At 45.2% G+C, this 285,213-nt stretch overlaps 7 protein-coding genes across 22 annotated transcripts; 4 read left to right on the top strand and 3 right to left on the bottom strand.

Annotated features, from left to right (window-relative positions):
• The first annotated feature begins 48,710 nt into the window (after positions 1-48,710).
• On the top strand, positions 48,711-65,867 carry IL20RB (interleukin 20 receptor subunit beta). Of its 3 annotated transcripts, none has more exons than XM_053992252.1 (7): positions 48,711-48,820; positions 53,658-53,784; positions 54,804-54,994; positions 57,769-57,893; positions 60,632-60,782; positions 61,245-61,387; positions 61,908-65,867. In XM_053992252.1, the coding sequence occupies exons 1-7, from the start codon at positions 48,763-48,765 to the stop codon at positions 62,031-62,033; spliced, it is 921 nt and encodes a 306-aa protein (XP_053848227.1). In that variant the 5' UTR covers positions 48,711-48,762; the 3' UTR covers positions 62,034-65,867. The 3 variants fall into 3 exon arrangements, with proteins under 3 accessions (XP_053848227.1, XP_053848226.1, XP_053848228.1); XM_053992251.1 differs by having other exon boundaries at positions 53,652-53,784; XM_053992253.1 differs by lacking the exons at positions 48,711-48,820; positions 53,658-53,784; positions 54,804-54,994 and adding exons at positions 55,001-55,245; positions 56,721-56,780.
• Positions 65,868-73,314: 7,447 nt separating this feature from the next.
• Positions 73,315-129,343, top strand: GSG1L (GSG1 like). 5 transcript variants are annotated; one of them, XR_008439656.1, is made up of 8 exons: positions 73,315-74,052; positions 90,517-90,564; positions 105,413-105,565; positions 109,646-109,757; positions 114,954-115,121; positions 121,020-121,087; positions 127,424-128,029; positions 128,523-129,343. XR_008439656.1 is itself a non-coding variant. In XM_053992250.1 (7 exons), exons 1-7 carry the CDS (start codon positions 73,752-73,754, stop codon positions 127,444-127,446), a joined length of 873 nt encoding a protein of 290 aa, XP_053848225.1. In that variant the 5' UTR covers positions 73,315-73,751; the 3' UTR covers positions 127,447-129,343. The 5 variants fall into 5 exon arrangements, 4 of the variants coding, with proteins under 4 accessions (XP_053848225.1, XP_053848222.1, XP_053848223.1 ...); XM_053992250.1 differs by having other exon boundaries at positions 127,424-129,343; XM_053992247.1 differs by lacking the exons at positions 127,424-128,029; positions 128,523-129,343 and adding an exon at positions 121,650-121,763.
• Positions 129,344-140,357: 11,014 nt separating this feature from the next.
• Positions 140,358-196,872, bottom strand: KATNIP (katanin interacting protein). 9 transcript variants are annotated; one of them, XM_053992236.1, is made up of 28 exons: positions 196,721-196,872; positions 196,002-196,129; positions 195,518-195,593; positions 193,899-194,068; positions 188,654-188,739; positions 186,981-187,118; positions 184,754-185,018; positions 183,289-183,438; positions 181,099-181,262; positions 179,968-180,080; positions 179,434-179,548; positions 178,844-179,050; positions 174,762-174,902; positions 169,113-170,004; positions 164,114-164,842; positions 163,177-163,385; positions 159,634-159,684; positions 159,482-159,545; positions 157,406-157,583; positions 154,893-155,058; positions 151,496-151,653; positions 151,130-151,194; positions 150,689-150,799; positions 148,787-148,926; positions 145,911-146,012; positions 145,105-145,265; positions 142,672-142,760; positions 140,358-141,355 (listed from the first exon to the last, which is right to left on the bottom strand). In XM_053992236.1, the coding sequence occupies exons 3-28, from the start codon at positions 195,577-195,579 to the stop codon at positions 141,300-141,302; spliced, it is 4,782 nt and encodes a 1,593-aa protein (XP_053848211.1). In that variant the 5' UTR covers positions 195,580-195,593; positions 196,002-196,129; positions 196,721-196,872; the 3' UTR covers positions 140,358-141,299. The 9 variants fall into 9 exon arrangements, with proteins under 9 accessions (XP_053848211.1, XP_053848212.1, XP_053848215.1 ...); XM_053992237.1 differs by lacking the exon at positions 196,721-196,872 and adding an exon at positions 196,603-196,697; XM_053992240.1 differs by lacking the exon at positions 196,721-196,872 and having other exon boundaries at positions 184,754-185,015; positions 188,654-188,736; positions 196,002-196,117.
• A 47-nt stretch (positions 196,873-196,919) lies between these two features.
• Positions 196,920-235,229, top strand: GTF3C1 (general transcription factor IIIC subunit 1). 2 transcript variants are annotated; one of them, XM_053992235.1, is made up of 37 exons: positions 196,920-197,206; positions 198,057-198,266; positions 198,435-198,611; positions 199,686-199,829; positions 200,396-200,492; positions 200,948-201,071; positions 203,981-204,136; positions 204,740-204,855; positions 205,878-206,202; positions 207,151-207,362; positions 207,853-207,989; positions 209,655-209,808; positions 210,707-210,810; positions 211,048-211,229; positions 211,582-211,848; positions 212,066-212,211; positions 212,610-212,707; positions 214,220-214,316; positions 215,038-215,215; positions 215,639-215,774; positions 216,791-216,926; positions 218,678-218,759; positions 219,396-219,581; positions 220,048-220,205; positions 221,100-221,242; positions 221,410-221,491; positions 222,620-222,732; positions 223,697-223,759; positions 224,276-224,369; positions 225,216-225,388; positions 225,914-226,198; positions 228,097-228,350; positions 229,592-229,878; positions 230,398-231,049; positions 232,527-232,566; positions 233,225-233,417; positions 234,845-235,229. In XM_053992235.1, exons 1-37 carry the CDS (start codon positions 196,977-196,979, stop codon positions 235,064-235,066), a joined length of 6,453 nt encoding a protein of 2,150 aa, XP_053848210.1. In that variant the 5' UTR covers positions 196,920-196,976; the 3' UTR covers positions 235,067-235,229. The 2 variants fall into 2 exon arrangements, with proteins under 2 accessions (XP_053848210.1, XP_053848209.1); XM_053992234.1 differs by having other exon boundaries at positions 207,850-207,989.
• Positions 235,230-235,596: 367 nt separating this feature from the next.
• On the bottom strand, positions 235,597-236,149 carry POLR3K (RNA polymerase III subunit K). The gene is made up of 3 exons (XM_053992255.1): positions 236,039-236,149; positions 235,862-235,949; positions 235,597-235,788 (listed from the first exon to the last, which is right to left on the bottom strand). The coding sequence occupies exons 1-3, from the start codon at positions 236,147-236,149 to the stop codon at positions 235,661-235,663; spliced, it is 327 nt and encodes a 108-aa protein (XP_053848230.1). The 3' UTR covers positions 235,597-235,660.
• Positions 236,150-236,184: 35 nt separating this feature from the next.
• Positions 236,185-238,879, top strand: SNRNP25 (small nuclear ribonucleoprotein U11/U12 subunit 25). Its single transcript, XM_053992254.1, has 6 exons — positions 236,185-236,310; positions 236,381-236,471; positions 236,546-236,651; positions 236,736-236,810; positions 237,831-237,893; positions 238,686-238,879. Exons 1-5 carry the CDS (start codon positions 236,185-236,187, stop codon positions 237,883-237,885), a joined length of 453 nt encoding a protein of 150 aa, XP_053848229.1. The 3' UTR covers positions 237,886-237,893; positions 238,686-238,879.
• Positions 238,880-239,001: 122 nt separating this feature from the next.
• Positions 239,002-273,372, bottom strand: RHBDF1 (rhomboid 5 homolog 1). Its single transcript, XM_053992246.1, has 18 exons — positions 273,218-273,372; positions 258,946-259,090; positions 256,949-257,082; positions 251,674-251,887; positions 249,790-249,996; positions 248,997-249,119; positions 248,677-248,837; positions 246,227-246,478; positions 245,535-245,646; positions 244,614-244,688; positions 243,885-244,046; positions 243,678-243,778; positions 242,962-243,025; positions 242,440-242,534; positions 241,463-241,538; positions 240,870-240,970; positions 240,464-240,617; positions 239,002-239,759 (listed from the first exon to the last, which is right to left on the bottom strand). Exons 2-18 carry the CDS (start codon positions 259,066-259,068, stop codon positions 239,340-239,342), a joined length of 2,574 nt encoding a protein of 857 aa, XP_053848221.1. The 5' UTR covers positions 259,069-259,090; positions 273,218-273,372; the 3' UTR covers positions 239,002-239,339.
• Positions 273,373-285,213: the final 11,841 nt, after the last annotated feature.

Raw genomic sequence — 285,213 nt, 5'->3', positions numbered from 1 at the left:
GGTTCCTAATTTGACACTGGCTTGATGAGAGACAGGTCAGGGATGGAAACATTTTTAAGAGCATTGCACTTCATCTGTGTGGCTTCTCAATTTCATCTTTCCCCCGGTGTGTGTAATTTTGCAGAGATCTTTGCATAAAACTTGGGTAGTTTAAGTATTCATCAGCTCCTGCTGCTCCCTTTCCACCCAAGAGCAGAGCACCAGCTCTGCCACTGCAACAATCATTTCCACAGCAACTAATTGCAAATCCAAGCAGAGATTATGCCTCCAGGTGAGGGACTAGCATCAGGAACAGATCACTCTTCAAAATGCCATTTTCATGCAAATGCACCGTGCAATAAAGAACAGGAAGAAAAATAAACACAAGAAAACAAACATCATAATTTGTTTAATGAAATGTTTCTGTCAGTTCTGCAGAAAGTATCAGCAGGCTCAAAGTTTTGAGCATATGTAAAAATCAGATTCTGGCTCAGGTCTTGGGAGATTTAGGACGATCCCACTGTCACTTCAGGAGATTTTGCCCTCCCAGTTTAAGTGAAAACAGAATATATCCACTAGGTGTTATATAGGAATCATCCAGCTTCCTTAAGCCAAAACTAGAGAAATTAGATGCTGTGTTTGCAAATCAAACTCTGCTGCAGTCATACTGAAAAATTAATTTCAAAGGTGGGGGAATCTGCCTGGCATTTGCAGGACTTTCAGGCACTGAATGAAAAAAAATTTACATTGAATATGTAAAGACACCTTTAAGCTGTAGCTTATCAGCCCTTCAGAAGAAATTGGGCTTTTATTATCTTAATACTAAACACATTTCCTAAATTTACATGAATCTTTCATCAGAGAAACCCATGATAAAAATTCAAAATAAGTTTTAGTTGAATCTAATGGAGATGTGTATGTGTATGTTCAACTTCTATTGTTGCTGCTTAAAAATGGCTAATCCTAGAATATGAGCATTTGAACTACTTGTTTTATGTGGTGCAACTAATTCTTGGGAAACTGTGCTAAGGACGTGCTTTTGGAGTCAGGGGAGCCTTGACTGAACTAATATAAGTACAACTAAAAGCAAAGAGATTTTAACTTCTTTCTAAGTCAGAGGAGGAAAACCACCATGCAAAGGAAGAAAACAAAACATCAGTCAGATCCACAGCCACGTTCTTCTTTGTGATTTCCTGAAGAGGAATGGATCTTGGGACAGCACACACTGACCCAGTGCCACAGCTGACAAACATCACGAGTTAAACACTGCAGTGAGCACCAAATTCTCTGAACATGGTCAAGGACCAAGCAAAGCTGCTGAAATAAAACCTGACATCCAGCTCCAGTGAGACACAGGTCTCATCCTCTGCTGCTGTGACCTCAGTGACTGATCTCCTTGCTTTCAAGGGAGCCTCAAGAACAGTGAAGCACCTTGGGAGCTCCACAAGAATTCCTTGAATTAGTTCCCTCTCTTCTTGACACCTCTGATAAAAGCAGATTCTTTCCCCAGTTAATTCCCTTACATTTCGTTGGTATCCCCCACCAGCCAACATCATCTCTGCAACTGAGAGGCTTTACTTCATTAAAATACAATTGCTTTGTGAGGTGAAAGCAGTGACATTTCATCAACCTGCCTCCAAATCCCCTTTAAGGCCTCGATAAATAACAAACTGCCTTCATAAGGAAGGCTGTTCAGATGATTTTATATCATTTATTACAGATGAAACTTGAAGTTTTTGATACTTGAAGCTGTTGATCACTTCTTTGGCACTTGAGCACTTCACACCAGATGCCTCTGGAATTACTTAGCTACAAGGCACTCCATGGAAAGTGGGTGATTCTGGGGTTTGAGCTGTTTTTGTGAGGAGAATGGTCTGGATACTGCCTTGGGCCGATTTCAGTACTGGGACAGCAGAGAGGGCTGGTGTCACCTCCCTGACTTAACATTCCCATAAGGGATACACCAATGTCCCTTTCTTTGCAAATGTTCCTGAAGCTATTGCTGAGTAATAGACAGAGTGCTACCAGCTGTCCTGCTGCAGACCTGGGACCAGTGCTCTCTGCCAGCTGGAACCATGCTCACACCCCCAGTGTCCATCCTCTGCTCCAGGGAATCAATTTTAAAAGTTCAAACTGAAGAGGAGCAGAAAGAAAAGATCAGTGAATTTTCAAAATCCTAGCAATCTCTTGAGATGGCAGAGAACAGATTTTACACCTTGAAAGTCATCATTTTCTTCAGACAACAGCTCTTTAGCCGAAGGAGGGGGTCAGTGATTGAGAAAGTCACAACTTTTGTTTATAGGCACATTTCATTTCCAGGATTCCATAGGTCAGCGTGACAGAGTTAGACATTAATCAAGGAGGGCATTTTGCACTTTGAGCTCAGAAGAAGAAAAGTATTCCTGGCAATTACTAAAACTGATGCACGACTAAAGCAGCACCAAGGATGTGCACACATCTGCACAATCACATCAAACATCTGCAACCAATTCCATTCTGCAGCCTCTTCTGTTGGCAGCATTCAGATCTCAGTACTGATTTAGTAATCTCCAACAGCTTCAGAACCTCCAGATGAAGGGCTGAGGAACAGCACATGAAAGAGCCCCTTTCCTTTAGCAAACAGATTTAAGAGCACCAAGCTTAAAAAAAAATCTACTTTAGCAATTTAAGTAATTGTTCATTTTACAAAAACAAGCTTTAAAAAGATAAACAGATAATAGGATGCCATCATTTGGGTATGTGGATTTCTAATGAGAGAAATGAGCAACTGGCATGAAATATCAGGAATTAATGATTGTTTATTTTTTTTACGAGGTGGTTTCAGCAAAGATATTACTCTGTGGGATTATGTTTTTTTCCCAGTGAAAAATAAATAAACAGGAAAAAAAAAAAACTAACACAAAACTCTGCCTCTGTCCTCTCAGCACCACCAGGCACTGACTTTGCTATGCTTGTGCAGTAGGTGTTCCACAAATCAACTCCCCAGGCTGGGAGAACCTTTCATGTTGCAGCCTATATTATAATATAATAATACAAAATATAATATGATATAATATCATATCATATATATTAACATATGATATAATATTATAATATAATAATATAGTGTTTTGGCAGAGACAACATTAACACTGCACAAACACCACTGAGAGAATGTTACTATGACACAGGAGAAAACAGAGACAGCCAGGGCTGAGCCCAAACTGTCCCCACCCCTGCCAGCTCCTTTCTCCATCAGAGGTGCCAAGAGCCAGAGCTGTGCCAACAGCTCCAGGGGATCTCCCCCCCTGCCTGCCGATGGTCCCCGACCTCCCTGTGCCCACCCCAGAGCTCCCAGGGGTGATTCCAGACCCCTCCAGGGGGGAGATTTCTGGTACCTGGCATTTACACATCAATTGATCCCACTGCAGCAAACAGGGGCTGGGCTTTTCCTGGTCCCTTCCCAGCACCATCACACCCTCCCCCTGCGCTGACCAGGCAGCTGCAAGCCCAGAATTTATTTCAGCCACACAGCTGGGCTTTTTCTGGGGGTTTTTCCTCATTTTGATTTGGTGAAAAGTTTCCCTGCTAACAATGCACACTGCACACACCCCCGAGGGAACAGCCTCAGCAGCTTCCAGGTTGGCAGACACCGAGTCCCAAGACACCACACAGGGTCTGAGTCACAATTATCCCAACTGAGCTCTCAGCTGGGAAGATTAAGGGTCTTGGAAAGTTATCACTGGGGCAAAATTCATTTGTCAACAGGTAACAAGATATTAATTTAGTTTTGATTTTTTTTTGGCTCAGTTACATAATTTTTTTTTTTTTTTTTTTAATCACAATTGTGCCACCACTCTGAAGTGCTAACATACACACACTTTGTGTGCACAGCTACACAGAACACTTTAAAATGAATCAAAATTCAGCAGATAGGGGGGAAAAAAAGGAGCAGGAGCAGATTCATTCCAGCTAAGATGCCTCTGCAATTAACATCCCACAAGGATCTCTTCTTCCATGAATATTATTCAGTGATTTTTTTTCCGCAGTGAATTGGGAAGTGAGTATGTATAAATCAAGGCATTGGTAATTTTCAGACAATTTTAATCAAATTGTAGTCATAAATTCTGGGCTAGTCTGACAAAAATACACTTCCATGTGGGCAAACACAGAATGTTTTGTGACATTGGCAGCTGTTGGAAAATGAACCTGGAGCCCAGGCCAGAGCAGTACCTAAAGCATTGATATATTAACAGGGGACATCCAGCAGAATCAGCTTTCTGCAAAAATGTTGAACTTGCAAAGAGCCAGCGAGGGCACGGATGAATTATTTCAGATGGGGAGCACAGACCTGCAGGATGGAAAACAAAGCACATGGATCCAGATGCTTGGCTTATCCAGGAGGAAGAAATGAGTTCATTCCCATCATGGGAGTCAATAACATCTGGTGCAAAACAATCCACTCAGGATGGGATGAGCAGTTGGGCAAATTCCAACTCCAGGCAAGGACTTATATTTTTATTCTAAGAATAATTATCTACAGCAAGAAATTTACCTGGAGACTTGAGGAACTGTCCTTGATCTGAAGCCTTTAATCAACAGTGGCTGTTTTTGTAAAATATTCCATGTTCTAGCTCAAACAGAATTTAGAAAGACAGAATTAACTTTTAGCAGAAACCAGGGTCTAGCAGTCAATTCTAGCCTTGAAATCTAAGAAGGATCTGAACATGAGTGGCCAGGCACAGCAACCTTTATGTAACATGTGTAACACCACACTGGCTAATTAGAAGAAAATATTGCCACATCACCAAAAACTATTGGTTTTGTGCCTTCAAGAGCTGGAAACTAGCCTTTAGTGAGAGAAAGAAATTTGGTTCTGCTGCTTTTCTAAGAATCAGGGTTTTTTTTGGAGCTAATGCAACAGCTTTCTGTAATGTCATTATTTATTTGAAATTAAGTAAAAAGTGATTAATTGCTCAATCAACATTACTTCCATGTTATTTGGACTCTTGTAATTCACAGACAGTTTCTAAACGTAACAGTCAATGATTCTGCCCTCTGGAGACAGTGAAAAGATTAGGGTTTTTTAGTTGAAATAAATATTTTAGTGAATGAAAAAACAACCTCTCAGCATCTCAGAACAGATGTTACTTCCCCAGTGCATTATTGATAAGAATGTTTAATTTCCATTTAGTTGTGGCCCAGCTCCAGGAACTATGACTGTCTCAGTGTGGTGACTTCATAATTTTACATACTAAATCCATTTATATTGTTTGTGATTAGCCTTCATCTTGTAGAAAATAACATTCCCTGAAGATAATACATGTTGAATGCACAGTGCAACTCAGCTAAAGCAGGAATTTACCAAACTATTCATAGAGAGTAAAAGGAATGGAAACTTTGTGAGAATTTGTTAATTTTTCACCATCTCATTATGCTTCAGGGTAACCCATATCATCAAAATAATTGCAGGAGCTGGGGAAATGCAGAGGCCCTTCAGTGCATCCATTCATGGCTGATGCTGTGCTGTCCTTGCTCAACTCTTCAAGGGAAAACAGAACCCTGGGAAAACACAGAACCCTTCTAAGTCCATGCCAGGGCTGGTTCCATGGTGTCCCTGCTCAGTTCTTGTCTGGATCCTGCACAATCCTTGCCATAAAACCTTGGACAGACACGAGCTTCTCTACCTCCACCCTTCCACTTGTTGGTCCAGTAAAGAAAGATTTTTCTATGAAATGAGGAAGCAGAGCTGTGTCCTCTCCTAGGGATCCTAAAGCCACATCCCTGTGCAGCAGGGCTGACATCCAATATATTGGAATATATTCCAATAGATTGGAAACATGCAGGGGGAAAATCAGCAGGTGAAAGAATAGATTGTGTAAGAATTATTGTGCTCAGGAAATCTTTTTCACTTTAAACAAGCTTTGCTTTTCAGGCTGGAATGAAAGTATCCTTACCAAGGACTGCAGACACTTCCCATTGATTTGTGGATCTTAGATGGACCTTTATTAATTATCAGTACAATTAATTGAGAATTACTTCATTATCTAGCACTTAGAGTCACCAGGTTAAGTCACTCAGCTGTGCATTTTCCTACACCAAGCTATTTGAAGTTTGCTGGCAGTGACCAGCTGGCTCACAAGGGTTGGACCAGTTATGCCCATTTTAAAGGTATCTTAAGGTGCCAGAAGGAAAGAGATCAGAACACGAGACAACCATCAAAAGTAAATGTTCTGTACTCTGAACTTAAAGGATAAGATCCTTTCTAGTGTAGACAAGAGTGCCTGTAACTCCTTGGGCTGTTTAAGAAGTGCACAGTGGGGAAAGCACTCAAACATCAGAACACATTAAGTGCATTCCTGAGGGGGAAATTACATGGGTAGCAGTGCAGCAGATCCTGCAGCCTAATTTAATGGAACAAAATAGGCAACTCTTTAGTAATAATGCATCCCCAATGAGTCTGAGCATTGAGTACTTCTCAGGAAAGGGACAGCCAGTGAAGCACCAGCCTGATTCCATTTTCAATTTTTGCATAGCTTCTGGGGTTTATTCCTTATTGTTGTAGTAAGGGATAATGACTAAGACTGCAAATATTAAAAAAAAAAAAAAGCAAAGTAAATAATTTTATTAATCTTTAAATCACAGAGACTTGAAATAAAAATATTTTTCTGGCTGACATTGCCATACAGAAGGAGAAAACGTAGCAAATAAGAACAATGTACAAATATCTTAATTTCATATCTCCTCTAATTCAATATAGATCACAAATGTCTTCTTTTGCACTCTGGAAGACTTTAATGCTTTTGTAATTTCAATCAAAAGCAATATTCCAGTCATTCTACAAAAAATTGTAATGTTAGGCAATTGATTACTCAAACTGGGATAGAAATGCTCCATGAATGTTCCTTATCAGTGAAATTGAACTTCCAATGAGTAAACACAACTGGCCAATGTTACACACAACTGGCTCTTGGTTGAAATTGCTTGTTGAAAACAGGCAGTTATTTGCTGAATTAAATTAAAATTCCCTCATGACAAAATAATAGGATAATGCACACAAAGCCTTTAGCTTTGCACGCTTAGCCCCTGCCATCTAGTGCAGCTACAGGAAAAATGGCAAAACAAGGTCATTCATAAGGGTCTCTTTCTGCTGCCTCTCCTTGTCTCAGGCAATTCCTTGCTGCAATTATTCCTGCTCAGGCTGCAGTGCCATTGTTTGCTGACAGTTTGCTGACACCAGCCAGAGGTTAACAGGAGGATGCATCAGTTTTAGGGAGAACATTTCTCTTCAACTTGTTCTTGGAATCAAGTCCAAACCAATTTTTTATTTATCCACACCTTTCTACCAAAGCTCCTTTACTTTGATTTAGCAAATATTGCTGTGGAAGTAACTCCAGCACCTTGTATCAATACCACCACTGACGTCTAAAGAATTATCATCTCCTTTCTTCCCACCTCCAAAGGCAAATAATTATGTGTCTGTCCTGGATCACAGAATTTGATTGTGCTCTGAATCAAAACAAAAGCAGTCATTCCAGCATTATCACGGTCTGCTTAACAAGTCAATAGATTAAATCCTTAAGTTATCTTCTAATTAGGTAATCAGACCCAAAAAAGGAAAGAGAGGAAAGGCAGATGCAGTCTGCAACACATTCCAAATGTCCTGCTCTCCAAAACACTTTAAATTTATGGTGCTCTCCTAAAACGCATCCATTCCATAATGTCTGAGGACAAAAGGAACTCAGTAGATTGAAACACTGTTATAAAGAGGAGAGAAGAAGAACTAAACCACAGCCTTGACAACAGAATGGTTCAATCTGCTTAGAAACCTGAGAGTCAAAAATCAACACCTTAAATTGGACTCTCAGCCCAGACAAACCCACCATTCCAGTTTCTCCCTTCTCAAACACATTTCCTCTTTAAAGTAATATCTATAAATGCAATCATGATCACAAAGCAAGACACACACAAATCAGGTTTTGTAATAAACCAACTGTAAGGAGCAAATAAATGTCCTAAACCAGAAAATCTATGAGAAACTGCACTAACACAGTGTAACCAAAGGTCAAACTCTCAGACTTCAGATCCTACAGTTCATTCTATGTTTTATGCATGTATTTAATGAAAAAGCTCTGAGTTATTGAGTCAAAAATGACTTTAACCCAAGCTAAACATAAGAGATAAAAAAATGTGTATTTCACTCATCAAGATTAACACCATTCTCAAATTTAAGGCCTTCTAATGTCTTTGTTATTTACCCCAAGCCCTTCCAGGACAGCAGCTGATGCTGCTGAAGGCACTCACTGGAGCTGCTGCAGTGAATCCAGGTTCAGTTCCTACATCCACACCTGGTCTTGACAGAACTTTTAATACGATACCATGAACCCAGACCCATCCTTCAAACAAGGGAATTTTGTCTTGAGCCGAAGCTCCAAGCTCATATCCTAATCTCTAGAAAACCCTTCCCCTCCTCCTTTTAAATGACCAGTTTTTCAATAGGTGTTTCTCAGGTATGTTCTTCTACACTTTAGGAATACTTTAGGAATACTCAAATGAATTACTCAAAGTAATGACAAGGTACAATTTGTTCTCTATGCAAAGACAAGGGCATTGCACAGCACATCACATCCCCCCATCAAACTGGGTTTACAATTCCATCAACATCTGAGATTTAGAAGGCTGGATCTGTCACATGATACAAGTTTGGTGTAGTCAGTTCTTCAGAGTTGATCTGCAAAACCAGTTTTCCCCTCCTACAAAAGCACTTTTTCAGATACTTCCCTCACATTTTCTTTTACAACATGACAGTCCCTGAACTGAATAAAGGTGTTACTTCTGGTGTTAGCAACAAAAAGTTGCATTTTTCTTCAAGGTACTTGTAGCCTTTCCTCCTTTCTAAGTATTCACAAAGGCAATTAAAAAAAAATTAAAACAGTACATTAATTCACAAATGCACTAAAGTCAATCTGAAAGTTGTTTAAAAGGTAAAAGTTCAAGCTCTCTCCTGGCTCAGGTGGCATTACAGATGAAAACATAGCTTAGAAAGCTGTGTGCTGTGGGAACACTACAGAAGTCAAACCAAACCCAGGAAATTTAGTCTTGTTCTCTAAACTTGGCACAAATATTTATGGGGGGAAAGTTTGGCTCATAACAGAGGAGGCCTTTTGGATACAGAAATATCTTTGCACCAAAATCCAAAGGCATAGGCACAAAGAGCTGGTTAAAGAGAGATTAAAAGGACTATTCTTGAAAGACAAGGACACATGGATCACAAGGATCCACACTCCTGATGATCACTCATGGGTAACTATGAGTCTCACACAGTTTCTCACAGGTAACTGTGAATCTCACACAGTTATTCATGGGTAACTGTGAGTCTCACACAGTTACTCACGGGTAACTGTGAGTCTCACACAGTTACTCACAGGTAACAGCGAGTCTCACACAGTTACTCACGGGTAACTGTGAGTCTCACACAGTTACTCACAGGTAACGATGAGTCTCGCACAGTTACTCACAGGTAACTGTGAGTCTCACACAGTTACTCACGGGTAACTGTGAGTCTCACACAGTTACTCACAGGTAACGATGAGTCTCGCACAGTTACTCACAGGTAACTGTGAGTCTCACACAGTTACTCACGGGTAACTGTGAGTCTCACACAGTTACTCACAGGTAACGATGAGTCTCGCACAGTTACTCACAGGTAACTATAAGTCTATCCCATGTCTATCAGCCCAGCAAGAAGTCAGCACTTGCATGTTTAATTCTTCATACACTTCCCATTTCAGGAAATACAGCTTTAGCCTAATTTAATAATTTCAGTATGTGGTCACAAGTAGGGTGACAATCAACACTGGGCATCACAGAGCTGACAGCTGTGCTCAGCCTGCAGGCACACAACTGGGGATGGAATTCTCCAGAGACCCTGGTCATCCTGCAGGCACACAACTGGGGATGGAATTCTCCAGAGACCCTGGTTAAAGACTTTTACCCAAACTGTTGATGAAAAGCAGTGACTCATCAACTCTCCCCAGTGCCAATTCCCCACCATCTGCACCCAAGGAAGGGTTTCTCAAGGTGAACCTCACTACAAACACTGCAGCCCCTTGGTTTGAACTGGCTTCATCCTCGTGCTTTGCCAGAAAGAAACATCACAGAGGGAACAATTCCAGGGCCTTGGACTGTGTGATCCACACCTGCCACAAGCAGCTTCCTCACCGTAATGAAGGCAATAGAAAGAGAAAGGAGGAAGTAAATTATTTGAATAGATACCTAAATTAACAATTCCAGTTTCACCCCTGTGTCTTAGGTTGAAAATGGGTGTGTGTATTCTGTTCCTATCTGATGGGGCAGTTATCTTCTGTTCATTGGGCTGTTTTCTTTATCTCTTCCACAGCCAATCCTCCCTCCAGGAGATCTCTTCTGTTCATGGCCACTGAGTGTCCCTGCATGGCTGAGAAAATTCCATCATCCCATGGGGAGATGCTCCGCCCAGGGGAGGAGCCAAGCATTCCTACCTGGATACAATCTGAGATTTTGGGAACACCACAGCAGCCTTTGCCCACTGCATTCCCAGAGGAGCAGCTTTCTGCCCCACTGCATTCCCAGAGGAGCAGCTTTCTGCCCCACTGCATTCCCAGAGGAAGCCCAGGCCCATCTCCAGCAGCCCTGGAGCTCCAGAGGAAAACTCCAGCCTTGTCCAGGATCCTGCTCCAGCAGAAGCACAGCTGGCACTGCAGGAGGGCTGAGCCCCCATGGAATGGCACTGCTGCCACCACCCTGACCCACAGGGTGTCAGCTCCTATTCTGGCTCTGGCAGTGGGGTTTTGTATCACTGCATTTTTAGTTTATTTTTATTTTTTCCGTAATAAAGAACTGTTACTCCTGCTCCCATATCTTTGCCTGAGAGCCCCTTTAATTTCAAAATGATAACAATTCAGAGGGAGGGGTTTACATTTCCCATTTCAGGGGAGGCTCCTGCCTTCCTCAGCAGACACCTGTCTGTTCAAACCAGGACACCCTGTTGCTGCATTAACCAGTCCCAGCACTAAGGGAAGGAGTCACTCCAGCTGCTGCTGCCAACCAGCTGCTGCTCTTTGCCAAGGCAGGGAAGGGAGCTCTGTCCAGGGGCACAAAGATCCTTCTGCAACCAACTTGTGCCCAGCAGCAGCTCCTGCTGCAAACTCAGGATGCCAAGGAAATGCCCACATCACTCTAGGAGCACAAAATACACATTGTGTCTGCATTGTCCAGAATCCAAGATTCCATAATAAATGGAATAATGAGCTGGAGCAGCTGACCAAGGTAGATTTCTTCCTTCTGAACCCAAGAAAGATGTTGGATGAGGCAAATAGCAGTGGAATAAACAGAGAAATAGCACACACACAGGGCTGATTTTTTATTACAAGTCCAAAAATGAGTCAAAGCCTATAATTTTTTTAAATGTCCTTCTTTAAAGTGGAAGACATAATGGACTATTAGGAAATGTTCCTCCAATGCATGCATTGATTACCCATACCACTATGCCTATAAAATAAAGATTCTTCTAAGCACAGAAATGAAGTCATTCCAGTGTTTCCTAAGGGCAGACAATCCATCTTTTCCAGCAGTTTTCTCTCTACAAGGTGATAGACACTTACAGTCATTGTTGAACAAGCTTTTATTGTTTTAAGAAAAAATTTTTCATTAACAGAATTTCAAATGTCACATCATTAATTTCTAATAATGCCTCCAAATGAGACAGATTTAAATGGGAAGGGGAAAAATATTACTGGAACTTTATACAAAATGTAGTGCAACATCCCAAGCTAGAATCCACTCAAGTGAGGGGAAAGAAGAGCTTCATTGAGCTTGGATGAGTTTTGAATCAAACTCAGTTTAATTTAAGTGTTACTGTAAGAACAATTATTTTATTATAAAAACTATTTAAGAATTTATTTTGGGAAAGACAAGCAGTGAAATAATTATTCATTAACTGATTTGCTTTGTTAATATCTTTAACAATCCCCTGATGAAAAGCCAAAATGTAAAGTTGGAGGAGATATACCAGGTCCTTGAAAGGACAAAAAAAAAAAAAAAAAAAAAAAGGATAGGTATTAACCAGCACAGAACTTTGCTGCAGTAGCAGAACAGAAGTAAGGGGCTAAACCAGGCCTCAGAGATGGGGAAAAACCCAGTGATTCAGGTATGAATCATTCTCATATATTCTGCATGATCCCTTAAAAGGCAAAGTCAATTTATTCAATTAAGGCTTATTTTTCAGGAAATTCCTAATTCAGTATTATAGTAAGATGTACCATTAAAAGGACTTTTACCCCAACCCATAGTAGTGTTCACTTCTAGATATTTATCACAAAGTAGAATTTACTCTCAGGTAAAAAAGGAAAAAAAACAGCCAAAAGCAAGGGTTGTGATTTGAGCAATTAACGTGCCTGTAATTTGCATTTCTTTTGGGGAAAATAAGTCTCTGCCAGAAGTGGTGTAAGAACAAGAGTGGTACTTCACTGTCTGAGAGTTAGAAAGAACCTAACTTCATAAAGCATTGGAAACCCAAAACACAGAGCAAAGTGCAACTCTCTGCAGTTACATGGCTTGATAAAAGCGATTTCTCCTTGGAAAAAAAAAAAAACAACACACATTTTAAATACTTTTGTAGCTCACGAAAACTGTTGCCTTTAGAGATGATTCTTCTACCAAGAACAAGCCAAATGAACTATCTTTCAAATTTTTAAAATTTAAAAATGCAAATCCTACCGAAACACTGGGCATCTACTTAGCTGCTCCTTTGAAGAAGCATGTCTAAATTCAGGATATCAACCCCAGGAGAGAAAAAAAACCCACATTTCAGAAAACTTCTGGATAAAATCAGTGCACTGAAATCTCCAGCAGCTCTTAAGTGAGCTCTACAGCTGCACTCTCCCCCTGTGACAACTCACAGAGGAAACATCCTCCACCCCAGACACTGTCCCCAGCACCCTCCCCCTGTGTTTCTGACCGAGGGAAGCAGCCAGGATGTGTGCAGGAAAAGTACCTGGCCCGAATTGCACCAGCAGGGGCAAAGCTTCAGCTGGCAGGGGATCCAAACGTTCTCCCCCGAGCTCTCTGCTGCGCCTCAGGAGCTGCTGACGGGCACGGCAGCTGAGCTGAATAACCAGCAGCAAAGTTACCCTCGTGTAAACATCTGGCAATACTGATGTTTATACAGGCAACTGCTCAGCAGCTCTTTTTTGCCAAAATCTCACCAGATGAGATCTCTAACTACCAATTCTCCTCCTCTCATCGAGGCTCTACCCCCATCCCCAGCTGTAAAATAGTGCTACTCAACATAAATGCACTTCAAATTTGAATGGACAGACTGATAAACAGCCCAAACTGTCCAATTCAGTGCACCAATCCTTACCCAATTTCTAAATGAATATAGGGAGCTACAAAGCAAGTTCAGCTGTTAATAGTCCTTCTCCCCATTAAAAAAAGAAATCACTCCTCTAACAGACACGTCTTGCAAGCAGCTGACAGTGAGAGCCAGATAAAAACACACACTCCTGCACTAAAATGCATGCAGGCAAGATCAGAAATTAAAGAGCACCATGCTTATGATCTCGGTGAGATGGGACACTAGATTGCATTCGTCCTGCTCTTCTTGATGCCCAATTACCAACTTCAGGATGACAAATAATTTCAAAGGTAACCTCCCGGCCCTCCCCCCTTTCCCTGAGCCACTGAAGATGCTCACTTACACTTTTGCCTTCACCTCCGCCTTCGGGCACGGGCTCTTCTCTGCCTGAGCAAGGCATTATTGCATCTTCTGCTGCCGCTTCTCTGTCCCTTCCACCGGTTCCTCCTTCATTCCCCAGCTTCAGCCTCTTTCCCTCAGGCTGGGAATCATCCACATCCTCCCTTCTTATCTTGCCATCTCTGCTTCGCTGCTTCCCCGCGTCTTCTGGGCTGCCGCAGGAATTTGACATTTTCAAAGTGTTGCGGACTTTTTTTTTTTTTTTCTAAGGGAAAAAAAAAAAAAAAAAAAAAAAAAGGCTGCTGAAGCTGCCGTTTTGAAGGGGGATTTGGCTTCTGAGAGCTCCGATGTGTTCTCGCTCCCGTTAAAAATCTGGGTGCTGTGCAGGATCCGGAGCTGTTTCTCTGCCGCCCTCTCCTGCCGGCTGCGAGCGCTGAGCGCGGACGGAGCCGCTGCTCCTCAGGAAAAGTAATAACCTTTCCTATATCGATTATATGCACGCTGCTGCTGCTGCTTCCAGCGCCAAAACCCTCGGATTTCTCTTCTCCCCGATCCACGGAAATTGGCTTTCCTTAAAGTACAAAATATTAGCTGCGCCGTCTTTAAATCCAAATTTACGTCTGTGCCCCAGGGATGCTGAGGACTTTGGTTATATACTGGTAGTGATGCCAAGAGTAATTACCCATTAAAATGCAAAGGTGGCCTTAACTCCAAACAGCTTCTTTCAAAATAATTTCACTACAGGTTTAGGGGTGTTTTTTATAAGGATGTCCTTACAACTTTGCATCATCTAAATCCACGTTCCACACTGTAACACAAATTTCACATAACATTCTGGTTGTAGAGCTGTAGGGATGAGATTAAAATGAGATTCGGGCAACCCAACAGGACAGTTTAGAGGTACTTTTTGCTCTCTCAGACAATTTATTAAAAACACCACCACACATAATCAAAGGTTTGGTGCAATATTTGAATCTTTAAAAAAAATAACCAAGTGCTTTGACATATAGACTGCAATCTGCTGCTCATTCTTCCAATAGAGAAGGCAAGATGCGGTAGAGGCTTTTTTAAAAAAAAAAAAAAAAGCAATGTGAGTCCTGTTTTCTCACACTTAAGCACTTGTAGATTTAAATGAGATTCCTTATAGCTTCCATAGGGAAGTAAATCCCTAAGAAGGCCACTGCACATGTCCAGAGATGTTCCAGTCAGGAGCTCAGGGAAAAAACTTCAGGAGTGGTGCCCAGCCAGGTGTGGATGAATTCAACGAGTCAAACTCCATTTTCTGCTTGTTCAACAAGGTCTGTCCGGCCAGAATCTTTGAGAGAGTTAATCTGTGTCCCAGCACTGATTTCACTAGAATCCTAGAGGGAGTTAATCTGTGTCCCAGCACTGATTTCACTAGAATCCTAGAGGGAGTTAATCTGTGTCCCAGCACTGATTTCACTGGCAGTATGAAGGGGGGTTTGTCTGAGCAAATAGTTGTGTCAATTCTTGAAGAATGAACAAAGAGGAGAGGAATCAGTCATTTGAGGCACTCCAGCCAGATCCACAGGAGGGTGAGGGAACAGTTCTGAGAGATCCAGGATATCTGCACACCCAGAACTGGAGACATTAAACACCCACTGCTAGCATTGACAGTAGCAAAGGGGTGGGCACTGGCCTTTGCCTAACTTGCAGCTGTAAATACTTTCAGAGCTGGATGAACAAAAACCAAGTGGGCTCAGCAGAGGAAAATCAAGCTGGGAGTTTTTTTAAACGGTGCTGGATCAAGCCTCACATGCCTTGTAACCTGCAGTGGTCAAGTTCCACAGCTTGGCCTTCAATCTGGAGTGGTGTCCACTTGTGATGAGCCTACAGAAGAAACCTGCTCAGCTCATGACTGATCCTCTTCAAGAAACAAGAGACTGTCAGCCAGAACACAGCCAGGCAACTACTGCAGGAAGGGTTTCACCCTAGGTGAGCACAGATTGATACAGGTCATGTCCCACTTCTCAGAGCCATGAGTCCCCACACCCATCTAGCTCAGGAGGAAAGAAAACCATCAATAAACACCACTCAATATCCTCATCAACGACAGCAGCAGTAGAGACCAACTACAGGGATTTTCTTCAAAAGTCACATCCCCTAGGCAGAACTGTTGATTTCAACAAATCCTTCACCCTCTCTCCCACATTGTTAAAGCATGACCCACCCTTTCCCATCTTTCCTCCTCCTTGAAGCTCCTGAAAGAGTTACATGACTGTTTAGATCATCTCCACCAAACTGCAAAAACCTTTCTTATTTCTAGGGCTCATTCACCATTCATACCTGCTTTTTCCATCACACAAGCCATTTAATCCTGTTTTCTATTTGAGCTTTGTTTATTCTTTCTTAAACTTCCCATCCTCACCTAAAATACTGAAATACAGAAATAATTCTGAAACAGAAGTGCTGTTTTAGCTACAATGCACTTCAGGCTTATTTGCACAGTAAACTGCATCAATTTCTGTTGGAGCGTATCTCAATCCAAAAGCTTTGATTTCATGGAATTCAAGTGGCTGGCAAGACCTTGCCAGTTGCAGCAGTGTTTTATTTGTGTTTGAAGTGGAAGCAGGCAGCTGCTCAGGCTGCCTCAGTGACCAGCCCAGCCACACACCCCCAGTGCCTGCCAGGCACTGCTGGCTCCTGCACATTCCTGTCCCCAGATCACAGGCACAGTCAGCTTCTTCCAAATCAGAAAATAAAACACCCACTTCCTCATGTTTGAAGCATAGCCTCTGGTTTTGAAGAAATGAAAATTTACGGAAACAGGGAATGTGTTTTTGTTTCTAATGAAAATCAAACATTTCTGAAATGTTAACATCTTCATGCAGAGGAAAGGAGAAATGGCAAGGCAAGAAATAAATTCTGTTGGTATTTGTGAGAGATGGTTGGTCAGGCCTTCGCTTCCTATTATTTAGCACAGAAATACTGCATGGCAGGAATAGGCAGTCACTGTTTTTGTGTTTCTACAGCACTAAAATGTTCCATGATGTCAGGAAGTTCTCCAGTACCTAAGCCCACACTTAGCTGGGCCACCAGGCTTCATGCAGGGAGCTCACTTCAAGTCTTTCATACCATCATCATTTTCAGAAGAGGATAAAAGGATCAAGATGGGAGTCAATGCTCTAGACATGTCCAGCCTCCTTTTTCATCATGTATGGTACATTCCTTGCTTAATAGCAGCCTGATTTACTGTTTCACCTCCTGACTCTATTTATGTCAGAACATCCCTGGTGGCCAGGGCCCACCCCTTGCCCTCTTCTGACAGAACTCACTTTATACCTAATGAGCAGTTTCAGAGTCAAGTCCATGTTGATTCCCCACAGAACCCCTCACAAAACTGATCCTGAGCCAAATAAAGCCATGAGCACAAGTCACTAAAATCTGAGAGGCCATTACCCAGGGAGGTACATGAAAGTGAGTAACAAGTGCTTTGAGACCTCGGGGATCCTTGCACAAACTGCTTTCAAGACATTTCTGCTTGAAATCACTGCTAAAAAATGCACTTATACCAACTGCAAGCCAGCAAAGCCAGAACTCCACAGGTACCACTCTCAGCAGCCAGTCCAGCTCCAGCCAGCATCTCCTCTTGGACTGTAAGATACACTAAATGAAATAAAATAGGTATGTTGAGACCCAAACTGAGGGAGATTTCCACCTCTTGTGCACCCCCAAAACACTGAAACGAGAGGCAGCTGGAGAGAGGATGAGAACTGTGCTGTTCCCTGCAGAAAGCCTGGCCTCCTCCAAGTGCCCCCCAAAAGCCACTGGGATTTGGATACAAGGAACCAGGGGGTAACTAAAGGGTTTTCAGGGGAGTTGGGCAGAGGGGGAAAGCAAGAAAACTCCTGCTGGCTGAGTCTCATAAGGCTTAGATGTAAAGAAGCTTTATTTTGTTGTATCCACTTGCCAAATAAGCAGCTGAATTATCAAGGCCAGGGGTTTCAGTTCAGGGGTGAACATCCCTGCAGGATGTGCATTGTTTGGATCCCACTCCACCTCTCAGAGCTTAGACCCAGCAACGATCCCTTTGTTTTCTCTTGCAAGAAAACAACACTCAGAGTGAATTTCGAGGTTCAAGGACAGATGAGCCAAGAGATTTTATCTCGTCACCTAACTGTGCTGCCATCAAACCAGCAGTTTCAGTGTAAAGCAGAGTTAGAGAATCCCCAAATAATTCTGCAATTCAGCTCAACCAGTTCACAACCACCATAAAAGAGAAGTTCATTGATTTTAGTGTCTTAATGGGTAAAATTATGGGAATTACCTCAGAATGGCATTTATATCCGAGCACTATGATGTTTAATTTAATGGAATACTTGCTGCATTCTCTTACCTCACCTTAGTTTGCAAGCCAATGTAAAACTAATCTGATTTAAAGCCCTCTGATGTATGTCCTCTCTGCAGTGAAAACACAGGTTCTGTAGGTCTATTCGTGTTGCAGGAGAACATAAAATGCCAGTTCTGCAAATGAAAGTCACTGTAATCAGCAGTAAAAGCTCACATCTCTTTTCATGTGTTCTCCGATTAAAACAAAAAAGGAACAACAGGCAAGTTCCCCACTTGTACAATTACTTTAATGGGTGGAGAACAGAATTATAAGTTTACATTAATCAGGTAATTTGGCACATCTTACTGCTACAAGGAGGCCAAGTTATTTTTAATAAGTCTGAAAATGAACCAGTAAGTCTGGAAAATTAATTTTTCATTTATTTTGCTATTGTTTCCAAATTAAACTCTGCAGCTCATCATTGTAATTACTTCTGAAAGCTTATAAATATTTCATTGTTTTTATTATTGTTTTATGTTCACCAACAAACAGTAGAGACACTGACTCCATTGTCCATAGCTTCAGGTTTCCCTGTAAACTTATTCTGTAGTAACATCTGCTATGATGGCCATAATAAAAAACAAAGCAGGGTGTGCTGCTATTGAATCCTTCAGAACCTCTCAGACACCGAAATATTCCCTTAAACTCTACCAGAAATGTGCCAGGCCTTCACTAAGTATTAAAAATTCCAGACCAGGGAAAGGCTCACTGTTCCAGCCTGGGATCAAATGGTGTATTTGGTTTCTCCCCACCTCTCCTGAAGGATCAGAAACAACCTAATTTTTATGTCCTCAAGTTTCTCTCCAAAGCTGCAAAATAAGAATAAATTGTATTTATTATTGAATATATTCATGAAGACAGCTCTTCCTTTTGCTGACCCAGTATTTTCCCTTCTACAAACCCATAGGATGGGTGGGATCTCTCTCTATTTTCCTTACTCTGCCATGAACTCCACATGGAGGCAGCAGACACAAAACCCCTCCCAAAACGCAAATTATTCCGCATCATTTTTGGTAACACTTTGCAATCCTTCTCAACCTGAAATCTTGCCCACCCTCAGTTCACACAATGGACTTCTGATTAAGGAATGTTTAACCTCCAAGTCCCATTGCTGATAATCTTGAGTGTTGGAATCCTGGACGCTGAAAATTTTAAATTTTCTGTGCTGAAGGGCACAGACCCCCAGGAAAATACTATATTTGACCTGAGGCTGTGGAAAAGGCTTCCAAAACGGATTGATAACACTGGGATTGCAGGTGTGTAGTTTGATTAGAAGTGTGTAAAATCACTGGGTGGAAGACTTAGAGTTTGGGGTTTTGGAATATAGAGATATATATGGGGCAAGATGGAGGTTTTAGGGCAGTGCTTGGTTGTTCTTCGTTACCATCTTCTTCTTTCTTCTTCGTGGGTTTGGGTTGTATTTTGTAATTGGACAGAAATTTGGCAGAGGCAGAAAAAGAAGCCAAGAACCAGCACTTGAGCCTTGATATTGTTGAAGCAGAGCAGAGGAAGGAAGGATTCAGCCAGACACCGATATGCCTGGGGGTAGTTAAATGATCAAAGGGATTCATTTTCAATCAAAGCAGTGCCTGTTTTCTCTGTGGTCCCCATTCAGCACATGAGCTATATTGTATAACATATGTATGTATAATCCACCTCCAATTTCCCATTAGCCTCAGCACACCCAAACCTATTCACCCTCTAAATAAACGTTCCAAACCTCTGCTCAGGCAGGAGCTGTGAATGTCACCTGCTGCCTTGCCCAAGGTTTTCAGATCAAATTTCAGACTTCCACTTAAGGTACAGCAATGCCCAAGATGTTCTGAGGAATTTGAAGATTCAGTTCTCAAGCTGCTGCAATAAACAATTCCTCTTTGGGGAGCAGAGTAACAGCATCATCTCTTCAGTGGCTCACATCAAAGCACAGGCCAAAACACACTGCTGTAATTTTTCCAAAGATATCTCAAATTATCTGAAGAGCTACTCTGGATTCACACCTGCTGAGTGCAAAGCAGATTGTTAAAATAATTCCTCTCCCCACCACCACTTTCCATCTGTGTAACTCTTACAAACTGGAATAGGTTTAGAAAGAGTACCAATTAAAAGACAGCCTATTACTATAAGCTTTATAAAGACAGGCTATCACATTGCAAATTTTATAGAAAGCACCAAAAGTCCAGATCTTCCCTGTGTTTTCTTTAAAGAGAATCTTAAATGTCCAGAGAGGACCAAACTGGAAGGCTGCAAGAGCTGCAGGGGTGGAAAATAAAATAATTTTGAAAAAATTCTTCACTTCTGGAAAAAATATTGTTGCATAGGAGAAAGGTTTAAAACAAGTTATTATACTTCTTGTTCCAAAAGTTCAGGATCACAAAAGTCAGGTAAGACAATATTACACTAGGTGGACAAAATGCTGTAGGTGACAGGACACAAAACAAAATTCAGATGACATCCCAGACCTACAGAGAGCAGGTCAGAATGGATTTTGGCAGAGCTGCAGACCCAGTGCATGGACTGACAGCCCCGTGACAGACTGGCAGGCAGGGCTGCACAGCAGCAGAGCTGCTGCAGCACCCGGGACAGCACCATTTTCTGCCTCTCTGCAGAGCCCCAGCTGTCCACAGGATGGGGATCCAGGCAGGAAACTGGAAACATTGCTCCAGCTGAGCTGGACACACACAGATAGAAAATGCCTGAGCAGATCATAAAGAGCTCATGTTTTCTCTTATGATGTTCTAAGTCCTCTGGAGGAAAGCTCTCCTTAGGCATTTGCAGCAGACTGGGTGCTTTGATATCAGCTCACTGAAAGGACACTGGCTGGGATGGAATATTGCTTCATGTTAAACACACCTGAGAAAAGCCAATTTTCAGTGTACCTGTCCTTACCCTGTAATGTCTCCCCCACAAAAGAAGCATTTTGAAGGATTTGCACTCTTATTTAGAAATTAAGAGAGAACAAATGTTCAGTAGGGATCTGAGAAGCACCTCAGCACTGACATTTGTTGGCAGCAAACTGCACTTTTGTGCACTGGACAAAGGCACAAATTATGTCAATCGTGGATTGATAACTTCATCATCTGAAAGGAGTTTGGACTTGGATCTACCAGAACAGCAGTTTAATACAAGTTTCAGAGCACCCTTCACACTGCAGCTCTAACATGTTTGCTGAGGGTTGGTTTCATTTCTGTGCAGATCAGCCAAGAATATTCCAAACATTTTCTCTGTGTTCATCTTTGAGGGGAGCACAGGCCACGTGCTGGGCATGCTGAAGGGTGCTCAAGCTGCCAGCCACAGCCAAGCCTGGAAGTCTTAACCAACTTGAAGAGTGTAAAATGCTATTTTCACTATTGCACAAGGCTAACTGATGGCATTAAAATACATAATACACGTTTATTTCACAACATGTACTGTATTTTATCTCATATATAAAAGCAGTAAAAAGCTGAAGCAATTTGCAACTCTTGATATGCTCGGAATGTATTTATTTATGTACTGCAGGACATTAAGCCCTTTTAAAAGGGTAACATTTTAATTTAACATCTTCATTTGACTATTTGGAGTAGAAGCTCCTGTTGGAGATGGTGTTTTGCCCACATCTCAAGCTAGTTCAGCAACCTTAAGACCCAAATAACTTTCAAACTGAACACTTTGCTATATAAATCCATGTAATAACAGCCTCACCAAGACACCCATCCCTGCACAGATCACCCAGAATATCTTTTGGAGGACAGAAACCAGCAAAAGGCACCTTAGCCAAAGAGATGTCAGTCAGAAACCCTCTTACCTCCCAATGCCTGCTCCTAGAAAGGCTAAATTCTTATATTTATGTGAATTTCAATATTTGTATAAACATTCTCAAAGCAGTAGAAGCCACTAGGCAGCTTTTATGATTGGAAAATTCCTGGAATCTCTCTATCATGCTGACAGATTCCTCGGGCTACCCCAGACCAGGCAGGAGGGGAGCTGCTGACTTTGCTCTGTGCTATCAAGGTCCATTAGTGCTCTCAGGGCCCGGATGATTCCATGCTGCAGGCAAAACAGACTGAGCTAAGGATGGGAGAAAAAGGATGAGGATATATCTACCTCTGTCTTATTGCCTTTTTTAATACAATATAACCAGTACAGGAAGTTATTGAGTTCTTCCTTCAGCTTCCTCGGTCATAAAATAAATAAATGTCTTCCACTCAAGCTCCCAGCAAGGGGTGTTGTCAATATTATCTGCTTGGCTCATCACAGGGCTCAGCCTCAGGCAAGAGGAGAATTAGGTTTTTCCTTCTTCCCCCTTTTCCTCTCCCTTGCCTGTTTGAACACTGGTGCCTTTTCCAGTGAAGCAGCACTTTTCACCACCACAACAGCTTGTCTCACTTGTTCCAAACTGACTTGCATCTGATTGTTCCCCAAGCAGGCAAGCACGAACCAGGCATGAAGAAAGAAGACACGGCAAGGTAGTTTAACTTTCTCTTTCCTTGTAGTTGCTCATCCTCAGAGTTTTGAATAAGAAGTTTTCTCGAACATGGAGAAATATGGACCAGCTTCATTAAAGTCTCCTTTCTAGATGTTTCTAAATCTAGTTCAGTCTCCTTTTGGAGGGAAAAGGTGGGGCGGGTTGGGGCAGGGAAGGTGCATTGGAAAATTATTTAAAGCACCTACTAGCTCTGTAAGGATACAGAAATCTCTTGCCTTCTACACATTCTACATACTACCACCAAGAAAATTCATCTCCACAGAATCTTTCCTGAAAGATTTCTGAATTCTGATGTTTTCTATCACACCATCTGTATCTGAGGCCTAATAAACTGCTCCGAAACCTTCATTTCATGCATTTAGATTAGAATTAGATTTCATGCTAGGAACAGACTCCACAGTTTCAGCACCAACAGCTGTCACGCCTTGAAACAAACTTATTTGTATTATCCAGGCATGTTTGTGCAGGAGCCTGGGCTTGCAAAGCTGCCCTTTGCTCTGTTCTCCTCCGTGTTTAACAAAAAATTCACTTTGCAGCTCTCTGTCAGGCGTGTCCCCATGCAGTGACAGGTCTGAGAGGTGATGAAGCCCAGGGCTGCAGGGAAGCTCCTGGCACATCCCAACGAGCAGCACAGCGGGGGTTTTGTTCCTTTTGCCACTACTGCTCCAGTTAACAATGAGCTCTTGATCAGGAGAGCCAAGAGAAACGTTATCAGTGATTTCCGGAGATAGTCAGCTGAAAAGACGACATTATCATCAAAATACTGCAGATGATACCGGCTGAAGGAGGAGCAGAAGACAAAGGCACAAATGAGATGGCTGCAAGAGACAAAGGAGCTGCTGTGCCATTCAGCCACCCCTCCAAAGGTGACTGTCACCTGAATATTCTGCAGCTCACCTAACATCTCCATCTCACACCCTCTGCTGTGTTCAGTGCCTCCTCCTAACCTCGCTCCCTTCAGCACAGCCTCATTCAAACCCTCCTTTAGAAAAATTTGTTTCCTGCTCACACTTTGTGGTGCTCGAGCAAAGCAAAACCTACATCTCTTTTCCTCGAGCACCACACCCCTTTTCCTCGAGCATCAGTCACACCCCCCTGCTCTGGGTCTTTCTGAAGGAGGGTGCCAGGCTTCATTCTTCAAAAGCTTCATACAACAGAACCTTGATCACATCTCCCAGCTCACAATATTCTGTAATTCCACAAGATAACTGGGGCCAACAGGTACCACCAGAATCCACCACATAATAAATGGCTCTAGCAGCCAAAAGTAATATTCTTGTGTTGCAGCAGTACAGAGGGAGTCAGATCAAACCCAAACATACTAATAAACCCTTTAACCAAGGGTATAGCTGGTAAAGCCCAAATGATAAAATATCAGTTTAGGTCAGTCTGAAAGCAAAAGAAGTAGGAATAACTGAGCTACAGCATTTATTAGTAGAAGATAGCCAACCTCATATCATCATCAAAAGAAGAAAATAAAGTGTAACTCTGGGTGTCTGTTACCACCTGAGCCACAAAAAAGACCAAGATCCACAGCAGGAGATAAGTTGTTATCACAGGTACTCCACAGGAAACAAAATGCAATCCCAACAGGTTTTCAGCAAGCTCACTTTCCTCCAAGCATCACTCCTGAAAGGAAGAGATCCCATTTCCTTCAGCCATGAGGCAGAATGAAGCTGTCTCTGCCTTTTGTGAGAGCATCTCATGACTGATGAGGGTTCAGCTTTATATGGGATCACAAGATGTGTCCCGATCCATCAAAGCAATTTACAACACAATTATAGAAACCCATTCAGTGTCTTAAAAACGTGGGCAAGTAATTTGTCTCCCCCTGTTATCAAGCAGCAAAGGCAAGGCTCTATCTCGTTTCGTTTAGACACGCATTATCTCAGAAGTCTAAGTGCTGTATAAGCAATTTATAATAGAGAGAGCAGAAATTTCAAGATACTACCACAGTAGTATCTAATCCAAGGAGTAAAACACTGGTTTTGGTGGCACAACTAACACCTATCTGCTATTATGTAAAGCAGGTTTTTGCTTTTAAACCTGCCTGAGGGCAACAGAGCAGAGCAATGCAGATCTGCTCATATCAGCCTCAAAATGAGTCCAGTATTTCAGGTAAAAGACTCTTAACCTTAAGTGCCATTGATCATTCTTAGTATCACTTATTTCAATTATGTGATCTGTTCAGAATGCAGCTGTGGTGAAATAAATATTTTTAAATATACACTGAAGTGAAAGGTGGGAAAGCCAGAGGAAGAAAACAAACCTGGAATACAAAGACATTCTACATCTTGTGCTCCTTTCCTGTCTCTCACTGAGTATTGGTGCTGCATAATCACAAGCCTTCACTTAATTAATGCCCTAAACATCCAGAATGTCTTATGGAAAGCAAATTAATTACAATCTCTTATGTTCATTTTTGGAAATAAATCAGTTTGACATCCTCTACAACACAGGAGCACGGGGAGGGGTACCTTGGTCATTGTTAGGAAGTGAAAGGGGACAAAATAATCCTGCCATACCTCTGTGGGAAAGCCAGCTACAGTAAAGGAGGCATATTCCATTTATAGTTCATTCTCAACTAGGACCCAGGTGAAGCAAGCCCTGTAATGTCCTCTGCACATCAATGCCAGGGAGCCAGACAGCTCTGGACACTGTGTGGGGCCATCAGGAACTCTGCTGGGGGAGAGGAGAGACCAAGGAATTACAAATATCAAAGGGTGCAGCTGGGCCAGGCTTTGCACAGTTCAGATGAAATCACTGGGCCTACCTGGATTTACCCTCAGGCACCTGCTGGGATAAAAGGGGCACAGGGGAATTCTCCTTTGTGCTGCCAGCCCACCCTGCAGATCAGACCTGGCTTTAGGGCTGTGCCAGGGTTCTGTGACAGAACCTCCTTCAGAGCATCTTCAGTGAATGCAGATGCTGGGGAGAGAGGGGATCCACCCATGGGCAAGGACAATCACATGTGGGCTGACTGCACAAATTTTAACTCCTGAGCTCAGGGCTGGGGTCCAAAACCACGACACCTGAGCACTCAGGAGCACCTGAGCTGCATTGGTGCTGCCCAGGGCACCCCTGCATCTTTGTGTTCCAAGGGCTTTGTGATGAAGCTGGATTCAGATTAAAAAGCAGCTGGTTGGTTATGGACTCAGAGAGATTGATGTTTAAATTAAATTTCAGTGAAGTACTGCTAAAGACACCATACTAAGAACACATGCAATGTTTTCTTTCCTTAGTTCCACCAAAAGTTACAGAATTCTTTGTAATTTATTGATTTGGTCACACACAAATGACCAGATGTTATTATAGCACAGATAATCTTTGTTTTGTCAGATAAGGAATGAAAATGTGCATTTAAAACTGTAGTGAATGTTTTCAGAAATGGATAGATAACAACACTAAACCTCTGCCCCAAACCTGCCTGGCCCCAGGGAGCCAGGTGTGCTCAGAGCACCTCCACAATGTCAGAGTTTCACAGCACAGAAAGGAGCTTTGCTGAGCTCTGCCAGCATGTTCTACATCACAGCCACTTCCATTTATTGCATTTTAACCAGGCCTGAATTATCTGTTTAAAATTGAGATACAGCCTCTGCATCTCCCAGCTTTAAAGGTCTCCCCTTTATTTCTCAGGTGTGTTTAAGCAGCTGCACCTTTGTGGCACAAACCACAAGAGGAAGTAATTAAATGCCAGAGAGGTTGAAATCCCAGAGAGAAGCCATTAAATTTAATAATAATGCTGGCTTCTCCAGCAGCTGGAATAACACATGCACAACAGCAGCTATTCTGTTTTGCTTGATCATTTCTGTGTCACCTAGGCAAACCTTTCAGTTCAGGCATCAAGTTGAAACCTATTACCTAAAATCTTTTAATGAAGACTGAATGGTCCACATTTCAGCTTTTCCAAAAAAAATAGAGGGGGTTGATTTTTTTTTTTTAATAGATCTCCAGTGTTTACATGCTTAAAGAGACACATCTCACCTCTTGTTCTCAGTACAGAGCACATCTTGGATGATTTTCCTCAGAGGTGTTCTTTTCTGAGAAGTCACAGAGGTCTGTAGGCACTGGAGCATCCCTCTGCTGCTGAGGGTACAGCCCAACAGATCTGCCAAGACCTGAAGAGAAGGTTCCAGCATCTCATGATGGTGATTCAAGTAACAGAAATCCACCTGTTAACAGCACAGTTGTACAAACACAGCCCACCAACTCATACTGCAAGTCATCCACCTCTGTATATTTGTTAATTTCTGCTTGAACTTCTTCTATTATTTTCTTACATTCTTACATAGCATCCTTTGTATCTAACTTTTACAGTGCACATTTTTTGTATTGATAGAAACACTTGGCCTCTTGAAACCCATCTGCAATTATTCCATGGATTTGTACACAGAGAAGCTGAAGTGTGAGTTAAGAGACTGCCCTGTTAATCCTTCCAGGCAAACACCAAAGCAGAAACCAGAATCCAAGACTCAAAAACTAAGTTTTCTACACAGGTACTAAAGTGCTGTGTAAGCTTATCTTAAATAAACACTAAATTTTATCTTCCTATCAAATGCTTTGATAGATCTGCTACTTCTTTCCCCATCTTTAAACATTATTTTGTTATAGTTGTGCAAAACTATCACATTTTTAATTTTGATTAAAAAACCACTGAGAAGTGTATGGGGTCTCCTAATCCCATGTCTCCCTTGAAAAAAAGAAGTATTTCAAGCAGTTTATCATATCACTGGGGCATGAAAAAAAGATTTCTAAAGCCCAAATTCTGTAATAGAACTGGGTGCTCCTTATCTGGTTGCAAAGCTGGCCCTGTCCCCAAGGTCCCCTGCCCAAGAAGGCTTTAGGGTCATTTCAACCCAGCCCAGCAGCACCTGCAGATCCCTCTGGGGATTCCCCACATTGCTTCCTTTCAGCCCCTGCAGGGCATTTCTGCTTCTATCTTACACCAATTCCATTAGTGCCAGGAAAAAGCATTTCCAGATGGGAGCCAAGGGCCTCTAAGAGCAACGAGAGCAGTGGGTGGTGTGACACACAGAGCACAGCACCAGCAAATTAGGTTTTGGCCATGGAAAAACCAGCAAAACACTGGGAGAGCCCAGCAGCTGGGTGTGGAGCTGAGCCAGTGTGAGAGCTAAGGAAAAGTTCACATTAAACTCTTCAAGGCTGCTCTGCTGATTTAAAGCTTGCTAGCAGGAGCAGGGTCCATTTGTACTGAAGATGCACTTTGGTCAATAAGCACAAATACTTAAGCCACAAATTGGGCTAAAGGGATTTCTCCAGAAGAAACAATTAAAGTCTTATTGTGTAATACCTTGACTAAATAATCACAGAGGGGAACAATAACCTTCTTGAAATACATGGAGGAAGAACACACCAAGGAGGGAGATGACTCTTCAGGGATTCAGCTAATAGGATTAAAATTCAGAATATCAGAAACCTTAATAGTGCAACCTCCTAGACCAAGGAATAATTGGTATCACCAGAGCAAAGAGTCATTGCATTAATATCACATAGACGAAGTGCTCACAGGGAGACTGAGGAGAACAGCAGTGAGATTTACACTTTATTTGTGGTACCATTTCTAAATAGCCTTACAGGTCCATTATTGGATTCTTTTAAGTACTTTAGAATCATTAATTTGGAATAATTGGCAAGATTTTCAAATGATAGTACAACAAGAATTTTCTCCCAATCATTCTGTAGGAAACTTCATCTTTGGCAGAGTATTTTCCTCACTGTGAACAAAGAAACTCCCACTTTCAAGGGTAGCTGAACTTTCCCCCCACTCAACAGCTAACCCTCAGACCTCAGCCAGCCCTGGCAGAATTATCTGCCATTCCTAGTGGAAAGTAAAAGTGCATCATTGCCAGAATATATCCTGTTATCCAGAGATTCTAATACAAAGCTTATTTTTTAAATATAAAATATTTTTTGCCACATAAAATTTTATAATTGAGAGGTTCCAATAAACTGAAGGGGAGTTGTAGTTTGAATTCCAAGCCCCAGGGAAGATATTGGTTGCTCCTAGAAGGAGGTTTTCCTTCTAATATACAGATACCCTGCATCTGTTTTATATATCTTAAATTCAAACAAACTGACTGGAGTTATCTACGCTCATTCAACTTGATTAAAGTCAGCACACAAATCCCCCAAATCAATAGTTAATTAAAAAGAAGTGCCAATTTCTACACGCTAAATTAGCCCATGCTAATTCTGCGTTCCTTGTTTCAGGTATGTGTTTAGCATTGGAGGAAAGAAGATTCCTTAAATTGCAAGTTATTTATTACACCTTAGAAGGTTTCTTCTGTTAGGGGGGAAAAATAAAAACAGACCACAACAACAAAAGCAAAGACAAAAAACAAAAACAAACAAAAAAGAAAGGAAAAAAAAAAAGGAAAAAACTCAAAAAACCAGAAAACTTTACCTAATGTTGAAGTTTAAAAGCCAGATCATTGCTGGTTATATCACAATAGGGGAGCATTGCAAAGTTGTACAAGGCTTGACAAGCCTGTACAAAGTAGACTCATAAAACCAAACCAGAAAAATTCCATCCTGTTCCTGGATTTCCTCATGAGCTGCTCTTTGGATCTTAGAGGCAAGAAATTCCAAGAATGCAATGTCATTTTCATTGCATTTGACATCCAAGTACGATACAGGCAGAGGTGTGAACTCACCACAAAGTGCCTCATCCTCCTAGGAAGTTTTTGCTACTTTTTTGGTTTCTGTATCTTACAATTTTTAAAGCTAAAGAAAATCACTATTATGCACCCCAGTCTGGAGCTGGCAGATGTGGGGATTTGTGTGCTATTTGTATTATGCCAATGTAAGCCAGTTCAAAATGCACAATTTAATGCAGGCTCCGGAGGCACCTTGGGCTGTCCTGTGGCACACACCCCTGCAGCCCGAGGCTGTTTGTAAATCACAGCCCGATGTCCTCCCCTCCCCTGCACTAAATAATCTCATTTGAAGACAGGCAATACCTGGGTAAACCAATAAGGAAAAAAAATCAAAGGCTGGGACTGGTTACACACCAGCTCCACCAGGATTTCCTCTCAAGAACCACACCTGTTATCATCTGTTAATACCTATTATTAGTAAATATTTAGAGACTCAGTAAAGCTAAAGGCCTTGTCGAGCCTCTAAAGGGGGGAAACAATCCCTCAGGTTTGAGCTTTTCTATTTTTCACATTCTGTGCTGCTTTAGTGTGTGGGTCTGGGCTTCACATCAGGGGATGGTGAGCTCTCTGCACAGAGCAGGGAGACAAAACAATTCCTGCTCCAGCTGGGCACCAAGGACAAATGATCCAAATCTCAGGCCCAAGAGCACAAACAGCGTGGGCTGGAGAGAGAAAAATAAGCAGGATGGGAGTGCCTGGGCTAAAGCTGGAATGGGACAATGAACTGCAAGGTGCAAATGGAGCAGAGCTGATCCCAGTGAGAGCCCCCGGGAGCGCTCGTGCATTTTGGGACCATTTTGGTTCCTCTTGGGTGCAGCCCTGGCTGGGCTCTGGTGCTGCCCAAGGTGGATCCATGGAGGAGATCCTTTAATAAATCCCTGCTTTATTCTTTAGCTCCATCTAGTCTCTGTTCTAGGCCAGCCTTCACAAGGCATCAAGTGGAATCTGTGTGTTCTGCCAAAACCCCTCCAAGCTCTCCTGGGAGGCCCAGGAGCTGAGCACACCCTCTGGCCCGAGCCTTGCCCACCCAGCTGGCTCAGGGGACATGGGGGGAGTTGTGAGATCTGCACGGGGCCCAGACCACCCCAAAAACAAATGCTTAGATTGTAACAAGTGTAAAGGCAAATCTGAATTATGTCCTGTGTACAGCCCAGACTGACCTGCTGAGATTCTTCCTATTTTGTAGAGCTCAGTAAGAGATCCCCCTTCAAACTTCTGCTCCGCTTGGGCCTGGAACAATTTTTGGCTGGGCTGGGGGATGGTTTGGGTATTTGAGGGAGAGGTTTCTTGTTTACTTTTCCTTTTTAACTGTATGTGGGATAAGGAATTATATGTAGCAAAAAACCTCTTTCAGTCTGCTCTTGACTATAATCTTGATCCAAGCCTGGCTTCATTCCTCTATAAACCAGCAGCACTCTGAACAATTCCCAACAGATGTTCTTCCCCAGCCTTGTCACTCCTCCAAAGAAACAGTTCCCTTTTCCTGAGGGCCTTTTCCCATTCTCCTGCATGCACTTGCAGGCTTGTCCTGCTGTGTGAAACCTTCCCCCAAAACAGACATTTTGCTGCAGTGCTGGGAGGCTCTCAGCCCATGTCTGGGCCTCTTGCAATCTTGAGATAAAAGTGGGAAGCAAAATCAGGGCTGGAAGAACACGCCTTTTATTCCTTTTGCTGATGCCAGCAGTGCTCTCAGCCATTCCACAGGAAATCAGATGTTCTAAAAGTCACAGTGCATTTGCCCCACTGTCACTTCCCTGAGAGTTTATCACTTTGGAATTATACATTTCTCTAATGCATTTAGGAAACATTTTTAAGATTGCAGACAACATACTTCACATCAAAGAATGGGAAATAAACAGATATCCCTCTGGTTTTGTGTTTCTTGAATTTCCCTTACATGGTAAGGTCTACCAAAATGCTTTAATACTTTGAGTTTCTGCTCTTCCCCTGGAGTATGAAACTCATTTTTCATGGTCACCATTCACCATGTTCTGTATTTGAGGATATTTTTTTAGGGAAAAAAAAGTCATGGGACCTTTATAGATACATAGGCAAAAGCAGTTCAGCTCTGAATTTAAAAGAAAAATATTTAATTGTTCAGAGGAAAATATACTTCTAGGAAATAATGCTGAGTTACAGAATATAAAACAATGTAGAAAGCCAGCAGCTATTATGCTGTGACATCCTTATGATAAATATTTTCTCATGTCACTGAACTGGTATGAAGAATTAATACTAAAAGTAGTTCTTTCAATACTTATTTCTGATGTATTTTGCCTTCACTTGAAGGAAGACTTTCATTATTAAACTTAACCCAAATAAATTCACACACAATTTGGACAAGAGGGAAGAATTATTTCTACAGCATCACTGTAGTCATTGCGGGGTTGTCAAATTATCCTTTGCAGGCAGAGAGGGACAGCTCTCACCAAGCCAGTGAAAGAACTCAAAATATATTTAATTAAAGGATGAATAGATCCAGAAACACAGTTTCACATTGTGCAAACAATACCAGCTCTCACGTCACTAAAAAAATCCTGGGGCTGAGGAAGAAGGGAAGTGCAAAGGCTTGAACAAGAGAGATACACGAGAAAATTCATCTTAGGTGATGAAAGCTTGTTGTGTTTTCTTCAAAGCATGGACTGTGAGAAGGGTATTTTGTTCCAGAGGAACTGTGGTAAACAGGGCATGGCAGACTTTGGTTCCAATCAGAGCAATACATCCAGTGTGGGTTAACCCCATAGACCAATTGTGTTATTTACCTTCTTCTTGCTCAGGTAAAGCATTAAAAAATAGAAAATGTTGGCTCCACTAAAGAAATAATTTGGAATTATGATGAGATCCAGAAAAACACTGATCCCTAAACAAAACAAATTTGTACAGTGATGAACTGTAGTTAAAAAGTGCACATAGGATTTTGTAACTGTGGTGGAATGCAGATTTCAACCTGCAGGTCCTCCTGGAGATTTCAACCTGCAGGCATTCCTGGATAGGGGGGTCATTGGTCTCAGAGGTTACTGCTTGCAGAAGGGAGTTTGGGCTGTTTAAAAGAAGTCAGAATCAAAAATGGTGCAATTTGCACTTTAGAACTCAGTAATGTTAATATTATCTTACCATTAGGCATTCCTGATGCTGTCAGATCCATCTGCCTCATGTTTTGCAAGAGAGCACCAAAGGCCAGCAGTCACTAAAGGCAAATGGGTTTATTTAAATAAACTGTAAGTCTAGAGCTGTACTATAAATGATCTCTTCTTATGAGCTCTCAATCAGCACTAAGGTTTGAAACAGACTAAATGATGTTTTGAAAATAACATTCTCCAGTGCCTGTTTTTCTCTTGCAAAGACACATCTTTACCTCCGCTGGTCTTTCTCCTCCCGTATCTTTCAGGGTTTTCAGGCTGAGGAAGTCCCTGAGGTATTCCCAGATAGAAAGATCTTCTCATTGCTTCTGAAGCACAGCCATGGACCTTTTAACAGCCAAAGGAGTTTGCCTGCCACTGGCACCCCCAGGCCAGACCCCACAGCTCTGGCCATCCTCCCTCCTTGCCTGGCTGCCTGCAGGAAACACCAGGTTTGGAGACCAAATGTCACCTCAAAACATCTGATTCCACAGGACCTGGGTGCCAGAAAATCTTCCCAATCCCATTCTGTAAAACTGCACAGCAGCAATAGAAACTGAACAGCTTACAGCACCTTTCACCTTCCCTCACACACCTTGTAGAGACTGGGAGGAATTTGAAGAGAGAGTCTACAAGATCTCATTTTTCCCAATCAAAAAATCTAGCCAGTGTTCCTAAGTTCAGCAGTCTTCTCACTGGTTTTTCAAAGAGCCATTTCTTGTGGCTCACACACCATGCAGTGTCACAGGGCAGCTGAAAAAAAGTCATTTATGATCTGGCCAAAACAGCTGTGAATGCCCAAATTCCCATCCCAGGGTTTGTTAGGCAGGAGATGCTCTGACTCTATCATGGTGTGTCCAGGAGGAGGAAGAACAGAAGGTTTAGTTGTATAAATTGTATCAATTAAACAGTTTGAGTGAAGGAGACATGCCTAATGCTTCCTTGCTCAGCCTCATACACTGTTTTGTCTGAAGTGCATTGGCTCATATGCTGAAATGATGTTTAAGAGAAAGATTGGTGTGATTTACTGGGCTATCCCTGCTAGCAAAAATACTACAGGAGAACTGTGTATAGATTCTGCAAATAATGAATGAAGAAAATATATATACTGACAAAAGGTTACATGGACCAATGCATTGGCAGCTACAGAATGGCAGCAAAACACAGAGACTGCAAACCCTATGTGTTGATTTTAGAGACTTATCTCTGTGTTCATACTCAAGAGTGAAACTTGCCTAAGAGAAAGGACTTTTCCACCTGCTACAAGTGGACTTGAACCTCCTTAAAATGAGCCTTTTTCAAGGTGCATTGCTAATTCTCACTGGCTGTCACCTTTCACTGCCTTTTGCTTCAGTTTAAACTGGAAATCGAGCTTGCAGATCAAAATGAGAGCTGCAATTCCTCTGCTCTGACACAAATCATCAGATAAGAAAGGGCATTTGCCTCTTCCCGTGCCGTGGGATGATTTGGGAATCAGGGCAGTGGAACTGGCGTGTCCAGAGTGGATCCAGGACTGTGTGTGCACATCAAAGCAATTCCTGTTTTGCAGAAGACCTCTTATAACGTGGAAATATTGAAATATTTCTAGGTGAATAACAGGTGAATTGAAATATTTCTAGGTGAATGACACCCCATGACTTTTTTGGGGAAGAAACAGGTTTGTTTAATCACTACAGGGTTTTTTAAGTCGTTCCATTCCTTATGATCCACTGAGCAGGCCTATTTGCATAACTAGGTTTTAAATGCAAATCAGATAAAGAATTTTACTAAGTGGATGATTTGTACAATACAGCCTCTAGGTCTCTTGCAGAATTACTTTGATGAGGGAATGGTTCTTTAATTACGCTGAAGGCCGATTACCCCATTACAGCCATATTGTTTTGTGGATTGCATATAATTTTGCTGTTTCCAAAGATTCCCTGCCATAATTCTGAAGAAAATGAAAACAGCAAGCAGACACTTGAGACACATTAGGCAAGAGATGCTTTAGTGAATTCAATTTAAACTGCAACATTAAAGTGATTTTGTTGAATAAAACATAATGCAATAATGAGCCTGTGTATGTCAACTCTGCAAAGATAATAGCTGGAAACTTAGCTTTGCTTTCCTCTTTTCCAGGCTTTTCTCTTCTTAGGCTCATTAGTCAGAGACAATGCTGCAAAGAGAAATGTTTTCTACTATAGGCTTTATTTCAGTTTAAGTATATTCCCTACAATTGTATTTTACAGTTGAATATAGAGGTAAAGGAATTAATTTGTGTCTGCTTCACATCAGCCCTAATGAGATTACACATTATATGGGATTTTTATCCTTTAATGCCTAATGTTGGGACAACCTAATGTATAGCTCACTCTAGATCACTTGGTGATGTTTGCTGCCTTTTTAGAGAAGAAATATTTGCAAATGTACGTGATTAAAGGGACATAATCTCAGCTATACTCTGTACAGTTTTCTTTTACTCCACTTTCTGACACCCTTCTTGTGTCTACAGGTAACAGCAGCAAATGCAACAAGGCAAAGAGCTCTTTATGTCCAGAGCAGGGGTCACTCATGGCATTAAGGAGGCTCCCTTGGAGCTGCTCAAATCTGAATTACGTGCAAGTAGGCTATTTATGACTGCAAGAATATTCACCTTTACCACAAACAAAAGGATTAAAAGCTAATATTAAAGGAAATTAAAATTATAAAATTTGTTTATTGGATTTTCCACCAGATCTCTTCTGATTTCCAGGGTTAGCCTGCAGCTTCAGATAGGTACAGCACAGCTACAAGGTGTTCCTTTTAATACCTACCAAAATATCTCTAATCTGCTGTTTGTAGGTGGAAAGGTGACTGCCAGCACTTGTACCTGCACTGGTTTTCAGTTGTGGCTGTCTTGGGCTTTCAGAGCTCTTATAGCTTTTTACAGTTTTAGTAAGAGCTACCATATGGTTTGGTGACACAAAACCCTCTGCCACAGAAAACTCCTGGGATTCTATGATTGTAGCATGCTGGCAGCATTTCAGCTTCCATTTATTTGTGGAGTCATCATTTTATATGGAAAAAGAAAGGTAATAAATCAAAATCTCAGCCATTCATCATTTAGAGGGGTGCCTCACCTTGTAAATTCGAATTGCTTTAATGGTTTGGCACCATTTTATTTTGTTTTCATTGAATGAAGAATAGCTAAGGAGAACAGCCAAGCTTATACATCACCACATATGTGAATAAAAGGAAAACTGAGAGTGAAATGGTTTATAAAGGCAAAGAAGTGAACAGAACAAAAAGAAAACATCATTTATAAAAAAGGGGAAAAAATGTAGACAATCTTTGTTGCCTGAATTTAGATGTTTTGGGATACTGTGCTTTTAGGTGATAAATAAAAGTCTGCAGGACAGAAGTTGGGGGTATCCCAGAGGTTTCTGGCCCAGCTGTCCCTGGCAGAGCTGAACATCTCTGTTTTGGGGGAAGATGGGTGAGTTTGGTTGATGTTGATGTTTGGCTTTGCCATTGCTGCAGTTTGGTCACCAAACTCTTCCTAAACTATTCCCACACTACAGGTGCAGGAACTCAGGGGAGCAGCAATCCCAAAAGAGTTTTAGAGCTGATCAGAGCTGTCTTGCAGCTTCATTTTCTCTTATCTCCAGTTCTGTTCTCCTCACAAGCCCCTTTTCCTTGCTGTTTGGGCCTGCAGAGCTGTTTTCACTAAAAAAAAAAAAAAAAAAAAAAAAAAAAAGTAAATCATTTACATTCTGGGTCACTGAGAACAACTTTATACCCCAGGTGGAGCAATAGGAAAGAGATTATGAAGATTATGAATGCCAGGGGGAGTTCTTAGGTTCTGCTAATTAAAATAAGGAATCTATAGCACAATAAATTATTTGCACTGCTAAGTGAAGGTTGTAGGGACTAAAGTGACAGCAGATATGGAGAAATCAGTGACTGGGCTCCATTCTCCTCTCTCTGTACCTGAATCCCTGGTGAGGACTGTGCAGTTGGGTGAGAAGCATTCCCTCTTGAGCCAGAAAATGCTGCCTTTTCCCAAGGTAAAGAAGGAGGAGACTTTTCAATCAGGTGTGTTTAGCACAGGAAGGGTAAATCTACACTGCTCTCTGTGGCACCAGCTCCCCTGTGCCCCTTCCCTCCCACGGCAGCAGGGAAGAAACCTCAGCCTTGGAAAAATGAAAGGCTGAGATCTGGGCATTAACCCCTCTAACAAAGCACTGCAAAGCTGCTCTGTCTCCTGCCTTGCACCAGTTTGCATTTCCTGTCTCACTGAGCTTCTGCAAACCCTCGTGCTGTGGCACCCAGAGCAGAGCATTTGTGCCTGTACCTCCCACAGTGGCTTCAGCTGGGACCAGAAATGGGCCAGGGACACGGCCATGGCTCATCCCTGTGAGCCATAATTGCTCCTGTGTGACCCTTGGTGCTTGTGTCATCCCTGAATTGTTTTATTGAGGCAGCCCCAGGCCAAAGATTGTTCCTTGTGCTTTGGTGGCTGATGGTTTAGACCTCCTGAGGAGTCATAACATAATCAACTTTTTCCTTCTTCTGCCATGTGACTGACTCATCTAATAGTGCCCTTTATTTGTACTCACAGTTTCTTCATTTTATAATTTTTTTGGCCATTTTTCAATATTTTAGACAGTTCTAAGCTGCTTTCAGAGATCTCTGCAGCTTTACTGAACACTTCTGATACCTAGGTTAAAATATGCAACCCAAAAATGAACAAAGAATAAAAAACCAAGGCTGTTTGAGTCCTCCCTTCTGGTGAAGGAAACACAGACTGGAATCTGTACTAATGAAGCAATATCAGCATCCTGATACATTTCACAACATCCACAAATCGTTATTTTTCTTTCTCTCAATTCATCCACCCTACTGAAAATGCACTGGCAATGGCACCAGCATGTGTGAATCTCTTCAAGCTTTTGTGTGTTTTGCTGTTTCATCTGTGAATCAAAATCTTTATTATATATCACCAACAAAACAAACTCTCCACAAGATTTAAAAATCTGATATTCAAATAGAAAAAAAAGCCAACAAAACCCTCCAAATTAAAAAGAAACCATGCATTCAAAAGGAATCAATCACATCTATGAAGCAGAAAATGGGCTGCAGTTTGTCAAATAATTTTGGTTTTTGTAGAAGAGGACCCTCAAACTAGAGGGATCCAGTGGCTGTTAATATTCTACAACAATAAGCAAGACTTGGCAGACTATACAGACTTTTTAGAGACTGATTATGCATTCTGTTTTTATTGGTGCCATGTCTGTAATATTTGTTTGTCCCTAGCTGATGCCACAGTAGGTGATATAAAAAAAAATGCATGAATAATTTATAAAAGTACTCAGAAGTCACCAAAGTGCATTGCTCTGATGATGTAGTGTGCACAAGGGCCTTGGATAATAAAAATAGATTATATATCATAATAGAATCTGTATAATAATAAATTAGAGTGGAAAACAACAGAAGGATACATTTTGTTCTGTATTTTGTGCTGCATTTCTAGAGCTCTGGTCAATATAAACACCTAAAGCTGCAAAGGAAATTTCCTTTTTGAAGGCCTAAAAAACTTGAATGAACTTTACGTTAAAGATCACTGAAATCCTGCATTGTCTTAGCAGGTTCACTTAGACATCTCCTGAAAGCTTCCATCAGAAAGGTGAATTTCCATTTGTAAGTCAGCAGAGACATAGACAGATGGCTATTCATAATCAGCAGGACCACAATTTAAAAAAAAAATAAAATCCCTGCTATTAGCCATAATTTAAATAGAAATAAAGCACTAAAGTTCTGCATCTCCACAGTGGAGTTGCTGTCACTCAGAACAGTAAGAAGAGAAGGATTTCACTCTGATTGCAATGGAATTATTATTGAGGTGAAAATCTGTCTGGATTCAGAAAATGTTCTGTTGGGACAAAATCTGAAGCTGCCTGGAGGGAGGTTTCCAGGAGTCTCCTTTCTGGTTCTTTCCACTTTGAGCAGGAAGGAGGCGTGGCACAGTCAAAGACCCCAGTTCACAACTTCTGAGAGGGGTTAAGCATAAGACAGCCAGAGAAATCACAGAACTTTAGAGTCTGTATCTAGGCTAAATTTATCAAGAAAATGCCAGAACAATTCTCTGTGCATGCATTGTTCCTTGTACCTCTGGAGAAGAAACAATGATCCTTTCATGAATGATTCAAGGTGGCTGAGGCTATTTTGAAACAAATCAATGAAAATTGACACTTTGGCCCTTGGCAATTCAGGCTTTGCTCAAAGAGAAGTTAAGGTTGCTTGAACTTTTCTTCTTCTGTGCAAATGTGAATAAAATTATCAGACTCCTTGAACAGAAGCCTGAGACAGAACTATGGTTTCAATTTTATTGCAGTCATTTCCACTAACTCGAATATCATAATTTAGCGTGTTCTTATTCACCTGGAGGGACGAGGAATCATGAAGCTTATGCCAAAGTATATTTTGGCTTTGTAAAGTGTGGGCTTGTGCTGTAGGGTTCTAACAGAGTGATGGTTTGGGCACCTTTCCTCTGTTCCCTTCTCCCCTTTTAATTTCAGGTGCAGTGTCTCACCTCCAGTCACCAGAGCAGACAGATGGCAGCAGGATCTGATGGATTCATTTATCTGGAGCAGCAACTCACCCACTGAGCACAGGCTGGAATAAAAGAATCTGAAATGGTCAAACTTCAGCTCTTGCCCCATGGCAGAAAATTTCATCCCAAGTCAGGGAGTCCTGATCCTCCCAAACTTCAGTGGTGTGCAGCAAAATGTCATTGCAGGAACTGGGGAATGAAATCCCAGAATGAACTGGGAGCTGAAATCAGTGAACAGCCACAGCAGAGAGTCCAAGCCAAAGTTCTTTGAGCAGCAGGTATCAGAGAGGAGAGGCAGTAACCAAAGCCAAGGAGATTCCTGCCCCAGCAGCAGCAGCAGGTTATGGAATCAAAACTCTCCTAAGGGAAACCCTTCATGAGCCAGACACTTTGTGCTGGTCAGATGGACATGAGCTGATGGAACAGACTGAAACAGGAAATATTGTCATTCTTACCTGATTTGCTAGAATTAAGGGGCTTGCTTTTAAGTACATCCTTTAAACTGTCTAGAATACAATTTTGAACACCAGAGGGATTATTCTTGCCGATCACAGCTATTTTATGTGACTTATTTCGTTTCAATTCTTCAATCTAATTCCTGAAACCATCTTCAATACAATCAGGATTTGCTTCTTTAAAATTCTTATCTCCTCATCCTTAGTCCCAGTGAGAGCTAAGCAGAAGTGTTTCTTGAGTTTGTTTCCATATTTACTTGCCAATATCTGACCTTCAGGCCAGACACAGAATTTTGACAATAAAGAATGGTCTCTCCTATAGCACCCAAACATAGGAATATTCAGATATCTGTGTGCACCCTCCTGCATCTGCTCCGAGGTCTTACATGGTTTTGGAGTCTTTCAATTTAAGTTTTTAAATTACTCTATAAAATAGCAATCTTCTACTGGGACCATGGGTTGTTTACATTGTTTTTAATCTTGAAAGGTGTCCTGGTTTTAGTTTCTGAAAATCAGAGGAGTAACCCTGTGTTTATGGGCACGTTTTGCATTTACAGAGGCTTCCAAGTGCTCTGGAACTGCAGACAATAAACACCTGTGAATAAAAAAATCAGCTTTGGTGATCTCACAAAGATCTCTTCAGCCCCAGGCTGCAATCTCAGGTGGGAGAAGTTTTTCCTAGACTGACCACTGCAATTCCACTGAGTTTGAAAAGAGCCAGAGCACGTAATTCATGCTTTAGAAAATGACACTAAATAGAAGAGATGAACTTCAGAAAAACAAATAAATATCACTTCCCATGTTAGCATCCTTAGAAATAAGCAGAATTAAAAAAAAAAAAAAAAAGAGACTTTTTTTAGGTTAAAAAAAGAAATTATTAAGAATAGAAACATGATTTATAGTAAGAATTGTCTTACAAATTTATAGTAATTGTCTTACAAATTTATAGTATGAATTCTTAATTTTCTTTTTTTTTAGGTTAAAAAAAAGAAATTATTAGGAATAGAAACATGATTTATAGTAAGAATTGTCCCTTAGCAGAATGCTTACACATTTTTTCTGAACTACAGGAGGTTTTTAATACAGCAATTTGGCTCCTTCACCTGTAAAAATATTTCAAAGCATGCTTACTTCTTTCCTGTTAACTCAATTTTTATTCAACTCTTTCTAGATCTCATTTCTTTTAACTTACACTTCCTCCTTATTTCCATACTTCTGGAAAATCTAACACAGAATTCATGAAAAGCAACTGCTATATACACAGCAAAACATGCATAAACATCTCACCCCATAGAAAGAAAAAATATTTTTTGATAACTGGAATTTTGTTGTGTCCTTTCAGTGTGATTGGGTATCTCGGGCCAGTTTGAAATATTTAAATATTCATCCATACTTTTTTTCAAAAATGGAATTACTAATCCTCACTAGAACACACATTAGGTTTTTTTCCCAAAATTAAGGCTCCCAGATTTTTTTGCACTGAATTGTGGGATGTACCTCCTAGAGGTTCCCATAATACAATCTATCAATTAAAGATTATTTTGTTTCTCTTACGTATACTGATTCTGAGGAAAAAATAAAATTAAAAAAAAAACAAGAACAAAACCCCAAACCCAAACATTCCAGCACTTTTCTCAGTTACACTAGGCTTGCTAGATTTATGATTCAAGAAAACATACCAGAAATCAAGTGGTTTTGAGGAAAAAAAGGCTCTTTTTTTGTTTAATCTCATGGAGAGGTTTAACAAAGTGCCTGTCTCTCTAAAATGAGTGTTTTTTCTGGATGAGCTGGGGATGGGTCTCGCACAGATGTAACAGAAATGCATTCAGCAGTGTATGGAAGCTGCATTACAGCTTCCAAAGGTTTTCTCTTCGAAGCCAAATTATCCTTGACAAAATAAGGTGCCTACAGTCATTTTGTGGAGCAACAGTGACATTTAGTGGTGACCGAAGAAATTCCTAAATTTTGTTGTTCCTTTAATGTCTCAGTGACCCTGGAAACATTTAGCAGATGTTGTCACTTCATTGAAATTCACACTTAATTTTCCCTTCCTTCTCTCCCCATTCTTTTGTGTATTGTAATGCAGTGTTTGCAAAGGGGTAAAAAGCTCTCTTTCTATAATAAATCAAAACAGATATTTTAAAAACAAAACTTCTTTGAGGATCTTCCTTGAAAATCAACTCTTTTGCATATCATGATAAAACATTTAATAATCAGACAAATTTTTGAGGACCAGACTGAAGCAGTGCATTGCACAAATCAGATTGCAAGGATTAGATTTCCCTTATTTCCATTATTTGCCTTAATTTTTCACTTGTTATGTCAACATTCTGGCACTGATCTTGGATCATTTGGTTGTGGTTTTGCTTTGACCCCTAAGCAAGAAGGTCCATTTTCCTATTTCATAGCAAGTCCCTTTTGTGATGCAGGTGTAAATCACGTCTGCAGAGGATGGGCAGGGCTGGAGCTCTGCAGGGCTGGAGCTCTGCTGGCTGCCCTGCTCTGGCACCACGGGCAGGTCCCCTCCTGACCTCACAAACATCATTTCTCCTGCAGCAAAATCCAAAGCCGTGGTCAGCCCCTCAGCAGAGTGAGCAGCCAGCCCTAACAACCCCTACAAGAGTGCAAGTTGAGTTACTCTGGTTTAAAACAGTTTCCTTCTGATGCGGGGTTTAGAAAAGCTTCAGCAGAGTGCCAAGAGTAGAAATGGTTGACACTGAGTATGTGCAGCCAAAGGTTTCAATGCCACGAAGACATTTTGGGACCTGCACACTCTGCCTCCCATTTCCTGGGCAAGTCCAGCCTCTCTGAGTTCAGCAGCCCCAGCCTTGCCCTCCCCCATAAATACTTGTGGGTGCATTCCCACGTGTTGTGAGGTGTCAGGACCCCTCACTGCTCGTACAGAAGCAGCTTCTGTGAAGGTTAATTGAGCCTTGCATGTGAAATCAGGCCTTTGAGTGTGGTGGAGAAACAGCAGGACAAAGGCCTCCAGACTGAATCCTGACTCGAGCCCACAGAAGCCATGAGAAAGCTGACAGCTCTTTGTGAGAACATGTCAGAGCCCAGCACATCCCTCTGGCTGCCCTGGCTGTCTCGAGACCCTGGCAGGGGGCTCGGGGACCTTGGCAAGAAGTCAAAAACATCTGTGGCTTCGATTTCAGCCCGTGGGAAAGGTTGCCAACTCGATATGAGGAATTACAAGCCAAAAGGTTTGAGTTGTGTAATAGGTGAATTGACACAGGGTGGAAAAGTGGAATTTTGGGGTTTTTTAGAATGTAATTCAGGGGTACAAGATGGAGGAATCTGGGCGTGCCCTAGCCTTTTTCTCCTTCTTCTTGTCCTCCATATCTTGGTGTGATGGTGACACTTTTCTATTGGTTTAAGGTAGAGATTCACTGTCTAACACAGGTGGTGGGCATTGGCACAAAATCTAGAAACATGTAACACGTAATTTTGAGTATTTAATGTGGGAGTCGCCCAAGCCTCGGCAGAGACTGCTATGGCTCCTGTACTAGGTAGACCTCGGCAGGTCAGAGAGAGAAAGTTTTAGATAAGAAAAAATAAACAACCTTGAAAACTCGACTTCACACATTCCAAACCTCTTCTTTGGCTGCCGGGCTAGGGGAACAAGGACTTTTACAATTTCAGGGTCATTCCAAGCAAGCAAACCCTAACAAGAACAGAGTTCTGCAGCAGTGAAAAACAACTTGTCTTCCCTGAGGAAGAGCTCTAGGACTGTGGAAAACAGTCTGCTTTCCCTGAGAAAGAACTCCAGGGCTGTGATAAACACAAGCCACCTGGATAAACTGTTTTTACATTGTTAGATAGAAAAATGAAAACTATCTCTCACTAACAACTTTTCCTGCATGTACACACCAGAGGTTTGAGTGACCAATCAATACAGGGTAACAACTTGTAAATAACCAAGTGAGGCTAGACAGGGGATGTTCTTTAAAAGCCCTATAAAAAGAGATGGGTGAAATAAACGGGGATCGAACCTTTTCTTTTTACACCATAAAGTGTATCCTGCATCCTTCTTTATCGAGCACCACAATGACATTTGAGCTCCTTTGGGATTTTAAGAATGAGATAAATGAGTGCTTTTTCTGGGTTTTTCCACTCTGATTTCAATGGTCCATCTATAATAAGAAAGGAGATCAGATTTGGCAATGATCAGATGAACATAAAAGGGCTTTTGGCACTGTTTTCAAACAGAATGATTTAGCTTAGCTCATTGACAAGGTCTACATATCTAGTGATGTGTAAACTCCAGAGTCCACCCAGTGTCCTGTGCTGGATCTCTAATTCTCATAGAGAAAATGCTTGTTGGGAGAGCAAAGGAGAAAATCAAGCATTCAGGTAACGTCAATTGCAGCCCAGCAGCAGCAGCCCTTGTACTCATCCTGTCATATTACAGGCTGCCATCCAGTGGAAGCAGCAAATTAATATCTACAGGGTTTGAAGCATTGAAAGAGTGGAGATTAGAGACTTGAGGGAGAGTTGGATGGGTAAAACAGGTCATTTTGCTATTTGTCTAACCATGGGAAAAGGGACATGACTGCCTCTTCCTGAGTCCACTTATTTAACTGAGCACGTAATTCCTTGGTACCCAAAAAGCAAATATTTGCAGTTTGTGTCTCCAGGAAAGCTCCAGGATACCTTTCTGCCCAAACCTATAAACTGTGAAAACACAGCACTGCAGCTTTTCCAGCCATGTACTTCAGTTAACATTCAAAACTCCTGAATTTAAAGTGCTGGTTTAGGGGTCCATTATCTGTCCCGACCAAATTTCTTCCCTTTAAAGAGTTCTAAAAACACTTTCTAGATATACAGCAACGAGTCACTTCCAGGTAGCACTATAATTTCTCTTGGAAGAACCCAGCACTGTGTTTTATTGTAGTACTTCTCCCTCTGGTAATTTATTTTCTTGTGCCAGCTTGTCCCCAGCTCGTGGTGTCACTGAAGTCCAGGGCAGGGTCCCCTGGGGTGGCCAGGCCATCTCCCAGCAGCAGGAACCTCACAGCTCATTTGTGCTGAGCCATCAGTTCCCTGAACTCTGCATTGCCCAAATGCCCAGTGGCAGATCTGAATCACTCCACGCCCAAGCAGCTCAGCCAAATTAACCCTTCAGCTGCTTCCCAGCAGCACTGCAACGTCTCCAAAAAGAGACTGGTTTGGAACTGTGAGTACATATTTTCCAAGGAAAGAAAGGGTGTTTTTTTTGGATTTATGAAAGAATAAAAAATAATATTTGATTAGGCAAAGGTCTCCAGATTCTCAGACATGCAGGCACAGCACAATCAAAAATCCCCACATTTTCTCCTTCTTTCCATCATCTCCCCTCTTCCTTTCATTTCTTCCATCCTTTGCTTTCTACCCCCTATCTTCCCTTTCCTCCTTTCTGTCCTTCCTCTCAATTCCCTTCTCCCTCCATCCCTACCTCTGTTCCTTCCTGCATCACTTCCAACCTCCCATTTCTCTCTCCTCTCCATCTTTGGGACAGACTGAGAGGCCCTGAACACTTCCCAAACCTGGGAATGTTTTCCTTCCCTGGTAGAAGGATGTTCTCTGAGTCATCTTTTATCTTCTTGCTCTCCATTATCCTTTTACTTTTACCCAAAATCTGTACAGATAATCAAAAGGTGGCTGTTGTGGTGAGTGACTTTGTTATTGTTGGGAAATGAGAGCAGTTCCCAGACCTGTTTCCAATCCTGGGAATGGCAGCCACATGCTGCCTCCTAAAATATGCTTTTCCCTTCCCTCCACTCCCACACAATGGTTTTGCAATGGAGAAAAATCCTTAAGCACTAACAGCAAGGTCATGGGGAAGCCTCCAGCAGACAGAACTTCTACACACACTGGTCAGGTTTGCAAGGCTTCAGGTCTTCTCCTAACCAGAGGGGATTTCTCCCTCAATGACTTTGTCCTGATAAAATATTTTTTTGTATTTTTCACATTTATTTAGGTTCTTCTATAGATTGGAATCTTTAGCACATCACAATACACATATAAATAAATCAGTTGTTAAAATGTTTAAACATCCACCAGGATATCTATGTATAACAGAGGATGTCATAGAGAGTTATATAAAACCCTGCCCAGTTGCTGCTCAAATAACTGAAACCTTTCCTTTTTTAATTGTCACCTGTGTCTTCTCATTTCTGTTCTTTCAATCCACTTTCCTTGGAAATAACCTGACATGATCAACCCAGACTGAATTAGGTATGGATTCCACAGCAAATACACAGCATCCTGGCTTACTGCTGCAACTACTGGCCTGAATAACTTGAAATGCAAGGCAAGAATTGCAAAACAAAGTTAATCAGATGTTTATCTTTAAAAATACAGATTTAGTATCTTTTATCTTTAAAAACACATGCTGAATAATATTAAAATATTTCACAGAGACATAATTGGAATTATAATTCATAAGAAAAAGTTGTAAAAATGTTCGTTTCAGCAATTTCAAAAATATCTATAATACTGGTACAGTTCTGAAAGTAAAACGGTGCAGCTGAAAGAATTCATCTTATCTCTATAAAACCATGTCTCTTCATACAGCACTTTAGGGGGAAATGTCAGAAGGTGTTTTGCCACTTTCATTGCTGCTGTAATCTAAATAATCACCTCTATCCCAAGCCTGCTGTTTTGCACCCCTCAGCCCTGTATGTGCACTACCTTCAGCTTCCACCTTGAGTTTTCTGTACACACACCACATTTGCTGGCTGTAATTAAGGCAGGAAATATAATACAGGATTATCACAGTTTTCATTTTGTAACCTTGCTGATAACCCAGGGGAGCTGCAGACCTCATTGTTATGTCAGAGCCACTCTCCCTCTCATTGCTAATCATTGATTAATTAGGACATGAGCCTGCATTCATCTTCCCCACCCTTGAAAATGAAAGGTCTCACTTGCTCACAGACAGGGAGAAATCTTTGGAAAGCAAAACTTCCAGCTGTGGAGTTGATCCCAGTAAATTTCATGCAAACTGTGTGAAAACTCTCTTCTGTGCATCTGTTTGAGTAATAAAGTGAATGGTGTGAGGCACAATTCTGACACATCACACAGGCTTTGAGATTCTTCTCAGCTTATGTCTGAATATTTAATCAAAGTGTTTAATCAAAATTCCTCCCCGTGTTTATGGCACCCCAAGAACAACCTAGTGAAGAAGCAGATATGCCACACAGCTCTAACAGATCAACAGTTCAAACTTCAGAGCTGCCTTATTTATAATTTCTTGGTACAACAAGAGAACAAATTGGTGGGTTTTTTTCCCATTGACAAGTAAATTTTGCCTTTCTTCTGTGAATCTTTCTTTTGCTTCCTGGAAAAAGCACATTGTCCTATGGCTAATACTGTTAAACACATCCATGTTTTCCTCTTGGACCTCATGATTTTCCCAACAATAACAAAGTCACTCACCACAACAGCCACCTTTTGATTATCTGTACAGATTTTGGGTAAAAGTAAAAGGATAATGAAGAGCAAGAAGATAAAAGATGACTTGAAAGGTGTTTCAGAGAACATCCTTCTACCATGGAAGGAAAACATTCCCAGGTTTGGGAAGTGTTCAGGGCCTCTCAGTCTGTCCCAAAGATGGAGAGGAGAAAGAAATGGGAGGTTGGAAGTGATGCAGGAAGGAACAGAGGTAGGGATGGAGGGAGAAGGGAATTGAGAGGAAGGACAGAAAGGAGGAAAGGGAAGAGAGGGTGTAGAAAGCAAAGGAAGGAAGAAATGAAAGGAAAAGGGGTGATGATGGAAAGAAGGAGAAAATGTGGGGATTTTTGATTGTGCTGCTCCTGCATGTCTGAGAATCTGGAGACCTTTGCTTAATTGAATATTATTATTATTTATTCTTTCATAAATCCAAAAAACTACCCTTTCTTTCCTTGGAAAATATGTACTAAGCAAGCCTTGACAGATCCCTTTTGTTTACCACTTAAAAGAGAAATCATGTATTTGCTATTAAAAGGTCTTAGAAAGGAGACAAACTTTTTAAGAACTAAAAGCCCCTTCTAAGGTAGCAAGTGGTGAGGAGGAGGAAGTTTAGAAGGGAGGTTTCTAATATTTGCTCTCATCAGAGCTAAAAGCATTTGGTGGGATTTGGTGGGATTGGCCTTTGCTTACATTATCTGTACAGTCAGGCTTTCATTTCATTTAAATGACCTTTTGCAGAACATGAGGAGCTTCCCCCTAAACTTTGCCTTTCCCTTGGCCTCTGAAGGACCCAGCCTGGAGCACAAAGGGAGCTGCTGCTGCTGCTGCTGCAGCCCCTGGGCTGGTTTGGGTTCTCAGGTCTCAGAGCTCCATCCAGATGAAAATCCTGCCTTCACTCCAAGTGAGGTGGAAAGCAGCAGGCTCTGGAAGATGGAAAATCCACAGGATAGCTGTGCCTGCACCAAATCAGACCTGGAAACACAATTTCCTGCTCAGCACACAGCCAACAGAGCCACCAGAAGAGTGCTATTGGAGATAAACTGGAGGACAGAGGTCTCTTCCATCAGCCCAGAGGTGCCAGTCCTTTGTGCAAGGACATAAGAGGAAACCTTCCTGGTGCTTGGAAGCATCAGGATTTATCTAGTTTGGGGCTGAATGTGGGAAATGGATTTGTAGAGAAATCTCAAAGCCTGACAGAAGGCCCACACAGTGTGCATCTGTATGCAAACCTTGAGATAAGAAATGCTGACTTAAAAATGCCATGGAATAGGACAGATACTGTTGAGAGAGAAATGGAACTAGAAACAAGTTCCAAAGGATGGCCTTGCAAAAAAACTGGATACTTTAGAGAAATAGAGCTATGAAAGATGCATTGTAGTAATACCCACGAGGGGTAATTTCAGATAATTGGCTTTAAGGCATTTACAGCATGGTCTGGCAAAAGCTGATAGGCCAAGAAACACTTAGAGTGTATTGTAATTAGGAAATGGTTGTGACTGTGATGGCATGAATTATAACACCTGTATTGTCTCAGCCTTCTCATGAGACTGAAAATGGAATGAAAGTTTTTAAAACACCTCTCAGTTGCCCCATCTCTGGGTCAGAAAAGAGCTTAATCCAGTAGCTGAGCAGAGGAGTGAGCACTTACAGCTGCCTGGAAAAACCCAGCACATCCTCTTTCCTCCTTACCAGCCTCTGTCGAAGCCAGGTAATCTCTCAGGGAGTGAAGCAGAGTTACCCCATCCAGCAGAGAGCTGCACAGACCTGCACAGAGCTGCTGGCAGCAATTACCTGGCACTCCCTGCAGCTGCACCCTCCCAAACAATCCTTGTGCCTCTTTGGCACTCTGCAGGCAGGCAGGAGGAGTTTCACTCTGCCCTGCAGTCTCCACTCGCTGCCCACCATGGCTGGCTCAGAAAAGGCTCCCTGGCTGCCAGGGGAAACTCCTCAGGTGTGGAACAGGGTGTGAACCTCGGCAAAACCTGAGCAAAATGCCACCAGAGCTCATCTGCTTCTTCCTCTGCACTCTGAGCGCTCCAAATCTCTCAGGTAAATGACTGAAAGATCTTCACTGACCCGATCAGGAGACAGACAGGCTGTGAGTAACAAAGTCTTTTGTCCTTCTGTTCAAGATGCCTCGGCAGCACTTAAGTCAAATGAGTACAAGGTCAGGTGATCTTGAATTTTAATTCTTCTTCTAAAATAAATATCAGAATAAGCAAATTAAAAAGGCCATCTGTAAATTCTGTTCTGCAGGTCATTTCTGAACTCTAAAGGGAAATTTCTGTTTGAAGGAATGCAAGTAATGCTGTACTTGTCTCTGCTCTTTTGCTGTTCTATGAGAAGCTGAACTCTCAAGTCTTCTTTCAATGCTGATCACTCTGGGCACAAGGATGCTCTGCCTGTGGAGTGGCTGCAGGGTCAGAGAGGAAGGATATAAAGTGCTAATTAATAGCTCAAATCATTTCTCTGAGAGTCTCTTTTACCCTGGAAGGAGGCTGTGCAACTGGCAATCTGCTTCTCCAAGTAAATGCTACAGACCAGAGCCATCCCAGAGGAGCTTGGTCTCAGATCTCCTGACTGCATTCCAGTGTTTGCAATCTCAGTCCTCTACAAAGCAAACATGGCTTGCCGGTGTGCTTGGGTTTTCCCTGGTCCAGGTTTCCTAAATGTGCCATTTTAGGTTGTGTCAACAATATTCTGGTTGTCTTGTGCTCCAATTTTTTCCCTCTTCCTCAGAAAAAAAAACATTTTACAGCTGCCTCACTATTTATAGTTCTTAGAAGCTCAGACAGAATCCAGTGACAGCATCAAGTGGTTTCTGCTGGGAAAGTTTATTCTGTGCAATAGGGAAGATTATGACAACTATGTTTTAAAAGATGACAGAGCTGGGCAATGGTTCTTTAAAGAAATGTGGGGCTATTTTTACTGTATTTTTGCTTAAGGCTTGGCTACCTGAGTGCTGTTTCCAGGCTGGAGCACTGCTGCCTGTGGGGGTGGTGACTGCCAGCCTCACACTGTGACAGAGAGTAGGAGGGGAAGGGGGGATAACTTGCACTCTGTCTGCCGTTCTCTTGGCCTCGACCTCAAATACAAAAATTCATGTCCCAGTCTCCTTTCTGAGCAGAGAACATTTATTTGGTCGAGTGTTGATGCCCTAAGCTGCCCCTGTGGCTGTGCAGAGCAGACACCAGGTCAGAAGACAGCGTGTCCCTGTCTAGCCCAGGAGTCTGGGGTTTGATTCTGGGTTCTGGGGGCACAAAAAGCCAAGGGGGATGTTCCAGGGTCTTGCCTTTTCCTGTGAGTTTGGTTAATCAGCAGATGAGGGAGGGATGGCCCCAGAACCTGCAGGTTGGAGTTCTAGCCAAAGAGATTTTAGCATAATTTATTTTCCTTGTGTAAACTGCTATTTCTAGGACTTAGAGATGTATGGCTTTCATTTTCAACACTTAGCTAACAAAGAAATGCCTTTCTCAGGATGTTATAGACATTATTCTCTTGTTACCAGTGTTGAGAATTCAGAATTCCCTTGTCAGATTCCCCTTGACTGGAATTTCCTCAAATGGAGAGTCAGACCATGCTCCAAGACACAAAAAGCTGGTGGCATTGTTGTCCTCCAGACTAGCAAAAGAAGGTTAAACAATACAATGGCTGAAAGATAAAAAGCTAATGCTTATTACCACAACAGGAAGGATTTCTCAGCCCTGTATATAAAATTTTAAGGGATATGCCAGGTAAAGCACTCCTGAGCACTGTGCAGTACCAAGTCTGAGACTGCTGTTTCTTCTTGTGTTTGTTGAACCCCTGAAAGGAGATCATATTACAAATAAAGAGGTAATTGTATTAATATTTTTACACTGTTCACATAGACTTAGTAGTAAGTAGTGGTGATAATAGTGATGAAGTAACAGCAAGTAATAAGGAAATATTATGTTGTTCTATATTCACAGAGTAACAAGGACATTAAAGTATATCCTAGAGGAATGGAACTTTATCAAGGTTTATTTAAGGTATTTTAAACTGAAAAGTAAGACAGACACATGTACTAGCCTTGACCATGGTTTGTTTTTTTTAATTGTAATTCTCTAATGCAAAGAGAATAAAAATACTAAATTAAAAGGGCCATCAGCATTTTAAATTGAAATGTACTCTTTGTGTAACAAATTAAATAGAATATACTGCTGATAGGGTAGGAGACAAAAATGCTATTTACAGAGAAAATATCCTTTCTTTGGCATGACTGGAGACATTAGGGTGACAGTCAATACCCTGGCTTGAATGAGTGTAGTTTGGCTTTCCCTGTGAGGCTGCTGGTGGATCCAAAACCAGATGGAAATGTGGCAGCCCTCTGGGTCCTGTGCTCTCTGTGCAGTTGTCTCCTGCACTTTATATGGTTATTGTTTCCTTTTCCTTCAAAATGAACAAACCAGAGCCGATGGATTATTTCAGCATTGAAACCAAACACTTCACTGGTTGCACTCAGTGCTGTTTATATAACCTAGAATTGTCTTTCCTCCCACTGTTAAATTTGTACTTGTTACAATTGCTTTGTGGGCTGTTGCAACAGAGTGGTGGGAGAAACCATTAATATAATTTGCTTGGCTATGACACAGGATTATATCTAGATCAAAAGTACTCTGGAAAAGCATGAACACTCCTCCAAACTGTAACTTTCAGCATATAATGCCAAACAGAAACTTAAACCAGTGAACTGCTCTTATAGAGGCACATACATTAGGCACATTAGGTACCATTAGGTACAGAGTTTTTCCTAGTGAATGAAGGAAAGAATCCTAATTTCTGTGTGAACTTCTGTGGTTCAGCTGAAGTGAGGTGGCAGTCACTGTGCCAGTAGAAGACTCACTGGTTTTGACCAAAAAAAAGTGCACTAAGCCAAGCATAGCCAGGAAATTAAGATTGGCCTCACCAGACAGGAAATAACCCTTGGGCCGTTACAAGACTGATAGTCCAATTCAGAACTCTCTGCTTTTAAAATAGGTTTCTGGACAGTTTAATAATATAGGGTTTAGTACTATTGAATGCCAAAAACTTTATATCAAAAATGCCATAAAGTCAAGACTTGAAAAAATAGGAAAACCTTCAGTGCAGTTCACCCCTGCTCAGACCTGGAGCTCCATTGTGTCAGTGAGTCCTGGGGAGAACCAGTGTTTGTCATGGAAATGAAATCTGGTATGGAATCCACACCCTCGGGTATGCCAAATCCCAAAATTAACATGGGAACCAAGCACAAGGAAAAGTAGCAAGAAATCTGAATATTGAGAAGCATGGAGAGCACAAGAGACCGAATGGGTGGTTATGCTTTTCCAGCCTAGTTCATCCTGTGATTCTGTGATTCTGCTTCAGTGTGAAGATCACTAAAAACTTTGGTTTTTTTCATTTTTAAAGACTGAAAGTGCCTTGACTGCAGTGCATGCAGTGTATGGAGCCTCAGCCTACCAGAACTGCTGATGTGGCAGAGAGTGACCCTTCTGTTGTCTAAAGGACAAGGAAGAAAATTTCTCATCCCAGAGAAATCTGAATTTTCTTTCAAAGAACAGCTGAGCATTGTGTCAACAGACTTGTGCCAAAGAATCATAAGAGAGTTGGCATAATGGTTCCCCACGTTATTAGTGATTTTATAAAGATACGATAAGGAAATTATTCAGCTCTTGTTCCAATGCTTTAAAAAACATTGCTCATGGACTTGTCAGCCTGGTTTTGATCCTGGGTAGAACAACTGGCAATTTACTGGTTAACTTTATAAACATGGCTCAGAAGAAAGCACCCTTTTTAGTGGCAGTTAAAGACTATTGGATGACAAACCTGGTTAAGTGAAATAAATTTAATCAAAAAATAATCTCTAAGTAACACATTGTGATAGCACAATTACCTTGTTTTGGGGAGAGTGTTCACCAGTGGGTTGATAGAAACCAGTCCATCCATTCCTCCTTCCCAGTGGTTCTTTTGGGAACCATTCCCTGCTGAGCAGAGAGGATTTTCCTGGGGCTGGAAAGTAGCAGAAGATAAGTCTGATAAATTCCCACAGTGTAGTGCAGGAGGTGTCCATGGGGAATCCTGCCTCCTGTGCTCCAAACATTGCCAAGGATCTTACATCAAGATACCCCATGGTAAAATCAACCACCATCCCATAGTCATGCTGTGGAAACCTCAGAGGAAAGTAATAATTCCAGTTATAGAGCATGGAATAAGCTTCTTCTATTAATAAACTTTGATCACAGCATGCAGGCCCCTCCATTGTCAGAATCCTGTAATGTTGAGGGAGCTGTCCCAGAGCTGTGGCATCTCCCACAGCAGCAAATCCAGCCTGGAAAGGAGCAGCACATTTGGAACCACAGCCTGCTTGGAACAGGTCATGGAGTGCAACAGAGCCAAGTCTGGTACTCGGCTCCATTAAACCCAACTGGAGGGCTTGGCCTTTTCCTCCCACCACAAAAACTGTGGTGGGAAAGCTCTGCTGAGGTCACTGTTAGACTGCAGCTCTCAGTCTGGGATGGGCAGCACTCATCAGCTGCAGCCAGGCAAGAAATTGTCTGTCCTAAACCAGAACTGATCCAATATTAAAAATTCATCCATCTTTGGAAGTTATTCACTACTTCATGAGGGAGCAATCCTCACTCACACAGAGGACTTGGTCAAACTGTTTTAGTGATACAACGAAAAACTGAAATAAGGCAAAGGAGCACTTTTAGCCGAGCTGCTCCAGCCTTTCTTCTTTGTAAAATACTTCAAACACCTAAGTGACTGTAGTGAAATATAGCGTGTGCATCTCTGATGCAAAACACTGTTTTCAGTATTCTTCTAAGCTTTTTTTTTTTTCCCCAGTAAATTCTTTTTTTTTTTTCCTTTCTTTTGCTGGGAGTTTTAGGAGGAGATGCTTTGTTGCCAGCACCTCAGAGTATCTCCATTCTTTCAACCAACATGAAACACTTCTTAACTTGGAGTCCTGTGATCGTCCAGGGAGCAACTGTGAGATACTCAGTTGAATTTCAAGGGTAACTACTCAATTTTTTTTATTCTTTTTGCTTTTTGAACATTGTTTATCTCAGCTTTAGGTTCTAAATTTATAGGTGCCTTGATCATATTCAGTTCACAAGCCTAAGAGAATTTTGAGTCTTTAGCACTGTTAATGAAAAAAGGGGGGAAAATTCCTTTTGTTCCAATTCTGGGACAGTTTGCAGGTTAATAGATACGAGAGTAATCCAAGGTGTGCATCAATTCTATATAAGAAATCTGCCTCTATCCAAGAATTCAAAAATTAAGAAGATTTGCACATTTTATTTAGAAGAGGAAGGAGAAAACATTGAGCTTTATTTCTTGTAAACATTTTAAACATCTGACGCACACCACAGGAGGTTTCTGATACATCTTGAGTTCTGACTTTTATTACAATATGGCTTTGGGATTGGGGATGATCGAGTCAAATGAGTGGGCAGGGTTCTTGATGCTTCAACACGGCGTTGGCTGTGCCCACCTCCCACAACATCAACATCGTGCTGCATTTGACTCACCAGCCTGGCTCAGGGGGATTATCTCCAGATAAGATCTTAACCACACCCACACTGCTTCCAAACACCTGTGGTGTTCCCGCCCCAGTGCATCCCAGTGCAGGCTTTACCCAGAAAGAACCCAGCAGCAGCCTTAGGTGCACAGCTAGAGCTCCTGTCACGCTGCTGCCTGTGTGCTGATGCTGTTGAGTCAGGGATGGGTGAAATGACTCACACGATTTCAGTAGGCAAAATGAGCGTTTATTCAAAAGCACTTCTCTCTTTTATAGAGAACATCATGAACATTAATTCCATTGATCTTAAAGTAAAAACATTTCACCTGATTGGTCCACTGGACTTGGGTCAGTGTGGTAGAACATATCTATAAACAGTATGAACGGAAAGCAAGATAATAGATTGTTTACTTCCTCTCTGACTTTTTCCCAGGCTTAGCCTGGCAGAAATCTTTCTCTTTTTCTCTCTGACTGAACTGAGAATATCCACAGTCTGCTTCCTCTCCTCCTCAGGGAATACGAACGGGAATACGCCAACGGGAGCTGGATCCCCATCTCGGAGTGCTCCCTCACCACAGCCACCGTGTGCAACCTCACAGAGGACATCTCAGCCACCGTGGCCTACAAGCTGCGTGTCAGGGCAGAGCTTGGTGCCACGAGGTCACAGTGGGGCACCACGAAAGGCTTCTTCAACCGCGCCATGAGTGCGTCCTGCTCTTAAATTACATCTCCTGGGCTGAATTCTCAGAGCTGGGTGTTGGGGTGTGCTCAGGTGCCTGTTTGTGCCCAGTGCATGGCATGCAGAGCCCAGATAGGCACAGAGCACACCCTGCTTCTCAGCTGCTCTCATCCTGGGTTGGGGAGTTTCCCTTCTCAGACAGTGTTCTTGGGCGGGAGTTCATCCCGAGGCAGAGCCAAATTCATCTGGGCTTGAATTTCAAGGTTTCAAAGACAAGTAAGATGACTGCAGGAACTTCCTTTTGCAGGCTGGTCCTTCTTACCCTTAAATTTAAGTGTTTCTGATCAACTAGGCTTGCTGTTGTTTAATCCAAGCCATGTAGTCACCCCTAAGAGGTCCAGAACCTGATCCTAAGGGAGATTTTACTCTGGAAAACAGCCCTGTCCTGCTCTGTGTGCCTTGTACTGTCCTGAAAATCCCACTCCATGGCTCCCTCTTCCTATGAGATCGATGAGGTTAAACTCAGAAGAGGAGAGAAAACTGGAAGCCACAGCATTAATTTCATCCTAGCAATGCAGGATGTTTTCTCCACATCCTTCCAAGTCCTGCAAAGCCTGAGGCCCAGCTCAACCCAAGGATTAAAATGAGCATACTGTTTCCAGGATTTCTCTGGAATAATTTCCTCTGTTCTCAGCCATGCAGTCAACAAAAACTGTGGTGGGAAAGCTCTGCTGAGGTCACTGTTAGACTGCAGCTCTCAGTCTGGGATGGGCAGCACTCATCAGCTGCAGCCAGGCAAGAAATTGTCTAAACAGAACTGACCCAATATTAAGAATTCATCCATCTTTGGAAGTTATTCACCACTTCATGAGGGAGCAGTCCTCACTCACACAGAGGTCTTGGTCAAAGCAACACCATCAGAAGTGCCACCTAAGCTGGTGACTGTGTCTCTGTGTGTGGGAGCATAGTCCAGAGAATGCTTTGGATAAAAAATCCTTCCCTTTTCCAGCAGCTGTGGAGGCACAGACAGAGGCACAGACCACACTGTCAGGCAGAGACAGGGGAAGGACATCCCTGAAACTGACAGGAACAAAAGCAGCAGCTTCTCATGGTTGAGTGAAGTATTTGGCAGCTTGGTCCTGTGTCTTAGGGACCCCAAAACAGCCTTCTGCCTAAGCTGTGACAGTTCAGAGGCTACAGCTTGCATTGGGATTCAGTGTGAATGTGACAGATGTTTAAAAGAGAAAAGTCACTGCAAGTTCTTGTCCTTATGCATTTTTCCTGCTCTGCTGTCACACCTCTTAGGAAGCCTGGCCCTGAGTCTGAGAGGAGCTAAGGATTCAAATCCAGCCCACAGGGTCTGTACGGGGCTCACAGGCAGTCAGGGCAGCAGCACAGCCCAGGGCTCCTCCAGCCTGCACAGCCCCAGGGCCAAACCACAGGGGTAGAAGCACATCGAGTAGGATAACACATGGAAAACACTTGGAAAGGATCTTCCTAAAGCAAACAACTTAGCCAGTCTTCCTTCTTCATTTCTCAACATTCAAAGAGTTAGTTGGCATCCAGTGTGCCAGCACAGAGCTAGATAGAAATGCTCCTGTTTGTTTGGCAGCTGCATCTTGCAATGTCCCTTTGTTAATACATTAGCACAATATTTGCTTTTAAACACCAAATGATAACAGGTGTTTTGTTTTGGTTTTTTTAAAATTTTGAGATGTGGTGCTAAGGAGATTTTCACTTTTTTTTTTCAGCTTTTCATGTAAAAGTACAAAATAGATTCCTAGATCTCCCATTTGTGGCACACTCATCATGTACGTGCTTGGATTTTATGTTTTCATATTGCTCAGTATTAGTGGCAATTCACTGGATGTAAGAGCAAATTCTATTAAGAACATCTCTTCTAAATGGCACTATGTATCACTCTCCTTCCTTTCTTGAAAGCAAAGAAGTTGAAATGTGTTTCAGCTACAGCAGAGTAGTAAAAAATGGTATAGATAAGTGTGAATAATGGCACAGATAAATAGTGCAAACATGATCTCTGTACTGCCTTGAACTTCCCAGTTCATAAATGTACAGTGCACAGTTTTATCTATGCTTGATTGATTCTCATTATTTCACTCATATTCCTCCAGCAGAATCCCAGACAAAACCAAGATTTGAATATCAAAGTAAGCAGGAAGCAAGTCGCCTAAAAATTTACTTGCATACATTTGCAAAATCTGAAGTCACAGCAGATCATCAGCCCAAGTCTGCCTAAAACCATGCAGATACTAAAAGAAAATCAGGATTCATATGAATTATCCTGAGGCTCATAATGTTTTTTTTTTTCCTTCACCTTTGAATAACTGCCAAATTTCCCACAAAAAGCAGTGGTTTTTCAGCTCCTGTTCTGTGTGGCAGAGCTGAGCTCGTGCCCAGGAGCACGAGAGCTGACCTGAGCTGGTGTCCCAGCTTCTGTGGCCCAGCTGGTTCTGCTGCAGTTGTTCTCGTGGGACCCTCAGGCCAGGCAGCTCCTCCACTGCTGGAGGAGAAAATTCAAAGCCTTTCAAGTTCTGTGCAGCTCAGCTGTTGCCAAATTCCCGTTTGCAATACCAGTCATGGTCCTCCTCCTGCTGAAAGTCTGCTCCTGTATTTGGACACACAGGGAGGAAGAGCAGAGAGGTTTCTGCCCTGCTGGAGCTGTTCTTGCAGGCTGCTGTTGCTCCACTGGTGGTGGCAGCCTCTCTTCCCCTCCTGTCTGGGCAGAAGGGGGATTTCAGGGCTGTCTCTGGGTGCTAATGGTGGTCTCTGTGTTGGCAGCTTCCCTGACCCCTCCCCTGCTGAGGGCCGTGGCAGACGGGCACCATTTGCTGGTGGAGCTGGCAGACATGGGACCCTCCTTCCAGTTCTGGGTGCTCTACTGGAGGAAGGGCCAGGAGAGCAGGGTGAGTTTTACCCTCAGGTTGTGGGCACGACCTGAGAATGCTCCGAGGGATGCACACAAAGCCTGTTTGCCTGTCCCAGCTCCTGCTGTGGGGCTGAGGGACCTGCCTGGAGTGGGTTTGTGCCACCTCACCCTGCACACACCAGGGCGTTGCTGTGGGTTCCTCATGGAGAAGCTTGTCTCTTTCCACATTTCCTTCTCTGGGAAAAGGAATCCCCTCACATACCTCAACTACAGCTAGAAACCAGAAGTCAGGAAGCAAAGGTGTTTGTGCTGACTTCTCCCTCTGAACTTCATCTGGTTTACTCAAAATGGGATTAAGGTGTTACACTGAGGTGCTGACAAACTTTTCTCAGTTTTCTGAGCCAGAAATTACAGCATTAGTAGTCCTTAACAGATTTTTCTTCCATTAATTTATCTGTTCTGGCTTTCAGTCTGTGTAAACTTCTAGCTTGTACAGCTTCCTGCAATGAGCAGTTCTGCAGATTAACTCTTGTGCAGCCTCAACCTTGATTTGGGGATGAGAGAGAGAACAATTCCCCAATCACTTTCCCTACCATTTTATTAGTTTCATATTCTTATCTTTTTCCAGGCCAAGGACTCCCAGACTACTCAGCTGTTCCCTGTGGAAGCCCTCACAGCTATTTTTGTCTTTACCAGGGTGGGCAGGGAGAAACCTGCAGAGTCCAAGGTGCAGGAACGCTCTGTGATAGCCCCATAAAACAAAACAAGTCTTCCCACTCCCTTGTGTCTCCAGCAGTTGTTAATGTGACTACCACAGAGCTGCCAGTCCCATGGAACCTGAACCCTAGGTTCCTGTTTCTGATGGAGGATGCTGTGAAAATGTAGGAGAAAAATTCTCATGAGCATAATTCCACGTTTATCGGGGTTGAATTGCATTTGTTGCTTTATTACCAGACCCTCCTGCTGATCTTCACAGTTGTCTGTCATCTTTGCTATTGTGAAGTGGGGTTTTAGTACCACTAGCAGGTATCAGTTTTCATATTTCTTCCTGATCACCTCTGCTAATACATGAGTCCCCCCCACGACTTCCTGCCACTCTCAATTGGCAATTTACTCATACAAAAGTCTTTAGCCTATAAAGAGGCATCAGGAGCAGGACTGCCCACTGTGAGATCCAGCTAAATGAGATCAACCTTGTCCATGGGCTTTCTGATACCTTAAAAACAATCAATAGGTTTCTATCTGGTTGTGTTTTATGAATAAAATATTAAATCTTCTTCAGCATGTGAGCTTAATGACCTCAACATTAATTCCAAATTTCAGAATACTTTCTACCAACAGGACTGTTGCAAACATTAGTTTTGCTGGTCAATACAAGTCCTGTGTTGGGACACTTTTTTTTTTTTATTATTATTTTTACATTTGACATGTCTCTTTTGATGTTTTTGCAAGAGATCACCCCAGGTAGTCATAGACCTGATTTTGTCCTTGAAATCTTTTCAAACTGATGGCCCTCCATATCATGTTTCTGTGGAGAATGCTATTTTGATGGTGGGAAGGACTTACCCTGCCAGGAGAGCCCTCCTGGTTTGTTGGAGTTTTCCATATGTGTGGAGCTGGAGGCTGATCAGGCCTTCTGTGAGAACAGGTTTGCATCTGCAGCACAGCAAGAGGAGCAGTTGGGGAGCTGTTAGCCATCCTCTCCTGGCTGGGGACACTGGAAACAGCAAATTCATTTTGCTAGCAATGAATGCAGACCTATTTATGGCAATAAAGTAATGTGCTGCTGGTCACACGCTGTTTCAGCTCTGCTGGAGTGTGTTACACTTGCACACACCAAACTCAGCGACCCCTCACTAGCCCAGTCCATCCCCTCTCTGAGCTGTCTGGCACAGCATGGCGATGGTTTTGACATCCATCACACCCAGACAAAGCTCAGATCAGTCGAGACCTCGGACATCCCCTCCTAGCAGGGTACCAGGCTCTGGGTTGTGGCCCAGCATCATCATTATGACTCTGGCTTACAGCTCCTTCCTTCCATCCCCTCCTGCCCTTCCCGAGGTGGGTGGGCTCATTCTGCTCCCCACTGTGCTTTATGTTGGCTGCTTTCATCCTGCTTTTGTCCTGCTCACACAGGCCTCAGACATCCCCTGCTGCTCCCTCCTTTCCTCGCTGGACAAGCATCATGGTGATGCTAGATCATTTTTTCATTTTCCCTTTTCTATATCTCTGTATCCTGTACACATATTTTTGGAGCTCTGTAGCCTATTATTGCATTCCTAGCTGGACTTCCCAGTGCTTTTCTCTGCCCTGATACACAGAAAGACAAAACATATTCCAAAGCTTCCATCCTACCTTGGTTCTCCCTGGGAACCAAGGCCAAAAACCAGCTCTTGGAGACACATTTTCACCAACAAACTTCAGTTCCATCTGAGGGGGGGGATTTAGAAGGGGCATGAATTTGAGGGGGTGAGGGGGCAGGAGTTGCATCACCACTCATGCTCTTAATTGGTGCTTTTTTCAATGATGCTAATTGACTGAACTTACAGATCTGTATTCAGCCTGTGGGGGGTGGGCTTTTGTGGGCATTTCCCATACCTGCCCCTGGAGGCCTCCAATAAAGATCAACCTCTGCATTACCTACTGTTCTAATATTACCTCAGAAGTGTGTGTTGTTTCACTTCCAGGTTCCTTAAGGCACCAGCAGTAGGGCTGCTCTCTGATGTCAGATCCTTGCCCTGTGCCCTGATGCTTTCTGTTGTGGGCCTGTGGCAGGTGCAGCAGAAGGTGGTGAAGGAGGTGAGCTCCGTGGTTCACCTGGACACCATGGAGGCAGGAGCTGAGTACTGTGTGAAGGCTCAGACACACGTCGAGGCCATCAACAGGAGCAGCAGCTTCAGCCCCACACAGTGTGTGAGGGCACAGGGTAAGAGCCAGCCCTCCCTCCTGCCCCCCTGCTGTGGCAAAGCTTGTGGGAAATTAATTTGTAGAGAATTTTTAAAGTTAGCTTCTGATAGAGGTAGCTTCTGATTGTAACAGTGTGAATTATAACATCTGTCTTGTCTCACCCTTCATATAAAGCTAAAAATAGAGTAAAAGTTTTTGAAGCACCTCTCAGTTACCCCATCTCTAAATTAAAAAAAAAGTCTTAATCCAACAAATGCTCTTCCTTTTGTTTCCACCCCAAACCTCCTGCCTTGTTTGCAAATCTGCTTTGTTTGTTCCCTGGGAGAGGTAAAACAGGAAGGGTCAGGAGTGCAGCCCCCCACCCTGGCACTGGAGTTTGTCCCCAGGGTGGGTGAAGAGCAGCCACACAGGGCTCAGGCTGGCTGCAGTGAGTGCCTGCTCCCTGCAGTGTCTCTGAGAATGCTGCTTCTGTCATTTCCAGGTGACACATCCCTGTGGCTGGTTACTGCCCTCATCTCTGCTGGCTTTGCTGTGGCAGCTTTGACCCTGCCTTTCCTTACCTGGAAAATAAGTAAAATCTTCCAATATTGCTGCTGCCCTGCTGCTGTCCTGCCAGACACACTGGTAACTTTTTTTTTACTGTGCTTTATTGGTTTTTAGCATGCTGGGTATTCACAGGAGCATGGGGCAGGCAGAAAAGGCAGATTGCCAGGAAGCCTTGCCCATCCCAGTGTGAGGAGCTGAGCTGCAGGGACCCAGCAGCCCTGAACTGCCTTTGGCCCCCAGCCCTGGGCAGGGAAGATGCTCCTGGTGTTTCTGGGGAAATGGCTTGGGAGGCAGGGACTGACCCTGCCTGAGCAGCTGCTCCCTGAACCAAACAGCTGTGCCACTGTCAACACTGCTCCACGTCCCCTGCTGCCCCTCTGAGCTTCTCAGCAGCTTGCTAAGGAGAAATCAATCAAAAACTCCTCGGGAATATGTTAAAATGTCCAGTTCAAGCAAGAATTGAGGTTAGCAGCTTCTGTGGCTGTGTGTTCTCTGGCAGCTGCAGCAGGAAGGATGCGAGGAACACCTTGTGGGGAAAAGGACAAGCAGCCTAACTGAGCAGCCTGAGGGTGTTTGAGGGAGTGCATTTGTTTTCCAGAAAGAATCAGAGCCCCCCACCCAGCTGATCCTGCGGGGCAGTGAAGAAGCTGAGCAATGTGACCTGATGGTGGTTGTGATGCCCTCAGAAGACGTTCTGCAGCTGTGGATTCAAAAAGCACTTTAGAGCAGCCCAGAAAACAAGCAGCCCCTTTGTAGCATCTTCATCCATCTACATCAAAAGCAAGTAAAGGTGGCAGCTGCCAGTTCCTGTCCTTGCCCTTCACATCCTTACCCAGGAGCAGACATGGGGTGACCCACGCTCCCTTTCTCAGCCACACTGCAGCTCCCAATGCAGAGCAACACATGGAGAGCCCAGTCCCTTCACTCCAAATCATTTCAGCCTGGGTGTTTTACCTCAGGATTGTGGCGGTCCCCCACCGTGGGGAATAACGTGCATTGACCCCACCTTTCCAGAAGGCTGAACAAAAGCTTTATTAAGCTACACTATATTACACTAGACTAAAAACTACACTAAAGAAAAACAGACAGTCCAGACACAGCGTGGCTCCAATTGGTCAAATGAAACCAAAGCACCATCAGCAGAGTCCAATTAAGAAATCCCTCTTTGCTAAACAATCTCCATAACACATTCCACATGTGCCAAACAGGAGCAGTGAATAGAGATAAGAATTGTTTTTCTTCTTTCTCTGAGCTTTCTCACAGCCTTCCCCAGGATTTTCCTGGGAAAATCTGTGTCTCTCTGTTCAAAGGATATGTGAATACCACACCTCAGTAAGAGTTTCTTTCGTGGCTAAGCCAGCTGGAATGAGCAGGGGAAAAAATGCAGACCCTGAAGTGAGGTCATGTTCTTTGAAAAGGGCATGAGGGGATGTAGCATCCTAACCCTGGTGCCACCAAAACTTGCAGACAACACCGTGAGGGATGCCTGGCTTTCACCAGTGCTTTGGAAGGAGTGATGTGGGAAACAGCCAGATTTCAGAAGTGCTTGGAGGGAGCTCTGCAAGACCAGCAGTATCACTGACAATGTACAGCTCCAGTATCACCTAGTCAGGGTGTCAAAAATGCAAAAGCTATGTATACATGAAGGAAAAACCAGGACCTTTAGGGAGAAGAAAATTAGGGGTGAATTATTTAAATGAGAGAGGAATGGAATAGAGAAAGTTTGGGAAAAGACAGAGAAAGGTAGGCTCCAGAAATAGCAAAAGAAATGGGGAAAGAGAAAAAAAGATGTGTGAAGAGCGGTCAGGATTTTCCAGGGTGCCTGCTGGGTATCCCTGCAGTTCAACATCATTCCTGAAACAGAACAGTGATTATTTCACACAAGGCAGATGTGTTCCTGTGTTAGGAGGGCCAGAGTGAGGGGCAAATGCAGTTCTTATCTTGGCAAGCAGAGGAATATCAGGCTGGATGGATCAAGCATCACAGCATTACCATTTAGTGACCATCCCAGGCCTGACAACACCATTGTCCTCCAGGCATCTTGGCCACTTGAGGAAGGAAATTGCAAAAGACAAGAGAAATTCCTTCTAAATAGAGATAAAATACAGGTGTTGTGTATATTGCAATTATAGCTGTCACACTGGAAAAAAAAAGTCATTTTTTCACCTGTAAAGCAGAGACATGTGTCAGCGAGGCATGAAAAGACGTTGATCTAAGACGCTTTTCTCAAAAGCTCTCCATGGTTTTAATGAAATGCAAGACATCTCAAAGAATGCACCTTTTCCAGTTCCATTCTTGCAACCTTGTGTGAGGCCATCGGGTGGCAACAAAGCATTGTGGAAAGGCAGAAGTGACTCAGGAGTCTGTACCTGTGCTCTGCCCTGGCAATGTGATCCCTGGCTCCTGGCCAGCGCCTCATTTTCCTGCTGCAGCCCACTTGCTTGGTTTATTCCTGTCTCATTAGCTTCTTTCTGGACAATATTGGAGTGCAGTGCTCTGGTGTTGAATTGTAAGATTGATATTGCTGAATATTGAGCAAATTACAGGGTGAGAAAATCCATGCAGGTCTGGGCATTGAAGACTCAGCGTTCATTATTAGTTTGTTGATAATTAGCTGGGAAATGCCTGGTTACAAGCACCCATGAGGTGCTGGGCCCAGAGATGATTTGGGAGCAAAGAGGAAAAGGGCATTTTCATGGGCAGAAATGACAAGTGCCCAGCTGGTCTCACCCTCCCTAAACCAAGCTGGAGCAGCAATGGGAGGCACGCAGGGAGAGGTTCTGGCAGTGAGCTGCAGTGTGTTTGGGGAGCACAGAGAGCACAGAACTTCAGTTCCTTGCAGGGTCAAGGGCTCTTGGGCAAACATCCCTTTGCACAGCTTTGCCCTGTGCTTGAATTTTCAAGGGCAGCTCCACATGACAGAGGCCCTGGTATTGGGGTTGGTTTAGGGACCTCCCATGCCTCACCTTTAGCCTTATTTTATACCCCATTGATTCAGATGAGCTCAGTGCCTTCATTTCTAGACACCCCACAGGGGTGTCCCCATGCATGCAGGGAATTATCCTCTGGCTTGTCCATGCCATAGGTCCAAGAAGCCTCAGTAACTCCTCCTATCTCTTCCCCCCACACTGCTGCATTTTCAGAACCACAGAATCAGAACCTTCTGAGCTGGAAGGGACCCACAAGGACCAACGAGTCCAGCTCTGAAGTGAATGGCCCATGTGGGGATCAAACCCACAATCTTTAGCACCATCCTCTAATCAGCTATGGCAGCACCAGCAATTGTTCAGGGATATATAGAAAAGAAGGGTAATAAAAAGCCATTGAATGTGAAGGGCTTTTAAAAAATTATTTTCATGCGTATTTTCCAGCTGCACATTAAGCATAGAGCATATGTTTCTTCCTCAGTTGCAACAACAGATTTTATGTCCTTCTTCATTGCCAATAAAGCAGTTAAACTGTTGTAGAAAACTGCACAGACAACATTAAACAAAAGAAACACCCGAGAAAAAATTCTTAAAATGGGGACATGGGAGAGAACTGTGTAAGTGCCACTGCCTCCTTAGCAGACTATTCTCAATTTACATTAGGATATTCCAGTTTATGGCAGCTTGAAGCCAAATTTGAGATGGTGATTGAAAATCCTTTTCAACCTCCTCCTTTTGAAGAATGTGCTGCATTTTGTTAAGCCTGGAAATCATGGTAGAGAGCAGGAGCAATTCCCCTGCCATGGACACAGGGGCAGGGTGGCATTGGCGTAGGCAGCTGCCATCACTGACTCCTTAATTCATTTTCCTGCTGTCCAAAGTTAATTTTGACATGGCAAATACTGCCTTTGATAACTAATTTTGTTCCCACCACCACGATACCACCTTGCAAAAAGGCTCAGACCAGTCAGCACAGTGAAGAATGTGTACGTGTGAGCTTTGCTCTGTTCCTTTCCCTTCATGAGGTACCAAGTGGCTCCATTTCTTTCAAAATAAACTTTTTTACTTTTCTCAGAAAGTGTTGCATGGAAATAAAGCACAAACCTGCATCATCTTCTGAGTGAGTTTTGGTTTTGTGCTCCATTACCTGTGGTATGTGAGTCCAAAAATCCAACCTTTTTGTGAAGACTTTGTAAGAACAGAAGAAGTGGTAATTAGAACAATTTTCAAAGAACAAATTATGAAGATCAGCATAAAAACTGTGGATTACCTGAGAATTTGAGCAGAGTTACATATTGCTGCACTGACAAGAAAGCAAGGAATTCAATTATCTCTTCCATGACACTAACAGCCTGGAATATAGGGTAATTTTTCCTCTGAACTATATTTCATTAGAAGTATATTGCTTTTTGCAATTTTTATTAATTTCTCTCTCCAATCAAACTGAGATCTTTAACTTGATAAATTACCATTTTACATGTTTCCTGTATTATTACTTTATGTTTTGTCTCTTTTCCTACAAAATCTAGAGGTAACCAAAAGGACTACTTTGACTGCAAATCAGTTCCATTTCTTGTGAAGATGGTACTCTGTCCTGCAAATAAACTGCTACAAAAATAATAAACATCCAAACCAGATATTTATTGTTTAAAGAATTTGCCTACAGATGATTCTGTTGCTATTACAATGTGAAACAGCAGAAACAGAAAATTACGCTGGTCTGTGAAACCTGGATGATTTGGGCACCAACAGTAGAGCCCATGGTGGAGGAAAGGAAGGTCTCTTCAAAGATGCACACAACCTCAGGGGTCAAGTGCCGGAGTCTTCCCCCAGACTGGGGTGACTCTGGGTGGTGGTAAAGTCTCTCCTCCAACCCGTGCCTTCAAAGAAAGGCTCAGTAGTCTTCAGTCGTCTGGTCTCAAGGCAGTTTATTGCACGTTATCTCAAGGCACACAGACTCCCTGGCATTGTCCCTGACTCCTTCTCCCTCTGTGTCTCTCTCCGTCTCCCTCGCCCAAGGGGCTGGTACCATCTTTTATATCACACATTACGTATTAGATGTTTATAGTTTTTCCCCAGTGCCTATCACCTACATTGAACAGTGGCTTTCTACTCTAAACCAATCTGTGAGTGAAAGGAGAAAGGAGAAAGAAGGAGGACAGGGCACGCCCAAATCCCTCCATCTCAGAACCTCTGACCCCCATGTACAAAACTCAGACCCCTCTGTACAAGGCCTAAAACCCCCCTGTACAGCACTCAAAAATCCTACCTTTCACTTTGTGATTACTTCTATTATAATATCTAAACTTTTGTGATTTCTTGTTCTTCCTGCAAAGTTGGTAAATTGTTCCATGGGTCAAACTCAAGACCACAGGGGTTTCTGGCTGCCTGCCAGGCTCTCAGAGGCTTCTGACCTGGACCCAGAACATCCAAGAGTGTCTGAGGGACACCTTGGGTTCCGACAGTCAAGTGGAGAGGTAGAGTGTTCCCTACCTGGGACCTTGCAGGGTACCGACAATAGAAAGGACTTTTCCCCATCCAAAACCCAGTCAAGGAAGGGGTTGGAAATAGGAAATATTCATGACCAGCTGTGAAGCTGGAAATACAGCTCCCAAGCTGAGCAGTCAGTATGATACTGCTGAACTTTTTCCTCCTGTAGCTTCATTCCCATTTAAGCTCTGAGAAGATTCATAACATTTTCCTTTTGAAGAACTGCTCTCTCATTTTGCCCCTTTGCTGAGGCCAGATAGTTCATGCAGACCTGTCAGAGTGGTCTTTGATACCAGCCAGCTGCAGCTCTGTACTTTTATCTTATTGTGGTCTCCAGAGCAGCCTTCCACTGCACCACCCCTCCCTGCTCTCTGCTTTCACTCTGAGTGTCCTGCTCGTCCTCCAGGTTGCTCATATATCTCCTCCCTCCTGCTGCTCTCCAGACAGGCTGATGGCTAGCATTTTCCCTCTTTCTGCCAAGTCCTGGCCTTGACTCCCTCTTCTGCCATCTGCTACAACTTCATTGTGGAATTTGACATTGTTCAGAGCAACACTCTGCTGGGTTTGGTGCTGCCTCAAAAGTCCCTCAGTTTGGAGGATGTTTCTCCCCATGACACTTTGTGCCATTTTGGGACAGTCTTAGCCAGGCCTTCTCAGACAGTTTGACATATTTTTAGTCACTTCTGCGTCCTCATTTTCCTCAGTTTTCCTTCGATGCACCGTGAAAAGCTGTCCCCAGCCAGGCAGGAGCTTTCCATGCACCAGCCTGCTGACCTTTTCTCTTCCCCTTGGAACAGTTATGCAATTACCTGCCTTTGCTCTGGAGAGACGTCTTTGCCACTACGTTTTGCTTTTAGTATTGATCTCTTGATTTTTAGTTTGGTTGCTTTGTCTTCTGCTCTGCTCCTGGGGGAGAGATTTCTGCTCAAATTGAGGTTTGCTACTGAAATGTTTAAAACCTGCTGGCTGTATGTATAAATTCACTGTGCTCTATAAGTTCTCTCTCAATGTAGACCAAATGCAGTGTCCTGTTACCTTCAGCTCCCAGAGCCAGCCTGACCATCCTGCCTCCCTGTGGCAAGCAAAGCTTGCCCTCACCTTCAGCATCACTGTCCTGATGGGATCATGGGCACATCCCAGGGGCTCTTGGTGCCCTGCCTTGGAATACACCCCCAGGGACACCATGTGCACACATTTTCTGCAAGTCTGCATGGCCCCATCTGAAAGCCATCCCTGCACCTAAGCAGCCTCTTCTACTCTGCTCTGGTAAAGTCTAGTTCCCCAAGTGCATTTTGCACAGGGTCCAATTTCTGCAGAGAAGATACAGAAGCATGAAGCTCCAGGTACAGAGCTTGCTCAAAAAATCTCCCTGATCACTCCCTTCTGAATTAAAATCCCACTGCTAATCATAATCTACCACTTAAAATGCCTGGACATATGGATGAATCCTAATTATGGGGAAAAATACATGCACATACAAATAAGCAAAATTATTCTTCATATAAATGACACCAAATGCACACAGTTTACTCCTTTGCCAGGCAGAAGCTGAAAACTACAGCCATTTAAATGTTCTAGCTTCTGTCCCTAAAAATACATTGATAAGAGAAGGGGAAAAGTGTCTTAAAAAACACAACAAGGAAGTAATATAAATTAATTCATCTGTAGTTAGTGGATTAGGCACTTCCAAAAGCACAGTGGGATATGACAATATATAACTTTATATGAATATGGAAATCAGATGCCTGGGTTATAAAAGAGCATGTTTGGGTAATGAACCCTTTGACATTTGTCTGCACTGCTCTGTTTGTTGTGGCCACTTTTGCTCTGGGGCTGCTTTCATGCCAGGCCAGGGTGCCCAGGAATATTGAAAGACTCACAAGCTGCCATTAAAGCTTTGATGTGCAAGAATGCTTCTTTAATTGCAGCAGTAAAGAATGAAGTGGGTTCTGCTTTTAGAGTTCTTCTTAAGTGAGCCTGTAGCTTCTTGTAACAACTTAGACATATCAAAGTTAGCCTTAACAAAGAGTACTAAATATTAATTAAACTTTCATTTTAATCCAATATAACTGTCAACTGTAAGGAAATAATTCTTGTAACCCTGAGACAGAAAAATTTCTAATTCAGGATCAAAAGTAGGATAGTATGATACTTAATTCACTCCCACCATAGGTGGGCACATGTAAATAGCTTGTTGGGAATTGCCTCAGGAATATCGTGCTTGCTCAGCCCTGACCTTTTGGACTGCCTCTTCAGGCCACTCAGGCAGCCAGCTCCCCCCGGCAGGAATCAAGACATGACTCAGACCTGTCACTTCTTTTCATCTCCCTTCCTCTCCACCAGCTGCTGGAAGAATTAAATGCAGACAGCAGATGAGTACAAACCTGCTGGCATCCCAGTCCCACAGTTCTGACACAAAGAGCAGTGCTGGGTGATGGATGTGATGCTGTTTGGGGCAGTCAGGGGCCCCGTGTGCTGCAGGAGGGTGCTGCAGTCCCTGAGTGGCACAGCCAGGATGGGCAATGCTCACCACTGATCACAGCACCAGAGCAGGGCCCCTGCACAGGGCACTCAGGGGTGTTTTGTCTTCTGCCCAGTGATGCTGGACCACAGAAATTTTTATGGGAGAGGCAACAGTTTATTTTACCACTTTCATTTCTGTCAAGACTAGTAAAGATCTTTGCTACAGTACTGTCAGAAACCATTTTTTGCCTGGTTGCTTTAGGAACAGGGAGAATTTCCTGAGCAATCTTCTTGTCCTTGCCTAAATGCCCACAAGCAAAGTACGTGAAAGACACACTGCAAGTCATAAGTTAAAGTGAAGACCAAGATTTCCTGTGGTATCAATATTCAGCCCACTTTCACGTGGACCCCTGGGGGCTGCCCACTTGCTGAGGGCTTAATTTCTGTCAGAAAATCAGGATTGTCTCTCAACAGCATCTCTGAGATGAGCAGGACTGTGCAGCCCAGCCTGTGTGCTCAGAGTGCCAAGCATCACTGCTGAACACAGACTGCTTTGGGCCAGAGCTCTGAGAAAAAGATAAAAAGCGGGGTGAAAATGGCAAAAAGGAGCCTCAGTCTGGAGTGGAGAGTACAGAAACTTCACAGCTGGGTAACACAGTCTGGGGAAATATGGACAGTATTTCCATCCCAGCCCTCTTCTCCAAATATAAAAATAAAACCCGTTAAGTGACTGAGGTAAGGAGAAACTTCCCATTTTGCTGGTCAGAGCAGAGACAGGGGAGGTATATTGTGGGCACACCAATAATTCATATTTACCATGGAAAGAGAGCAAGAGAAAGATGAGCTATGCAGAGCTCTATGTCAAGGGAGGAAAATTCCAACCAGAAGAGGAGATTTTGAGCCATTTGCAAGACAAATGAATTGAACAAGCGAATGCTGTGGCTCTGTGGTGCTGAGAAAAAGCAAAGAGGAGCTGCCAGGAGGGGTCCAGTCCAAAGTGGCAGGAGGAGCTGGGAAATCCAGTCCAGTGACAGCTGAAAAGGACAAAATAAACACATGAGGAAGCCCAGGAGGACAGAGCCATAAGAAATGAAAATTTAAATAAAAGCTATAGGGGGTTTAAAATGCTGATTTAAGTCCAGCATATAATCCCATGCATTTGACATTGCTGGTTCAAATAAACACCCAGACTGAGCTCACCATGTCCCCATCAGCACCAGAGGACCCAAAAGTAGGGCTTCCTCTCACTTCAGTGAATGGTGCCTCTGTTTTCCACTAGTGAAAAACAGAGCCTGATTGAAAGATTCCTTTTGCAAAAGCTATCATTATTTTAAATCCTCTGGGTCAAATTCTTCTTGTACACAAGTAAATACTGAGTAATAACAATTTACACTGATCCTGTAAGAAATACTAAAGGAAAAGGGGTTAGTATAAACTGGGAAGGTAATTTTTCTCACAACATCAGAGAAAAGTTATTGCTGCACAAAGGTTTTTAAAGATTCTTGCAGCCACAAACTGAAAACTACATCTCTGTAGCATTCAAACCCTTCTACGTTATCATCAAAGATAATACCACATAAATACTACTTAATCCAGGCATCTGAACTGCCTTCTGCAACATATGCATGATCTTTCCATTTTTATACACAACAAATCTGATAAACAGAGATTATATAAAGAGAAGTCATTGGAGTATTACAGCATGAGTACAGAATAGTTTCCTTCTTCTCAAGTAATCCCAACAATGAAAAAAAACTGGTTTCATTTAGAAAAAAGAAAATTATTCATATTAAAAAATTCTCCGACTGAGCCAACTTTACTTTGTGTTCAGTTTTTTTTAAATGCTTAAGATTCTAAAAGCTCTGTATCACAAAACAAACCAAATTTCTGCTTTATTTTGCCTTTTATTTTTTTAAATTTACTGCAACTATGTTGGTTCTCAACAGCTCTGCCAGTCTGAAAAACAAGAATGAAGAAGATAAGGAGGAACAGAAACAGAAATATCTGTTAGGATTAGGAGTAAAAACAAAATGTAAGAAGCATTTAGGGCAAAATTATCCCAGAAAACAAAAGTCTTGGATGCCTACCCTCAGGGAGATGGGCACAGGGAGAAGCAGAGTGTGCAGGCGTTGGTGCTGCAGGCCAGCAAACACAATCCACAAGGCAATAGACAGGGAAAATTTGTGAGAAAAGAGCTGTAAAGACCTATATTCACACTTGGAGAAGTGTGATGATTCAGATGCTGGCAGCCACTTGAAAGACAGTCCTGAAGAACAGCACCAGCTTTCTTGTGAAGGCTTTCTGTCAAAGTTTCAAGTGCTTTGTTTATTCCTCTTAGCAAGTGGGTAACCCTGAGAAATACAGCAACACCACAAATGCATTACTGAGTAAATGTCCTAAACATAAAAATAATTGAAGTAATAATCCTGTGGTCCTCTGAATAGCTATCACCTCGATTTCTTGTTGTCCTGGTTTAGGACAATTAATGCAATTAAAACCAAGGAAAGAATGCTGATTATTTGGCTGCAAGATGTAATGCTGCAAGGGCTGGGACAGGGAGAGGTGCTATGAAATTCCAACAGGACAAGGAGAGGCACTCTGCTAGTGCAGAGCACAGGGAAAAACCTGGCACTGAGGAGGTGGCACCCATCAGGCACAGGCAGGAGTGGGGAAGGCAAAACCTCTTGGGTACAAAGTTATTTCACCTAACTTGCAGAGTTGCCATCACAATTGCTCTCACAGAGCCCTGTGAGTTTTCTCACAAAAGTTTTCTATTAACTTTCTGGTTTCTTTATAACAAAAAATGACCAAAGCCAAGTGAGTGTAGAAATAGTGGAAAATCTTATCAACAGTTGGGCTCAGACATTCAGGACAGGCACCAAAAAGAGCCATGAGTCCTGTGGCTACCTGTGAGGGGGCATCAGGAAGGCAGGAACAGGTCCTGGAAGCCTTAAGGAGAAACTTCACCTCATCCTCCCTGGCTTTCTCGAGGAGCTGGAGAAGCTGCCCCCCATGTCCTGTGTGCAGGCAGCAAGGCACAGCACGAGCTCTGCCTGTGGGGTCCATGAGCACTGTCCTGTCTGTCAGTGTGAGCCTGCTTGGCTACAGGGATGTTTCCAGGATATTGGACATTTCCAATGTGGAATAGTGGATATTTCCAATCGTGGATATTTCCAGGGAAAGCCACTGCTGAGCTGCTCTGAGAGGCCACCAGCACCCCATGGTCCCTGCAGGAAGCCCAAATTAGGGTGGAAAGGGGCACCACTCAGAAGGCACAAACTGCTTCTTCACCACAGAAAACTGAGTTCATCCACCAAGGGACAGAACCATTGTGTGACAAGTGTGGCCAGCCTCAGTGCTGGGCACGGGGTCTCATGGGTTGTGCCTCCACCACCCTCAGGTGCTCTGCTCCTCAGGGCACTCAGCACCCAGCAGAGAGCTCTGAGCAATGTGCAGAGGGGTCAGAAACTCTACGAGCCAGCTGGACATCGTGAGAGGACAGCACAGTTCTATTTGGAAATGAGATATTGAGTATTAACTGCTCCCTGTTCTGGGCATTGCCATCTGGTGAATAAAGCCCAGGGTTTGCTCTAATTAGTTCTGTCCGTCTGCACAAAGCAGGACCTACAGAATTTCCTCCAGATCCACTTCAACCAAAACATCTGCAAGAGCTGTGTCTGGGAATAAAAGCCTGGGCAAGGGGCTCCACTTGGTGTTGTGAAAGATGTGGGTTTCACACATCACACACTCAAATCTAAATTCTTCTGGGGCTGCCAGAGCAAGCCTCTGAAGAAAGAGATTTGCCCCAATATGCCGAAAGCAGAATCAAGCCCTGGATTTACTACTCTCTAGCTCAGAGCAGAAATGCCAAAGTACCACTCCATCCCTCCTCCTCCTGGACGAATCTCTACTCCGGGATATACCAAAAATGCCTTTCAGGGCTGCACATAATAATAATATCAATAATAATAATAATTCTTTTCGGGACTGAGCCGTGACGCCTCCCCCAGCCCGGCGTGCTGCAGAGGGCTCCGAGCGGTGCCGGGCACGGTGGCAGCGGGTGGCAGCGGTGGCAGCTGTCCCTGCCTCCTCCTGCCGCACGCTGAGCCGCTCCTGCCCATCCTACGGGAGCAGGGGACAGCGAGCCTGGCAGCCTGCAGGTGTCTCCCGGCGGAGGAGGCTGCGGAGCCCCTCGGGAGGATGATGTGCGGTACCCGAGCAGATGTTCACTCGCCTCTGGGGCTCCTCGGGAGGCAGAGCCGCTCCGCTCCCCTCAGCGCGCTGAAGCTCCGCGGCTGCGAGAGACCGGCCCCGCTGCCGCGCCGGCAGCTGCTGCTCTAACCAACAAAGGCAGGGTTTCAAGTGAAGGGGAAGAATGGGAGTGTGGCTGCAGAGCTTCCTTCACCGCTTCAGCAGCAGATTGGAAGAAGCTGAGAGTTTTGGTGCCTGGACAACTGGATTCTGAATCGTGAGAGGCTTTGAAACCCACCCCCCCCTCCCAAATAAAACAAACCCCTTTGACTTCTTCTCTCAGCAGGAGGGGGAGGGAGGGCGGATTTACCATGAAGACAAATCGAAGATGCAGAGCCCTGCTAGCAGTGAGTCTGAATCTGATGGCTCTCCTCTTCTCTACAACAGCTTTTATCACGACCCACTGGTGTGAGGGCACACAGAGGGTCCCCAAGCCGAGCTGTGGGAAAGAGAAGAAGACAAACTGCCTCAACTACGGCGGGAATGAGACTGCAAATGAGACGAACCAGAATGTGGTTCATTACAGCTGGGAGACGGGAGATGACCGCTTCCTTTTCAGGTATTTCCACACTGGGATCTGGTACTCCTGTGAGGAAAATATCAATGCTGCTGGTAAGTATAAAACAACTTCCTCCCAGCCTGTGTTGCTTTGTGTTCGCCTCGGTGTGATAAGCGACGGGCGAGCCGTTCTGTGCCGTACCTCAGAGCGGCTTCGCCCTGCGGAGAGAGGCAGGGGTCTAACAGTTCCTTGTTGAAAAGCAACCTGTTTCCTGCGAGGGCAGGCATTTGCTTGTTTACCTGCTGGCTGCTGCAGGGTCTGAGCTCTCCAGCCGAGCCAGCCGAGCCCGGAGCAGCCGCGTGTGCCGCCCGGGCGGGCGCTGCAGGCGCCGGGCGGGCAGCGCTCCCGCAGCCGCTCCCGGAGCGCACGGAGGCAGCGGCCGCGCTCCTCCGGCAGCTCCTGGCATCCGACAGCAATCGCCCCCAGGACAGCGGGCTGGCTGGCAGGGGCAGCACAGAGGCCACGGGTTTTACCAGCTTTTGCCTCTTTTCTGCTCTCGCTGAAGTAAATGACCGCCCGCCAGCCCTCCCTGGAGTGTATGTTTATTGAACAGAGAAATGCAGTTAAAGGGCTCAACCGGGCACAAGAAAGCTCATTTCTGTTCCCTGCTCAGCCATTTACTTGCTGGGAAGCACTCAAAAAGACATCTCTCCAGCTTATCAGTGCATTCATTTCCTCTGCTGTAGGCTGGCACTTCCCAAGGAATAAAACACTGGAGGGTGGATGGCAGGCAGCTGCCCGGGGACCAATTTAAATCTCAGCAGATGCAAACTGACAGCCCCTACTCCCAGAGCTGTCTGCTAGAGCTAATATCCACACTCTGCTTTTGAAAGAGCTCTTTTCTAGATTATGTGACTGAAAAATAAAGTTTACAGATGTGACTCAGTATGAGATGATGGGTTGTGGAGACTTGTTCCTCACTGGGCTGTCCCCATCCCATCCCATCCTGCCATTGCCCTAGGAGTAGATCAGGGAGTTGGTTCTTCACTGCTGGGAGAGAGGAACAGTCAACCATGGATGTGTTATGTCTCTGAGAACACAGCCCCTCTGGTAATGGGAAGTTTAGGGTAGAATTCTGGTAAAATTGATAGAATTCTCTGTGAGAATGTACTATTAAATGGGGCAAACCTGGGGAAGTGCTCACAGCCAGTTTCATCCCAAGGGGTTGTGTATTCTCCCTGGTGTTTTTGAGGAGAGTACTTGCAGAATTAGTTGTTTATTAAAACTCAATTTAATGTTAAAAAAGGAAAGTTCATGAACTCCAGCCTTGGGACTGCAACAGCTCCAGGCTGAAATGAGAGCACCAAAGCAACACTCTTGATGTTAAAAAGAAAATACAGGAAAAAAAGCTTATTTGTCTTACTGATTTGGGAATCAGCTTAGGCCACAGCAGCCTGAGTGAGCAGCCTAAGACTCTCTGGCTTTTTGAGCATCTTAGCTGGGGTTGGCATGATCAAGGATGCCCATATTTCTGGCAGATACTGAAATCTTTCCAAGTCCAGATTTATGTGTGAGGTAAGTTGTAACTGTGTGACTCTAGCCCACTCAGAAAAGTGAGTTATCTGTGGGAGAAGAGAAACAGTGATCTATTCTGTACCGGGTAAACAAAGCTGTGCTGTAGTGGGTGATTTCAGGAGAGAGCTGGAAGCCAGCTTTAAAAAGTTATGGTGGAAGCAGGAGAGAAGGGGTTGCTTCTCCCTCCCCACACCCCCACAGCAGCTCAGTGAGTGTTTCCTCTTATCTGAAACTCTTCAGTTAGCAGACTAGGAGTGACCAACCTTTGGAAATAACCCAGGCAGGTACAGGGATATACTGGCTTAGACAGACAGCTGCCTCTTTCAGATTTACCATATCTTCTCCTGGGAAGGACAGGAACAATGTAATGGACACGGGTCTAAATTTGTCCCTAATAGTGCCAACATAAAATACCCGACAGCTCTTCACTCAGACTGATGGCTTTGTAATGCCAGACTGTCAGAGTGTTGTCATGGCCTTTTGCAGCCTGACTGATGATCATTCTATCTGAGCTGCAGGGCCCCGAGGCTCCAGCCCCAGCCCAGCAGCACAGGGCTGTGCTTACACAGACAGCCCCCAGTCAATCTCCCTGTGAGCAATCCACCCCAGAGGCTCATCCCCATCCTCAGCACACCTGCTGAGCCCAGTCCTGCAGGCACCACAAGTCACACAGTCATGGCTGTGTGTTAAATAGCATTGTATTAATAGTGATGTATTAAATTAGTCAAAATCCCCAGCTCAAATGCACTGTACACTGTCAATAGCATCTTTCTTAAAGCTCTACCAGCAGCACTCTGAAGTGTCTGCAGCAGCAGCCTTGCTCCAGGCAAAGTCCCTTCCACAGTCACTCACAGCCTCACACTTTGTCAGCAGAACATATGGCCAGAGCCCGTGGTCACCACATTCCCACAGGTCCCATCCCATCCCTGATTCCTCCCTGACTCACTGATGTCTGAATTTGAGCAATGTGAGAGGAGACCTCATCACAGTCTATAATTTCCTCATGAGGGGAAGGGAGGGCCAGGCACTGCTATCTTCTGTCGTGACCACTGACAGGATCCAAGGGAATGGCCTCAAGTTGTGTCAGGGCAGGTTTAGGTTGGATATTGGGAAAAGGTTCTTCCCCCAGAGGGTGTTTGGGCACTGGAACAGGCTGCCCAGGGTACTGGTCCCAGCACTGAGCCTGCCAGAGCTCCAGCAGTGTCTGCACAGCACCCTCAGGCACAGGGTGGGATTGCTGGGGTGTGTGCAGGGCCAGGAGCTGGATTTGATGACCCCTGTGGGTCCCTTCCCATGCAGGGTCCTCTGTGATTCTGTGCTGGATCCCACCAGGCACATGTCAATGCCAGGAGCTCTCAGTGTGATCATGGCACTGCCAAAAATCTCCAGAATCTCCAAACCTTCGCAGCTACGAGCCACATTCTTCCTCCAGCCACCAGGGTTTGACTTCTCTCTCCTCCAGCCACACTGTCAAAACTTTCTGCTCCCTGCATTGGTGCAGCTGCAACACAGCAGATCTTGTAGTGCCAACAGGACCAGCTCCCAGCAGGCTGATGCTGCAGGGAACAGGATTCCAGGGCTCCCCATTGGCTGCAGGGGCTGGGACTCAGTCACACCTTAAAATGACATTTACGCAGCAAGCAAACAAATTTTCGAGTGTCTTCTCCTTGCCCCTGTTTATCTGCAAAGTGCATTTAGATTCCAGAGGCTGAGGTGCAAGCAGCATGCCATCCACTCTGTGCAGAGCCCAGTGGAGCGTGCCTGCCTCTTGGTGCCAGTTTCTGGTTTCCACTGACAGCTCTAACAGAGATTGAATGCTGTGATTATTTCTGAAATAATTTGTGAATCTAGAGTTTATTTTTACCCAGCATGGCTAGGACAGCTCAAGAATTCAAAAAGCATTTAGTACCTGAGAAATGTAATTGTGAATCCCCTCTGGGAAAAAGAGGGACTGGAGCATTTCTATTGCATTGGTGGGGGAGTCCTGTAATTATTTAGCACAATTTCTGACCCAAAAGTGTGCTGAATCCCAGTCTGCCAGAAAGAGGTTGTCCTTTCAGAGTGGGTTCAGTGCTTTGGATGCCACACAGGTGGAGGTGCCTTCTGTAGGAGCAACACACATCCACCCTCAGAAGGGGATGAGGATAAAGCTCTGCAGACTGTGCTGCTCATGAGCCCTGTTCTGCACCTGGAGCCTCCTCCTGGGCTGTGAACCCCTTGGCCAGGGCCAGATGTCTCAGAGCCAAGCTCACCAGCATTTAATTTCTTTTTAAATGAGACTTTGGGCATGTATCTTGTTTCACACACGCAGTCTGTGCTTGGGCACCTCACAAGGCACCACAGAAGTGCTGCACTGACAGCAGCAGTGGTGAACTTGCTGGTGGATTCCATGACTCAGGAACACACACACCATGAAAAAATTAACACATTAAGTAGGCAAGGTGGCATATCAAATTCTAAAGGGGAGTTTGAGTGTAGGAAGTAGTTGGAGTTGCTTGGAAGCAATGAAAAGTCAGCCAGTTTCGCTCAATTGTGTGTTTGCTTTGATGTTAATAGAAAAACCCATGAACTCAGACCTTGCTTTAGTTGCCAGTGAACAGACAAGCTCAGTATTAACATCCACAGCCGGAGGGGAAGAGCAGCTGCCCAGCTGCCCTTTAACAGCACTGTCCCATTAAATAAACAAGGATGCTCACCATGCTCCCCAGAAATCAGGAGAGCAGGAATGAGTATGCACGGCTTGTTTTGTGGGTTTGGAATGAATTTTTTGGAGGGCAAGGGGTCTGTAGCCCGTCGTGTACTCTGTGCCACCCATTACTCCTGAAGGAGGAAACGGGAGAGTGGAATTTAGATTGGATGTAAATGTCAAAACTGGTCAGAAGTGTGGGCTCTGAATGTGCCTTGAGGAGAAGCCAGAGAGGGAGAGAGGTTTCTCCTGCAGAAATGAGTAAATCTGTGCCATAAACACCAGAACTTGCCACAGCCTTTCACAGCTGCAGAGTGGTTCTGCAACACCTCTGTCCCCCGCCCCTGTGATAATCACACATCACAGTGATTCACCACAGGTGCCTGCCCAGAGAGGGGCTGGGGAGAAGTACCTTGTGAGTATATAATTAAAAGCAAGAGGGCTTGGGAATTCTTGCTGGATTATGAGAAATACAATATAATTGGCATGACTGAAACCTGGCAGGTTTATTCGCATGACCGGAATGTAAAAAGTGCTAGTTATAAATTGTTAGGAAGGAAAGAGTGGTAAAAGGAATGAGGGAGGTAGAGCTCTGTATTAAAGATAAAATTTCCAGTGCTAGAGGAACTGAACCCAGGGGGCTAGGATAATCTCCATCTGAGGATGTTGAAATAATTGCTACATGAAAATGCAGGTTTAGAAGAATCTGTACATCGCTATTTTAAAGAAAAGTGGAAAAAATTGTACAGGCCATTTGACCCAGGGATTTTAGGACAGTTTTCTGAGAAAGCACTCATTGCATGGCAACAAATAGGTTTTATCAAAGGTATGGGTTTATTAAAGGTAAATCATTTACCAAGATGAACCACTTATCAGATAAGGGTAATGGATTAGACCCAGTTTCTGTGGATTTGCAAAAAAATATTTGGTGGAATGTCCTAGTGAAAATTCTTTCCAGAAGAGCTGCAGAGAGTGGGGAGGGTGGTGAGAACAGAGGGAGAGGCAGGCAGGCTCCAGACTGGGGAGCACTGAACAGCCTGAGCTCCAGGCTGGACAGAAGGCCCAGGGCACAGAGATGTCCCATTGGTGGGGATCAAGTGACAATGACTTAGCTCAGACAACTCACACCATTGACTGCTTCCATGATTCCAGAACAAAAAGGCACAACAGACAAAAATAAGTACTCCTTCCTGCAGAGCTGCCTGCCAGGGAATGTTGAGATGGCCAAAACTGGGAATTGCATGGATCCAGAGACCAAAACTCCATTCCTGTTACTGACAGGATGATTTTAGAGCAATTCCCAAACTGCTGCTGCAGTACTGGTGGGACAAGGGGAGCACAGGAGCAGAATCACCCTGTGCCCACCCCTTTGTTCTTCTCTAAATATCTGCCACCGGCTTCCCTAAATATCTGTCACAGGAGACAACACAAAGACAGTGAAGCAGGGAGGCCTTTTGCATCAACATGTATTGCAGACTTACTTTATTTTATTGATTATCACTGGGATAAATACATTGTAAACTGACTGAAGAACAGTCTTACAAGGAGACTGTGGCAAGTAATACAAAAGGGAGAATTATCCCAGTGGAGACCAGATGTTTCTAGTTGTCCTCAAATTTGCTTTTGGGACTGATTCTGTTATTGCTGGGATTAGCAACCTAGGGAAAAAAAAAAAAAAGAGCTAGGGATACAATTTGTGTCACCTAAAAAAATAAAGGCGAGATGAATCCTGCAGCCAGCCCGTGGCCATCAGCAAACGTAGGTGTCTGTGCCCAAACTGATCAACATCCTCATTACAGAGAGCAGGGAGCACTCCTTGGGAGGTTACACTGCTCCTCCTGTGGGATCAGCTGAGCCCTGGGATTACGTGTTTGCCTCACTGGCCAAAAGAGAATCTGTCTAAGACGCTGCAATTCCCAACACAGAAGTTTTAATTTGAAGAGAATAATCCTGCTTTGAATGCGCCTCTTACGTACATGCCACACAAAATCTGGGAATATTGGCATTACAGAGGGGAGATTTTTCTGCCTAACTGAAAATGTGAGCTGGCCTGACAGAGTTGTAAGAACAGCATTACATTTTAAAGAAGGTTAAAAGCACCAGATGCTGAGGCCTAAAGCTCTGTGAGGTCACAGGTAGGTGCCAATTGCAGGGGGAAAATAAGAACCAAGTTGGGGGCCAGTATTTGTCTGTGGGGTGGCTGGGAGCTGCCAAGTGCTGTGACATGAAAAAGAGGTTATTCTAGGGAAAAATCAGCACCACAGGCAACACCAGTGTGTTTTGTAAACACCACGGTGCACGGCTATGGTAAGAAAAAGGGGAAGGTGAAATAGGTGCAGAGTGGGATTTCCAAGGTAGATAAGGAAAAGAGAATCTCCTTCAAGAAAAGAAAGCTGGCGTTCTGTAGTGCACCAGACTGATGAGCTAGAGGGGATGCAGTGATACCTCACACTTGTAAGGACAAAGAAAATAATATGACTTCAGTAACTCATAACTGAGGGGGAAAAGTGACAATCCAAGGACAGGTTCCCTCCGAGTGTGTCTGGACGTCACCTCCACAGAGGGCAGTGTGAGCAAAGGAAACCCATGGGCTGAAATGGAGCCTTCCAAAGTGCCAGGAAGAACTGCAGGAGAGAAGAGGAACATTTCTGGCACGAGAAAGCTTGGAGTGAGTCCTGCATAGCTGATGTGTTGGTGTTTGAGGATGTCTGGGAGGAGCCCTCTTGCCTCCCTGGCTCACACAGTGCCTGCTCCGTGACATCCCTGCCCTGGGGGGGCTGCTGGGCACCAGCAGGAGCCAAGGGAAAAATAGCTGCTGACTGGGTGCCCGTCACGTTTTGTGGAGGTTTTAATGCCTTCACTAATCTAAAGCAGCAGAAATTGGCTCCAGGTGGAGGCACTGTGTGAGGAGGCTGCTCAGCCACTGCTGACATTATTACAGCTGCTCAGGATCTAATTGGTATGGCTGCTCATGCACTGAACATTAAACTGATGATCTAATTTGGGATCAGAAGGGAAATCTCCCTCAGGCTAGATAACAGGGAGAGTAACAAATTTTTGCCTTCCTCTACAGCATGGGAAGGATCCATTGCAGAAAAGCACTTGTGAACTCCTCCCAACAAATCCCTGGTATTTTGCTTTCAGGATGAGATAGGTCTGGCCATAGGAATGTACAGATTTATTCCTGTTCCTCACAAGAACTCTTGCTCCCTTCCTGTGGTACATGATAGCTGTGATTTCTGTGGTGGTGATTGCTTTATTGCAGACATTCAGGTTTTTATAGCATGTTGGGGATATTTTGTGTCTGCGGTGCTCTGGGAGTTTTGGATTTTAGGTCCTCCTGATCCTGCTGGGCACACTAGCTGTGTGAACATCTATCATCCATAAAACATGGACATAAAGGCCCTGCAGGCTGAGCCTCATCACGGAGCAAAGTCAGGGACCAGGCAGCTAACTACTCCTTATTAGATATGTTACTGTTCCTCATGAGTGTTTGGATGTGTCTGTTCTCAGCCATTTAACCCAGTAGCCTTAAAGGAAACATCTGAGGAGCTCTGGTAGCTCCTTGTAAATGGGATAAACTTCAAAGTGCTGGAAGATTAACACACAGGTCCCAGATTTCAAAGGGAACTGAGATGCCTTACCCCAGTGTCAGTGCAAAATATGAGCAGATGCTTTCAGGGCTGAGGAAATGCATAAGGGATGGAAGATCAATCACTGTGGTATCCCCGTGGGTTTTAAATTACACCATTCTCAATCCTGATGTTAAAACTTTCCTTATGTGGGGTTAGGAGAACTGGCTGACTGGCAGATCTCACAACTGGGATGTACAGGTTGTTGTGGTTTAACAGCTGATAATTAAGTGCTGCTCAGCCCCTCGCTCACTCCTGCCCCAATGGGCTGGGGAGGAGAGCCAGAGGAAGGCAACATCAGTGGGCTGAGAAAAGAACACCTTAATAATTGCAATAAAGTAAAATACAACAACAAGAAGTAATAAAAATAGAGAAAAGGGGAGACAGAGGACTAAACCCTCCCCAAAAGTGTTGCACAGTGCAGCTGCTCACTGCTGCCCAGCCCAGCCCAAAGCAGTGACTGGCAGCTCCCAGCAAACTCTCCCCAATTTACACACTGAGCAGCACATTCTGTGGTCTGGAATATCCCCCTGGGCAGCTCAGGTCAGCTGTCCTGCTTTTTGTGCACCTCCTCAGTGGCAGAGCAAGAGGCACTGCAAAGTCCTTGATTTGGGCAAGCCCTGCTCAGCAGCACCCAAGGCACCTCTGTGTTGTGAGCACTGTTCTCATGCTAAACCCAGCACTCAGCCCTGTACCTGCTACAGGAACCAAACTGACTCTACCCCTGCTGAAACCAGGATAGCAGGGAACAGGGCTGCTGAAACCAGGACCCTCTGTTAGTCACAAATTGGTGTAACATCAGTGTTCTTGTTGCTAAACCAAAAGGCAGCATCAACCTTTGCTGATCTAGCTTAGGAAGGAATACAAAAGCCAGTGAGCAAAAAGAAGCAGATGTAATTACTATGGAATGACATGGCTTGTAGAATAGCCACAGGCAAACAAAATCCACTTTCCTGTGTTCCACTTTCCATTTGGCTACAAAAAGGACTCAAACCATGCTCACAATGTGGAAAATCAGTTGAGAGGTAGAGACATTTCACCATGCTTAGACTCACTAGGTTTGGAGGGACCAAAAAAACCTCACCATACAGCATGATTTCACTGTGCATCACCCAGGCAGACAGAAAACACTAATGAGAATTTGTTTCAAAGTTATTGGGTACATGCTTGGGAATAAGGTTCACAAGAGGAAATGCAAGCACAACTTTTTTCACTTGATTTCAAAACTGGATATTAATTTTCAGTGTGCTGCAGTTCACTTCCTTTAAAAGTCATGGAGAAAAGGTTAAAGTTACCTGTTTCCATACCCCAAGCCAGAGGTTCCTGCCTGGAAAAACGGGGCATCTAAACCCAAAGAGCAGCCAGGGCAGGCACAGGAGGACAGGAGAAGGAAAGACTTCATATGGTGAGGGACATACAGCAGCTACATCCTCTGTGAAGAGCATTGGGCTTTGTCTTTCCCAGTTTTCTGGGTGTCTCAGGGATCCTGGACTGCCAATATCTAGTTTATTTTGGCATATTTACATTGGCTCAGGGTCAGCACAGTGTGTCACCTCTGGGATGAGCAGGTGAAACCCTCCCCTTTCCATTCTACAGCTTCAATTGCTTAAATCAACTCAGAGCTCCTTGATTTAATGAAGTCAGCTTTAATTTGACACCAAAATCATTGAAAACCTCTCTCAGCACTGCTGTTCCCCCGATTTTCACAATCACTTGGAAACCCAAACTCCTTCCCAGCTCTCCAAATGATGGATGTGTGTACACATCCTTCAGGTCTCACCAAGATAATCAGCTGAATCTTGTGACTTGGCTGGCTTTCAATTAGACATGATTTGAGAGCAGCCCGTGGAGATGTTTGCTTTGAGATGCTGGCTAAGATTTTTCACATCAGGGAGAGTTGCAGCCTGGAACAAGCAGTTGCCATGGCATAGTCCCAGGCAGCACCACCAGCATTCCCAGCCCTGCCCACACTCCCTGCCCTGCACAGCCCTTCCCTGCTCCAACCACCCAGCAGGGAACCCCACCGTGGGAATGGGACCTCTGGGGTAAAATTAGCAACATTCCTTTGGGAATGTGCAAACTCAGGAGAAGTGCAAGCCTGAAATGGGAAAGTGGGAAGCTTTACACTTTCCCACTTTGAGACGTAGGAAGTTGGAAGGGATTGGGTTTGCTGAAGGAGAACAGCAGCACAGCATTCAGGTTTAAAAGCAATCCCAAAGGCAACACAGGCTGTGAGCAATCGCTGAGAAATTGGGCAAATTCTCAAGATATTTAGAGGTAGAAGAAACATTGATGGGCAGCAGCAATGAGTGGCAGCTGTCAGAGGAAGAGAAAATAATTATCTGCATGGTTCAAGACATGTTTTTGTGCAGTTCTGTGTGAGCTTGTTTATTTTCCAGAAGAAAATATTGTTCCAGCAAAATCAACAGGGTCAACTGGAAAGTGTTGGTTTTACAGATTAACACTCTATTTTTCATTAGGAAAAAAAAGTCAATTAAGTGCTCTGAGATGACTTTAATCAAAGTTTGAATATTTCAGATGGTAATTAACCCGATACAACTCAGTTTGAGTGAGCCTATTAACCTCTATTTTCCCTCATGTAGTACTTTTTTTCACTGAAGTTGTGTTGGAGTCCTCAGCCTCGTCTAGGCTGGGATCCCTTGAGGGCTACATCTTTTTTTAGACAAATACAATGATTTTACTCTCAGTAAATGATGTGGGATCTCATCAGAATCACATGACTCCAGATATAATTGGAGAGATAAAGATGTGTTAGGGCCTAGTGGGAAAAAAAGGGGACCTTGTCTGTCGTAGGCTGGGAGCCAGGGTGTTACTAAAAGGGAATGTTGTTTAAAAGAAATTTAATCATTTAAATTTCCATCATAACTGCACTTTTGAACTCGTAAAATTTTATGCAGAGTAAGTGGATACAGACAGCTTTTCTTTCTTCTTTTTTTTTTTTTGCAAGATGAAAAGCAGAGTTATAACAGAGTTCAGCCAGAACTACAAGATTTCTTTAAAGTCAATTTATTTAGCTTGAATATTTTCAAACTGTGTCATTGCAAGATATACAAGGTAGGGTTTTTTCAGGGTTGTTTTTATTTTGCTGCTGTCATTATTAATCAGGCATTTACCCCTGGTTCAAAGAGGAAAGAACTTGGATCAATAAGTAGGACCCAGAAGATCAAATTCTGCTCTTTGCTATGACAACAGCCATGTTAGAAACAGAATATTGTCTTGAAGTGCTTTTTTGGTGTTTTTTCTGCCTTCTTCTTCATTTCCAGTCTCCAGGCTCCTGGCCTGTGTGAGGTCCTGAGGACAGGAGCAAACAAACCACACCTTTTAGGTGGAAGGAGTAGAACGTGGGTCTCCCAAAGGCTTAAAGGCAGAGGGCACACAGGGCTTGGATGAACATCTGTGTGCTGGAGTTCAGACCCAATTTCTGTGCACCTAGACCTGCCTTTCAGCTGCCTCCAGGGAAGAATTCCATGCTGGAAGGCACAGCCAGGGATGTGTGATGTACCCACAAGGTGGGCAGGGCAGGGCAGGGCAGTGCCCTGGAGCAAGCAAATCGTGGGACCTGATGGTTCTTTAGGACTTGTTTGTCTCGATTTTCTGGCAGGATTGGACTTGGGGGAAAGTTGGGCTTTCATATATTGCTCAGGCTAGAGAGGTGCTGAGCTCTGAGCTCTGCCTTGGTGTGAGGATTTGCATCCAGCACAGCCCCAGCTGGCCCTGTGGGTGTGACACTGACCCTTCAGTGGGGCAGGCAATGGGGCAGCCCCACTCCTCCACTTTGTAGGGAAAGGGAGGTGTCTGGGACTCACCCACCTACCACGGGTGACCCCTCCAGCCTGTGCAGCTCTTGCCAGCAGTGCCTCCTCCCCTCCCTGCTCTCTCCAGCTCACCCTGCCCCAGGCACAGCTCTGCCTCAAGGGCCTGCCCTGCACCGCCTTCTGCCTCTTCCTCACACGCTCTGACACTGCACACAGGAGGCAGCTTCCATGATGGGAACGTGCACAGGCTTGGGAAGTTGGGAGCTCAGGGCTTCCCAGCATGTTGTGAGCAGGAAGGAGGAGAAGGAGTATGGGCCTCATGCTGCAAGCAAGACAGAGAGATCATCTCCTAACACTGCCACAACTTCCTCTGTGTTCCTGGCACTGACTGATCAAATCCACACCTTCCTCTAATGGTTTCCTGAGACCACACAGCCCCCAAAGCTGAGCTTTCCTCAGTACACACTGCCCTGGAGCTGGAAGGCATTCACCCTGCAGAGCTGAGGCAGCTGCCCCAGCTGCATGGGATGGGAGAAATCCTGTAACAACAAAGTCCCAGGGAGTTTGTCTGAGAGGATGCTGAGCGTGATCCCAGGAAGCTTAAAGAAGTCCCAGGGAATTCTTTTTCCTTCACCCGTTTGCTGCTGGGCCCTTCCCATCCAGGATGGACACACACACATGTGCAAGCCTGACACTGACGTCTCTGACCACACAGACCCTCAGAGAGAGCTGTGCCTTCATCAGCCACAGAAACATCCCCCCAGCACCAAACTTGCTCCTCTTCCTCCTCTGCCTGCCCAGGTCTGCAGATCCTGCTGGAACACCTCCACCTCTTCCCACTGCAGATGCATGGGGGCATCACACTGGTGGCCCCTCAGATATTTTCATCATCTATTACCCACACAACCTCAAGACTCTTCCCCACCCACCAGCTCAGTCTTTCCAGATGTGTCTCCTCCCACTCTCTGGCTGCTCCAGTTTGAAGTTCCCCAGCAAGTTAAAAATACTCACAGACATGCACACATACAGAATTAGATTAATTAATTAGGATTAATTAGCCACAGATAAATTTTGGACCCTTGCTATCTGCCAGTCCTGCAGATCCCTGTGACATGTCCCCTCCTCGGGAAGCCCAGCAGAGGCACAGCTGAGCCCGTGCAGGGTCAGTGTGATTAGGAGGGAGTGCCTTTGCAAGGACTTGCACAGGTGATGTTTCTACCTCACCCTTGGGAAGGCACAGAAGAAGCTGGTGCCAAGTGCTTTGCCTGTGGCTGCTTAGGTGCTGGTCAGCCCTCTCTGCTCAGCCTCCAGCAGCTCCCTGGGACTGCTGAGCTCACAGAGCCTCACGTGCACTGTCCATGGCCACTGCTCCTGCGTGGAAGTGCAGAGAATTCCAGCCAGGTCCCACCTCTTCTTTCTGCTTGAGTGAAGTGCAGGAGAGGTCACTCCTTGGCTTTCTCCCCTGTCAGGATCACAGCCACAAAGGGGTGAAGGCAGGGCTCTCAGGGGATGAATCCCAGAGACTCTTCTTGTTGCTTCTCTGAACAGTCTTTCTGTATTCTCTAAAGACTCTCCAGGAGCCTGGTTAGGGGGAGAAGATGCATCTGGAAAAGGACAGCACAGCAGGATAAACTCTGCCAAGTCTAAAATTAAACTTAAGAGGGCTTAAGAGATCAGTTATACAAGATACCCAAAAATAACTTAGAATAAATCCTAAGAGGAACAGTGAAAGCACTGCTGACATCTTCAGTTCTCAGCGAGATGCATGTCTGCATGTGCAAGTGTGACTGTGCTTTATAAATACCACCAGTGGCTACCACTGAAATTGGAAGAGGGTTTTCCAGTGTTCCAGCAGCAGGAACAACAAAGAGAAGAGTCAGGAACTGCTTGTGCAGTTCCTACCATGCCCTTCAGCAGCAAGGCAGGCACAGTCAGCCATTGCAAGTGAGGTGCCACCAGGCTCTCCTCTACCTCCAGCCATTCTTTTTGCTATGACTCCTAAAGGACTTTTTCTGGACACTCCAGCACTTCGTGTCCATGATTTTTAAACTGGAGGCCTCACCACGGGGAGAGATGGTGTTCTGGGCAAGCTGAGTTTGAGGGAGGAAGAGGATGCTCATTCCTCCCAGCAGCCTGTGACCACCCTCTCCTCTGTCCTGCAGATGAGGCACCTGCAGCCAAACAGTGGCAACTCAGAGAAACTCTGTCCCTTGCCAGGAGGTGAAAGGCACCACCAGCTCTCAGAGCAGCCTGTGCTGTTTTTCTAGTAGCAAAGGCCATTCCCCTTTGCCTGTCTTGGGATAACATTCTGGAGAGCCAGGTATCTGTTAAAGGTTTCCAGTAATATGGCTTTGGATTCACTGTAACACAAGTGAGGGATGATCAGTGAGAGGCAGATTGAAGTCAGGTTCAAATAAAACTGTGATAAAAGTAATAACTTACATTTGACAAAAGAAAAAAAAAAAAACAAACACACAAAAACCAGACCCAAACCACAGATCCATATGGCTAGAACAAAAAATCCTGCTTAATCTGCTTATATCAAGTCCAAATCTAGAGGTCACTCTCCCTATATTCCCTTGATTTTATGTCAATAAAATTCCTGAAAAACCTCATACCCTTAAACTCAAAGGCTCTGGATGAGAATGTTTTCTACTTACACCTGAGTATCTTTCATAGTCCACTTACTTATCTGGATTTCTTGGTCAGGAACCTAAAGTAAAGAACCTGGGGGAGCTGGGCCTGTTCATGTCCCTACAAACAGACAAAGGATGACTGCATTGGTGCCAGAGCAGCCACAGAAGTGTGGATTGGGTATAAGGAAACACTTGTCCAGAAGTGGACCAGAGTGGGAAGAAAGTCCATCTTTGAGTCACTAAGGGATGGGTATTACCATCCTTGGAGCATTTCAGAATTTGGGTGGGAAAAGTCACGGTCCTGCTCTGAACAGGAAATGTGCAGGGCTGGTAATTTCTGTGATCCAGCAGTTATCTTTCCATCTGTCTGCCCCAAAAGTGGCTGACTGTCTCACCTGACACTCCTTCTGCTCAGATACAGCCTGCCCTGCCCACCCCTTTGGAAACAGAGATGGTGCTTTGGCAAACCAAGTGTCACTTCCTTTTTTCTTGGCTGTCCTCTGGATTCACAGAGTAGAAATCCTTCCCCTGGACATATCAAAATGTGCATATCAATGTCAAGTGAACCTTTTCTTTTATAGCTACTTATACATAGACAACAGACTACGTACACATCACCTCTCAGTGTATTTGGCATGGATTTAAAACTGCAAAAAGTAAATAAAAAGTAGTAATAATAGCATTATAATGATAGATTCTTATGTCAGCACAGCTATCATTTGAATGATTACGTTTATCTCAATCTTGCCAGCAAAGACACCAGAAAGGTGAACACTTTATATTGCTTTTTATGCACACTGAATTACAAATAAGAAACAAATACACTGACTTCACCATCACTGTGGCATTTCACTGTTTATTCTTTTTTAATGGCTCATCTTTCCTAAATTAGTCTTTTGAACTTTGTAATTAAAACTGAGCAAAGCTAATTTTAAAAAACCAGCCTAGTCCTATAACTGCCTTTGCATCAATTAAAATCTTAAAGGGCAAAATGGACTCTATTCCATGACCTCCTCTGGCAGATGTGCCAGCACACCTTGGAGCACATCATATCAAAAGGAACACATACACTTGATGGAGGGATGCACCCAGGGCAGAGGAATTATTTGATCATCTTTGGTTACCTGAAGAAGTAAAAAGAAAGGTCAAAGCATCCACCCTAAGATACATTTTCTGTTCAGAAACTCCTCAAGAATTCTTGCAAGGCCAAAGGTGGGGTGCTAAACAGAGAGAGTTTAATTTGGAGCACAGGGAGTGGCACAGGCTGTGATGCTCAAAGCAAGGCATTTGCCTGCATTTTAAACATTTTTTAAAGCGTTTATACATTTCCTTAGCCTCTTTGTGCTTCAGGCTTTGTCTCAGTCACGTGTGTCACATCTGTGTATGGAGAGCTCTGTGCCCGTGGCAGTGCCCCCAGCACTGGGAGGTTTGGTCACACTGGGTGGGGCACAGGCAGTGTCTGGTGATGAGAAGGAGGGCAAAAGTGTGGGTGAATGTGGTATTCACATGTCCTCTGAACAGAGAGAGGCTTGGCTTTCTCAGGGCTTTTCCTGAGAGAAGCTGTGAGAGAAGCAGAGAAAGAAGGAAAACAATTCTTACCTCACTCGCTGCTGCTCGTTGTTGTGCACACGTGGAATGTGCTGTGGAGATTGTTTACTGAAGAGTGATTTGATAATTGGACTCTGCTGGTGGTTGTTTGGATTCATTGACCAGCTGGATCCACGTGTGTGTCAGGACTCTCAGGAGAGAGTCACTGCTTTTCTAGCTAGTTAGTTAGTGATAGTTCTTGTTGGTGTAATAGTGTGTAATACAGTTATAGTATAATACAGTTTAATAAAGTAATTAATTAGCCTTCTGAAATCATTGGAGTCAGCGCTCATCGTTCTTCCCGCCGGTTGGGCACCACGTTTACAGCAGGTGAAAGAGGCCCCTGCCCTCCCAGTGCCACCTGCTGAGGTCTTTGTCCCTGTGTCCCCCCAGACAGAGCCCAGCACTGCTCCTGCCCTTGGCAAAGAGCATCTCTGGCCCGGCAAGGAAGGATTTCCTGCGCTCCCTGTAACCCATACCCCTGGTCACGGGCTGCAATCCCAAGGGAAGGCCAGCCCTGGGGCAGTGGGTGGGGGCACAGGGGAACGTCTGTCCCCAGTGTGACACAGCCCCGAGGTCCTGGAGAGACTGGGGTGGGAGTGAGGGCAGGAACCCCGGGCAGAGAGAGGAGGCAGAGCGACACCAACCCACTTCTGTCTCCTAAAATAATCCTTTTCTTTTAAAGGTGAAAAATGTCGAAGTTTTATTGACCTTGCCCCGGCTTCTGAAAAAGGTAAGAGCACACAGCCAAGGCTTCTGGCCTCCCATTTTCCAGACTGCATCAGTGTTGTGTCTTGTGGTACCTGAGTGCCAGGGGAAGCACGATCCCCCAGCACACAGGGACCCTCATGTCATCCACGTCACACACAGCCAGCTGAAACCTGCACCAAGGGGTTGTGGCAGCTGTTTGCTCACTTTGTGCAGGTCTGTCATTTATTTGATCTTAACTCAGGTGGCTTTTTGCAAGAAAAATAAAGATTTGTATTGTAAGACAGACATTTCCCTTCTTCATCTAGTGAGGAAGGAAATGCTGTGTGGTCTCCTCAGTCCATGAAGATATTTAGGGTCAGAAAAATACAGTCACAGTACCAAAATATCTCTTTGTGAGAAAGACTCATCCAGATGCTTCTTTGGTTGGTTTACTCTTGTGAAAAGTTATATATTCAAGTGCACAGAAGCAGGTCACAACCATTTTCCTCACCTCACTGGTATTGAAGTTCGATTGATTATTGAGTTTTCTTTCATTTTCAGAAGAAATTTACCCCACTTTTGAAAATCTATAAGGGGGGAAAAAATGCATAGAGCTCAATTAAAGTGAACTGAGCCCATCCTGGTCCCAGCTGAAGAGATGCCCCATATATTTTGTCAGATCACTTGAGACAATACCAAAACCTTTTGAGCACAGGATGCCTTCCTCAGGCTTGGTGGAGCAGCAATAAGTGGTGTAAAGAACAATTTTCCTTAATTTGCCTGAATTGCTGATCCACTGGAAAACGGGAAGAAAGGCAATTACTGCTAATAAAGCAGGGGATATTGCAGGGAGAGAAACAGCCACAGAGCCTCTGTGAAATTCATTGTAAGCAAACCCAAATAAATTATGCACATAAGGGAAGAACAAGCCTGGGATTAGTGTCGCTAATGGGCTCCCAGTTAAATCTCACACACACAAATGGGACCTTGGGGCACAAAGGCTCTTACAAAACCAGCAGCTCAACACTCAGCAGCCACCAGAAAACAAACTCAGTGATAGAAAACATGACAAAAGGACTCAGTGATGCCTTTTCAGGCTACCTAAAAACAGAGGCCAGACAAAATTAAGGGAATAAAAAGCAGTTATATTTATTGAAGGGCCTTCAGGTACATTTTGGGCAGAGGAAGCCCCCCAGGGGCTACACCCAAATGGATGAAGGGTCACTGATTTTCACACTTTTATAAGTTTGGTCCATTTGGGGGTTAATCTTCCAATTACAGCTTCGGGTAATGAAGTAATTTACCCCAAATTTGCTCCCCCAGCTCACTTTTGTTTCCATCTCTCAGGATGAGGCAGTGAGGTGTCCTTGACTCCCAGGCCTGGAGAGGAATTGTTGTGTCTGCCCAAAGTGGGGAAGCAGCAGCTCACACTGGATATGGAGCTTAGAGTTATACACTAAAACCTGCAGGATGACAAATACATGAAAAAAACAAAAGCTGAAATCCTAGGGCATCATCAGGAGGAGGGCAGAGAGCCACAGAGATGAAAGCTGCACTTTTCTGTAATGCACTGGGGTGTTTTGTGCTTTTTAGTGCAGCTCCCAGAACGACAGCGAGGATCTCGAAGCTCCAGAAAGTTCTGTCCAAGGATGGGAGTGGGACTGATCCTGAAGGAGAGACACAGGAGAGGAGAGAGGATGGCCAGGGGTGTGAGAGGAGCTGGGGAAGGGAAGCTCCCTGCCTTCCCATCGCCAGGGCTGTGGGCACAGCGAGCCCCTCCAGCAGACAGACCAGAGCAAGCACAAGGTGCCTGCTCTAAAGGCACTGGGGTGGTTTTCTGCTTTATCCCCTTTCTCTGGAACTTCATTATGGTGCAGAATGCTTGGTGGCATCACCCACACACTTTCCAAAACAGCATTTAGTGCTTTGCTTTCAGGATTTCTTTTGGTTGTGTGAAATGCTGTCAGCATTTTTTTTTCCAGGAGAATTTTAGAGTTGCTGCATGATGTCAGTGCATATTTCTAGATTATTCTATTTTTCTTTTTTGAGGAAGGAAGGCTCTTTCTGTGTAGTGTTATAAAGAAAATTCTATCTATTTCAGAAGGCTTTCCATGGAGTTGTAAGGCATATTGACAGAAAGAGAGAGGAATGTTTGTCAGAGATGGAAAGTGCTGACCATCAGACTCATAGACAAAACCACGATAAATTCCACAACTGTACATCAAGTTGGACACTGCAACATGGTTAATCTGGAATTTTCACCATCAGTCTTGTACTCTCCAGGGCTACTTTCACCACACGTGAAGAGAAAATTGATGCCTGATTTACTTTCACTGAACAACTCTTTAATGTCTTGACTTAATCTGCTCTTTTCCAGTTAGAAGGAGCTCCCCATTCCTTGAATTTCTTCATCCCCTCACTCAGCATTGACTTTAATGAGCAGAGGCTTATCAACGACTCAGTTCCAGCCTGTTCAAGTCAATGAGAAAGGATGAAATACAGTGAATAGCAAATTTGAGTTCAGTTCAAACCTTGTGGTTTTCACAGGCAATTGTGCAACTGGGAAATTTGGGACTAAACTTAGCTTCACAATGAGACTGCAGCTTATTCACTTTCTGTACATATTCTTAGCATCACTTACCACCAAAAAGTGGTTGTTTATCTGAAATGTCTCTGCAATACAAGCTCCATTATTGCAGCTGAGCACGCAGGTTTCCCAAAGTTTTCCTTTTAGTTTTCCCTGGTCCAAAGAGGATCCCTGTCTGACCAACTTCAAAGCTAAACAGAGGCTCCTGAAGCCCACGCCTTCTTCTGAGCACATCATCCTTCACTTTTAAGACACAACTTTTAAGACATGTTAAGAACACACTCAGTGTAGTTGCACAGCCCATCTGTGCTTGGGTCCACCACCAATTAACAGCAAGGTGGTGTTAAACTCCTGCAGATTATTTAAAACCCTCTGATACAGAAAAAGAACTATCATAAAACTCACAGTAAATAAAACCATCCATGATGAGGTCTAGTCACATCCTTACCACAAACCTTGCATTCATAAATGAAAATTCTTACAGTAAAAATCTAATAGTTTATGGCCGAGCTTCCTATCTTTATGCATTAGTGTTGATCTCTGGTGTAGCTGGAAAATGTATCTCTGATCAGTTATTGTAGCCTTGTCATATATCTCACCAATGACATCTACTAAAAGGAGGCAGCAAAATTTGGGGCAAACAGACCCACAGTATGGTATAAATAAGCATTTCCAACCCACACTAGGAGAGCTTTTTCCTGCATTTAAGGCAGCTGCCAGGAATCTGTCAGAACCTCATAAGCCTAACATTGAATTTATTAGCTGTTGCTGGTTCTTAGTGCCAAAGCTGCTTAGCAAAATCAGCTTCATGATGGTAGATATTAACTAAAAAAAAAAAAAACATTTTCCTATGAGAGTTTACATTTGCTATTGATAAAAATGATAGAGCAATAGCTGGTTACAGCAGCCAGGACTTTTAATGGGCTCTCACTGAGCAGATGTTGGGGCCCACGAAGTGCTCTCATTTTCACTACAGACATGAGCAGTAAGACAGCAAATATTTCCAAAAGAAGCTGGAAGGGAGCTGTCAAAGTAGGCTGGACCTGATATTTCAGTTCTCCATTTCTTCTGGGATATTCTCAGAACTTAATCAAAGTTTTGTTGCTGCTGAATATTTTGCTGCCTGAGGAAGAAAAGGGTGATTTATTCAGCAAGGGACACTTCTGTCCCTGTTGTGGTGCCCCACCAGGACACTGAGGCTGGCACACTCCTCACTACATTCCTCCTCCTCCTCCCATGGCACCTTCTGTCATCCCTTTCCCACAGCCTCAAATCTGTGCCCAAGAAAAACCCCAAGAGGCCACGGAGGATATGTTCAAAAGGAAGAACCCAAGACCAAAAATTGCATCTGGAAACCACGACACCACAATGGAGAGCAAAAGATCCCACAAATGAGCAGATAAATGGCTTCAGTGACACCACAACAGCACAGCTGGACACACCCGCAGGTGTTCCTCCCCCTGCTGTGTGCGGATTCCAGCTCCTGCCTCCTTCTCTGGATGCATCACTGCCAGCTCCCAGCCAGAGGGTGAGCCCAGCCCAACTCCTTGGGCAAGAGAAATCAGCTGGAAGCAGCACTTGTGCTGGAAGCATTTTGCTGGAGAAGAGCAGGGCTTTGCAGGAAATGTGGTGCCCCCAGCAGTTTCTGGGATGGTGCTGGTGGAGGTCTGCAAGCACCTGAGTGCCCACAGCTGGAGATGAGGGGCTCTGGCCTGAGGGCCCTGTGGGGAAGTGCTGCAGGAACAGGCTCAAATGTCAGTGTTGGCTCAAAGCTTTGAGATGGCCACACAAACACAGGGCTGGATTCCCAGGGCAGGCTCCTCACAGGTGTGGTACAGCCTGGCCAGGTTACTCCAGTGCTCTGTGGTACCTGATTTTGTGGAACAATTCCCACAAGGAATGGCAAGGCAGCAGGCCCTCAGCAGCTGCCTGCATTGCACTGCTTCCTACCTACTGATAAACTCACACACATGAAATAAACCAGGCTTTCAGAGACCACAGAGGCTGAGGCAAGGCAAAACCCTGCAGAAGGAAAATTCTAATGGCTAGTGAACACTGAACAGTCCAAAATCTTACGGGGGTGGGGGGGGTTAAATGAAAGACTGTCCTGGCAGAGGTAGGAGATGCCTCCTGCACGTCCTCTACACAGCCTGTGATGGTGCATCCTGGAGAGATGAAGCAATAACAATTCTGCATTGCCTAAAAAGTGGCTGGCAGAGCTAAAGTAGCACATGGAAAACAGCAAGTAAACAAATCAAGTCTCACCTAAACACAGCACAGAAAAAAGAGAAAGCTAAGCCAGTTCTGTACATGCTCCTAAACCAGCACTGCAACAGCAATTAATGAGAACAGAAAAACTAGATGCCTGATTTTAATGGATCCTGACATAATAGGTGTAGCAGAATTTTGATGGGAGAAAGATAATTGGAGGGACAATAATGTCTTGTTGCTGATTACACTGAAAGACAAAGCAGATGTCATGTACTAAAGCTGAATCAGAGTAACAAGGTAATGTCATTAATGAGCAACACAATCTCTGTGGATGGATTCCATGTTCAGATAAAAAATGCAGAATTAGGTTAGTGATCACCCCTTGGGACAGCTTCAGAGACAGCAGGGTTAAACCTGATAGCAGAGAAAGTGTAAGGGCAGAAAACAAAACAGCAGGAGCTGACTCTAAAACACCGTGCACAGACCAAGAAATGTTATGCAAGATGTAGAGACAAACTTTGGATATGAGCATGGAGAAATTAGTGGAAAGCTTGTTACTCTTGACTTACCCCTACACTTGATTCAAAATGTTAGTAAGAGATCCCTTGTATGGCTTGTATGGCAGATTCAGCTTCCTTCAGAAGCAATAGAAGTGTTTCTAAAAGTTGTGAAGAAGGGAACTCAAGAAAAGCAAGATCTGCTTAAAATACATTAAAATGTTCAGCTAAAAGGACAGCTGAATCTTGAAAGCCTGCAAACCACTGGATACACTGCAGGCCTCTGAAGCATGAAGAAACCCTTCTCAGTCACTGAGTGACTGAGAGCAAATGGCAGATAATGATCAGTGTTGATAAATGCCAAGTGGGGAACATGAGGAGTCATCCTACCTTTACATATATAGTGATGGGTTCTGAATTAGTTTTTCCCCTCAGGATAGAGCTCTTGGGCGATGACAGACACTTCTATGAAAACATTAATTCACTGCTCTGCAGAGATTAAGATGAAAAAGAAATATTAGGATCATCGTAGGAACCAAAGAACAAAACAAGAAGTCACCATGCCACCACAAGTACTCATGATGTACCCACCTGCAGCTCCCTGTGAGCACCTCTCATCCCTCCCCTGCCAGCCCCAGCTCAAAGCACTGACAATAAAATTTAAAGACATAGAGAGAAGAGTGTCATTTATGGTCAAAAATAGGGAAACACTTGTTTCAACTTGGATGAGAAGGACAATGCAGAGCAGGTTTCAGGCTAGAAAAGAGAGAAACGAGACTTGTAGCAGCCAAGTTAAAAAACAAACCTCCTTTTTAATGTACTGGATAGATGTTCCTAAGAAGAAAAAAAGAGGATCAGTTTTCTAAGAGGAGCACTTAGAGACCTGCATCAGTAAAAAGAAATGTAACTTGGTATCCCAAAAGAACTGTACACTTTCCAAAACAGGCTCTGTATTCTTCTTGAATACTTCCTATTGCATTATAGTTCATGTATCTGCAATAGGGTAAATCCATACCCACAGGCAAATACCTGTGCACTTGTCACAGGAGAGCTATGATTAAGTGTGCAGGAAAAAAATGTGTTACTTGTATTTTATCTGTGTTTTCTTACACATCTGTTATGAATCACTGAAGTTAGTTTTAAAGGGCAATTAGACTTACAAAGATGAAGCCATTCTTACCAGCAGAACTCAAGCTAAATTCCTAATTAGTGAAGGAGGAAACAGTCTTGTTTTTCACACTGGGGATGCCAAGATGTGGGGAACACTGGTCTGAACATCATTCATTTCTCAGCCCAGTGCTGAGGGTGGAAGTACATCACGGGCCCTGCACTGATGGTCTTCAAAGGGAAACGTTGAGCCCAAGTATATTTAGTAAGGTACATGGGATAATTCTCTTTTAGAGTATTTTTCATCATCTTTTCCACTGTCTTGCTCTACTCATTATATTACTACTACACCAGGAAAAAGAGATTATGGATACAAAGATATCCCACAGTCTGCTCAGTATCATACACAGGATTCAATCTGCTCGATGCCAGAGCCATCAAAAGTCAGCACCACATAGAAGAGAATCATTTTATGAGTCACAGCTCCACATCACCTTCCAAAATAAAGAAGCTAACCAAGAGCTAAAGCTAAACAAAACCAAAACACAGCTTTGCCTCTCTCCCCTCAGCAGTGTCAGGTACTCCTCCTCTGGTTTCTCACATTCTGCAAGGCTCAGTCCTTTGTCTGGCTGCCAGCTCTTTATCTAGCCTTGCTGCTCGATGCAGTTGAGTGGAGCAGGCAGCTCTAGGTACCTCAGTGGCCCTGAAGCTTGCTGTGTCTCTGGTGGCTCTGTGGTGTGCCTCTGTGCAGCACGAGGATGGGCAGATGGCCGGCTCTGCCGTGACGCATTGACCAGCAGCGCGCAGCCCGCTGCCAGCCACAACAACATGCTCAGGGTTTATTCTCTTCACCATTTTGTATTGATCACTCCAGCATTTCTGGCTTGGAATTCCCAGGATTGGAGTAGCAGGGAAGAGCAGATGATTAAACCCATCCAAATGGCACTGGAAGAGAGAGTGAGATTTACATGAAGCTGGCCTTACTGCCCTTCCAAAACAATGCGCACAACATTTCTCAGTGTGTGCCCATTTGCCTTATTTTTTCCTCTCTTCCCTCTTGAAGAGGAGAGATTTAAGTGAGACCCAGGTGTCAGTTCCAGCGAAGTCACTAAGTGTGAAAAAGCAGAGCAATGAGTCAAGAAACACAAGGACAGCAAGAACAGACGAGGAGGCCACATAAGCAGAACTTTTTGTTGCTGCTAACACGAGCAAGGGTAACAACTCCCCATGTCCCTGGCTGCCACAGTGTGAATGGACACCGAGGAGGAGAATGAAATGCCTTTGCACAAAGAGATGCCACCTGCAGGGTGCAAGTTCACACCCCCAGAACCAGGGCTGGCCCTCAGACAGGGCTCCTTTCCCCACACACAGGGTGACACCTGTCTAGTTGACGTCCCACAGCCTCTTGTGGTTTCCAGTGTTTTGTGGCAGTTCAGGGATCTTGGGGACAATGACGGTGAGCCACAGGGTGAGAGCAGCACTTTTTCCCCCGGGCAGCAGCAGCAGTGTCTGGGTTAGCAGCTGCCAGCAGGGAGGTGAGGAGTTCCACACTCTCCAGGACAGCATTGCTTGGACACTGATGTCTCCTCAGCTGCTCAACAAGGCAGCACTGGCTTGTCCTTCAAGTGCCACGCTCCTGATTCCATCTCAGTCAGGCACGAGGATTTAGGAGCACACGTTGCTCAGCTCCACTGCTTTGAGCAGACAGAAGGGTTTTTGTCATATGATGAACTGTGATGCAGAAAACCCCCCAGAGCTCCTACTTGCCCATCAGACTCTGTCAGACAGCTCAGGGCTGAACTGGCCGAGGAGTGACTGGAGCTGGTGTCTCCCCACAGCTCAGACAGACCCTGGCTCTCAGGGCAGACGTGTGACACTGAGTTATGAGGAACTGCAAAGCTCTCCCAGAGCTCTCTGTCTGCCTGCAGCATTGTCCAGCCGGGTCACTTGCTCAGGGACAGAGTGTGACAGCTCAGGTGAGGCTGCTTTGGGCAGCCCCTGACCCCATGAGGCAGCTGTGCTCTGGGAAGGGCTGGCATGCAGCAGCCACAGATCCACAGGGAGCACAGGCTGAGGCAGTGCTCTGAGGAGGATGAATTCCCACTGAGGCATTCTGAATGTGAGTCTGCCCCAGTTAGGAAACTAATTTTCTGTCTGAAAGGGCCCTCAGAAATCAATACAGATTCCAGGCCATTTCTTCATGGGCACTGCTCAGGAAGGCTGGGCTTTCAGCAGGCAGTGTCACAGCATGGCAGGTAATACATTCATTTCTGGGTTTTTTTATGCTGGAGAATTTCCAAGCCACTCTCCAAAATGCATGACAGACATTTCCAGGCACACAATCCTTGCCTTTGCTGGGTATAACATGGTTAACATGACTCAGCAACATCCTTCAGGAATAGCAATATGATTTTCCCTGAAGAAATCCTTTAAGAGCCAACAGCTCATGTTTATGGATTCAAACTGCTTTGAAGTCACCCAGCAATTCCTGTGTTGGCCACCTCTTCAGTGTTTCCTTGAGAACATGCACCAGCACAGGATCTTTGTCAGTCATTTCCATGGTCTGGGCAGCCTGAAGGAGCAGCCAGAAGAGGATTTCATTCTTTCATCTGGAGATAGGACCTCAAAATCTGCCGTCAGATCCCGCTGGCAATGTGAGCTGGCACCAAAACCCAACTTTTCTGATTTGACAAGTGTGCATCAAACTCCATGGCTGATGTGACTGTAGGTGGTAGGAGGTATAGATGTGATTTAAACTCTCCAGAACTGGTTTGTTGGCCTCATTAATCTCAAAAACTCAACAGTAATTGAAATTATGGAACTCTGACATTCCAGAAACAGCAGCAAATGTTTCTTTATCATCTGCACATAATCCCATTCAGATGTCATCCAAGTTCTTGGTGTTTCAATCCAAATTGCTAACAACCCTGAGAATGGTTTTAAAAATGCAACACAAGAATCATCTTCGGATTTTGTGGGGAAGGAGCACAGAACATGTCAGGCTTGACATGGCTCAGTTTAACCAGAGCTCTCTCGTGGAAAAGATGGAGTGAACTGTTGCTGCTTTGTGTCAGGAAATGGCAATGGATTTGAACAAGGAATGAACTTTGGGCATCAAGCAGTCAAACTCAGCTCAAACCTCCTGGAAGTCATTAACAACACTGTTCTTTGGGTTCCTTCATCAGGAACTCACTGAATGCCTCAAGCTCTTCTAAGCAGAATTCCCATGAGTTTTTTCAGAATCCCTGTTCCACAGGAAGCTCAGCACTGGAGCTCTGTGGGGGGAGTGTCCACTCGCAGTGCCTTCCTCAGTGGCCAGGGCTGACCTGAAATGGTTTCAGGTTCTGGGAGGAACTTTGGAGGCTGAGGTAAAGATTCTTTCTCCCACTGTCAGAAGAAATGTTCCATTTGTTGCATCCCTTCAGGACTGTCTGCAATCTCCCTTTTCTAACATCTCGGTGCAGGCAGATGCGCTCGAGCTGATCACCACCTTGCAGAGACACACTCAGATCTGTGGATCTTCTCTCAAAATGCTGCTGCTCTCTGCTGTCAGACAGAAAGGCAAGGGACTGATCCTGCCAGATGGCTCATGGAGTTCTTGAGTGCCTAAAACCCCACTGGTCTTGTGGGTAACAGTTCTCCTCTCAGCCATAATGAAGAGTATGTTCACTTCACTGGAGAGTGCTGGAAAATTAATTTCCTTGTAACAATGCTGCTGCAGGGCCTAAGCCCTTGAGGAGGTGACACTGGTGCTTCCCACCATGAGCTCCATGGAGAAGACAGTGTCTCACACAGTGGTTAGGAAACAACAAAGCTCAGAGACACAAAGTTCTTTAATGTCCCAGCTACTGCACTGATCTTCTTCCTGCCATGAGATCAGATGATATGAATGTGATATGGTTCCTTCTGATGCAGGAGCCCTATGATATAGGTTGATTTATGTGAAATCTTTCAGTGAGTCCCAGCTTCTTAATCTCAAATCCTGGGTGAGAAGCTGAGCCCAGGTCCTGTACTTTCAGGGATTTTGCTTCACAGGGACGTTGTCCTGAAGCTGGTTACCCCTTTTCCTCCAGGTAAAGCTCATGGTGCTCAGGTTCAGAGCAGTCCCACCTGTGACATACAGCATATGTGTGGGTGGGAGCAAAGATCCAAAGTGCCCCACAGTGCCCAGAAGTGGCTCTGTCATTGTCAGCAGCGCTGCTGAGGGGCGACAGACTGGCTGGTGGAGAAGCACCAGGGACAAAAGCGACAGAAAAGGTGCGTTAGAGCAGGAGGTGTTGATGGTACTGTTGTCAGTGGTCATCCAGATTGCAGTGCCCACCCTCCTGCAGTTTCTCAGACACCAGGATGGGCCCAGATACAGGACAACAAGTTGATGTTCCACAGAGAGTGGCAGGACGGCGAGACAGGACCCTGCCAGCTCCTGGCCAGCACAGAAGGGAACATGCAAACCCAGCACGATTTTGTCACCTAAAAAAAGCCCAGCAGGCATGAGGAGGACTTGACAGCTGTCATCCTCTGCATTGTTGCAGGGAATCCTGGAAAGATTGGCTGAATACATCATGTCCTGGTGCTTGCATGCTGGGTGGGCTGCTCACACATACCCACCCTCATGTGTGTGGGAGCGCCACTGAAACCACTCTGGGTTCGCTTTTGCTTTGAAGTCCAAGACTCTCCTTTCCTGGGAGGTCTCACATTGGAATGTCCTTGGCACAGTGGCACATCCCAGCTGAGCTCCTCCCCAGCCCTTTCTCTGCACAGGCAGCAGTGGGCTTGTTGAGCAGAAAAACATGCATAAACAGGATGGAGACCAAAAGATGAGAGGAGTCTGCTGATTGATGAGAGTACAGATCCTCAGTTACAGGCCATCCAGGTGGAACTCTCTAGTGAACCAAGTCCTGACTCTTCTGAAGGAGAGATTTTTCATAGAAGCTGAGTTAGGCCAGACAGATCCCTGGGGCAGAGAACACAAGTTGGAGGGGAGTAAGCAGACAGAAAAGATGACAGCAGAGAAGATTGGAAAAGAGAAGGATACCCTGGAGATCTTCTTCCCTGTCACCTGGAATGACTGAGGTCCCCTCAAGAGAAGGAGCTCTCTACTTTGCAGGAAGGAGGCTGTAAGAGGTTGTGAGGGAAGTGATGCCAAGTGACTGCCTCATGAATCTCATGTTGAGAGAGGAGCAGTGGGAGATCACTTCACCATCAGCACAGAACAGAAAGACTCTGTCTCCTGAATTAATAACCTGAAGCAACTGTTCTGCTTCAGGCAGGCACAGGAAAATGCAAAATTCATACACAGGTTGCATTTTCTGGGTGTTATTATTTCAGATGAAATTCAAAATCAGAGAAGCAGGACAGGACATAGAACTATGCAAACACTGCATGTGGGACTTGCCTTTCCCCACATTGGATGCACTAAACAAAAGGCACAGAGCAGGCATTCACTTACACCATGGAATAAAACAAGAGAGTTCCTTGGTAGATATGAACAGGGCCCCAAAAAAGTAGTAATTGACTATGCCTCCCACAGCAAACTCACCCAGCCTTTGTGTCTCATCAGAAAAAGGATTTACAGGAGAGCAAAACTCACGTCTCATTGAGCTTTTCATCATTTCCTTGCAAGGTGATCCTGCTTGCAAAGCCACTCTTATCCCAGCCCTTTGGAAGGGAAGCCAAAGCACTCCCTGTGACAGCAGCCACACAGTCAGCTGTTCCTCCCTCCTGCTCCTTTCTCCTTTCTTAGGAGAATAAAGGACACCAGCTGGCCCCAGGCCCTCCAGGCTCAGTTCCCAGAGCCCTCCAGTCCCTCTGAACCTGTCCCCTTGCAATGGACACACGAACCCAGATGCTCCCACAGGGACACGTGCACCTCCCCAGCACCCTGCTCTTTCCAAAATCACTGCAGCACCAGCTTCAGGCACTGGGACACAGGTGGGCAACAGGTAGGGTGTGCATATATAGAGCTGAGTACATCACCTGAACCCCCAGAACCACCACCAAAGCCCCTGACCCCTCCTGCAGGGCTGCACTCCAGCTCCTTGTTCCCTCTCTGTAGGTAGCTCCAGGATTACCCTGGCCCAGGAGCAGAACCCAGCATTTGTCCTTGTTAGATTTCGTCTGACTGGTGACACTCAAATCTACTGAGATCTCTCTCTAAGGACCCTCCATTCTCAAGGGACTCAGGGTCTCCTCCTGATTTAGGATCACCAGGAGCAATCTTCCTTAAGAGTGTCCAGGCCATTGATAAAAACACCCAAGAGAATTGTCCCTAAGCCTGAGCACCAGCAGCCTGATGTTACCCATGGACTGCAGCTCTTTGAGCCCAGATGTTCCCCCAGGGAAGCAGAGCTGAGCCACACCACAGTGGTGAGCTGCAGACACTGTTACAGCACTGCCCTGTGTGCACAGAGCACCAGTGGGGGTCCACAAGGCTTGACTCGGGGCAATAAACACCTGGGCAGGTGTGTTGTACATTAACATTTCAAGTGTGGGCTGAATGAATTACAGCTCATTAGTTAGGGCTCTCTGCTGCCTCAGTTTGTGGGTCAGGTTTGCAGCATCTAATTCTCCCAAACTCAAATCATTCCATCATTCTCTCATCTTAGACACTGCTGGTTTGAGAAAATGAGGCAAAATCCCTTCTAAACCCTGCTGTTTCTGCTCTCTCTCACTTGCATTCCTTTTTGGAAGAGTGTGCCAGTTGCCTGATACTAAGTTGACTAAAAGGAGTGAGATAAGCAGCTGTTTGCTGTTGATAGATGCAATATTGCACACACAGCCACTGTGAGCAATTAAAAGCTTTATTTATTGCTATCTCTGTAGTGTGGTTTAAGAACTCAAAAGGTCAGCTACAGTGGCAACAACGAATAGCACATATTAATTAGATGTAATTACAAAGATGAATTCCCAGAAAAAATATGAGCTGGGATCAGCCTGGTCACCAAGAGGCCACTCAAATATTTGATAAAAGTGAGACTGCATATCTGGTTTGATAAGCCGGACTGTAGGCTTTATCACACATGTGCTCTCGCAGTGAGGAGAGAAGGTATTAATATAAGTGAAGCCTGTAGCAGTCTCTATGGTTACAGCTAACATTTTCTAATATAAGCCATTGTCTTCAGATGCTTAACTTTCCATGTTTCAACTGCTTAGCCTGAAATTTTCCATCACTGCTCATTGTTTCCAGGTGAATTCTCTAGCTATCAGGTTAGCAAATGTACTGGAGAATTTGAGCAGATTCTCATGCTGAAACAGCAATTGGAAATTGGGCAGGGGCTCAATCTTATCATCTGTTCCCATCCTCTCCAATTTACCCCATGGCTTGGTGACTTTCAAAGACTCAGCAGATCCTGCTGGAGGTTTTGCACTGCTGGAATTCCCAAAGGTGACATCTCCTGGTGGTGCATCAGTCCCTGCTGGGCACTGCCCCGTGCCCCCAGAGCCCCTGCCCTCAGCACTGCCCCCAGTCCTGCAGAGCTCAAACAGAGCCCTGACCCTCAGGGCTGCACCCAGGGGCTGAGGAAACTTGAGCCAGGCATTTTTGCATCTGCAGCTCCTCAGCTGAGCATGTTACAAACATCTGTGCCCACCCTGCTGTAATTGTGGCTGTTTCTGGGCGAGTCCCATGGCACAAACCCTGTGAGAACGCCCTGAATGAGACCAGCCATCCTGCAGGGCTGTTTCTAATAACAGCCCCCAGCAACAGGCTGTGGCAAGAATTTTAAAACATGGACTGAATTTATTTTCTCTGTGGAAAAGAGACATCTAAGGCTGTCCAGCTCCCACCAGCACACAGACAGTCAGGTACCCTGTGCCATCACCTCCCTGCATGGTGGATTGTGCTCAGCTAAACTGTGGAACAGGTGGGGAAATTAATTCTGTGAGCTGTGCCTTGGCTCAGAGGAGCCAGGAGGTTCTCACACATACCCACAGAGGTTCTGTAGCCAAGCTGAACAAGAACAGGCAACAGCTTGTTCTTTCTGCAGTCTCTTTACCACCCTGCCACTCTTCACATCCTCATTCACTGCTTTTTCTGTTTTCCTGAGTTTGGGCCATGGTTCGCCAAGTTTAAACTCTGTGAATTACAGAATCCTTAAGGCTGGAAAAGACCACCAAAATCCTTAAGGCCAACCTTTAATGGCAAATGTCCCCATGCCCCCAAACCACATTTGGAAGTGCCACCTTTACTTGTTTTCTGAACCCTTCCAGGGATGGTGACTCTGCCACTCCCCTGGGCAGAGTGTGCTTAATGACTTTTTCAGTAAAGAAATTTTTTCCCAATATACAGTGGATGTGATAAACATTAAAAAAAAAAAAAAAAAACCAAAACAAATTACAATTGGCAACCGCAAAAACCAACCAACTTTTCTTAAAAATTCCTAATGCACAGTTACTCCTAGACATTCCCAATTTCCTAATTAATTTTTGCCAACTTTAGCCTCTTGAAAGTATTCCCCAGGCGATGACTGGTTGCTGCTCTTTGCCCCCAGGTGTGCTGTGGCTCTCAGTGGTGTCCGAGGTGTTGTACATCATGCTGTTGGTCGTCGGGTTCAGCCTCATGTGCCTCGAGCTCTTTCATTCAAGCAGTGTCATAGATGGGCTCAAGTTAAATGCCTTTGCTGCTGTCTTCACTGTGCTTTCAGGTATGAACCTCCCCTTCCCCTTTTACCACCACAAAGCAAAATTCCACAACTTTGAGAGAATAAAAAACCGGAGGCTCCAAGATTCTCTTATCCCCATTTAGCTATCGCAATTTTTCACTATAATTTTTTGTTCCTTTGGCACAAAGACTGCATGATAAATTCTCCTCTTTCCAGGGAGAAGTGAATATCCTCATTCCTGATTTCACAGCAGCAATGCAGTAATTATCCCTCCCCAGCCCGCACAGCCATTACCACAGCTCCAGCCTCAGCTCCATTTGCAGCATCATCACACTCATTTTCCAGAGGAAAATTAAAAACATGTAACGCTGAAAAGTCTTTTTTCTCTGTTAATCCTGAAAGCAGGTGGAGGCTGAAAAACCAAAGAAAGGAGCTCATCTTGTTAATTAACAAAATGGAGAGTGAAAAGGGTTCTAATACTGGCACTGAGGAGGAGCAGCCCCAGGAGTGGGCTGGGACATGCACATCTCTCAGAACAGCTCCTTTGGGCTGGTTTCATGCTCAGCCTGTACTTGGTGCCCCTCACCATATGAACTTGAGGAATTCACTTCTCTAAAATAAGCCCAACCATGTGCTTAAGTGCCCCTTGACTTCCTTCTGTGAAGATTTTTCTGGCTAAAACCCCCACTTCCCAGGACTTATACAAGCAGCCAGGGTGCCCATGTGAGCACTCCTGCATGGACCTCTCTGGCAGAAAGATTTTCTGCAATAGAAGTGCATTTTATCCTGCTGTATTTCAGGCTGGAAGACATTACAAGAGGCAGTGTACATTCTGGGAAGGACTTTGTATCTTCAGGGATAGCTGCAAATGGTGAAATAATAACAAAAAAGAAAGGTCAGAAGTAGAGCTGAGTGACAAAAGCATCTGATAAGAACTGCCAAAGCAGTTCTTATTTATCTATATTTATAGCAGTTCTATTTTTCAGCTTTGGATATAATTTGGAACTTAAAAAAAAATCAGTTCCATTTTCAAAATCAAACTATGTGGATTTCTTCAGCATTCAATCAATTTCTTCCATGCTGTTCCTCTCTCCCTTCACCATTAACTGCAGTTTTAAAGTTTCGTAAGAATGATGAAGTTTTCTTTCCTACACAACTTTCTATTTTTATTTTGGCCTTCCCTCTTTCTAAGTACATTGCCAAGATAGTCCAAATATAAACTTCAAAATTTTACTGGGAAAAATGATAGAGGAATTGAAACAAGGATAAAACCCCAAACCCCAGTACACTGCTAGCTGTTATTTTCAATGGCAGGGATATCAGGGGAAACAAAGAAAACTATATTTATTTAAGCTTAGCATATTTATAATGACATAGCTTAATAGAAATTAGGTAATGAAGAGGACTTTCCATTGGAGCATAACGCTCCTCATTAAATTCATGCTTGAGTTCCCTCATAAAAGTGCAATGAGATCTCCACATTCTCATAGCTCAACATCTAAAGTTTAGGAAAAAATATCCCAACACTGTGGCCACTTATTGTTGTTTCTATGAGCCACTAAAAAATACCCCACAACATCACAATTTTGGCATCCCTCTCAACCTTACACAAACTAAAAAACTTACATATACCTCTCATGTAATATTTATAATAAAACATTTTAATTAATGTGATATATTTCACCAGTAGCATTTCTAGTAAAAAAATATCAGAAAATGCTTTAAAATACATTGTCTTTTCTAAATTTCCTTCATCTCCAGCTTTCCAAAGCTCCTTAATTTCTCCCATTGCTGACACCTCCATGGAGCTCTGGTCCTGCAGGGCTCAGGGTCTCAAAGCAGCTGTGAATGATCAGTGTTTCTGCACTGCCAACCACTCCAGGATTTTCCACCTACAAACACCTCTCACCCTGGAGCCCGGATGGGCACAGGCATTGTGCCCTCCCTGCCCAGCCTCAAGCAACTTCTCCCAGCTGGGGGAAAAGATGGTCCTGGGCATGGAGCTTTTGTTGATTTGTGGTACAGGCAGCTCATTTTAGCTCATTAAGTGTACAGCAAAAAGGACCAGAGGGTTTCCCCACGGAGAACTTGGCAAGGCACAGCTAAAATAGACCAAATCAAAAGTGAATGAAGCAGCACAACAAAAGATTTGCATTATTCTGCTTTAATTTGGATGTGGATAACAGCACCAACAGCCCTGCCAGGTGCAGACCCAGCTCCATCCCGCCCTGCCATTAGGCAGATAAAACAAAGAACGTTTCCAAAGTGTGCTGGTGACCTCCTCCTCCTCACCTGCATCAGTGAGTGTCACCTCAGCCTCCCACACAGCCACAGGGCTGAAGGTGGCTCAAACCCTGAGCAAGGTTTGTGTGACAGAGCCGAGCAGCTCAGCCCTGCTGAGGCTCGTCCTGGCAGTGCCAAACATCCTGCTGCCTCTGAGTGGCTGTGACAGGTCTCAGGGCAGGCTGTAATATTTTATTAGGGTTGAAAAATTACTGACAGGACATATAGAAACAGCAAACTCCAAACTTAAGATCAAGGCACAACTGTCAGCTGAAGAAAAATCCACTGATTTAAAAAGTTCAGCAAGCTCCCGGTGCATTCTGGAAATTAAATACAGCCAGGAAAAAAGCAAGGTGTGCAGCACTTTGCTGTGCTCCCATTAGGCCACCCACCCTGCCCAAATCTCATTTCTCCTGGAGTGAATTGCTCTTTCCACCTCCTGTCTTTGCAGTGTGTCACTCCAACAGGAGGCAGCTGAGCAAATCACCCCAGCTCCCTGTAACACAAGGTCTTCCCTCAGCCTCTGCACTTGCTGGTATCAAATCTGACATTTGTCTTGCTGAAGGTCTTGCTCAACATGCCCACAACACAAACATTCCCCAGCTTCCCTCCCCCAGAAGTGCCCTGAATTATCCACGTGTCTGGGGAGGCTAATGGAGTGGTTTAGGTACTGAGAGTAAGAAGGAAAGACGAGCCAAAAATTGGGTGTGGCTGGGGAAGGGAAATCAGGATCTTCCATGTACAGGAAGAGCAACCACAGAAAAAATTAGATGGCCAGAGAGAACAGTGAATGAATGGTCCAAGTGTAGCACACAGACCTCACTGCACCCACCATGGCAGAATATTGGTGTTCCTAAGTGCCTTGAACTGCCACTCTGAGGCTCTTGCACATCTGTCAAGAACTGTTTGGGATATAGTGATGCAGCCCCACCCCCTTAGCCTGAACCCACACTTTCCAGAGCTCACTGGGGATCATCACCCTGCACTTCCCAGGTGCCATGGCAGGAACATCCCAAATTACTGTAGCTAGAAAATACTCCAAGCCTCAGAGCTGCTCCTGACCACCACTGCTTGAAAAGCAGGGTTTGGTTTTCCTCAAAGGGCTGTTTAAATATAAAGTTCAGATGGTTTTTTTCTGTTTAAACTGCAGCACCACAGTGGCCAGCTAAAGGCAGAGCCACTCAGGCCACCCTGTGATTTACTGCAGCCTTGTTCTTTAACTTCACAGAGACTGAAAGTCTGATCCTCACCCAGCTGCAGTTCTCTCAGTGAGCTCTAGCAGTGTCACAAAAGCATCACCAGCCCTGCACCACCAAAAGTATCCCAATGGGGTCCTCTCACCACACATCATTAGGAGAACCAAGCTCATATCACTTCTTGGTGCAACTTCCCAGTGTTTTATGAGTGTTCAAATTCATAAATCCTAGCAAAATACGGTTGTGTGGCATGAACACCTTGAGCCTGCACTGCCTGCAGAAGCCTCTCTCCTCCCTCTCTCACCTGAGGCGTGTCTGTGATGGGCTGTGAGATGACTGTGGGTGGCACACCGCTGGTTTGCAGCAGCAGGGTTGGTGGGGATGCTCGTTGTGCAGCATTTTCTTCAACGATTTTCTTTCTTCAACTCCTCTCTTAATTGAGAATTCAGAATGATGTAAAATAATGAGCTCTCAGTCACATCTTTCCTCTGCCCATGCAGCTCCCTCCTCCACAGTAGAACAGGAGGCATAAAAGTACAACAAAGACTTTTTTGGAGCTCTCAAAGCACTTCCAGCAGTAGCTCCCTCAAGAATGATAACAAACCTTGGCACAAAAACTCCTGTTCTAATCCCTGCTTCCCAGGTCTCTTGGGGATGGTGGCACACATGATGTACACCCAAGTTTTCCAAGTGACAGTCAGCCTTGGGCCAGAGGACTGGCGACCACACTCCTGGGACTATGGATGGTCCTTCTGGTAAGTGTCACCCCACGTTCATCCCTTTCCTCTCTGGAGCTGTTCCATCAGCCTGTTGGGATGCTGCACACATCACCTCCAGCTGCCAGGAGCTCCCCTGTGGATCTCCAGCTGCCAAACCTGCAGGAGCACGAGCCCCCAGGGCCGTGCAGGTTTTGAGGTGTGGGGGACAGTTCAGTGCAGCAGCAGCTGTGCTATCAGCAGGTACAGAGCATTTGTAAATAAACAGCACCCACAATTACCAACACAGATTGAGCACTCTCATTAAAGTTCAATTTAGGAACATAATTGCCATGGCATTTCTGAGACTTTGAGCTTTTTTTTTTTTTTTTTCCCCTTGTTTTTAATTAATGTCTCAGTTGAACCTTACAGTGCAGCTTTGAACACAACTGCAGAGGAAGGTGCAGTGCTCCTGGCACCATGAGATTTCCCTGTGGATCATGGGGAGAAGGCTTGGGAAAATGGACATGTTTTTTTTCTGTTGGGTTTTTTTTTTTTTTTTACCTTTCCCATTTATCTTCTAAAATCACATAAAACTAACTTGGCCAAGACACAGCAACTGTGTTATATTGCTTGCATGTTTATAAGCTTACCAAGAGCAGGAGGCTGTGGAGAATAAAAATACCTGCAAACAACATCCCCAGTCCTCCAGAGGCATCAGCCTCTTTGGATGGATAGGGAAAATACTTTCTTCTTGTAATTTCTAAAAATAGCACCTTATTTTCTTTCCATCTCAAAACAAAGACAACAATCTTTGCTAACACCAACAAGTAAATACTTCTTATGCACAGCACTGTAGGGAATTGTTAGTCTTTCCTTCTCACCTCTTTCCACTGTGTTTCATAGGAGGAGTTACTACCATTTTAGCAACATGTTACAAAATACAAATCACATTATATTTAAAATACAGCTTATTTGGTGTCTCAATAATGAATATTTATTGCATGTGATAATGGACTTATAAATACATTGCATTCACATTTATAATATTTATATTAATATTTATAACAAATCTGTCACAATAATTGTATAATTTTCAATAGATTTAAATAATAAGGCGTATTTGTCTTCAGTAATCTATTTTGTAATTTACTGCAATACTCAGACTTCAAAATGTTGTTAAATGTCTTGCATGATAAACACTCATTAGATTATTCTCCTTCATCTTGTGCAAGCCAAGAGCCCCCATGGCTCAGAGTGGGCACCAGGGTCCCTCAGGGCATCCTGAGCTCTCCCTGGCCCACTCATCCCACCCACACTCCCTGCTGGGACCTGTGTCCCCAGAGATGGGGCTGCTGTCCCATGGGAGATGGGGCTGGTGTCCCATGGGAGATGGAGCTGGGAACTCTGTCCCATAGAGATGGGGCTGGTGTTCCATAGAGATGGGGCTGGTGTTCCATAGAGATGGGGCTGGTGTCCCATAGAGATGGGGCTGGTGTTCCATGGGAGATAGAGATGGTGTTCCATGGCAGATGGGGCTGGTGTTCCATGAGAGATGGGGCTGGTGTTCCATGGCAGATGGGGCTGGTGTTCCATGAGAGATGGGGCTGGTGTTCCATGGCAGATGGGGCTGGTGTTCCATGAGAGATGGGGCTGGTGTCCCATAGAGATGGGGCTGGTGTTCCATGGGAGATGGGGCTGGTGTTCCATGAGAGATGGGGCTGGTGTCCCACAGGAGATGGAGCTGTGTCCCACAGAGATAGGGAGATGGTGTCCCATGGCAGATGAAGCTGGTGTTCCATGGCAGATGGGTTTGGGAGCTGTGTCCCATGGCAGATGGAGCTGGAAGCTGCTGTCCCACAGGAGATGAAGGTGATATCCCATGAGAGATGGGTTTGGGAGCTGTGTCCCATGGGAGATGGAGCTGGGAGCTGTGTTCCACTGGGGATGAAGTCCAGCCCCCAGCCCTGTCCCAGAGCAGCCTCTCCCTCAGCTGTCCCTGGGCAGCCACAGCCAGGGAAGGCACAGTGGGCTTTGGTTCAAGGACCAGGACTGCTCCTGGACTGGGTCTCACTGTGGAGGACTCTGAGATACTCACAAGCAGGGAAATATGTGGGAGCAATGTCCCCTCTGCCCAAATTCCTGGGGTGAGAGCTCAGCTTCATTCCACACAGCCACTCTGGGAGCTGAGCTCTTCTCCAGCCCCTGCAGCCACAAAGCTCCTTCTTGCATTCAGCAGTCTCCTTCCCTCCATCCCTCCCTTCCCTGATGCTTCCAGGGCAGCCCATTTATCCATGCAGGATGTGGGGCACGGTGCAAAGACCGGCTCAGCTGGCACAGGGCTGAGCAGCAGCAGCATTTTCAGCCTGCAGTGCTGCTCAGCAGCCTGAGGACAGCCATGGGGTCCCTTGTGCCATGCTGGTGATGGGCAGCAGACCTGGAAAAGGAAGGGCTGGAGGTCAAAAGGAGCAAAACCAAGGCTTCTGCCTTCCAGCTAACACTGAGCCAGCACTGTTGTACAGACCAGAGAACCTCCCCCGGCACCACCCAGACTCAAGCGCCTTCTTTAAGAAGAGTTAATTACAAATGCCCACCCAGCCTGGTGGAAAACCACACATTAACCACACAGGAATTATTTTCTGCTCCGCCTGGGTTCTGATGCTGTCCTGGAACATGAGCTTTGAGAAGCCCCGACCCAGCAGTTGTCACCACCACCCTTATCTCCAGCCTGCTGTAAATGTGCCACTGCAGCCCCCAGCCACAGAGCAGAGCCCAGAGAACTGAAACAGCCCTGGCAAGTGGGGCCAGGGAACACTGTCCCCATGGCCCAGAGCCAAAGGGTCTTGGGGAGCTGGCATTTCCACACTGCCATCCCTTTCCCAAGGGCCAGTGGGAAAACTAAGTTTTCTGTGACTCTACTTCCCCTCTATCAAAAGGGAATGATAAAAACACCCCTCCCCAAAATGAGGACGGGCTGCTTATGGTCTGCTCAGATGTCTCAGGGTGGTGGCTGTTGTCCTACCCCATTCCCAAGCCATTGGCAAAGCCTGGAGGTTGTTCTGGGCTCTGACACGACTCAGGAGTGGGCCAGGGCATTCTCCAGGCCTGGGATTTCAGTGCCTCTGAGGATCAGTAGATGTTCGAGTTCAGACTCTCTAAAGCAAATAAATATAAAAAGCCTGAGCTGTCTGAGCCATGGAGGAACCTGAGAGCCCAGCCCTGAGCTCAGCTGCAGGACGGTCTCTGGGTACAGGCCCAGCACATCTGGGGCACAGCTGGCATGGAGTATTAACAACACTGCTGCTAAAGAGGCCGTTACCTAAGGCAGGTGAAACTCCTAAGGTAGGACAACCACTCTTTACAATTCAAAATAAACAGCATTTAACCAAGGTCCATAAAAACTAAAGTACATCTATCCTAATTGCCTAATTACTGTGATTTCCCAAATTCCAGGCACTGAGAGGCTTCATTCTGTATTTCCTTCTCTGGACCTTTCAGCACTTCTGATATCATCAGAAACCATCAGAAACATCCAAGAGAAATTCTCCCTCAAATGCCATTCCCCAGGCACCTCCCAGGCACAGTGAGGCATGTGGTTTTGGCTGGCTTCTTCCTGGATACTGCTTGGGAACCCAGCTGGAAATGTTTGCAGCTGCTGGAGCTCTTCCCCACACTCCCCGTGGGAGGCAGACTCACAGCAGGCCAGGAAGATGCTGTGCCTGGACACTCACACCTAGCACAAGCTCCCTTCCTGCTTCTCCCCCCAGCCATGGGAGACTTCAGGGAACTTTGTCACTCACTTCAGGGTCACTACATTTCCTCCTCATTTGATTGCATCTGGCAAACAGGTTCAAAAATGACAGGGAAAGAGCTGCCTCCACACATCTCATTGCCTCAGGAGTCCCTGCAGAACTTGTTGTAAGCTGAATTTTGAAATCATTGAAATGAGCCGTTTCTGTTTACTTGAGCCATTTTTTCCCCCAGAATTTTTCAGTCCATGAATATGTGCTCTTTTTCAAGTTTTGTCTAATTTGAAATGAGAAACTGCTTCCTTGTCTGCAGGTCCTTTGCAGAATGGGAAAACAGCTCATGCTGAGAGCTGTGTTGACGATGTGTATTTATAAGATAATGCTACTGGGGCTGGGTACTTTCTGCTCTGCATAATTCAGATCAATTTGTTATAGGAAAAGTGCAAAAAGGAGCAGGTAAAGTGTGCCACCATCACAGATGATGGAGTTAATCCAGCTTACTTGGGCAGCCACTGTGAACTATGTGTAGCCAGAGTTGATGGGCTGAGTGTGAAGCCAAGGGGAGCTGGAAGGCAGAGAACTTCTGCAGACAAAAGGAGTAATTCAGGGCCTGTTTTTGCAGCCTCATTTCATGCTCAAAAAGCATCTCAACTCCTTGGGGCCATGAGTCCCTCGCTGGCCCCATCTGAACTTGAGGTCAGGGAGAGCAAGAGAAGCTGGGGGGAAGCCCTGTCCACAAGCAGGGAACAGAGCAGCTCCCAGCTGACCCTGCTTGCCAGGAGACCCAGGACAACCCTTGCTGCTGTTCCAGCTTGGCACTGGGCCAGTCTTTTCTTGCCTTCCACTTCCCTTCTCCCTCTGCCTGCCTGTGCTCCTGGTTGGTACTTGCAGGTGTCCTGGCCCTGGCTGGCCAAGGTTGGCTGGCACTGCCTTCACACTGGGGAGTCAGCCAGGAAGCCCCCAGGTTGGAAGTGTTGTCTTCTCTTCTGGTCAGGCTTTCAGAGACCAGACACAAGGCAGGAAGGCCAGAGGTGTCCATGAACCAGGAAAGAAGGAAATACAGTAGTCTGAGGAAGGCATGAACAGCAGATTAGAAACCATCCCTGCAGTGGCATTGTGCAGCCAGTGTCCCAGGGATGGGAAAACTGCTCCAAAAGACTCTCTGGGGCATTGCTCCCTCCAGGAGTGTGTGGGTTTTAGCACTTGTCTGCAAGGCTCTGAGGCATTTCAGAGGCAGCTCAGGAGGTGTCTGGCCCTGGTGTCAGAGTGCACTAAGTGTTCACCTTAGCACAGGGCTCTCCATGGCATGAAGGCTGTGCCCAGCCCCCAGCCCAGCCTCCTGCCTGCCTGAGCACGAGCCACAGGTCTCTGGAGGTAAGATGAGCTTAGATGAGATGGGTTTGTCACTCCAGCTTCCCTGCCTGGTCCCAGCCTGTGTGTGTGTGTCAGAAATATGGCATGAGCTGCTGTGTAACCCAGCTCTGTCTGCTGGTTTCTCTCTCCACAGTCTGGCGTGGGGCTCCTTCACCTGCTGCATGGCGGCCTCCGTCACCACCCTCAACTCTTACACTAAGACTGTCATTGAGTTCAGGCACAAGCGCAAAATCTTTGAGCAGGGCTTTCGAGAAGAGCAGAACTTCCTAGACCAGGAAGCCATCAAGTACTTCAGAGAAAGGTCAGTGCAGTCAGTCACTCCATCAGGGGAGGTTTTCATGGACTCTGCTGGTTCCAGAAAAGCCAGGCTCTCACCCACTTCAGCACTCGTGGGTGAGACTCTGAGGCACCTGGGAAAGGCGTGTGTGAAAGGCAAACACAAAACGTCCTCCTTGATTTGGTTTTTCTTAAATTTTGTGCTGTCCCAGTGCCCACCCTTTCTCCTGTACTCATTAAAATCTTTACAATATGCACCCAATTCACAAAAAGCTGTGCTGCCAATGTAAGCTGATTTTCCCTCTCTAGAAAGGTAAAATTGTGGGGGTGTACCAAATGTGACATCCATCCTTCCTCAGCACCTGCAGCAGGCACCTCCCCATAATCCCAACAGCTGCTGAGGCATTTTCCAGCCACCACCAGGCCACTTTGGAGCTGCCATCTCCCACATGTGGTCCCATGCCCACAACCCATCCTTGGCTGCTTTGCACGACCCATCCTCTGGAGCAAATCCACAGCAAAACACCCACACCGTGCCACCCACCCTGCCACCAGGGTCACAGGTGGCCTGGAGTCCTGGTGGGTCCCAAGGCCCAGAGATGCTCTGTCACTCTGCCCAGCAGCTGGTCCCTGTGGCTGCTCCAGCAACCTCCTGCCCTCATTCTTTGGTGAGAAAGTTCAGGCTTTGGTTAAAGCTGTGGATTGTGAAGAACACACAGATCCTGGGCTCACACAGCAGGGGTGGGCTCCACAGGGTGATGGATCCTCACAGGATGAAGAGCTGAGAAGTACCAATAATCCTCACCAAAATCTATGGCCTGAAGTGATATAAAGACATTTTGGGGGCAGGAAATATAAGCAGGATGCAGTGCTGTTTGTCAGACCAGTGGGGCAGTTTCTCCGTGGTGGAAGAGAGTGGTTGGGAAGCTCTGAGGGGACAGAAGGTTTGGAATGATCAGCATTTCAGCAGCAGTGAGGAGCTCTCCTGAGAGGGCAGAACTAGAGAGCTTCCATGATTATTGCTTTTCCTTGGTTATCTCATTCATTATTCTGTTGTTGCAGTTATCCCTGTGCTAACATCCAAGTTTTCACTCTACCTTTCAAACAGTCTGGAAGGAAAAGAGGAATGAGGCAAACAACCATGATTTTCCTAATTTTGCATTTGGACATGACAGTGAATTCTAAAACATTCTCTGTGGGAGAAAAGAAAGCCCAGACACAGTGAAGAGGAAGGGGTCAGTGTGTGCCTCAGGGTAAATCAGCACTCAGGGAGGGAAACCAGACGAATTATTGAAGTGAGAATTGCAGATAAGAGCCCGGGAGAATTATAAGGAACAGTATTGAGTTAGATTGGAAAATGCTAAGGAAACTTGTTGAAATACCACTACTGGAACAGTAAATAGCAAAACATATTAATGTCCCAGAGGACAGGGACCTCTCTCTCACATGGGCACTGTGGGTTTGGTTGGGCTCCTCCTGCCCTCACAAGATGACACAATTCCACCCCCAGCAATTCCCTCCTCGGTCACCTCCTCCCAGCCCTTCCACACGCACTTGGCACACTCAGCTCAAGCATGTGGTGTTCCCTAACTTCATGATTATGACTTTCTTTTTTTATATCACATTATTTTAATTGTTGTATCTGAATACATAATAGGAAGCCCAGAGACAGTGTTACCATGGGATCATTCTAGAGATTCAAAGCTGCGCAGCAATATACAAAATTTTTTAATTTTTAAAGTGATCATATTCATGTTCAGCTTCACTGCTGTGCCCTGGGGATGCTCTGACTGCTCTGGCTGCAGGGGTCCAGGGGCTGTCCATTAACAACACCCTGTTGCTGCATGCTGTGGGTGCCCTCAGTCCCACACAACTTCCCTGAGCTCCCATCTGCCTTTGCACAAATAGAAAATAAAATAAATCCTCTTTCCTTCCTGTGCACATACCCAGGGATACTTCACATTCCCTCCTACTCCTCCACCTCCATGTTCCTTTTCATACCTCATGAATAAAACCCTCCAGCCTTTCTTCCTTCCAGTTACTTCACACATATCTTCACCCTTTTTGCCTGTTCCTTTGCCTCAGTGCAGAGCCAGCACCCCCTGGAGCACACACCCAACCTCTGGGTGCACACCCCCTGTGCAACAGGCATTTTCCTGTATGCCTCTGAAAATTAAACTTTATCATTATTCCCAACAGCTCCACTTATCACCTGGGACTCAGGGAAGGAAAGTGTCAGCCCCATTTTGCATGATAAAACTTTTTTTGTGGGAATATCATCCTACAGGCCCCTTGCTCCCAGGGAAGGAATTTGCTTTATGAAAAGTACTGGCAGTAAAATGCTGCTAATCTTGCACGTGTTTTCTCAACTCTATCATTGTGTTGTGCTTCATTTTAATTGCATGCAACTGCACATAACAGCAGAAGATTTGCTGGAAATGTGGATATTAAAGCTGAAATGGTCCCTTGGGAGCTCCCAGTTCAACAGCTGTGCTGCTGTCCCAGCAGAGCAGGAGGTGCAGGGCATGAGCCACATCACCCCAAGGTTTGCTGTGCTGATCCCCCCTCCAGCAGCTCCCATCCCCTCCCCTTGCACAGCAGCCTGGCCCTGCTGCTCCTCAGCTTCAGCCTCCCCATCCCAGGGCAGCCTCTGCTCTGAGAATGTGGGGAAGGCCTTTAACACCATATGAATGTCCGTGTGCACCCCAAATTCTGCTCCACAGCCTGGTCAGACCCCATCTTGGCCAGCACATGGAGCTGCCCAGCCCTCAGTCAGGAGGGACCCACATCCAAATCCTCTGCCCCCTGTACCCCCAGCATCTCACTGTTCCTGCCACTGGGAAAACATTTAAGCAGCTGCTGAAAAATCAAAGATTCACGGTGTTACATCCACTTATGTCCTGTCCAGGTCTGGGATACTTCAAAAAGTCCAGACAAAACAGACTCTGTGGTTCACACTGTAAAACTGAAAGACTCCAGAGCTCTTCAGATATAGCAGGTACAATAGCCCTCAGGGTAACCCTGAGAAAACCAGGTCAATTATACACAATTGGAGGTATTATTCATGCTTTAAGTGTTCTAGAATATTACCAGAATTAACTGCAGAGTCAGCTTTCAGTCTTTGTCCTTCAAGTGTTTTTCCTTCCTTTTTTCTTGTTTTCCTTTGAAACGAATATTTGTCCATAACTTTTGCTCATCTTTTTCATTTTTTTTAGTTCATTGGGTGTCAGTTCATAACAAGTATCTCTCTTCCATCCCTCCCAGCTTCTCTTCCTGCTCTGTTTCACATGAACACTCTTGCCCCATGTGCTCATGAGCACAGTCCCTGCTCTGTAATTTACCCCAGCCAGCAGAGGAGGAACCCTCACTGCCCTCCTGCTTCCTTCTTCCTGCTCTGAGGACCCCTTTAGGAATTAGCTCTTATACGTTACCTCTTTATCTGTAATAAAATATTGCTTGCAAGAAGAAAAAATTAGCTCAGTGATCTTGAGATTAATTCTTGCAGGTATCTAGGCATTTTACTAGATGTCACTTTAAAATGCAACCTGGCCTTTACTGTTGGCAGTGTTGTCCTAGCAGAAAAAGGGCATTTTACAGATAACCATTGGAAAAATCCAACTCTGTACCTTTCAAATATCCATTATGAAATGATTGATACAGAAACAAGAAACTGTGGTTTATCTTAAATATGTGCATTTTTTCAATTAGTCATTTTCAATTAATTAACCAGTAACTAATTTCTAAATCTTACAGCCTGTGCTTTATGGAATATTAAGCCAAAGATAAGCCAAAGGGACAGAGATTCTTTGTTCTGTCCCATAAAGTCCGATAATCTCTGTGACAACAGCTGCAGGAATGGTGACAGACCTTCTCTTCCCCTGCCCAGCTGTTTAGTAGCAGCTTTAGCTCTCCCCTGCTGTTTTGGCAGCTTTGTCCCTATGGTTGTGTAGTAATTAAGACACATTCACAAGAATTCTGCTCGTTTAGACCAAGCAGCTCCACCAACACCATCCCCACATCCATCCAGGCAAGGGCCAGCACAGCCAGCTCACCCGACTCAATGTCTTTCCCAAGTTTGTTCTCAGTTTCTTGCCTTCTCTTTTTTCATATATTAAAAAAAAACCTTTCAGGCACCCTCCCCATCACACCTTTCCCTTCTCCCAGGATTCTGGCGGATTTTGCTCTCAGGTAAAGAATGAAAACTTTCCCAAAAGCTCTGGAAATAGAGGTTTGTTGCTTTCCCAGACAGCCTTGCCCAAGAGATAACTGACCAGCATAAGAACAGTACAGAACTCTCCAGCATTCAATTGAGGATGTGCACATATCCTATAATTTTGTGTTATCTCAAGAAGCTGTTATCTCCTTTGCTCTGCTGGGGACAGAGGGAGCCCCTGGGCAAGGGGCACTGCTGCAGGGACAAGGACAGGAACAGCTCCAGGGAGGACAAGGCAATGTCCAGGGGTGAAGGCATGTGAGGACTGAAGCCTGAGGTGAGGGATATGGGGCCTGAAAAGGTGGAAATAAAATCCAAGTGAGATCCTCCTGGAGAGTTCGTCACTGCCTCAGGCAAGGAATGAAAAATTTGTGAAGTGATGTGAGGGAACTGGAATTACCCATGGCCCTCCTTTAATGGGGACAAGAGCAGCTTTTGGCTGGTTGGGGTGCAGGGTCCCACTGGAGCTGAGCCCACTGCAGAGAGGGGTGGGGGGTTATCCCACCCTGGGATCCCCGAGATCACACAGCCCTGTCTCAGTCTGGGATCCAGCCTCGTGCTCCCTGTGAAGCCAATCTCACTTACCAGGGCTGTTAAACCAACATATTTAGCAAGTAAATCTGGAAGAGTCAGCCTCCCCCGGCTCACCCATCTGTAGCACAGCGTTTGCAGCTGTCCATCAACACCCATTGTGCCTCTGCAGCTGATTTCACAACATTTTTCTTGCTGACTGGGCCCTTACTCTGATCTGCAACACCAACCTAAGCAGGCAGATGCTACTGGTGAAATTCTGGAGTGAGCCGAGTTCAAGCTGCCATTGATAACAGCGCAGACAAAATGTCTCTGCAGGGACAGAAAATGTAGTTTTAAGTGCTAGGAGCAGTTAGAAACAGACAGCAGGACCAAAGCTATTGCAGAGCTAATAAATCAGGACTATTCCCAACACTGTGAGAACCAGAACTTTTCAAATCATCATTCACACGCTATTTTTTCCCTTTTTGCACATTTCTGTAATGTATCATACTCACAGCTTGCTTCCTCTAAGTCCATTGTGCTCGTGTCAGATGTGCAGATCATACCAATGCCTTCCAAAGACATGCCAACCTTTTGCTCTGATTTCCTGCTTGGTCACCCAGCTATCTGAACAGGGTTTCAGTTACTGACCTGATGCACCTCCCCATTGGCAGAGTCAGTAGCTCTTCACACAGACATCAATATTTCCAGCCTTCCTGTTCCCCTTTCATCAGCGCACAGGGATGAGTGCAACCTCCTGCCTTGGATTTGTTCTGCACTTTGTTCTGCAACACAGGAAGCTTTATCCTCAGAGCTGCTCATTCTGGAAATCACATGGACTGGCACTGAAATGGTGCAGCAGCAGCACCATCCCCACTTCCAACACACACATATTGTCCATTGCTGCTGGCCCCAGTGCTTAGATCCACCCTGGAGAGGGGAAGAGTGGTGAGATGCAGCCCTGAGCCCCTCATTTCTATTCCCCGTGGCCTCTTTACATGAGCTTTCCCCAAGAGGGGCAAAGCCAGGGGAACCAAGTCCTCCCTGAGCCCATCACCATCTCCATGGTGGGCCTGGCTGTAGATGGAGGAGCCCAGGTACGTTGGACTCTTATTGGTTTTGACCCTTCCATTTGTGTACATTTGGGAGCAGCCTTTGTTTCTGTTAAAGGTGCTACTTCTATATTCTCTTTTCCAGGACTGAGGAGGAGAGGGCTGAGGCTGGGGACCTGAGGTTACAGTGCCTCCATAGCTGCTCCCCAAATAGTAAGTGACCATGGCTCGAATGTGTCTGGCACACAATGGCTTGTACTGTCCCCACGCTGGCTCCCGGGGCCCAGAACGAGGTTTGGAGTAGGAAGCTCTGGGAATAGAGGTTTGTTGCTTTCCCAGACAGCCTTGCCAAAGAGATAACCAACCAGCATAAGAACAGTACAGAATTCTCCAGCATTCAATTTAGGATGGGCACATATCCTATAATTTTGTGTTATCTCAAGAAGCTGTGACTTCATAGTAGTTTAAAAATATGCTCTAATTTACACCTGTATAACTTTCATTATCACTACCTTTTTTCATCTATCTTTATCACCAATTCATGATGATGCATGCTATTGAATATAAAAATGATTGAAAGCAGCTTTGGTAGACAATAACGTTAGTATAATTAATGCCGTTTCTTGCACTTTCTCTGGAAATTGCTGTGCTTTTATTCAGTGTTTGCAAAAGCTCTTGCTTTAAGCTATGGGAATCAGTGGTTCAATGTACAGAGCAATGTTGGAGCATGGCTCCTGCCCTGCTCTGAATACTATACTTTTTCTTTACTCTCCAGGAAAGATGTGTGCAGTTTCATGCATCTATTTCCTTGGAAAGAAAGCAAGTGATCCTTCATTCAGCAGGAGGGAGCCTTGGGAGAGTGACTTGCTGGCTCTGCGCTATTAAAATTTGGAAACCTCATGGCATTTTGCTGCCTCTGTCTTGCTGAGATGCACATCTCAGCCACATACTCATGGAAGCTTGGTGTCTGTAACCCCCACCCCTGAGGGTCCTGCTCCCTCCCCAGACCTGCTGGAACAGCTCTCCAGTCCCATGTCACTGCAGGTGGTGTCCCCACAGGCATGATAGTGCTGGCACTGCTCTCCAGCTCGGTTTGTCATCAGCTCACTTGGTAACTCCTGCTCCTTGAAAATGTCATGTCAGTCGTGGATCTCTCCACAGGCAGATCCAGTCCTTCATTCTCACAGGCCTGAAAATGTCTATTGGTACAAAACTGATCTGGGTCACGTTTCCTGAGAATGCTCCTCACCTGCCAAGCTCCTGGCGGGTGCTCAAATGTGTTTATTTTATTATTGAAGCCTGTCCAGAGGTCTTTGTTTTAAAGAACCTATAACAAGTCTTGGCAATAGGTGTTCCAAGGAATAGGCTCTGCTGGTCCTATGGCCAGCCCTGTCCCAAGTGTTTCTACTTTAAAGGACCCAGAGCTCACCCCATAGAGTGCTGACAGTGCTGGGAAAGCAAACCCCAAACGAGAAGCCCAGAGTCAGGTTAAAGAACAGTGGCCATCCCTCAATATTCCATCAGGCTCAGCCTCACATCCATTACCTTCTGTAGTGAAATCAGATCAATATTAATGAAGTGACAGGAGGGAAGTTGTGCTCTCAGTTCACAGTTTACTTACAAATCCAATAGAAGCTGCAAAATGCTCATTATCCATGCTTATTAGGGAGGAAAAACCATTAGTTACTGCTGCTTGGAATGGCACAAAGCCTCACAACGCTCAGATGAACCTCTCCTTCTTCAAGCAAGTCCACCAAGCCATAACTGGCCTGGGTCTGACCCCAGGATCCTCCTTGATGCTGGTTCCAGGGTCCCAAACTCCCAGTCCTTGTCACATTCCCCATTCCAGGGGCCCGTGGCCAGCAGAGGATTGAGAACGGCGAGAGAAGGGCTTGGCTAAAGGCAGAGCAGCCACCAAGGTCACACTGACCCCATGGGTGGTGTGGAAGAAGGGGACACATCACCTGGAACAGACCAACCCAGCAGCCACGTGCCAGCAGCAGAGGAAATGCCAGCAGGTCACTGGGAGCACTCCATGGACACTTCCCACAGGGGTGGTCCCGTGCCAGCAGGACACCAGGAGGCACCACCTGGAGTTATTCCTGCTGCTCTCCTCAACCAGCACCTCATTCCCTGCAGGACCTGCCAGCACACCCAGGAGTGCTCTGAGGAGTTCCAACCTGAAGCAAACTGCAGATGAGGAGTACTGGCTCATCCTCAGGCGTCGTGAATCTTTCTGTCCTCCCACCAAGACAAAACAGGGCATCTGTCCTTGTTGAGAAGAAAGGATTTGGGGGAGTGTCCCTGAAGAATGAAAGAGCAAAAGCTGTAAAGAGGAGAACAAGGCTGAGCCATTGCGGAAGACAAACACTACCTGGCCAGGTGATTTTGGAAGAGAGAACGTTAAAGGTCTTTGAGCAGCCCAACAGCACTGTGGGAGCACAGGAGGCACAAAGGGCCTTATGCCAGGGCAGGATATCAGGTTCCTCTGTTGGCAAGACTGAGCTCTCCATTTTGAGAAGTGGCCTTAAATTATAAATTCCATCAGAAGCTTGAATCCAGAGGAGTCTCAATCAGGACAATGCAGTTATTCAGTCTTGATAATTCTATATTAAACCATTTAGTGTCCATCACTGAACTATAATTTTCTTTTAACAGGGCTAAAAAGAAAATTATTTTATTTCCTTTAAACCCCTTTAGCAGGATTTAAACTTACCTGAGCTGAGAACAGCACCAGGGAGCTCTAACCATAACTTGGCATCCTCTGCTCTCCCCAAGCTGCCTTCCTGTGCAAACATATGGCACTGGCCCCTATACATCTGATACCCCCGGACATACCAAATTTAGCATTTCCAGACACTTGGAAAGTCTATTTGCTGCCATTTTTGACCTTGGAGGTCTCAACTTTTTCTTTCAGAAGTGCAGGGCTGCGAGATCTCAATGCTCCAGCTGTGTATAGCCACTGCACAAAAATATAGAAGGAGAAGTTTCACATCAGGATATTTTTGCTGTTGTTGCACAGTTATTTATTAGCAAGAAATGCTCACTGTTATTAGGTTCCAGCCAGCAATAGTCCTTGATTTCAGACATCTGTATGTCCATGCCACTTCCACCCTTTCCTCCAGAGTTCTCTCACCATGAGGCATTAATATGAGGAGCCTGGATCCCACGGGGCAGGTGGAAGAGGTGCAGATGGTGAATGTCAAATGGGCAAAAGAGAGAGGCAGGAGAAATATCACAAAGGACAAGGAGGGACAGGTGTGGTGGCAGAGCCAAAGAAGAGATAAATAGCCCAGAAGAGGAAGAACTGAGCAGGAAACAGCAAATTCTTGCTGTCTGCGGCTGAAAGCCTTGGTGTTATTTGAGGCAGATAAACCCAGAGTTCAGGACACCAGCTTCTTTTGTAGAAAACTGAGAGATTATTCAAAATTAATTCAGTGTTAAAGAAATAATATGTCACTGTTTTGGCAGCGTGGGCATTTCAGAAGGGTCACCTGACAAAGAGGAGGCCTTGAAAAAAATAGTTTTATTCTCATGTCATCACCCTGTAGGCATTTCCCCTGGGTCCATCCTACAGCTCTTTTACCATCCTCCCACCCTGGCTGTCTACAGTGAGATTTATGCAACCAATCCCTCAGTGCTTCATTCTCAAGCATAGTGTAATTTTTTTCTATTCAGACAAGTTCATCAGAAGAACTCTAGGTTTAAAACACGGTGGAAACGATTCATAAAAAAAAAAATAAAGAATATCCACTGTTTGTTTTGGTTTTTTTTCTCCCCTCGATCATGAGTGCCATGGAAGCGAAGTGGTGCTGGATGTGCAGGCAACTTTCAAACGTCTCCAAAAAAGTCTGTAGCACCAGCTCAGCTGGAGAGGGCAAGGCACAGACGGCAGCCAAGGTCACTGTGACAACGGGGAACATGCTTTATATGCTGAGCAGCACAGGCTGGGAGGCGGCAGACAACAAGGGCTTGACGCATTTGAAGTGTCGCTCAAAGTTGAGCCAAGGTTTCTCCTTGTGGAGGTACCTGACAGCTGCAATCAGCTGCCTATTTCATGTCAGCATTGATTCCAACTCCAGCTCTTGCAATTCTTCCTGTAATTTATTCAGTTCATAGTGATTCACCACATAAAAAAAAACGGGTGGGGAAAAATCCCCTCTGATAAAGCGCCATGGTTACGGGTCGAAGATCCAGCCTCGCTGCGCTGACGGCAGTGGGAATCTCGTTCCTGTCTTCAGGCAAAGCCTTGCCCACTAGGAAATTCCAAAGCTAAAGGTCTCAGTTCTGTCCTCATTTACCTCTGCTAACATCCAGACTGACATTTTGCTTTAACGTTGCTTCTTGAGCTACCAGTTTTTCTGCTTCCGAGATAAAGAGGATGATAAAAGTAAATGCGGTCCCGTGTGGAGCATGGCAGCCCACGAAAACTAAGGGGTGGAAAAGGGAAGCAAAATAAGCTGACAGTTTATAATACATTCTTGTTTCCTCCAGTGCACAGGTGAATTGAAAGGTTTCTTATATAAATTTCAGTGGGATTAGTTATGAAACGTGCTTTCTGTCACTCTTTTAAATTGCATCTTTCAATAAATGCTTCATCTCCTACAGCTAATCCTGGATTTATGCAAAAAACTCCCCAAACCACCCCCCCCCAAAAGCCAACCCTGTCCCACACTGCTAAACATGTGAAATGAAGTCTTTCAGACTGTATGTGCACCCAAATAGCCTTTCACTTACTGTGCATAGCCTATTTCCCTCTAGAATGGAGGTAGGGATTGTTCTCAGTTCAGTTCAGATAGTTTTACATGGTGAGATATTTTAGGATAAATACATGTATGCATTTTTGTTTTAATTGCCTTAAAGGGGGGTTGTCTCTTGTCACCCACGGTCCAAAGCCTGAGGTACTGACCCTAACATGCAAGGAAGGGGCAGCAATCCCTCTGAGCCAAATAACTCTGGTTTTCCTGTAAAAACCTTTTTATTCATCAGGGACTCTCCTGCAACAGGCACTATAAAGTCAGTGGGAACAGGGACATACAGCCCAGAGGGTCCAATGGAAGAGAAGGACAGTGAGGTGGGACTCAGAGGGGAGAAAAGTAAGAGGAGAAAGGGGAAAGGGGGGAGGAATAAATTCTTTTCATAGTTAGGAAAAACCACAGAATAGCACAATGTGGACAGGGACCCTGGAGGGCTCTGGTCCAGTCCTGTGCTCCCAGAATGTCCAGGCTGGATCAGGCTGCTTCATTCCTTGTCCAGTTAGATTTGAACACGTCCAAGGATGGAGATCCCAATAGCTCTGCTGGCCTCTACCCCACTGTTTGAACACCCTCAGGATGAAAAAGCTTTTCCTCATGCCCAGCTGGCAATTCTGGCCTTCCAGTCCAGCTCAGCCAGGCTAAGAAGGCAAGGCACTCCCCCCAGGTGTTCCCTGGGACACGTGGGTGCTTGTTTTCTCTCCCGCCCTTTACGTAACCCATTTTATGATTCCTTTTAGGTTCTGCTTTTATGCAGTAGCTCTGTAACTGTCTGCATTTCCAATTAGAAAACCTTTAAATTTGATTTAGACCTGATAATTAAGCTGTGATTTAGCAAATTAACCCTATTGAAGCCCAGAGGTGTGAGACATGCTCTTTAGAACCTTAAATGTTTGGTGTTTAATTGCATCCAACACTGAGAAAAGTGCAGGGAGGAGGAGAAGTGACTGTGCAGCTAATTCGGGCCGCTGGTGCTGACAGGACAGGACCTCATGCACAGATCTCACACATCCCATCCAGACCAGGATTTGCTGCTGTCTTCCACCACAAGGATTTACCAGATGCACAAAAAGACTCAGTTGGTCCCTGGCATCACTACAAAAGCTTGTCATGTCCTTTGGCTGTTAGAAATACTGCACCATAATCTGCACAGTGGTTGTCTTTGTGTTCCCCTTCAAGGTCAAGGCATTTCTAGCTGCATTCCCTACCTGCCAGGATAGTTCCAGGCCACAGGGGTGGAACATCTTCCTCTCTTGCCTTCAGTATTGACAGACTAAGAAAAATTTAGCCATCCTCTAATTCCCTGGGTTCCCAGGCAGTGCTCCCAGGAGACTGAAGCATGAGGGCCCACAGAAGGAAGGCAGCTCTTCACACTGGGCAGGATGGGCAGGGAGAGGTGCTGTGGCCACCTGCAGCCAGGTTTTTGTGTTCTCACAGTCATTATGCCAGTAGCTTCCATCCCTTCCCCAGCACCAAACCCTTGGTTCTTGCAGAGCTGTGTGATTTTGGGAAGGAGAACGTGGATGTCCCAGTGGTTCTCACACTGAGGACAGCTGACACGGGCTCAGTTGGCAGCAGGGAGGAGCTGCTCCTGAATTCACGTGCCTTATTCTCAAATGCTTTGCTCTTGGTCATGAGAAGCAGAGGGTTTTATACAGACACGACAGGCAAATCAGCCTGTGGGGAAATGCAGCTGTGGGAAACAGGCTTAAAATTGTCCCAAAATAGGCCTAAAATTTTCTTATAAGCCTTTAGCCCAGTGCAGAGGAAAAAGTGTGTGTTTGTCTTTCTTTAGGGCTTCACAACACCCAGCTCTAAGTGTCACTAGCCCGCAGAGGAACAGGAGTGACCATAATGCTCAGAAAATACCCCCATTCGCTACGTCAAGCTCTTCCAGCGACTCATCAAGCAGCTCTTCACTTTCATCAGAACCAACCAGCCAGATCTCCATGGTTCAGGATCAAACCCTGCTGGACATCACCTCCATCACTAGATTGGCCCCAGGGGAATCACCAAACCCTCAACCACTCGAGCAAAGAGATACAAATTTAGCAATATCGTGTTCCAGCCCACTCGGAGCAAGGACTATTCCAGCATCTTGCCCAGCCAGCCTCAGGCTCAGTCTAACACCCAGCTCAGCCAAGCCACAGCAATACTCTGACTGCTCTCCAGTCAGCCCAGGGATCAATGCAGCTTCCTTCTCCACCTTCTGTCCTCACTCAGCACAAAACGTACGAGCTTCAGCTTCAGATCACACACTGACCCCAACCAGGACAAGCACAAGGCCTCCAGCAACAGCGACTCCTGAAGAGAGTTCCCAGGCTCCTGGCTATTCTAAAACTGAATTACAGAATACAGGAAAGGGGTTTGAATCAGACCTGGAAGATCCTGATCATGAGAGGTATGTATCCAGACCACACAGGCGTCTAAGTCCTCAAACGGCCCATGTTGATATAGAATCAGTAAGAGCCCCCCCATAAAAAAAAGTTAAATATCTTTTATGATCCAGATGTTCCCAGTATTTGTTTTCCAGTACCCACCCTGTGCTTCCACTAAACCCTGGTACCCAGGAAGCAAAATGCCCTATTTCCATCCACCCATTTAGCTCTCCAGACCTCATGACAGACCTGGGCCAGGTCGTCAGCCTCAGCTCCACCAGCAGGGCAGTTTTCAGGTGCCTCCTTTCCTTCCAAACTTTCCCTTGTACCAGCAGAGAGAAGCTCTGCTGTGCCCTGGAGCCTGACAGAGCAGAGCAGGGGATGGTGCTCAGCGACATGGCCGGGATGTCCCCCCCAAACCTCCACTGTCTGCTCCGACCCCAGGCAAGCTGGGCTCATCCCACTCCTCCGAGCCTCTGAACTCCACCCTGTCTCTGCCACTTCTTTCCTTGGCAGGAGATTTGTAACCACACAGGAATTCCAAGCCATGGAGAAAGAGCTAGAGGATGTAAAGGAAGACCTGAAATGCCTGAAGTGGAAGGTGAGACACATAGGTGAGACGGTGCAGCCCCTGGCCGAGGACAGCAAGAGGTACAACGGCTACACCCTGACGGAGCTCAAGGCCATGGTGCAGTTTGAGGATGACCCTTACAAGGCTGCCCACAAGATCCTCACCGCCCTCTTCAGCGATGTCTACTGGCCACAGCACCCAGCCACCGAGCAGGCCTGCAACTCCCGCTCCCTGCCCAAGCCCAAAATAGACCCAGAGCTGTACATGGTCTACTGTGACATTCTGAAAAGCATATTCCCTGGAATTAGCAGCCAGACATTGAGGGAAGAGACACAGCACATGCAGACAGGCACCCAGAAAGCAGTGCAGTAACAGCAGAGCCCACAGGTGCTGTGCAAAGTGCCGGCTCTGCGGTGACTTTAGAGGACTGGACTGTGGCAGGTCCTGTCGGTCCCCTTTAGGTATGGATTGTCTGTGAAGGTGTTGGTGAGCTCTGAGCCCTCATGCCACTTGCCCAGTGACACAGAGTGGGACGGCATCCTGCACTCTTCCCACATTTTAGAAAACAATTGCTCCTTTGGTGTCTCTTTCAATCTATGGACATTTCCTTGTTTCCAGCAACTACAAATGCTGACAAAAAGAATCCCACGAAGGCGTTGTACGTCCAAGCAAGGGCCTTCCCCCAGCCCCAAACAGACCAACCAACCAGCATCTGGGTAGTTTCTATTTTCTAGAGTGTATCATTCATTAAATGACATTACTTGTTAGAAAACCGTGCCTGTTCTCTTTTATTTATTTGTCTAAAAGTGCTTTTCACATCAAATCAATCAGCATCGTAACTTGAACACGCACTGGAATGAGACCTGGGAATTTCAAACCTTTCCCTGCCCAGCTGAATCCTTGGTTTCAGGGGACAGTGGTGAGCAGCTGTGGTGAGCCCAACCAGGTCATGGGGGTCAGGGTACAAAGCTCTGCCATGTGCTCCTAAATCACCAACCCAGCAGTGAGACAGGGGAAGGTCTGTGACCTCCAGCTCTCCCAGTCTCTGGTGACTGGGCTGACAGACCAGCTCAGATGTGTTAACCCAGCTGAAAGGTTGTGGCCCCGTGCAAGGGTCCCTCAAGGGGAACACTGCCATGGAGCCTGTCCCAAGGGAAGGAGGCTGCTGGTCACAGAGGACACACAGGAAAATGGCCCCAGAGCTCCTTCCTCCCCATCTGGGAACCAACAATGTGCCATGGATGAACAGTTTGTCCCCCAGGTTCTGCCCACAGGCCTGGCCTGGCAGCCTGCTCTGTAAAGGTGAGAGTGGAGGGATGTCCTTGTGCTACGTTGCTCAGTGGCAGTGGCAGCCACACTCCCCTGCCCCACTGGTTCACCCAGTGCCTCTCAGACTCAGTGACACTTCTTGGGAAGAGGCACTTCCCTGGTCTCAGTGTGACAAAAACACCAAACCCCAGAACACGAGCATCCTGCTGCTCCTGCCAGGCCCCAAGGAGGGCAAGAGGTAACCTGAGAGTTCAGCCCCCTTTCCCCTCTGCTGGGCTACAATCCACATCTAAAGCTTATTCCAAAAACAACAGAGAGGAGAAAAAAACAATTACAAAAGCAGTGAAAGCAGATCATTCCCAGTGCCACCACAGATCCAGACACCCTGGGCAATGGGAAGGGGCCACAGCCACTCTCAGAACCTGCTGGGCACATCTCCGTGGGGACACTGACTTTAGTGGCAGGGCTCCCACCTGCCTTTCAGCAGGATGGTCCCTGCTGCACTCACACAGACATTGGTTTAAGCTCCCTGTTGTTAGCAATTTATTTCACTTCCAAGCTGCTGTGCAGACACAGGCACAGCACTGCCCATGCAGCCTCCCTGTGCCACACTGCAGCCAAGATACACAGCTGGCACCTCCAGGTACCTCCAGGGACAACAGGGTTGTGCACAGGGTGTGCCCCTGGGACACTGACAGCACCCAAAGGGACTGGGAAAAGGCAGCTCCCTCACAGGTGGGCACAGGGCTGTGCAGGATGATGGGAGTCACTGGAGTCACTGGAGATGTTCTGAGTGTCCCCTCACAGCAAATCCCCCAGGGTGGACCATCACAAATCCCATGGAAGGTTCTGTGCACTGTGGAAGGGAGTCTGATTCTCACACAAACACCCCCTGCATCCTGTTCTGCTTTCATGGCTCTTTCTTGCAGGAAAACCTGTCCCCTTGGATGGCATGGGTGGGACTAGGCTGATCCTCCTCCCACAGAACACACAGGCACTGCTCCACACTCATTTTTCTGTGGCAGACCAGACCCACAGGTCTCTCTGAGCTCTCTCTTAGGAGCTTTCCATAACCTCCAGTGGACACTGAACTGACAAAACCACAATTAGCAGTATCAATCTTTATATGTTGCATTGCCTGTAAAAATTTAATACATTTGTTCCTCTGAGAACAGGCTCTGTGGTTTCTCATGCTCATGAGACCAGACAATATGCTCAGATTTTCTCTTTTAGTCTCATTCTCCTCATGCCTCAGATCCAGCACAAGCCCATGAATTATTTTTATTCACCTTACATCATCAGGGCTGGTTCTGTCAAATAGTGTCAGTTCTGGGTTCCCTTCAGGTTTCAGTGTCGTCTTCTACAGGGTCAGTTGTACTGTGAATCACCTCCATCCACTCTGGAGATGTGCATCAGGTCTTTTACTCTGATAGTCTTGGCTTTTAGCTATTCCAGAGGAATTTCCAGGTCATTTGCATCCAGCTGGAGCTGGCCACTCTTGTCAGAGCTTCTATACATTATTATTATTATTATTATTATTATTATTATTATTATTATTATTAGGTATCTGCACCTTCTGAGCCCTACAGTCTGTCCCAGAGCCTTGCCAGCCACAGCAGCCCAAGTGCTCAGGGCCAGAGGAAGAAAGCAGCAGGACAAACCCACTCCACCTGTCCTCTACAGACTCCTCAATTCTTCCTTTCCCTCTGCTGCATTTATACCTTGAAGGCAGCTCTTCTCTGTGAAAGACATCTTCAATTACTGCATTATTTTTGTGACCATTTCCTTGTACTTGAGGCACCTTCCTCGATTTCTATGCAGTTAAAAAAATCCATTGATTTTCTACTCATTTTCCTCTTGTTGATGTGCATTACCAAGTCCTTTCATCCTTCCACAAGTCTCAGCTTTCCTTGCTGCTTTGCCGGGGAGAGAAGCACAGCTGTCTGCCCACAATCCCCGAGAGTTTTTCTGTGTCCAGTTTATTTTTTCTGCATTCACCCACTCCTAACACAACAGGAGGGTGAGGGCTGGCCGCCCACACCTGCAGGAAGAGCCCTTCTCCCTGCAGAGCACAGAACTGAGTCAGCACAACCAAACTAAGACAGCAGTGTCTTAAATATACAGGCCTGAAAGCAATTTTTTTGGCGTTGATTTTTAACATCCTCTGCTTGCCAGAATGTGCCCTGTTACAAGCTTGCTCTGTCTTTAGGCTCTAGGTCTTGCTGCCTGGTATTCAGACAGAAAAGCAATTACACAGCCCCATTACTGTGACAGTTAAAGAGATTCAACCATTGTTCTTCTTGGACAATTCACGCTGATTCCAACCCCTCCTGCCTGCCCCCTTAGCATAAATAAGCCTTCTCTCCAAAATGTTATCACCTCCTCTTGTATGGAGACAGGCAGGGCAGGCAATCAGACACACAGTGAAAAATTAGCCTTTAAATCCATGTTGCATTCTGTCTACTCTTCATTAAACTATTTTTTTTTTTCTTGAACACATATTCTCAAGCTCGAAGACCCAGTACCCGACCAAATTACTTTCTTTCCTTTTCTCTCTTAACTACAGGCATTCCATTTGCTATTTTGCAGCCATGCCCGGGTAGAGTCATTAGTATCACACTCGTTCAAGGGCCATGCTGGCTGCTGGGCATTCGTCCTGCCTGTATCCTGAGGACCTCAGAGCCTGGCACAGGCTGCCTCCCCCGTGGCATCTCCCAGAGCAGGTGTCTGGTCAGAAGTGTGAGGACAACAATACTTTTTCCAGCCTCAGGCAATCTGTAGTTTGCACTGATTGATTGCATTAAATAAGCAAGCTATTAATATTGCCCCGGCTGTGGCTCCATGGGCTCCAGTTGGCAGAACAGATTCTTCGGCACATAAGTTGTGTTAAACAGAGGGTCCTGATGCATACTGCTCATGGAATCACAGAATAATTTCAGCTGGAAAGAGCCTCTGGAAGTCAGCTTGTCCAACCCCTCTGATCAGACAGCATTCCAGTAAAAAAACCTGAAAAATAAACTCTGTGCTGCAAAAACAAAACCATTGCAATAAAAACAAGCTTCTAACAACAAAAACAGCAACCACAACATTTTAGAAAGAATAAAAGAACTTAATTTACATCTGCATCAGTGGATAAAGAAGATAAATGGCAAACTTTTTGTAGCACTGGTTTGGAGGGCTCCTTGCTGTGGTTAGATCTACGTGCATCACCAATTCATTTGTCAGCCTTCTCATTAATATCTCTAATGCATAATTGCAGTCAAAGTCACTCACTGAACCATGCATTTTATGACCTCAAGGGTTACCCCTTCGTACTGTTAATAATAATATCCCTGCATAATGCAAACGCTTTATGCAAAACAAGTCCACCAGCTCTTCTGCTTTATGACTTAAAATACAGCACAGCAAGTTTTAGGCAACTGTCTGCATCTTTATATCAATTAAAGGCATCATCTGTCCTGAATTGTGAGTCACAAGGGTTTGGACAGTGCCATTAATTACCTTCTCCATTAGTCCTCCCTGAATGTCTGCTCCTCATGATGTGTTCTCTATACATTTATACAGCCAGTGCCTCTGGCACACTCCATTTCAACCTGACCAGTAATTTTCACAATAAACCTACAATCTTTGTTTTCCAAGGTGAAAATGCCTCCCAAGACCCTTTTCCACTTCTCCTATCCCTCCATTTCGGTAAGTGGTTACTTTTCCACTCTGAGCTGGAGCCCTCCCCCACAGAACCTCTCCCCTCCTCGGAGTCTGACAGGGAAACAAGTGCCCTATAAATCATCTCTGGACACCTATTCCCAACCCACAGGCAGGTGACAAAAGTGCAGATGTCCTGAGGGCCTTAATGCTGCTCCCCTGGGAACATGAGTGACACTGGGACATCCCAAAGGGCTCACACACAAGGACAGAACACTGATCCTCCCCAGCCCTGCCCTGAGAAATGCAGACCACAGCTTCTTGCCAATTTATTATGAAGAGTAAATTATCTGAGTGGCCCAAAGAGAGTGATTAAAATACACATCAATGCCTTGCTGGGTCAGTGGGTTTTGATCAGATTTCCCATTTTGTGTTAATATTCAGATATGTTACTACCCCAGAGAGATGAATAATAGTGGCTATTTAATTTCTCTGACAATATTAAACATCATGAAAAGTCATATTATCATCCCACATCCTTCCCCATGAATTCTGACCACAGACAGATCTCCTGTTGGTAATGGAAATGTCACTTTGATTCATCTGTTCACCAACGAATCCTTACCAAACAATTTCCAGTATATAACAAACCATCCCAAAACATTCCTTTGGAAACAAGCCAGAACTGACATTCACTGTAAATTAGTTTTTACCACTGTTTAGACCACTGTTTTACCACTGTTCAGACCACTTCAGGTAGCTTTACTACTTACTCTATTTTTAGCAGTGCCTCCAGCATACCAGGAAAGAGGCGGATCATAGGACTTCTGCTAATCTGCAAATCTGAAATTATAGTTGAAAGATGGAATTTATTATTACGCAGCTCAATGTCAACAACAGAGATGACCTTTCTCCAATGCCAGAAGTCTTATCCAGGCTGATCTGTGCCTTTAATCAGGGGAAGGGGGAGGGTACAGGTTATTATGTGCCAAAGGAAAAACTTTTTCCCTATTAGGACAGTTAAGTATTAAAACAGATTGCCCAGAGAGGCTGTGCATTCTCCATCCCTAGAAGTTTTCCAGGCCAAACTGCTTGAAGCTCTGTGCAACCCAGTCTGACTTCTATAAGGTTAAAAAAAAGAGGTGTGTAATTGCAGAAAGCAGTCAGGGAAACCTTTGATGAATGGGAGCACAGAGCCAGGAATAATAAGAGGCAGGAACAGCCCCACTGGGCTGTTACAGGGCTGAGCCCCACCGTGCCCCAGCTCCCTGTGCTGGCCAGAGCATCCTCCTGCTGTGCTGGGGCTCCCTCGGCCCCAGCCCTTTCTGATGAGACATAAAAGCTCTTTCTTGCTCAAGATGAAAGTCCTTTCCCCAGCTTGTTTCACACAGAAACCTCTGTTCTGGCAGCCACCTCATGCTGTCAGGCAGAAGAGAATTCTCAGTGAAAGAGATAAAAGGGCTCAGCTGTCCTGGCTCGTTGTATTTACCACCACAGCACAATGGTCCCCCTGGGTGAGGAGATATTTCCCTGGGAAACCTTCCCAGCCACGGCAGCTCCCTCTGTGTTCCCTTGCCCTGCTGCTGACCACACTTGCTCTGCATCCCAGCATTTGTCCCACATCTGTTTCAGCTCCAGCTGCACTGACTGGGCACAGTCTGGAGACCAGTTCAGTCCATAATTCCCAGCTGGGCTCACACTCTCAGGAGGCAGCAGCTGAGTTCCAGTCTCTTCCTGACCCTTATGTTGGCTCTAAGGTGCAGTGTTCAGACCCAAAACTTCTCCTAACACTGCTCCCACCCCAGGCTCCTCCAGGACCACAAGACCTTCAGGTTGTAAATGCTCTTTTGCTAAGAAGGAGACTTGGCTATTTCTAAGTTATTTTAGCACTGACATTCACTTCCACATGCTTAGCCCAGCACAGTGTTCTGTCAAACACCAGCATGAAGCTCCTTTCCCAGTTAGATCCAGATAAGCTGAGGAAAACAGGAAATGGAGCTCTGAAACAACAAATTCCATGATCCCAACCAGCACTGCTGCTTTACACTTCCTACCTGCAGGCAACACTTACCCTGAGGCACTCATCTGCTCCTGTCCCCTCACTCTGTGTTTTTATCCTCCTCAAGCTCCATTCCATGTACCTCCTGCACAAGCAGGACCTTACCTCAGCTGCCACATTGCTGCCAACAAAATCCTGTCATTCTTTAATGTGCTGTTTCCCTCCATCATTCTTTTGGATATTTTCTTTTACAGTTGGATGAGAGACCTGCCTGTTTTTGTAACTGAGGAGTTATGAATGCTCTGGTCTGGTTGCCAAGGTGGTGATCAGTCACAGGTTGGACTCAATGATCTTGGAGGTCTTTTCCATCCCTAATGCTTCTCTGATATCTTAGAGGGAGGAGTTGAGCGTGAGTTAATCTACCTGTCTATTTCTTTGGATTTATAGTTCTCCAAAATGCCCATCCTCTTTCCACAAACTGCACAAAGTCTGTGCATGCTGGCATTTTTGAAAGTCCCATGAGTGACAGGACAGAGACCAACACCGAGAGTTTGTGAGTCAAGTTGGTTTTAGTCATACCCAAAGGGACCACGAGCAAGCTGAAAGCTAAAGGCAGGATCTCTCTGTGGTCTCACTGCATAATTGAGACCTCCCAGAAATAACCAGGACACCTGGGGAAGGCAGCTCACAGGTCATGTGGTTTTCCTCTCCTTATTATAGCCAAAGCAGTGAGCCATGGGTGGAGGCTCATGGGGTGTTGGAAGCAATATTCCAGGCTGGGAACCTCCTACCCTGCTGCCCATTGGGATGGCCAGTCCCCTCCTTCAGCCAGCAGCTCAGGAAGGGAACACCAGAGAGCTGTCAGACAGAAGGTCTACAGCCCGATTTCCCCCTTCTCCAGTAGTTTCTAGGTCACTAAGAAGGAAGCATCAATTGAAAGTGTTTCCTTTTGGGCCCAGATCTTTAACACTGCAGCACTTCACAGGGTCCTGAGCCAGGGTGAAGGGAACTAATGCTGTCAGACAAGGGTGGAAAATTGATCTCTTCTCAGCAAGATTTAGAGGCCAGTTGGACAAGAAATTACTCCAGCTGGGCACTTGGTCCCCATCTCTCAGCTCTTCCTGCAGCTTGGAGATTCACTCTATAATTGCTTTCTTAGTCCACATTTTATCCTCAGCTGACAGAATTCCATTAGGGTGATACAAGCTGTGTGATAAAGGGATGTTTGTGTCTCACATGGGCTCTAAGTCATTTCTCAGCAAACAAGCAAATAGTCACAGAACTGGGCAAAGAGACCCCTGAGCCAGGAAGTCCCTCCCTTCCTGAGACCAGCAGGGCCTCAGCCCACAGAGGGAAGCAAACACCCTGCCAGGGTGTCACAGTGCTCCCTCTCTGCTCTCCGGAGGAGACACCTCCAAAATGAACAGTTGTATCTCAGTTCTGGGCACACAACAGCCCAGCGAGGACACAGCACTGCCACCCCCAAAAACAGGGACCCCACACAAACAGGAGCCACAGTGCTGTGACACAGGAGTGGGTGACACCCCAGATCGGAGAGCAAGAGCCCTTCCTATGGGAAATGTAAGAAATGAAACTAATCCTGTAGCACATCTGAGCACATATGTCTGGAGAGTGTAACGGGTTGGTCACACCAGCAAGGCAAACAGTGACTCTGGGCAGCACTTTCAGAACCGTTTTGGCAGACAAATTGACCTTCTAAGCATGATGATGCAGCTAAAAGATAGTCATGATGGGGAAAAAAGCTAAAGGGGAACCCAGGAAGGTGCCTGAAATGCTGTAGGGTGCACAGTTCCAGTACCTGGTGAAGGGAAATGGTGAAGCCATCACCACGTGGTGTCTGGTGTTCACATTTCTTGAAGAATGTTGGAAGAGATTTGGCTGCTTCAGTGACTTTTACCAGAAGAACAGCTCCTGTTGGAGTTCAGCCTCATGGATCAGCAGCCCCAGAACACAGAGGGCACCCTACACAAGGTTTGGGTTCCCACCACTGGCTGTATTCCCCAGCATGGTGTGAGCTGCATCCAGCAGAGAGGACAGCAGAGAGCAGGAGGGGATGGAGAATGGGGAATGCTTCTCCTACCAATCAATCAAAGGAAAGCTGACTTCATCCCCTGCATGTGGCAGAACCCAGATGTCAATACAGCCCTTCATGTTTGCTCCTACCTGACTTCTGCTGGGAAGTGAGCATGCTCTGGAAACTTCAGAAAGTTTAAAGACTCCATTCAAGCTCCTTCATGCACTGCTCTCCCCCTCACAGCCTCACTGGCAGCAGCTCCTGTCCCTGGCCATTGCAGGCTGTTCCAAGACATCCATCCAGTCCCACAGCACCTGATGGGCACTGTCAGTGCCACCAGGGCAGCACACATCCCTGACGTGGCAGGGCTGGGCGTCACCAGGGGAATGACACAGCAGGGACACGGTACAAGTGCAGCAGGAGCAGGAGATTTTACAGAGAACAGCACCACCTGAGCGGGATGCTGCAGTGCAATTCATGTCCCAGTCCAGCCTAAGCCATGAGCAGGGCTCAGTTTAACTCAGCTGCTGGATGCAGCTCCTATGGGTTTGTGGATGAGTGTCCTGCCTCAGGAGTACACAGGTTTCCACGTCTTCTGTGCTGCCTCTTACACCCTGCACCACTGCTTGCTCCCTTATCCATGGACAGGTGTCTCTCCCTATATAAATGCTCCTGGATTAAAGCACAAAAAGGCAGAAATTGAAAAGCTGCAGGTCTTCCCAGGCATTTCAGATTACACTGTGAACACTGACAAAGATATCTTTTTCTAGATCAAAAAGTAGGCAGCCTTGCATGTACTTCCTCACAGATTATTTCTTTATCCTCTGCCCTTCTCAGTGTCACTGTGGGACAAACAAATTGATTTCTGTTATCTTGATCCAAGCCCTTTAAATCCAACCACAACAGGTAAAGGTAAACAACTATGGCATAAAGGTCTTTGCGGGGCCCAGATATTGAAATTGGGTGAAACTTATTAATTTACATCAATATCTTCAGCAAGAATTCCTATGAATCCTTCCTTTTCCTTTGCTGTGCTTTTGACAATGTCAAATGATGTTACTGGGCACATCCTTGCTGAATTACTCCTGATGAAACTGTGCCTGACATTGACTCAAGAGCTCCGTGGGGATTTTCTTGATTGCATGTTTACTCTTCCTCTTGTCCCTCCTGCAAATGCCAGTCTGACATGAATGTACTTGTGAGGAGTTAGTTAAAAAAAAAAAAAAAGGTGAAAAATTGAATAAATCCCCTTTTTTAACCCTGATTCACTGGAGAAATGAGTCGAGTGTCTATGTTTGAGTGTATAGGGCTGACTAGGACTCTTAATTATCTTTGGTTATATAAAGGGTCATTACATTTCAGCTCCAATTAGGAGGGCAAACACTGACAGCTCCTACCCCACAGAGATGAATGAAGTATTTTCTAAACATTATGCTGCTCTCTAGAATGACTGACTAGAACCAAGGAGTCCATTAGGCTGTGCCTTGGTGGTTTTTGTCATCCCAGACAGCCTGCTGCCAAACCCTTCTTTCACACACAGACACTGCAGGGGAGGATGTTCCACAACTTGACAATCTTTTAAAATATTTTCAAGACTATCATGGTCTTTCCACAATGTGGCAGCTGTGGGGAATCTGAATGGGTACAAGGGCTGCTGGGAGAGGATGGTAAATGTTGAAGCCAGTGCACTCTGTGGCAGATGCCAGACCAGCTGCACTGGATACAGATTTCCAGGGGCAAAAGGTATTGAAAATTGGTTGCAGTCACCAACTGAGATGAGGAAGACTTGGTGGCAGGGAAACACAGAAAGAACTGTGACCCTGAGCTCAACCAAATAGTTTGCAATAATTTCCAAAACTTGAAGCATTAGGGTTGAAAAATCTTTAGCCCACCAGGCAGGACTTGAGATGCTCCAGACAGATACAGAGAAGACAGGTGAGCACAGGAAGTCCTCTCCCCCTCATACCTTTTCAGATCAATAAGAGAGATGCTGTTCAGTGCCAGGAAACAGCAGATTTCATTTCTCTGCACAGCCAATGCAATTTTCTCAGAACAAACAATGTGACAGGCCTCATCCCATCTAGAGATTGCCTACATGACAAATCTGTGATTGTGCCTTAAGTCTTAAAAACCTTGCTACACCCTCTCCCCTTCCAAACACAGACATTTATATCTGCTCTGAGCCCTTCCAATACCCTTCCTCTCAGCTCCTCCTCTTTTTCATTTGGAGCTGCCTGTTAGATGATTTGGAGCAAAAATTAGCACTTGGTTTTTGGTAGAATTACACCAGAAACAAACAAGGGGAGAGTTCTCAGAACAAGAGGGTTTTTTAGTCAGTGCAGCTTGGGAAGAGCACTTAAACAAAGTACAATGTACTCACACAATTTTTACATTTAAAAGTAAAGTAGTTTGTATTAGTACAAAATAAATTCTTTTACTCCATCAGTACATAGAAACCTGGGAAATGCATTATCTTGTGTCCTTTCAGCTCAGGCAACAGCAGTGAAGTTTTAAAAAGCAAATATACAAGATATTACACTCCTGACAGGGCAGAAAGGGAAGCAGCAGAGTTTGGTTCTAAATTGAGCTACACCACTATCTCTGGTTTATGTGTAAAAGCACATCCTGACTTCAGCATTCAGTTCTCTCTGGAAACAACCATAGAATCACAGGAATAAGCAAGTTCTAAATGAGAATCCATGGAAGAGATTTACAGGTTGTCACAAACACCAAGTTTTCAGGGAAAAGTACATTTGCATAGCAAATCCTGCAGCATATTCCCTTGGTTAGAGTTTTTATTTAAACAACTACATGTGCAGGGTATTTTTTTTAAAAAAATGCACTTCTTTCCTTACCTCCAGCTAATTAAAAGGCATTTACCATTTCTCAGAAGTGATGATCTGTTGCTGGCAACATCTGGTTAGTGCAGCACAGAGGCATGGTCTCCTTGTTCATATAAATTCAGGCAAAATAGGAGGAAAAAACATTGCTCTGTAGCAGAACTCTGAAGGATGTGCAGAGCGCCTGTCAATGGCACTCCAGGCAAAACACCTCACTTGCTTTTTCCATGGTAGTGAAATGATGAAAGAAATAATTATTTCACTGCAAAACATGAAAAGGTGACAGCTGAAATGCACTTATTAAACCTTGATAAAGCCACTTCCTGATCTCCACTTCCTAAAAGCATCCATCACATTTCTGCAAGCCCAGTGGAACCTGTCTAGGTGTCAGAAACAGTGGCAGCTCCTACAGACAGCCCTGGCACCAAAACATGCCCAGAGACAGACAGCTAAAGAGTATTTCCTCTAATAAGTGCATTTCCCTGAGAACTATTTACAGGCATCAGAAATAAAGCAACACCTCCTTCCAGTGAGGATCTTCGTGATCATCCAGCTAGGATTTAGGAATAAAAGCTTTAGAAATAATCCAAAAAACCTGTGGACAATCCTGCTTAACCCAAGTTCTCAGTACTTGGCAGAACAGTTGTCAGCAGAAAGGTTCTCACGCTCTCCTTTATGTTCCTTCTTCCCTGGATTTTCAATTAAGAGATAAGGGGGAAAATTCAGACAGATCATAACCAAAAAAAAACCCCAGGAAACTGAATTCATGCTTCAGATTTCATTCTGAAAAAAAATTTCCTGTAGCAAATAAAACTGCCTCTCACAAGAGGAGGTGGTTCAGCAGCACCAGACATAGAAAATCTTCCATTTGGATATGCATATTTTGGAGATCTGGAGTGCAGTTCCTTAGGGCTGGATGCGTTCAGGACTTTCCTTGTTATCTTTTCCTCCTCTGCAGTCGTTTCTCGTAGATGCAGGTTTTGGGGCGCAGAGCTGTTGAGGAAAATGAAGGGCTGCTTTAGGACTGTGCACTAACAGTGAAGCCATGGAGTAAAATGAGGAACAAAAATGCCCATTTCTCTTTCCACCCCAGAGTGAAGCAGAGCTGCCCTCCTCAGTGATGTGTCTGATAGTGACAGTGAGTGCTGCCAGCTTTTCCACAGTCCCATGGAACTGCTTTCCTGTGCAACCTGCTCTGAATTCAGGGTTGACACTGTCCTGAGTAGGAGGCTGGACCCTCCCTCACAAAGGTCTCTTCCAACTCAAATCATTCCACAAATGTGTTATCAACACCCTCTGTGGCTGATACCAGCCAGGACTGCAGAGGGGACATGGGGCAGAGGGCAACAGGCACCCTCAGCTGGTGACTTGAGAGGCTCTGTGTCCTCAGTGCTGGAAAGGATGTGATGGCCATGGCAGTGGCAGCTGTTCTTTACTGGACAGGTCTGCTCTGGAAGCCAGCATGCTATTCCAGTGGGCACAGAGATGTCCAGGATACTTTTGGCAAGTACTGTTAAATATAATAGCTCTCAAGCTGTTTTTTTACAGGCAATGGCATTTCGAATCCTTCTCCTACAGAACTGTTATTAAAAGCCATCAAATAATATCTGTAGCACTTTCTCGAGAACTAATTGGAGAAAGTGTCATGCTCAGGAGAGAAAACCAATCATGAATATACCAGCTTGGCTGAGAATTTGAGATGTATTTAGGGAGCTATTCTGAGTAATTTACAATGAATGACTGGTACTCTTCAGACTATAAATACAATCTACTCTTTCTCCTTGGGAAAAAAAGAGAGGTTGTCTTTTTAATTATCACTTTGTAAGCAAAAAGACCAACCAGAAAGACAGTGGGAGGAATAGAGTCAACATGGTTTCCCCCTTGTTACACTCACTGTGATTCTGGGTTTGCTCAAGGAGCCACAAGCAGCTGATTCTCAGACACATCTGAACCATCTCTGAAGCTGCTTAAAAGGCCAGTGGGGATGCAATCATTTGTTCCAAAAGCTATCAATGAACCTGAACAATTAACAGCCATTTTCAATTTATCTTCAGCCAGTTTCTTTGCTGAGGATTTCTGCATTAGTGGTACTGTGAGCCACAACCACATCATCCCCGTTCAGATTTAGATACAGAGTAGAAACCCACCAGATGATGAAATTTGCAGTTTGCCTTTCTATGACAGAAAAAGCAGAGCTAAATATACATAAGACTTCCCACTTTTCCCAGTTTAGGGCTATAACAATGCTCATTATCCACACTGTGTCTGCAGGAATTGAGCAGAAGAAAAATGTGGAAGACAGAACTCACCCGGATCAGCCACAACTTGTTTCTTTTTGCTGCTGGTGACAATCTCATTTTCATTCATCATTCGTACATCCTGATCCCCCACATGATTGCTGAAAAGATTGAAATCAGTACAATGGCCAAAACAATCAACATTGGGGAAAGTTCTGAGAGTCATGGACAAGGATACCAAAGAAGGGATGTCTGGAGTCCTGCAAGCTCAACAGCTCCACTGCACAGCCACACCACACAGGATTACCCACACAGGAATTATCCTGCCCCCATCCACCTGAAGGTTTTCTTGCCAGTTTTAATTAGTGGCACTCATTCAGGCACACATTCAAATATAAATATCATAGTCACTCTACAATTTTCAAGCCTGCCTACCCAGCTTGAACCACAAAGCAAAGTGAGATTTTAAATCAGAGCTGTACAAAGGGGGTATAGAAACCCTCATATGGAACTTCCACACTGCTTTTTAATTCTGAAAGAGCATTATTTGAAACTTTTCTGAACTAAACAAAATTCATTTACTGTGACAAGTTTTGCTTGCAGGCTTTTTTTGCTTGCAAAATTTTAACCATTTCTTTTTGGGAAAGAAGTAATAACTTCAAAGGTAAATTAAACTAAACAAATTACAGGGAAAAATATGAGCTGAATTGAAAGGTAAGGAAAACTTCACTAATAAAATCTCCCTTTCACATAGACCAAAAAAACCCATTTGTACCTTTGCAACAAAGAAGTGTATTTTTCCTTTTCTCTCCAAATACTGCACAGCATGGGTTTCTATTTCTGAAGAAAAACAAATGTCTCTCAAACTGAGAGTGAAGAAGGAGAGCCAATACTGAAGCAAACCAAAACTTAAAACTATTGATGATAATATCAGACTCAAGTTCAGGTTTGTAAAATACTGAACCATGTGAAAGAGAATAGGCCAACATCACAAGCAACAGTATCTAAAGGCTCCAGAGCATTTTTAAAATGAAGGGATATTATCCAGCATGTCTTCCATTGTTGCTGAAGTACCCTGTATTTTAGTAGGGTGGGAGGTGAAAAAAAGAGAAAAGATGATTGCAGACCAGGCTGGGAATAAAGAGCAACAAAACTCCTGCACAGAAGTGAGGAGGAGAAGAGGCTCAGCATGTTCTCGACTGGAAAAGAGACCATGCAGTGTTTGTGACCCCAAAAACTCCTCTTTAAAGTAGATCAAAGGACATGTGTCTTATAAATACGTGCAAAGGAAGTTATGTAAAAAAGATCTGTGATTACAGCTGGTGATTCCCTGGTTTCAATAAAATAATTTTACTCATAAAAAGATCTGAAGCTGGGGAAAGTAAAGGCTTGTTTTCCATCCTCCTCTTTTTTCTATCCCATTGAAAATTTCCTCAAAACTTTCATTTCCTCAAGGCATTTTCATTTCAGTGACTTTTTCACTTTGAGAAATTGTTCACCTCCAAGTTTTACCATGACAACACAGCCACTGGTACAAAAACACAAGTCCAACACAACACATCCAAACAATAATAATTTATTTAACCTCTGACAGGACCAGTGGCCAACAGCCAATGCTTCAGGACAACAAAAGAAAACAAACCCTGCAGGCAAATATGAACTTCTGTCTTTATTCAGAGCATCTCATGTTCCTTCTGCTTATTTCTAAATGTTTGAATATCCTTCTGAGTGGATCATACACCATTTATCCATGCAAAACTTCCCTTTTTTTTCCAAGTGATGCATGTGCAAAACACTCTATTTGTCAGCTGTCCAACATGCAAGAAAGTGTTCATTTCTATAAGCTTTCATTTTTTCACTTTTCAATCCCATTTAAAATAAATTATTCTTTCAAATCCTTACTTTCCTTGCCAGGGACTGTTTTTTTAGACCCTACCAATCCTGACCTTCTAAATGTAAGTGCATTTTTCACTGAATTTCATCACATTCTCCATGAGATTGCCAACTTAGTGGTTTTAAAGCATCACTCCCCCAAATGCAATTCATTTCTCATTTTAGAAGTTCATTATTTTAGACTGTTTATAAAATAGTAGAATTCTGGCTTCTTAATTAGCATGTGTGTCAAATCAGAGGAGTTTATTTTCTTTAATTTTGATGCTCGGTTTTTTCATGGACTTTCTATTTTTTCCCTCCTCTATGTAATATCATTGGGATTTATTAATCCTTCTCTAAAGAAGCCAAACTTTTTTATTTTGTGTTTACAAGCATTCATGAAAACTGATGTAAATATAAATCATGAGTACCAGGAAGTGCTAAAAGATGCTTGCAAACAAAGCTGGTAATTTGGTCCTTATATCTAAAAATCTGCTTATTCCTCCTCAAGCGAGGCCAGGGACGCTCTGGAAGGGAATTTTCCTCAGCAATACACACGCTGCTGACATCAGTCACATCAAGCCAGTTTTTAAAGCCAAGATTCTTAGTCCCAGCCCAGATCCACTCACGTACCTGATAACAGTTCTCCTCTCCTGGTGGCAAATCCTCTCGTCATCCGTGAAGAGGATGGTGTGGTAGGGCACCACGGGGTCACACGTGGGGAGGATGCCTGACACCACATGGCTCACCATGTCCAGAATCCCATTGTACACCAGCAAATCATCGACCAGAAGCTACAAACATTGAAGAAATAAACCAAAAATCCATCAAGAAATCAGGCCTTGCTTTCAGCAGTTGTCTCTAAAAAGCATTTTGCCCTATTTGTTTCACAAATCCAGTCATTAATTTAGCTTTTGTTTTCCATTTCTCTCTATTTGCTGCTGGAGTTTGAATTTTTTTTTTCCTCCCCAAGTTTTTTATCTTGTCACTGATGTTTCTTAATGCAGCTTTCAAGTAGGTAATTAAAAATGTATTTCATGTTTTACATAATTGCCATTCTATTCATTGGAGTGAATCACTCTTAAATCTAGGAATTAATGAATCTCACCTCACTTCAGCTGTCTAAAACTTGGGTTTGTAGTTCAAACTAGTCTTCCAGGCCTACTCTATAGTCAGTGGAAAAAGGCAAGTGTTATCCTGTCTTAAGACAATTATCTAAGACAAAAATCAGATAAAGTTTTCTTTCCCTGGACAAAAAAAAAGGGAGGACAGATGACTGGCACAGATTAGTCATTTTAATATTAAATGCAGAGTTAAATGAGATGAATCCCATCCTTTGAGATTACATGGAATCACACTTCAACAAACTGTGAGAACACGTTCAGAATGGAGCCAGCTGACTCACCAGGACATACAAAATGCACAGGAAAATTACTTACACCAAACTCCTTCACACCTCTCTGAGGTGTCTTGGCATAATTCCATAACTTGATCATTGACACAGTAGTAGGTACATCAAAAATGACATACACCCTATTCACCTGCAAAAGAGAATTAATTTATATTTAACAGCACAAAGTCCCCAAAGAAATTGAATTCTCATGCATGTTACATCAAAAGAGGTTCATATTTAAAGAAATATAGCTGGAGGAGAGATAACTGATGCTGAGGATGGAAGTTCAGCTCTCATCCCTGCTGATAATTCCCAGATGTTGGCTCTACCCCACAGCTACTCTCAAAAGAACAGAAGATGAGATCTGGAGCATCCTTGTCATCCTGGACTGCCTGGAAATTGGAGGAGGGGGAGAGAGACACTTTAATGAGTATTTCATAAACCAAATACAGACATGTCCTTAGGGGTAAGACAGGCTGGTGCCTCTTCTGTTCTGTTCTATTCTGCACGGAGAGATAATTTCCAAGGGCCTGGAGTGCCGGGACAAGGGGGAATGGCTCCCACTGCCAGAGGGCAGGGTTAGATGGGATATTGGGAGGGAATTGTTCCCTGGCAGGGTGGGCAGGCCCTGGCACAGGGTGCCCAGAGCAGCTGTGGCTGCCCCTGGATCCCTCAAAGTGTCCAAGGCCAGGCTGGACAGGGCTTGGAGCACCCTGGTCTGGTGGAAGGTGTCCCTGCCATGGCAGGGGGTGGCACTGGATGATCTTCCTTCATTCCTTCCAACCCAAGCCACTCTGTGAATCAATGATTTTATTCCATTCTAGTCCATTCCATCTCTTTCCACCAAATATGAATGGAATCCACCTTTCTATTTGCAAGACTAAAATCTCCCCTGTATGCCCTGAAAGCTACTGCAGAAATTTTGCAATTTTTGTGTGAGTTATACTGCCAGGAATTTAGAGACAATCCTCCAGATGCTTGCTAAACAATTACTGCTTGAGGTATTATTCATCTGCCTTTCAGTGACGTTAATGTCAAGATGTTAAGACCAAAGATTAGGCAGGCAGGAAACCAATCTTCCCTGTTACAGTTAATTCCATGCTTTCCCTTTTATGAGCCACTATATCAACTTCAGATCAACATATCTTAATTTTCATCTTTAGCATCCTCTGAAGTTTTAATCCTTTGATGTACAAGAGAAGGTTATATTAAATCATTATGCTGGGTTTTTTTGTTTGTTTTTTTTGGTTTTTTTTTTTTTTTAACTGAAGAAAGAAAGGTAGACTGGATCAATAGAATTGTTTGCATCTGTGATTTTCCATGAGACAACTGGAGCATTGTCTCCAACAACTGTTAATCCCACAGCAAATGATACATTTGATTAAAAATCTGTTCAAACAAAGAAATAAAATGACAATCAGTAAAAGGAGAACAAATAATTCAAATTCTGCTGATGTAAGAAATTATTTTGGAAAACAGGAAACCACTTTCAGAATTAAAAAGGAAAAGACATTTAAGAAGGAAAAGAAAGGCTATAATGCCAATTCCCTTCAAGCTTTTGAAGCTTCCAACACATCAAAGAGTTAATGCAGCTTTCCAAGCAGCCTGCACTGAGGATGGGAGCATTCACAAGCTCCAGAGGCTGAGCATCAATAGGCTGATTGCTCCATCCAGCACCTCCCAGCTCAACAACCATCCCAGGGAAGAGGGAGGAGGGAAAAGTACTCTGTGGACCTTACAGAGGTGTAATTTGCTACAGTTCAAGGACAGAAAACACCATTAAATTGCTTCTGCCTCCTGCATTTTACACATTATCAATTTACCCTTTAATACTGTTATTTTGTGCTCTTCTGCAGTATTTTGGTGTCAGGCAGAACAACACAGAGAATTCCAGTGCCTGTTATCTTCCTTTTTCCCAAGTGAAACAGCCTCTGCAAGTGTGTCTTTTGTAAGGACATGAGCACCCTGAGATGGTTGTCAAATCAATCAGTCATCCTGTTATGAGACACATCTGAGCATCCCATCAAATTGCCAGGATTCAAGATCTGGGATCTACACAGCAGGAGCCTCAAGCATCACACAGACCTTCCACTTCCCTAGGAAATGCAAGCACTCACTGTTCCCAAGTATACTTAAAAGCTTTACCTTAATTATAGCCCTTCATTACAGCACATCATGATATAAATTAACAATTCCTCGCTCTTAATATTCTAATTAATAACTGCCACATCTAGAGTGAGGAGTTCACCAACACTGTAAGTGATAACTTACACATGTCAGGTTTATACCTTGTTTTCTTTCTAAATCCATTCTCTTGTAAGAAATAAAACCACCTTAATTATGTCCATTACAGGCCCCTAAAAAATGTCCTTTCCCAAAACAAGGTCAGAAGTCATCTAAGTTTATCTACTTTTCCTGTTTAGATTTTTGATATCCCAGCTATTAAACATGGGCCTTCTAAAAGGGCTGAATCATCCGTGGCCTTAGGACATGAAATACTAAGTCTGCCATCCCTAATCTACGAATTTGAATTCAACATAGATAATGAGATTAAAAAATAATTTCTCACTGCTGGAACAACATTAATTGTATTTTGTAGAAATGAACTGAAAAGCACCAGAAAGGTGTTTATTGCACAGAACTCCTTCATCAGTATCTTTGTCACAGTGGCCCAAAAACCATCTCTGGAAAATCTTCTGCTGTTGCCGTGTGGAGAGAGGAGACTGCAAACCTGGGAAACCTCCATTGCTGCTGCCTGTGCAGTGCAGAGAGGCTGCAATAAAAACAACTTCTAAAAAGCAGCATTTAGCATCTGTTACTAAAATCAAATTTAGCTATGAATTCTATATGCTTCCCCTTTCCTCCATGCTTCCAGTTCCATCCACACACATGACTAGAACAGAATGAAAAGGGAAAATGTACCAAACCAGGAAGAACTGGTGCCAGCCACATGTGCCTGCCATCAGTGGTGTCATTCACTCTGTCAATCAGTTTGTCTGGAGTCCGGATGTCTCCAGATACATCATCTAAAATGTTGACACTATCTGGAAAAGCAGCAATATCTGAAAAAAAACTTTTAAGCATAAATAACCAAAAACAAATGGATATTTCAGAAACACCATATTTAAAAGTCTATGCTCTTCCCAACTCCATGAATGAGTTTTCACCACTACAGCAGGACTCCCAGGACTGCATAGCTGAGGAACTTGGGGGCACATATTTAAAAGCAGGACAACCCTTAGATGTTCTGGCATTCCAATTTATTTTTAAAATAGGAATCAAGTAACTAGCTACATTTAATTTATTCTTAAATATGTACTTATGAATTCATCAATAAAGTTCCATTAGCAGGAATAGGCTCTTCCCAGCTTTTTGGTGACAAAGTCCCATATTTTTATCATAAACTTGTGCAAATTCCTCATATAAAACCTATCTCAAGAAGAGTGTCTTTGCAGGAGGCAGTCATCAGGCAGACTAGGTTTTGCTTGAGTTTCTCAAGGTCTGTGGTAAAAATCAGTAACTGTAATAAAACCTTTTTTCATTTTTTGAGAGGGAAAGATTAAACTCCCATTGAACAGGCAACCAGATTTTCCCTGTAAGAGAACATTTACATTAAAAACATATATGAATGTTAAAGATATGCAAATAAACGTGGATGGATGGCACTGCCTTCAGAATTATGAATCCTGAGCAATCCAGTTTGAGGGACATTAATTTCCCCCTGTCCTGCTTTCTAAAAGTCTGTAATTATTCATAAAGAATTGAAGGAATGACACAGCAATGCTTAAATTGTTTAAGAAAAGCTTGATTCAGTTGTGAATTATCACATTAAACATTGCACTAAGACAAATATGCTCTTCTGGGATCTTAATACATCCCACACACAACTGCACAGGCAGGAAAGGTGATCATTCAAAAGGAGCTCAGGGTTCTTTACCTGGCACTGTTTTGCTCTGTAGAGCTGTACCAGGTCAGTTAAGGATCCCTGGTTCTTAAAGACAATTTGTTACCATTTCTCAATTTCAAAATGTTTCTTGTCCATTATAAATGTTTCAAGTCTGGGGTGTATCATACAAGACACAAATCAAAATAGCACCTGGGGAAAAGCCTTTATTTCATGGAATTCCCTATTTATTAGGCAGTGAGGATCCTTAGAGACAATTCCTGCAGCATTTGTGCTGTTTATTCTTTCCAGGGCCTAAGAAATGCTCCTTCCATGCACCTGAACTATGGGAGCTGTATGTTGGGGTATGAAGCTTTCAGCTCTTAGAAGACTTTAGCTGGTACAGAGCACAGAGTGCAACCTTGATGAACATCAATCTTCCCAACACACCCCTCATTCCCTCTGTTACATATCCAGGGAACACTGAATCAAATTCAAACTCTCAGCCCTGATCTTCATCACTGCATCTTCAGACCAAGGGTTATGAAAAATTTCTTTCTTGAGGCACAATGAAAGATTCCATAAAAAAAAAAGCACTGAACTCAATCTTTTCTTATTAATTTATAGCTCAGCAAACTTTCTGGTCCTTCCCCACCACAGAAGAAATGTCAAGAGTAGAAAATACCACATCCTTCTTAAGCCTTCCCTTCTCTAACTTTGTCCTGCTTTGTTGGTGCATGCCATTGAGAGAAAAAACGTTCTGGAAGTATACAGAATCCATAAAAACATATGGAAAAGAGGTCCATCACCAAAACACAGAGAAATAGAAGCCAAGTTAATCCCACAGGACAAGCTGGCAATGCGGAGTGATGCCCTGTGACAATTTGCCAGGGACTAGAGTGCATCAGCAGGGCCAGGGGTGCTTGGTGTGCAAAGGATACTGTTTTCAGTCAGTAAGATTTGCTCTCCGTGCTCATTGAACAACTCCAGCCCATTCAAACCAATGTAGTAGGGATCACCCCAACTCGTCAGGAGCTGGAACTGGAAAATAACTGAAAAGCAAAAGGCTGTTAAGGAAAATATCAATATGCAGAAGCTTTGTCCTAACAGACTATTTAATCTGCAGTTTGAAAAATTATTGTGCAGCCCACGATGTCAGACACTCTTATTTGCAGTTCAGGAGAAAAAGCTACCAGAGAATCTGAAAACAGATCTGATTTATTCTTAAGCCATACTTTATGGAAGCCTTTCTCATATTCTTTGTATCTTGTTAATACCTTAAAGCACCCAAAATTGTTGGATTTATAAAGCTCAAGACTCCTAACCATGGTATACAACTCTAAAATATCCCGTATGACAAGGAAGATGACAGGGAAGGATACAACCACAGGGCATTAATGGTGCTTCGTAGTCCATACTGGCTTGTTCCAGTGTCCTTGAAGCATTCCTGCCAAAAAAAAACAAGGCAAACCAGGTTTTTTCTGTACCCATGGCTCATTCAGAAAAGAGAACAAACCCAAAGAATTAAACCTCCACAGACAGCACCCCAACCTCCAGCTGTGATGATGGACCAGACTCCCCTCAGACCTCAGAGCAATTTGGTCAGGGTTAAAACCAAGTGAAGCTCTGCTCTAAGTGCTCCATGTTTTCATCCAGGAGCCTCACACAGGCAGCTCCAACAGGGAACGTGAAATGACACTGCAACAGTGAAATCATGTGGTTCAGACAACAAAAACATCCTATTTTACCTCCTGTGTACTTTGGGAGCTGGCTGGGGCTGTAGATAGTCGAGGAAGAGAATTTCTTGAGCAAAGTCAAAGTGGCAGTTGCCTGGTCCCTTGCGAATAAGGAAGCCCTCCAGGGGGGAGATGCTGTGCCCATCCAGCACCACATGGACCACCTTAGCCTGGTTTAAAACAGCAAAACATAAGATTACCTGATATTACATGACATGACTTCCATTAAAATAATTGCAAATAATTCCATTCACTTCAGAGTCTGAAACCATTTCACTTAGCTGTATTTATTTCATTCCTCTAGAGTGTGACTTCCTTTGGCAAAAGAAAGCTGCAATCCAGAGTGTCCATGTCATCACTGACATTGATTGGGATGGCAGAAGTGAGGATTTGGGGGGAAAAATACTAAAAAAAGTATTGAGAGACCCTTCAATTACTGCATGGCAGCAAACTGAAGCCTCCCTTCTTCAGAGTGCTCAAGCATTGGCCCAGGCTGCCCAGGGAAGCAGTGGAGATCCCATCCCTGGAGGGATTTCAGAGGTGTAGATGAGGCACTTGGGGACATGGGGCACTGCTGGCCTTGGCAGTGTGAGGTTTGCAGTTTGACATGGTGACCTTACAGCTCCTTCCCAACCTAAACAATCCTCTGATTCCTGAGCCTGCAGCAATATTTACATCAAGAGAATGGGAAGCTCTCAAGTCAGCCCATGTCACAAAGGGAATGTGAGGAGACATCATGCACCTGAAAGCTCTGCTAAGGCAGCTGAGATTGCCCAGCCTGGCTGGGGGCACCCTTCCAGAAATCCCACAGCCTGCTGCGCTCTCCAGAGCAGACTTTGGTGTTCCTGCATTTACAGCAGCCTGTATTTCAGCAGTTCTATTTATCTTTGTGGCAGGTGGCACTTGGACTTCTCCAGGATCATACAAACTCCTCTGCCAAGCAGTGCTGTGTGTAACCTCAGGGCATATGAATAAAGAAAAGGTACCTGTACCAGACAGAGACAATTGAGCTGTGGCCACTTCAGAGATGTGAACACACCTTATCCAGCCTCTGGAGATTAAAGTGAATAATTCAGGCACATTTATTCAGCTGATGGAGGAGTCCTGGCTCCTTCACCCTCCCCCAGCAGCACCATGTGGAGCTGTATCCATGATCCCAGGTGCAGAACAATTCAACCACACTGCAACAATTAATCACTGCACCTTGCTCTCTAATTTGTTAAATATAACTTAATGTTCATCACAGGCAGCATTTGCTGCCCTGGGTCTCGCACCAAGTACCAGTTTGTGCTAGACTGGAGGAGGAGCTCAGTTCATTTCCATGAAGATTAATTAGGAGGGAATGTTTGTATGACTACCAAGTGTGGAGAAATAACTATTTCTGGCTTCATCTTCAATACACTTGGGATCAAATAAAGGAAACATCTTTTTCAGATGAGAAACTCTTCTGCATGCTGCTTTCCAGCTGAATAAGTCTGCCAGGCTAAGGAGAGGAAGTGAGAAATGCACTGAATACACTTTCCTAAACGGAAACACGTAGTGAATGGGAAGTCTGGAGAGTCAGAGATGGAACCTTACCTATTATACCACAGCTGCTTATATTTATGTGCCCTTTACAGCCCTCATTTCTAAGTAATTCTCATCATCTGAGGAGGCACTCAGCCGTCACCTATTGCATTTTACAAATGGCATAACAAAGCTCTCCCAAGGTGATTTTTCACAGAGCTGCAAATAGCACCCAAGTCTTCATTCTGACAGTCACTGCCATTACCCTCTCACACTAAAGCTGTGAATAGAATCCCCCAGCCTGCAGCTGCCTAACAAATCATCCCATCTCACACCCAGGGACTGGTTCCTAGAAGGAGCAGCAATACTTCAAGAGACAGATGTCAGGATGCCCTGGGTTTACAGCCTAAAACCTCCTTTCCTGGCCCAGTGGACCTTGCATCCTTTGTTTTCCAAATAATTTATTTTATTCTTCTACAAGACTGCAGGTATGGGCTCCTCCTTTAAGTGGTATCCACTAACTCTTATGGGACTTTCAGTATTTATGCAGGTAGACACCTGTATCAGACTCACTTCTTTTTCCTACCTAGCCAAGTCAACTGCTGAAAATACACCTTTCTTCTTCTTTTTTTTATTGGTTTGGCCTCCAGAAACCAAATTCCATGTTAGATTTTAGAGATTTAATAAGCACTGCTCAGCAACAACTAAAATATCAGTAAGTTGCCAACATTATTATCACCCTAAATCCAAAATACAGCTCCTGGGAAGAAAATTAGCTCTATCCCAGCTGAAATCAGGACATAAATGTCACTAAAAGCTCTCATTTGTATGTTTAGATGGTAATGCTCAAAATGCTCCAGAACCCTCCCATGTGTCAAATGAGCTGGGCAAATGTGATGGAGCACAAAATCAGGAGCTCTCTGTTCAAATCTCTGGATCAGCTGGGATTTCATCAGCATCCTTTTTGTCATCTCTCCAGTTTAGTATGTGTCAACATTTTTGTTCTTATTTATTGCCTGAATTTGGAATCGAGAATGCAACAGTTGCCTTTTGGGGTGGAAAACCTGGGAACAGGTGGATTCCCAAACTTTCTGTGCAATGAACAGCAACCTCTGGTTTGTTATCATTACATGTGTAAGTAGAGCAGGGGAAGGAGGGACAGCCAAACTCAGAGTGAAAAGGTCTAAAATTATCTCCATCGTGTGTCAATTGTCAATCCCAACATTTTGGTATGGAAAAAAAAATCTAATGCAGGCAATTTGCGAATAAGAGAGGATTTATGTTAATTTTAGCTAAATTACTATTTAGCTAAATTAGCTAAAATTACAAAATTAATAACTATTTAGCTAAATTAATAATTTTTAAATTATTTAAAAATTAAAAATTATTTAGCTAAATTAATTTCGCTAAACTGCTTGAAGGTGGCAACTTTCCATTTATTAAATATTAATATTTCAAAAGCCTCTTCCTGGAAAAGGCAGTACTGAGTGAGTGAGTGGCCTTCTGAACCTGAACTAAACAGAATTTCTTTGGAAAAGTTGCCCTCATCTCATTCCCTGCATTTCAGGAAATACAGAATCATATAGTAGGTCTAAATACAAGATATTGAGAGGACACCACTTCAGAATCATATATCCTGAAAATAATATGTGCTATTGTATGTGTCTCTTAGAAAAAACAGCTGTGAAGAGTTCTTTAAACCTCTGATTTTTTTATTTTTTTTTTTACTATCTGCTGTTTGTGGAGACAGGAATGCATTATACCTGCCACAAAATTCAGCCTCAGACAATCTAGAAAGATTTATGGTGTTCCATTAAGGCAGCTATATTCATTCATCACAGTACCAATTTTCCAATGCACTGCTGTATATTTTTGCTGGCAGGGCTCCTTTTCTTTTACTTACCCCTCTGTAGGTATCCTCTGGAGATTTATTATAGTTCCAAAAGCGAAGCCCTGCAATACTTTCAGTTTTATCAAAATGGATTGTGAGCAGATGATCTTCTCCAAAAGAGAAGGGAATGAGCCACATATGGTCGTCCTCCACTGTGATATTAGTCCCATCTATTAACCTACAAAGAGAAAAGTCCATTAGCTGCACAAAGGGAAAAGCTGGCTTCTCTCATCAAAAGCAGGGAACTTTCCTAGGGTTTATTTTATTCTGGATGCCACTTCCAGCTTCCAGGGCTTCTCGTGCCCTTGTGCATGCAATTAAAAGCAGAGAAAACATCAAAAATAGCATGCAAGTATTGAACTAAAGGCAGTGGAGGGAGAAAAAAACCAGTATTGTCTTTAGTTAGGTCTGCTTAAGGAAAAACAGCAAAATCCTTCGGTTTTCCCTGTGTGAACAGGGACAGGCAAAGGAAAGCTCAGCTGCCTTTGTAGCAAAGTGGCTGAAGGCAGAACTCAAACCCAGGTACAATATAATTTCTGAAGCCAGCTCCACACCCAAAGCAGTGGATCTGGCATCCTGCAGGGTGTTTCTATGCCAACACAAGTCTGCTGGATCTGAAGAGGAGCTGGATGGCAGCTGGATAACCCTGAGCAGGACCAGGGTTTGCTCACACCCCTCATGGACACAATAAGCTACATCTCTGCTATTTTACAAAGCTTCCAACCAGCAGGACAATGTCTTTTCATGGCAGCACAGGCTTCAGGCTGACTAAATAAAGTTAAACCTGATGTTTTCTGACATTATATTCTTCTACCACAAACTGTGCCATACAAAGATGGAGTAAAGGAGAATATGAATTAATTTTCCACTGTAATTACTTTGGTACACTGCCAAAAATGTAAGTATATACTTACTATTTATTTAAAAGTTTAATGGAAGAATGAGTGCCAGACTTGGCAATTCCTTAAAGAAAAAGATTTGAATAATGACTCTTTCACAGAGGAACTGATTAGGGAGTCCATGAGAGAAGAGATAATTCTTGATTTGGTCTTGAATAGTACACAGGACTTATTCCAAATGCCACAGTTGAGAGCACTGCAATGTACTCAAATTCAACATGCTTGCAGGAATATTCAGAGCCAAAAGAGCCTCTATTCCTTGTGCCCAAAAAAGTTCTTCAGCAAAACAATCAAGAATGTGAAAAAAAAAATTAAAAATTAAAAATTAAAAATATAACCCACTTACTAAGAAAGATGTTAGAAAGAAGGAGGACTTGAAAACTCAAAGCCAGCCTGGCTCAGTAGCAGGATAAACAAAGTTATTATGGCCATCTTTCAGCAAAATTCATGATGAAAAAAGCCCTAAATTGATAGACTCATAAACTCTGGAAGGTTAAATGTGTACATACAGGCCAAAAAAAGAGTCTGAAGGCTAGCAAGAAAAAGATACAATAAATAAAATCCCTCAAATACATCAGGGGCATAAAGCTTGCCAGAAATTCTGTAGGATCAACATATCACTAGGCTGCAAAAGGAGCATTCAGAGAGGAGAAGGCACCAACAAAAAAGGTAAATGAATTCTTTGCATTTGGGTCCATCAGGGTGGGGTCTGGAGAGACTCCCCCAGCAGAATCTGTTCATCACAGGGGATGTCATGGGAAGATTTCTTAGATCAGCAACTGCCTACAGAGATTTTCATACAAGATGGCAGAAGGAACAAGGAATTACACACAGGTAAGATTGATATCTGCATTAGTCAGATTAGCAGAAATTACAAACAACAGAGTTAGTGTGCATGGAGATAAATACAACATTCTAAGGAAGACTCCAGAGCCTTTGAAAAGACAAGTCCTAATTCATAAACCTGGTCACAGCCCATAAACATGCCAGCAAGACAGGATTACAACCAAAAATACCCTTTAAAATGGAGAGATGACTCAGAAACAACAGGATGCAGCTTCAATAACATCCAAAATGCCAAGTCCTCTCCAGATCTACAGCCTATCATTTCTATACTGCTGCCATTTAGATGCACAAGTTAATCTGAGGAAATATACTTGTCAATGAATAAAACTTCATTAGATTTGCAAAAAAAAAAAAAAAAAAAAAGTGCTGCAGATTGGCCAAAAGAATGGCACCTATTTGTGCAATTCCCCAATTGCACAAAACACTTCCTCACTCTTTGCTAAGGTGAAATTTTTCCTTGAAATTTTCCAGAAATCCTGCATAAATATCACTCAATATGCACAGACAGATGCTCCAGAACACCCACATTTCTTCCTGGAAAGTCCTTGGCAGAAACACCAACCAGGCATGTTCTCATCTCCCAGCTCAAACACCATCTTTTGGAAACATCTCATTCATGTTTCTACAACAAGCTGTTCCTGGACAGCCTGTGAATTCCAAGAATGAGCAGTGATGGGATAAAAATCATGTTCACATTAACATGTGTTAACATAAGTTTATAGAAATGTGTCACTTCAGAAAATCTGATGTAAAATGCATCCCAAGTCTTTGGTTACTTACTTTTCTAATGTTCTGGAATCTCCTGTGTACTCTGGAAGATCATTTAAGTCTTGGGGTGAAGCAGAAATCTGTTCTGCATTGATTTTTAATGCTTGACCATCCTTTCCTATCACTTCAAGTCCTGTCAGTCCCAGGTAATGAGAGTCTCCCCAGGTCATGGTAAAGTTCAGTTGCAGGCCTACATAAAGGAATATACATTTAATGTCTCTGTAAACTTACTGGTTTGTAGTGATGAGCCAATGTAAACATGAGCACAAATCCCAGTGATTAGCAGCATGGATGTTTTTTTATACATTCAATAACTTTATATGCTGGAATTGGAGATTTCCTGCTCTGTTTGTCCACCTCCATGTAACAGCAGCTTCTTTTAATCTGTGTCAGAGCCCTTTAATGTGCCACCAGCACCTTGTTCACTTGCAATTACACAACTGCTGATCAAGCACGTTCCCAAGTGCCTCATTACTGGGACTGCACCCTGACAGCCAGCCAGTGACACATTTAAGCAGTTACATGACAGATTTTGTGATTATGCAGACACAGAGAAGACCCATTAGTCTGAAGTCTATCCATCATCTTTCACCAGCTAAATGACTGTATAGATTCATATAAAACCAGCCTCTCAGAAATCCAAACATTTTTAGAGAACACCTACTCACAGTTAAAGCAAAGAAAAAACTTGGTTTACTAATGTTTTTAAGTTATTTTCTTCACATCAGAACTGGACACATGGAAGCATTTTCATGGGACAGCATCAGTGAAAAGCACAGATATTGATTAGGCTGTATCTCCAGAAAATAAACAGGAAAGAAAAGCTGGATGGACAAAAGGCTGAATGTGAATCTCCTGTTCCACCTGTTTTATGCCTTACTGAAAAGACAGAAATAGCATGTACAGATATAACAAGTAAAATTCCAATCTGGTCAGGTTCTATAAAAATCCATCCCTGTAAATTAAAAATACCTTTCATTTCACACACTACAGAAGCCCACAAATAATCAGGTTGGGTAATGTCTAAAGAAGCACCAGTAGTCATAATTTATGTTTGTAAAACAAACAAGCATTAAACCTCTTAAACCATCCAGCCCAGTTACCTCTAAAAAGCCAGAGCAAGTTTTGATACACACAGAGATTCACTTGGGTGTAAGATTTCATCAGCATTTGCAGGGACACAGAGAAATAAACAGCTGTCAGGTGACAAATCTGGAGCTCTGGCTACACTGCCAGCAGATACTAGTCCCAAGGCCAGAGCTGAGACTAAAGGTGCTCAGGGCACAGGCAGGCAGGAGCTCCCAGGAGAACCAGTCTGTTCTCCAGTGGAAAGCTGCACTGAAGCAGCCATCCACACGGATCTAGTATTCCCCAGAGTTTAGGATTCCTTACAGAATCTGAGGGTGACACGGGGAAAAGGAACTTCTGGAGGTGTCTAATCCAGCTCCAAGCTCAGAACAAGTCCAGCATCAAGGCTCTCAGGAGCTCATCCAGGGGAAGTTTTCCTGTCTCCAAGGCTGGCAGATTCCAAACCCTCTCAATCCAGTGTTGGATTGCTCTCAGGGTGAAAAAAATTTCCTAACACCCTGCTGGAAACTCTTGTCAAAGGACCAGGAACTGCTCCTGGAGCTTGTGGGCTATCAAGAAGCTCTCTGGACAACAGCTGAAAGGCCCACAGAGAGCTGGTTTGGTACAGGATAATAAATCAGGTACTTAAGCAGGGATATAACATTCTGATCTAGCTTTACTCTAGGGTTTCTGTTGTCAACCAATCTAAAAAATTCAGTCAGTCTACATAAATACAAAGGATTGGGAGAGAATTACTGGGTAAGGGACACAGCTATTAGAAATCCCATTCAGGGACTAGGCAAATGGCTAATGTTATTTTTCTGAGATTAAAAGCCAACTGTTACAATATAATGTTGTAAATGCCATAGCAAACAAAGCTTCTGCCTTAAATATTCAATTCTCTTCTTTATTCTAGACCTGGCATCTGTCACAAAGTGCTGTACAGCAGACAAATCAGATCATCCTTGATAACACGTTTGGGGGAAGGCTGGTAAATCAAGAATTGATGTAAGGACTTACATTTTCCAGCAAATATTCCTGTTTCCTTTGGTATGCATTCAGAGGCAGAGTCTGCCTCTTGAACCTGAAAAGAAAGTCAAGGAACAGGTTCAGTATTACACTTACACTGACTGCTTATGAAATCTATATTTGTAGAACAGTTATATTTGCACCTGTTTCTTTTTGTATATCGATCTCCCCTCTGCCTCCCCACACAGGCTGTCCTGCAAAAAATGGAAAACATGACCCAAAATGTAGAATATCAGGTGGGTTCTTAGAAAGCCCAGACTATTAGGGCAGGGTTTTAGATTAGTGAATATAGAAATGTGAAATGGGAGACTCCATAGTGTGAGCTACCTGTTCTCAAAGAGGCTGAAATCCTTAAATAACACTTATTTCCCTGCAGACTGCCATCAGCAAGTGATAATATGCTGTATTTGCAATATGTTGCAAATCTGTTGCAGACACAAGGAGTCTGGAAGGAAGTCAAGACCAGAGAGTGCCACCACAATTTCTTCTCCAGAATTAAGAGGCAGAACAAACAAGCAAACTTGTCCAAAAGCTTGTGCTTCTGCTCTGGCAATGCTAATTAAAAATTGCCTATGCTATTCAGAAAAGTGAAGAAACAGATGACAAAATTTGCTGATCACACTGGGGCAATCAGGGTAGTAAAGACAAAAATGGCAAAGGATTGCAGATAGAATTCACTTCACTGAGTAAGTGGGATAAAATGGCAAATTCTGTTCTCTGTGGACAAATGTAAAACAGAGAAAACAATCTTAACTTCACATATACCAGTACTGGCTTCAAAATAAGTAATAGTAGATTAGAATGAAATCTTGGCATTTTTATAAGTAGCTCTATAAAAACATCAGCTCAATCCTCATTAGTAGTCAAAAGGCCAAACAGGAAATTAGAAGTCCAAACTCTTTCTCTTTAATTCATCATTAGAAATAAACTTCCTGTCAGCCACAATACATCAAATGGATATACACAGTGCCTAAGTAAAATAAATAAAGACTTGTCAACACTTGTCTCCTACTGTTCCATTAGATCCCTGCAATGTAACCACTGATCCCCAGGATCTCATGGGCTCCCTGACTGCAGTATCCTTCATGTGGCAGCAAATGTCCCTGGGGGAATCAAGGTAATTCAGGTGAGACTGAACAGGAAATGGGCTCTGAAATAAACCCACAGAACCTACACAGTGGAAAATCCCTCCCACTGGAGGTACCTCTCTCACGAGTTCTGTTCCTCACAACAATTCTAGAGCACCAGCCTGGGAATTAAAATTTGCAACTTTACTGAAAATCAAAACCCACGGACACAATAAAAGGCACTGGGTTTACTGATTGCAAAATAATGCCCTCCCTAGCAGACCATAAACCATTTGTGCCACGGAACCTTATCAGCTCTTCTCTCCCTTTCTTATCTACTCAAATCCCTTCCTGATGATTCCGTTCCACTGATGCCCAATATATTTTCTTTCAGATATGAACTCATTTTCTACTATTTTAACTACTTCTGCTAGTGGGCATTGTCCTACCTGTGTTCTTAGATTCTTATGGCTAAAACAAAACACTACCATAATACAGGAGTTATTGGAAAAGGAATAAAAAGTAGAAAGTATTACCATGGTCTTACACCTGACCAAATGTTCAACACCTTCCTAGGAGCAACCATTCTGGAAAAGATTTAGAAGACTAACACAGGGGTATAAATCTCTTGAGTGGCTTGAAGAAGGGAGTGGGGAATAATTGTTTCGTTTCTTCCAACACAAAACCCAGAGAACATTAAATGAAGCTAGCAAGAAAAAGGAGGAGGTTCTTTGTGCCATGCAGGTTCAGCTGGGAAACTTGCCACAGAGCACTGTAAATTTTAAAAGTGCATGTGGGTTCAAAAGGCTGGTGGATGAATTCATGCAATAAAAATCTGTGGCAGGATATTAAACACAGAGGTTAAGTTAAAAAGTCCTTGGGAGACACATTTCTAAGGGCTGAATGAGTGTTTCAGAGAAACAGTACACTGTTTGTGCTGTTCTTTCTTTCTCTCTCAGCAGCCACTACTGGCCCCAGAGCTGAATCAAGTGCAGTAGCCACAGGTCTGATCTGCTATAAAATCAACATGTTAAAGGTTCCTGAATTCATGGACAGACAGATGGACATGGATAACATTGACAGAAAAGTAAGACGCTTCTGTAAGAACTTTTGGAAAGTTTTTAATAAAACACACCAGTTCATCTACTGAATGTGCAGCAGGGAATAAAGGGGAATGAACAACAGCAGGGCTGCTCAAACTGGTCAATACTGGTCTGACAACGTTAGGCTGGGGGAGACAAATTGTGCAGAGGATCTGTATCATTCTGGTAGCATAAACATCCCCCTACAGAAATCCTGATGGTACCAGCAAACACACAGTGACAGGGAGATCAATGGCTCAGTCACAACAGCTTTTGCTATTGCACCGCTGGTACAGCAGTTTCAGAGTTACAACAGGGTGTGAAGGGCATCAGAGCTGAACAGCAAAATGAAAGGCAGAGCCTGTGTCTGAGCAAGGACCTGACAGTCCAGGGCCAAGCTTCTGCCATGGAAGAGGTCCTGGTGAATGCTCACAATAAACAGGTGATCAGGAAAAGAAAGGTCAGCTTCAGTTTGTCTTCATGAAACCCTGCATTGTGCAAGGTTCTGAGCAGTTTCAGATACTGCATGCAAAGATGGGATCAAAATTCCTGCAGAAGTCCAAGGGTTAAAGCCACTGACTTAAGGTCTTAACAGTGAGATCAAATTCCAACTCCATTGGATCTCCTTTTGTCTTGTGAGCCACAAGAAAAACAGGACAAGACAGAAGGAGAAGGTTTGGCTCATCAGGGACCAGATATCCCCGGGAAGATCTTGGCTGGAGCAGCTGGAATTTGGATTGATTCAGCTTTGGATCTCCTGACAGACTCACAAGTAAGAGTGTGAACCCTAGAAAAAGACAACCTCACTGACGCCACAAAGGGCGCTCAGGAAGATTCTGAGAAAGTAGAAAATTTCACGGAAAACGGGTCAAAGACCGCCACACACCATCTTGAGAAAATCCTGTGGGATCTTTGCTCAGACACTGGGCTGTTGGGCTGGAATGGCATAAGGCAAGAGCTCGAGTGCTTGGAAACACAGACTTCCTCCAAGGACTGAAATACCTTCTGCATGGACTAGAAAACAGGTGTTCTTATGATGCAAAATGCACCCAAACCTGTGATGATGCTAGTCAAAAAAAAAGAAAAAGAGGAAAAATAAGGGGAGGGTTGAGAGGAAGAGACCCTTCTCATTTAACATCCTCAATTTGTGGAGAAAGAAACCAACAATATGGAAAATATGGAAAAACCTTTGGAATGCCAGGGAGCACAGCTACTTATGATAGGAGTAACTGTATGAGAAAAATCACTGACAATGCAGAAAGCTTCAGGAGTACCCAAATAATAAAGAACTCTCCCTAGACTCTGTCCAAGTAAGTAAAGAAGTAGGCTTATTAATTAATCAGGGAAACCACAATTTGGAGAACCTTTTGGGCTTTAAAAAAAACAGCATAAATTATTGACCTAGTGAAAAAAAGTCTTTAAAATCATAATAATTGTGTCAGCTCTTCTGCAGTTTTATTCCAGCCTGGAAATGTGGCTATTACTTCCATGTTTCAAACAGACATTTATAGAGAGTTTTGAACATAGAGGTCCCCACCTGCTGATCCTCTGTTCTCAACCCTGCTTGTGTGAAAGGTCTCTCATCTCCCTCCCTGTCTGCAGTTGTTGGCCTCTTCAGCTCTTCCTCGTATCTCAGGGAGCTGGAATCTCCCATTTCTCCATCATATGTCTCATCATAGTAGTAAATGGCTTCAAGAATATCATCATCAGTAGTGAACAATATGGTATCCCCAAAGTGCTCTGGAGCTGAAGGCAACACACAGAATTAAATGGAGAAATAATGCAAAAATAGAAAGAATGAGAAAAAATATTTTTGGTCCTTCTTTGCATTTAATTTTCAGCAGTGTTTAAAGATAATACATGGCCAATTGATACTGATTAAGGCTATAATTAGTGTTTCACTCTCAAACTTATACTGCAGAATGGAAAATTAGAGAATTTCAATTCTCTAATGGATTCTCTAACACCCTGCTGGAAACTCTTGTCAAAGGACCAGGAACTGCTCCTGAAGCTTTTGGGCTATCCAGAAACTCTCTGGACAATTTCTCTAATTGTCATTCATTTCAATGGAAATTCAACAGAAAATTAGAGAATTCACTAGAGAATTCAGTCAGATTTCAGATACATAGAAAAGAAAATAGGAAAGAAGCTTCCCAATCACCTTCTCCAAAAGACCATGTATGTGAAAACAAGCAAAAAGATGCAACTTTGAAATTTCTAGGGCCTATCTGATGTGATTGAAACACAGACTGGCTGCTAAGACATAGTTAAAAATGGAGATTAGCTCTGTATGCTGCTAAAATCCCCAGTATCAGTGAAGAATGCATTAATGGGCTTTGCATTATGTTTTTAAATTAAACACCAGACAAAGTGCCAGCTTGCTTCAAAGTGAAAAATGATAACAAACAAGCTAAATGTATTTTGTTTGTATCGTACTCCTGTTTCCACAAGGAAAATCAGAAATGATAGCCTACCTCCAGACAAGGTTCCTGAGGCTTTGGCAATCTCTCCTTTAAAGATGCACTGCTCATCCAGCACCATGATAATGTCTTTCACACCTCGGAAGGAGTGGATTCGGGATTTATTGTAATTCCAGATCCTAATCATGGCTACCTGACAGGAATTCACAAAGTCAATAAAGACAAAGTGAGGTTTTCCAGGGGTGAATGGTGCCAGCCAGAGGTGCATATCATCCTGGGTCCGATTCACCCCATCTATTAGGTTGGTTACTATCCTGGGATCATTTCCATAAGCTGGTAAAATATTTATGTCAGGGGGTTCAGCTGTTATTTTTGCAATCTGAACAGGCTCTCCTTTAGAACTGAAAACTTCAATTCCATTGAGACCAACATAATGTCTGTCTCCCCATGTTGTTCGGATGTCAATCACCAAGTGCTGCCCATAGGGTAAAACAGGGATTTTAAAATCACTTCCATCCTGTATATCCACAGAATTTTCTTCCTCTTGCTTCTTTGGTAGTGTTTGTAGTCCTTCTCTTTTCTGATGTTCTCCAGGCCGGTTGATTTTCTGCTGATGGAGAAACTCATCAAAAATATCCCCTTGAAAATCCATGTTCGAGATCCGACCACGGTGGGAATAATTAAATTTCACCAAGGAGTTCCAGGACTCCTGCAGAGTGTGTTCTTGCTCACTGCACCACTTCATTCTAGAGGTTGCTACATCCTTGATGGGAAAGTCTTCATCTGAAAACAACATTACAAAGGCATTTAATGTACAAACAGGGAGAAAATCACTCCAGCACTGACTCTGCAGAACGATGTCGTGTCCCTCACTGGAAATTCTCTGACAGCAGCTCTTGTACTTTGCCTCTCTATACAAAGGCCACGTGTCCCAGTTTCCCTTCCCCACTCAGACACAATGAACAAAATCACTTTTACCTATGGAGGAGCAGAACTCCTGCCACAGTACAAACTGTAACTAAGTTTGACACTGTGAATTCTTGCCTCAGCCCTTAAAGAAATTGGGATTTTTGCCCAGCGATACTTATTGTGTGGCTGTTACAGGAGTTTAAAACAGCCCTCTGCATTTCTGCAGGTCTTTCATAGAGCTGGAAATGGCTGAACTGGTTAATGTAAGGCACTACAGAGAAAAGCTGGTTCTTCCTCTCAAAATGAGCCACAGGTGTATAAAGAAAAGTGGTGGGAAAAGGAGCAGGTTCAGCAAACAGGGAGGATGAGATGAGCATTTTAGGCAGGCAATGTCCAAATATTTTTCCTATTTTTCAGCACATGTGAGGTGTAGAAAGAGGATAATTACAAGATATCCAATGGGAATGCAACAATGGGAGGGCAACAAATCAGAGGGGCCCAGTGGGAGCAAAGCATCTTTTCCTTGTGGCTGCACTGGGGAACTGCTTCATTTCCATCTCAAAACAATTAAGAACAGATAATAACCAAGGTTTTCAATAAAGCAGTCACTCATGTGTTTTCTTCAAATAAATGAAGAAAAGGAAGTGGAGTACTGAACAATTACAGGCCCGTGGGCCAGATTTTACTTCTGTGCAGTGTCCTTGGGTGGATACTAAAACAAATGGTAATCAAGAATAAATGCCAATTGCTGTGAAATGCAAAACAAAATTTTCCCAAAAGACTGCTCAAGACTAACTTTTAACTGTGTTTTTGGAAATACTGGAAAGAGGCAATGTTCCTAATCTGTGCATGGCAAATAATCATTTACAGTGGGGACACGTGAGATAAAATTAAGAATTTTAAAGCAGATGAGAAACTACCTGGAAAAGGGTTGTCTTCCAGAGTGAAAGGCTGGAGACCAACCTGGCACTCCTCTTTACATCACAAGGAAATTGCAGACATGAAGGAAAGGTTCATATTTCAGAGAACATCAGACATTTTTAAGTCACTTTCTAGCTCACGCCACTACCAGTACAGATACTCAAGAGGTGGCTGATCCCCAACATTACATCCCAGAGCCTCACAATTCACCTGGACAAGGCACTGTACAAATATTTAACCCTTGAAAATGTCAAAGCTTGAAAATTTCAGGATGAGCAGAGTACAGAGGAGTATTTAACATCCATTGACTTTCCTTGTTTGGGAGGGTTTTTCCCTTTTCTTTTCAAACATGAATTACTTCCAACAGTCCAGAGGTTACAATTCTGAAGTCCCTCTAGGGCAGGGCAAGGGGAAGTTAAGAGGTTTGTGAGCTACTTTAAGGAGTGGTAACAGGAGAAGTGGAGCTCTGAAAGGAAAGCAGAGGTGATCCAAAAGCAGACACCAATGGCTGAAGGCTTACAGGGTGTGTCTTTTTTCTTTTAAGAATATAAAATGCATTATTTATTAATGACACCTCAAACATCCAACTCCTCTGTGGGTTCAGGAGTGTCTTGAACCATCAATACAGTTTCTGATGGTGACACACACCACACACATTTCCTCTCAAAACTTTAGTAAACTACATTTTGGGGCAAGACTACATAGAAAAAAAGACACCTTTCTTCTCCCTCTGTTGTGTTAATCTCTTTTTTTACTCCCTGCAGTTATAAACAGCAATCATATTTCCATGCTGCAATCACATGCTTCATTTCCCAAATCATTCTAAAAGCTCTCCTCTCTATCTGTCCCACTTGGTAATCAGCTTTCCTGAAAATGGATGATCAGAGCTGCAGTTTTCCAAGCGAGGTCTCACAAGTGCCTGTGTTGAGACATTGAGGTTTCCCAAGTACCCAAAATGCCTCTGCTGATCCATCCTGGGAGTGCACTGCTCCAATCACTGCTCACACCAGCATTTCAGTCAATCTGTTATCAGCTACTCAACCATGATTCTTCTCTTCCTCGGTCATTTGCAATTGATGATTACTCAGCTTACAACTTAATTTTTGGTTATTAGTCCCCAGATGAGCCTACAAGCATTCTACTGAATTGCATTCCATTGCTCCAGTCCTCAAGTTCATCGTTCTGTGCAGTTCTTCAATCTCCTTAACTCATAATAAACCAAATTATATGTTATTTGCAAATTTTATCAGCATACTCCCACCATTTCCCTCGCACATTAAACTGGTTATCAAAGAAAAATTGATGTTTTTATAGCAACATTAACTCGAGCCAAGCCTGTACGTGCTGTTACTAACTTCTGTTGTTCTTGTGAACCATTTAGTGACCAAAGCCATGATGTGGCATCCACAGGAGCCTCTGAGCCTTCCCTTTGTCTCACCCTCCACTGGGAACTGCCCTTCTCCCAGCCCCAGGCCAATTAAAATCCAGCACTCTCAGGGAAACACTTCAAAGGTTTCCCTGTTGTTAAAGCCCTCTCAGCTCCATTTGAAGATGGCTTTACCCTGCACACACAGCAGAGAGAACAAAAGCTACTGTGTGGTTGCAATTTCCCAGGGACTAAAACACATCGGGAGCTTTAAGCACCACAGGACAACCTGCTCTGAGCAAAATCACAGAAAATTTACACGGAAAAATTGTAGTTTACATTGAAATTCCTAATTTTTCCCCATTTTCACAACTGAACAGAACTTCTCAAGGTGGTACTTATTTATAGTTTTCACAAAATGAAGGTTTTCCTGTAACAGATACTGTGAAATGTGTGAAACAGTAAATGGGCTGCAGGGAGTGGGGGTGGGTGAAGGGCAGGTGGCACCTATTCCAAACTTCTCTATTCTTCTCTTCTTTGAGATACAACTTCAGAGACACTGATGAAATTGCTGTTTTCTCCACAGAGGGTCAGACAAGGAAAAATCCAGACATTCTAAGTTTAGAGAGAACCATTTTCCTCATCTTTGTCTGAAAAAAGCCCTGCACTACCTGCTATAGAATTTGAACTGGCACGCCTTCATTTAGGTGAATTTGCTGTCCCTTGTCACCCTTACTTGCATGTAAACACCCACATTCAATATGCAGCAAGATACATTTTCATGTAAATTGTTCTGATGCTCAATCACCCCCAAAATTTCAATTTGTAGTTTTGGAACATCTTATTCCAATTTTCTGGGTCTTGTTGTCCTTGTTGTATTAACTCCTCATTTGAGACAAGATACTGAATGCTGAATAATTACAGAATGGCAAGGAAGGGGCATGAAGGGTCCAAAAATCAGGAGTTAGAGTGACATGGCTTGAAACTGAAAAAGGAAGACAAACATATATCCCAAGCAATGGCAAGCTGGGTGAGACAAAGTAGAAATTGTGGGTAAGAAATTCTACTTTTCTGCTATTTACACTTGTTAAAGACAAAAGTATTATCTCATGCCCTGAAAATTTCATAGCCATGGATTTCCAGATGTTGGGATAAAGGGGAACTTGGGAAGTTGCACAATTCTCCTACTGTTCCCTGGGGACACACTGCTGGATCCTGGCAGAGGCAGAACACAACTGCACAAAGCTGGATCCACCTCCAACAGGAGGTCTGGGGAAGGAGGACAAGGATAATCAACAGCACAGAGCAGACAACAGCTAAATTTATTAGAAAACTCTTCATAAATAAGCAAGATGTCTGAGGGAGAGGTTTGTAAAATTATGAGCAGAGAAGAAAAATAAGGGTAATTTTCCATTCACTCTGAATAAATATATTGAGCATCTATTCTCACCGAGAAAGACACAAAGCTACTGCACAAATAAACTCTGCAAATTTGGGATGTAATGTTCTTTATCTCTCTGCAGATTTTAATTGATATTAGCAAACATTTGCTGTCTACAGGACTGTCAATTTTTGGAATGTAATTTACTGAAATTTTGCCTTCCAGCTGCTCCAAATAAATTAAAAGCCCCTAAATCAGAATGTAAATTTTTCTGAAGAGTGTTTCATATCAGGTGTAGGACCAGGAGAGAGACTGAGTATTCTCGGGAGGAAAATATCACAGTTAGCCAAACTCATATGCCCTGTCTAAACTTCCAGGAATCTCAAGAGGTCCCTTCCACCTAAAATGAGTTTGTGGCTCTGCATAATGGAGCACACATCAGCACTTGGTCTAAGGTTGCTATTGTGACCTCTTACCTTTGAGAACAGAGTCATGTTCTCCAAAATTTGTAGTGTTTAATCCCAGCTTTTTACCACACATGACACTTCTCCTTCCACTCATGGGGTACTGTAAACTGCAGCAGTTTTTGTTAGAAATGTGGTCAAAGATGTCCAAGTCCACATCAGCATCCTTTCTGGCCAGCATTTGTGATCTCCCATCTCCAGTTGCATTTCTACAATTGGATCCTCCCAGTTCATGCCTCTGACATTTGACATCCTCATTTATCAGATCTGAGAAGTTTTTCATGATTTCATCTGGCTGTGTTTGAAATCTTGAGTTGAAATTCTGTTCTGGAGCAAGCCACGGAGGCTTCTGCCTACTGGGAGTGACTTGATTATTCTGTGTTACCTGGGAAGATGACTGCAACCAAGAAGGAACTGCACCTGCACAATCAGTCAGTTTTCTTCCTGTTAACTTTTCCATTTGCTCACTCAAACAAAGCTCATCATCAGACTGAACGTGCTCTGGAACTGCTGCTGCCTCCTCTTTGACATCTTTTATACAAACTTGAGATGGGAACACTTTTAGATCATCCTCTAACTGAGAAAAATTTTTCTTTGTAAAGCTGATTGAGTTCATCTTAGGCTCAAGATGATTTTCTTCTGGCAGAGCTGTCCAGTTCAGTGAAGCACTGTTTGATTCTGAGCATTTAAAAAGCAGGTCTGTTTTCTTGTCTGGGCCTGCAGGTGCATTTCCTTCTTTCCTCTCAGCTGAGGGAGAGGCTGAGCTATCTTGCTTGTGATCTGTAAGGTCAATTGTGGTGCTCTGGTCAGCAAGGAGGTCTCCAGAGCCTCTCTCTAATTCACCATCAAATACAAGGTTCTCATCAACATACAACTTCACCTTCTTTGCTCCAACATCAAGGTCCTACAAAAATAAAGGTATGAAGATTTCAGTCAAGCTTTCAAGCATTAGATATCACAGCTCTGGGACTCTGACATTTGAACACTTAATCAATAGACAGATGGAAACAATTAAACCCTGTGTCAGTACGTGCTTTTGACTGTTTTTAATCTAAAGCTGAAATGACTAAAACACTGTGTAATAGATAAGGGGTTTTTTTTAAAGGATGGAAAACCCTGCTAGACACTGCTATCACTTTGTCTGACAAGGTTTGATTATTTAGAAAAGCTTGAGGGGAAAAAGCCTAGATTAAGTACAATTATATTTGATCAGGATATAAATTCCAGAGGCACATTTTGCTTTTCATCCCTAAGATTCACCACTTTCACGACATGTTCCACAGTGAACAACCACCCAGATCAAAGCCACCGGAGTTAAAAAGAGTTACAGAATTACAGAAATGCAGAGCTAGAAAGTACAGCCAGAAAAAAAAAATCATCCAGTCCATCTCTTTCCACTGAAGAATGTAAAATAACCTACACCATTGTGAGGAAATCTGGTTTTAACAGTTTTCAACTAATCTGCCTTCATAGCTTATTCCAACACTTAACTAGCCTTTTAAACAGCCAGCCTTCAGCTCAGACACAATTCTGCCACTCACAACTTTATCTCTATGTTCTCCTTCTCTGTGGCACTCACCAATATCTGATTTTATTATTCCATTGAAGTTAGAACTAATGTTCTTCTTATTCTCTTCACCATTTCAATATAACCTTTTCTCCCTCTTGACAAAAATACCATTATCTTCAAAGAAAATACAGAAGATGAGACACAATCCATCTCCTTTCTGTTCTCTAACTTGTCCATCTCTTGGAGTCTTTCAGGGACTCTCTGTTCTTTCCTTCTTTTTGTGAAAACTAAGAAGCTTTTTGTGAAAGTAAGAAGTTTCAGTTTCATCCCTCTTGCTCATTTATAGCCTGTCAGTTCTCTTTGAATACTGATTTTCATTTTCCTCTGCTCCCAGACTAAACCAATCACTCCTTCCCTTCCAAGCATGAAAGTCTCTGGTTCTTCACTCCTGAGCACACTGTTTAAACCTTACAAGTTTTCATAGCTTCCATCCTGTTAATAATAACATCTCTGAGGCCAAAAAATGCAATGTGGACGTAGCCAGAGGAAAAGCAGAAGATGCAGGCATGACAAGAAAGCTACAGGTGAGGGAGGGGACTGGTGCAGGAACACAGGACACATTCCTGATAGGAAAAAAGATAACCTTCACTGAGTTCCCAGTGAACAGCTGTAAAACCAGTTTAATTGGCCATTATGGCCTGGCTGCCTGTGGAACTCCTGTAGGATCATAAAGTGCTGCATTTCTGTGCTGATGCAATCAGCCATAAAACAGGATATTTTTTCCCCTTGAATGAGGACACTGCTAGATTGATCTAACTGGGGATCAGAACATTTCAATAATTACATCTGTTGAAAACTACCTGCATGGCTTTGCCTGGAATTATGATGGGGAAGAGAAAGACTATCAGGATGTCTCAATAATGCTATTTTTAAAATTTTTATATGTCTAAACTGCCAATGTCCTCCTTAAATGCTAGAGATATTGAATATTCACAGTTGAATTTGGGATAACTGGAACATTTCTCCGTAACATTCCAGCTCTACTGCTGTTAGGAATACCCAGGCCTTAGTTCTGCATTTTTACCTGGCAATAGGTACAAACTGAAGAGGAACACAAAATACAGATGTACATTTGAAAAGTATTTGTCAATGTCATCTTTTTAAATTAAAATCAGCAACTTTTTAAGCACAACTTGTTTTGAAATGAATCCCACTGCACTCACCAGCAGCAGAGGAGGTCTGGTAGGCAGAGAAAACTCTACAAAATGAGATAGTGGAGCTCATTCTCCCTGAAAAAGGGACAGCAAGCCCAAAAAGGGATCACTCACTCCAAAAATGCTTTTCCAGTCAGTGGGAGACTCTGTTTTCTGATGCTTTGTCATGTGTGGGATAGGTATTTTAGGAAGCAGAAAAGGTCTGAAGTGTACCAAGATGAAGCAGCCAGGTATTTCTAGGATAACAGAGACAGACTGGACTGGGGCAGGCATTCCAAGAGCTGATAGCTCAGAAGAGCTAATGAAAATGTGCACCAGAATCCTGAGCAGACTGAGCCTCAGGGAGGAAAAATCTGAACAGATCCCAAGAGACTCCAAGAACAAACATATGCAGGCACAAGACTAAGAACTGCTCTTTTTCATTCCCTCCCACTCCTCTTCTGAGTTTCCAGTTGCTTAGTGATCTATTCTGGTGGAAAAGATTGACAGTTTAGCTTCCCCAGTACCACTGCTCAGCTCTCCTCAAGCATGAGGAGGTTGGAAAAATCCCTTCCTCAGGAGTAATCCCACCCTGTAAACAACCACTCAATACTTCATCCAAGGCAGGGCTTTTCCTTCCTGGAAGAGTAATTAAAAGGGCACAATGTCTCAGAACAAGCATGTAGGTATGAGCATTGTCAGAAAGAAAAAAGATTTTGTGAAAATAATTCTGGTTTCTTTTGATGTTCCTTCCCAGTTTGCACCCTCAGCCCTCCCAGGGTGTTTGCTGGGATAGTGCCTCCCAAGGAGAAAATAGGGATGGTATTTCTGGCCATTTTTGTGATATTTGTGCAAAAGGAGAGAGCCTAAAACCAGAGGCACTTTTCTGAGAATTCCTCCTCGACAGAGGACCTGAAATTGCTTCTGCCTGACTTTTCAGAAAAGTGTGAAAAAGCAGCAGTAGAAAAGAAGCCAAGAACCAAAGAAAATACTTCTACAAAACTGATTGTGCTGGGAGAAAGCTGCTGCATCCTTACAGGCACCCCAGGGGTAATCCAGCACTGAAAAAAACCCAAGAGAATGGACAGGAACGTAGGCACAGAAGGAACAAACACACAGGCAACCACCTGAAGAAGAGAATTATTCAACTGGAGAACAACTAAGACATTAATGCATTTAGGTATTGATTCCATTCCCAGTTCTGTGAAGACATACAACATTAGACTGGATCTTTTAAAAAAGTTTTAATAGCACCATTAACCATGCAATTTCAAGGCTGTATCAAGTAGTTACAAAATGTCTGACTGATGCAGATAAAGTTGAAAAAAACTGGCTGCCCTTACACTTGTTCCCTTCCTGCAGACTAAAAATCGCCTCCTTTTTTGGAGGTCTCATCTGAAGTAAATAAAGGCAAGATGAAGCATCCTCTGAGACCTTCCTTGTAATTCAATGAATCAAGGAATCTATGACAATGATGTCATCTGACTTTTACAGCTTCCTTCAGACATATTTTCTCTCTTTCCAGGCTCAAGTTCTGAAATTCAAATATAGGAAAGTACCAGCCTGAGTTAATTTTTGGCCTATTTTTGGAAGTAGTACTTGGACATCTCTCACTTACGTGGTTTTTGAGGGAAAGAAGGCAGTTAGAATGATTCCCAAAATCCACACAGAAATCTGGCTCTGGATTTACATTAAGAGGAAGAAAATTGTTCATTCATTGTATTTTGGGGTTTTATACTTCTTAGACAAAACTGCCTCATGACAAATTACAGACTAAGGCAGAACTGCTTTGTATTATTCTTTCACCTTAAGGATAATGAGACGTTTCTTCAGCAAGGGTAAACTGCTGCATTTCCACCAAAATCCATAGGATTATACTCCCAGTGGATTTTACACATTGCCTCATAGCAGGTTATTAAAAAAGCAGAGCCTTGAAACACAGACAAACATTTCTGTGTACATCCTGCATTCTATTCAGTAGATTTAGTAACAAATCATACCATTACCTCCAAGAACAGCAGCCCTTTCGCACACTCTAATGATGATGGAACATCCTGTAGACCACATTTTAGTGAGAAAAGCTATTAAAATTCCAGGAAAAGAAATATAAATCATGTTGTAGTAAATTTGTTTAAGCTGTCCCTTCCACGGCCATTTCCGTATGTATAAATTACCATATGTGCTTATATAAGAACATGGATGAGAGCAAACCCAGAGGGATAAAGCTTCTTATTTATAATCCAGGACAGCAAATCCTCTTTGATCCAGTACCTGAGATTTTTTCCTTAACACTGCAGTGTACAAACAATAATATTCATGGTGACATTCAAACACAGACAAGAGACCATCTGCCATCTGCCATGATATGTCTCTCTTGTAACAGTAGATTTCTGGTTTTATTATGAGCACACAGTAGTGGACTTTTTAATTGTCCCTGCCCAGGGAGGGGGGCTGGAGCTGGATGATCTTTAAGGTCCTTCCAACCCAAACCATTTTATGATTCTCATTAAAGTGATAAACCCCAAACTGAGCAACAGCCAGCCTGTTTATATTTATAGACACCAGAAAACACATATTTAAACACATATTTATTTACATTGTGATTAAACAGCTGAAAGCCCTGAATATTGAGATGCACTTACCTTTGTATCTTTATTTCTCACCACAGCAAAGGATTAACGACAGGACGTGCAAGCCTTTTATTAGGTCTTTAGTGATCTTTAATAGCTTTGAAAGCAAATGCACATTGTGCCCATGAAAACATTATCACTACATTGTTAGCACTTACAATTAAGACAAAAGCAAATTTCACAGCAGACAGGGACACCTCATAGCTCCTGTTTTATTACAGGAAATTGTATCTGCTTTTATTTCATGCTTTTAGAAAGAAGATCACACTGAATTTCCCTAGGCAAGGCAAGAGCAAATATACAGAGGAGTTGAGAAAAGACTACTTACACTGGGAGTTGTTGTGTTGTAATTCCAAATCTTGATCTTGGATATACCAAAGTCACGTGAGCGGGTGGGATTGCGGATAACAAAGTAAAGTTGGACGGGTGGGTGGAAAGGGCACACCCAAAGGCAGCTTTCCTCGGGGAGCTAAAAACACAGACAAGCAGACTGTCACTAATGCTCTTCTCCTGGAGCAGGTGTTTTAATTAACTCCCCACCCTCCCCCCACCAGCAGCACAGGAGGCCATTAGAAAAGTAAAGGTTTCATAAAATCTGCTACGTAAAGAGCAAAACCTCAGCCTCATTTCCCAAGAGTAAATCCCACTCTCCTGCCTGCCAGACAGCTCCCAACAACCTGGCAATGAGCTAAAGGTCAGCTGCCTGCTGTCCCAGGGAGACATCTGCATGCTCAGAGCACAGGCAGAGCAAGCCCAGTTTATTTTTATCAAATTAATCAGCTTTGCTGGCACTAGGGGGGAATCACTGAGCACAATGGACATTCTACAATCATTTTACAATTTCTTTGCTTCTGGGTCTTCCTCTGAGGAGGGGAACCTTAGAGAATTTTACTTTACTGCCTGTCTCTATTTTAATCAGGCTTTGCAGATAATCAGCTTCACTTACAGGTCTACTCCTCAGAGCTATACTGGACGCTACACTGGAAATTTTCTAAGACATCACAGAATTCCCAACATGAATTTTACATACAACTGGCAATCAAGATATTTTAAAGTACCAAGAAATGCCTAATTCGGGATATTGTTAAGAACTTCTACCACTACATTTTCAGAATGTAAGAAAAGGATATGTGGCAGCTCAGAAAGAAGGAAGTTTCAGAATCAAAATGTTGAATATTAATATATTTGATGTCCAGTGTTACCCACATGCGGGTAACATACCAGTGATCTGAAAGTAGCTGATAAATTAGTTCCTCTCCTGTTCTCAGGGACACACAGTACACAGATACACACCCACAAGATAACAGGAAGTCTTTTTCCACACCCTTCTCTCTGAAGTGAGTGTTTCAGTTTTTCCAGAAGGTGTTAACCCCAGAACTTCCCTCCAGAGCCCTTCAGCTGTGTGACTAACGATGGTAAGGACAGAGCCCTGGAGCCTGCTCAGAGCCATCAGCAATAGATCCACTTCTCACCATGGTCCTCTCCCCACTTCTCCAGACTCTGATGGGTCTCTGCCCCGAGCCTCTCAAAGAGCTTTGGGAGACTGTTTCTGCTTTAATGGCAGTTTGGAGCACCAACAGCCATAAGAGTGCCAGACAGGTTTTATCCTTTCTACTTAAAAGAAAGAAGCCTCTTGACATCAAAGAAATGAAGATCAGCCCTCAAATCACTGTTAATCCAACTCCAGGGTCAACTTCAAAGCTGCATCATGTTTTTGAAGCCATAGTTTGAACAAGAACGGTTAAAAAACAATTTCCCAACTGCAGACAACATCTGATAAGCAATCCATCTGCAGACCTCTCAAGGCAGGAGCTGACTCCCCAGAAATCAATAGTTTCTGGTGTGTACTGAGAGCCAGAGGTGCCTTCACAGGAGGGTACCTGATTCAGCACCAAAATGACCTGTTCCTGCTTCTCACTGGTTTCTCTGTAAAACTGCACACAATGTTCCAAAAAACAGAGATTTATCAGAGCCAGACTGAGTGTTGTGTCCTGAGAGAGAGGCAGCCATGGAGATCATTTTGTTCATCAGTGGAAATAACTGATGGGGCTGAGTTTAAACAACCTCAGGTGTCACAGTCCCCATGAGGGCGTCAAAGATTTGACACCAGAAATTCAAGGCACCTTGAAGGATCCATGCCAAAACTCAAGAGACTGTGGAGGACTCTCATGTTTTATCCCAAAGAGTGATGTCATGTCTTTGCCTTCACAAGAGGTACTTGAGCCTGGGGTTACTGTCTTGGAGCTGAAAAATCTAACCCAAAAATTCTTTGAACCATCAGGGTGAACTTAAGGAGTCAGAATTACATTTTTACTGGACCAAGGAAAAAGGGGAGAGTGGAAACCTTTAATCTTAAGATTTTGTGGGAGATTGGCACTGCTTCTTGTTACACTGAAGGTGTAAATGATGGAGAGTAAAGGAAGCCTCAAGCACTGTGAAGAGGAATGACACAGGTCTAAGGGTTTCCCATGGGGAAGAAACACCTTTGTTAGATATTTACCTGTCCTTGTTATTCTGAGGTTTAAAAGACCTCTATATGCATATAAGAATCAAAAAGGTTTATGGAAAACATTTCAATAAAATACTTCATCTATGATCAGAATCCCAGAATGGTTTGGGTTGGAATGCACCATAAAAATCATCCAGTTCCAAGCCCCTGCCGTGGGCAGGGACACCTTCCACTGTCCCAGGCTGCTCCAAGCCCTAGCTAAATTGGCCTTGGACACTTCCAGGGATCCAGGGGCAGCCACAACTTCTCTGGGCACCCTGTACCAGGGCCTCAGCACCCTCACAATAAAGAATTCCTTCCCTATTATCTAATCTAAAAATTATCTAATGCTCTCTAATTGAGAGCACCAGATATTCTGCCAGGCATTTCTTTCTTTTACAGTACATCACAAAATACAAGGAAGGAGGCAGTTTAAGTGCTCTTCTTAAAAGTCTGCAAGGGTAATAAATAAACTAATAAAATAAAATCCCTCAACTTCAATAAGAGTATTCTCAAAGACAAAAGTACACCTAAATGATCAAAGATGGAAGTGTTTTAACCATGGTAAAATGAGTTTTCCACACAATAAGTTTTTATTTCAAGTTTTTGTTCTGTTGAAAATGTTGCTCAGAGACTGATTAATTTATTGGGTGTTTAATGCACCCTGAAGCTTTCCTGTATGATCTGAAATGTATACAAACTGGAAGTGCTGCTCTGCCTTCTGAAGGAATCTGCAGTTCAGGCACCCCATACCCACAGCCTAAGAGCAGATTGCATCTTGGATGCAGCCTCAAGAGAGGAGATCACAGAGTCACAAATCAAGGGAATATATTAATCAATGCAATATAAAAGCTCATTACTTAAGAATAATGAGATCTGTAAATGTATGAGTAATACTGAGAGTAACAGGTTCATAATGGCTTAATGAATGTATTCCTACATAATTTATAAATATCTAGAGGGTCTGAGAGTCACTACTACACCTACTACTACTACCACTACTACTGAGTGTCACCTGCCAGCCAGCACTGCCTAGAAAGGACAGTGGGTATTTATGAGATCCCAACTACAATTTTCAGGAGACAGTGAGGAAGATGCTTCAGGTAAAAATATTTGTCTGGAAATAATACTCCATAAGGAGTTTCAACTAAATTTCAAAATAATGTAGATTTGTCCTCGTTCAAATCTCATCTACCTTGAGAGCAGAAAAGCAGCATTAGCATGAAATGAGCTGTAATTTATATTTTTAATAGACTAAGTCCTTCAGTATCCTCATCCACTAAAATCATACTAATTTTTTACTAGAATCCTTGCTCTACAGGCCCAGAGTGAAAAATGGCACAGAGTGAATGGGCAGCACAAATGAAACCATGGCTGTATGGAGGGCTGTGGACATTTGGTAATTCTTTCACACCAGTCACTGTCTTCTGCCCATTGCCATTAGTGTGGGAGCACCTTGTATCTCCTCATCTTACTATCTCACACAAGAGCCATGAAAGACTTTTACCTGCCATGTATTTTTCTTGATCTCTTGTTCAAAACTACCTACACAGTTTATATTTCCATGATTCTTCCCTAGGTAAAAAGATAACAAAGGAACAAGAGAAAACAGGCACATTTTCTTTATAAATTTACTTAAATTTGTATTATCCATCTGAAAAAAAAGTAGCAGTGAAGCTCCTGTACCTTGAGACCACAAGGATTACTCCAGCTCTAAAACAAAGTTGTAACTGAATACCAACATCTTGAACAGGAGAGCTGCATTTGTTAATAAGAAGCAATATTTGTAGGGTTTTTTTTTAATTATCAGATAGTTGTTACGCAGTCAGGTTCAAAATGTTTCTGAACAAAAAACCTGGAGATGGAGTATTATAGGAATATTATAATGAGAGATTTTAACATCCAGCACTAAGCTGTCTTACATTTAAGTTCCTATTGACCAGGCAGCACAAATCCCCTGGGTTGTCAGCATTTCGTATGTCCACGTCATGAGGAGACACAAAGATCCTCTCGTTGTGGAAATCAAAGAATTCCACCTGGCTCAGGCCCACGTTTGCTGGATTCCCCCAGTTGGAAAGAAGTTCCATAGTCACATAAATGGCATCATGTACTTCCATACTGGCTGTCATCTGGACCAAAATGAAATATGGTAGAAACATCAGTGAGCAACCAATGAAATGTGAAACGAAAGATTGTTCAGACTGCAAAACTGATGGGTCAGAAGCAAAAAGATTGCAAAGTCAAGGCTATTTGGATGACATTCAATCATTTTGGGTTATACCAATTCTGCCACACATCAACACTCTTAAAAAGCCTGAAGTGAAGGCAACTAACTCTCTGTTCTTTGTCTGATTCCTTTGTCATTCTGATGAACAGTGATAAATTCTCTTTCCTTACCCTGCCAAAGGTTTATTACTTGACATAGGGCAGAACTGAGGGATGCAGCTCATTCAATGTGCATGGATTTCAGTAACACTGGGAAGCACCCATTATGGGGCACATATGCACAAACCTTCTCTCTCCACATGGAATTTACTCCAGCTTTGCCACCAGCCAGGGATCTGTCACTGTCACAGGCAGAATGGCTCCCACGCTCCACAAAGGCTTTCAGAAGTCTCTTCTTTTGTCTGAAACAACATATTCTGGGTTATTTCCTCATAATTCCTGCATTTTTAAGAAATAGCTGGCACAAAGGTGAAGAGATGAGAGGATGAACCCCGCAGGAAAATCTACCCACACACCGAATGACAACTTTTGCAGCATTCCACCTTAAATACAGAGTTTGGTTGAAAAGATGGGCTCCAGTTCCCAGCTGGTTCTGAGGCAGTGTGAGAAGAGAAGGCAGAGGTGCTCTGAGGACCATAAAGTGAGATGCTGGCAGATCCTGCTCCACAGAAACTGGCCCAAGGCTGCACTGCCTGATTTGCTACTTGCACGCTGTCTCAAGTATTTGTAGATTATCAGGTGTAGTAATTGGACTGGTGGTGTTCTAAAAAAAATCTCCCTTAAAAAAGTTATCCTAAAGCAAATATAGATAAATATATACCTGCTTCCAAAAGGGCAGAATCTCTCCACAGCTCTGGTGACTGTAGTTCTTGTCTGGCGTTTTTCTGGAGGTTCAGTCTTTGCAGAAAGAATAGATGAAACAGAAAATGTCTCCTAAGTAAGAAAAAGATGAACATGCTTCATTCAGATTGTTCTCACTACACAGCATCAATCTGCAATCCCTGGATTAAAGCACATTTAATGGAATTGGTCTTGATTTACAATGACAGAGCTGAGCTTGAAGCTTGATCTTCTATGTGGAAGAAAACATAGAAGCAAACTCTGAGGACTAGAAAATACACACACACAGACACTTACAAATAGATCTATATATAATATAGATCTATAGATATATATAAATATGTATCATCTCATTTGGTATACACAGGTCTACTAGACTTTCTCCTCCAAAATCATCAAGTCTTTTAAAATCCCCAAACCTCTCAATTCTATTAGCATAAAATAATTTTTTAAATTTTTAATTTTTTAAATAAAGAGCTATCAATAAGCTACCTAAGAGAAAACAGAGGAAAAGTGCTGCATTCTTATAATGCTATGGGCTCTTTCTCTGACTCTACTCAACTTTTTTGTTGATTTTTGTTGACTTCCTTGCTTATGAGTTTTTAATTGTTTTTCAACATGGTTTCTGGAGGTAAGAGATGAACACACACTGGGGCAGAAAACCCTCCCCAGCTCATCCTCAGTGAGATCTAGCAGTGTACAGGACAGCTCTGCTCCAAAAGCAGAGCATGCACTAACAGGGAGCAGTGTCCATAATAAAGAGTCCTGGAGGAAGGCAGGATTTATTGGGATGGAAATCACACACTGCCTTGTTTCAGAAGCTTGCAGGATGAAAATGGCTCAAGTGGGCCTGCAGCTGTGCATCTGATTGTATAGACACATCATATGGCTGCTCTATCAGTTGCTCAGTGATCCCTGTAATCAAGAGGGAGCTGTGGGATGCCATCCTGAGGAAGCAGATTAAAGGAAACAACCCTTTGGAAGAATAATATAAATTAAATTACACTTAGGGGGCATCACCATTCATTCATACACAATCCTAATGTGTAAAAGATTATAACTCATGGGGGTTTTGCTCGTTGAACAAACAGCTCTCTTTTTTTTGCCATACCTTTTGGGGGTTTGTGGTAACTGCTTGCCTTTGCAGATCTCCCTGCAAGAATTCATTCTCAATCTGCACTGCTTGAACAACAGCTGAAACAGAGAAGTCAGGATCCTTCTCACACACACTCTTCCTGGTTACTGAAAGGGATGTTTCTGGTCGACTTAAGGGCTCTGGGACCAAAAAAAAAAGGGAAGAAATACTCATTTTTTCAGGACATACAAGTACAGAACATTCCAACATCTGAAACTTCCCATTCAGTTACTGACAAAGGGCTTTGCAAGCAGTCTATAACCATCCCAAATGAAGCTGAATTCCCCCAATTTGATTTTATGCTAAGATTCCAAGTCACATCTTCTTTGGGCAACAGTTAAAACAGCATCGTAAGAAGAGGAAAACCAACAAATGAGAAACATAATTTTTATGCTTTTAGATTGCTTTGTTCTGGTATTTAGTGGAAATGCCTTGTAATAGTCCATTGAAAAGAAGTATATATAATTGAAGCACAGCAGGAATTTCTAATTGAGGTGTTCAGCTATTTTGGAGGAATCCCCAGAGACTTCTAGCAAAACAAGGGGAGTCAGGAGTTGCTATTTACAAGGCAAAATAAATGACCTTATCACTTAAGCAGTCATCACAATGCCCACACGAATCCCAATCTTCCCAAACTTCATGGAGAAACAGAAACATCAAAGCCTAGAAACAGGTTTGAAAGAAAGGAAATCAAATTTAGCAACAGATGATGTGAGATTGGACTAAAAGAGAAGCACAGTGGTTATATCTGAGGGCTTTAAAAGTCAAGGGAAGAGAAGAGACTGAAGTTGTAGAAACATTTAGAGTGAGGGAAAATACTGAAGTGCCAGAGTGCTGCAGGGAGGAGAGCACAGTGCAAGTAACACGAAGTCCATCTTGAAAAGCCAAGAAGGTCAGACTGAGCTGAGATTTGTGTGCATTCACTCTTTGCACATATACCCATGAAAACTTTCAACAAGCATCAGTCATCTCTGCAAAAACAGGGATGGAATAAAGACCTGCTTATTCTTCTGTACTGTATCATCCCCCTGAAATGAAATTCATTTAGGATTTATCACAGTAGTTGGACAGAAACAGCTCCACCCAGCACTATTATAACCTGAGAAAATGCTGCATACATCTCTGGGAAGTCAAAGCAACATCTGCTTCAACAGATGGTGGGTGAGGGTCTCAGAAGCTACAAAGGGGATTTATTCTGGAGCCAAAAAGAATTAACTTCTTTTTCTCTGTTTCATTTTCTGCTAATTAAGAAACTAATTATTTGGCTTTTCAAAACCACTGCTTTCCTGGGACACATCTGGATTCTGTTTTTTTGAAAAGAGCAGCTTGACCACAGAGTATGGCAGGTCTGAAAACTTCACCTCAGACATTCCAAAACTCAAGCTGATCAGACTTGTTCAGTTAAGGACTGCACTGAACTACAACTGCAGTCACAACTTCAGCCCCTACATTTGGGGTTTGCTGTGTTTTGTTGGGGTTTTTCCCCAGGTAAAGACCACACCTTAGCAGCAGATTTTTAGAATAAGCAGCAGTGGCTTCAAATTATGTTCTCCAGTCCAAGAAAAATATTTTCTAGTATGACCCTAGATACTCAGCACTGCAGACTGATCTCAGTGTTCAAGGTGTAATTCAACTACAGTCCCAAGCAGCCACAGGGCTCTTTTGTCATGCTGTGAAAAACTGGGCCTTTATTGTGGTAGAGAACTCTGCATTTTGTATTGCTAAAAATGTGCTGTGTTAAACTCTTCCACCAAACATCAACTGCTGACTGGGAGAACACACATTTCCATTAATACCACAGGGAATAGACCTCCATGAGGGAAGTGGGAAACACAGAGCAAGTACTGAACAAGGACTGAAAGGGAGAGGGAAAATCTTGTGCCATGGAAGCAAAAAGAGAAGGAAGATAGTAAAGATGTGGCAGAAGATTAAAGTATACAGGCTTTTACACTTTATCATAATTTCACTGAAGTCAGAACATTTGAAGTGTTAAAAAAAACCACAACAAAAGCACAGAGAATGCCACTTTAAAAAAAAAAAACAGGCAGGGGAGTGACAGCTAAAAAATTCATATAATGACAGATGTGTACTAAAATTGCATCTGAGCCAGAGGGGGAAAAAGCATGAAAACTCTCCTTATTGACATCATATATTCTTATTTCTTACTAGAATACATTGTTTCATGTCTGTCCTGGTGCAAGAACTCAGCAGAGAGTGGCCGAGTGCCTTTATTTTTCAGCATGACTGGTTTGACAGGAATGTACACTTCAGCACTGTCCTTTCTTTTGGCTGAGAGAACTTGCACTGGCTTCACTTCTGAAAGATGAAAAGGAAAAAGAAATAATAAACTTTAAAGTTACATGGAAGCAGCCGGCCCAGGAAAATTTATTGGATTTTAAATGCTAAAGTTTTGCCACTTTAATTATGTTGGCATAGTTAAAAGTGATAATTTCCCTCCCTTTCACTGACACTGTTCTGTTGATGCAGAAGCCCATATGGATGGCTGGCACTAACTCAGTGAAACAAAATAAAAATAGTATTACAATGTACCAAGATATCTCATCTCTGCCAGATATTTACCTGCATTACGGTCAAGAAAAGCAAAAATATAAAAGAAGGCCCGAGTCATTTGTTAACACAGTTATACCAAAGTAAATTCTTAAAATACAGACACAAATGTTGTCTTGTTTAGAAGTTTCAGAGGGGGAGAGAGTTGCCTAGAATAGCCCATAAAAGTACTTATTTTTGATTTGGGAATTATTAATGCCTCTATTTTTTCCATCACAGCTCTGAAATTTCTCTCTGGACAAAAAGTCCTGCACTTTCCCAGAGATTTTGTTCTCACTGCATTTCCATCCCCTGCTCCTGTCTCTTCTCCTGCCCCTCTCCCCATTCACACTCCACTCACATCTATGATAATGAAAGGAACATTCCTCTACTCAATTTATTCCCAGACTGTTCCTCTCAATGTATGCAATTAACTACAGATTAGGGAAAGAAAAATAAAAAGGAATTAGTAAAATAAACAAAACCAAAAAACCAAAACCAATTACTGTACCGGAAATGAGCAGGGAGGGAATTTTGAGAAATGCTGAAGGTAGGCTTAGGTCTGGTTTCTGCCTGAACTCTTCACCCTTTGTTAAATCATCTTTGAGACCTAATGACTGGTTGTGGGTTTGGACACTGAGGTCTCCAAAGACAGAAAGAGACAAAAAGAAGTGGCTCATGTCAATCACCAGCAATGAACACACACTGGGACAGGCATCCAGCACCCAGGATGTGAAATAAAGGTGAGACTGGGAAGATTTGGCTGCCTGAATTACTGCAAAAACAGTTCAAAAATATGGTAATTTCTTGAGAAATCTCACAGACAGTCTGAGACACTCTTAGTTCAAAAGTCTAGAGCTGCTGATGCAGGTGCAGTAACCAGGTCTATATCTTTGGATTTGCCAAAGAGTTCCTAATGAAGTACAAAAGGATGCAAGTGTCCAAAATCAGGAGATCAAAACAACAGGTTTGCTGAAGAGCATGAGAACTTAGGAGGGTATGGAGTAACTCCAAATGATCAACCTTAAAAGCAATTCCCTCCAAGAGTGATTATTGTAAAGAATTGGGGAAGACACAGACTTACTGCTTTGATCCTGGTTGAACTCCAGCACAGTTGGGGCACCAGAATCAAGGCCAGAGCATCTCCCAGCATCTTGATGCTCAGAACCTTCCTTCTGCAGTGCCCCACTGCTATCCAACTGAAGGCCTTCAAAGCCTGTAATTGCTTCCTCAGTGGGAGATGGTTCTGAAAACACATCCTCTTCAACAGAGTCATAATCATCACTAAGGGAGTCTTCTTCCATCCTCTCCTCTTCCACACTGTGCTGCAAGCTGCTTCTCAATTCCTGCTACAATATAAACACATCTGTCAGAAAAGCTCAAACTCATATTTTAGAATAAACCACAGTGGCTGCCAGTTCCTCTCCAGGAAAAAGAAAAATCTTCTGAGGAACTCAGAGCTGTGATGCAGCTAAAAATATTCTCATTCCTATGTCATGTCTTGCCTCCTTTGATGAGGGCCTGTAAAGAAAAATCATCCTACAACTCCTGTGCTCCTTCTCATCAGTATCCAGCAGGAACATTCGGTAGGCCAAGGAGTTTTTATGTGCAAAACCAATTTTTAGGAATAAGTTACAAAAAGCAAGTAAGGGGGAGAGCAAAGGCATATATTTGTGCAGTCTCACAGTTGTGCCTTGCTATTTGAAGAGTAGCTGCAATCCAGAATTTCCAGGTGCCTTCACAAGACTGTCAAGCTCATGTAGCAGCAACTCCTTTTCAAGCATATGATAGATGATAATAGTCCTGCCTTGTTCACATCTGTACTTCAAAAACCAGCAGAAAAAGACACGGGCTCTAATGGGCTAAGCTCCCAGCTTGCACTGAGTTTTTTGAAGTGGACACACTGTAACAGGATTTTATGCAAAATATAACCTATTTTGATATTTACTGTGGAAAAAACTGCCCTGCCTCTCTCATCACACACCACAAACAGCACAGATGATGCTGGAGAGCTGTGTGCTTTCATGAATGCAAAAGGAAAAGACCTTGCATCTCTTTAAATGCTTTATTTCCCCCTGCTTTGTTGGTATTAGAGTTTTGAGATAAATATAGGTAAGCAAACTGTATAAAATGAAAACCTGAAGCTACCTTAGGTACAAATGAACTGTGACAGACTATATTCAGTTTGCAATGAAAGCTTCAAGCTCCTACAGATCACACTTGTTAGGAAATCCATGTTGACAGAAATATATTACGAAGAGCAGACAAAGTCAGGTTCAAAAGAGGGTTTATAAGCAACCTGAGCCTTGATATCGAGCATGCCTTTAAGAGAGTCAAAACTAATATTTCCAGCTCTTTGACAGGAAATTGTACAAGCTTTCTGTTCCTTTGAAACCTCTGCATCTGCACTGTAATAAGACAGTCAAAAAACACATTATATAAATCAAAATTATTTCCATCTTGATTAAAAAGTGTTTTGAAATTATTAGCTTCCTATTAAAACCACATAAAAGATATAAATATATATCAGTGTAAACAGTTTGTAGAGCAAAAAATAATCATCAATGCAAGAGCAACATAGGAATGAAAGAAAGATGCAAGCTAGGAAAATATGCTTGGGAATTTTGTCTGATGTCACTGGTAAAATCTGTCAACAGTTTCATATATAGATGCTGCTCCACTAACAAGAAAAACTTTATTTATGTCATTAATTGCTTAGGCAGAAAAACATTCATAATTTCTTGTTCATTGATTAGTTTTGTTTCACATTTGTGAAGTGTGCTAGAACAAACTGCAATTAGTGATCAAATGGAAAGCTGCACAGTCAATACAACAACAATCCTTGATGCAAAGCAACTGCATTGATTAGAACATTTTCAAATAGTCTGATTTTTGTTAGGTAAAACAATGACATGCAACAATTTTAGCATCATTATTTAAAGACTACCCTAAAGGCCCAAAAAGCTGTTGTTTTAGCTTTCTCTAACCTGATAACCAGGAGTGATGTTCACTTGCACAAGTATTAAGTGAACTGAAAGAGGCTCTTTGCAGGAAATACCTCAATTCAACCCAACAGAGACAATATTCCACCTCCTAAAAATAAGGTTTAACATTTTGCAGTGTTGCTGATTGAGACTTGATTTTTCAAGAAGCTTTACTTTTCAGTTTTTTTCCTTCTTTTTGTCACATCTGATCAAAGCAAAATTCTCTAATGAAGACACCACTATAGAGGGCTTTGAGGCTGATCCCTGGACACAATCACATTTCAAATGACACTGCTATGAACAACAGAGGGCAGCTGCCAGCTGTACCTGGGAGAGAGGACCATCATCATCACCACTGCTGCTCTCCACACTCAAGCTTTCATAAGGTTCAAAATCTTCAGAGTACTGCAGAGATGGTTTAATGTAGAGTTTACCCCCTCCTTCTGTTTTAATTGCCACAGTTTTCTGTCAAAAGAAGTGTTCAAAGAAATTCGATTTCTTCTGTGTATCAGCAGTACTAAAAGAGTAACCATCACACTTTACATAACAAGAGCATGATCAAGCACTGCTTTTCTCCTCTGTTCCACAGAAGGTTTCTGTCCTCCCTGAGCTCACTTTTGGGCCTCTGAGTTATGGTTTAATAGCTCTGGTTAAACTCCCCACCTGCTGAGCCCAGAGTGGGCAGTGATATTAAACCTTGCTCTCTGTTGTTCCTACACTCCTCTAGCATTTTCTAAGTGCCAGGGGCAGGGATATCCCAGAGTGAATATCCTAAAATTTGGGTGAATTCTTTCTGTGAGTCCATCTTTCCTCATCTTTCACAGCATCCCTTAGCTCAGCCCAAGTTTGACAGGTTTGGCCAGGAATTCCTGAGTCCTCTAGATATCCAAAAAATCCCCACGGAAAATCACTGGGAAAGGAAACTGCTATCTGGCACAAGCTCCTTCTCAGTCTGTGGTTGCACTTTTCCTTAGCTTTATTTAGCAACAACTCCAGTTGTTCATAGGATGCAATAACTCCTATCCTCCCATCCAACTGGATAAAGGACTTAAGGAATCACCCTAAGCTAGTCCCAAGTAGCAACCAGGTTTTAGTACAGAGCCACACATCTGGCAAATTCAACAAAGTACTAACAGGCCATAATGGAAGCTGAGAAAATGAATTCAACTAAGCAGAAAGAGTGGTAAATAGAGTAATGCAGCCTTAAAGCTTGAATGTGAAGTATTTTCTGAAAGAAAAGAAAACCTGCACAGCACAAACACTTGATCCTCTGATCCCATCACTCAAGCACAGACTGGACATCCAGCCAGGCCAATGGCTAACCAAGTAGTGTAATTACTTGGGTGACATCTCTCCACTGTTCTGAATTCACATCTATTCTTTTAATTAAGTTCTTGACAGGTTAACTCAGATCCTTCTTTAGGCTAAAAGAAAATAGGTTTCTCTTCTGAAATTTTTCTGGTGAAGCAACAACTGTGGAGCTGATGGCTCCAAATTTCTTATAGATAGGATATTTTTATTTATATGCATTTCTCTCTCTTATGATCTACAAGAATTTATCATAAATTACGACTCAAATTATGCAAATTACATTTCTTTGTCCCTCAATCCTGTTGCAGGGTGGAGGACAGCAGTAACAGGCAGGGATCTGTCTCCGAAATGAGTTTCTCCATCCCTTGCACTGGATAAATTGCCTAGGGTGCCATCAGAGCTATCCAGCAGCAGCTATTCTGCTGGTGGACACCTTGAGCCACTCATGTCCAGGCTATAAAAGTTTCTGTGATGAATGTCACTGAAAGCAAACCCTTTCAATGAGATTTGCCTCTTTAGGCTTCCAAGCAGACACATATCTGGGCAGGGTAACATTTCATGTTGTCAGTATCCAGCCCAAGCCACTCAGAGAGCCCCAGCTGCCCACTCTGTACCACTTGCAACCAATTTCCCCTGCAGTTATTTGCATCCTAAGAATCAAAGGCCCATTTCTTCCACCTGCCCCATACCTGAAGCCAATTCCTGCGTTGTATCTTGCTTGGGGCAGTCTGAGGGCTGTGTTCTGGCAGCCCACTCTCTTCTAGCTGGGCTCCTTCTTCAGCAGGGACACACAAGGATTAGAAGACAGGAGAGAGAAAGCAGAAATACAATATTAGACAATAAACAGACGCCTTTGTTTGTGGGTTTGTGGGTTTTTGTTTTCCCCCCAGCTGAGGACAGAAGAGTAAATCTGACAGGGGAATGGAATCAACAGCTGCAAAGATATCCCACATCAGATCCTGGCCAGTTCTAGCAGCAGGAATTTTGAACCTCTTCAGGGACAGTTATCATCAAGTGTTTTTAAGAGAATAAATTCTTTTAAGATACAATAGCTTAACATCAGGGGAAGCCCCACCTTTTTTGAGATGAAAATATAGAAATACATTCTAGAAGAGGGGTACACATCATTCTGACCCCCAGCTGGGTAGAAAGTAACCTGTCTGAGGAAGCCAACTGAGCCCAGAACCCAACTACCAAAGGTGGACTGACAGACAGGGTTCTGGTGAACAACAGGTGATATGCTGGGTTTACAAAGGAATTGTGTGTATTTACTCTCAAAATTAAGGAAACATAAGGCATTGGCAGATTAAACAGAATGTATTGGGTATTTAACATACTGTGCAGAGAAGGATTCTTCATGTATAAGCCATAAATGAAGGACAAACAACCATTATCCTTCATTCCTAAGGCAAGGAAGAGTTGGTTCAAGAGCTTCTGCAAAAATTCTCTGTATGGTCAAGGAGAACTAAGGGTCTCTGTGCTGGAAAAGGCCCCAACTTAGAGTGGAACAATGGATTTTTGAGAAGATGCTTTGATTGAGAGAAAGAGACAAACAACTTGCAGGTCACATCAGCGTCCTCGATGGAACAAAGGCATCACCAACAGTCACAGCAGCATCCTAAATAAAGGCATCTCATTTCCTATGGCCAAGACAGATTTACAGCTTCCATTTCTTCTCAGTGGAGAAAAACAGCTGATGCAAAACCTTTTTTCTTTAAGCCATAATTTAATGGTCACCCTAAGGCTGCAGGAACTGGCACTACCAATAAAAGAAGCTATTGTCCTACAAAGGTCATAGAATCACAGGAAGATTTCATTTGGAAGGAACCTCTGGGGCTCACCAAGCCCAGCCTTTCCACTCAAAGCAGGGCTTACTTCAGAATTAAATCAGGTTGTTCTTTGCAGCTCTCAAAACCATATTTTCTTTTTTGGGGGTTGGACAACCCTACATGCACCTGTGCAGTGACTGTTCAAAGAACTGATATGCCAAGTCTTGACTGTGGGAAAACATAAAATATTCCTTTTAGTTATAGGCCCTTGGGCAATCTGGTTCACCAGGAGATTGCACAAAAGCTGGTCCAAGCAGACAGGAGGGAGCAGGCCCAGGGCAGGACCATCCTGGGGGAAGTGTTTGCTTTTGTCCATTTGGAGTGATCACAGCATTGCAGGATGTTGTCTTATTGCTCCAGCACAAAGTAGCTCTCTGTCTCAGAGGCCCAAACAGGACTAAACACAGAGGGGAAAAGGAATGCACTGCTCCAGGGAAGAGAAACAGCCCTCCCAACCACAGCTCCTGCTACTCCAATAGGCTATTCCCAAGGAACACCAGAAATCCTTTGAGCCAGCATTGGTGCTGATTGCTCTGCTGCACTGGCTCTGCTGGCACTGAACTGTCTTGAGCTTACACTGTGAGAAGTGTGGTTGGATCCAGTCACTGCTTTGGAAGAGAACTGGAAGCACCTTTCCCTTGCACTCTCTGAGAATCCATCTCTTCAAAGGAACTGCCCAGAAGCCCCTCAAGTGTGCTGCAAATGTGAGTAGGAAAGGGGGAGATGGCAGGGCTCATGCTACCACTGCTGAGGACTTCATCCAAAAACTGCTCCAGTGGCTGAAGAGACTCTTTACAAGTTATGGAGTGACAGGACAAGAGGGAATGGCTTCACATTGACAGAGAGGAGGGTTTGATTGGATATTCACTCTAAGGGTGGTGAGGCCCTGGCACAGGCTGCCCAGAGAATCACAGAATTATGAGGTTGGAAGAGATCTCCAAGATCACCAAGTCCAACCTATGTATGCCCTAACACCTCAACCAGACTATAGCACCAAGTGCCATGTCCAGTCTTTTTTAAACACATCCAGAGACGGTGATTCTACCACCTCTCTGGGAAGACAATTCCAGTACTTTATTATTCTTTCAGTGAAAACTTTTTTTCCTGATAGCCAACCTGTACCTTCCCTGACATAGCTTGAGACTGTGTCCCCTTGTTCTGTCAGTGCTGCCCGGTGGAAGAGACCGACCCCCACCTGTCTGCACCTCCCTTCAAGGAATTGTAGAGAGCAATAAGGTCACCTCTAAGCCTCCTTTTCTCCAGGCTAAACAACCCCAGCTCCTTGAAACGTTCCTCACAGGGCTTGTGTTCCAAGCCTCGTTGCCTCCTCTGGACGCGCTCCAGCGTCTCAACGTCCTTCCCAAACTGAGGGCCCAGAACTGGACACAGCACTCAAGATGTGTTCTCACCAGTGCCGAGGACAGGGGGAGAATGACCTCCCTGCTCCTGCTGGTCACACCATTCCTAATGCAGGCCAGGATGCCATTGGCCTTCTTGAAGGCCAATGAGAAGCTGTGGCTGCCCCATCCCTGGAGTTGTTCCAGGTCAGGTTGGACAGGGCTTGGAGCAGCCTGGGATAGTGGAAGGTGTCCCTGCCCATGGCAGGAGGTGGAACAAGATGAGCTTTAAGGTCCCTCCCAGTTCTGTGCTTCCATGGCTCTACTTAGTGATGGATTCACGTGACCAGGTCTCTCTAAGCCAGGAAAAACAGTCATTGAAATCCCAGGCAGAGGCTGATGCAGCTGAAGGAGTCATCTGTGCAACAAACATTACTTTGGAACAAAGATATCCTTCCCATGGGACAGATGGGATGTGAATACCAACCAGTAGCTGTTTGGGCACACAGAACAGCTCCACTGGTGTCATTCCCTCAGAGATTTGAGCTGTCAGTGCCTATTTGACTAGGCAAGGACTGAGAAGTACATCCTCAAAACACTAGGCCTAATCCAAGGAGACCCCACATTATCCTCAAGCCACATATTTGTGACTACACAGACACTCACTGGAACAACAAACAGAGTTGTGAAACCATGTGTGGGCTATAGACCCAAAGAAATGCCAACACACCTAGAGCCCAGCTTCATTACCTTCCAACCCATCATTTCCTTTAATTCATTACCAATCCTAAGCATAAAACCTTTATCAATCACTATTATCAGTAATTACTCCTAGGGAACACACAGCAAACAGTCCTGACAAACAGATTTATGATGACACTTTCAGGAACCAGAAAGAGGGATTTATGCCTGTTCTGGATTATTAAGTACCTCCCATTCCTAATTTTTCAGTGAAGACTAATCCTATAGATGGATGCTTTAGAAGTAATAAATGATGCAATAACTCTCATGGGAGATGGATAGGGAAAAAAACTCAGTGCTGTATCTCAGCTAGGAATCATTCCTGTAAGTAAAATCATATTTAATCATTGAGAAGAAATACCTTGAAATGAAAGAGACCACAAAATTGCTAAGGTAGAACTCCTAGGCAAGACCAGCAGTGACTCTCATTCTGGACTCCAGTGGCAAAACCAAATGGAAGAGGAAAAATGACAGGATGATGGTTTAGTTGGTATCTTTCACTGCAGCTTCATAGGTTTAAAACAACACCACTGCAGAGTTAAACACACTGAGTTATCTTCTGCAGAGCTGGTGCTACAGTCTCTGATAGATGGAGTTGAGGAAAGGAACAGAGACTGCAACTGCAGTCTTTAGAGATCCCTAAGACATGTATTCTACCTTGACTGAAGCAAATGGCTTTAAGGGACCATACAAACAAAGAATTTTAGTTAAGCTGAGATATAACAACTGCACAGCAGGACTTTATGAGGAAATTTCTCTTGACAGAGTTCCGCTAGAGCTGCTGCCAAAATATCCCTTTCCAATTTTTAGAGCAAAAAGTCCAAGATGTTGATTTACACCCTCTTTAGCTACCTGAAGATGTATCAGCCCTGTGTGACGGAGCAGCCAATTTCCACTACTTCCCAGAACATGACCATTTTTACATCATTACACACAAAGTTTCACTTTCACAGAGAACAGTGGAGCCAGGTGACAAGCTGATTTCTCATCACCATCCCATGCAACCTGCAGGAAATTATACAAGCTGAACACACCTAAGCTTGCAAACAAGTAGTATGTGCCCAGTGTAGCAGGAAAACAATTAAGGAGATGAAGTTAGAGCCATGGTTGGAACAGGTATTGCAGGAAAAGTTTGTTTCCGGTATTGTTGAGATTAATAAACTTTCAATCAATAAATTATCATAGTAGGTAACTTTTTTAACTCTTTGTCTTCATTTTAGGTGAAAATGAAGCTTAAGCAGGCTATCATACATTAAAAAAAAACTCTGAGACAGGTTGTAGCAAGTGTGAACATAACTGATTAAGGCTGGTAAACTGCTTTACGCAGGGATTTAGTAAAATCAACTTTCTTTTCATTATGCTAAATAGATTAGAAGGCCAGTAAGTTCATACTTTATACTTTCATGCATGCAAAATTATTCCTGTCACTGCACTGCTCTCGATGACAGACTTAAATTAGAAACAAAATACCCATTTTTCCATAAAGCCAGCTAATCACTGGGAAAAAAAATGGTTGATTTTCTTCACTTCAAATATTTAAATAAAGATTAGCTATTTTTTTAAGACAACTATTATAGCTTAAATGTAATTTATGAGCTTAATGAAGCTATTACTGGATATAATTTGATTACAGTCTATGTCATCAAATGTCATTTGTCTTCAGGACACCAGGCTTGGATAACACTGAAGTCCATCAGATCTTAAATCCTCTTAATGGTGTTATGTGTCAAAGGTATACCATTATTTTCCCCTGACAATTTATATACATTTCTAATTTTCTACTTTTAGTTAGAGCTGTTTAACAAATGAAGAGGCAGGGAAGTTAAATGTTGGAATTAAAGAGGGATCAAGTGAAAAATTGATAGGGTGTTGCAGAGACTATTCCTTACACACAACCAGCTTAAGCACTCCGATTTCCATGGAATTTCATCCCACCAGGCTGCAGTGGTGCTGTCCCTGGATCCCAGTGACCTCTCTGACTGAGTTCCAGCTCTGGTGCAGCCCTGCCAGGCTGCCAGGGCACTCACCCTTTGTCCTGCTGGGTCTGGGCCTGTTTCTCAGGCAGCTGCGTGGGGTGATTTTCCTGGGGTACTTTCTCAGCTCAGAGTTAGCTCCATTCACATACAGAGAAAATCCTTTTTCCAACTGCTCCAGTCTGATTTGCACGGGATCTTTTCTTTTTAACCGCTCCTGCAGCCTGAAGGAGAAAGGCCAATAATTCATCCTTGCACAGTGCATACACAGATGGTCAGATCTTCAATAAATACAACAACACACCATGACATAAAGCTGAAAAATATGTTCCCAGTTCAAGGAACTCTTTCAGAATACATCTTCTAGGGTCTGTTCCTGTTCTGTAACGTGTGTATGAGCACCCACACAATGTGACAGATTAAATTTGACCAAGCTTTTCCTTTCTGAGTTTTTTCCATGTTATTTCTTATTTCACATTATTTTTTCCATTTGGTATTTTGCATATTTAAGCTTTCTTCTTAAGAATTGTAAAGAATTTAACTTGAAATTTCAAAAAGCTTAAAAATTTTTCATCTCTTTTCAAGAATAAAAACAATGATTTGTGTTTTCAAACTGGACGTGGAAAGCCCCCAGCCAATACTGCAGTTAGAGATAACAGAAAATTAAATGCTGGTTAAAATAATATCAAAATAATGCCCTTCCATGGGCTCAGTTTCAGCTGCTCTCCCTCTTCCAACTCTCATTTTCTCTCCTTTCACCATGGGTTATACCCAGTCCATGCTAACTCCTTTGGTGAGGTGACATGCAGACCAGGAGGCTGGCATCATATGGGTGACAATTTGTGAATTCCCCTGGTTTCCCTCTGACTCCAGGATGGGTCAATCCACAGGCCAAAGTCCCCCATGTGTCTGTGTTGTGTCACAAGCCACCTTTTCCCAAGAGCACATCCCCGGCAGCCAGAATTAGAGCTCTGATACCAAGGATGCAAGCTGGTTTAACCATTAAATAAACTGGTTTTATCCTCTTCCAAAACTGCTTAAGGATACTGTATAGGAAACCTGTGGCCACAAAAATTGGCTGGTTTTTTAAACACAATTGTGCCCTTCAAGCTCTTTTTACCAAACCAGTTTGTTATATAATTCAATTCGAAAAGGAAGGAATCCAGAAAGAAAGTTCTGTAGACTCTCTAAAATAAGATATGAAGTTCATCTCTCCAGGGTATAGTGACAGGAACACATGAACAAAGAGGAAAAGAAATGTTTGAAACTTGTCTGAAAAACACTGGAGTTTGCAAAGGCAACCTGGCTGTCCTTATTTCCCACTTTTCTGTACTTCTGACAACATAACAACTGTGCCTCGTAACTACATCCTCACGGAGCGTGAGCTGCCACTTCCTTCTGAATCTACAACCTCTTGCTTTATGAACAAAAATCTTCCCTGTCATTGTGGAAAAAATAACTATTTTATTAATAAATGTATTTATATTTTAAATGCTGAAGAAACATTGTGATCTCGTCTAGAAATAAGAACTTTTAGCAAACAAAGGGAAGAAGAGAGAAACACCTGAATGTTTTAAGGCACAGCAAGTCAGACTTTGCATCACAGCTGCTGATATTTGATAACAATACAACAAATATTTCATACCCAAAGTGGTAACAAATGCGAATATTACCGGTTTCTCTGCTGAAGGGATATTAAATATTCGTCATGTTTTTCATCAAAGTCAGTCACCATGTCTTAACATAAACCTGAAATGAAAATATAATGGTCACTCTGAATGATTTATTATGGAGTACCACTGGTTTTGCACCCTCACGAGAAGAAAAGGCTATAAACTGAAAAACATTCCTCTTTCAACCATGCATAAAGCTGTCAGGGCTGTAAATAAAGCTCCTGAAGAGCAGAGGAAACAGTAGTTGTTTTACTCATTTTTCAGAACCCTTCATAACCTACAGAAGAACCAAAAAAACTAAAAGTAGAAGGCATATGCCATGACAAGTTTATAATGCCAGACCTGGCAAGCAAGAAAACCCTAGGGCACAGCTCAGCTGTGGAAGGAATTCTCTGACCTGCTGCTACTCGTTAGGTCAGTTCATCCTACAGCGTGTTCACTGCTGAAGCTGTATATATTTGAAGTGTTTAATTAAACATTTTACCTGGCTTGCCATTCAGGAAACATGAATTTTTCCAGCAATCCTCACCACACCGCGGCCGCAGGTTGGGCCAGGGTGTGCTCTTACACTCTCCGAAGTTTAAATGTGCCAGCAGCACGTGTCGTTGAGCTCTGTAGCAAAGAGAGAACGGCGTGTTTTGTCTCTTACCGACCGCAGGGCAGCTGTGCCACAGCCCGGCCCCGCCTCGGCTCTGCCCCCGATGGACCTGGACCCGGGATACAGACCCCGGACAGAGCCCCAGATGGACACGGACCCGGGATACAGACCCCGGACAGAGCCCCAGATGGACACGGACCCGGGATAGAGCCCTGGACACAGCCCCAGATGGACACGGACCGGGCAGAGCCCCCGGACAGAGCCCCAGATGGACACGGACCCGGGACAGAGCCCTGGACAGAGCCCCAGATGGACACGGACCCGGGATAGAGACCCCGGGCACAGCCCCAGATGGACACGGACCGGGCAGAGCCCCCGGACAGAGCCCCAGATGGACACGGACCCGGGATAGAGCCCTGGACACAGCCCCAGATGGACACGGACCCGGGACAGAGCCACGAGCCAGAGGCCCTGGGCGGACACTGACCTCGGACAGAGCCCCAGGACGGTCACGTACCCGGGCCAGAGGCCCCAGATGGACACTGACCGGAGAGAGACCCCGGACAGAGCCCCCAGGTGGACACGGACCTGGGACGGACACTGACCCCCGGACAGAGCTCCCGGACGGATACGGACCGGGGAAAGAGATCCAGGACGAACGCAGATCCCGGGGCAGAGTCCCCGGACACGGAGCACGGACACGGTCCCCGGGCAGACACTGACTCCGGACACGGCCGCCGGGCAGACAGAGCCCCCGGCAGCACGGGCCGGGCCGGGCCTGTTGCTCGGTCTCCCTGGCGACGGTCGCGCCGCCGCCGCCGTCAGTTCCTGCGCGCCGCGGGCCCGGAAGCGGCGGCGGGGATGGAGGCCATGGAGCCGCTGTGGGCGCTGCTGGACGAGGTGGCCCTGGAGGGGCTGGACGGCATCACCGCGGCCGCGCTCTGGCAGCGCCTGGCCGCCCGCTCGCCGCCCTTCCCGCTGCCGCTGGAGCCCGACACGCGGCAGCTGCTCTGGGCCGCGCTCAGCGCCCAGCCCGACGTGCGCTTCTACCTCCTGCCGCGGCCGCGCCCGCCGCTCCGCCTGCACGACCGGTGAGGGCAGCGACCGGGCGGCCCCGGCCCCTTCCCGCCGGAGAACCTGGGGCTGGTTGCTGGGCGAAACATGGGCTTGGTCATCGGGATAAACCCGCCTGATTACCGGGCTAAACCCGGCGTGGTTGAGGGGCTAAACCCGGACTCATTGCCGGCTAAACCCGGCCCGGTGGCCGGGCTGCCCGTTCTCGCCCAGGCTTTGCTGCAGCAGTACTTCGGTAGCCGGTGCCAGCAGGCAGGGCCGAGGGTGGCTCTGAGCCGCTGTTTAGGTCTTATACAAAGAATTTTCACTGTTCGGGGGGTCAGGCTTAGGAATAGGTTGCCCAGGGAGGTGGTGGAGACACCATGCCTGGAGGTGTTTAAGATCTGGCGCTGGGTGATGGGTCTTAGGGGTCACAGTGGTAGTGCTGGAGGATGGCTGGATAATCTTAGAGGTCTCTTCCAGTGCTGATGATTCTATAATTTAGGAGACGTGTATATGAGTCCTGGCCTGATTCCCATTCAAATGACTGCTTGCTACTTAAGTGCAGGCAGAATTTGTATGTCCTGGTCATCAGGGTGGATCTACCTGTCATTTTCCTTACCTGTGAACTATATGTTTCTCTTATTCCCACTACTTTTCTTATTCCCACCACATCGTTGACCTTTCAAAGATTAAATAATGCATCTCCCTCCTTCTACCTTCTGCATGCTGAAAAGGTTTGGTCATGCTTGAGGAGTACAGCTCTGCTCTTCATATTTTCCCAGTTTAGAGGTTTCAAAGCAGCTTCATTTTTCCAGGATAATTCCTAGAGATATCAGCATTGTCCGTGGCAATCTTGTATTTCTCCTTGCTTTGGTTTTATTTCAGATATGAAGAAATAGACCTTGAGACAGGAATATTGGAAACCAAAAGAGATCCTGTTTCTTCAGATGATATTTATCCTATCCACATGATTTTGGACAACAAAGATGGCATACAAGGTTCCTGCCAGTATTTTAAAGAGAGAGTAGATATCACTGATCAAATAAGGAAGAAGGATTTACAGCCTTGTTATACTTACAAAGAAGCTGTTGAAAAGTGAGTGAAATCCTTATATCTGGCATTAAAATACTTCTAAGTTCTAAAATTTAGTCCTTGCTGTTTGTACAGATTATATCAAGAGTGGTGTTTGTGGAGAGAAAGGGATTGATCTCTCTGTTTTTGTGGAGCCAATAACAGGACATTACTTTTCCTTCTGTTTCTTAGATGGGGAGAGAAATTAGTCATTGTTGCTTCCCAGGAGCAGCGTTACAGAGCTTTGATAGGCTGGGAGGGGGACCCTGACTTGAAACTCCCTGACTTTTCCTACTGCATTCTGGAGCGTCTGGGCCGAGCTCGGTGGCAGGGAGAGCTTCAGAGGGACCTTCACAGTGGGGCTTTCAAGTAAGTTTGTGTCTTGCTCTGAGAATTCAATCCAAGGTTGTTTTTAAGTATTCCTGTGAATATTTGAGCTCTCATCTCTGTTGTAGTGCTTCATGCTTACTACCAGGAGTGCTTGGGTCTGTTTGGTAGAACTGTACTGGTCTCATCCTTGAGTTCACTGCCCTTCCTGATATTTTCACAGCCAAAAAATTTGTCTGGTGGGTCAATACACCAAATCGATTTCTATTGTGAAAGTTCTTGTTTTTTCTAAATAACTTTTTCTTCAAACTTGGGATTGAAAAATGATTTTAATTTCCTTTTCTAAATTTCTGTCTAAATATCTTACCCACATTCTGGAGGAATTCTTGGACAGCCACCTTTTGTCCACAGCACTTCCCTGTGTGACATCTCCTCCACTGAGAGGGAGCCTGAGTTACCAGCTCCCAAACTAGGCCATGTATTTTTCTGATGGAGGAGCATTACACATCTTCTTAGAGCTAACTTCTGGATGTGTCCTGAAGTTCTGGACAATACCAGCATTGCTCTAAAGATTCACTGCTTTTAGGACATGGGTGGGTTGTGGCTTGCACACCACCCGGTGTTGTTTTTAGCCACTTAGGGAGCTCTTGTAGGTAACGAAGATGATGGGGACACAGGGGGAAACTTTTATGGGTGGTTTTCTGTTAGTTTGGTGGCCCAAGCCAGCTCACCAAGGAGGTAATTTGATCCCAGAGCTGTTCCAAGGAGGGCAGTGATTGCAGCATAGCCACAAGTTAGAAGGAGAGGATGGAGAAGGAGGACATGAGGTTACAATGCTGATTCAACCCCCTCATCAAACCATGTCATGACACTCTGTGCCTAAAGGCTCTAGGTTAAAATCGGAGGTATTTCTCTATTTAATTGAATTAACTATGACAATAAATTTCACAGGTTTTCTCAAGTGTGGCACTTCCTAACTTTGAGTTGTCACTTTGAAAATTAGCATGTGTCATTAAGGCTATGGGTAATATAGGTAAAGTGTTCTGGCTACTGGATAATTAGAATTTGTCTGCAGAAGTTCCTATTTCTATAGATACCTTGCCATCTCTTCTTTAGAGTGGATGCTGGAAAGCTTCATTATCACAGGAGGGTATTGGACAGAAGTGGTCTGATAACGATGCAGTCCCACGTCATCCGGCTGCCGAGTGGAGCACAGCAGTACTCAATTCTGCTACTCCTGACTCGCTTCCATGTTGATAGGTATGCTTTAAGGGTCTCCTGGGGTACTCTTTGACCTTTCACTGTGATGAGGGATTGTTCTGTTGTCACAGACCCATCAAAGTTTCCTGGAATTGACGCTTTCCAATTTATTAACTTCTCTTCCAAATGTTGGCTACTTTAAAACTTGTCTTGCAGCTGTAAACAACAGGTTCTTCTAGTGCCTGTCACCTGCCTGCATAAACATAATGCTTCTTTTTGTAGCACTAATCATTCCATTTATTTTGACTGTTTTCACTTAAACACATTTCCAGTCGATTTTTTAAATTTTGTTTTCCTATCTTGTTTATGATTAGAACTTGTGCTTCTGTGGGTTGCCAGTGAAGTAACAGCTTGGGCTTAGTCATTGTTTCCTCCTTGAGGTCTTTTCTTAGAGACAAATTATCTCATGTGCTGTTCACAGGAGGAAAAGAAAACCAGAATTCCTAAACCAATCTGAGAACACTTAGCATACTTTCTCTAGTGACTGACAGTTTCTAAAGCTACAACTCATGTTTATGAAGTTATATGCATACTTACATGTAAAATAATTCTCTTTTTTTGGTTAGGAGGAGCAAATATGATATTCTGATGGAGAAGCTCTCAAGTATGCTAAGTGCTCGTTCAAACCAGATGGAAACATTAGGAAACCTGAGGGAAGAATTGGTGAGATTCATTACTCTTTCAAATTCTCACTCAGTAGAATCTAGGTGCTGAGTATCAAAGGCACTCATTCTTACTACCTGCTTCAAAAGTTGCACAAAATTCTGGGCTAGGATAGCAAAAGGATTTTAAAAACCTACCAGATCAAGGTGTTGTTGGTGTTTGTCATAGGGAAGCAGTTGTGTTCCAACCACAGCCTCAGAAACATTTTGTCAGTGGATGTCATCATGCAGTTCTTACTTTTCCACTGCTGCTGTTTGGGTAGGTGGCAGAGCTGGAGGGATACAATGCACTCAGGAACATCTCAGGTTCTGCACTAAAAGGCTTTTAAGTTTCTTGTGGATATCCTACCCCAAAATATGGTTGTAAGAGCAGGTGGTATGAATGCCTTTGATACCAGTCAGGAGCAGGTGAAGTTTTTGGACTGCAGTGACTTTTGCCATTTCTCTTTGCATCAGGGCCTTTGTGAGAGAACCTTCAAACGTCTCTATCAGTACATGATGAATGCTGGCCTGGCCAAGGTTGTGTCTGTCCCCTTGCAAGACATAAATCCCAATGGAGGACCCTACAAGACAAAGAAAGGTCTTGGTTTTGCTCTCTTTTTGTGTGATTACATTGATGCCATTCTATCTATCAGCTTCATATCTTAAATTAAAAGAGGTGTAAGTAAAAAATCTGTCCATGCAATTATGTAGATAAGTGGGCTACTAAAGTTAAAATGCTGCAGCCCACTTGAATTAAGCATTCATTACAGATTTTTAAGGAGTGAATATCATCAAGTTTGTTGGATATCAATGTAAGCGGTGGTCTTGGGGTCTGATAAGACTGCTCAAGCCAATACAGAGTAGGAACAAAGCAGTCTGCTGACCTTTCAGGTTGAAGTTAAATGATAAGTCAATAAATTTGACAAAAAAAACCAAAAAACTTAATGTTGAAAAGAAGGCTCATTATGAAATAAGTTAAAAACCAGACCATTCTTGGTTATGACTTTTCCTGAAAGTCATGAGAATGCAAAGCTTCTCAGAAAAATTTCCTATCAAATTATGGAAGTAAGCTTTTACAGCACTTGGAATTCACAGTACACAGAATATTCTGAGTTTGAAGGGACTTCCAAGGATCATTGAGCCCAGCTTCTAAGTGAATGGCCTATACAGGGGTCAAACCCACACCTTTGGCATTATTATCTCACCAGCTGAGCTGATAACAGGGTTGAGGTAAGTGAGATACCCAAAATTGCTATCCAAAAAAGCCACAGTCTGCTGAGGGGTGGATTAATGCATAACCAGCTTTGGATGCCAATTTAATTGGTTCACAGGAACTGCTGGTAACTTTCAAACATGTAGTGGAGAGACAAAGAGCAGGACTACATTAGGAAAGGGAACAAAAGAAAGCGACTGTTCTCAGGAAAAGATAAAACTTGCACAGGGAAAAAACTACTATAATGGAAAGTATGAGGAAGGATAGTACCTCCAATGGAATTAATACAATTCCTGAAGGAAATCTGAACCAAATCCTTAATCACACAAAATCCTAAGAGGCAGATTTGCAGGGTTAAAAAGAAAATAGTTCTGAAAGATGAAGTGTCTGTTTTAGAGATATAATTGTTTGTGAGAAAAAAAAAAAAACTGATATGAACTAAACATTGCAAATTACATAGTCTTTGTGAATAGGAGTGATCTTAAAAGAGCAAGTGAAAAAGCCAGTAAAACCATGAAAAATTCCAGAAGACAGAAAAGAGTGCTGATTACATGGAGTTGGATTAAGGCTGTCGATAAGACAAATTCCTTCAAATCTTTTAAGTCTGGGGAAAGGAAATTCTCCGTAGGGAAAGTGTATTCTGAACAAAGAGAAGCAGAGGCAAAAAGCAGGTACAGCATCAAGCATGGCTGAGAGAGAAATGACCCAGGTCTTTCAGGGGTATTCTAATAAGCTGCAAACACTTGGAAATAGCACCCAAAAGACTAGATAGCACTCCTAAAAAACAGTTTATAGGCAGTAGTAAAAGCATTTAACTTGCAATTAAGGTATTTACTTAGAAGACAAGAAAATATAAGTCCACTTACAAACCTGGTTTCAGCCCCCAAGGCAGTGGTGTTTTATGTTCTGTCAGAGATTGGCAGAACAGCAGCTGCATTTACTGCTTAAATTTGTTGGGAAAAATGCCACTTGATGAATCTTTCACTTGAATGATAATTCCATCTTACAGATGTAAAAGCTGAAAATCCACAAAAATGCCTTAAAAACACTAGGTATTAAAGGAGGATGAATTAATAATAGCTGATTTTCAGCAGAGATCAAGATAGTTTAATCTCTGGAGTTACAGAGGAAAGAAGATAGAAATATTTGGGACACACTGAGGATGAAGCCAGAGCATCTGCTATGGGAAGAACATTATTGGGCAGCAGGAGCTAAAGGGAAAGGAATTGGTTTGTTTTGGGGGATTTCTTTTCTATGGGGAGTTTTTTTTGTTTGTTTTTTCAAATACTGCTTCCCGTGAAAATTAATGGGCTGTAGAAATAGAAAGGATGTAATAACAGTGCTTGCAACCCTACCAAAATGTCAGCACTTAAATCCTAAGCAGCATCCTACAGAAAGGATTCAACTTGAGGAAAAATAATGGAATCATGTGGCCTGGAGCACAGTCACATGGTGAAGTGACTGTGGGTTAACTTCGTGTCAGCTGGGCATCAGTAACTGCTCAGATATATAAACACAAGATAAAATTCATCAGCTGAAACCTTAGTGATTCTAGCTAAAGCCTTCACCTGGCCTTTTCACAGCAGTGTGTAGCAGAGGAGCAGGGATGGCTGGAGATGTTCTCCCCACTGCTGCAGGATGAGCTGGCTGCTGCAGCAGCTGCTGAATCACTGCAATTTGCCAGAGAGGCAGTGTCCAGTAACCCAGTTTGAGGTACCACTGGTGTGGAGTGGTCCAGCAGGAGCTCAGTGACACTGAGAGCAGGATCTCAGCTCTCCTGCAGTCATCTGTCCTCACTCCACCCTTTGCTGGGAGTCCCAGTGAGTGGAGAGTTACCACAGCACAGCTGATGGACAGGAGCATGTGGAATTAAATCACCTACAAGAATCTTGTGGCTGGTGGGCAGCAGTATGTTCTGTCCTTGTAAAAAGGGATGGGTTAATACCCAGTGAGTGATCTCCCAGTCATATAAGTGTTCTCCAGGTGTAATTCTGGGGATCAGAGCTTAATCCCTCCATTGATTTATTTATGCTGTGGAAGTTTCTCCTACTGGACAGTCCTAGCATTGGCACAGATGTGAAGGTGTGGAGCACCTCAAAAATTCACCTGATTGCCAGATTCATACAAAGGGAAAAGCTGTTGCAAACCTTTCCTAGAAATACCCAGCTCTCTTTAGTCATTTGTTCCCCATTGCACTGCTACTTCTTCATGTTGAGAAAAAAGTAAAATTGTTTAAAGCTGTGCACCCCCCCTACACTTGGTTAGGAGGTGTTACTAACACTCACTTTTCACAGGGACTGATGTCATGGTCCGTTGCCTTAAACTGCTGAAGGAATTTCGGAAGAAAATGGAAGATTATCATGATGATGATGAAGAGATCATCACAAAAGTTGTTCAGCCTGTGGATATTGTTTGTGAAAGGGATATGCTCACCCAGGCTTATCAGTTAAGTAGGTGATTTAAGACATCTGAAGATTTTTCCCATTACCTCCTTACTCCTTGTAGTATAAAAGAAATGTGTGTATTGCAGGTGTTTTTACATTCTGGTTGTTTTTGTATCAGAAAGTGTATTTTTTTCATAGCAAAATGAGCTTTATATCCAGATTAGACTGGAGATGCTGCCACCTGTTATCCCTTCCTGGAAGCTTAGCAACTACCCAGCAGAAACAGGATGTTGTGATGGGGTGAGAAAAGATGAAGCAAATAGTGTTCATTATTCTCCTATCTCTTTTCCTTTCCAAATGGAGAAATTAATATCTAACTGTGGAAAGCTGCCAGGGAAAAAAAATCATCCATGCTTCTAATTTGAAGCTGTCACCTCCATACCTCATTCTGCTGGGCACTGCTTCATGTGAAATTGTGGTTTATGACAGTGTTTGGCTGAATATTTTATGTGTCTGTAAAACTGTCTTTAGTTAGTGGGGAATCTTAAATTTTATATTCTGGCATATAGTGTTGTTCAGGGAAATATTAATGTATATAGAAATAGATACATATAAAATTCAGTCAGATTATTTCCCTGAGATATTTTTTTGTTTTCCTTTCTGCAACAGTTGAAAGTAGAGGAACCAAAGGTATTTCTCAGGCAGAACTTCGCCTGGCTATGAATGTGGGGAAGCTGGAAGCCAGGATGCTCTGTCGTCTTCTGGAGAGGTACAAAGTTGTCAAGGTGAGGCTAAAATAAAGTAATTCAGATACTTTCTGAAACTGAAGGTACAATTTCGGTTACTCTGGGAATAACATTGTTAACCTCAAACATTAGAAAGAGCAGAGATTTTAGAATGACAGTGGGAGAGTACTGGTAAGATTGAAAAGAGAATTAATTCAGTTGAGGAAAAGGTGTGTAAGGCAGGGGTTCAGTATTAGGATTGCAACCTGCTCTAATCAGAGCACTGAAGAATCTTCTCAAGGACTCTTTGTCCATGTAAGATCATTAATCTGCTTGCCTTTTGAAAATACCAGGAAATTCTGGAGCAAAACAGTTACTTCTCTAGTCTAGGAGTTATGATGATTAAACTTCTTATTTCCAGATATTTCAAGGCTTTTTTATTTCACAAGACAAATCCAGCTGTCCTGTCTTGCATGCACCCAACAGTCCCTTTCCACAAAGGCAGGATAATTGCCATCTTCCCTCAATGGGGAATCTTTTTAGAAAAATCTTGTCATTCAATAAAAGGTTCTGCAGAGTTAAAAACAAGCTGTATAAACCATTGGAATATCTATACATGTTTTCCCCCAGTCAGCTGAGGATATGAAATCTTCCCTTATTGATTGGTGAAGTTTGTAGATCCTTGTAAGCTCCTCTTGGAGCAGACAGGGCAGACTTCCACTGAAGTCTGAGTTACTCAGAGAGCTGCAGTGCCCTTATTTCACAAACATCTCTTTTTCTGAACAAAAATTGATTTCTACTCTGAATACACAGTTTGTTCTTACTCAGACTTTTCTCCATCCCACATACTGTAGGAGTTTCATTCCAATACACTGGTAATGCAGATTTGTTTATTTTTCAGGCACAGAATTCCTTTTGATTTCTCTAGGTGAAGGTTAGGGACATTTTTGTTACTTAGAAAAAAATATTGTATCTTTTGATGGGTGTGGAACACTGAGAACATTTTCCCTGTGTTGATGCTGGAGGACAGTGATAGAATGGAGAAGCAAGGTGGTAAAATAACATTCCAACTGTTTTCTCAGGGTTTTATGGAGGATGAAGGTCGGCAAAGGACAACAAAGTACATTTCCTACATTTTTGCAGAGGAGAGTGATTTAAACCGTCAGTTTGAGAGGGAGAAGGCCAGGAGTGAGCAGCTGGCTACAGTTACTTTGGCTCTGGTGCCAGAAGATTCCCCACCTGTGGAAGATGCATCTCCTGGAGAAGAGGAGGCTGTGGCCTCAGAGTCTGACAATGAGGAAGAAGGGAAGGACAGGAAGAAGAGAGGAAAAGGTCAAAAGGCCAGCTCTGGTTCTCCAGTGAAATCACGTGTCCAAGATGATGTCCATCAGACAACACCAGCCAAAGGTAACTTGTGATTTGGAAATCTGGAGAACAGCCTGCATTTTTCTTATGGATCATTTTATTAAAGAACAAACAAGATGTTGTTAGCTTCCATTATGGCTTTTGGCCACATATTTATTTTTAAGCCTATTTGCTCCCAAATTGTTCTGGTTTGGAACACCAAGTGTGGTAACCTCTGGAGACTGTCAGGGCTGAAGTGTGGCCAGGTGTCTGTGTCCCAGTGTTTGTGCTGCCTCTCCTGACCCCGTGCTATGTCTCCCCTTTTCCCTGAGCTCACACAGTGTGCTCCTTGGATATTCAGGGTTGGGATGACTTGACCCACAGCATTACTCACCTGAGCATTTTGTAACAAGAATGTCTTGTCCCCTGAAGTTAGTTACCCCAGCTTCTTCTTTAGTTATTTGGAACATGTTAGTGTGAAAGCTGCCAGCCTTTGGGGGACATATTTTTAAAAAATATGGTCGGGGGGTTTATACTTAATTTTTTTTTAACCTATTTAGATGTTCCTACAACTTCTCTGATACTCCAGTGGAAGAGAGGAGATCTCTATTTTTCTATGTAGATTATCTTTGGAGTAGTATTAAATTCTTATTCTGCTTTGAGTCAGAAAAGTCGTGTTTCTGGCAGAACTTGAGAATCTTTGAGACAGAAACTCTCCTTTCTTCAGACAGCAGTTTCTGGATAAGCCCTTCATGACTTCACAGCTGTGAAAAGGTTTCTGAGTGGAGAGAATTATTTGATGACAGAGAGTTCACTATTTTTTAGCTTAAATTTTGGAGCCTAAATGTAGTCTTTCATGGTCAAACCACTGCTTCCAGCAGGGCAGAATGTATGGAAAGTGTAGCAGAATGCTTTTAAGTGCAGCTACCTGGGTAGATTGAGAATGCCTCTTAGAGAGAAAGCTGAACAGGGAGAGCAGAACAATTACAAGGCTTTTTGTTCTCAAACCAGGCTCCAAGCCAACAGCTGTGAAGTCTCAGGGAAAGAAGCAGCCTTCCCCTCAAATTCTTGAAGATCCTGAGGAGCTCCCAGACAACGTTTCAGGGGATAGTTCTACTTTGGGAACTCTAAAGCAGGAGTCCAGTGTTTCTACCTGTGCTCATCCCACGGATGAAGATGGAGATGTGGCTGAGGTGGAAGAAGTCAGACTTGAAGATCCTAAGGTGAGATCACATGTCTTAATATCTTCTTGTTGATACAACTGTCTGAGCTAAGTTTTGTGCTCTTATAGCAAGACTTCGAACTAGGGTTTTTGTATTTATTTATCAAATTGTTTTGGTTTTTTTTTTTAATTGACTTCAAAGTACATTCATATTTTGGCTGCACTGCATTGTAGGTATAAGTGAAAATTTTTCCAGGAGATAGAGAATAGATGTCCAAAACACAGTTCTGGGTTAGTTCCCTGGTGCCCTCTGAATTCTTTGCTGACTGAATGCGTGTCATAGCTTAATGTAGCACACAAGGGCTGCTTATCATCCCCTGTCTGCCTTCCTGGGAAGGGGAGATAAGAGACAATCTTCATCTGAGTAGTTTATTGTAAATAAATCCATCCAAAGAGGGAATTGCTCAGCTGTTGCTGTGTGAGGAGCCCCCGTTAGGCTGCAGACAGGCTGGTTGGTGTCCCCTTTTGATGTGCTGTGCTGTCCCCAGAAGCCCTGCGGCCCCAGGAAGGAGAAGCGCTCCAAGGCCGCGGCGCTGGACAGGCCCCACGAGACCTACAGGCTGCTGAAGCGCCGCAACCTCATCGTGGAGGCCGTGCGGAACCTGCGCCTCATCGAGAGCCTCTTCACGTGAGCAGGCACAGAGCACGGCTGAGCCTCCCCTCTGGGCTGCTGGGAGCACTGGGGGCTTACTCCCCTCTGCCTTGGCTTGTCCCTGCTGGCACCGGTGCTGTGAGGATGGAGAGGGTGGTTGAATCTTAATCAGCTCTTTGGAAGCACCAGTAGTTCCATGCAGATAATTACACAAGAGTGCTTTCATTTGTTTAATGTTTCATAAATACAGATCAAAGAACTTATTTATCCATTCACAGTGTGCCAAACTTGGGGTCACATTGTAAGGCACAGCACTTCCCTGCTGCAGGATTCTTGCATCTGTATCAGTTTTATGTCTGTGTGGTTTCAAAACCTGTTCATGTGTTGTTCTGTATGGACTGGAGAGACTCAGGTTTTCATGTCACTCATCACTGGTCACTGGCATCCTAGCAAGGCCCTCAAAGTTTGCTTTTCAGTGCCATTTTATGTGGTGTTATATGTCTTCTCCTGACACCCTATCTGGGCTGGAGATACTTCCCTAAATGTTATAATGTCTTTCAGCCCTTTAAGATTTCACCTCTGAGAAGAAATGGAAATTCTGGTGCTCTGTTGGATTCTAAATTGGCAGTACTGTGTTGTCACAAATGGGATTGCACCATCCATCTTCTGTGTCAGCACAGAAGATCCTGGCATCTCAGTATACCCAGGGCTGCTTGCTGTAGGAATTTAGTCAGAAATCATGGCCTTACTCTCCTCTGGTCTGAGACTTTTGAAACCTTCTGTCACCTTGTTTAATTGCAGAGTGTTACAAAATTAGAGCCTCGTCTGGCACCAGCCTCAGCAGTGATTGATTGAGTCACATCAAAGCACAGGCTTGGAAGCTATTTCAGGTCTCTGCTGTCCCTTCAGTGCTGCCAACAGGTTTCTCAGAGGTTCCTCAAAATCAGTGGAAGTTCTGTCCCTCCCCAGTCTCTGCCAAGGAAATTTACTGGTGTTTGCCTTCCATTTGTTAATTACCAGGATGTAATCTTTCGGGACTGTTGAAGTCCATGTGTACGTTCAGTTTTTGCTTCATTCCCTTATTATCTCCCAGGTCTTTTTCAGAATTGATTGCCCAGGACTGAAAGAGCCCAGAAGTAGGGCCTGGGACATTTGTGGGAAAGTGCATGGGAACAGGCATGGGGAGAGTAAGGTGTGAGCACACCCCTGCCAACCGTGGCAAGGGAAGAAGGGAGAAGGGAGCTGGCTTCTCGTGGTGGGAGATGTGTGTCTGTATCCATGTTGTGAATTCAGGAGTCATTTCTGTGCTCTGAAACCACTGAATAAACCCTTTCTGCCTCAAGCTGAACTGAGCTCACAACTGCAAGAGCTGACTGCATTTGTTAAATCACCACTAAAAAAGCTGTAGGTTCTCCTGACCTTAGGCAAGCTGCATTTATAATAGCACTGTAGCCATGCACAGGGGAATCGGGCACTGAGAATTTGCTGTCATCAGAACAGCAGTTCTCCCCTAACAAGGAAAAGGTTGAGTACAAAGAAAATAGAGCTGAAATGTGAAGCAAAGTTCCCAGTTGTCTCCAGCAAAAGGGAATAGGGAGCAGGGAAAGAAATGACCATTCACCCCACATCCTCTAACAAACCACTTAGGCAGTTTGGAGCATTGCTGGCCTTAAAATGCAAGGTATCTTTGGCACCTTTTAGACTTCAGAAGATGGTGATGGATCAAGAGAAGCAAGAAGGTGTCTCCACCAAGTGCTGCAAGAAGTCCATCGTGCGGCTGGTGCAGAGGCTGGCGCGGGACGGGCTCCTCAGGCTCTACCGCACCACGGTCATCCAGGACGGCATCAGCAAAAAGGTGACAGCACAGACACAGCCCTCATCTCATGTCTCACAGTGCCCTGGGCCTTTTTGCTGGAGTGCATGGGTGACTTCTTGTAGCAGAACCCACAGTGGAGCTACCCAGAGGCTTCATGTCAAACTAAGCTACTGTGAGAACCAGATCACTGCTCTCCATTATTCGGCTGCAGATAACTGAGACCAAGGAATAGGCCAGAGATCAAAGTCTCTGAATCTCCCTTCTCAGAGGTTCTGCTGCTTATCTGTTCTGTGATTCATGGTTCTTTTTCTGCACTGCCAGGCTGCGTCAAAAAATCTGTTTAAACCCCTTTTGAAAGCCAAGAGTGTATGAAAAATCCTCAGTGAGCTTCTGGGTTGAAATTTATAGAATGTGATTTTTAATTTTAAAACAAAAATCTGCAGTACTAAGGTTTATGGAACTCAGTCTGTGGTTGTAGAGCTGAGACTTGTCACTTACTCTAGTGTGAAATGCTCATAAGCAGAGAATTGAATCTACTGAAAATTACCTGCTGCATAATTAGTGTAGAGCACATATGAAATCTTACCAATCTGAATTGTGTGTGTGCTTTCAGCAGCAATACATGTTAGCTTGGCCTTTCACCTAATGAGTTCTGACTTTCCATTTTTCCCTCTCAGCCTAATATTTACAAGTCAAAGTATTTTTTTCTCAGATATTTCAGCTTTTAAAAACCCAAACCCCAAGGTTTGTAGAAATGTCATTAGTAGTTTATTGGTACGAGGACCATGTACTTTGATCTCTTGTTTAATGCAAAATAGCAACAGGAATTTTCATCCAAAAATGAAATTAATTAACTGTTAATCTCAGGATTATGCATCTGATTAAGAGCCAGTATGTCCATAGACAGCTTTTGTCTGTGTTGTGCTGCTGTGGACAGGTGGAGTTTGTTGTGCACCCCTCAGTGAGTCCCAGTGATCCCCTGGTGAAAAGCGCCATCGAGCAGGTGCGGTTCCGCATCTCCAACTCCAGCACTGCAAACAGGCAAGTCAGGGGTGCCTGGGATGGCTTGGGGGAGCTTGGCTTATCTAGGGTGTGCAAAAATGCAGAGGGAATAAACACAAGGTAAGCAAAAAAACCCAAACAAACAACCTCTTCTTTAGCAACAGAGAAATGGAAGCATGCAGCTGAGGCAACATGCTGGTATCTCCTGAAGTCGGGGAAGAACAGGAATTGACCTCTGCTTATTTTTTACCTAAGTGCTGTGTGGTTTTACTGCAGGATTAAAGTCCCCCAGACACCAACATGCCAGGACCATGGTGAGGAAGAAAACCAGGGGCAAGAGGCAGTTCCTGATTCAGGAAATATGCAAGAAAGCTCATGTAAAGCTGATAATAGTCGGGCAGGAAAACCTGATGATAAAATGGGCATACCACAGCTAAAGAACTATCATCCTGTTACAGGTACAGCCAACTTTGGGGTTTCTGTCATCCTTCACCTTTCCATTTATTATTCATAATAATTTCCAGATGTTTCCTAAGATACAAATGTTTTTTTTCGTCCTATAGAAATAAAATTGGATTTATATTAAACCAGTCTTACTTATCCAATGTTTTCTTAGCTGCTTGTATTTTTTACAATTGTGAACTGGAGCATTTGTATTTACTACTACTTCTTTACTATTTGTAACTTATATTTACTTTCAACTGCCCATCTTTCCTTCTACTTTTCTTCATATTAATATTGCACAAGGAGCTGTTTCTCCTGCTCTGATCCTCTTTTTATTTCTATTTGGTCTTTAATCTTCCCTCCCAGTTCCAGGACTTGGACGTTCTCTTGGCTTTCTTCCCAAAATGCCCCGTTTAAGAATGGTCCACATGTTCCTCTGGTACTTAATTTATGGACACCCTTTAAATGAAACACGACAAAAAGGAGGTAGTGATGGTGAGAAAACACAAGGGCTGGATGAGAATGCAGCTGTAATTGAAGCACAACCGGATGGGACCTTAGAAATTGTGACAAGTGTGGTGAATCCTGAGAGCTCTGCACAGGAGACTGAAGTAGATCTGTCTAATCAAACAGGTAAGAAGTGGGTGGCACATCCTGACTTTGCTACAGACCTTACCATGGTTCAACACTGCAAAATAGATAAAAGTCTACTTCAGAAAGGTTTGAATATCAAGGGTTTAGAGAATTTTCAGGCCATTGTGGATTTTCAGACTGTGGACTGTGTTGTGCTTGAGCAATCACAGTGATGCTCTTGGTGTAAGTGCTGGGTTTGGTGTGTTCTTGTTGGCAGTGTACGTGGATGACTCGTCGTGGATGCGCTACATCCCTCCCCTGCCCATGCACAGGGAGTTTGGGTTTGGATGGGCTCTGGTCAGTGACATTCTCCTCTGCTTGCCTCTCTCAGTCTTTGTTCAGATTGTACAAGTCAGCTACAAGGTACGGTGCTCTTTTCTTTTCCTTCAAAGTCTGATGATCTCAGCTGTACCTATAGGCTGGAACAAATATTCCCTTAATATGTTTTTAGCAAAACTAGACCCTGGAGAGGAGACACTTCAGTCGTTTACAGAAAAGGTAGTTGCTTTTTGCAGGCTCACTGACAAAAAAATATATAGCCCTGTAATGCTGCAAAATTTTAAGCTACTATTTTGCCAGGAGCTTTTTGTAAGCTCACTGAATCTTCTGCCTTATTGATTAACAAGAATAATGTTTAAGCATTTTACAAAAGCAGTAAGGTTTACTCAGAAAATATTTTAGTAGGCAATTCTGGTAACAAAGCTTTATACTTGAAGGGATAGTTACATTTTGCATTTTGCTTAACTTCTAAAATAATCTAGGTGGAAGGTCTGGAAGATTTTTTAAATGATCCAATAAAAAAGCACACTCTGATCAGATTTCTTCCAAGGCCAGTCCGACAGCAGCTCCTCTACAAAAGGTAAGCAGCTGAGTCAAAATAAGTGGCTCTAGAGAAGAGCCAACAGTGGCTGATTGTTTTCTCAGTTATTTCCTGTTTGTGTCAAAGAGAACTGTGGCACTTAAGACAAGGACCATCAATCCTCAAAGGATAGTGTGCCAAACTGTATTTTTCTCTCCCAAATAGAAGGTAATAAGAAACTAATAAACAATATTCATGTATGCTGTCAGGCAGTGCTTGAAAGCTGAGAGGTTCTGTCCTTCATAACTCATCAGCAGGATGTTGCTTCTGTATAAAACACACTCCTGACTGATGCTAAATTCAGAATTTAATAGGGTCTAAGTGTTGCTGTCCTTCATAAATCTTTGCAGAGGTGCCACATTTCCCAGCTCCTGCCTCTCACACATTCAGTTTTTCCTCATACTCTCTGTGGCACATCTGCCATGGTTTGCCATTTCTCTTGTAGGAGATGTAAAACTTGAGGTTGGACTGAAGAAAGTGATGTGAATGTGTGGAATCAAGAGCACCATGTTAGTTTTCCCCAGAAAGTCACTGCTGACAATTTGTGAATGGTTGGAGGTTTACATAACATTTTCCAAACCTGCAAATGTGCCTTTGGTGAGGGAACAGGGCTGGGCAGTATCAGCAGCCAAGGCTCGTGGGGAGCCCAGGTTTGCAATTCCAAACCTATTGTTAAATCTTAGCAATTAGAAACTGGATCGATGGCATTTTCTGAAATCTGCAGGCTCCATCTGATGGGTTGATGCAAAAAATATGACACATAACCAAGCTGTCTCTTCAGCCTCTTTTCACTAAAACTTCTAACTGAGCCAAATTTCTAAGCTTGATCTTTCTGACCCGCAGAGAAAACTCCTGCCAAAATCCAACTCCCATTTAACTGCATTTAATTAGATCTTAGTGAAGTTAAATGTGGGCAAAGCTAATTTTTTACAAACTGTCTCAGAAACTAAATCTTGCAGAAGGTTCCTGCAACTGCCAGAATTTTGCCATAGATGTAGGTATGCAGGATGGAAAATGCTGCACTTCTTGCTCTGCCAAAGCTTTGAGCAACTGAAAGCAGTTTCTTGGAACAGTAATTTTAAACAATCTGAACTCCAAGAATCATTGCCCAGTTCTTCATACATACACATATGGAGGCCTGTATTTAACAGTCATGTTTTCTTCCTCCTGTCTTCTTTACATAACATAAAATTGTCTGCAGATCTGCTGTTGACCATATTTAATTCATTTTTACAGATGTTATTTCTGGCTAATTTTCTTTTTTACTAGCAAAATTTTGCTTCGTATTTGGTTAAAAACATTGGCTTTATGATTTTAGGAAAGAAAATTTGGACCCTTAGAGTATTACATGTTTTTCATAGGCTGATAATTCAAGCAAAAATACCACTTCATAAATTCTATAACTCGGTTGTTTGCTGAAAGCTCAGGTTGCTGCATGAAAATGTTGGATTTTCTGGTGTCACTTCTCTGTTTTCATGAGTGCTAATTGTAGCACTCCTACCATTGCTACAGGAGGTACATCTTCTCAGTGGTAGAAAACCTTCAGAGATTATGTTACATGGGACTGCTGCAGTTTGGCCCAACAGAGAAGTTTCAAGACAAAGACCAGGTAATTAAAAAAAATTAAAGGCAGTTACTCTTCATGAATCTCTCAAGATCTGGGGTTCATAATTACCTTAAATGAAGTACTGATGATTCAGATGTATGTGCAAATCTCCAGATCCAAGTGATACTGTAAGTTGTGAAGGTAATTCTTCACCTCTATCCTCTAGAAGGGAACTACTCAAATGTATAATGCTGAACACTGCACACAATAATGATCCAGGAGGTCCCAGACTGGCAAGACTTAATGAAAAATGAGTATGACACATTCCTTTCCATCAAGGTGTTAAGCTTGGATGTCTGACAGAGAACAAAGGGACTGATCAGAGTAAAATAATGAGATTCATATGCATCTTTTTAGATAGAGAGCACCTGCAAATGAGAAAGCAGACCAGACTTATGAGGCTAAGAAAGGTAATGAGGCCCCAGACTTACCCATTCCAATCCCAAGTGAGGACTTGCAGTAAATAGCCACTCTCTGGAAACTTGGAATATTCTGTGCACAAGGGAGAAAAGAAACTGTTCTAAATCTAGAAAAGAAACTTCTGAATTGCTGTCAAGGGAATTTGGGAATACAGTGCAATAGTGTGGGAATGGGTGTGGCCTCTGTCAGAGCAGTGGCTAAAAACAGCAAAGACAGAAACTGTCCAGTCCTAAGTTGCTGGTGTGTCCTGCTAATTAGGCAGTTTCAGTGATGTTTACAGCCTGAGCTGTGCTGTGTCTGGCAGGTGTTTGTGTACATGAAGAGAAATGCTGTGATTGTGGACACCACCATCTGTGACCTGCACTACAACCTGGCACAGAGCAGCCGCCCCTTTGAGCGGCGCTGCTACGTCCTCAACACCCTGCAGGACGTGGAGAACTTCTGGTTTGATCTGCAGTGTGTCTGCCTGAACACACCCCTGGGTATGGCACAGTTGGACCTCCTGAGCACCCTCTCTGCCCTTTCTGGGCACACCACAGTTCCTCTTCCCTTCCTAAAACTTGAGCCAGGCTCTGGTTTTCCACTTCTACTGTTTCGGAATGCTGTCCTGTTCTTGCATCCCAAAAAAAAAAAAAAAAAAAAAAAAAAAAAAAAAAAAAAAATTGGGACCTGTGTCCATATAATTGTATGAAGTTGTGATCCACTTGTGTTCAAAACATTGCTGCCCTGTTGGAAATACCAGAGTTGACAGTAGCCCTTCTCTGTGAGAAGCAGGCATGTTGTATTGAGAAGGGGTAAAAATGGCAGCACTATGTGGGAGCAGTAGTTTGCCAGAGCAAGGTGGATTGAAGATAAGTTGAATTCTGAGCTGTCATGCTGAGAGTGAAACCCCTTTGTCTGTCCAGGAGTTGTCCGCTGTCCTCGGACAAAGAGGAGCAGCCTTGCAGAGGAGGAGACTGCCCTGGATGTGGAGAAGGAGCAGGAGTCAGCAGTGAACAAACACAACCTGGAGCGAAAGTGTGCCATGCTGGAATACACCACGTAGGTCACCTTGGCCCCCACGAGCTGCTGGAGCAGGGCAGGCCAGAGGAACTGTGCAGGGGCTGAGGATGTTACTCAATAGCAAAAGCCCTTGAGGCTGCAGCATCTCAGCTGGGTGTTCTGTGGAGGTCAGAGGTGAACTGAGTCCAAGGAGCTGTAGTTCTGTGTCATGTTCCCAATAACTTGGCTGCCAAGCAGGTTGTGTGCTGGAGGGATGGGATGAACAGATTGGGATTTCTTTCCAGGGCAGTACAGATGTGTGTTGCAAGAGTCCTGAGGAGAGCAGAGTTGGGAGGGAGGGAATGCTTCCCAAGTACCCTGAATGCCAGGAGTAACAAATGGAAAGGTTTTCTGTTCCTATGCTTTATATCATGGTATCTCAAGTAGCTTCAGCAGCTCCCCAGTGTCTGAATCCTGTCCCTTTGTGCTGCACTTGGCTGTAATTGGTTGTAGATTAATTTCTAATGTGCACTGTGATCTGAAGGTGATCTCTGGAGCATTTAATCTTCTGCCTAATCACACCCAGAATACCTGGGAGGATTGCACACTCACAACTTGTGACAGCCATGCAGAACCCCAGCTAAAGTTTATAGATTGTGCTCTGCACTCTGGTTTAGCTCTGTCAATATTCTATTCTGTTTCAATAAACAGTCTGTTTAAAAGTATTTTCAGTTAGTTCCATGTTGCAGGTGGATATATCAAGTTATCTTAAAAAAAAAATGGAGTTGAGGGACCCAGTTCCACTGATCCTTGCTTGAACTTCTGCATATGGTCTGTTTTTGTGGCAGTAAATCTATTAAATTGGATTTCTGGTGTTTACTTGCAGTTAGGCTGGGGTGACTGTGGCATCTTTAAGATAAAGAAACAGTTTTGGGAAATAATTAATGCTGTATTATTACCCCCTAAACTGGGAGGGGAAGGGGAGAGTTCTGCACATTGCACGCACACCAGTTAAGAGCTCTGAGAAGCAATCTGTACAAAATAATTCCTGTGGGTTTTGTTCCTCTTGCTGGTAGAGGCAGCAGAGAGGTGGTTGATGATGGATCCATCCCTGGAGATGGGCTGGGAGCTGCAGGTCTGGATTCCAGCTTTTATGGGCATCTGAAACGCAATTGGATCTGGACAAGCTACATCATCAACAAGACCAGGAAGGTGGGTATTTAAAATTTATACACTGGAGTGACTTCTCCAAATTTTAATGTTCCTGAAGTTGAGGTAGTGGCACCAAATTCTTACTGTTTGCATGCTCTCAGTAAGGGTTCGCAGCACTGGAACAAAATGAGTGCCAGACGTTCACAAATCTTGGTGCTGAATGAATGAAAGAATTGGACATAAATTTTATTTGAGAGTTGAATTTGACCATGAATTTGTTAGTGCATTCAGCCAAAGGAGCAATGAGCAAGCAGTTCACACTACTCAGTGGTTCCTCTTTCCTTTCTGGAATGTAGAAGTTGTCAGACAAAAAGCAAAATATCCAAAACAAGGAAATACACAAGAAAAAAAAAATCCCAAAACAAACAAAAAACCACAAACAACTAGGGAACCCAACACATGTAAATCAGAATTCTGGCTAATGTCCTGTCTCTGATGGAAACTTGTAAGAGCAAGGGATATTTCCTCAGAATGCTCTCCCAGCTGTCTGCAATTTTAGCTCAAGGCCATTCTAAATCTGGGGCTGATGTTTCAAACCAGTAATAGCTTTTTTCTTTGGCATTAATTTGTCTGCTTTTTGAGCATATGTAAGTCTTTACTATCTCCAGCCTCCTGTGGCAAAGTGTTTCAAATTCCTGGTATGTGCCATCACTTCCTCTTGATGCCTTAAGCTCCCCAGTAATTGTAGAACTGTGGGAAGCTGTGAAAAATACATTCTTCATTTTTCTTACTGTTTCACTGGATTTTTGTAAACAACTCTTATGTCTCTCATATTCATCACCTTTTCTTAAGACTGACATCTACTATTTCCAGCATGGAACTGTCCTGTCTTTAATAATTCTTGTTGCCTTTATTTTAACCTGTGACAGTTCTACCTGTCCTTTTTAAAGTGGAAATACAATCTGAGAGTGCTTTAAGGTTGGCCCAGCACAGATTTTTTCAGCTGCTTAGTGTTGCTTTACTTCCCTAAGAATTCTGTATATTTTGTTGCTTTTTCACCATTACCAGGCATTGAGCAGGGACTTTCACAGAACTGCCTGTAATTACTCTCCCCTAAGCAGTGTGCAAATCAGAGCCTGTCAGTGGATGTAAAATTAGAGTTGCTAATTTATTTCCCTCAGCCAGGATCATTTCACTCTTAATTCTGTCTGTTGTTCAGTCACCTCATTGTTGAGCAGTAACACAACCTCCAGCAGCTCTTTGGTCTCTGCTTTCCTCTCCACATCTTGTGACCAACTTCTGCCCCCAGTAAACTCCACATGAGAAAAATGGGTTTAGCAGAGAATGGCAGAACTCCCAATACATTGCAGTTGGTTCAGGCTCAGATTTAGGATGGGCAGAATGTACTATAGGAGGTGTTTACTCAGTGTTTGTGTTTGCATTTTGGTTTTGTGCGTTTTAGAAGTTCTTTGGAATGTAAAATGTTAACACTGTTTTACAGCAAACTCTGCTCAGCCTCTGTAGCAATGAAAGAAATGAGCATTTCTTTTCCAGTAATTACTACTTTTAAACTTGAGGAGATTTCTAACCTTCACAGTCTAGTGGTCATTCCAGTGTGATTTAAGAAAATCTCTGGAGCCAGTCTAATGTGTGGTAGTAATAATACAAATGAGTTCTTTCTTATAGCCAGGGATCTTTTCCTTTAAATGGAAAATTTCTTTCTGACACTACTCAGATTATAAAAGTAGATTGTTGTTAAAACCAGTGAATCCCTTTTGTATGTCACCTTTTTTAAAGTTGTGTTGTCTTAGGAAAATACAGTTCCTGAAAATGGGCTGACAGCGAGACTCCAAACCTTCCTCACCAAACACTCCCTGCCTCTCAGTACTGGAGGTAAGGCCTGAGACTGCTCCTCCTGCTTTTGTCAAACCCAACATCAAAGGTGTGGGTTGTTCTTTTCTCCTTCCAGTAATCTGGGATGTTCCTGGGGCAGTAAAACAGATAAATGATTTCATTCTCTATTACTGGCTATATGGAACAATAATTTTTTATCTAGTATTGATAACATGGGCTGGTCCTGTCTCCTTACAATGATCTAGAGTACTTCTGGGGCTGTAAAATAGATGTGTAAATAAATTCTTATAAAACAATAATTTCTATCCTTTGTAATTTCTGATGTGCAGTTTGCCGAAAGTCCAGAGGGACCGATGTTTTGTAGCATTGTTATCCAGCCTAATGTTTGAGCTAAGGAGGGAAAAATGCTTCAGGTTGGATGTAAAACCTCAGCTCTGTTCCCTTGTGTTTGTGCACTGTAAACTAGGCTTAATTACTTGATGGTTCCTCATTAATGTAGGAATTTATTCTGTGAGCTGCTGAGAAGGGGCATGAAATGACAGGACTAACAAAGAGCAATTTTGAGGGGGCATCTGTCTTTTACTGAAATTTGTCATTTGGTCTCTATACCTTGTATTAACATTGTAGAATGTCATTGCTAAAAAGCTCCACTGCTGTAAATATGTGTCATTTTAGGTAACAAAATTAATATTTTGGGAGAAGCAAAGGTAGGATCAGAGTCACTTATCCAGAAAGAGGAATGTATTGAAATAACTAAAGAACCAACCCAGGATAGAACGAAACGAGTGAGAGGTGGAAAAAGCCAAAAGAGGAAGAGGCTTAGGAAAGATGTTGGAAAGAAGACAAAGAAGAAAAAGAAAGGTAAGAACAGGAAAAAGCAGCATTCTTTTCTATGCCTAGGGCTGCAGGAAGCTGCTTTGGCAAAGAGGGTGTGGGACAGGGCAGCTTTGTGGCCATGTCTGTGGGCTGCTTCAGTCGCTGGGGAGGCTCAGGTGTCCCATGAGCTGTGTGTGAGCCACGGCTGCAGGAATCCTCATGGAGTCTGTGCCCGAGCAGCTCCCTGCAATCCATTATCAGCTCTTGATAGCTGGCTTAAAGATTCCTCATGGAATGATGCTCTAGGTTGTCAATTTGCCAATTAAGGTGTTTGTTTTCTCATGCCTAGGGGAGCTATTGCTGCATTTCACTTCTGGACTGCAACTTCCTTCTCTGCTTGTCTCTCATTCTTACAAACTTGAACTGGTGTTGAGCCTGTGCTAGAACTTTGAGTTATCAGAATATAAGGTTCTGAGATAAATGTCTTCTTTTGTTTCCCTGGGTTTGTCAGAAGAGGATTCTGCAGACAAAAGCAAACGGCTGCGCTACCACGACAAGGCTGACCAGAGTGCCCTGCTGAGGATGACGCGGCTGCGCGTGACCTGGACGGTGCAGGAGGACAGCCTGCTCATGCTCTGCAGGATTGCCAGCCACGTGCTCAATGCCAAGGTGGGAGCACTGCTGATTTTGAAAGACTGTATTGTATGAACTTGTCTAACCATTCAGTATCCATCCACAAACAACTTCAAAAACTGAGAGATTTGACAAATCAAGACAAACGACGGATCATGGTTAAGCGACTTGTTTAGAGTTTTGCACCTTAGCTAAAAGAGCTTTACAAAATAAGTTTATGTGCATTGATTATTATCATAACAATGTTAGTGATAGTACCTTATGTCCTTCGCTGTATACAACAAATGATGAACAAGACCATCAAAGTTCCTTCTGTCCAAGAGAGAGGGGAAATGTGGGAAATGGATTTGTAGAGAGTTGTCAGGGCTTGACAGAAGGCCCACGCAGTGTGCATCTGTATGCAAACTTTGAGATAAGAAATGCTGACTTAGAAATGCTATAGAATAGGACAGATACCGTTGAGAGAGAAATTGAACTAGAAAAAATCCATCTTCAAAGGATGGCTTTGCAAAGAAGACTAGATACTTTGGAGAAATAGAGCTATGAAAGATGCATTGTAGTAATACCCACGAGGGGTAATTTCAGATAATTGGCTTTAAGGCATTTACAGCATGGTGTGGCAAAAGTTGATAGGCCAAGAAACACTTATAGTGTATTGTAATTAGGAAATGGTTGGCTTCTGATTGTGATGGCATGAATTATAACACCTGTATTGTCTCAGCCTTCTCATGAGACTGAAAATGGAATGAAAGTTTTGACAACGCCTCTCAGTTGCCCCATCTCTGGGTCAGAAAAGGGTATTGTCTGACAAGGATGGAGCTGCACACAAATGGGTGCTGCACACACATTTCACCTGCCAGGACTTCATCCTGCTCTCACCATGTGTGTGCACACAGAGGTTTAACTGCAGACACTCTGTTCCTCCTGCAGGTGAAAGGGCCCTTTGTGCCCTGGCAGGTGGTGAGGGACCTGATGCACTCCAGCTTCGAGGAGTCTCTGGATAAAACCTCCCATTCCGTGGGACGCAGAGCCCGCTACATTGTCAGAAACCCACAGACCTACCTCAATTACAAGTAAGTTTTCTGTGTTCTACATATAGGCTATATTCTCCTGGAGGGACATGGTCCTCCTACATGTTTCTTTTGTTTCATGTCACTTAAAAATTTCATCTTGCTTGCACCCTGCTGCTGTCAGATCTGTTTTGAGCTCTGAGCAACACCTTCAATTGTATCTCTTGCAGAGTTTGCCTTGCTGAGGTTTACCAAGATAAAGCTCTCATTGACGATTTCATGAACAGAGAAAATAATTATGAAGATCCACAGGTAGGAGGAAAGTATTCCAAAAGTTCATAGAGTACTTTATGCTGTTTGGATTACTGAGTACTTGCACTGTGATTTCATGTCTTTTCTCTCCCTTGAACCTTTAGCTATTTTTAAAATAGCATCGTTGTAAAAATGCAGCATCATTGCTGGTTTGAGATAAAGTGGACACAGGGCAGCTTTCCAAAGGCACATAAACAACCCCCTGTGCAAAACCCACTGTGTTTTCAATGTGTTTGTTTATAAATATCCTTGACTAAACATCTCTGCTGATTGCTTTTTTATCCTTTCAGCCACATTGTTACCTGAGCAAGAAAATGTTTTTGTTCTGTAATTTCTAATTTTTATTCCAGTTGTGTGTTGAACTGTCACCTTAGCTTCTGTGAACGAGTGCAGGAACACAAGCAAATTTTATCAGACTTGATTTGAGCAGCCAAAAGATTTTATTTCTTTTTATTTTTCATTTAAATGAACCATAATTTCAAATTGAAAAGTTGTTTACATTTTCAGTGCAAGCAATTCCATTTTGGTTTTCAGAATTTTTTTCAGAGCAAGGACAGTGTCATAGCAAGATTTTTATCTCGGAATGCCAGTTCATACCACTGTCAGAAAAGCCCATCAGTTCTGTTGCTAGATTCCTGTTGCTTAAAGGAAGAGCAGTTGTTCACTGATGAGATATCACTAAAACAAATATGTGTCCCCATCCCCAAAGACTGTTAAATAGAAACTTGTTTCCAGAGATCATTCCTCTCATGTAACAGGTGTTCTCCAAGCCATGATTGTGCGAACACTTCATGGAGAACATGGAAAAGCCTGCAGGGCTTGAGCAGAAGCTTAAACATAGCTCTAGTAAGAGATCTTGCTGTTAATTCAGGAAATTGTCTTAGAACATATGTTCATGGTGCTTGGCTTGTAGCTGTGAGCTGATTACAGATGGAACCTGCAACTGTTCACTGAATCAGCAAACACAAACTGCACGAGCTTTTCCCTGCCTTGCCTTGGCTGTTGGACTGCTTCTGACTTCAGCATTCAGTATTGCTACAAGAATTTTCAGGCACACTTTAAAAGTAGAGGGGTTTTTCCATTCTAAGGAATTGAGTTTGATGACATTTCTGTCTCCTCTTTTCGAAGGTTTGTGCAAATGAGTTTAAAGAGTTTGTGGAAAGACTGAAAGAGAAATTCAGTTCAACCCTGGGGAACCCCAAACTGGAGATTCCTGACACTCTGGAGGAACTCTTTGCCAGGTATTTTAATCCTGGTGCTTTTGGCTCTGCACATGGCGGGGGTGAGGCAGTGAGAGAGGGGACAGCAATTCAGAGCAGGTCTCTTCTCTGGGCATGATTTACACCCTCTGTATTTGTACCCTTAGTAAGAAAAGTTTTACTAAATACAACCAGCAGTGTTTCTTTCCCACCCACAATTCCTAAATACATGTAAGTGATTTTCAGTTATTTGCACAATTTTGCTGATTTCAAACCATTCTTATTGCTTATATAAGACTTTTATAATTAAATAAGACTTTTAAACTAGAAATTCACTACAGCAGGTTTTCCTAAATTGTCAAGTCCTCAGCCTTGGTGTTAGAGATGATGCTACTCAGGTGTAACTTTCATTGCAGTAGAAATATAGCGTTTTTCAGATTAACTGGCCCCATTTTCTATCACAATTTGTAGCTGGTTGCTCAGCTGAATCATTTCAGTGCTGCTAAAAGTATTGATAAGGAAGAGCACTCAGCCTTGTACAGCATTCTCCAGCTCCAGGTCATTAAGCTTTTTCATGATGATTAACACTTGAAAAGCAATGTGGAAAAATTATGTCTCAGACCATTTTATGATAACAAATTTAGCACCTTTGTAATTTTTCTTATTTTGGGAAGAGCTGTGCATTACAGCAAAAGTGCTGCTGGCCATAACTGGAAGTCCAAAACCTCAATAAAATGACAAATCCTTTCAGTGCTAGAGCTGTCTCCTGTCCATTGTTTTATCTCCTCGTCAACAGATATTTGAGTGGAGATGGATCTGGACAGTTCTTTTCCTGTCTGACCCTCGTGCTGAGGGCTGCTGGAGCACACAGTCCCCTGGGCTGGCCCAGCATTTGCCTCGTTAGCAGTTGTGCTCATCAGCCTCTTGGGCTTCATGGCTGATGCAAAATCACAGAAAATCACAGAAAATCTGGTTCCAGTGTTCTCCTATCCCTTCCCTTAACTAGATTTCGAGTGCTGGCAATCGGAGAAGACACAAATCAAGGCCCAAAAGAGGATAATCTGAGCAGGTGAGTAGCAGTAGCACCATTTTCCTCATTAGGATCAGGCCACATCAGCCCCTCCCATCTGTGGAAGTCATATAAACAGTGTCCTAATTCAGGGTTTCCATCTGTTTGTTGCAGTGTATAAATTTATTAACAAAAAAAAAATACTTTGACAAGACTGTAGGGACCTCTGACATAGATTTGGCAGATAAAATGATCACCTAGATAACCTCAAAATTATTTTATCACTGGGATAATTGTACATTTTCTATTGGATGTTGTATCTTAAGAGCAGGAGATGTTATCAGGGAGAAATTTGTGTCAGATTATCTGGACTGATACAAAAATTGGGGGTAGAAGGTGAGGGAAAATGTAACAGATTCCTTTACATGAATGATCCTCAGCTGTAGATCTTGTGCCTCTATGCATCTATTCCAGAAGCAGGTGATGGAGTTTGTAGATTTTTGTTCTGATTTAATGGATACCTCATGTTCAAAAATCACCAGGAATAAATATTTTTTCTTTTTTTTTTTTTTTCAGTATTTATGATATTCATTTCCTAGTGCTGGAGAATCTGATTCAGAGCACACTGGCACTCTCAGATCACCAGATGGAATCTTGCCAGTCATTTCAGGTACAGTGTCTGGACCAAACTTAACTGCTCATAGAGTCATGGAATTGTTTAGGTTGGAACAGCCCAGCACTGCCAAGGCCACCACTAAACCATGTTCCTAAGTACCACATCCACTTTTGGTCATACAACTCTAAAGTTTCTCCTCCCTCCCTTTGCACATTCCTTTTTCAAATGGGAGAAAAGAAACTCAGAAACTTGGATTTGTATCCATTCTGCGGGGAGTATTCTGCTTTTGGGAAAGCATATATTTTAGGAAGATTTTTAGTTTGTTGTTTTCTCTCTGAGGATGAGATTGCAAGATGTGAGGTTGAAGCAATTCCCTAAAACCACATGAAATAAGCTCCACATCACTTCCAGTGGGTCAATCTATACCATGCTTTAGTGTCCACCTGAGCAGCTGGAATGTTCTGGAGGAGATATCATAAAAACAATCCTAATAGCCAGCTAGCACTGGTGTTGGGGATCTCTCCTTCTGTGTTGTGGACTACAAAAACAGATCATCAATCAGTCAAGTGCTTAAGTAAGGTCAAGGTTCAAAGGGAGTCTAGCAGCTCATAAGCAAGAGTGGAACCTGGATAGCCAGGCTCTCAGAACCAAGTGTTCCTGCTGAAAAGAGGGGAAGAATTTACCAAAATGTGTGGCAGAGGAGCATTTTTCACATCTATAATTCCAGTGGGAGTCCAGTCCCATTTTGAATATGAAGTTAATTTAATTGGCATTTACCATGGCAAGTCTGGAAGGCCATAGAAGGAACAGAGGAGTAAAGTGATTTTTTATGGATGATTTTCATCCTGAGTGCATGACCTGGAGCAGGGGATGCAGAGCTGTCACTGGGCTGTGTTGCAGACGTTCCGGCTGTACCAGGAGTACCGGGATGACATCCTGGTGAAGGCTTTCCTGGAGTGCCAGAGGAGGAGCCTGGTGAACCGGCGCAGGGTGAACCACTCGCTGGGGCCCAAGAAGAGCCGCGCTCTGCCCTTCGTGCCCATGTCCTACCAGCTGTCCCAGAGCTACTACAGGTGGGTGGCAGGGGGACACTGCTGGGCTTGGAGCAAAGGAAAAAATCTATCCAAGCGTGGCATGGAGGTGGCAGCACAGGAGAAGTGTCCAGAGCAAGGAACCTTCAGCCGAGGGTGCAGAGGAAGGTGAAGGTGAAGCTGACATCACATCTGTCAGTCCTTACGTGGGGAGCAGTCAGGGCATAGAGCCAAGGGTGCTGGGCAGGACTTCAGAGACACATGGAGAGGGGAGGAGATGCAGCACCACAGTTGTAGATGTGGTGGGCAGATTTCTTTAGCACTCCTGTGAAGCAGATGTTGATAGCTTTGGTTTTTATTTGCTGTATGCTACCTGACCTTTACACAGTGCATAAACACCTAATGTTCTGGAAACAGTAAAAGGACTGTGAAAGCAGGTGTGGAAGGTACTTGGTCACCAGCTCTAGAATGAAACTTCAACTGTGGCTCTTTTGTGCTACCATAATTACAAAACTTATTCTCAGAGCAGATTTTGAAGGATTTGTGCTTCTGTGTGTTTTTGTGCAGAGTTTTTACGTGGCGCTTCCCCAGTACCATTTGTACGGAGTCCTTCCAGTTCCTGGAGAAGCTCAAGGATGCTGAAAAATCAGACCAGCCACACAACTTCTCATTTAAAGATGAAGAAAATGCATCATCAGAAGGCATGGTGGCATTTCCCATGGATGGCCCTGGTGGTCAGTGTGTGGCCATGCTCTCCCTGTTCTCCCTGGGACTGGTGGCTGTGAATGTGAGAATCCCAGAGCAGATCATTGTGGTGGACAGCTCTATGGTGGAAAATGAAGTGATAAAAAGGTAAATGCTGTTATTTCTATTAGAGAATACAGTTAGGGGATAACTTGGATGAAATTAGACAGGAATTGGCATTTCCTGCACTGCACTGTAGCATTTTTACTGTGCTATTGTTTTGATTTTTATTTCTGAGGTGGTGCTCTGGAGACTTAATGGCACTTAAGTCAGTGTCTGTCATTATAGCCCTGGGCTGCAATTGTCTTCATGTGTGACATTTCAATTGCTTGGCACTTCAGTGCCATCAGAGAATGGAAAGGATAGCACTGGGTGCTACAGGAGCATTCCATCAGCATTGTGCCTTGGCATGTCACAGACTGAGAGGGTTGGTAACAAAGTTTCAGCTTTATCAGTGGAATCTCTCACCACAGCAGTGTTTCTGTGCACTGTCTCCTCTTGGATTTAATTTTCTTGTGAGCCCTTTTCCTTACAGTCATTATGTGCTTTCTTAAAAGTGCAACTAAAATCTCTTAGTAATTTGACCTGCTGCTTCCTATTGTGAATAAGCATGGAAAATACTTTGTTCTTTTTCTCTTTAGGGCAGCTTAATTCCTACTTGAGGAATATTATTGTGGTCCCTCTCCCATAGCATGCTGTTCTTCAAAATGAGCAGCTTCAGTTCCTTCACTTCATTCGTGTTACCCAGTTCTCTGTCTTTCTCATTATTTTCTTCTGCACTGAATTGTGATGTCAAAAAACAAAAGCCATGCTCCTGCTGGCAGCTCTGTGCCTATTCCCTCCTGTTATATAGGTGAAACACCTGCTAATGCATCCCAAGATTCTGAAGGGCCACGGCCTTGCCAAAAAAAAAGCAGCCAAACCTCCCCAGTGCAGTGATCCATGCACAGCTTATGATTGTTGTGACTCACCTAACAAGTTTCTTTTCCTTTATCTGGTTAATTGTTCCCTCTCAGTGTGGAGGGACAGATGCAGAGTACTCTAATATAAATAACATGCATTTGTCATAGGCAATTGCTCCCTGCTCTTTTCCAGGCTGACTCTCCAGTGTGCTGGAGATGTTCTGAATGCAAATCCCAGCTGCTCATGTACTTGCAGCGTCCTCAGTTGGGTGATCCTGTGCAAGCTGAATGAGCTGTTTTATCAGCCAGGTCATTAACAAAAACACACTGAGACCTGGCCTGGTCCCATTGCTGAGTAGGGGCATCTTGAGTAGTGCACTCATTGTTTTTTTACTAAGTGATGTGTTCCCTTTCAATTTTAAATATATTTTAAAAGAAGGTACCTAAGTTATAATTCATGATAGAAAAGGTTGGAAGAAGCCTTTCATAGTCTCTGCCATAATCTACTTGAAACAGAGGCACCTTCAGAGTTAGATCAGGTTGTTCAGAGCCTTCAGGTTTATCCACAGTGGCTCTTGTCATGTCCTAGAATAAATAGTGTTGGTTTGACTAAGTTTGTTTCTGGGAAATCCATCCTGGCTGTTACTGCTGTTCTTTTCTTTACTTGGAGGATGACTGCAGTTTGGTTTTTGGTGTTTTTTTAATTATTATTTTTTAAAATAACTGAAATCTGTAACTCTCTCTCCTCCTTTTCACCCTGAAAAATAAACAGTCTGCCCCATCCTGTGGCATCCCTCCTGCTCTCAGTGTCTAACAGATGTTCCCTCAAGATGAAGCATCTGCTGAACGAAAGAGCTGAGATATTTTGGGTTCATTTCAACACATTTTTCAAAAAAAAAAAGAGTTTCCTTTCCCAGGAACCTTTAGGGTATTTCCTTTTCTGTAGTTCTTGTTCTCAGTGCTCTGAATCAGCCTGGTGTGGACACTGCCCCAGCTGCCCAGAGCACAGGAGCGCCGTGTCCTTGCTCTGCTCAGAGTCACGAATCACTTTCTTCTTTTGGGAAAAACCCAACAAACAAATCCACCCTCCTGTGTTTGCTGTAGCTTGGGAAAAGAAGGACTGGAGGACGAGGACGATGACGATGACGACTTGGATGAGAGCTCTGGAGGCAAGCGCAGAATCGAAGTGAAACCTCGCCAGGCCTCTCACACCAATTATTTACTGATGAGAGGCTACTACTCCCCTGGCATCGTCAGCACACGCAACCTGAGCCCCAGTGACAACATCGTGGTCAACTCCTGCCAGGTGAAGGTCAGGCTCAGATGTACCCCCATCCCAGGAAGGCTCAGCTCTCCAGGTTAGTTCTGTTTGGCCTAAAGTGCACAGAAGTTGCTGGCTTGGAGCAGGAGAGATGGTGAGCTCACCTGCTGAGGAATTGATTTAAACAAAGCCCCCTGACAGGAACATTCTGTTTTCATTACACATCAAGTCTGTAAAGCTTTCTCTCCTGACTTAAAACAGATGGGTGACTCAGACTTTTGTTGGTAACAAGGCCTTGCCCCTGTTTCATGTTGTGTTAAACTATTACTGCAATCTGTCCTCTGCTCTGTTAACCCTCTCCAGGAGGTTTTTCAGTCCCTTCAACAACTTAAAATACCATATGATGTCACAGCCAGGCTTTCTCTTCTGTAAAGAGAAAAGAAAATCTTTCAGAGCTCCTTGAATGGAAATTCTCATTTAATTGTCTCATGCAAGTGCCTGAAGTAGTGGTGTCCAATGTCTGGCCTCTTACGTCAGTAATTTAAACATTTTTATAATATTTGGAGCTTGACTCTCTGCAGTTCATCAGCACTGCCCCTTCTTAAAGAGCATCTTGTTTTCAGCTGTAATGCAAATGTATCCAGAGCCTTGAGCTCTGCAGCTGAAATCATCTAGTGCTGCCCCTACCCATTTCCATTGCTGTTGTGGCAGAGGTAAAACAGAAATTCTTTGTAAAAGGGAGCAGGAAGAGCAGTGCCAGAGCTGCCCCCTCATCAGCCAGGACTGGGATAGGAGTTCCATGGCTTCAGTTGTGGATACTCTGTACAGGGGGTCACTTTGGGGAGTGCTGGACCTGTCACTGAACACAGAGATGCTTTGTTGAACTAATTGTCTAAAGCATTGACAGGTGGTAGTTCAAACCATATCTGGCCAACAGCTTTCTGCTGTGGATTTCTTGATTAAAAGTGTCCTCTACAGCATTTCCTTGCCCTAGAATTTTCACTCGACCTTCTTCAAGAAAAAAGGAGAGGATTCCCTCAATTAACTCAGAGCTGAGCTGACCCAGTGTTAGAGAGAACTCCTCTAGGTGCTCACTGCCTTCCAGCCACAATTCCTTTTGCTGGGAGGGTGAGCCCGTGTAAACCAGTTTGCTCCTCTTTACAGGTCTTTTCAGACAGATATGCAAGGCAGAAAATAAAAAGGGAACTGCAAAATGAAGAGGGAAAGCTGAGCTCTGTTTTTAATTGGTCTGGAACACCTCTAATGTGTTTGTCTTCCTGTAGGATGTTGCACAGTAACTGCTGCTTCACAGCTTAAACTCCCGTGGTTTATTTGCAGTTCCTTCCCTGCTGGATCACATGGCTGTGGGCATCTCCTGCCTCCCTGAAACTTTCACCAGGCTGATAAAAATCCAGGAGGAAAACTATGAGGTGGATAAGTTTCTCCACGAGTGTACAGCGCGTTACGGGTACAGCCCCGGGGACGTGGCGGCTGTTCTGGAGATCAGGAAGGCCATAGAGGCCACTTCCCACTTTGGGATTTGCACAGCTGAGCTGAGCAAACGTTTCTGCAGCTATGAACAGGTGGAAGCTGAACGCAGCAGGAGCTTGGAGCAGTACATCCAGGTGGGTTTACAGCCAGCTGCTTTCCATACATTAATGTTTACATGCTCAGTATTCCCTTGAATAGGACGAGCTTCCAGGCTGTGAGAAGCAGCTATAAATTGAACAGAGTTATTTATGTTAGGCAGGAGAAACACACCACACCTGACAGCAATCTTGCCTCAAATTTAGGAAGGCCAAAAATTAAAGCAGCACTTAATCAAAGATAGGAATGAACTGTTTCAGAAACCTAGAGGTGCTAACATCAACCTTTGGAAGCAAAGTACTTGTTCCCAGTTATATTTTTAACTTATTTTAAGCTGAAGAAAAACATCTCATGCTGTAATTTCAGGAAGCTTTAGAGGTAAAACATCTTTTCAACTTCAGTGCAGCTGGAGGCAAAATTGAATATTCTACTAAACTTTACTCCTCCCTTGCTGCCAGTTAAATCATGGCAATTCCGTGACACTGGGTTAAAGTGACATTTTTCAGTGAAAGCTCCTGAGATAATTTGTTGTGGGGTTTTTTGTTTGTTTTTTACAGGACCTCATTGAAATGCAGCAGGTTTTAGAAGTAGGAGGCTACACTGTCAGACTGGTGGCAATAGTGTTTGCCAAGCCCTGGCTGCTACGCTCAGTGTGCCTGAAGAAAGCAGAGGATGCTGAGCAGCCAGGGGCAGACCCTGCTGTCCCAGATGTGCCACAGGAACACCTGCCCTCGGAGCCAGGGAAGGGACAGGAATGTCTGGGAGAAGAGGAGCAGCTGGGAAAAGACACACAGTGTGCCAGTGATGACGAGCCCCCGAGGAAGAGATGTAAGACTGACGTCCTTCAGGGTGACAGTCACCTCTGCCAGGGTGCACAGCCTGCTCTGGCACACGCAGATGGCAGCAACTTGGATGCAGCTGTTTCTGAGCCTGTCCCAAGGAAGGAAGCTGTTACTGCAGGTGAAGAAGCTGCAGGAGGAGGCTCCCTGGAGCCCCCAGCTGAACCACCAGCTGAACTTCCAGAGCCTGTTCCAGAGGCTGTGGATGTGGACACTTACAAGGAACAAGATAAATCTTGTTCTGAGGACAAAGAACGTGAAGTAGAGACCGATGAGCTCAGCACTGAGCACAGCGAGCAGATCCCTGAACAATCAGCCAGTGAGCAGGATGATCTTTCCTGCTTGCAGGAGAACCCAGGAGTCTCTAAAGGTATGGAGAACCCTCTGCATACCTGAAATACAAACCAGCTCATCAACAGTTGGTCCCAAACCAGTAGCTCCACTTTATAAGCAAATCCTAGATTCTTTATGCAGCTGTACTGGAGAGATTGTCTTCTCTCACAGATAAATTGGCATAACACTAACTCATCTGGAAGATCTCCAAATTTTCAAACACTTCACATAATCCTTCCTGTGCCTTTTGCTGGAATGACTAGTCCAGAAGTATGTTTTCCTTAGAAACTTGTTTCCATGTCTTAAACTTTTTCGGAATAATTTGGATCTGAAGTTTCTCATCTCTGGCTTCAGTCCAAAGTTCAGGCATCTCTAAGCCCAGAAAACACAGCACTGCTGGTGTGCATTTAGCTGGAATGTCCATGGCTGAAAGTCCTAAACTCATTAAACCATTCACCAGGAAGCAGCACATGCCAGTGAGATTTAACAGCCTCATTTGTAACCCAATTGGACTTCATTTTTCTTTCCTTTTTACTGCCAGTTTTCTAATAGCTAGTAGTTCTTGCCAAGCTTTACATTTAGTAGTTTGTGGGGGATTTAATTTTGGTTTGGTTTTTATGAGCTCTAATCTCAGACTGAACCACAAGCTCACTGCTCCTGTGGTACCTTGCCAAGCCCTGCCAGTACCCAGGTCCAGGGGGTGATCCCTAACATCCCACAGCTTGGGATTGTTTAACTGGAGCTTTCCTGCAGGAAATGCACTAAGGGCTGTCTAAACAGAAGAGACCTCAGCAGTTCTTAAATTAAACTACTGAAGTGCTCTCCTGGATTTAATATCCTTCACTTGTTTGTAGCATAGGAGGGAAAAAACAGGAGTTCTGTTATCAAACACAGAGTTCTCACTGGCCAGTGAATATTTACATGTGCTTAAGCCAAAGCTGTTACCCTCCGGGTGTGGTAGGAATACCTCGTTAAGTAATTGTCTAATTAAAACCCATGACATAATGTAATGGGAGTTGCAGAGACAGCCTTTGCTTTGAAACTGAGCCCTGCTGGAATCCTGAGTTTGCACTCACGTCTCCAGCTCCTTGGAGCTCTGCCCTACATCCCTCGGATTTCCAGGAGCTTTAGTGACCCAGACCCCTGGGAGAGCTCCAGGCTGAGACCCTGCACAGCTCTCTGTGAACCTCAGTTCTTTCAGCCCATACAATCACCATGGTTCAGCCACAGCATCAGACTTCCAGGAGTAAAACCTGCTGGGGCTGGGGAAAGGAACCACAAAAAGTGGGGTTGAGTAAAGAGATGTGGTTGTGGGAGGAGGTGTGGGAAGAGTGTGCTGCAGGCAGGGCAGAGGGGCAGCTCAGAGCTCCCCAAAACTGAGCAGCACGTGGAGTAGTTTGCTGCTGTGGTTTTCTAGCAAGCTCTTGCACGTCACAGGTTGGCCACCTTTAACTCTCCTTCCATTAGATAAGGAATTTGAGTTAATTAGAAAATATGTGTCCTTTTCTTTCCAGGAAGCTCCATGACAGATGTCTCCCAGGCAGCCAGGGACCGGTGAGTAACAGAGATGTCTGCAGAATACCAAACACTTGGCACTGCCAAAAGAGTACTGGAAGCAGTGGTTTGGAAACCTCAGTTTTATGCTCTGATGAGCAGTGATGGAGAAACCCCACTCCATTGTTCCTGTTAATGTTCCTTGTGCTCCTGTGCATGCTGAAAAAATGTCTCTGATAGATATTTTTACCCAAAAACCAACGAGCTCCAAATATCAGAGGACCAAAACTGATTTTACTGTACAAATAAGCCCAGTGCCAGCTTCTAGGTGCCCAGGAACTGCAATATGAGAAATGGCAATTTCTATGCAGGGACTGTCTTTTGGACACCAAAATGCTAAAAAGGAGGCATTTGCTTCCCATCAGAGCACTGTTGCTGTGTGGTGCAGGTCTTGGATAATTTTTGGAGGATATTAGAGATAATGCCAAAGCTTCCCTGTTCATCGAGACCCAGGGCAGCTGCTGGGTTTGTAATGGTGCTAAAAGGGGTGAAAAATGCAGATTTGGTAGAGCAGCACCAGCCCTTGCTCAGAGCAGCCACAGGATTTACACTTGTGTTAAAATGGTTGCAGTTATTACCCCTATTAGGCAGAAATTGAAATGATGAGAAAACTATCCCAAAGAATTCCCGACAGCCGCGTTTTCCCTGTCTTTGGCAGGGCCTGTGAGAACGTTTCCTTCATCGGGAGGCCGTGGAGGATCGTGGATGGGAAGCTGAACAAGCCGGTGTGCAAGGGGATGATGGAGGCCGTGCTCTACCACGTGATGAGCAAGCCGGGCGTGCCGCAGGCAGGGCTGCTGCAGCACTACAGCGGCGTCCTGCAGCCCGTGGCCGTGCTGGAGATCCTGCAGGTACAGCCAGCCGGCCCGGGGAAGCGGGCAAAGCACCTGCTCCCTTCAGTGCCCGTGAAGCACAGCCAGAGCCCCTCCGCTGCCGGAGGGAAACCGGCTTTACCCCTGCTCTCACTGGCGTTACAGTCTGAGCTTGCTTCTGAAAGGGATGTACAGGGAGGTGGAAGTCCAGGTACTTGCTGAAGAGTGGGGGCTTGTCACCATGAAATTGACTGTTTACAGTGGTAATCACGGGATCATGGAATAGTTTGGGTTGGAAGGGGTGTTGGGACTGCATGGTCTGTAAGGTCCATTCCAACCCTATAACATTCTGTGATTCTGTGTAGAATGCCAAGCAAAGAGGAGACCCAAGGACAGGTGTTGATCTTTGGAGCTGCTCAGCCACCTTAAAGATCCTCTGGTTCCAGTCCCCAGTCACCACAGATAATCCAAATATTCTTAATTTTTTTCTTATATACCTTCTAGATGGGTAATCTGTCATGAGAATCAAACTGAAATGCGTCTGTGCTAGACAATGTGTAAATCAGACCTTCTGACCTGCCTACAGGTCCTTAATTGTCAGACAAAAGATGGCAAGAAAATTTTGAATTTCTCATAGTTTTATTCCCACATCTTGACATTCAGTTGCCACCACTTTGGAAATGGAACTTTGATTTCTATTTTTTTGCTGTAACTATTCAGAATCTGAAGCAGAGCAGTAATGCTGCAGGCCTTCCCAAAAGCATGACTTCCCTGCTAACTGGAAATCCATTTTCCAGTGTCCCTGTGCCACTTTTCCCCCAGGGCTTGTACCCTGTGGTGACAGTGCCAGCTGGCAGTGTTGCCAGTCGTGCATATCCTGTTCTGGCTGTTCCAGTATGGATCCCTGAGCAATGTGAATTCAAACCCACAAAATCAAACAATTAATTACCTCTATATTTTATAGAGTGGAGAACTTCAATCTAACTTCTGCACCAATAAATTCACTAAGAAGTGGTTTGGAAACCACAGACAGAGCTTGTCATACACCTATTAACCATTAACAAGGATTGGCACATAATTCTGGGATCGTCATCTAGAGCAGCCTTAGATTTTTTGTAACTGGTCCTAAATGTTGACATCGCTTTCTGAGCACCTTCTGTGTCAGTAACCATGTATCAATCACTGTGCTTGAAAGTAACTAGATCTATCTAGTTATATCTATCTAGCTATAGATAGATCTAGTAGCCAGAGCTTGCATGGTTTTATTAAGCTGTTTATCCTTTTTACCTTTTTGTTGTAATCATGGGCTCCTCAGGGGTCCAAGTGAAGCCACTTTTGGCATAAATTGTCCAACATTTCTGAGCACACTGTAGCTAGAGCAGCATTCACAGCTTTTTCTTTTTCTTATTTTTTTTTTTTTTTTGGCTACAACTGCCCAAATTAAAACATGCGAATTTTTTTTGCAGGGTTTGGAAACTCTTGGTTGCATCAGACGATTCTACATGAAAAAGCCATCCCCAGTGTCACTCTTTTCTCAGCCAGTTGTGGAAGAACAACTACAGAATCCCAAACTGAGTGAAAGCCCAACCATCTACTATGAGCCCACGATAGACTGTACTCTCAGGCTGGGGAGAGTGTTCCCCTGCGACATGAATTGGAATAAATGGGTGCAGATTATCCCTGGATAGAAGGGGTAAAGCTGAGTCATAGGAAATTGGCTTAGCCTGTGGGAGGGAGTGTCCATGGAGATTAAATGTTACAATTTGTGCTCCATCATGTTTTTAATAAGTTATTTATCGTTTTTACTTCTGAATGTATTTAAACTGAGAATAAAGCTTGATGTTAAAACACAAGTAATACGTGATCCTACTTGAAGCACATTCTCCTTTTATCAGTAACTGGTTGCAGTGTGTAATTTGTAGTTCCTGCTTTAACTGACAGGATTTTCACAGGTCACAGCAAACGCCCCTTTTTTCATTTCTGGTTCTCTGTAAGGCCACGGTGGTAACACTTCACCTCTGCATTGCGTGCTGTGCTGTGCTCAGGGCTGGGGTTTCCTCACCGTGCTTCAGCTCGGCTACCTTCAGACCTGTCTCTGTTTTCAACACGGGTTCTCGGTGTGACTTTATCACCCTGTGTGCATTACGGGCACAGCACCCCGCTGGAGCCTGTCTGCCCTCCCTGCCCGGCCCAAAGCAACCACGCAGCAGCCGCTTGCTTGCCCGCAGTGCCCGTTTATTGCAGGAGCAGCAGCAATTACGAGCCCCGCTCCCCGCGGCCCCTCAGTCCCGCCAGCGGTGCCCGCACTGCGGGTTGCAGCACTTGTAGAAGGTGGTCATGGGCTCGTCGGCCGAGCGCGTCTGGATCTGCATGAAGTAGGCGCGGGGGTGCTCGCACTTGGGGCACGGCTCTGCGGGGAGAAGGCCGTGAGGGGCCGGCAGGGCCGAGCGAGCCCCGCGCGCGGCCCCTCGGCCCGGCCCTACCTGCCGTGGAGTCCACGTTCTCCCAGGCCGCGGCGCCGCCCAGCACATCGTCCACCTCCTTCAGCCGCGGGTACTTCCTGCTCGTCACCTGCGGGACGGGCACCGGGAGCGGCTCAGCGGGCACCGGGCACGGCGGGCCCCCGCCCCGGGCCGCCCCCGCCGCCCGCGCCCCGGTACCTTCCGCGTGACGTTGCGCACGTAGGGACAGGTGGTGCAGGCGAAGCGGTGGCAGCGCGGCCCCTCCTCGGCCACCAGCACGTTCCCGCAGGCCGGGCAGAAGAGCAGCATCGCCGGTTCCGCCGCGCCGCCCGCCCCTTCCGGCGATGGCGGCCGAGGAGCCGGCCGAGGAGGCGGCGGAGGAGCTGGCGCACGCCGAGGTGCTGGAGCTGTTCCAGGCGGCGCTGGCGCGGCTGCTGCAGGACCCGCTGCTCTGCGACCTCCCGCCGCAGGTGGGCCCGGGGCGCGGGGGCCGGGCCGGGCCGGCGGGGCTGGGCTCACGGCCGGGTCACTCGCCCGCAGGTGACGGCGGAGGAGATCGGCTCGCAGGTGGCCCTGGAGTACGGGCAGGCCATGACGGTGCGGGTGTGCAAGGCGGACGGCGAGACCGTGCGTGCGTGCGGGGCCGGCGGGGGCGGGCGGGGGCCGGGGCGCGGCGGGCCTGACCCGGCTCTCCCCGCCCCGCAGCCGTGGTGGTGGTGCAGAACGCCTCGGTGCTGGAGCTGAAGAAGGCGCTGCGGCGGCACATCCAGCTGAGGCAGGCCCGGCAGGGCGGTGTCCAGCACCTCAGCTGGTGAGCGGGGCCGGGCGGGCGGCTCGGGAGCGCATCCCAGCCCGGTGCCGCTCCCGCGGCTGCCCCTGAGTGTTTGTCCCGCAGGAAGTACATATGGAGGACGTACCACCTAACGTACAATGGAGAGAAGCTGGCGGATGACAGGAAGAAGCTGAGAGAGTGAGTAACCGAGTCAGCGCTGGGGGGCTGAGAGGGGCCCACGCAGCATCCCCACGGGCAGGGCTGAGCTGGGAGGTTGTGCCCTGGATCGGGGTCCTGTACTGCACATTGCCTGGAAGGTGGGACAGCATTGCCCACAGAAGTGGGACAGGCAGACTGAGAGGCTCTCTGCAGGACAGGCTGGCCTTGGGGGGTTCCTCATCCTCAGCCAGCACCATCCTGTGCTGGGTTCAGCCAGTGCAGAGCACCCCACAGAACCCTTGGCCATCCCTCCCAAACTCCTGCAGAATGGTTACAGTTACTCAGCTCGGCACAGATACTGATGTAGGATAGGAAAGAGCAGGGAACCGGAACGGGTTGCCCAGGGAGGTTGCGGTTGCCCCAGCCCTGGCAGTGGGCAAAGCCAGGTTAGATAAGGCTTTGAGGAACCTGGCCTAGTGAGAGGTGTCCTGCCCACGGCAGGGGTGTTGGGACTGGATGGTCTGTGAGGTCCATTCCAACCCTGTAAAATTCTGTGATTCTATGAAGAATGCCAAGCAAAGAGGGAACCCAAGGATGGGTGTTGATCTTTGGAGCTGCTCAGCCACCTCTCAGACAGTCTGGTAACAGTCTGGTAACACTGACAGGTGACTCCCAGGTTTCCCTGCCCATTCTTGAGGCGAGGAGTGAGGAACTTCCCTGCAGTGCTGTGTCTGCCAGCCTGTTGCAGACCAGCGAGAAAAGGTGGTCTGAAGCACTAAAAATTCAGTAAGACAGCCCTAATCAAAGCTGTCCTTGGAAGAGTGAGCCTGGGTGACAGATGTTGCATTTAAGGAGTTGTTGCAGTTAAAGGCAGATGAGCAGATCCTTCAATGCTGGCAGCCCATCCCGCATACACAAGTGAGAATTTTAATGTGTCCTCAGTAGAGCACAGCATGGGATTGTAGGAGTCCCTCTGTCCCTGGGAAAGATGAAGCTGTAGGGTTTCACAGGTTCTTTTTCCTGGGAAGCTGGCATTTAACAGCACAACTCTGTGTTCAGGTATGGCATCAGGAACCGGGATGAGGTCAGCTTCATAAAGAAGCTTCGGAAGTAACCTGTGCGGTGAGTCCCAAATGTCCATTAAGAGCTCCCAGTTCCTCATCTTCCCCAGGCCATGGCGTTGAGGCTGCTGCTCTCTGCTGGCTGGCAGAGTATTTCTGAATGTCTGCACGGGGCTGGTGCCTATTTCCAGATCCTGGCAGTGTTGTTTGTGCTATTCTCAGGGCAGGGAATGATAATTCAGCTACTTCAGGTAACATACACTGGGAGCAGCAGCAGGAATAGCTGACTCTATGTTTAGACTCTCAATCTGCTTCTACATTGTCTTGAGACTCATTAAACACAGTGTTCTTTGCTGCTGCAATTGCTTCTAGGACCTTGCTTACTTTTAGGCTTTTTAAATGTCTGGAAATCATTGTCAGAAGCATGGTTGGGTTTCTAGCTCATGCAGACATAATTCTGGTATTAATACTGCTATTTTGAGGAAGTTGTGCACACAAACACAAGATGTGGCCAAGACTCTCAGGCTTACTAAGTTTTAAATTACGCTTTTAGAAACAGTCACAGTGGCTGAAGAATGGGTAAGAGCAGCTTGTCCAAAGCCTTGTGTTGTTTTGCTGCTCCAGGTAGCTGGGTTAAAAACTGTTCCTTTTTGACCACAGTTACCTTTTATTCTTCTTTCAACACTGGCATATTTTCAAGATCCAGTGTAATAAGATGTGTGCCCTAACAACAGCCAGCCGCTTCAGGGTGCTGGCACTGGCTGGTCCCTCCTGGACCATCATGGCAGTGTGGTGAGAAAAGCCCAGCATGCAGTAATTATTGTCACTGACAAGTATTTTCTTTCTTAAACAGAGACAGCAGAGAATCCGGCCCTACCAAGATCAGACCGTGGATTCAGCACCTTCCTGGAGGAAAAGGCTGTCACACTTCAAAGAGGAACAAACTCCATTGACTGGACAGTCTCATGTTTTTTACAGTTGCTGTTTGTGGTGTTTGCCTCTGAGCTGTATGTGGATTCCAGGGATTAAAGACACCCTCTAGTTTTCTGAGGCTTTTCAGGCCCTTATTTCCAGCTGCAGATGTGTATCTGGCTGGTTTGGGTGCTCCACAGGGTGCATGCAACAGCAGGAGTGAGATTAAGTAACAAAGGTAGGCACGGACTACTCAGAACAATTCACAGTAGCTAAAACGCTACCTCACCGTTTAATCACCACCTTAGCAGTAGTAAACAACTCTGGTTAAAAATGTAGTATTGAAACTAGTGTAATAAAAATAATGGCAGCAGAAAAGGTTCAATACAATTGAACAAGGCACAAACGTTCTGTTTTTCAGAGTCTTCTGAGATAAGGCAAACCATGCCTGCCAAGTGCTAAGGAGACAGTTTAAATTAACCACGGGCAGGGTTAGAAGTGTCATTGGATTAGAGGCTTTGTCCCCATGGAACTGGCACAGCAAATGCAAAGACAGTCCATCTCCAGGGCCTGCTCGAGAAGCCAGTCTTTGCTGTCAGTGGAGCTGTGCATCCAGGTCGTATTTCTCGCAGAATTTGTCTGTGAAGGGTATACAAGTGAGGAACTCGCACCACTCGCACTTGATGGGGTAGAAATAGAACAGAATCACCAGTCCTGAGAAGAGTGCAATGAAGATGAGCTGGAAAACTATAATTTGGCATCGTTTCCTATACAAATCAAACTTCCCAAAGCTAATGTAGGGCAGGAAGGCAAAGGAGAGGAAGAAACCACTGATAAATCCTGAAATGTGAGCGAAATTATCGATCCAAGGCAGGAGGCCAAAGGCAAAAAGAAAGAGCACCACAGCCAGCAGCTTGAAGAAAGCCCTCCATGGGCGTGCCAGGATTTGCCAACTCTGGAAGAGCTCCACAAAGAGACAGGCCAGAATTCCAAACTGGGATCCTGCAGGGCCAACCTGCAGAAGAAGAGCATTACAGATAATGTCAGGCTCACGCCACCTGCCTGGCCTCTGCAGCCAGCTCCAGGAATTAGTTACTCCTTACTCAAATCCTGTTCAGTGGCTCTTGGCAAAGAGACTCTGCAACTTCATCCATATAATGGGGTACCAGGAGTAAAGGGGCCTGGGTGGATTTAGGATCAAGGTGTGAGGCCAGAACAGACTAAGGAGGGCAGATCTGGTTTAAGCTGCCAGAGGGGAGAAGCCCTTGAAGGCAATCTCCTGGCTTGCCCCACCCACCCTGTAGTTTCCCTTATGAAAGGAGATGAAGGCTCCTGCAGGTCCAGCCATGCAGTCTCCTGTGGGCACGGTGAGCTCTGCTCTTTGCCACTCTCAGGTGGAGGGTGTCTGACACCACTCTTGATCCTGAGCCTGCCTGGGGCCTCTCTCACCCCGTGGCTGGACAATCCCCCATCTGTTATGAGAAGGAGCCTTTTTCCTGCAGCCAGCCCAGGCCAGCCACTTGGAAAGCCCATGGTACCCTGGGATGTTGCTGCTCAGCAGTTAAATGATGGTGTGGTGCCATCTTTGAGCTACAAGTGCCAAGGCTGCAGTGGTGAGCCCAGCTCTGGTCGCTCTGCCTCAGCCACAGAGGCACAGGCATGTAGAGAAGGGTTGTGCTCAGGGCAAGTTACCAGGACCCTGGGCTGCAGGAGACCCACCTCTGCTCTGTAGGGTAGAAATATTGCACTGGCAAGGTTCCCAGTGATGCCACTGAGAAGGTAGATGATAGAGATGCGGTGCCATCCTGCCAGCTTCTCTAGGTCCCGCAGGATCGTCATTTGGAAACAGACTGAAACCAGACAGTGCAGGATCCTGCCAAGTGCAGAGTACAGGAGCTGAAGCAGCAGCCACTGAAGTCACCCCTGTGCTCGTGTTCTGTCCCCAGCCTTGCTCTGGCCTTACCCATGCTGCTAATCCCTCCCAACAAACACAGGATGGCAAACCTTGGCAGAGAGCACAGCTCAGATCCCTGTGTCCCCACGAGGGACAGCCACAACCCTCACAGCAGTCCCTGGCCTGAGGGTGCCCCCACCCTGACAGTGGAACTTTTACACCTCTGCTTACCCAGCGTGGAGGAAAAGCGAGAGCCAGAGGCGGTAGAACTGGTCAGGGACTTCTGGATTTAGGAAAGGAAGGAGCCCACAGACATCATCCATGCAGTGCACCTAGGGCAGAAGTGGGTATTGAGAGTGGTCCTTCTCCAAGCCCAGGGCACACTGCAGATAGCTCTGGAAGAGGGGCTCCCCTCCCACTTCTCTTTGAACCAAGTACCAGGCTTTGTCTCCAACAGAGATTTACAGAACCCATCCCATTCCCTGTGGCAGCTTTAAGCCCTCATTTTTCACCCCAGCACCCAGAGCTGAGGCATCTGCTTGCCCATGGAGCAGACTGTGGATCCTTCAGCCACTGCTTTCACAGTGGTCCCATGGTGGCCTTTCACAGCTGCCAGCCCAAGTCCTAAACTGGCCCCCAAAGGGGGACAGATGCAGCCACCTCTGCCACTCCAGCCAGGAGCAGCAGCTTCCTCCAGGCTCAGGGAGGGACAGGACACAGGACTCCCACCTAATCTGCAGCACTGCCACCCCAGATCCTGCCAAGCTGCTGAGGGCACCTGGAGGGAGAAGGGCAGCCATACAACCCCCCCACTGCACCCTTACCTGAGAGCAGAGCGTTGCCTCCTCATGGAAATAGCCCCGCATGAATTCACAATACTCCCGGGAGGTAATTTCACACCTGCAGGAGGCACAAGTCGCACATGGAAAGCACAATGGATCATTCCTGTGCCCTCCCAGGCCACCCACTCTGCTTTTCTCATCCCATCCATGAGAACTGATGCCTTCAGCTGCCTCTGACATGCTGTAGTGTCTCAGCAAAGGCACGAACACATTCCCATTTGAGCCCAGTGCCTCTCCACACACCCCTCCTGCTTCTCTCCTCCAGGAAAGCTCCACAGACTTGCGTGCCAGGACTCCAAGGCAGGTCCCAAAGCTGCTGTTTAGAGCTGGGAAGAGCCACCAGAGCCTGTGGAAGCTGTGTCTCAGACTGGGCGAGTCTTGTGCCTCTGCAGCTGGCAGAGGGGAAGGGGGGGCTATGTCAAGAGTATCCTGGTCATGACATTCAGGGACAGAGAAACTCCTTGGGACAGCACACATTTTTCTCCCTAGCAGGGAAAGCCAAGCCCAAGAACTGGGTGACTACTCAAGCTCAGGGATAACATGAGAAAAACAGCATCTTCCTCTTTTGGAAACCCAGAGTAGGCCATTTCCTGGCATCTCCTTTGAGTGCCCAGGGACTGCAGGCTGGGGACAATGGAGCCTGTCAGGAACAAGCTGGCCACTGCTAAGGAAAAATGCAGGACTTCCCAGCAGAATTGTTCAATCCCTCCAAACTGGTATCCAAATCCCTCCATACTGCAGGACCAGGTGAGTGAGATACCCTGCTGTGCCAGCCTCAGGCTGGCTGTTAACCCCTGCTCCATCTGGGAGACCTGTCACGGCTCTCTGTCCAACTCCCCAGCAGGGCTCTGGGCGGTGTGTGGAAAGGACAAGGAGGGCAAATGGCTGGGTCTACAACCTGAAAAGGCCCCATGTCTCACCCCAACACCCAGCCCCTCCATACAGGTAAAACTCACTACCTTCCCTTGGTCCCAATGCAGCAGGGCCGGCCCGTAATCACACAGTCCATGTGGAGGTGGTTGGTGTAATTCCCAGCACTGTTTTTTGTGCAGATCTGGAAAACAACAACAGTCAGACAGCCACAGCTTTGCTTGCTGGCTGGGTAAAATCAAAACAGCCCCTTGGGAAGAAGCCAGATCCCAGACACAGCTCCCTCTGACAGCAGGATGGTGCCTGACACTCCATCTGCCTGAGCATCAGCTGACACCTCCTCTCCAGCCCAAGGCTGAGTTGGTTTCCATCTCCCTGTTACCCTGACAGGATCCAGAGCTTTAGCTGGCACAGGACAACTTTAGTTGCTGGAGGGCTTTGAGCCTTGGCTGGGCAGAGCACAGCTGCCCTGAGCTGGTGTTTGTGACAAGCAGCAGAAGCTGCACCAGAGGCCCTGCCTTCCCACCAGCACAGCTGAGGCTCTGCACAGTGGGATGCAAATGCCACACTGCAGCTGGCCCTGCAGGCCCTGTGCCTCTGGCCATGCTCACCGGCCACTTGGTGATGTCATCTGGCCACTCGTGGGGCTCCATCGAGGCTGGCTGTTCACACACCCTGCAGCAACAAAGCACATATCAGCCTGAGAAATACCTTTTCCCCAGCACCAGGGGGGATTTCCACACTCTGCCTGTGCCCAAGCTGCCATTCCACAGCTCCCTGTGTCCCTGCATGGTGACACTGACACACCAGACCAGCCAAGGCCATGCTGGCCATGCCTCAGCCTCCTTCCAGCAGAGATCACAAAGGGAGAGAGCACGCAGCTGCCCAGCAACAAACTGGATCTCTTTCAGGTGGACACACCCCAAGGGCAGGAATTCAGCTGCTTTCAGCTCTACGTCAGCCCACAGTGACTGTGCCAAGGCAGCCAGCAGCTGGCTGGGCTCCTGGACAGAGGTGTGCTATGCTCGTGACTGCTGCCCCCCAAGCAGGGAATTGTGCAGGGAGCAGGTGAGGAGGGGGAGAGGGTTGAGAAAGGCACCCACAGCTCACAACAGGCCTCTGTTCAGGTGGGCAGCCCACAGCAGAGACCAGAGGTGAGGAGAAATATGTTCACACCCTGCATCAGCCTCCCCTGCAGTGCAGGGACATCACTGCCCCACACCCCTCCAGAGCTCCTGCTGCCTCATCCAGCAATCCACTGGCCTGGGACTGACTGTACAGCAGCCCTGTCCCCCCGAGGATGGCAGCTGGGCCAGGCAGGACCTACCTGGGGTCCTGATGACAAACAGAGCCAAACTGCCTCTTGTTCCCTGCCAGCATCGGTGTGCTGGGGTGATGGGGCCACTTCACCCACACGGCCAGCGTGGACTGCAGGAGAGAGGAGAGGTGTCACCATGAAGCCCAGGGAAAGAAGCATCAGCAGAATGGAACCCTGAGGCTGCAGGGCTGGCAGGAGAAGGGCCATGGCACTCACTGAGCACTCCTCCTCCGAGGTCTGCACGCAGCCTGACTTGTCGTTGCGCACGCAGCACGCCGAGTGCTTCTCCTTCTCCCGCTTGGCGCTGATGAAGCTGTGCACCTGCTGGTCCTGCCTCATGCACGGGGAGAACTTGGCCCCCAGGTGGATCAGGGCCTCCTGGAAGAGATGGAAACACTCAGCTCAGCCAAGACAACAATTGCCTGGGCAGAGCAGGCTGAGGGAGCTGCTAGGGGTACCCCTACCCAGACTCAAGGGCCAGCGACAAGTCCTGCACGATGAAACCCAACACACACCATGCACATTCTCCATATTTGCTTTGGAGACAGGTCCAGAACAAAAGTTCAGGGATTTCTTTGCCCATAGCCCCAGAAAGGCCAGCACTATGGCTGGAAGAGAAAACTGTGTGACGTTTCCCCTTCATTTTCGTCTTTTCCAGGGGGAATGGCATCAGGAAAGCTGTCACGCACCATACAACTCCTGCATTTTTTCTAACCCCATGCTTGTCTTTGTAGGAACAGGGTGCAAAGCAGGAAAGCCAAGGTCCATCCCAACCTCCAGGCACCCCATTCTGCAGGGTAGCTGGGGCTGGGAGCACTGCTGCTCCCTGACAGTGACAGCAGGTCCCTGAGCTCCAAGCAGCAGAGGGCTCTGGTCCATGGGGTGGCACAGCTGCAGCACACAGTCCCCCATCCACCCACTAACAGTCCCACCAGCGGCACTCACTGAGCTGGGGCCGATCCAGAAGTTTTCCTGCTGAACATATTTAACATTTTCATAAACCCCTCTGTTTCGTAAGACCTACAAGGAGAGAAAGCAAGAGCCCTGTGAGCTCCAGCCCCCAGAGTCAGCAGGGCAAGCAGTGGGGACTGGTGAAAACAACCCCAGGGTGAACAGGAATCCCCACAGCCAATGACGGGGCCCACAGCTCTCTCCATCTGGTTTTTTGCAGGATCACATGTAAACCCCCATCAAGGTGTGAGCACCTTCACGTTGAGGTTTTATTCAAAATGTCTGTCTGGCTACTTCAACTTTCAAGAAATCCCAGGGCCTGGAGGCCTTGGAGTGGCCTGAGCCTGCAGAAAGCTCCACAGAGCTGAGCAGCACAGGCAGCATCCACAGGCAGTGCAGGCCCAGGTGCTCTGAAAGCTGTCAGATATGCAGCTGAGAAGCTCCCCAAGGCATCTCCTGCATGGAGCAGGGACATGGCTGTAGAGATATCTGTATCCCAGAAACCTTTAACAATGTGTGGGAAGGCTACAAACAGCTTCAAATCAGCTCCCAAAGTCACATAAGTCAGTTTTACCCCTGGCAGAAGCAAAATCCTGCAACTGTTGCAAAAACTTAGCTCAGGTTTGAAGTATTTCCCTGCCATGATCATCCTTCTGGTCTCCACCAGGAGGGGAACAAGCTGTTTGGAAGTGCTGCCAGCACAGCCACCGTGCTTCGTGTCAGCTATAACCTGACATCAGGAGCACTGTGGCTGCAGGAGGGAGAGAAGGTGTGGGGGCTCCCAGAGACCCTCCAGGCAGCCCCCCAGCTGGACAGCAGGCACCCAGCCAGAAGGCAAGGAGCCAGTGTGCTGTGACACAACAGCTGAGGGCTAAACTCAATCACACTCCAGGCACATCAGGGGGATTCACTTACTGAATCAACAGTTTCGTGTTGTGAGAACCCCACAGGGGCGATGCCGTAGATGCACACAGCGAGGATGGTGATGAGTGAATGCACAAAGGTGACCCAGTAAGTGAAGAAAGGCCTGGATCGAAGGAAGGGGAAAGGATCAGAGGCAGAAACACAGACATATTACATCTGCTGACAGAACAGAGGGGAAAAGCTGCTGTTTTCCCCCAGAAACCTCGCCAAAATCTGGGGTACATGGCCAGGATCACCTAGGAGTGCACAGGACGGAGGCAATGACCTAAGGTCTTGCCAAAGACAGAACCTGTTTACTCTGACTCCCCCATTACCCTGGGCAACCACTCTTTCCCAAGGAAACATCCACGGGAACACCAAAGTCTGATGCTAAACTGTGCTGTGTTTCTGAAATAATGACTCTAGGGGAATGACCAGAGGCAGGGATAGCTGAGCCCTGCTGTTCACCACAGGACAGCGGTGGTGGCACAGAGACCTGCAGTCCCTCCAGGCAGCAGAGACACAGACGCACCATGAGGAGCTGCGTGAGGACACAAACACGCTGCCGTCAGCTGCAGCTGGCTCTGCACTCCAAGGGACAAAGATGGGGGGCTCAGCAGCACCAGTGACTCGAGTGCCCGAGGGCCAGCAGCAATCCCTCGCTCAGCAGTTCATGGGGAACCCTCTGTGAGTGCAGCTCTCACCTGTGGTCATCCATGTCCTCGATCTGCCGCTTGACGTAGCTGTCGATGCGCTTGCGGTACGTCCTGTTGGTCAGCTTGCCCACCATGCCCAGCCCGTAGGGCCTCTTCTCCTTGGCAAAGAGCTTCCTCACGGGCACGGCGATGCGCTGGCCTCGCTTCTGCGGGCTCACGCTCACCACCTCCTGCCGCAAGCGCACCTTGGGCTGCGCCAGGGCCCCGTCCTTCTGCTTCCTCCAGCCTCGCTCCAGGGGGCTGAAATCAAAAGCAGGACAGCACTAGGGACCAGCCCTCCCGTGGCCTTTGGTGGCAGCACAGCCTCTGCCCGGCCCACCCGCTCTGGGCTGGGCAGCAGCTGATGGCAGACAAGGTGCCCTGAAGTGGGAGCCATATTTTAAAGGGTTACCCAGAGCCAGGAAAGGAAAGCACAGAAGTGGCAGAAAGCACAGCAAACACACAGAGCGTGGCACAAGGCTGCTGTGCCAAACTAAGCCCCACCACTGCGGAGCTCTCGAGGCTTTAAAGTGTTTCAGCAACAGGCTGAAACAGGGAGGCTGCAACAGGCACCTCTGCAGCCTCAGGCAAATCTACTTCCTCCCCTACTTCAATTCTCTAACTCTGCCATCTGCTATGAAATGGAAGTGGAGTTTAGCCCAGCAGTGGAAATACCCACCTTTAAATGTCACTTCAGTGCCTCACTTCAATGTGACTGGACTGGCAAACTGGACAAAAGTGAATCCGAGCAACTTCCCAGACCGAGAAAGCAGCACTGTCACAGGCTGCCAGCTGTACCAGCTGCCTCTCCCAGTCCCTCTTCCATTCCTCCCTTATTTGTACCAATGTGTGCATTTTTCAGAATAAAAAACAGCAGGCTTCAACAACGCAATAAAAATCCCAAGTATCCTGAGCTAAAAGAAGGCTTTTTTGTCAAAATAGATCTGATTAACATTGCACAGGTTACTGGTGAATAATACCTGCTTTTTAAGTCTCCATCACATCCAGATAGATTTGTATTTCCTTGCTCTTAGACAGCAGTGTGAAGGTCACATCTGCAGCACTCAGACTTGACCAAAAAAACCCAACTAACTCCCATTTCATTCACCCTCCTCATTGTCTGGCACTGCAGGAGGCATGCTCCCAACACGTGCTCTAGTCCAGTGTACCTCCTCTGGCCTCCCAAATGTCCCACTCTTCACAAAGACAGTGCTTGTCAGAAGTGCTGAGAGAAAACAGCCAACAACCTTTCTTCTGAAAGATGACTGGAGTATCTGGAGAGATCTTAACAGCTCTGAAGTACAGGCAAGCAACAGCATAAGGGAGAATCTGAACCTCTGTAGACAAAATACTGCTGGAAACTTCAGCTCTTTTCATATTGCACCTTGCAGAAGATGCATTTCAATATCCCAGCTTCCCCTTGGGAAGTCCTTCTGCAGCAGAAGGTGCAGGTTCCACTGCAGCCTGCTCTTGCCCAAGAGGTCAAGTGGTTTCTGTGGGGCGGACATGCTGCTTCCCAGTGTTTCCAGTGCTGCAATCTCCCCATGCCCAAACAAACACCTCACCACGTGAAAGGACACCCAACTGTGACTCTGATAACAGCTCTCTGAAGTGTGAAAAAACATGTATTTTCCTCAATAAATAAAACTATTTAAAGAGATCCAAAGGGAGCCAAGAAGACTGAAACCATCTCAGAGGAGTGACAACAAACTCCCACCACTTGTCCTTCCCCTTATGTTAAACTGAGTGAAGTTCTTGGAAACACTTGAAGGGAAAGTGCCAACACAGCAAGACAGGCTGAGCAGCAGAACCACAACAAGGACCTCCCTGTCTGCTCCATGTTCACACCCAGCAGAGCTCTCTGCTGGGGTGAGCTGACTCGGAAGCAACACAGAGCAATTACTCAGTACCAGTTACTCAGGTGGAAAAAATCCAGGCATACAGCACAGCACCACCCACATATTTGTAGGGCTCTCAGCATCAGTGCCACACCTTTCTCTCATTTCAAGTGAGGAATGCAGCCCAGCTCGACACTCTGCAATGCTTCACCGCTCCTTGGAGCATGAGAACAGTTACTGGTGACTGTGGCAAGGGCAACAGCTTTCTCACTTTGCCATGCTCTCCCATAGCCAAAGGCTGGGCCCTCAGCATCCTCACAGCTGATTTAAAGTGTCTTTTGCTTCCTCAAGGTATGATACAATCTCTGAGACACATTAGTATGAAGCTGGAAGTTGCTGGAGTGACTGCAGAAGTGGCCTCAGAGTCACCTTTCACATCATGGGTAGCTGGGGCAGGAGGTCTTCAGCTGGACTTAAAGAAAACCCATCACTGCACTGCTCTGAGCTCTGCACCAAACGCCCACAGCACTCAGATCTTGACTTCCTCCACGCAGGAGGCCCCACTCCAAATGGGTTGGCTACCCCATGTTATGCTTTGGCAGCTACCATGAAGATACTCACAGTAGTAAGTGGCTTCTTTCAAGCTCATTTTTGTCCAAAGCACCTCCTGTGAGATCTGTCTGATCTGCAGGTTTCACCTCAGCATCTTTGATTGCAGCTTCTGATGGTGACTCGAACACTTCATCTGGGTAAGTAGAGAGCTCCTCATGAAGGACTCCTTCCTGGGCAGAGAGACAGCAGTCCCATCAGAAGAAGCCAACACCCCATTTGAGACAGCAGCCCTAGCAGAAAGCAGCGCTGCTCTCTGCCACACACAGTCCTGCCAGAACCAGAGTCCTGCTCTGCTTCTGGGCCAGCACCATGCCAGACCTGCCCCTCACCCGAGCGAAGAAGGAAGTGTCGAGCTCATCTGGGAAATCCACCGTGTCCTCCTCCAGGAAGCTGGCGGGGGTGAAGCTGCGCCGCTGGGCCCTCCTCAGGGTGCTGTCCTTCACAGAGCGGCCCTGCAGCCAGGGACAGGGACGTGGGGGCACTGCCAGAACCTGACCCCCAGCTCACAAACCCACCCCAGCCCAAGTGCTGAGCTTGGTTCATGCTTGTGGATGGAGCACAGCAGATGTGATGTGTGAGACCTTTCTGGTGAGACACACAGCTGTCACCCCACTTCTCAACCCACAGCACCCGCCTCCAGGCTTGCCACGTGCTCCTCTGGCACGTATTGTACAACGTGTCTGACCAAAGCACAGTGATGGCTGCTACTGGACACAGCAAAAAACATCACTGAGCCCAGGACAGCAGGCACAGGGCAGGATGAAGAGACTTGTACAGCAAGAGCCAGGTATTTCTGCTCTTCCCTGGCTGCTTACCAGGTGCACATGGACCATGCAAAGGTCCAGACAGGCTGAACTGGACCTGCTAGAAGGCTCTGAGGCTGCTGGCCATGGAGCCAAAGTCCTCAGGCCAACAAAGAAAAAGCAAGACCTGTACCAAAACCAAACCACCATCCCCGCTTTCTTGCCAATCTGCCTCCTCTGGACATGGCTGTAACACAACAGCAGGTGACTTCATTTCCTCCCCTCCAGCACAGCTATCCCCATCCCCTGTGCTGAGCAGCTCCTTGCACCCTGTCCCAGGGCAGAGGCCCCTGTGGCCCGTGCCCTGCGCCGGCAGTACCTTCACCAGCGCGGCGGCCGCTCGGAAGCTCATTTTGGCCACGGACTCGCGCTTGCGGCGCCGCGGGAGGCGGTTGAAGCCCGAGCGGGAGCTGGTGAAGGAGCAGAGCGAGGTGGCCCCCGGCGTGATGGGCGTGTGGGGGACGCTGCAGCCGTCCGTGTCCTCGGCCATCCGGAACGCTCGCCCCCGCGCCAGGGGGTCGATGATCTGCCAAGAGGAGCAGCCCATCAGTCCTTCCACCCCTAAAGCCTTTCCTGCCAAGCCTCCTCTCTCTTCGTGAGACCATGAAAGGGGCCTGGCTCCTGGGATTGACCAAGAACCAGCCTGCAGGGACCAACAAGCAATTCTACAATAGGGAGATAAGGAATAGCCTACTGGGTTTTCTTCTCTTTTGTTAGTACTGACTATTGTCAACCAGCCTGTTCCAGTATCTCACATAAGACTCCAAACCTCCTCCAGCCCTTCCTAAGCTCTTGGTTTCATTGTCTCTCATGCCAATGAGCTCAACAGTCAGAGAATGTGATGCCTAAATAGGAGTTTGGGAAATCCCTGAAAACAGAAATGTTCTTTCTTCAGCTAGTTTCCTTCCTGATACTGGACAGCCCAGGACTTAAGCAGTTTCCTGTTATCCTGTTGAAACTTTACTGTATATTTACATCTGCTTCCATTAATTAAATTTAACAGCTGGATAAAGCAGGCAAGCTTCCAGAAGCTGCAAGCCCTTCTTTGGGACTCCTCAGGCCAGTGCTCTCACTTATTCCAAACATACGAATCAACGTAATGAAAACATTGCCTTCAGCTACAAACCTTGCCTCTGTCCTTACATCATCCCAGCTGTGGTTTCCATAAGACCTCTATGCTTTATCCCAAGGTTTTACGAGCTTTTTTAATCCACAGTTGCACACTCAACAGGAAGCTTAATGGGCTCACACCTACTGACACCACGTTCTGATTTAATGTAGCCCACATACAGCTCAACAATATTCCTAAGTCTCCTGGGACCTAAGATTAGGTGCAAGGCATTTAACAGAAAAGAAGACAACAAGGCAAAATGAGACTGAAAAATGCACCGCACTCTTCTCTGCTTTAGTGATGCCACCAGGCTGCAGGTCACAGACTGACCTGCTTTGGGAGGAATTGTTTTCCCAGTCACCCAGCGGTGCTCACCAAAGCACAGCCATCAGCCATCAGCCACACACTGTCACTGAGGGCAGCAGTGGGAAGAGCTGGATACTGTGGTTAGTTCTGGTCACTGGATGTGCTCCTCTGGACCCCCCCCTCCTTGGATCACACTTGAAGGTAATGAGCAGGAGGCAGCACCAAACCCAGGTGCCCTTTGCAGGCACTCAAAACCACTTCTGAGGACCCATGAGTAGAGCTGTAGCACCATTGATGCAAGAGACACTTTTCAAAGTCCTAAAATATATCCAGGTTTCTATGGGGACGGTAGCTGTCCTACAGCCTGCATTCTGACTGGGGCAGGGCAAATGTCCCCAGTGATGCCAGCCCTGCTACTGTACATTTGAGTCCAACATAGTGGTTACTCTGAGTACAACACAATTCTGCCCTTCAAAATGGCAGCAGAAAGTCTGGGCTGAGAGCTGCTGGTCATGCTGCACACCCCTGATCACCACAGTCACAGCATGAGCAACACTGCTCCGGGCCACTGGCACAGCTGAGGGATCTCAGCCAACGAGACCAGAGAGAGGCTGCTGGAGAGAGAGCTGCCAAACCCTACGTGGGACGTGAGAAGAGTCTGAGCACAGAGCCCAGATGTGCTGAGGCAGAGCTCAGCCAGCAGACAGGTCACAGCTGCCAGCGTGCTGAAGACACCGAGCAGGGAGCTCAGCCTTGCCCTCTGTCCCTCTGTCCCAGGTTACTCACCTTCTGCATGCCCAGCTGGCAGGGTCCCACGTAGAGCGGAGGAGGGGTCTCTGTGCTTGTCAGAGAGATATTGTCCTGGCTGGGCAAGTCCATCTCCCGGATGACCTGAGGCTTGAGCTTCCCGTAGCGCAGGCTGCAGTGCCGGAGGCTCTTCCTCTGCCATTTCTGAGTGGCATCGCTGTCTTTGCTCACCCCAAACCAGTCTGCCGTGCCTCTGAAAGATGCCAGCAGACAAGTGCTAAGAAGAAGGATGTTTGCTTGGACTTATGCACGTGAAAAGACAAAGCCCTGGTGGTCACTTCCAGCCCACCCCAATTCAAGGACAGGATTCTTCCCCAGGAGCATCTCGCAGCTTGTCCTCAGCTGGTTTTAGCAACCTGACAGATGCTGGCCAGAAATGTTTGACCATCAACAGCGTTCTGTCTCTTAAGACAGAAGAAAAATGACAGGAGACAGTCACTCTGGGCAAAGGACAGTTTGTTCCGAGTTTTTCTAAAAATAAAGGAAAAGAAATGGTACAGAAATTCAGAAAATAGCTTGATGAAAGGTGTTTTTGTACTTTAAAAACCATCTATTGCAAACACTTACCATCTCCAGGCCAGCTCTGGGTCCCCATTGTAAGACTGTACTGTTTCGTAGCTCTGTAACTTGTCCCAAAATCCACCAGAAATCTCTCTTCTCTCCCAGCCTCCCCTCCACACTCCCAGAATCTCCCTAACTTCTCCATCTCATGCTGCAGGGTTTCTAGCCTCCTCAAGGGTTGCATTAACAGCAAAACTTGCTGCAGTTCTGGTCTCTGCAAAGGCAGGCACACACACTTCTAAGCTGCTGGTTGCAGAAGCAGGAGCACAAGGCTGCAGCCACAAGGCAGGTTTGCTGCCAAGTGGCTGCTGCCACAGAAGAGCAGTGGATCAGAAGCAAAATCCCAAGGAAGGCAGAGAGGGATCAGGATAAGTCAGACTAAAAGCCTATTTCAAATCCTGCAGGACAGCTGGTACCCTAAACTTACAGGAGTCATGGCAGCCCTGCCAAGCAGTTCCCACCATGGCTAATCCATCCTCAGGAGATGACAAGCTCTCTCAGCCTACAGCTGACTGGCCCAGGTGTTGAAACCTGAAAGTCCAAGCCAAACCCAAACCTTGGCCTCAGCCCCCCTGCTCAGGGGCAAGATCTCCAGCTGCTGAGAAGCAAGACCTCACAGATGAAAAAGTGAGCATTAAAATACACACTGGAGTAAAGGCAGGGATAAATCTAGAATTAGGCCACATAGGGGAACTGAGACAGTGCACTGGAGACGGGAAATTAGTCCTGTGGTTTTGTACCCTTCAAAGCAAAAACCCCATCAACCAACAGGTGAAGGTGCTCTGCCACCACGTCAAAAGGTGTGTTAGAAAGCCACAGCCTTGCAGGCTAAAACCTTCCATATGCAACCACCACACGTTTTCCACAGCCCTCCCTGTTCTCACAATGATACAGAACAGACCCTTCAGAGGTCCTGTGGGCCACTGCTGGAATTCACCTGAACTCACTGACCCAAATGCCACCAGCAAGTCAACGTGCAAGCCTTTGGAGATGGGGCTATGTGAAAATCTTGGGGCACCTCTCTGCTCCCACAGACCCACATCTCCTTGAAGCAATCTTCCTCTCCATCCAGAGCAAAGGCCCAGGGCCAGCCCCTGCCCTGACAGACTCACCAAGCCCATAGCACAGAGGTCAAGCTGCCAGCTGCTCTGGCACAACACACACCACAGAACAGTGTGACCACTCACAGGGCTCCCCACAGACTGCTGTAACCAGTACTTCAAAGGCAAGGTGACCTTGGGTGACAAGCCCGTGCACAGGGCCTCGAAGGGAGAGGGGCTGAGGGTCACTTGGGCCCATATGAGCCTGCTGAGGAGTGGCACCACTCAGCCTCAGAGCTCTCCAAAACTGTGCTCCCACTGGCCTGGAAGGACAAGCACCACCACAGCTGCTGGCACTGTGCGGAACACTCTGGAACTGCCAGAGACCACTGCTGGGTGAGGGCCAGGGTGAAGAGCTGTCCCTCTCCTCCCTGATCACAGCCAAAATCGTCCACTAAAGAGTTCAGGGCATCTGGAGCACCCTGGGAAGATGCTGAATGCCTCTGTTCAGCTGGGGATCTCCATCACATCCTATGGAGTCCCCAGGGCACTGTAACAACCAACACCAGAGTCAGCTGTCACTCTCCTGTCATGAGCCAAGCAGCCCTGAAAGCCCAAGGCCAAACACAAGCAGCCCCAAAGGTGGTCACAGTGCCAGAGTGGCAGCTGGCCAATGCCAGGATGGCAGGACAGGAATACAGGGCATTAGGTCCAGTCCCTGCCATGCACAAAATCACACTGTCTGTCTGATTTTAAAGATTCCTAAACTCCAGATCTGGGGTGATGGTCAATGGGCCCGTTGTGCCCTGGACTCCTGGAGTGGCTCATCTCCTTGGTGCTAAGTAAACAAAGACCTCCACCTCAAAAAGAAGACAGTCACATTTGCATTAGAAAAAGCCATGATGTCAACAGGGAAAGAGTGGATGCTGTATTCCATTCATCAGCTCTGAGCCCCTCTGGACCAACACAACAGTGTCTGTCTGGTGCTGCTTCCTCTCCTTCCCCCTCCTGCCCCAAGAAGGCTTTGGGGCCAACATATGCTGCACTGCTGCCAGCAAAGGCAGGCTGGGCTAAGGCTGCCCTGGGGAGATATTCCAGCTAAGGTGAACACCAGGAGGTTGACAGCTTGTTAGGAAAGGCAGGAGGGAGTGAGGCTGGCGGGTGGACAGCTTGTTAGTCCATGCTACTTACTGACAGCTGCCTACACGTTTAGTAGGAGTGACAATTGTTTTCTGTTAGAGGCACACATGAACTTTCTCACTCTGCCTGTCTGTAGGCCTCTCGGACAGTCCTGGGAAGGCAATGTGATCTCAGCAACAGCCAGACTCTGTGCAGTTCACAACAGCCCTGGCACACACATGCAGGGGTGGGTTTCACACTCAGTGCTACCAGTACCTGAAAAACGATCGGGGCAGGGACTGCCGCTTTCTCAGGGAGCTCCTGCCCCCCCGGTGCCCACGGGCGGGCAGGGTCTGACTCCTTTGAAACCGAACCTGTCTGCTGCAAAGAAAAGAGAGCTGAGGGGAAGGAACCTCCAGGGCTGTGGAGAGGAGCAGCCACTGCATCTCCTTCCATAGCCCCAAGGGCAGCAGTTGTGCCCCACTGCATGTGACAGTGGCCTCCAGCTGAGAGCACGACCTAAGAGAAACAACCAACCTCAAGCCACACAGCAGCAGCATCTTTGAACCCAGGAGGCTGCTGAATCCTCTTGGTGCACCTGTGACGTGTGTCTCACATTGCTCTGAAGGTAGCAGGAGTACTGCCATCCCCCTCAGCTCCCCCTGTAAGACCTGCCTTCTTCAGGCCAGACATGCAGCTCCAGATTCCACAGCTGGCTTGGACACCAGTGTGAAACCATGGAGGTGTCAGCAGGCCGAGATATGATCTGCTTAGAGACAGGAGACTGGTGCTCTACAGGATCTTGCCTAGTGAACAAGTCTATCTGTGGCACATCTGCTGCCTTGCATGGACATCTCAGACACCCTGGAAGACTGGAAATGGTGTTAGATGCTTCCATATGAATCACTCCCATGCCTTGCTCTGGACTACACAAGCTTGACTTTATGTTCACAGTTGATCTGTGTCCTCCAGGGAAGATGGTACGGAGTCCTGCTGCAGTTTCACATTCTGTGCATTCTGAGGGCTGTGTTAAGCAGGAAACTTGGCAGTCAGCCTTCCTGGACTCACAAAACAAATCCCAAAACACAATTTAGGGACGTATGGTCTGCATTCTCCACTGCTAGCTTCTCCTAGCTCCGCTAAATGGAAAACAGGGGTTTAAGCCTTGATACTTTCCATTCCCCTGGCCTTGTTTCTGATCCACTCATTTAATGCTTTTATTGCTAGTGTTGTGTAATGTGTGCATCTCCTGTAGTTCTGCTCCTTGTAAAGTCCTTCCCAAAGTAAATTTGTCACAGTAGCACCAAAGCAGTTCACAGTTGCTCACTCCCTTACATGCAATACAAACTGCATGTTGTGAGGATTTCTGGGGCAGGTTACCCTGGCCCTTCCACCCAATGCTTCCTGTCAGGGCCTCCACAGCACCCTCCCAGGATATCCCCTCATCCTTGACGTGCTCTTGCCTAGCTGTCCTGGCAAGGAACACGTCAGGAGCAGGGAGGCAAGGGAAGAGGCAGTGTAGGTGTGCAAGGACAGCCTCAGCAGACCCTGAGGCTGCCCACAGCCCTGAAAAGAGCAGACGCCGCTTCACGGGCTCAGCCCTCCCAACCTCACGAGAAGCAGGATCAGAGTGGGCTGGTGCAGGAGAGCTTCAGCACCAAGGCAGCTGGGGAACGTCTGAGGCAAAGGAAAACAGTGTGTGGGAGATCTCCCAGAGCTGGAGAGCTGCTCCTTTGTGAGTGGGCGAAGCCTGGCTGGCTGAAAGTACCCCTGACCCATGGAGCTCCGGGGATGCTCCTGGGATCCAGGCAGGCCTGACACACTGCCAGAGGTAGAAGCAAGTCATCTCAGGAGAGAAGCTGGGAGAGCCACTCCCTCTGGGCAAACTGGGATAAGCCTTTGCCATGGTGAGGGAAAGAGCATCCAGCTCTGTGCGGCCATGTCTCAAGAGACTCCTAATGACAACCCTTTGCAGGAGTGGGACACAGGACCAGAGCAGCCTCTCCCTGCTCTCCACCACCTCTCAGAGCCATCTCAAGAACCTGTGAATGAGCCAGTGCTAGGAGCCAAGCTGCTGAGAGCCCTGCACAGCTCCAATGGGCTTCTGCCTCCCCCAGCAACCACGTGCTCTCAGACACTGCACCAAAGCACGCTCAGCACACCCCATCTACAGTCACAGCTAAACATCAGGGCCTGACACATCCTGTTAGTGAGAAACAGCCCCCCTTGGGGCATGGGGGCAGCCAAAATCTCTCTGTAAGTGGCAAACACCATTCATTGTCCTGGTCATCAGCATCTTCCTCCCAGGACCTGTCTCCTCACGTACTACAGACAGGCTACACAGCACCACTGGGCTTTTACACTGGGGACCAACCTGCAACCACTCCTCCACAGCCTGACAAGGTAACGAGGGACTCAGCCTAACCCTGCTGCGACAGGCAGCGGGACGAGCAGAGAACCAGGAGTGCAGAGCTCCAGGATGGCACTGGATGGCAGAACGCACTGCAGCAGGCTCCAGGAGCTCCGTGCCTCACCTCTTGATGGTCTGGGTGATTGAGGTCTGGCGTTGCAGCACCGCTCTCCGCGCGGGGTCGTGGGGCAGGGACGGCACGCGGCTGTTGTCGGCCGGCATGCTCACGCTCCGCAGGAACGCCTGGCGCCGCGTCGGCTGCCGAGGGAAGCGGGAGGGAGTCAGAGCTCTGCGATGGGGATCTCAGCAATTCAGCGTCTGCTGCCTGAGCTCCTGCAACACATCCTCCTGGCTGTTGTCTACCCAAATCACACTCTCCTACCTCGACCACTCCACAAGGTCAAGAGAAGCGTAGTCAGTGGGATTTGCTTCTTAAGTGGCTCTGGATCTGCACTGAAAGCCTGTGAGAGCTCTGGGTGGGTCTGCAGTTGCTGCCTGGTGCAGCCTAAGCAAGCTGGGAAAGGCTTTGTTCATAGCCTAATTGCCTGGACACACTCACATGTCTTTGGCTAAATGTCACCTACCAAATGTGACACAACTCACCAGGCTCACACAACTGCCTCCCCAGGGCTGCTCTGGATTACATTTTTATCAGCTCAGCAGAGACACCATGTCCCATTTGCACAGGGCAGGCTGAGCAGAGTGCCCCTCTGGCAAGTGAAGCTCTGATCGATCCTCTGGTCAGACACTGTCTCTGCCTCAAGACTCCTTCAGCCTCTCTAGCCCAGAAAGCTAATGATTTCCACTTACATTAACAGTTTTGATATCTTTTATGTAAAAGCAGTACACAGATACTCAGGCTGTAAGTCAGAGGAGCACACAATGCACTCTTATCCTGACAGCCTGGGCTGTGCAGAGAACGTCACCTCCACCAGCTTCCATCATAAGCACAGAGTGTCCCTCCAGGTGCCCAGCTGGCTTTAGAGATTCCAGATAGGGGGAGATCCATCAGAACCTTAAATAATTGATTCAGAAGGTATCAACCTGCACTGGTAAAACCCTGAACTCCACTCCTAATCCCTACAGACTGACCCCCAAACCCTTTCCTTCCAAGGGAAGACCAGAACCAAGATTGATCTGCCAGGAGCTGTCATGTAAGTGAAGTGCATTTGAATTCCTGGATCACAGAATGATGAAGAGGACAGTTCTTCCTGTTCCAAGTGTAATATAAGTTTCCTCTTAAGACAAGCTTGTCCTCAGCCCCCTCCAGGGAAGCTGTATAACCCTCCATTTCTCTAATGACTAAACTTTTTTTCACATAAGTGACTGAACCCAGGCGCTGTACACACCCATGGAGCTGGGCAGCAAGAACCCTCTGGCTCTCCCTTCAGTGCTGTTCCTGCAGCAAGGCCACACAGGCAGCCAGCATTCATACCCAGGTCTCACCCCTACAGCAGTTTTTAATACCTTGTAGCAGGTATTCCTGATATTCTCCCTACTCCCAGCACAAATAAGGGTGTTTTACTCTCATGCTCTGCACTGCTCCCATTAACCTATCACCTCATCTCTACTTCAGCACTCCTCAATGTTATTTATTTCTCATCCCACATGGTTCTCTTATGTTCCTCATGCTGCTAACAGCTTTGTGTTGCCAGTAACTGTTCTTTGCTGTTACTGATGAAAGTCTGTCATTATCTTGGCTATTCATAAGTCAGATTCATACCCTGCTCATTTCAGCACAAGCTCCAGCACTTCCAGGCCCTCATGCTTGTCTTGGGAGACCTTCAGTCCTCCAGTCCCCTTAAGAAATGCTTGTTTGAATACCTCATTCTCATATCCCAGCCAAGACACTTTTCACAATGCCCACATCCAAACACTCACATCCACTGATGTGAGCACGTCAGCCACCCACCCTCATCCCTCCCACATCCCCTTCAAGGGGAGTTAATTACTGCTCATAAATTTACTCAAAGGCTCTGCCCCTTCTTATGTGGCCTCACGACCTGCCATCACACGCTGCCTTTCCCTCAGCCAGGACTGATGGGGATCCCAGGCACAGGGATGCTCCCAGCACATCCCTCCCCAGCTCCCCAGCCCCTCCCTCCTCGCCAGCCCCTGTACCTGCACGGGCTGGGGGGGCTCTTCTGGCACGGGCAAGGGCACCGGCACCGGGATGTCCAGTTTCAACCATGGTGGCTTCTTCCGCTGTAAACTGCTCGTGCTGTCGTGTCGCGCCTCCGACATCGTCCCACGCTTGTCCTCGGGCCTAGGAGAGGGGAGACACCAGAGTCAGGAGGGAATCTGGCTCGTCCCTCACAGCCCATGCTGGCAGGGCGAGCAGAGGGTTCTCCTCCCAGCTGTGACTGATGGGCCCCAAGCCCCACGTGGGATGAATTCCCAAAGTGCCTCATGAGGGCTCAGGGGTCACAGCTTGTGCCCACAGTGGTCATTCAGCACCTGACACTCAGAGGACACAGAACCTCGAGCCAGATACAGACACTGCAGTCACAAGTTTTGAGTCGCCTGCCATTAAGATTTTTGCTGAGACTACTGTGAGATCCAGATTCCTTAAGAACAAGCCATGAATTAAATCTTAATGAGATCTGGATCCAGACCAACCAGCTAAGTAACTGCAGTATCAAAAGCCACTGGCCTCCCTCTAAAACCAGCTTGTGACTCACAAACACCCTTTTTTGTCCACCCAAAGCCAAGCACCACACTTTCCAACTCACCCACCACTTAGCAATTATCAAGCGGCCATTTCTCATCGCTGCTTCTAATCTCTTTTAAATGTAGTGATTTTCTAGAAACACAATACAGTGCACAGAGCAATACCAGTATAGCATGAACATTAGAGAACTGGCACTAATCCTGAACTAAGAGCGGTTTTCATACATAAATAATAATGATATGGTATTTAAATAAAAACCGCTGTGTAATCCAAACGCCGCAGTGAGCAGAGTGACTCGCTGTCATCTTGCCCACTCTGCTGCAGTTTTGCCCTCCTGCTTGGGACCACAGGAGTCTTTCAGGCTGGCAGAGCACCCACTTCACTGTGCATGCTCAGAGAAACAATTCAGAAAACAGGTTTCACTGGAGGTAGATCAGCTCAGATACCTCCACAGGTACTTTCCAACCTAAATTACGCTACAAGTTTGTATTTCTTCCTCTCCTATCACACACACAACTTCAACTGAACAGTGGGAAGCATGTGTGCTGAACGGGACAACAGATTCCATTCCCTCCGGGATCTCTCCTTGCATGGCCCTAGCCTGGCCTATGGCCCTCAGCCATAGGGGACAAAAATAATCAAGTGTCCCAGCCTCTTCACCACAGTGGACAGATGGAATAAGCAACCAGTTAAATTAGCAAGCACACATGCTTTGACAGGGAGTAGGAGAAAAACTCAGTTGGAATTAAAACTTCGTGCTCTTACAGTGTCAACACAGTCCATTTGAATGCAGAGTGATTTTAACACATAGGGGTTCTTCCTTGAGAGAGGCCAAGTCCTAGGCCAGGACCAGAGAGATCTCCACCCTCAGAGGCATTTGGCATGCAACAAAACAAGGCCCTGAGCTGCCTGAATTATCCCAGCCTTGCAGTGGCTGAGCCAGTCAACCTGCATGGGTACCTCCCAACCTAAATTAGGCACTGGCTCTCTGAAACGTGCGCTGCCTTGCAGGGCATTTCCCCCATATTCCCACAGCTCCCTGCAGCTGCTCTGGAAAGGGAACTGCACACACCATTGCAAAAGATACAAGGCAGGGGGGCAGGCAGGGGGGAAATAGGTCAACAAATGGGAGTGGGGGATGATCTGGATTGGGTTAGAAGAGAATCTCATCTAAAAGGAGCTGAAGGCCAGCTGCCGGTTCAGTCGCGCGAGCTGGGCCGGCTGCCAGGAGCGCTGTGCTCAGCTGAGCCAGAACGACAGAAAGGGAGGACTCAGCTGTAGGTGGATGAAGGTTGGGTTTCAGCAAATACCACAGGCCCCCAAAAGTCTGGGAATTCATGATCTAGCCTGTACAGACATGCCCTTCATACATGCACCACAGTCCTGTTGCACAGATGCAGTGCTGTGCATGAGAAGGACACAAATCCTTCCTTCCCTCCCCACCGAGCTGCAGGAGTGGCTAAATACAACTGTTCTAACTTCCTGGAAGATAAGAACAGTGAGAGTATTAGGGGAACTCCTGTCTGTTCTTGGTATGAGTAAATCTGCTGTGAGACACGATTTACTGAAAGGTCTTGCAAATTTGTCTTCATGGTGAGGTGAGAAATCAAAGCAGATTTCTCATACTGAAAAACTCCAGCATTTACCTTTGAGGATCACGAACAGGAATGTCCTCAAGGTGTCCTCATCAGAGACCAGCCAAGAGAGACAGAGCCACCACTCTGGCACGACCAAACACAACCTATTTCACACAACTCAAGAGCCTCCTTCCTGTGCCTTCAAGGGCAAATTCAGAGCCTCTGAAGTAGCAACTCTGCTTTTTCCAGCATCTCACCACTGAGCCAACATCACTCAACATCCTTCCTGTCTACCTACAGAGCTGCCTTTGTGAGCAGGAGCTCTGGGTGTGAAGAATACAAACGTGTAGGATTTGCAGCTCTATCAATCAGTGAGGCCAAGCCAGGAAGGCAGAGGATGAATCACGCCTGTATTGCCCGAAAGTTGCTGCAATAACGTGAAACCCTGTGAAAGACTTCTGATTAAATCTGTTTTGCGTTTCCCCTCCTAAATTGCCACAGACCACAGACAGTGATGTCCACACATCTTCACTGGCTTCCTTGCCACCCTTGCAGACTTGCACATGGGATCTCCAGGGCGTACACACCTGCCAAAGAGGACAGGGCATGCACACACAGGGGTCAAGCCTGTGGCCTTTAAATTACCCCCAAAGTTGACTCAACTTTGTGTTTTAGGTAAGGTGAAGATCTCAAGATGAAATTCACATTCTGACGGAGCAATGGATTGCACTGCTTTCTCCCTGCTTCAGCAGTTAAAGAGTTCTTTAAGTAGCAAAGCATAAAAATGCATATATAATAATTGTCTAAATGCATTCAGTATTTAAACCCCAAGTGAGTTTCCAGGGTGGCTGCAAACAGAGTATGTAGGAGCAAATCCCCCTACCAGTTCAACCTTCTTTACTCACTAACAGGTTCACTTCCCAGTAAAAGAGTGCAGCAGAGCTGCTCAGCATTCCCAACTCCCTGTGTGCATTTGGAGTGGCCAAAAATAAACCTTACAAACACCAAAGACTGGATCAAGCCCTGCCAGGGCAAGCACTGTGAATTCTGTATGAATAATCAGCCACTGCACAGGTCAGGCAACTGCCTCTGCCCCAGGCACAAAAAGGCCTGGGGTATGGTCATGAGAGACAGGTTTCCAGGGGGTTAACGGGGAGCCTGGACGTGGATCCAGCTGAATACACGGATATACAGACCATCAGTGCATAGCTGTGTGCACAGATGTTCAGGAACATGGTCCAACAGCCTTTGCATGGCAGGTAACACCCATTATCACACCTGGCCCTCACCCAAAGTGCTGCCAATTTCTGCCCCAGCACTGCAGTGAAAGCACTTGCTGAGTTTCACACTGACCTCTTGGTTACTTTATAGGGTCAATGTTTCAGGGTCCAGTGTCCATGTATTTCATCAGGCCAGTGGGCTTTGATTCAAAGTTGACTGCATTGATACGTATTTTGTTTGAATGGTCCCATGCTATAAATCCCAATTTCTCAGTACTGTCAGGAGGCCAGGATGGGAACACACAGAGCAGAGCCATGCAGGGTCAGCTCAGTGTCCCCCTAAAGCCAGTATCTCCTTTCCAACTGAGGATGCCTGGCACAGGGTAGGAGCACAGGATCACTCAACAGTCCTATCTCCCAGGACAGAGCCATGGCACGTGCTGTGAATAACTCACAGGCTTCTTCTGCCAGAATGTCTTTGCATGCAACAGTTCAGTATCCATCTCTATATCCATCCAATGGTTATTATTTCAGCATTTATCAAGCTCGTATTTTAATCCAAGCAAACTTCTAGTATTCATAACTGCACATGACAGAGCTCCAGAGCTGAAACACATGCTGTGTGACAAGCCTGCTCCAGCTCGTCTGCAAACCTGGAATTTCCTGGGTTCGCTTGTTGCTCTGTAGTTCTTAGACTAGAACAGTGATCAGCTTCTCCCTGTCCTCTTTCTCCATGCAAGTGCTGACCCTACAGATCTCTTCCTACCATCCCCTCTTCCCACACCCACATCCAAAAGCTCAGTCCTCGTACAGGGGCTGTTTCAGACCTCTTCCCTGTGCTTGCTTAGTTTGGACTCTGTTCCACCAGCACCACAAAACTCAGGAATATGCAAATACAAGGATGAATGAGAGGTATTTGCAAATCCAGCTTCTTCTAACTGATCAGCTGGTAGCAGCCTAAAAATTATTAATAATGTCCATTTCAATTAAGATAAACAAACAAAAGAAAAATTGTATCAATAGCAGATAGCCTGGGAAATTCATCTTCAAATGGTCTGTGCGAAAGCAAGGTCACAGAACCAGAATGAAAGGCAAATCCACTGTGCTGTGGGTCAGGCTAAGAAAGGGGAGAGCACATTAAATACCAAAGTTGGCACATGATCAAGGAAAGCTGCTTAGTGAAATCTACTGACCCAAAGAGCGAAGGAAAAGCTTTGTCCAGAAGCCTGAGCATGTTCCTAAAACTGACAAGCATCCTAAATACATTTAGAAGCTTGCACAGTCATTTCAAAGAAAGACCATCCTTCCATTTAAAAAGACAACTGAAGCAATTCCCATGTTGATTTCTTTTCTTCCATAATCTCCATTTTACCAGCATTCCCATTTAAAATAAATCTGCCTTTCCCCTCACCCCCGCAAGAAACATTCCAAACAAAAACCAAACCAAACCAAAACCCCAACTTAATTCAACACTACCACACAAACAAACAGCATCTGCTTTTTCCAACAGCACTGCTCCTCTCCAGCCCAGTGTGTGCGTGTTCCTCCAGACACCCCCAGGAGGTAACACACACCGGGGTTACTCCAGTGCAATCCCATCACCACGCTCCCTGGTCACACTCCAGCTGGTTTCCTCCATTTTTCAAACCCCATCACTGCAATAGTTGTATTTACAGTGCCTGCTACACCAAGACCCAGGCAAGCCCCATATACCTGAAGGGTCTGGCTGAGGCACAGGAATCCAGGTGGACACAGCAAAGAAACCGGGATCCTCACGGCGTTCTCCAGACAGGACGAGCCAGGGGAGCCAGAGGAGACAGCTCCTGGCTGTGCCTCTCTCTCCAGGAGGATTGCTGCTGGCACAGCAGGGAAAAGGCAGGAAGTCCAAGGAGAAGAGGAGCAGTGGGGTTTCAGTCTCGTGGCTGCCAATAAAACCATCTAGCATGGATCAGACCCAAGGAGTTACAAACAATATCCCAAACAGCAGGCGTGAGCCAGCCCTTTGAAACAGGCCAGATGGAGGGGCTGAGGGCAGGCAGGGACAGGGAAGGTGGGACAGGCCACGCCTGGGGAAAGCTGTTAAGGGCACAGCAACACCCCAGCTTTGGCTGAGCCCACCACCACTGCCCACCCTAAGAAAACACCTGAGGAATGGAACAAAGCCATCAGCACTGCCCAGGGCCCTCTCCTGCTTTCCCAACGCTGGCTGCTGAGCTGGGAAATGCTGTAAGGCTTTGCAGACCCACAGGCTGCCACAGCAGAAGCTGGGTCTGAGCAGCCCAAGCAGCTCTGAGCACAAGCCTGGCAGAGCTGTGCAGACACACTGCCCTTTGAGCCCTGCCCCACACTGCCATTCCCACACACACCCCACTGTCCCTCTCGCTGCTCTCTGCCATGCACAAGCTCTGCCTGAGTGCTGCTGGAGGCTGGTGCCACCTCCAAGAGCCCACACCAAATCACACAGGCAACAGTTCCTCTGGGCTCTGGCTTCTGCTCGTGAGCAAACCCATCTGCCAGCTAGCTGCTGCCCACGGAGCAGGCTTGCCTTACTCCACTGAGCCACTACAAGGTGTTTTACCAGCACAAACTAATCCTAGTAAATTATTTCCTGTTGGTCTGGCATCCTGAAGAAACTCAGACAATTTCAGATAAGCCCTGTGCAACCCCAAGAGGAAGGGTAGGACCAGCCACTTCAGTGATGGCTCAGCATGACAGCAGCTCAGGTGAGACATCAAACACAACCCTGAGCTGTCATCCCCTGCCTGTGTGAAACTGTCCTACTCCATTCCCACTGGGGATCTCACCATGAACCACTTAATTGAATTAACTGAGAAATACCAGCTGAAAGTGGTTTGGAAGAGGCCAGGCAGACCCCTAGACAGGAAATGGGAAGCTACATTGGGTTGGTATTTCATGCAAAGCCCTGTAGAGGGATGGTATTCAAAGAGGCCCAGGAGGAGTGCAAAGCTTCAGCTGGGACCCACTGAACTTGGAAAAGGTTCAGCTGCATACAGAGACAGAGGGTTTTAAGTACAGGTAATGAAAACATCCGCCAGTGAAGTCTGAATGTACGTGAGCCAATCCCACGATCAAGAAAGGAAACCTGATATCCCTTTGAGCAACTGATTTTCTTGGTTTTCAGAAAAACATGAAGGTTATGATGGAAATCAAACAAAAATTAGTTCCTACTTGAACACCAGCATTAAAAGCTTTCAAAGTAGCTTCACCTGGGACCTGAAGGTGTGGTGCCCTCATATAGGAAAGAGAGGAAAAACAGGAAGCTCAAAAACTCTTCTGATTTCTGCTAGTCCCCAGATCTGCAGTTGAACTCCTTCAAATACAGGTTAAAAGATGACCCCCAACTGCAACATGCAAACACTCACAAGCAACAGGCTGATCTTCAAGGTCCTTTTGTTGCAGTAGACAAAGGGGCAAAATAGTAACAAGAACTCGGAAACCAATGCTCAAAATTCAAGCTAAAAAGATGTCTCGGACACTTGAAAGAGATACAAGCCAAGGGTACTGCCCTCCTCCTCCTGCTGGCACCAGCATCCCCACAGCTGTTGGGTGATCCACGCTGGGAACCAACCCACATGAGCTCAGCAGAGAAAATGGCTCGTTCCAGCCCCAGCTCCTTCCCACATGGCTCCACAAACACTTGTGCCAGCAGAAGGAAAGGGGAAGACGCAGGAACCAACAGAGCAGCTGGAGCCAGATGACTGGACTGCTTCTCAAGGCAGAATAATTTAAAGTGATTGTTGAAAACATGGCCAAAGCTCAGATTTGTAGCACTGTGGGAAGCCAACAATTATCCCAGGGAGGTGGTGGGTTCAGTGTCTCTAAATAATCTTCTGAGAAGCACCCTCGGTGCAGATGTTGAGTGCAACAGGAATAAAACACTACTGCACCACCAGAGGCAGAGTGAATTTTTTGGTGGGGTCATTAGATGGGAAAACACACAAACCATCCACAGATTTCTCCAGAGCTGACAGCCAAGCCTCACACCCGGGCAGCTTCCACAGAGGGGCTCCCAAGGAAGGAGCTTCCCCTGCTCACCCATGGCCTGGAGCACCCACAGGGAAGCAGGTGGAAGGGAGCCAAGCAGAGCAGGCTGGGCAGAGGGGCCTTTTCCATCTCCTCAGCACGCGTGGCCCAGATGACAGAGGCAGGTCTGTAGCACCAGCCAAGCACACGCAGGGCCCGGGCGACGAGCGATCTCCAACCCCACCTTCCAGAGCAAACCCAGCCCAGAGCCATCTACAACCCACTGAGATACCAGCAAGGGCAGCAGCCTGCACATAAACCAACCAACAGCGAGGGGGGAGCAGTGGAAAACCTTCTGGAGCACTTTGGCTCTTCACCCTGTTTATGTTTCTCGGTGAACACACCCTGCGGCTTTGCCACCACATCCAACAGCCACATTTCCAGCAGCCACATCCTAAAAGTCTGGTCACAGCCTGGCACTTCCAAGCTCCATCAGGGCACAGCATGATGAGATACCTGCCAACAGCTCCAGTGATGGCACACCAAGCTGAGAGCAGCATTCCCATTCCTTAGGGAAGCCAGCAGAGCACTGGTGCTCCTCAGGAGCTGTTTCCACCACGAGACCCATTACCAGCTACCAGAGGAAGGATCATCTGTGCACGCCTTGTTCCTGCACCCTGGTTGAAGGTGACCACAGCTGCTGTTGGCTCAGTGGTGCCTGGGCTGAGCCAGCAGAACCCTTTGGGTCCCAAGCAGCCTCAAAGCACAGCTGTCACAGTGCTCTGCATGATCTGCACCTTCCTCAGGAAAGAGTGATCACAGACACTATTGCAGTGCACATTTAACTCATTTGAACAATTCAATGGGACTTCAGAGCACCCTGCTCCAGATTTATTCCCATTACTAGAAACAGATGCCTGGTTAAGTTCTGGCTGACCCACAAGTACCATGGGCACAGTCACTGCCTCAATTATACAGCAAGGTGAGAGTCACAAAAAGGCTTTTGTCAGTGCAGCCATGACCCCACATTAGGAAACAAAAGATAAATATCAGGGAACAAAAGAAAAAGGTATTATTTTCATTGAAATTCTGCACTTTGAAGTTTTTTCTACCAGCTCTCATATCCATCACAAGTACTGTAAGGGTTCAGGGCACAAGGCAAGCTGGGAACACAGTGCTGGGATGACACTCAGGACAGAAGTAAACACTGGCTCTGGCTGATTTTGGAACAGCTGCTGTCCGTGCACCCAGCTCAAGAGCAATTTTCTTGGTAAAGTAATGTGTCTCAGTGATTACAACATTGTTCATTTAGAAAATACAATATCAATAAACAATTGATGGAAAAGCAACCTCCCCTAAAAAGATCACAATAGGCCAAACCAAAAATTATGTTAGACCAAAAGCTACTCATCATCCTCTACAGCAAAGACTCTGGGTATTAAAAGCAGCTAAGAATCACTGTTTGTTGTGCTAAATAAAAACATTTCAATGGCAAAAGAGATCAAAACTGCCACAAATGACAACATTTCCTATGGAAAGTTACATAAAACCACTCTGAATAGCAACCTAAAAAAATCTTAGAGGAAATAACAATTACAAACGCTGGAGCCACCAGAAGACAGACTTTATATTCAGGACGGATGGAAGCCACAGAGCCACTCAGAACAGCTTTCTTGGCACGTTCCTTTGAAACTCAGAGCATCCCCATCACACACCTGCTTTCTCCAGCACCACCACAGTTCTGCTCACCTGGGCACAAGTGAGAGAATAAAAAATGCCCACAGCAGCCGAGGCCCGGGGGAGATCCTTCAAAGGACCAATTAAACAGCCAAGAATTCAGAGCAGAGCTGGTTTGGCTGCTGTCCCTCATCGTTAGCTGATGTAGCCAAGGACTCAGGAGAGCCACTCTGGTGCTCTGATTTCTCCCCTGGCTCGTGCTTGATGGCCAGGCACACACCATCTCCTGCTGTGTCCAACTGGAAATAGCTGCAGGAAGAGCTTGTCCTGCTCTGCAGGTGTGTGCACACCTCTGCACATTCATCGTGTGCCCAGTGAAACAACTCATTCATAATGCAAACAGAAGTAATCATAATTCTAGCTTGGTTTAGCAAAAAAAGAAAAAAAAAAATTAAAATTCTAAGTGAACCACACTTCTTCAGTCTGAGTGAATGGCACATTCTTGCCCACTACTGCTCTCCCTGAAATGATAGTCCTAGAACAGCCAGGGAAAAGGAAGGTACACTCTTTTTGGCAAAACAACTCACAGTTTTCTACAGTTCACTTTAAGGCTTTGAATTTGAGCAACAGAGTAACAAATCTCCCGTGTGCTGATTGCTACAGAGCAGTAATTCCCGAAATACAGAAGCTGCATTTGTCTACCCAGCTGTTTGAGCCCTCCAGATTTTAAAATACAAGCAGCTCTAACTTTCACTGAGCCACAGCCAAGTAAGTGCCAGACCCGAAGGACTGTAAATGCAGCGTCCTGTGCAGTTTCAGGATGACCTCATAGGGATTGTTCCTTTTTAAAGGAAAGAAAACCTTCAAAGCAGGGATTGCTGCTGACCAGCAGAGCAAGGGGCTGGCTCTGAGCAGAGTGGAAACAGGAAGGGGAGGAGGTGGCAAAGGTAAGCTTTCCAGAAAAGGCAAGATCAGGCATGGCTTGCTATCTCTTCTCCCCCTGGGAAGGCTCTACCGTGCCAGGGAAGTATTGTGCAATGATACCTCAGACTTCACTGAGAAGAAATTGCATTTCCTTTAATAAACACCGTGCTTTAGAGATGCTCTGATTACTAAGGCAAGGTCTGTTTGTTGCTGAAGGCCCCAGAATTTAAGAACATATCCGCTACTCAGGTCTGTATCACCACACTTCCAACATTTCTTTGGTAGGCAAAAAGGAGCTGTAATTATATTTGAAATAAATTGTTTACCTAGATAGTTGAAGAGTGCATCCAAAGGAAATTACAGCAGAAACAAGCCCTATGTCAATCTGACATTTGCAGCAAGTAGAGCACACAAGCAATGAAACGTGCACTCTTATAGCTTTAGGAGATTTGACCACTAAGATAAATGTGAAGAATAAACTCTCTGTCTTCACCCAGTGGGAAACAGACACAGTTACTCAGAAGGATTTGACCATAGTTTGGATGATTTGGTCAAAAATTCAGCTGCTAATTTGCTCTTTGTTGCATTATCCCAACACACATTAAAAAAAAAAAAAAAAAAAACACAAAAACAAAAAACACCTCTTCATTCCTAAAGCAGCATGGACTGAAACAAGGATGAGAGGTGCGATCTGAAGCTTCAACTGGTCCTGGACAGCAGCAAGAGGGGTAGGACCAAAAAAAGGAGCAAACAGTCGGAAATCCCTGAAGTTCAACTAACAAGGATATGACAATAGGCAACCTCAGCAGAGACGCATTTCCACTTCTCCCTGTGGAAACCTCACTTCCAGTGGCACAGACATTCTGCCTGGGAAAACAGAGAGGTTGGCAGGCAAGACCTGCCCACCTCAGGCTGCACTGCAGGGAGGGTCTCCACAACTCCGTGCAAGCAGGCCTGGATGGTCTGAGCACACATCACACACCAAATTAGCCTGGGGTTCTTCGAGGACATGGAAACAGAGCTGCCAGCATGACCATGGGAAATGCTGCCAAACAGATCCATTTCCTTCCAAGGTTAAATCTTGCCTGTTGCCTGCCTAATCTCTTGGGTCTAAGCTGCAGGGCTAAGACTGTCCCTTTTACATGGTACTCTCTCAGAGGGGAGTTACTGAGCACTAGCAGAGTAAGCAACCTGATGCCCATCCAGGTCCCCTAGTTCTGAACAAGGCAAAAACAAACAAAAAGAAAACAAAACAATCAACCACAAGGCTAAAACAAAAAGCCTGCCACCAAGGAGAGAACTACCTGCACAACCCTGGACACCCTGCTCTGTAGAAAGAAACCATCTTCATCCTACCTTCCAGCAGCACTGGGATGTTTTACCCGCGACCCAGACACAAATCCCATTAGATTCAGGCTGCACCACCCACAGCACACACGGAGATGTTGTCACACAGCAGAGAGGATGCAACACAGCTCCCTGAGCAGGCAGGCAACACATGCATTCCATGGGTTCCTTAAAACTCCAACATGTACATACCCAGCAGCTGGGAGTCAACCTCACAGCAACTGTGTGAGATCTGCACAGTTCATGTTTCCTTTCCTTTCCTTTCCTTCCAACTAGATGATGATAAATGTTAAACTTGGAGTCCAGCACCTCTTCAACTGAAAGGAAAGGAAACTAATCCACATCTGAGCTCTGGGAAAATGTTAAGGAAGGAATCCATCCTTGAGTTTTAAGTATTTCTATTGAAATGTGTCATATACAGGCGACAGGCTGGTGGCTGCAGGAACAGCAGTTAATAGAGGTGTCATGTCAGGCCACAATTAATGCTGGAAACTCTGAGAAAGATGCATGGTCTCCACGGGGTGCCAAAGCCTCCAGAGATATCTATGGAAGAAAGGCAGCAACCACAAGGGAAGAATCTTATCAAAAGACTGGTCTGCTGGATAAAAGCTGTAGAGTGACAGATAAAGAAATGTCAGGATCTTCAGCTCACAGCCAGTCCTGCTTGGCAGGCACATGCCCAGCAACACGGGGTTCACACAACACACACTCTGCTCAACTTCCTGCTGGACACACTGAATGGAAGAGGAAAACAAGCCATTAATCCTGGTTATGTTGCCCATCTCAGGCCTTCAGCACTAGCCAGGCTGTGTTTGCACTGCAGAGAGATCCAACACACTGAAGAGAATCAAACCTTTACTAATTATATCTGAGCGTGAGGGCTCTGTGCCCAGAATAAACTGTCCTATCATGCCACACTCAGCAGACCCTGCCTCTTTCAAGGGAACATGTTGGGACTTGCTGGCTACTTTCCGGGGCTGGATTCCAGAGGAACAGGACTGATGACCCCAAAAGGAATTCCTATTCCTGCCTGGCGACCTCACGCAGCTGCAGCCTCGTCGCAGTCCCTGTCGCGAAAGTGAAACGAGCTGTCTGCCAAGTCCAGTGACGAGGTGCTGGCCCTCTCTGAGGGACATAACTCCTGCCTGAGGTGACACATCGGGGCCACACGGTCTCAGTACCAAGACACAGAGAGGACAAGCTTGTTGGAGAAGTTTCTGCTGTGCTCTGCAGGCCAGCAGCTCTCTCCACACTCTAAGCTCATCCCCCTGGCTGAAGCCTACCCAGCACAGAGCAAGACATTCCCGAGACCAGGGCCAACCCATGGCTTTCCCCAGAACCTGAAAAGCCAGTTTGTAGGCAGATCTCTTGCAAGTGGATTGCTTAAAAAAAAAAAAAAAAAAAAAGACCTGTCATGGGAAGTCCCAAAGCAGAACTAGTTTTGTGGGAGTTGCTTTTACACTGCACAGCATCAACCTCCTTTCATGGGAACGCACGGAAGCAGGAACAGCACGGACACACGTCCACATGCCAGAGCTGCTGCCTTCCTGGGGGCTCAGGACAAATGAGCACAGAGGCCAGGACAAAGCTGGGGACCTGTTCCAAATGCACAGCACCTCCTGGAAAGCTGGCAGTATCCCAGCTCAGAAATGGCACAGGCTCCCAAGAGCCTGCACACAGACAGGGGAGACCTGGGCTGAGCAGCAGCAGCCACAAAGATTTAAGGACATGAGGGATGCAGTAGGAGGGAGAGATGATAGCTGTTATTAGAGCAACTGAGGGTTAAAAAAAAGGCAGACAAGCCCTTTTATAAAGTCCATTTATGAAGTATCTAAAGTTCACCTCTTTCTTCCAACTATATCAACCAATCTAACACGAGTCATCACCTCCTCCTGCAAACCTGCACCACTGAGATGGAACAGCTGGAAAGCAATATCCTTCCAATGCACTGGAGTGGAAATGCAATTCTTCCAAGGGTCTGCTCCCCAGCTTGTCCCAAGTGGGCCGTTTTTATCCCCATGGTCACAGCCCACAGGCAGCTGTTTGTCCTTGCTGCCCTATTAGCGTTACTGCAGTTAATACCCCGTGCTCCTTCCTTGTCCCATGCTTCATTCAGAAGTTTTGCTGCCTTGTCTCTTCCCATTACGTGTGACTATTTTTTCCCTTTACTGCAGAATGCACTTTTCTTCCCAGAGGAAATCAGCAGGCATGGGGACAAAAACAGGAAGAAAGGAAACAACTTCCTGCTTGCTCCAAGACTCGGCTTGGAGACATCTCTGACCAGCACCGTGCACCCCGCCACGAAGCCAATGTGCAAGAGAAGCAGCAGGCACAGAACCGAGTGGGGCACTAGGACGAGCACCAGACAAAACTCATCTGTGCTGCCACTCACCTCTCCTGAGTTACACTGGAGAAAAACACAGGGCAAAATACATACATTGGGCACTTTGGCACTGCAGGGATGAGTGTGGCAGGATGGGGCTGCTCGCTGAGGAGCCCAAAAGGACTTGGCACCGAGGGTGCAGTCCTGCAAAAGCTTTGGTCTTGCTCGCGTCAGGCTGCCGTGATCCCCTTGCTTCGTGCCAGCAGTGCACAGTGTGAGAACTCAGTTCAGAGACTCGACCCGGCAGGAAAAATAGCCTTAACATGTAAAAAGCCATACATTTTCCACCAGATCATCTCGCAAAGTCGCTGCCAAAGCGCGGGTGCCAGCATCAGGGGAGGGACGGGTGGGAAAGCGTGGAGACGGGGTGGACTGGGATCGGCTGAACGCGCACCTCCACCTACAGCCGAAAGCACTGAGACCGCCAAGCTCCCGGCATCCAGACACGGGGGTCGGGGGCGGCACCTGCCCCCGGCGAGGCTCGTACCCCGCGGGCCGCTCCCCGCCCGGCTGAGCGGCGCGGTGCCGGTACCTCGGCGGGGCAGGGAACGGCCCCCGCGGGACGCCCCTCCCGGCCAGCCCCCCCTCGTCCCCCCAGCCCCGCACTCACCGTGCAGGCGGGCGAAGCGCAGCGGCCGCTCGGCTCCAGCCGCCCCCCCCAGCGCGGCTTAAGGGACCGGCGCCGCCGAGCTCGGCCCGCGGAGGGCGCGGAGACTCCTCCCCCGTGCCAGGGGCCGGCCGGGCGGGCACGCCATTCACAGCCTCGGCATGCAAATAGCAGCCGGGAGCCGAGCGGCGCTCGGCGCTGAGAGTCCCGGCGGGGAGCTGCCAGCGCCCGGGGCCGCGGGACGCCGCATCCCGCCGCGCCGCCCTGACTCACGGGGTAGGAATGCGCCGCGCCGGGCGGAAGCCACCGGCCCGCCCGCGGCCCCCGCCTTCCCCGCTGCCTCGGCGGTGGGCAGCGCCCTTTAGCCCCGCCGCTGCGCTGGGGTGGCGGGGTTGAGCGCCGGCTCCCGTTAGCATCGGCCCTGCGGGTGCTGGGATCGCTGCCGTGCCCGCGGGCAGCTGCGGCGATTCCCGTGCCGGGAGTCCCCTTGGCTGGGCACCGCTGAGCTGCCAAGCCCTGGCCCCGATGCCCCCCGCGGGAGCCTTCCCCACTAAGCCTCCCGCGCACTGGGCTGCGATGCTCCCGGTCCCCTCAGTCTTTCTTGCTGTTTCACCCATTCCCCTCCGCTTAGTGCCGTGTTTCCCACCAAGTCTTCACACCTCCTCTTCCAGCCATGTGGTTAGCGCATCATCCCTCCCCTAAGCTGTTTCTTTCCTCCCAGTTTAAACACTTTTCCCTTCTGGAGGGCATCCTCCCACCTCGATTGCTCAGCCATCCTCTCCTTTGTCCTGGGACTGCTGCAGAAGATTTCTCCATCCATCCTCCACGGAGCATCAGTCAGCATGTATTGCTCACGCAGAGCTTTGCTGGAGCTCCAGCGAGGCCTGCAGGATGCACATCCCTCTTGAGCGGGGTCCTCAACCCACAGCTCCAGATGCTTTCAATGTTAGTAATAACCGGGGGGGATGATGTTCCTTTCCCATCTTACTGCATCTTCCCCGCCAACCTGCGCGATCCAGCCGAGCTGAGCTCATCGGTACCGCGCCCAGCCCTGCGCGTGCCCACGGCAGCCACACGTCGAAGGCAGCCCCCAGAGAGCCCTGCTAACCATATCATGTCTCGTTAGCTAATGAGCAAACGCAGAGCAGCCCCAGCTAGTCCTGGCTGAGGTGGAGACCAAATCACACGCAGAACCCTGACTGTCCGCAAAGCTTAGCAGGCACAAATTATTTTCAGATGTCTCTACCACATAAACAAGGAAAAGAAGCATCCAGTAATGCACTCGCAGGGCCCTTCAGCATCTCCCGGGAGGAACGCTCTGGAGCTGGAGTAGGAATCTGACCCACCCCTGCTCATTCTTTGCCTCCTGCCAATAGTATGTGCATTTTGCAAGAAAAGCAAAGCTCTGTCACTGAAACGTGACTTCTTGCTCCTGTAGAACACTCTTGCAGACAGCACTGCTAACCCCATCCCAAATTCTTGTTCCCCAGTGCTTCCCTGCCCAGCTCCCAGACTCAGGATTCTTTTACCCAAGCTGCAGGAATCTGCAGAGCTGGATAAAATCTACCCTGTTGGTAAAGCCTACACGTACCTTGCTGCCATCACCAGCCAGAGTGGTTCTCCTTCAGTGCACTGAGTCCTCCTAGCCTAAAATAGATGGAATAAGGTGACTTAAGGCCAGGTTCTGACTGCTCAAGCATGAGATGGTGCATGGCAGCAGTTCAATGTTGAGCACCCACCATTCCTGGCCTGGAGCACATCATCTAGCCCAAAAACCTTGTTTGTTTTCTCCCTCTTCAGGGAATACTTCTATTTGAAATGTGGCCTCTGAGGACCAGCTGAAGGAGAGCTCTTTCCTGGTGCTTGTTATGTCTAAGGTGAACATGTGATTACATGAATTTGCTTCATTCTTCTCTGCTGGAAACTGGAATTTCCTCCCTACTTGAAACCCATGAGAAACGGTGATCTTGCCACAAATCATGGTTAAAGACCCAATGAAATAGATATCCATCAGCATGTGAATGCAGCACTTTCACTGCTGCAGCTTGCTAAAACTGCTTCAAGGCCTGGTGAGCCACACACCTGCTTGCTTCCAGCCAGGCACTGCTGGGTCTGCACCAGCCAGGAGTGGTGCACAGTGGCCCTCAGGTACTGGACAGAATTGTTCAACACCTCATCTCCTGCTGCATGCCCTCCTGCATGCACATTTGTATGCAACACTCCTTGGAGCACTGATCCTGTGTCATCAAGTGTTAAACTGGGGCTCCACTGAATATGGATGATAATCCAAGCAGGGAAATGCTGGTGTTACAGCCTGTGTGCCTTGCCTGACACTTTTGTGAGGACAGCCAGGACATACCAGGAGCACAGAGGTCTGTTTTTATCAGGATCATCAGTTCCCTGGACAGATGATTTGATTCCAACCTGCTTTGTTGAGTGTTTGGGCCAAGAAGGCATCCCAGTACCCGGCAAGCACGGCAGAGAGCATCAGATTGCAGCCTTGACCAGTAAAAACAGAGCTCCCCTTGCCCTCTGGAAATACATGGGCTTTGTAGTGCCTCCTGTGCTGACATGAAGCAGCAGCACAGCCCTGGCAGCTGTCCTAGCAAACAGGGAAGAGGTCCAGAAAGGCCTGGGATTTCTTCTGGGGAGGATTAATAACACAGAAACCCAAGTGAAGTCCCACGGAGTTTCAAACGCAGGTGGCCTGGCCAGGAGCCAGAGAGGGAACTGCCAGGAGGGAAAGGACGGGGATTCCCTTTGGGAAATGCCTTTCCAGGGTGGATGGCTGGACCTGCAGCCCCTTGCTGGGGAGCAAACCAGTTCCTGGGTACCAGCAGCTGATCAGGTTTTCACCCCCAGCTGCACATGTGTGTGGGGGATCCTGTGGATAGGAGAAGTGGGGATGGTACAGCAGGATCTGTTCACCAGAGCTGCTACAGAAATATCTCCCCCTGTTCCTCTCTAACCTGCAGCTCCTGGTGTGCAGCTGGCCCAGCTTTGTGCCCCAGGGAGAGCAGTGAGGGCTGCTCTGAGCACCCAGCCTCAGCAGAGCCCTTCCTCACACACCGTGGGAGTGTTGGTGCAAAATGCTTGGAGTGCAGATGCCCCCAGAGTGGATGCCAAACTGGGAATGGTGCTGCTGACCTGCAAAAAAAAATATTGACATTTTTTGGAGTGCAAACCTTTCACTTCCCAAAAAAAAAAATCCCCCAAAGAACCGAACAACTTCTATTAGCAAGCAGCTATGTCGCAACTTCAATTTCCTATAATCCACTCAACGAAGTTCAAAAACCTCAAACTGGGTGGAAGGTCTTTTGATGCTTCTGTCACCCTCAGGCAGCAGCAGACAGCACAGAAATCATTGTGTGGGATCACACCCGTGGCAAGGAGGGACACAGAGGTGGCTTTGGCCTGGCAGTTCCGTGCACCTGCTCAGGTGCTGGATGTGCCATGGGCTGAGCTGGCAGCAGGCCTGCAAGGATTGGGGGTTTAAGCCCATGGAAGAGGTTCAAAAATAAAGCCAAGCCCCACTATCCTTGCCTGTAGGTTATTCAGCCCAAATCAGGACAGATAATTCCCTTCACAGACATCATCAACAAGTCCACCTGGGGCTGGGGAGCAGGAGACAAGGAGGGAGAGGAGCCAAAATGTTGATCTGGGAAGATGGTGGTACCCCAGACCACTCACAGGCACAGGAGCTGCTGCCCAGCAGAGCACAAGGAAATCACATCAAAACTCAGGCCCTTAATTTCTGTCCAGATTAATTGGAATTGATCATTCCTGGCTCTAGCCAAAGGGAATGTGTGTGCTTGCAGTGCCAGGAGGAGGTGGAGGATTGGAAATGAGATATAACTAGGATTTCGTGGCTATCCCATAAAGAAATACTTATTTTCAATTGTATTTTACCCAGAAAATCCACTCAAATCAAAATGGCAATTTTCATTTTGGTGAACTCATTACTCATTGAGGGAATTGGCCAAAAAAAAAAAAAAAAAAAAAAAAAAAAAAGAGTATATGTAAAGCAAGCAAGCTATGATTTCCAAAATATTTAGGAAATGTCACTTACCAAAATAGCTTCTTTCTCCCCAGTTTACTTCAACACAAAAAGGTGCTTTTAACATACATATATGTGTGTGTTTCATATGGAAGGAATAAAAATGTCATGGAAGAAGTAAGATAAAACTCCCAAAATATCTCTTATGTAGCCTGAAAGTGTCTTATCATTTTCCAATCCACTCTTGGCAAGAGATGAAATAATATTGCTTCAGAATTTCAAAACTGGGCAGATTTATTTCCAAGAGGCACACAAGGACTCTTATAAAGCAGTCAAATACGGAGAGCAGTGGCCAAGGGTGTGATCAAACCTTCACTGTTGGAATGCAGGCCTGGAAGAGCCTGAATCCAAATTGCACAAGTTACCTTTTAGTTGTTGATCTGTAATTCTGGGGCACCTGGGTTTTGAGCAGGGACTTTCATTTAAATGTCCAGGTTCTGCTTAACAGGGGAGGGGTGCCAGAAGGAAAAAATGAGCCCCAAGGAATGTGAGCTGGATGTCATGGTGCCATTTGGGGTCTTTGTTTGTGTCCTACCCCCAGGGCTGGGTATCAGCTACTGGTGTCACACTTGATTCCAGTACTAAGAGTCGCTCCTGTTGATGAAGAAGAGGAGCACGAGAGGTAGGAACATGCACATCAACCCTGCAGGTGCCAAAGAATCCCCAGAAGCACTGTGAGACATTGTCAGGTGGAGCAGCAAGGTTTGGTAGCCTGCAGCCAGTAAGGGCATCCTCCAGGTTAGCCCAGGTGGCTTCTAACCTGCTGCAGTGGACAAGCCTTGAAGGAGAACATTCAAAACTGGCAATAAGAGTGATCCAGTTCAGACAGAACACTGCAGAAAGGACTCAAACTTGGCTTTAGGCACAGTGAAGCTCACCAGCTCCTAAACTCCTGTAATAATTAAAAGGGAATTTAATTGGGGGAAAAAAATCCAGTTCAGTTATTCATGAATGAACTGAAGGAGTTCATAAACGAGCCAAGGAATTTTGGTTTGTCTGTCAGCAATAAGCTACTTTTTGAAGAAAGAGCAGAGATATGTTATCTTGATGTAAAAATATGAACTCAGTAACTGCAGAAAAAATAATTCAGTTACTGACAACAAACTTGTAAAGAACTTGCTCAGCTAAAATAACAGGGCTTTGTGTAAATCCAGCAAATCTTTACACAAATCTGTAAGAATAGTTTTGGCATAGGCAAGTAAAGTAAGAAGCTGAAATTTCAAAGTAAAATCAACTCTCTCTGAGAGTTAGTAACAGAGATCCTATCTCCAGCAAAAATTAATTTAATAATGTCACCCTGCAGTTAGTTAGACTTAAGGAACAATAATATTTAGTGTAAAAACTATTCCAAACAATCTAATTTTATGGGTTCTGATCTAGACTTTGTCAATCCCCCTGTGCTGCCAGGAAATGGCTCCTCTTCCCAGTCTGTCACTGCTTTGCTGGTTTGTCCCTTCTGCACTACTTCTGATTTTTCAGGTTGAAACAGGAGCCGTGGAAGAGGAGGGGGTTACCAGCTTCCAAAGCTGTTATGAGCTCTGTCTCTGGCACGTCTGGAGTGTGGCCTTGCTGTTGCATTTCCAAGGCCTCCAAGGACAGAGTTCCCACCACTTGTCTGGCTCCTGGCTCCTGGCTCCTGTCCCAGAGCTGGGCCACTCTCGCAGGACAGATCCCATCCCAACGTGCAGCCACTCCTGTGGCCTCCTGCCCTTGCAGGGCCCCTGGGTTTCAACCCTCTCCACCTCATCCTGCAGGGAGAGCAAAGCTCTCAGCTCTCCTCCCATGGCTCCCAGTGGCCCTTCCCTGGGCCCTGCAGCGCCTCTCCCCTGTGCAGAGGATCCGAGGCGGGATGCCGTGGTGTGCACTGAAACACTGGTGCTATGCAAACAGGAACAGAAAGATTGTTTGTACTTTAACCCCATCAGCAGTGAGCCTACAAACATCTGTCAAACATGCTGAGCTGTAAAGCCTCCCTGTTTTCCAGCAGAACTTTTGGAGCACTAACCAAGGAAGCTGTAGCTGACCTTAGATGAGGAAGTGTTGGTGGAGCTGTCTCTGCCTTTCCAGACCTTCTGCAGGACATGGCAGAAAGAGGAAGCTGCCAGCAAAGTTTTTAACAAATACTCTGTTTATGATTGTCATAAGATGCCGAACAAGGGGAAGGCAAGAAAGAAATGAAAGCCCAGAAGAAAGCAACTGTTAATCTTGACTCCTACCCAAGCCTACTGCATGTATTACATTTTATTACAAACATTTCTTACAAAAAGTCCACATGTGGATCAAATGATCCCAGTGGAGTGACAGGCTTCAACACAAGCCAACCTACTAATATCTGTCTTGCTTGGTTTTCCTTTTTCCTGGCACGTGAAGCATTTTGAAGTCATCTGGAGCTTCCTACTGCTTCAGGACTTACAAGGTCCCAAAGCCAGTCATTCAGAAGACTCCTAAGTCACCCTTTGGAAAAGTTTTGGGTGTATGTGTGACCAAGCTTTTCTCTTGGAGCCTCAGCTAAAGTAGACTGGCTGTCCCAGAGACCCATTCCCTCTGTCACTCGATGTGACAATTGCCCCAGTGAATATGGTCAAAGCCTCAGCTAGGCAGAAGGCAGGCAGCCAGCATCCTGAAGGGTTTGATAAAACAGAGTGTGTCTTCATTCCAAATTACGACAGAGCCCCTGGATTTCAAGTTGTTCACAAAGGAAAGATCTGTATGAAATATCTAAGCCTTTCCAAAAATAAAAACAAACCAAATCCCACAAATGCTTGGACACAGTCCATTTTTTCATGTAATATACAGAAACTTCTCAAAAACTGGGTGGGGAATTGTTTCAGAAAAGGGCAAAACCTTCCAAACTGCTTGTTTCCAAAAGCCCTCTGAGCCCTGTGGAGGAGGCAGATAGATATTTTGCTGAAGTCCGACTGGAATCACCTCAGGGTACACGTGATCAGCCAGAAAAGGGCAGATCTGGAGTTTTGCTGCCCCAGTCCAATTTCTTCCCAGCCAGGCTGCAGCAGGAGGGACCAGTGGGTCATCCCTGGGCTCTGCAGCTCCCCTGGAGTGGGGTCTCTCCTGTGCTCCAATATTGACGGTTTGGATCACAGCCCTCAGTGCCAGAAAGAGAAAGAAGCTGCTCACTGTCTCAGTCTTATTCTCCCCCGAATAAAGCCTTGCAGGAAAGGGAAGGGATCATTTCATTTCTTAAAGGGCAGCTGAATCCCCTCTAAATGGCCACATTCTTGTCCCCTTTGCAGAGTGTGACCGGTGCCAAACTTGGTCACAAAGGCGTATTCACGGCTTTTTCCTTCCTACACATTCAGGAGTTGAAAGCCAGTTTGGTACAAACTCCCCAAAATGACTTATTCAGCAGCTGCTTGCCAGCTTCCTGTTTGCAGAGCAGGGGGGCTGGAGCAGGGGCACAAGCCCCAACACCAGGCACGCTGCCATGGGGACTCTGTGCCCCTGGTGCTCCCTGAGCCTGGCAGAGCATCAGCCACTGCTGACCAGCCTTGGCTTGGGCAGAGACCCCATCACCAGACTGGCCTTTTCACCTCTGCTCTTGGTTTCACCAGCAAATTTGCTTTTTCTTGAGGTCACTGGTCCCTGGGATATGTTCCAGCTCTAATGAGGATCTTTTCCCTAGTAAATAATTCCTCCTCTCACCAAGGGAATGGAGCAAATGCTCAGCCTCAAGCTACTGAGCACTGAGGGCAGCCAGCTCCTACCCTTGCCAACAGCCATGGAAGTGATTATCCTCCCTGGGATCAAGAGACTCAATGTCTTGTCTAAAAACCTACAGGAAGACATTGAGGGAACAGGGACAAAGCTGTCCTTCAGCTCCTAGGTTCATTTATAGCAGGGAACTCAGGAAAAATGGACAAACCTTGCTCACCACAATGCCACCTTCATACTGGCAGTCACAGATCCTTCCTCGTAGCCTCTCAGCTCCGTCATGCTTTGGAGAAGTGTAGGAAAGACCAGGACAAGGATTGTCCAGATGCTTTTTATCTGGGAGCTGAGCTCTCAGGAGTGGTTTGGGGTGGCAGGGTGTCCCCGCTGGGTACACCATGGGTTTGTCAAGGAGAAGGAACCCCTGGGTCTGTGCAAGCTCACAGAAAAAGGAGTGTCTGCTGTGGATGGCTCAGTGGTGACTCCTGGTTGCAGGGGGAGGTGATCAGGATGTTTTCTCAAGGCTGGCTTTTGGTTCTGTGGTTTTTTCACCATCTGTGACTGTCAGCAGCATGGTTTCCCTTCTCAGCCTCCTACATGGCCTTTTGCTGGAAAACACCCATGTAGTGTCTGCAATCTCTGCAGCCATGCTCACTGGTCAGCTCCCAGGGAGGAACACAAACTTCTTCATCTCCAGTAGAACAACTTGCCTCATGCAAGGGACAGCTTTCCCAAGAGCAGGCCACAGCCCACGGGGAAGGATCGCTGTGCTGGTGGGTAGAGATGTATTTCTTCCACAGTGCCACCATCTCTCCAACTCAGGTGCTGTAACTGAGGTCCTCGTGCCCTTTGCCAACAGGCTGGTGGTATGAGCCAGCAGGATTTCACTCCAGTGGCCCCATGCTCTTTCACAGGAGCACACACCACACTGGTAGCCAGGTAGGGGTTGAGCTCTGCTCCAGGCAACCAGCGACAGGACGAGAGGACACAGCCTGAAGTGGCATTAGGGGAGGTTTAGGTTGGACATTAGAAGGAACTTTTTCACAGAAAACAGGATTAGATTGCAATTGACTGCTCAGGTGGGTGGTGGAGTCACCATCCCTGGAGGTGTTTAAGGAAAGAGTCACCATCCCCTGGATGTGGCACTCGGTGTTCAGGGCTGGGTGACAAGGTGGTGCTTGGTCATAGGTTGGACTCAATGATCTCAGAGGTCTTTTCCAACCTAACTCATTCTGTGTTAGGCTCAGGCTGTTTCAGCTGGAGCTATTTAATCAGCAGTGTGCTGATAGGCTGACCACCAAAGCTGCTCACTGGCGATCATTAGCGGCAGGGCAGTGGTAAATGAGCTCAGATGTGGTTTCCCGGCAGCAAGGGACCCTTTCTGCTCACCGAGCGTTTGTTCTTTCAGCAGTGGCTATTTGTACATGCCACAGTGTTCACACCTGAGCCTGGCTGCAGACCATAAACACTGCCCTGCTGCAGCAGTGACAGGGGCAGAGGAGCCTGAGGCTGCCTGCACAGGGCTCCCTGTGCCAGTCACGGGAGTGGGACAGGCACCCGGCCACACGGCTGCATCCCACTCTGCCACGGCGTGCTCCTGAGACGAGGGGCAGACATGCCCCTGGCAGCAGCAGCAAGTACTGCTGAGGGTGGATTAGGTCAGGAATGTGGAAGGATTTGACAGCTCAGACACCAGAGATGAGGACAGGAGTGCTGCAGGCAGAGAGCCAAGGCATGTTGGTACTCACATCTCCTGGATCGGGCCTGCTGCCCTGGCAGAGGAGCCACTCCAGCCTCGTTTGTTTGGAAAGTGTGCATCCCTCCTTTCTGGAAATGGGCCTATTCCCACCATCATCCTTTCCATGTGGTTGCCATGGAGAGAACAAATGTTTTTGTGCCTTTCCTGAGTTAAGTTTGGATCTAGCTGCAAGTGGAATTCATTAGCAAAGGTGACTTGATTTACTTCTTGGTGGATCCGAAGGTAATGCTCCAAGTCCCAGATGTGCACACATCCTTTGGGCTCATGGCATCAGCCCCACTGGCATTCCAACAGAAGCATGGCTGGGACATGTGGGAGGGATCCCAGGCTGCTGGGACAAAGCTCCTGGATGGGACACATCTCCAACATAAGCTCTTCAGCCTCGGTGCTGAGCTGAGATTCACCTGCAGCATCTTAAGCACTGATCTTGTATAAACCACTGGCTGATACACACACTGTGCCATGCACAGGAGCTGCTGCTTCTGATTCCAGATGGACATTTCCAAGGAAAAATCAGCAATCCCCAGAAACATCAAAACCAAACACTTAAGAAACTCTCCTAGGAGAAGCATTTGAAAGGCAGGAGAGTGCCAGCACAGCACTCTGGGCATGTCAGGGACCAGGGAAGATGGAGAGACCACAGCATCCAGTGCTGCTGACTCAGAGTCAGCCCTCACTAAGTCTAATATGATTTTGTTGCACATCATCACCCCCAAGGAGCCTCGGTAGGTGAGTGGTGGTGCAAGTGAGGCCAGTTTTTCACTGTAGATGCTGTATTCTTACAGCTACTGATTCAGCTAAAAGCATGTTCCGCCCTGGGGCTGGGCAATTACAAATTTAGCAGCTCTAGTTCAAGGTCCATAAATATCTTTGTGGTAACCTTTCTCATTGCATCTGGGAAGGGCCCAAACAGGAAATTTCAGGTAGAAATGGGAAATGAAACCTCATAATTTGAGTCATCAATCATATGGTAAAGTTAAGCGAGGAGTTAGCCTGAGTACAAAGGAGCTTGTCCCTGGCAGGGCTTCTAGAAATAGAAGCAGCAATTTCTTCTGGTTTCCTGGAAATCTTGTATCTGAACTTGCTCTTAATTTTCCTGCTGGAAAAGGACTAAAATCTGACCTACTTTTGAGCAAAAGAGCCATTGGGATCAGAGTTCCAAAATAGGCCTGGGCATAGATGCTCCCTTGGTGCCCACTGAGGCTGGTTGTTCAATGCAATGAGATAATGCTTCTCTGGAAGGATTTCACACAAAGAGATTCTGTAATCAAGGCTTCAAATAAAATTATCTGCCTTGTTGTTCAGGGCCAAAGAGTCCATCTTAATATTGAAAGGCAGTTGTGTTTTCTGTCTTGAGCTTGAGTTTTGTCATAAATTTAAAAAAAAAGCCTGACCCTGGCAACCAAACTGCTGAGGAGCCACTGCTCAAAGTGAGGTCAGACTCTGAAATCAGCCCTCACAAACAGTTGGTTTTGTGGCCTTTTGAAAATAACTCTTTTCAGATGTGCAACTGGGAATTTGCCAGACCGCTCCAGATATTTCCCCAGAGGTCCAGATGGTACAAAAAGACATGGAAAATAAGATATGTCATTCTTAAATAAGATTAGTGATACTCTGCCTTGCTGTACTCTCATTGTATCAGCGTGGGTTTGGGGTACATGACCCAAAGCTCTGCAGCCCTTTGCAAAAAGAGGGTGTCATAAGGGACTTGTGCAGGGTTCCATGCACACAGCCCAAGCAGCCCAGTCTCACTGGAGGAGATGAGAAGCATCTTCCACACCAGCACAGTAATATTTTTTTTTTTTAGCTGTAACACTCAAAACACTGCTAGAGTGGAAATCCAATCAGCCACAGAGCACCCAGCAAGCCCCTGCCTCAGCCTCTCAGGGATATCCTGAGAGCTGCCCTGGGACAAAATGCTTGAAATCTGCTGTTCTCTTTGGGTGAGAAATTCCAAAGAAGGGGGTTGGGACAAAGTTGCCATTCCTCTTCACAACGAGGACCAGATTTTCAAGAATTCCTACTGAAAGAAAATTCCACCACATTTGGAAACTAATTTTGGACAACAGAAATATTTCCATCCGTTTGGGGGAGGGAGGCAATGCATGTCCCACACAGAGCATGATCCCAGCACAGCTCTGAGCCCCAGGGTGTCATTCTGGAGAACAGGCGGTCCTGGCCAGCTGAGGACACTTTCCAGTGCCCTGGGAAGCACTGGAGGAAGGAGGGAGGAAATGTCCAAACAACTTCCCACTAACTTGGTAGCATCTGCCTCGCATTTTTATTTGTGTATCTGATTTCAGTCTTGAACGAAAAATGAAACAAGACCAAGCCCTGGAGAGCACTTGCTCAGGGTGTCTGGGCAAAGCCATGGTAAACCCAGCTTGGCAAGCTTCGAGAGGGAAAGCTAAGCCACTCCCCAGCCTCCCCATCTTCTCCAACAGAATGTTCCCCATGATCCCTAAGGACATGGATGTGGGATTTAGCAGGAATTCAGGAGCCACCTGTGGATCAGGG

The sequence above is a fragment of the Vidua macroura genome, chromosome 16, assembly GCF_024509145.1.
Source record: "Vidua macroura isolate BioBank_ID:100142 chromosome 16, ASM2450914v1, whole genome shotgun sequence".
NCBI classification, from domain to species: domain Eukaryota; kingdom Metazoa; phylum Chordata; class Aves; order Passeriformes; family Viduidae; genus Vidua; species Vidua macroura.
Note: the sequence above shows the minus strand (reverse complement) of the source record. Positions and strands in the feature narration are given on the sequence as shown.

Bases quoted from the DNA above. Each gene is read 5' to 3' on its own strand.
- SNRNP25 (XM_053992254.1), top strand. From the start codon at position 236,185: ATGGCGGCCGAGGAGCCGGCCGAGGAGGCGGCGGAGGAGCTGGCGCAC. The intron at 236,472-236,545 runs GTGCGTGCGGGG...CCCGCCCCGCAG, and splicing joins GGCGGACGGCGAGACCGTGC to CCGTGGTGGTGGTGCAGAAC. The intron at 236,652-236,735 runs GTGAGCGGGGCC...TTTGTCCCGCAG, and splicing joins GGTGTCCAGCACCTCAGCTG to GAAGTACATATGGAGGACGT.
- RHBDF1 (XM_053992246.1), bottom strand. From the start codon at position 259,068: ATGTCGGAGGCGCGACACGACAGCACGAGCAGTTTACAGCGGAAGAAG. The intron at 257,083-258,945 runs GTACAGGGGCTG...TTCCCTCGGCAG, and splicing joins AGCCCCCCCAGCCCGTGCAG to CCGACGCGGCGCCAGGCGTT. The intron at 246,479-248,676 runs GTGAGTATCTTC...TTTTGATTTCAG, and splicing joins GAAAGAAGCCACTTACTACT to CCCCCTGGAGCGAGGCTGGA.
- GSG1L (XM_053992247.1), top strand. From the start codon at position 73,752: ATGAAGACAAATCGAAGATGCAGAGCCCTGCTAGCAGTGAGTCTGAAT. The intron at 105,566-109,645 runs GTATGAACCTCC...CCTGCTTCCCAG, and splicing joins TGTCTTCACTGTGCTTTCAG to GTCTCTTGGGGATGGTGGCA. The intron at 115,122-121,019 runs GTCAGTGCAGTC...TCTCTTTTCCAG, and splicing joins ATCAAGTACTTCAGAGAAAG to GACTGAGGAGGAGAGGGCTG.
- IL20RB (XM_053992251.1), top strand. From the start codon at position 48,763: ATGCCACCAGAGCTCATCTGCTTCTTCCTCTGCACTCTGAGCGCTCCA. The intron at 60,783-61,244 runs GTAAGAGCCAGC...TGTCATTTCCAG, and splicing joins ACAGTGTGTGAGGGCACAGG to GTGACACATCCCTGTGGCTG. The intron at 61,388-61,907 runs GTAACTTTTTTT...TTTGTTTTCCAG, and splicing joins CTGTCCTGCCAGACACACTG to AAAGAATCAGAGCCCCCCAC.
- GTF3C1 (XM_053992234.1), top strand. From the start codon at position 196,977: ATGGAGGCCATGGAGCCGCTGTGGGCGCTGCTGGACGAGGTGGCCCTG. The intron at 209,809-210,706 runs GTGACAGCACAG...TGCTGTGGACAG, and splicing joins AGGACGGCATCAGCAAAAAG to GTGGAGTTTGTTGTGCACCC. The intron at 211,849-212,065 runs GTAAGAAGTGGG...TCTTGTTGGCAG, and splicing joins AGATCTGTCTAATCAAACAG to TGTACGTGGATGACTCGTCG.
- POLR3K (XM_053992255.1), bottom strand. From the start codon at position 236,149: ATGCTGCTCTTCTGCCCGGCCTGCGGGAACGTGCTGGTGGCCGAGGAG. The intron at 235,950-236,038 runs GTACCGGGGCGC...CCCGTCCCGCAG, and splicing joins TGCGCAACGTCACGCGGAAG to GTGACGAGCAGGAAGTACCC. The intron at 235,789-235,861 runs GTAGGGCCGGGC...TTCTCCCCGCAG, and splicing joins GAACGTGGACTCCACGGCAG to AGCCGTGCCCCAAGTGCGAG.
- KATNIP (XM_053992236.1), bottom strand. From the start codon at position 195,579: ATGGTGACTGACTTTGATGAAAAACATGACGAATATTTAATATCCCTT. The intron at 151,195-151,495 runs GTAAAATAGGAT...TTTTTTTGGCAG, and splicing joins GCTCCCAAAGTACACAGGAG to GAATGCTTCAAGGACACTGG. The intron at 145,266-145,910 runs GTAAGTAATTTT...CAATGTTTGTAG, and splicing joins GAGGTGTGAAGGAGTTTGGT to CTTCTGGTCGATGATTTGCT.